Source organism: Stenella coeruleoalba (genome assembly GCF_951394435.1).
Source record: "Stenella coeruleoalba genome assembly, chromosome: 15".
In the NCBI taxonomy this organism is placed as follows: Eukaryota; Metazoa; Chordata; class Mammalia; order Artiodactyla; family Delphinidae; genus Stenella; species Stenella coeruleoalba.
Window position 1 is genome coordinate 3436976 of NC_137161.1, and position 288358 is coordinate 3725333.

At 44.9% G+C, this 288358-nt stretch overlaps 4 protein-coding genes across 7 annotated transcripts; 2 read left to right on the top strand and 2 right to left on the bottom strand.

Annotated features, from left to right (window-relative positions):
- Window positions 1-9971: 9971 nt before the first annotated feature.
- On the bottom strand, window positions 9972-13231 carry FAM217B (family with sequence similarity 217 member B). The gene is made up of 3 exons (XM_079944970.1): window positions 13190-13231; window positions 12958-13043; window positions 9972-11361 (listed from the first exon to the last, which is right to left on the bottom strand). Exon 3 carries the CDS (start codon window positions 11355-11357, stop codon window positions 10203-10205), a length of 1155 nt encoding a protein of 384 aa, XP_079801096.1. The 5' UTR covers window positions 11358-11361; window positions 12958-13043; window positions 13190-13231; the 3' UTR covers window positions 9972-10202.
- A 1648-nt stretch (window positions 13232-14879) lies between these two features.
- PPP1R3D (protein phosphatase 1 regulatory subunit 3D) lies at window positions 14880-18534 on the top strand. Its single transcript, XM_079945211.1, has 2 exons — window positions 14880-15022; window positions 15202-18534. Exon 2 carries the CDS (start codon window positions 15423-15425, stop codon window positions 16320-16322), a length of 900 nt encoding a protein of 299 aa, XP_079801337.1. The 5' UTR covers window positions 14880-15022; window positions 15202-15422; the 3' UTR covers window positions 16323-18534.
- Window positions 18535-20283: 1749 nt separating this feature from the next.
- On the top strand, window positions 20284-93345 carry SYCP2 (synaptonemal complex protein 2). Of its 2 annotated transcripts, none has more exons than XM_079944286.1 (43): window positions 20284-20294; window positions 34692-34753; window positions 35659-35802; window positions 37102-37230; window positions 38027-38125; window positions 38369-38393; window positions 40565-40650; window positions 42588-42673; window positions 42946-42980; window positions 43787-43929; window positions 44012-44064; window positions 45209-45254; window positions 45796-45891; window positions 51005-51065; window positions 58096-58244; window positions 59422-59496; window positions 59936-60082; window positions 62930-63029; window positions 63882-64039; window positions 65827-65890; window positions 66214-66271; window positions 66789-66922; window positions 67072-67511; window positions 73441-73568; window positions 74361-74397; window positions 76554-76624; window positions 76725-76782; window positions 77262-77317; window positions 77734-77791; window positions 78310-78478; window positions 80420-80457; window positions 80930-81094; window positions 82358-82553; window positions 83792-83991; window positions 87890-87980; window positions 88240-88392; window positions 88957-89084; window positions 90277-90371; window positions 90464-90563; window positions 91181-91239; window positions 91384-91462; window positions 91568-91624; window positions 92638-93345. In XM_079944286.1, the coding sequence occupies exons 2-43, from the start codon at window positions 34730-34732 to the stop codon at window positions 92710-92712; spliced, it is 4365 nt and encodes a 1454-aa protein (XP_079800412.1). In that variant the 5' UTR covers window positions 20284-20294; window positions 34692-34729; the 3' UTR covers window positions 92713-93345. The 2 variants fall into 2 exon arrangements, with proteins under 2 accessions (XP_079800412.1, XP_079800413.1); XM_079944287.1 differs by having other exon boundaries at window positions 20291-20333.
- A 14656-nt stretch (window positions 93346-108001) lies between these two features.
- On the bottom strand, window positions 108002-208983 carry PHACTR3 (phosphatase and actin regulator 3; the record flags this gene model as incomplete). 3 transcript variants are annotated; one of them, XR_013824123.1, is made up of 14 exons in its annotated part: window positions 108002-108099; window positions 108346-108412; window positions 111684-111912; window positions 113918-113994; window positions 115803-115943; window positions 116977-117038; window positions 121094-121149; window positions 146872-147025; window positions 184720-184967; window positions 185784-185958; window positions 188489-188701; window positions 197441-197623; window positions 204709-204786; window positions 208827-208983. XR_013824123.1 is itself a non-coding variant. In XM_079899077.1 (12 exons), 12 exons carry the CDS (start codon window positions 208981-208983, stop codon window positions 111897-111899), a joined length of 1560 nt encoding a protein of 519 aa, XP_079755203.1. In that variant the 3' UTR covers window positions 111185-111896. The 3 variants fall into 3 exon arrangements, 1 of the variants encoding a protein (XP_079755203.1); XR_013824124.1 differs by lacking the exons at window positions 108002-108099; window positions 108346-108412 and adding an exon at window positions 111185-111615 and having other exon boundaries at window positions 111770-111912; XM_079899077.1 differs by lacking the exons at window positions 108002-108099; window positions 108346-108412 and having other exon boundaries at window positions 111185-111912.
- Between the last annotated feature and the right edge of the window lie 79375 nt (window positions 208984-288358).

Here is a 288358-nt window from a genome sequence, read left to right on the forward strand (position 1 = left end):
GCCTCAGCTCCCAGCCCCGCCCGCCCCGGCGGGGGAGCAGACAAGCCTCTCGGCCTGGTGAGTGCCGGTCGGCACCGATCCTCTGTGCGGTAATCTCCCCGCTTTTCCCTCCGCACCCCTGTGGCTGCGCTCTCCTCCGCGGCACCGAAGCTTTCCCCTCTGTTTATTCTTTTCTCTTTTTCCCTATCCAAGTACGTGGGGGGGTTTCTTGCCTTTTGGGAGGTCTGAGGTCTTCTGCCAGCGTTCAGTAGGTGTTCTGTAGGAGTTGTTCCACGTGTAGATGTATTTCTGGTGTATCTGCTAGTGTTAGAGGGACTCCTACAGAGGTAGGGGGTGGCTCTGTTTCACCGTGGGGACAAGGACACTGGCAGCAGAAGTTCTGGGAAGTACTGCTTGGCGTGAGCCCTCCAAGAGTCTTCTCAGTGTTTTTTATAATGATAAATGCACCATGAGTGCATCTAAGCAAGGATTTTGTCTTGGATTCTCCCTGTCAATCAGGGTTCCTACAGTTGCCAGGCACTCACTGAGTTTCATTTTCAGGGTTGTTAGTCAAGACGACTGAAACATGTTCATCTTCCATCTTTTCAGGGAAAAGCATGTTTCATGGGAGGTTTCTACTGGCCCAGGAAGTGGTGAGTAGAGTCATTAACTGAGAATAAAGAAGCAGTAGTTCACAACGTTCTAAAAAGAGACACCAACAGTTAGGACCAGACACCTCAGCGTTCCCCCAAATGGCAGGACTGACCCTGTGGCCCACAAGCCCAGTCTCCTGGTCCCAGCCCACCCACTGGTGAGGAGTCCAGGGGGGCGGGTGTCAGCTGGCTTCCTTGGGCCTCAGTTGCAGTGAGAGCTGATCCCACCTTCCCTGCTGCAGATGGATGGGATGCTTTCTTTCCACTTCAGGAAATCGGTGAGTTGGATTTTTCCTGTGAATGGGACGGGAGCTTCCTGCGGATCACTGGTCAAGCACGAGGGTCGCTGCAAGCCGAGGCCCTGGCATCCCAGCCTGGCTTAGACTTCTGCTCGGACAGTGGCTGGCTGGCCGAGCCCTGTGCCCAGCTGAGTTGAAGGGCCTTGTGGTGGCCAGCAGGACTCAGAGAAGGATAACGGAAAAGTGCCCATCACTTCCTCCGTTGAGTGTGGCGAGGAAACCGAATTTCTCCCGTTGGTCAAGTCAACATCAAAGAAGGGAAATGGTCGGGTATGAGCCTTCTTCCTGCCCCCGCAGTGGGATGCTGCTGGTTGGGAGGGGGGGATACCTCATATGCATAGAGGAGTCCAGAGTCGGACATTTGGACGCCTTCTCCACGGAGGTGAGACAACCTAAGCGACCACCTGGAAACAGAAGAAGGAGGGAAGGAAGGTGTCCCAGTGGGACCCACAGCCATGCCCTACTGTGCTGGTGGGAGCTAGAGAGAAGAGGGGAGAGTCTGTTTCTTCATAGTCATGGGAAAAGCTTAACTTCTGAGAACAGTCTCCAAGAGACAAAACAGAAGACAACCCAAGGAAGGGCTGTGCTTCCAGAAATGGGGAAGTGGTTCCCACAAGCCCAGCCCTGCCTTATAGAATGATCACCTTTCAACAAAACATAAAACAACAACTGCCTGGAGCCTCTGGAGAGAGACCAAAGGTGCAGAAACTAAAGGGAACCAGGTGCCCAGAAAAGGACGGACAGACGGAGGATGGACAGACGGGCCGAGAGCCAGGTGTTCATGCAGGATCTGGGTACTGAGCGTGTGGGTGTTCCCTGCACAGTTCTTTCAAATTTTCTGTATGTTCACAATGTTTTACAATACAATATTGGTGAAAAAAGTCACTGGAGTGAATTTGACTCCAGCAGTAAAAAATAAAATAAAATAAAAAAATCCAAGTTATTATTAAGTGTAGTTTTACTCCAATGTTAATATCACGTATCCAGTTGTAGCCCAATATCTAACACACATACAGGGGAACACATCTAATGTGTTAGATTTCATGAGAGAATAAAATAATTCATCACTTGTATTTCCTGACTTATTTTCAGTGACTCACAAATGTTTGTCTCCTATCTGGGTGCTTTGTAGTCACATAGGTTGATCAGAAGTGGTCCCTTATGTTTCAGTATTTTGAGTCCGCCACCAAGAGCTGGCCAGAAAATTGCCTTTGAGAGATTTTAATCTCTTGCCCCTATTTGTCCAACTAATCATTGTAGATGAACAATTGGGGGGGGGATGCTGCCCAACACAACAGATTGGAGCGTTTTTCGCTTTGTGCAAGTCTTCTGATAGTAGCATCACCAAGCTCTTTCTTCAGTTGTTTATGTATGTAAATGTTTTTATGCTTTTTTAGGGAAGAAGAAGGGAGGTAAAGATTTGAGGCTATTTACTTTGTCTCCCCACATAAGCTATCCTGTTGAGGTAAAAATATATGCTTCTTTTTTAAATTAGAATATTTTCAGTTAAACTTGGTAGATCATTCATTATTGCAGAAGACCTGTTAGCAAAAAGCATTTCATTTCAGTATTTAGAAAATTGAACAACACAGGAAAAGGGCCAAGCCTTCCTTTTCTTTCTGTTTCCTTTATTAAGGTGGACATCTCCAGAGAGATGAGTTCAGAGGAAAACCTTGGTGACAGGAAGTGGTGACCCTACCAAACCTGGCCAAAATGTTGAATGAAGAATGTGAAAAAGTCAGCTGAAGGGAGGGTGAGTTCTCTACACCTGGAGTTTAAAAATAGAAGAGTGTGGATGTAAGAAAAACATACTCAAGGTGGATGTGTTCTGAGAAACCTCCACTCCTTCATACCCACCTGTGGCACAGGTCATCAGAGCCATGAAGCATGCAGGTTAGTGTCCTATTTTCTTTTTTATTGAAGTATAGTTGATGTACAATATTAATAAGTTACAGGTGATTCACAATTTTTAAAGATTATATTCCATTTATAGTTATTATAAAATATTGGCTATATTCCCTACATATATCCTTTTAGCTTATTTTATACATAACAGCTTGTACCTCTGAATCCCCTACCCTATATTACCCCTCTCCCCACTGCTAACCACTTGATTGTTCTCTATATCTGTGAGTCGGCTTCCTTTTTGTTATAGTCACTAGTTTGTTATATTTCTTAGATTCCACATGTAAGTGATATCATTCAGTATTTGTCTTTCTCTGTCTGACTTATTTCACTTAGCATAATGCCCTTCAGGTCCATCCATGTTGTTGCAAAGGGCAAAATTTCCTTCTTTTTGATGGCTGAGTAGTGACCTATTCTTGAGGTGAAGAGCCAGCTAAGTGCCTTTAAGCCCTGGAGAAAGTAGACGGGGGTAAGCAAAAGGCTTTGTTAGTGGCCAAAGCATGAGAGGGGACTGGTCCAGCAGGTGAGATGCTATCAAAGCAGCCACTTCAACCTTGCAGTCTTTAAGTGCCATAAAGGCAGTTTTCTCAAACTTTAACCTCCAAAGATGTTGTTAAAACACAGACTCTGATTCTGGAGGCCAGCGTTTACCTTTACCCTTGTGAGTGCCAACTTAAAAAAAAAAAAAAAAGCACAATGTGAGAGTCGTGAGTTAAGTTGTACTGGGGGCAAAATGAGGACTGTAGCCTGGGAGACAGCATCTCAGAGAGCTCTGAGAAGTCGCTCCAAAGAGGTTGGGGGGAAGGTCAGTATAGATGTGATTTTGGTGAAGGGGGAGTACATGCAGTCAAACACATATCTTTTGGCAGAAGGTTTCTGCTAGTCAACGAGGAGCAGATGTCACCATGAAGGATTTTAGTGCTTTTCTAGATACGAGGAGATACAAGAAGTGGGCTCTTAAAAATGACTCATGGAAATATCTAACTATCTGAAGACCTGTTGTGCTAGTTTTTTTCAGAGCACAGAGTGCCTCATCTCTGCTCTCCACCCTGAGCTCCTTTCAGGGGGTGTCGAAGGTCAGCAGCTGCAGCAACATGTGATTTAACCCTTGTAGAGGTGGATGGCAAGCGCCAATTTGTAGTTGACATGGGGAAGGAAAAATAATGTTTCCCCTACCCTCTAGCCTCTTGGCTGACATCCCCTGTAATAAGAGACAGATTAACACAAGGAAAACCAACAGAAGTTGAATAACCTGTATGCTCCCTGCATACATGGGAGACACCCAGGAAAAGTGAGGAACTCCCAGCCGCCATAAATACCATCTCCAGCTAAAGACAAAAGATGTTGGATTTGGGAGAGCGGGTGAAAAAGGAAGTTGTCAGGAAAAGCACAGGCAACGGGAGTATAGTTGTTACGCAGGTTTAACTCCTGCCTTAATATAAGAGTTGATAAGACTGATAAGAATTTCTAGATTTAGTTCATCCTCCTCTTCCAGGCACAGAGAGGAAGACACCCTTACAGACGGAGATTTCCCTTAATGTAAATATCTTTTTACAAAAGGGTAACGTCTCAGTTTTCAAAGCCTCTCCAGTGTCTGCTGTTTCTCAAAAATGATCAGCCTAAAAAAATCCTCATGCCAAAGAGGCATATTTTGTGGCGGCAAGTTCTGCCCCTCTCCACCCTCTTAGGGTTATTTTTGGCTGGGCCTGACAGCTACATTGACATGAGACAGATCAACAGGAGAAAAGCACACCAATTTATTCAACACGGGTCTTCCAGGACCCAGAAGCCTTCATAAAGAATGAAGACCCAGAGAAATGGTGACACTAACTTGCTTTTATATTAGGTTGAACAAAGTGGGCAATTGTCGTCCACGATGTGGACGGCTAGAGGAAGTTAAGAATCATTGAACAACTCAAGTTTGTGTAGAGTTCTCTCGGTCTCAACTTCTCATCCCTGACGATGAAAAACGTTACTTTCCTCCTGGTATAAGGAGCACATCTTTCATAGAGGAATGTAATTTCCTGCTTTTAGGAGAATGCAGAAAGGTAGGAGTGTTTGGTCTTGTACCTGCTGTTTTTCGAGTGCCTTTAACTCAAAATCATCCAAACGCCAGAGCGCCGTGTTTCGGGGTGGTGTGTTCTGAACTCCTTCACCATTAGTGGGTCTGAAGTGGGGCTCACAATACGAGGAGTAAGGCCTAAAGTTGTGCTAGCTGAACGGGATCGAAAGTTAAATATGCATCATTAGTTTTCTCTAAAATATCATGCAAGCTGGGACAGTTCTATGTACGACTCTCCCATTTTTAAAGTTCCATATATATTTTCCAGTGTTATCACAGTTAATTCCTTAAACACCAAATTGCTGAGGACAGATATACGATTGGTATTTTTTGAAACAGGGTCTCTCTGAAGATTTTTATAAACGAATGATTTATGTTCCTTCATGGAGCATTGTTTCTATGCTATAAATAGTGTTTTATGATATCAAAGTCGATGCAGGGAGGCTTTTGGACTGAGGTGGTTTTAACCCCTTCTTCGCCTACCTGAGCAGACCAAACCCTAAGCGGAGTATTTCCTGCAAATGCCTCAAGAGCAGGAAAAACAACCCAGTCACCAGCAGCCAATCAGGCTTTCCCAAATGGCAGGACCACCTAAGCCACAGCCAATCAAATGATTTCCTTGCTTCTGCATCCTCTCTATAAAATTTTCCGCCCTCAGCTCCTGTCTGGGAAGTAAGTAGTGCTCCGAACCTCTAAGGCTTTGCTGCTGCTCAATTTGAATTGATTTTTGCTCAAATCAATCCTTAAATCTTTCAAAGAGAAAAGTCTTAATCTTCTTGTGTCTGAAATCAAACAGTCCTCCCCACTCCCCATGTCTTTTTGATTACAAGAAAAATGTCTCCATTTGGGCAGAAGGCATTCACAGAACCGCTTCAGTGCTTCCCGAAAAGGTTTACATGCCACCTCGTGGATAAGAAAAGAGCCGCATCCAAAGATAATCTACCATTTTCTGTACAAACAAATGATTTAAAACCTCCAGCATGGTTAACTTTCAAGTTATCAAAAAATTATTTGTAAACCCCGTTAAAAACAAGACAGCAGGCCCCAAATGAGTCGCTTATGCTAAGCCCCACTTCACCAAACCGAGACTTAGTTTCAGCTCTCCCCAGACGGAATCTTCAGCCAGTCTGTCGGAACAGCCCAGTCGGGACATGTTCAGTCGCCTGCCTGGTCCGCCCCCTGCCATCCTGGCCCCTAAAGGAAGGCGGCCTTGACACCACCAATCTGCTTTTTGCTGGTATAACTTTCTCGTCCGGCTCCCTTCTGCCTGTAGTTCCATTTTATACAGCCCTGCAGAGCTCCTTTCTAGCTGCTGGACTCCATGCTGCTGATTCGTGAATCACAGAATAAAGTCAGTAAGATTGAAATTTACTCAGTGAACTTGCTTTTTTACACCCCAAAATTATTTTTTTAAACTGCCACTATTTGGTAGACTCAAAAGAGGGCGCCTCATTGTCAGAGTGAGTTTAGAAAGAGGGGCAGGAAACCTTTCAGAATGCTTACGCCAGTAGCTGCCCACAACTGCCATCTCCCAGCCGGGGGGCTTCCTCGAAAAGACACGGGACTCATTTCTGGATGTGTAAGTTCACGTGCAATAGATTTCTACCGCGTTATGTCAATTTTATTGAATTTTCATCTGCTTCCCTAACCACCTTTGGGGGTCATAAAAGGAAGAGGGACCCAAGAAAGGTACAGCCAGGGGTGCTCCTCAGATGCCTCTAGTACTGCTGCCATGCACGCTGCTCAGTATTAAGAAAGGAATTGGAACAGAATTTCCCCCTCAACTAGTTTTTTGAACTAATCAGGGAGAGAAATAAGACAAACTCTGAAATAAAACTGCATAAAAGGCAAATGAAAACCATACCAGAAAAATCCAGGCAATATTTTTCTAGTGTTTAATTGATCTCAAGGAAGGAAAAAGTCCAGATTCACAAAAACCTACGTGTATTGTTTTATTATATACAAAACCAAGCATACAATAATTACACGGCAAATAACATGCTGAATATTTTCAGGCCATTTTGAATGGTGCTCTGTACACGTACATGAATAAGTAATAAGTGCTGCTTCTCTATTACCTTGAAATACGGTACCACCAAGAGTTTTATATTTTTATTTTACTACTCACGTAAATGAGCACAAAGGAAAGAGGAAATAGATAATATTTAAACATGGAAGGTAGAAATTCTTCCTTCTGGAAACTAACCAAATAGGCCTAAGAACCACTACTAATCAATGATATCCTCTCCCCCATCTTTTCTGTCATAGCCACCAATCCCACCCTATTCCAGTTAAGTTACAAACCTGCAGCCAGTTTAGTCATTAAAGATTTGAGAAGTAGTCTCAACCTAAACAATTGTAGCTAATACTGATATATATTTGTAATTCATTTTTGTACTGTTTTTACAACTTTTTCCCCTGATCCTAAGCTTGAAGCAGTTCTTCTTAGATTCTCTAAACTTTGGGTTTTTTTTTTTTTGCTACCATTTATTTTATTTTATTGGATCATTTTAATTGGTTTAAATGCAACATGTATGTAAACAACTCCACAGAAATGAGAGGCACTTCTTAGAAATACAATGACTCATGTCACAAGATTCAATGGCTTCGATTTGATGAACTGAATGAGCTCCTGACTCAACTCTCCAATGTTGTCTGCTTGAATGGCAAGATCTTTATCTGCCGCGTTTAGTGCATTAAGATGTGTGCATCAGAAATCATAAAATTGTGCTTATCTTCCATAATGAACCTGTATTCATTAGGAGCTCTGATCCATTCACAATAATGTTGGTTAAAATAAACTACGAACCCGAGGCAAAAAAGTAAACAAGCCACTTTTTCAGGCTTTTAAAACTGTCTTAACATGTGACATTACAGCTATCCCCCCAAATTAAGCAACCAACTTCAAGTCAAAGAGCTAGGAACAAATGGAACATTCAAGGCATTACCTCAGCATTTCTCAATCAGCTCAGACATACGCGAGGCCGGGAAAGGTCTCTGAGGGTACCTGCACAGGTGCATTACTGGTAGAGGCGGCAGCTCAGCATAAACCCTGTGGGATTAATATCAGGCATATATATGTGTATATAGATGTGTGTAAATATATGTAATGTGCTTACAGAGATTTATCGACCCGGAATACTTCATAAAGAGCTGCATAAAAATCTAGCAGAGAGGGCTTCCCTGGTGGCGCAGTGGTTGAGAGTCCGCCTGCCAATGCAGGGGACACGGGTTCATGCCCCGGTCGGGGAGGATCCCACATGCCACGGAGCGGCTGGGCCCACGAGCCATGGCCGCTGAGCCTGTGCTCCGCAACGAGAGAGGCCACAACAGTGAGAGGCCCGCGTACCGCAAAAAAAAAAAAAAAAAAAATCTAGCAGAGAATGACTCATGAATTGGGTCCTATATACATGCCGGCAGTGTATATAGGACTAACCCATCTGTACTCACTGGAGCAGGGCCGTCGAGGGACATGTGGGGTGCCACTCAGGAACCACAGAAAGGAAAAGTAAGACTAGCACTGTTTTCAAAACACTATACTTATACTGAGTACAAAAGTTATAGTATAATTGCGAACCATGGAAGTAATGCCTGCCAGATGTACATTGTTTGTTCATTTATAAAAATGCATAAGATTTTATTGTAAGCAGTGCTTTCTCCAGTAGGGTGGTGTGAGAGAGAATATAAGAGGGACTCTGTAAAAAAAAGTCTTAGAAGAAAAAAAATTACCGTAAAAATTTTTGTTGTTTAATACAATTAAAATCAGATTTTAAAAGGGCATCTTAATATTCAACTTCGGCCTATTATTTTAATTATTTATAAACGCATCTTGTCTTTATGTTAACTTAAACAGTGCCTTGGATGACATTGAGTTACTGGGTGAAAAGTCTGCGAGTCAGTAAATATTTTCAGATGAAAAGTGCCGAGTTTTTCATTTGTCCCAAAGGTGAGAAAACAGAAACAAATATATATGTAAAAAAACAAATAGAATAATCGTTTGAAGGGATAAAATCAGCTACAGTCATTAAAACATACTGTACATCAAGAAGTAGTCAAGCAAAGGTTCTACGGATATTCACCATAATATCAAGAGAAATCTCTCAGCACAACCATAGGGACAAGTAGATGTGACTTAACAGCAGTTAAATAAGAAGCATTTAGGGGAGTCAGGAAGCCGCAGGGCCAGGTGAGGAGGTTAAGACATTCAGTAACTTTATCCATGGTCCGCCCTCCCACTCCCTGCTCCCAGCAAGATTATAAAGTCCTGCTCTTGCAAATGAAGACAGATCATCATTCTGATGATTTTTCCCACGGCACCTCTTCAGAGAAGCCACACACGCCGGGGATTCTGGTGCCAACTGTTTCATTCTTCCTCCCATCACGTGCTAACAACTGTGCTTAGACCCGCCGACATCCACTGGGACGAAGCCTGCACGCTATTTTAAGTTCAGCTTAGAGAATACAGAAATGGACTTCGCCACCACCTCTAAATTGAAAAGGCCTTTTTTTTTTTTTTTTTGCGGTACGCGGGCCTCTCACTGTTGCGGCCTCTCCCGTTGCGGAGCACAGGCTCCGGACGCGCAGGCTCTGTGGCCATGGCTCACGGGCCCAGCCGCTCCGCGGCATGTGGGATCTTCCCGGACCGGGGCACGAACTCACGTCCCCTGCATCGGCAGGCGGACTCTCAACCACTGCGCCACCAGGGAAGCCCGGCCTTGTTTTTTTTAAACCCATATCAGGGAAAGTGTTTGAAAGCACTAGATTCCACTGTCTGGAAGGAACAGGCAGCTTAGTGATAAATGACTTTGCTCATAATAGCTGCTCCGTAACTCGAGGAAGAGCCGAAGCTTCCCCAGGAGTGAGATGCCCGGACCTTCTGCTTGAATAGTTTAGGATGAGGATGCAGAGAGCCCTATTTCAGACCTTCAGGATTCTACACTGTTTGAAGCAGTACGCACTAGTTTACCTGCGCTGTACGTGGCCTGGCTGAGGTTTCAGAAGTTTAGTCTACTCTTTCCTTGGAGAGCTGTCGTTTTATTTCTTTATACGGCACAGACCTTGGTTAATTTTTATCTGAAGGGCTCTCATTTGCCTAAGACTGTCAACGCAAAATATGGTTACTGAAAGACACCCTTCTTTGGAAACCACCCTGTTGTGGCTTGGGTGGGCGTGGCGTGGACTAAAGAACTGGTCAACCTCTTCAGTGTCAGTAATCCCAAAGTCTCTTAAAATTCACAGTATTGTAACTTTTGGAAGAGCTCTAATATTGAGGCACCTGCAGGTCCTTGCAATTCATCGTCTCAGTTATGATTTGAATTTGTGTGTGTTTTGTTTTACTCCATTTGTTTTGAGCTTTTTCTCGCTGGATACAGTGGCTCGAGCACAATTATTTGCATTTCCCTTTTGCTTAAGACTTGCATGTGCTGGCGCTCTGGAGGCCTTGTAGGTGTCCGTGGAGTCCCCGATCACTGCTGGCTGCCTGGGAAGGCGAAGGTTCACGCTACTCTTGATCTTAGGGTCACCGCTGTCCCCACAGGACAGATCCCAGTGCTGCAGCTTGGAGCTCTTGTTGGATTTCTTTTTCTTCTCCTCTGTCTGCACGTCCAGGGTTTGCTTCTGAGAACACGGTCTGCTGCTATTCAGCACATCGAGGGGTTTGGTGGAAGCCTCACATGTGTAATAGGATGGATGGACTTCTTTGCGGTGCACGTCTTTCTTTCGTGAAGGGCCTGACTTCGGAGGCCCTTCCTGCTGAGGCCTGGACAGAGCGTTGGCAATCAGCTTGCTCCTCCCAGGGCTTTTCAGAGCCCCCGAGGTCCCAGGGGCAGTGGGAGGCCTCGCCTTGGCCCCCTTTGCTTTCTCGCACTGGACAGTCTGGATCTGCAGCCACTCGAGCTGGACAAGCCTGTCGATGTACTTCCCCAGCAGCCCCCCGGTTCTGGGCACGGCCTCTGTCCTGCGCTCAGAGTGCAAGAGCACAGCCATGTCCCGCAGGTCCCAGGAGTTACACGGGGCCGGGAGGAAGTCAGGGTAGGAGTATTCGGGCTGTTGGGTGGGACCCTGCCCTGGGTGCAGATCGAAGTGAGCCGCATCGATCTCTTCGGCCCGAAGATGAAGATCTGGAGGCGTGAGGGGAGAAGGGGGGACGGGGATTCTTTCTGAATCAGAGAGGTCACTGGCGCTGTCCTCCTCAGCATCTTCTTTGATAATTTTCATCGTCTGAAAGTCCAGAAACAACTTGTTCCCTGAGGACCCCCGACACCTGTAGCCAAGGGGACTCCTTTTGGGGTTTCCTTCCGGGGAAATGCTTTCCTTCAGTTTATCCTCAGTTGGTTGGGGGACACATCCTCCGAGACTGCTTTTCGGCTGGGACGAGAGATGGGGGACTTGGGATTTACTCTGCCTTTTTCTTGAATTCTTTGGACGCTGTACTTTATTCCAAGAGGGGCCTGCATTCATATTGCTGCGAGAAATAAACCTGCAATTCTTAGTCCATCTGACAAAAACTGGCCAGCCAATGATTGAACAACGGAACCAAAAGAACTCCCTGGTGGTATATTTCAGCTATCGCGAGGCATTAGAAAATGTGAGGCCTTTAAACTCACAGAAGTTGTTACAGGACAATTTTCCACTTCACACTCTACTTAGGAAACATCATAGAGCAGGTGCCAGAGTCCATGCATGGACTCCATTTTACATCAAACACTAGCTTTTAAGAAAAACACTAACATTTCATAAAGTGCTTATATTATCATTTTAAACATTAGTAACATCTCTCATAGGACTCTGTCCTGTTAATGATGAGCAGTGTTTAATAACACGAACAAGTAAAATCCACAGCTTTCTTTCATATACCTATTTTCAATTAAATGTAAACAGGATGTAAAATGCAAGTTTTACAGAACTTAATCACTGATTGGTGGTAATTCTGAGCTGACAAAAATCTTAAGGAAAAGTGTAGCATATACAACCTACACCTTAAACCAAAAGCTTATCAAAGTGTTTTCAAATAGAAAACACACTCAGAAAAACTGTTTAGAGGAATAGGAATAAAATCATACCTTTTAACACAATACGAATTTAAAAAATAGGTTTAATGCAATCCTTCGAATGGCGGGGAAGTAGACGTTGTGAATACCGTGTGCATTACCAGCATGGCAACTGATCCTTCCTCTAATTTATTCTGAGACAGGGTCTCATATCAGGGTTGAAAATATTTTCTTTTTGACTTATTTACCAAGAACGTAGCATTTTGCCAAGATGAATAATACTTCTCAGCAATATCAGTCTGGTGGGCTTAAAAGAATTGGGTGGTAGGGCTTTCCTGGTGGCGCAGTGGTTGAGAGTCCGCCTGCCGATGCAGGGGACGCGGGTTCGTGCCCCGGTCCGGGAAGATCCCACATGCCGCGGAGCGGCTGGGCCCGTGAGCCATGGCCGCTGAGCCTGTGCGTCCGGAGCCTGTGCCACAGCAGTGAGAGGCCCGCGTACCGCAAAAAAAAAAAAAAAAAAAAAAAAAAAAAAAGAATTGGGTGGTAAACATGCTTTGTGGAAACCTCAGAGGTTCATTTGTCTGGTTTACATTCGTCTGTGTTTCCACCACACTAAGCAATTACTTGAAAATGTGTCACTTCTTAACAAATAAACACGTTGGAGGTTAAATCATTGCCAGTAGCATAACACGTGCTCAGTAAATGTTGACGAAATGGATAAAGGAATTGCCATTATTTAGAACTCATAGCCAATATTGTTAAAACTTTCATTTACCTCTAGCTGTCTGTGTGCATCCATAAACGTTAACAGTATCCTTTTTATAGAAAAGGAAACTAACATAGACAGATGATTAAGGGATTTACCCAAAATTGTGGATTCTGCTAACAGTGCAAGAATTATGACCTCTGGAATTTTTACCAACTAGTAATGTTTAAAATCATTTCTGCCAGACAAGAAATATATATTTCCTATCAACAGACATATTTTTTCCCAACCACACATATCAATCTGGAGAACCGAGATAACGTGCCTTTTGCAAGATAAAGCAATTACATGAAAAATGATTTACCTGCTTTTCTGATAAGATTTATTCACCCTATTCCCTTTCTTGAAAAAGTCACACGGCTGATCATCATCTAGGGTTTGATGGACTGTCTAAAAAACAGACACGTAGTTAATAAATACCCTGAACACACACACACACACACACACACACACACACACATACACACACACAAGAAACAAACAGGAAAAGAAACCCAACAAATCTAAATAAGATTTTACTTCAAAGTTTACATCACCTTTGCTGTAGCGCTCGAAATATTCTTGCTCAGTCTGTTGGGAGATGATGGCAGCAGGGGAAGTAACTTCTTTATTCCTCTTATATTTGGAAAGGACTCCTTACCACCGGAACTAGAAGCAATAGAAGTGTCGGTAAGTACTGACTGCAAACGGTCCTATCACCAGTATTGTGTTGGTTTTCACTTGTTTGTTCTTAAATATTCAAATTGTATAGAAAAACTGGTGGAAGGATATTGCCTTCTATTTACGGTTTAATCTTGTTTGTTTTTCACAGTGGATATTAGATACAAGATCACACTACTACAAATGGATTCCCTCTCTCTCTCTCCCCATACCCACACATACCCACACACAAAATCCCCTTGGAAATAACATGCTGTGGAAATCTGTGGGGCTAATTAAGGTCGGGTGTTGCTCCGAAGTTCCCATGTCCATTCATTCATTCATTCGTTCGTTCTTTCAACAAACACAGGAGTGCCTAGAAAACGGCAGGATTACACACATGCCCTGCTCTTGTGGAGCTTAAACTCTGCTGTGGAGGCTCTCTTTCAAGTCTCCTGCCTTCACTATCACATCAATCCACGAAAAAGTCATATCAGTATCTTCATACACGTCACACGATGTTATCTCTTTGTGACATTTTGTTGATTTGTACCACCCAAGGTTGCTTTTCGCCTCTTATTTTGAGTGGGCTACTAAAAGTGCCCCATTTGAACGTGAATACGTATTTCTTTCTTCCATAATATCCCCTGCCTCTGAAAAATGGAAGAGGTGGGATTATAGAAGATTTTTATTTCCTTCCTAAAACTTTGCTGTGTTATTTTTCAAAAGAAGCACGTGTGCCATTTTGGTCAGTGTACATACGATGGGAATAAAAAACACATGCGGGCCCTCACAATGAATGAATTATACCATAATCAACGGCTTGATTCGTTTTGGGCGTAGAAAACGTTCTTTACTAACCCTCCTCCAATTAGCCTGGTGCACTCCCATCTTCTCGCCTTCACCTGGCAAGCTTTACACCCTAGGCTGTGCCGTTTTCTGCACCAAATTAGAGACAGATGACAGCCTGCAGGGTCCCTAAGGACGCAGAAAACAAGCTCCGGTTTCCCTGACGGTTCCGGCTCCCATCGGAACAAAGCTAAAAGTCTGAGATTCTGGCTCCAGAAACGCGTCCCAAGCGCCAGAGGCTGCTTGCTTAAAGGCAACCGCATATGTCACCCCAGGGTATGAACTGTTACTCCCACATCTTCCTCTCCGGCGCGGCGCCACGAGACAGCCGCAGCCGCAGCCACGCCGCCTGCTCCCCACCCCACCCCCGGGGACGGTCCCGGGCGGCAAAGCATTGTGGGTGCCGTGGGGACAGGACGCTTCTCCTCTACGCAGCGAGGCTCCCTCGGTCTGGCCTAGGGTACATGCTGCAGTGCAAACGTCCAAAGAGCTGGCTAGCCTCGAGGCTTAAAATCAGCCTGGGAACGAGCTCCTGGAAAGGCCGGCCTTTGCACGCCTCCCCCGCCCCCATTAACCCAGAAATCCGAGGACCAGCAGCATGCACTTTCCTGGTCCTCCGTTTGTGCAGACGCGGAACTATGATCGATCGGCGGGCGGGCCAGGCAGACGCGGACAGAGATTGATCAGACCTGTTTCGCGATCGCCGAGGACACTTGACGCGGCCGCCGGCCTTCCTTCCCGGGCCCGGGCGGGAGGCCGGACTGCGGCGCGCTGCTGCAAGCGCGGCGGCGGCCCTCGGGCTGCGGGAGTCAGCGCGCGGCCGCGTCACGAGGGGCGGGGCGGAGGCTCGCCGGGAAGTTGCACCGACAAGTTGCAGCCGTGTAAGTAACGCCAGGGCCCCGGGGGTGGGAGCGGCCGCTGGGCGGACACCGCCTTCCCCCAGGCACCCGGGAGGAAGCAGAAGGCCGGCGCCACCCCGCGCTCCGCGGTGGCCCCGAAAAGCTTCCACGAGAGCAAGCACTCATCGATTGAAATCAGCTTTTTTTTTTGCTGCCCAAAGCGAAAAACCCGGGCGAGGACTCGAGGGGCGAGGACTCGAGGGGCGAAGTGGCTGTCGAGGGGAGGGCGCAGCCGGCCCACTGGATCCCCTGCAGTCAGAGGTTCCGGCGGACCCTCCCCAGGGGGCAGCTGAGCACGGCCGGGGACACCGAGGGAGCGGACGCGGGGTCGGAAGGCCGCCCCTCGGTTCCACCTCCCCATCGCTCGACGGCCGGCCGGGCCATGTTCAGAGGCCCAGGCTCCGCGGTCCTCCCCGCCGCCGCCGGTTTCCGGAAGCCCGCCCCGCGGAGCCTCAGCTGCCTCTCGGACCTGGACGGCGGCGCGGCCCGGGAGTCGCGGCCCTGCAGGCCCCCCGGGAGCCCGGGCAGCGCGCCGCCGCCGCCGCCCGCGCCGTCCGGCTGCGACCCCTGCCTGCGGCCCATTATCCTAAGGCGGGCGCGCTCGCTGCCCAGCTTGCCTGAGCGCCGCCGTAAGGGCGCAGGCGCGCAGGGCGCTGCGTGCCGGCCGGGCTGCAGCCGGCAGCACCGCGTGCGCTTCGCCGACGCTCTGGGCCTGGAGCTGGCGCAGGTCAAGGTGTTCAACGCGGGCGACGACCCGTCCGTGCCGCTGCACGTGTTGTCGCGGCTCGACATCAACTCGGACCTGTGCTGCAGCAGCCAGGACCTGGAGTTCACCCTGCAGTGCCTGGTGCCTGACTTCCCGCCGCCCGTCGAGACCCCTGACTTCGGCGAGCGCCTGGGGCGGCAGCTCGTGTGTCTGGAGCGCGTCACCTGCTCAGACCTGGGCATCAGCGGTACGGCGCGCGTGCGCAACCTGGCCTTCGAGAAGCAGGTGGTGGTGCGCTACACGTTCTCCGACTGGCGCAGCGTGCACGAGGCTGTGGCACGGTGGCGCGGGCCGGCGGGCACTGAGGGCGCCGAGGACGTCTTCACCTTCGGCTTCCCGGTGCCGCCCTTCCTGCTGGAGCTCGGCTCCCGCGTGCACTTCGCGCTGCGCTACTGTGTGGCCGGCGCCGAGTACTGGGACAACAACGACGGCCGCGACTACAGCCTCACGTGCCGCAACCATGCGCTGCACATGCCGCGCGGGGAGTGCGAGGAGAGCTGGATTCACTTCATCTGAGACTCCGCTCGCAGGCCGCACCCGCGCTCACTTCCTGGCTGGGCTCTCGCATCTGGGCAGTGGCCCTTTCTCACACCCCATCTCCTAACCGAGGTCGTTTGACCTCACTTCCCACTGTAAGGTGTGCTGGCATGGCCCGTCCTGTCTTCTACTTGCATCGTCTGTGTCACTTGGTCTAAAAAGTAAGCTCAGGTGCCAGAAGGCCGAGCTGTGTCCTATGCTGGGGCGGGGTGCTGGGTGGGTAGACTCATGGGTGCTTTGGCCCCTCTGAAGAAGGCCCAGGCAGGTGGTTTTGGAAAGGCCTGCATCCTCCCGCTGGGAAAGCCTGTGGCTTTTGCGTGTGTCCTGATTGGGTCTCTGTGAATATAGCTGTTATTTGTCATCATTGTGACATTGGGACTTTTTACCCTTGGTGGATGCCTTCTTCGGAACATTCTGGATTTAATAAGCTAAAAAAGAAAAAAAGTCATTTTGTGTGTTTGTGCCCATTGTAAACAATGTACAGTGTGACCCCCATTGTGGTCCCTTGTGGCATTCCTGCCCTGGGACAAGAAAAACCTGTGATCACATTTGCTTGCCAATGTCTGTAGGCTTCTAACAGCCGGGAAACTATTAATAGGCAAGAAATTTATGCCTCATCTGGTCATCTTACAACCATTCCTGGGAGTTCAGGCTGCCCAGTTAGGCTGTGTGTCTCCTGCATCAGCAATTGCGAAGGAAGAAAATGCTTAAAACTTTTAACTAGCAAAAGAGCCAGCCCTTTCTGCAGTCTCTTTTCGCACGTCATGTATTATTCTTGTACATGTTTGATAATTATGTATCTGCACTTTATCAGGCCATTCTGTTTAGATTTGAACTACCTAAATATTTTAAAAAATTCTGCCTTAAGTTATTTCAGTTTTCAGGCAACTCTATGGAATTTCGGGCAACGATGCCCTTTGCGATGACCTTTTTGATGAATTAAGGTGACTCTATGTCTTCTTGAGCGTCAAAGGTTCCAGCAGTCATCTTTCAGAAATAACGTTACCAAGTGGAACTAGCAGGTATTTTCAGCAACAGCCAGACTGGAGGAAAAACAATACACAAATATTTATACTTTTTAAGTGTTTTAAACTGTATTTATATATGCCTGGTTTTATCAGCTACCTGCCAACTTTGTTCTTTGCGCCTTCAGATAGAAAAGTTTATAACCTCATCTGGACTTGTTTCCCAATTTTAAAATGTTAAATGCTGTTTTTTTTTTTAAAATCTCTAACCAAGAAGTCAAGGCCATTGTCCCCTGCAGACTGCCACAAGAACTTAAAACCTCAGTGAGGGGCTGGTGATTGTTTTTGGTGCTGAGTGGTGGTCTGACGGCAGGTGCTAGCACTGAGGTGTGAAAACTCAGCTAAGATGGACACGGTCTCCAACTTAGGAAGCTTGTTTCTGAGACAGCTGAAACCAGTGTAATCAATTTTGTGATAGCTGTCACCAATGCACTGACTCTAAATTTTTGAATGTTTGTTGCCATTTGTCAAATAAGTATGTAAAGGACACATTTTGCCTTTTAACCAATTTCTTTTTTATAATTGCAACTGTGTAGTTTTTAAAATTCCATCAATAGGGGTGGCTTTCTTTGGTACCTTCTGATCTAAGAATATGGAACTTTGATTTAAAATATTGTGACTAAATTGAACAATCGTTGGCTGTTAGCACTGTGTACGCCATTGACACGCAAGAGGGAGAGAAGCCAGGTTGCATTTCCTGCTATTTGACAAACTGTCCAGTTAGTTCAGCAAGCCTGTGAGGGCCTGGGTCCCAGCCCAGCGTGCAAGGCAGTTGTCCACAGCATTCAGGTATGAGCTAGAGCTGGCAAATGTATTGCTGTGTAAAGGCATGTAGAGAATCTTATAATCCATATGAAGGTCACTTACCAAAAAGGTTCTGGTCACGGAATATGAAGTAAATGTTATATCTTTAATATTAAGAGAATCTCCATGTGCCTTTGAAAAAAGATCAACGTTTAAAAAATTTTAAAGCTTAAATATACCTGTCCAGTTAATAAAGCAGCTTTGGAACAGCTTCAGGAGATTTTCAGGCCTGAAAACACAGTTATGTGGCCTAGACGTTCGAATTTTGTTGTGGATTGTGCAATTCTTGGGTTGTCTTCCCAAACATATTTTAATACCTGCCATTTAAGGTGTCTTCACCTAAGCCTAAATATTAAAGTATATGTGCACAGGTGGTTAGTTGAAGTGTGTTTTTCTTGTGGTCTAATTACTGTGAAACAAGGCTTTAGAAGCATGCTGATTGTCATTTCACACATAAGTCTCATCCTTCCTAAAAGGCTGTCACATTTAGGATCTTGGCTAGATAAGTAAATAAATGCATCGTATGATGGTACCTCATCTTCAGTAGCACAGTTGTGTATGTCTTTGAGAAACCGAAATACACCCTTTTATGCCACGTCAGTATTACATGTGAAGAAAGCTCTAGTGGGACATAAGGGATGGGACAGTTACTGTACTTCCTTAGTGCTTACTGAAGCCTGTATATGGAATAACTAGTGTGTATCTGCCTTCCCCCCACCAGCACCCCGATCGTGACTCTCACTCAATTACAAAGCTTTGAACACAGGGCAAGGAAACTAACACTTATTGTGTCCTCTCTTATTTGCTTGCCTAAAATGTTAGGTGCTGTATGTATTTGATTTCATTTAATTCTGAAAATTGCAGTACCTGGTAGATAATTTCCCCATTTTCTCAGCTGAAATGAATCAAGCTTGGGGAGGTTTAAGGAGCTCACCTAGAGCCCTACAGCTGGTAAGTAGCAAAGCTAGCATTCGAACCCACGCCAAAGCCCAATCTCTCTCTGCCATGTGATGAGATGTACCCAGTAAGAGCTTGTTACATTTAATTGAAAGCCCATTCGGATTGAGTGATAAGATTTTCCATCTGACATCATAATCTAAAAACCTATTTAAAAACAATTCAAATAAGGTTGAATTGTATAATAATTAATAATGAAAAGGGCTCTGACATTTTTCTTCTCTCTACTAAAAAGTGGCAAGGTGAGAAATCACTAACTTTTAATTTTTTGTGCTTGTCTGCTGTAATTATTTGAGTTGCTTGCACAGTTTACACCACAAGCATCCATTGCTTTTATCATTTAAACTGATACTTTAAATTGAAACATTCTAAAAAGCCTGGGAATACACTGTTGATGAGTCCCCTCAGTGCCAAGCCTAGATGGCCTCAGCGCTCTGTGCCCCAGGGGTCTGGGGTTCAGGCTAACGAGAGGGCAAGCACTCGCAGCCGCTGCTTCTAGGAAACCCTGGCAGGGGCGGGGCAGGGCGGGGCAGGAACGTAAGGCGGGGCGGGGTGGAGCGCGGCTGTCAGCGGGGACAGGCCCGGAGTGGTTACGCTGCCCTCTGCTGGCCCGCAGCGTGCGCCTGTCTTAGGGCACTCTGACCATCGTGTCCCCGCGGGTTCGCCGAGTGCCCCCGTGTCACTGCGGCCCCTTCCAGCCTTCGCGGGTGGCTGTCGGGAGCCCTGGAGTCTTCTTGAGCCGCCGGCGCTTCCGGCCCTCCAGGTTCAAGTCCTGCAGGCAGACGAGGGACACTGTCGTCTTCTCTCGCGGCGCGTCCGTGCGGGGAGAGCTTCGCGGCGCGGCCGCCGGCCGACCGGGGTCAGGGGTCGGTGTCGGGGCGCGGCCGGCCCACTTACCTGAGGCCCTGAGCCTTGCCCACCTCGGCGGCCCTGGTTCCGGCCTCGGGCGGCACTTGCGCCGGCGTGGGGGGGGCGGGGCCTGTCAGGCCGGCGGCGCTGATTGGACGCGGCGCCGACCGCACGCGACGCCGACCGCACGCGACGCCGATTGGACTGGCACTTCCCGCCTTCCCTCGGCTGCGTGAGGCGCGGCGGCGTTCGCTTAAGGGAGACGCGAAGCTGGGCGGCGGCGGCAGCGGCAGCGGCAGCCTACTCCAGCCGGCAGGTTGAGCTGGGCGCCGGAGAGGACTTCCCTGACGGCGGGGTGCGCGAGTGGAGCTGCGGCGTCGGCTGGGCCTCAGGGGCCGGGCGGGCCAGCGAGCGAGAGAGCGGCCTCCGGACGGTTGAGGCAAGCCGTTGAGGAAACGGCCGGGGCGGCGGCGCCGCCGGGGCTGAGGGGGGCCGACTCCGGGGCGTCCGATGGGCGGTGCGGGCCTCGCGCCGACGGGTCGCGGGGCGTGCGGTCGTGAGGGGCCTGCGGCGGGTGTCCGGGGCCTGGGTGGGGTTGGGGGGATCGGGGGGAGCGCGTATCCGCTGGTCGGGGGATGACCAAGGACGCGAGCAGTGGCCGGAATCACGAAATTGAGGGCGACGCGGGTGGAGACGCGGCGGGCCGGGGCTTCCGGAGCGGGCGCGGAACCCACAGCTTAGCGTCGTAAACGATGTAACAGAGCCCAGGTGTGTGTGGGGGGCGGGGAGGGGTTAGCAGCTGGCCTCGCAGGGGCCCGTGCTCTCTGCTCTCCGGAGAGCCAAGTGCGCACACGTGTTTCCCCTCTCGCCACCGCCCTTCCTCCCCGGCCCCTGTCCCGCAGCCTTTTGCCGCGAGCGCGTTCTCCATGGTCCCCCTTTCCGGGGGGAGCCACATGTCCTGATGTCCCCGGTCGCAGAAGGAGGATGAAACGGGTCTGTGCGCTGGGTGTCGTGGGTGATGCCGCTACAGGTGTCGTGAAGTAGCTTGTGGTAACTGTTTAGTGGTGACAGGAGAAGGTGGTGGTTCCTCCCCGGCTCGCGGGCAGCTTCCGGCGTCACAGTCCCAACTGTTGGACGTCTGCTCTGGTGGCGCAGAGGGCTTTGCTGCATTCATTCATTCAGCTTTGGGGAAAGAATGTATGCCTGTGTCAAGCTGTTGGGTGTTTTTTAAACCTTCCTCCTGCCATCCGCCTGCGCATGCACATTCATCTTGTCCCAAGGTCTGTGTTGCCTGTAAGGAAACCAGAGCGCCAAGCCCGCTTAGTTGACCCCACCCCCCGCCCCCCAGACTCCTCTTGAAAAAGTATAATTCTGTGCTGGGTCTCTCAGGTCGTTCTGTTGTTCCTTGTGCTCGTGCATAGCACTTCATAAAGGTATTTTTAATTGTTTACTCAGGGCGGTGGAAAGATGAGTGTGTTGCTTACGTTTCCCTCAGGACTTAGCCTTCCCTCTCAGTCGCAGATGTTTGTCTTGTATCATGGATGGTACCCAGTATGGGGCTGTGTTAGAGCCAGTATGCATTCAGCCTTGGAAGGGAGGGAGGAGTCGCTGGATTGTTTAGTTCAGTTTTTCTTAAAAAATAACTCTGCCTGGGTAGACATTAATTTTCCTTCCCCTTGACGGACTTCTTGCACAAAAGTAGACTAGGAACTAAGCCGTCTTGTGAGCCTTGTGGCCTCTTGGCCGTAAGTAATTCCTCTGCACTGTATGTCATATCTCAGAGTAACCTTGTAAATGACATGGCAAATTCACACTCAGGTTGCTGTAGCTGTGATGCAGCGAAGCATTCCGCCATAGGCAGGCCTGCCCCAACAGTTGCTGACCCTAGGGAAAGAGTACAAACAGAGGCCCCTGAAATATTTTAAGTGCTTAAACTTTTCAATCGAGTTTTCAGGTGGTGCAATAAAGTCTTCAGTTTCACACATACCTTCATCGTAATGAAATAGAAAAGTTTGTGTGAAGCTATTATTTTTATGACCGAGTGTTGGCAAAATATCAAAGATAATTGAATGCATTTATTATGGATATTTGATGATGGACTGCCGAATTTTGGATAAGTAATAATGACCTATATAATTCGTAAATTAGTACACATTTCAAAAATTTCTTTTCATTTTAGCAAAATCAGTATAGTCAAGATTTTTACTTATTTTCTGTTGTATTGATAGTATGATTTAAGGATTAAAACAACATGTAATTTTGTTCAAAATGTACTAATTTGAGTACTTTTACCAGAAACGTGAAATAAGTGTAAAAAATTAAAAGGTATTGTTTCTTTAATATTTTCTGAAATACTAAATTCTTCTTAAAATTAAGGTAGATACAAATTACTAACGAACATTAATCTAAATAAAATCGTTTTGATAACACTGAAATTATTTTTGAATAAATCTTATTAAATATTTTTATAAAATAAACTTAGTCATTATTCTAGTGTTTGCTTGCCATCTAACTGTAAATATGTCATGTTCATGCGGTTGTCTAGATTTACATATAAACAAATTAAAGAATAATAGCAATTGCTTAGAACTACAGAATGTTTCTCAGTCACCATGTGCAATTGTTGCAAATACTGTGCACTTAGTTGCTAGTACTTCCAGAGCCACAAGTTGGAATACAAAGAGAAGCAAGAAAATGGACGTTTGGCACTATTAGGAAGCAGTTTTTCATTATGCAAGAATCAACTGTAGTTTTGCTCTGCCAGAGGAAGGATTTGACAGTTAACTAATGTCTTTTCTCTTACCTGAGCACTTAGGTTGCTCAAATTTTACCTCCTTTCTGAAGCAGAGACTAAAATGTCAGTATCAGCACAACCTGCAATCTTCTCTGCATTGTTTCAGCCTACCCTCCCCCCCAACCCCCGCCCACCCCGCCCTGAGTCCCTTAAACATTATTATTAGGGAAGATTTCTAACATACAAAATAAACAGAATAGTGTAATTAACTGCAGTCCCCTTCTTTTAAAGGCATAGGCAAAGGAAATGTTTCTCTAGGGCTTGAAGGGTGTGAGTTATGCCAGTGAATGTGTTCACGGTTATAGGACCAGCTGGGGCAATACTGAGTACTGGATTAAGAGTGAATAGAGAGTCCTTAATGAAATTATATATGTGTGTGTGAGAGAAGGAGACAATGATGTACAGAAAGTTCACATCTATTACTTTTTATGCTTTGTGCTTTTTATGTTTTAAATGTTTTCACATTGCAGAGTCATAGAGACATCCTCCTGTGTTTCCTTCTAATGGTTTTTAAATATTTTCATTTTACATTAGGTAGTTAATTCATCTAGTTTGCTTTGTGAATGCGGGAAATAAGGGGCTTGATGTTATATTTTTATATGGTGAGTCAGTTTTCCCAGTGCCAGTTTTGCGCATTTGGGAGCATTTACTGACTAATTTACATTTACTATTTGCAAAACCTTCTTACTCATATATGAAGTTCCAATATATACTTGGGTATGCATTTGGATTCTCTTTTGGTTATTGATCCATTTGTCTATTTCCTATTTTTAATACTGTTTTTAGTAATTGCAACTTTGTAATACATTTTAATAACAAATAGGATGATTCTTCCATTTATTTTTAAATAGTACTTTTGTTGGTTATAGAACTCTAGCTTGCAGTTTTTTATTTCAGAACTTTCTAGTTTCTTTCCTCATAGTGTTCTTGTCTGGCTTTGGTATCAGCATAAGCCTGGCTAATAAAATGAGTTTGGAAGTGTTCCTTTCTCTTCTATTTTTTGGAAGAGTTTGAGGATTGATGTTAGTAGTTCTTTAAATGTTTGTTAGAATTCACTGGCAAACCCGTCTGGTCCTGGACCTGTCTTGTTGCGAGGTTTTTGATTACTGGTTCAATCTCCTTACTAATAATTGGTCTGTTCAGATTTTGTTTCTTCATGATTCAGTCTTGATAGGTTGTATGTTTCTCCTAGGTTCCATTTCTTCTAGGTTGCCCAATTTGTGGTCAGAAAAGATGCTTGATATGATTTCAGTCTTCTTAAATTTATTAACACTTGTTTTGTGGCCTAACATATGATCTATCCTGGAGAATATTCTATGCGTCCTTAAGAAGCATGTGTGTTCAGCTGTTCTATGAAAAGTTCTGTATAGGTCTGTTAGGTCCATCTGTCCAATGTGTAGTTTAAGTCCAATTTTAGAGCACTTTAAAGAAGTTATTATTCTAAATCTTTTGGCTTTTATAGTTTCTATTGGTCATCTACTAGTCTTATTGATGCTACTTAAAAGTAACCTGTCTTTTTTACTCTCTGACGGCAGTTTGATATTTGATTTTGATTTTGATCTTGATTTTCAGCAGTTTTCTGTGGTGCACCAGGGTTTGGGTGTTTTTTTCCCCCTGCTGGGGTTCATGGGGTTTTTTGAATCTATTGTTTGATGTATTTTATTGGTTTTGGGAACTTCTCAGTCATCATTTCTTAGATATTGCTTTGGTCACATTCACTATCTTCTCTCCTGGGATTATAGTTACACATATGTAGGGCTTTATAACTTATCCTCTGTGTTCTTTTTTTTTTTTAACGTTTTTATTGGAGTATAATTGCTCTACTATGGTGTGTTAGTTTCTGCTTCATAACAAAGTGAATCACTTATACATATACGTATGTCCCCATATCTCTTCCCTCCTGCATCTCCCTCCCTCCCACCCTCCCCATCCCACCCCTCCAGGCGGTCACAAAACACCAAGCTGATCTCCCTGTGCTAAGCGGCTGCTTCCCACTAGCTGTCCATTTTCATTTGGTAGTGTATATATGTCCATGCCACTCTCTCACCCTGTCCCAACTTACCCCTCCCCGTCCCCGTATCCCCAAGTCCACCCTCTGGTAGGGCTGCATCTTTATTCCCGTCTCAACCCCAGGTTCCTCTGACCTTTATTTTCTTTTTTTTAGATTCCATATATATGTATTAGCCTACGGTATTTGTTTTTCTCTTTCTGACTTCACTCTGTATGACAGTCTCCAGGTCCATCCACCTCACTACAAATAACTCAATTTCGTTCCTTTTGATGGCTGAGTAATATTCTATTGTGTATATGTGCCACATCTTCTTTATCCATTTATCTGTTGATGGACACTTAGGTTGCTTCCATATCCTGGTTATTGTAAATAGAGCTGCAGTGAACATTTTGGTACATGACTCTTTTTGAATTATGGTTTTCTCAGGGTATATGCCCAGTAGTGGGATTGCTGGGTCGTATGGTGGTTCTATTTTTAGTTTTTTAAAGAACCTCCATACTGTTCTCCATAGTGGCTGTATCAATTTACATTTGCACCAGCAGTGCAAGAGGGTTCCCTTTTCTCCACACCCTTTCCAGAATTTATTGGGGTTTTTTTTGTGTCTGTGGTACACGGGCCTCTCACTGTTGTGGCCTCTCCTGTTGCGGAGCACAGGCTCCGGACATGCAGGCTCCGGATGTGCAGGCTCAGCGGCCATGGCTCACGGGCCCAGCCACTCCACAGCATGTGGGATCCTCCCAGACCAGAGCACGAACCCGTGTCCCCTGCATCGGCAGGGGGACTCTCAACCACTGTGCAACCAGGGAAGCCCTGTTTTTGTTTTTTTATTCAAACAGAAAGTCACAAAAATTATAATCATCCTCATCAGTTCACTCAGTTCCATATTCCAGCATTTATTGTTTGTAGATTTTTTGATGATGGCCATTCTGACCAGTGTGAGGTGATATCTCATTGTAGTTTTGATTTGCATTTCTCTAATGATTAATGATGTTGATCATTCTTTCATGTGTTTATTGGCAATCTGTATGTCTTCTTTGGGGAAATGTCTATTTAGGTCTTCTGCCCATTTTTGGTTTGGGTTCTTTGTTTTTTTGATATTGAGCTGCATGAGTTCCTTGTATGTTTTGGAGATTAATCCTTTGTCAGTTACTTCATTTGCAAATATTTTCTCCCATTCTGAGGGTTGTCTTTTGGTCTTGTTTATGGTTTCCTTTGCTGTGCAAAAGCTTTGAAGTTTCATGAAGTCCCATTTGTTTATTTTTGTTTTTATTTCCATTTCCCTAGGAGGTGGGTCAAAAAGGATCTTGCTGTGATGTATGTCACAGTGTTCTGCCTATGTTTTCCTCGAAGACTTTGATAGTTTCTGGCCTTACATTTAGGTCTTTAACCCATTTTGAGTTTATTTTTGTGTATGGTGCTAGGGAGTGTTCTCATTTCATTCTTTTACATGCAGCTGTCCAGTTTTCCCAGGACCACTTATTGAAGAGGCTGTCTTTTCTCCACTGTATATTCTCCCCTCCTTTATCAAAGATAAGGTGACAATATGTGTGTGGATTTATCTCTGGGCCTTCTATCCTGTTCCATTGATCTATATTTCTGTTTTTGTGCCAGTACCATACTGTCTTGATTACTGTGCTTTGTAGTGTAGTCTGAAGTCAGGGAGGCTGATTCCTTCAGGTCCATTTTCCTCTTTCAAGATTGCTTTGGCTATTCGGGTTCTTTTGTGTTTCCATACAAATTGTGAAATTTTTTGTTCTAGTTCTCTGAAAAATGCCAGTGGTAGTTTGATAGGGATTGCATTGAATCTGTAGATTGCTTTGGGTAGTAGAGTCACTTTCACAATGTTGATTCTTCCAATCCAAGAACATGGTATATCTCTCCATCTATTTGTATCATCTTTAATTTCTTTCATCAGTGTCTTGTAATTTTTTGCATACAGGTCTTTTGTCTCCTTAAGTAGGTTTGTTCCTAGATATTTTATTCTTTTTGTTGCAATGGTAGATGGGAGTGTTTTCTTAATTTCACTTTCAGATTTTTCATTGTAAGTGTATCGGAATGCAAGAGATTTCTGTGCATTAATTTTGTATCCTGCTACTTTACCAAATTCATTGATTAGCTCTAGTAGTTTTCTGGTAGCATCTTTAGGGTTCTCTATGTATAGTATCATGTCATCTGCAAACAGTGACAGCTTTACTTCTTTTCCAATTTGGATTCCTTTTATTTCTTTTTCTTCTCTGATTGCTGTGGCTAAAACTTCCAAAACTATGTTGAGTAATAGTGCTGAGAGTGGGCAACCTTGTCTTCTTCCTGATCTTAGTGGAAATGCTTTCAGTTTTTCACCATTGAGGATGATGTTGGCTGTGGGTTTGTCATATATGGCCTTTATTATGTTGAGGAAAGTTCCCTCTATGCCTACTTTCTGGAGGGTTTTTTATCATAAATCAGTGTTGAATTTTTTCGACAGCTTTCTCTGCATCTATTGAGATGATCATATGGTTTTTATTCTTCAATTTGTTAATATGGTGTATCACGTTGATTGATTTGTGTATACTGAAAAATCCTTGCGTTCCTGGGATAAACCTCACTTGATCATAGTGTATGATCCTTTTAATGTGCTGTTGGATTCTATTTGCTAGTATTTTGTTGAGGATTTTTGCATCTATGTTCATCAGTGATATTGGTCTGTAATTTTCTTTCTTTGTGACATCTTTGTCTGGTTTTGGTATCAGAGTGATGGTGGCCTCGTAGAATGAGTTTGGGAGTGATCCTCCCTCTGCTATATTTTGGAAGAGTTTGAGAAGGATAGGTGTTAGCTCCTCTCTAAATGTTTGATAGAATTCGCCTGTGAAGCCATCTGGTCCTGGGCTTTTGTTTGTTGGAAGATTTTTAATCACAGTTTCAATTTCAGTGCTTGTGATTGGTCTGTTCATATTTTCTATTTCTTCCTGGTTCAGTCTTGGCAGGTTGTGCCTTTCTAAGAATTTGTCCATTTCTTCCAGGCTGTCCATTTCATTGGCATAGAGTTGCTTGTAGTAATCTCTCATGATCCTTTGTATTTCTGCAGTGTCAGTTGTTACTTCTCCTTTTTCATTTCTAATTCTATTGATTTGAGTCTTCTCCCTTTTTTTCTTGATGAGTCTGGCTAAGGTTTATCAATTTTGTTTATCTTCTCAAAGAACCAGCTTTTAGTTTTATTGATTTTTGCTATCGTTTCCTTCATTTCTTTTTCATTTATTTCTGATCTGATCTTTATGGTTTCTTTCCTTCTGCTAACTTTGGGGGTTTTTTGTTCTTCTTTCTCTAACTGCTTTAGGTGTAAGTTTAGGTTGTTTATTTGAGATGTTTCTTGTTTCTTAAGGTAGGATTGTATTGCTATAAACTTCCCTCTTAGAACTGCTTTTGCTGCATCCCATAGATTTTGAATCGTCGTGTTTTCATTGTCATTTGTTTCTAGGTATTTTTTGATTTCCTCTTTGATTTCTTCAGTGATCTCTTGGTTATTAAGTAGTGTGTTGTTTAGCCTCCATGTGTTTATATTTGTTACAGATTTGTTCCTGTAATCAATATCCAGTCTCATAGTGTTGTGGTCGGAAAAGATACTTGATACGATTTTAATTTTCTTAAATTTACCAAGGCTTGATTTGTGACCCAAGATATGATCTATCCTGGAGAATGTTCCATGAGCACTTGAGAAAAATGTGTATTCTGTTGTTTTGGGATGGAGTGTCCTATAAGTATCAATTAAGTCCATCTTGTTTAATGTATCATTTAAAGCTTATGTTTCCTTATTTATTTTCATTTTGGATGATCTGTCCATTGGTGAAAGTGGGGTGTTGGAAGTCCCCTACTATGATTGTGTTACTGTCGATTTCCCCTTTATGGCTGTTAGTATTTGCCTTATGTATTGAGGTGCTCCTATATTGGGTGCATAAATATTTACAATTGTTATATCTTCTTCTTGGATTGATCCCTTGATTATTATGTAGTGTCCTTCTTTGTCTCTTGTAATAGTCTTTGTTTTAAAGTCTATTTTGTCTGATATGAGAATTGCTACTCCAGCTTTCTTTTGATTTCCCTTTGCATGGAATATTTTTTTTCCATCCCCTCACTTTCAGTCTGTATGTGTCCCTAGACCTGAAGTGGGTCTCTTGTAGACAGCATATATAAGGGTCTTGTTTTTGTATCCATTCAGGCAATCTGTGTCTTTTTGCTGGAACATTTAATCAATTTACATTTAAGGTAATTATTAATATGTATGTTCCTATTGTCATTTTCTCAATTATTTTGGGTTTATTATTGTAGGTCTTTTCCTTCTCTTGTGTTTCCTGCCTAGGGAAGTTCCTTTAGCATTTGTTGTAAAGCTGGTTTGGTGGTGCTGAATTCTCTTAGCTTTTGCTTGTCTGTAAAGGTTTTAATTTCTCCCTCAAATCTGAAGGAGATCCTTGCTGGGTAGAGTAATCTTGGTTGTAGGTTTTGCTCCTTCATCACTTTAAGTATGTCCTGCCACTCCCTTCTGGCTTGCAGAGTTTCTGCTGAAAGATCAGCTGTTAACCTTATGGGGATTCCCTTATGTGTTGTTTTTCCCTTGCTGCTTTTAATATTTGTTCTTTGTATTTAATTGTTGATAGTTTGATTAATATGTGTCTTGGCATGTTTCTCTTTAGATTTATCCTGTATGGGACTCTCTGCGCTTCCTGGACTTGATTAACTATTTCCTTTACCATATTAGGGAAGTTTTCAACTATAATCTCTTAAATATTTTCTCAGTCCCTTTCTTTTTCTCTTCTTCTTCTGGAACCCCTATAATTCGAATGTTTGTGCATTTAATGTTGTCCCAGAGGTCTCTGAGACTGTCCTCAATTCTTTTCATTCTTTTTTCTTTATTCTGCTCTGCAGTAGTTATTTCCACTATTTTATCTTCCAGGTCACTTATCCGTTCTTCTGCCTCAGTTATTCTGCTATTGATCCCTTCTAGAGAATTTTTAGTTTCATTTATTGTGTTGTTCATAACTGTTTGTTTGCTCTTTAGTTCTTCTAAGTCCTTGTTAAACGTTTTTTGTATTTTCTCCATTCTATTTCCAAGATTTTGGATGATCTTTACTCTCATTATTCTGAATTCTTTTTCAGGTACACTGCCTATTTCCTCTTCATTTGTTAGGTCTGTTGGGTTTTTACCTTGCTCCTTCATCTGCTGTGTGTTTTTGTGTCTTCTCATTTTGCTTAACTTACTGTGTTTGGGGTCTCCTTTTCGAAGACTGCAGGTTTGTAGTTTCCATTGTTTTTGGTGTCTGTCCCCAGTGGCTAAGGTTGGTTCAGTGGGTTGTGTAGATGGAGATATCTGGGAGATTTTTGCTGTTTGATATTACGTGGAGCTGGGAGGTCTCTTGTGGACCAGTGTCCTGAACTTGGCTCTCCCACCTCAGAGGCACAGCACTGACGCCTGGCTGGAGCACCAAGAGCCTGTGCTCCACACGGCTCAGAATAAAAGGGAGAGGAAAAAAAAGAAAGAAGAAGATAAAATATAGTAAAATAAATAATGATTAAGAAAAATTTTTAAGTAATTTAAAAAAACGGACAGACAGAACTCTAGGACAAATGGTAGAAGAAAAGCTATGCAGACAAAATCACACACAGAAGCATACACATACACACTCATAAAAAGAGAAAAAGGGAGAATATATATATATCGTTGTTCCCAAAGTCCACTTCCTCAATTTGGGATGATTCGTTGTCTATTCATGTATTACACAGCTGCAGGGTATATCAAGTTGATTGTGGACATTTAATCCGCTGCTCCTGAGGCTGCTGAGAGAGATTTCCCTTTCTCTTCTTTGTTCGCACAGCTCCCAGGGTTCAGCTTTGGATTCGGCCCCGCCTCTGCGTGTAGGTCGCCTGAGGGCATCTGTTTTTTGCTCAGACAGGACGGGTTTAAAGGAGCCACTGATTTGGTGGCTCTGGCTCACTCAGGCCTGGGGGAGGGAGGTGTACGGAACGCTCAGCGAGCCTGCGGTGGCAGAGGCCGGCATGACGTTGCACCAGCCTGAGGCGCGCCGTGCGTTCTCCTGGGGAAGTTGTCCCTGGATCCCGGGACCCTGGCGGTGGCGGGCTGCACAGGCTCCGGGAGGGGAGTTGTGGACAGTGACCTGTGCTCGCTCACAGGCTTCTTGGTGGTGGCAGCATAAGCCTTAGCGTCTCATGCCCGTCTCTGGGTTGCGTGCTGATAGCCGCAGCTCGCGCCCATCTCTGGAGCTCCTTTAAGCGGCGCTCTTAAATTCCCTCTCCTCGCGCACCAGGAAACAAAGAGGGAAGAAAAAGTCTCTTGCCTCTTCGGTAGCTCCAGGGTTTTCCCCGGACTCCCTCCCGGCCAGCCGTGGTGCACTAACCCCCTGCAGGCTGTGTTCACCCCGCCAACCCCAGTCTTCTCCCTGCGATCCGACGGAAGCCCGAGCCTCAGCTCCCAGCCCCTGCCTGCCCCAGTGGGTGAGCAGACAAGCCTCTCGGGCTGGTGAGTGCTGGTTGGCACCGATCCTCTGTGTGGGAATCTCTCCGCTTTGCCCTCCGCACCCCTGTTGCTGTGCTTTGCTCCGTGGTTCCAAAGCTTCCCCCCTGCCCACCTCCCATCCCTGCCAGTGATGGGGCTCCTAGTGTGTGGAAACCTTTCCTCCTTCACAGCACCCTCCCACTGGTGCCGGTCCCGTCCCTTTTCTTTTGTCTCTGTTTTGTTTTGTTTTGTTTGCCCTACCCAGGTACGTGGGGAGTTTCTTGCCTTTTGGGAGGTCTGAGGTCTTTTGTCAGCGTTCAGTAGGTGTTCTGTAGGAGTTGTACCACATGTAGATGTATTTCTGATGTATTTCTGGGGAGGAAGGTGATCTCTGCATCTTACTCTTCCGCCATCTTGAAGCTCCTCCTTCTTCTGTGTTCTTGATCTGACTTCTGATACCCCCCCATATTTTTGTCTCTGCTTCGTTCCAGATATTATCTTCTGATACCACTTCCATTTCTCTTTTACTTCATCTGTGTCTAATCTGCTATTAAAACCATCCATTTTATTTTTTCTTAATAATCTTGTTATTGACTATTTTTGTTTTTAGGATTATTTGATCTTCTTTCAGACTTTCTGTGGCCTTCCTTACTGCCCACCCCAGTTTCCAGTTCTCTGCCACAATTCTCAGTCTTGTATTATAATCATTATGTACACAATACTCAGTTATTTTGAAGTATTTGTCTAATAACTACCATTTGGAAGTCCTGTGGGTCTCTTTCTTTTGGCTAGTTCTGTTTCTCACCTTTTAATTAATTCATCCAAGTGTATGAAGTGTACTTTAACTGCTGATTTGGTTGTATCCTATAGGATTTTATATGTTCACATTTTCTTAGTCACTTAAATATTTTGTCATTTCTATCTTTCTGTATCCCATGGACTATTCACATGTATGTGTTTAAATTTCCAAATATATAGGAAGTTTGAAGCTATCTTGTGGCTGATTTCTAAATTTATTGCATTGTGAGAACAGAGAATCTATTATGTTTATTCTTTTGCATGCATTTGAGTTTTGTTTTTGCTGTGGTGACTTAAGATTTTCTCTTGTATTCTTACTCAGAAATGTTCTCACAGTATGTCTAGATGTACTTTTTCTTATTTATCCTGGAATTCCATGGACTTTTTCAACTTGTGTATGTTTATATTTATTTGGGAAAGTTCTTGGCTATTATTCAGTTGTTGCCATCCCACTGCTCTTTTTTATTTAAAATTTTTTTCTGGATTTCTCATTGAATAGGTAGTGGAATGTGTGAATCTCTTCTTCATATCTCAACTTTTTATTCTATACATTTTGTTCCTTTGTGATCCTGTGATATCCTCAACTTTGTCTTTTTATTCCAAGGAATGTTCCCTCCTGCAGCTTTCAGGCCTATTGTGTAGTGGCAGTGGTGGATGCTCAGGGTTCTCTAGCCTACCGTGTTCCTCTTATGTTTCCTCATTAATCCCCCTGTTGGTTGCTGACCTTCAGTACTTATTTCTTACCTCCATAATTGAGTTAATACAGGCTAAATTTCCATCTTCTGTGATGGCCTGGGGAGAAAGAGAGAAAGATTGAAGCCAAGCAGAAAATAGGTACACCCCTTGTTGGGAATTGGGAAAGCAAACTGGTGGGTCCCTGCATTCCCAGTTTCCCAGGCAAAATGATAAAACAACTACCAACTATTTAGAGATCTTGGAATCATTGCTGGTATACTGGAATCCCCAGTTAGCCACAGACCTAGAGTCACCCATTTAATATTTAAGCTAGAGCAGACAACCATAACCAGATGGGGCAAAACCACAGCTAAGTCGTGGATAGATTTAGATGGAGCAGCTGGACTGTAGCTGCTTAATTGCAGAGGCTGGCCTTGTGATTTCATTTCCCTCACAATAACCCAAACCCACATTTTACTGATCCCAAGTTTTGGACCCCACCTACCTGCATTTTAGTATGAATTTACTTTTAAAAAGGTTAAGTAAGTATAAATTACAAATAAAACTGAAGTTTCCCGTTGCCAAATAGCTGATTATGGTTCTGTGCAACTCTCTACTCTTCCTCCCCAATAAGCTGACAGAGTGTCCTGAGTGGTGTAGGTGAATGTCACTCTACACACACACAGGTGCACGCATGCACACAAATATGTGTATACTTATGTGTACCTAGAGGTATAATCATAAATAATACAAAGTTTCTTTTTGCATATAAGTGGCATTATGCTGTATTTATCATCTGGCAACATGCTTTTTAATCACTAAAACTGGCTGCAAATATCTAAAATTCTGGTTCATTTTATCTAACTGTTATCTTTACAAAATTGATTAGCATATGCCACATTTTATTTATTCATTCTTTACCCTCCCTCCCATTCGTAGCTCCCATCTAAGTACTTTTGAATTTTCTCACTCAGAACGATGCTGCAGAAGCATCTCTATACTTGGCTCCCTATGTATGTGGAATCAGTGTTTCTCTGTGGATCAGATTTTTCCCCCTGGAGTTAATCTTTGGAAATGCAGGATATGTTTTTGCTCATCCCTTTTGTATGCCTCTTAAGTATGTCCTCACTGGCACTTAAATATCTCTACTGGCAAGTCTGCAAGAAAGTAGACTGACTAGTGCCTCTTGTTGCCTTCAAGATACACAGTTCTGTATTCCTCCTGGATTAAGTAATTAATTTCCCCTCTATGTTGAATTTCCTGAGGTTCTATTACAAACCTCTTCATAGTACAGATTATTTTAAAATTGTTCTAGTTATGAAGTCTAGAAAAGATTGTTTTATTTCTTTTCCTTTATAGGACTAACCTCCAAACCTCCAAATTGCAGTTGCAAATGTTAGATGCTTTTGTTAAGATGGTGCTTAATGTAACCCTGCTGTTTCCTGTTTCCATTCTCTTTTGAAGGGAAAAATGTGTTTAGGTTATCTTTTCCTCCTTTCATTGCATATTTGTATATTCTTACATATCCTGTTCTTTGGCAGTATACTTGCATATACTTCCCTTCTTAAATATTGTATTACTAGCTTAAATTTCATTTAGGCATTAATTCAAGATTATTTTTCTTCTTGTTCCCAAAGTTGGAATCTCTGATGAGGGAGGTTCACATTTATATTCTTTCAGTGACTAGTTTTGTGACCTTTTGGCAGGACTTTGACATTTATTTAAGTCATTTATGAAAAGGGAAAGCTTGAATAAATGATCTTCAGGCTTTCGTCCAGAAACTTCTATGGACAGATTCAAATGAGTAATTTCATAAGCAGTGAGGAACTTGAAGAAACAACATTTATTGCCTTTGGTATAAGCAGTAATGCTTATTTATGTGTGTTAAGACTTTAAAACTGTAAACATATAAAATAGATTGTAAGATTCAGAAAGTATATGCTTTCTTTTGTAGGTGTTTGTTTTGTCCACCTGTTTTAAAATTAAGTCAAAATGCCAATAAGACCAAATCTCCAGGTATGTAGTCCTAGACCAAAAGGAAGTCTTTTATTTTAATTCCTAAAATCACTTTTTGTTTATTTATAGGTATTAAATGCCATCGTTTTAGGAAAGACAAAGCTTACTTGTTTTTATGAAATGGTCAAGAGTCAAATAATTGAAATAAAAATGTTATCCTTTTATTTTTTCAATAGATTTGTTTCCAAAAGCTTTATTAAGAATATAAAGTACTAAAGATGATTTATATATACCTCTTACATAGAAATGAATCATACACTGATCTATGTATCATTTATGGCTGGATACTTTTATATCAAGGCTTAAAATTGTGAGATACTTGCATTTAGGAGAATCATATTAATGTATGAAAATTCCTTATTAATGGTGGTGTACTTTAATAGCAGGGATGGCAGATTTTATAAAGCTTATAAATATAATAAATAATAAATTATATGTGTATGTAATGCTTAAGTTATATTGGTTGGTATAGTTCCTAAAAAAGTGCTTCTACCTGTCTTTATGCAATTTTTTTTTTTAACTATTTAAACTTCGTGAAGAAGTTGATAGATATGTTAGGGTTTTATCCATGGTATTAAGTATTAGTTACTATAAAGTTGATTTTTATTTCCTTCATTAACAGGTTTTTGTTGAGTTTAGCATAATGATGACTTTCCAATAAGAAATGTGAAGTGGAAAATTAGTAAAATATATGTTTCTTGTATAGAGCTTATTATTATCAAAACACTTAATCTCTAATTGTTACTCTGAATTTAATAGTGGACAGTTTTTTTAAATAAATGAATTGATATTATATAAGCTCTTTTGAGAATTTTCAAATGTGAAAACAATTCTTAAATTACTTGATTTCATAAGGTGACTATTCGGGTTTTGATTCAATATATTTGCCATTTTCTATATTTCAGCAGTTGGAAAAATGCATTGATAATGCTTTAAGAAAAAATGATTTCAAACCTTTGAAAACACTTTTACAAATTGATATTTGTGAAGATGTGAAGATTAAATGCAGCAAACAGTTTTTCCACAAGTTGGATGACCTTATGTGCAGGGTAAATTTTCATTTTTGTTGAATGAGCATTACAGTTATTAGATACCACTCTACTTTTTACGAAGAGATACTCCGTTGGAAGGAATGAATAAAAAGGCTTTGGCAAGCTCACTTATAACTATCTAAATAAATGCTTGTTTCACCACTTGCTTTTTGTGTGTGTTTGTTTGAGGAGTCCCAAATAACATGTTGGACTGTTGTTTTCTAAATAATATATAAAAAATGTGTGTTTACATAGTGTTACCATTATTAACTGTTATCTAAACGGGGAAAAATAGCTTACCTGTTTGAAGTTTAAACAACTTGAACTATTTTTTAAAAGCCTATCAGCATATTCTTCATGTTGTGTGGACAGTGCTTGGTGCTTACAAAAAATAAAACAAACAAAAACAAATAAAAATCATCAAAAACCTTGTACTTGATTTGTCATGTATAAAGTATTTTTATATGTGAGAAAAAAGTGATTATTGACAGTCTCCACCAGAATTTGATGTTTGTTTCGAATCTAGAAGAGTGAGTAAAAATTTCTTGTATCGGGCTTCCTTGGTGGCGCAGTGGTTGAGAGTCCGCCTGCCGATGCAGGGGACACGGATTCGTGCCCTGGTCCGGGAGGATCCCACATGCTGCCGAGCGGCTAGGCCTGTGAGCCATGGCCGCTGAGCCTGCGCGTCCGTAGCCTGTGCTCCGCAATGGAAGAGGCCACAACAGTGAGAGGCCTGCGTACCGCAAAAAAAAAAAAAAAAAAGTCTTGTATCCCTTAGTTAAATACATAAAGCTTTTTAGAATGGAAGGTAACTGATTCATTGCATCATAAGTCTAAAGTTTCTTGAGTTTATACATGTCTGCAATTTTGTACTGTGTTTGTCATTCACTGGCTGAGTGCTTGTAAGCAGGTTGCCTTTGTTTTGTTTTGTTTTGTTTTGTTTTGTTTTGTTTTGTTTTTTGCAATACGCGGGCCTCTAACTGTTGTGGCCTCTCCCATTGCGGAGCACAGGCTCCGGACGCTCAGGCTCAGCGGCCATGGCTCACGGGCCCAGCCCCTCCGCAGCATGTGGGATCTTCCCGGACCGGGGCACGAACCCGTGTCCCCTGCATCGGCAGGCGGACTCTCAATCACTGCGCCACCAGGGAAGCCCGGTTGCCTTTTTTAAACCACACTTTTGTCCTTTGCAATATGGAGATTATGATTATGATAATGAGTAACACTCAGGATTTGTGAGGATTACAACGCTCCTAGCACAATGCCAATTCCATTCTATTTTGTATTTACAGATGTTTAAATGTATAATTTGCATTTCAGGAGCTGAATAAAAAGGATATCCAAACTGTTTCAACCATTTTGGTTTCTTTTGGAAGATGTGGCAAAAATATCAGTATATTGGGGAAAGCTGGACTTCTAACTATGATAAAACAAGGACTAGTACAAAAGATGAGTATAGAATATGTAACATATTTCTTTGAGGGAAATATGATTAAAGGTGTGTTTTCTAATTAAATGGTTCAAAGTGTTGGAAAATAAATTTGAGAACTGTATATAAAACAGATAAAATATTTTTATAACCTGTGGTATATGTTAGAAAAATAAAGATCACAAGGGAAGTGTATACAGGGTCCTTGATAATTGTGTGAATTTAAGGTCACAAGACTCCCTAAGACCTTTACTTGCTTTATTTTCTCTTTAGCTCATCTTAATCACTATCTAACTTAATTTACTTTTCTTTTTATATCGTTTATTATTATCTATTTCCCATTTTAGAATGTAGGATATTGATTTTTGTCTGTTTTGTTCATTGTTGTATACCCAGCACCAAGAACAGTGCCTAAGACATAGTGTGTACTCAAATGTCTTGAGTTAATAAAAATAAAATAATACCAAAATATTTCAAATAGTAAAAATGCCACAATAATCTAATGTGTAATGATAATTCTTTACCTATGAATATGAATGTACATGAACTAAGAATTTGAAGGGGGGGAAGTAAAGATTTTCTACTTGGAATTGGATTAACTTCATCCATTCCCATCTAAAAAATGGGAACATATAGTGAGTTACTAAAAAGCAAAAACAATGATGGTGTTTAAGAGTATAAACTTATTTAGTACAATACTGGAATTTTAATTTTTAATGTTTCTTTATTCTTAGGTTTACTGTTTGTATGAGTACATTCTTAAAATTATTAAAATTGAATTCAAAGTAACTAATGTATTTACATTTCTTTTTCTACATGGTTACCTGGTTTGAAAAATCCAAGGAGATTATTCTGAGTCAAGGAAATTCAAAAGATGAAGCTGTTATGATAGAAGACTTATTTGAGCTTTTGATGGTAACAATCATATTGATTCACTGATGTTATAAAGCATGTGTTTATTTAAAAACAATTTGTGTTCTATATGCCCTGAGACTAAAAGTCACTAACAGATTGGTTAGTGCATTTATCCTGATTAATTAGTTAATACATAAAAGTTAAATAATTATGTGGTGAGTTCATATGTAACCTCTTATTTTAATACTATTTGTAATGGTTTATAATATAAGATAGTAAGTTTTAAATATTATTCACTTTCAGGTCATACATGACATGGATGATGAAGGTATAATAAACATTTTATTTCTACTGGAACAATAATTTGCTGTTAGAGTTTTGGTATAATGTTGCAATTCTTGTAGTATTGTCCTAATATTAGGAATTCATTACCTAATTCAGGGATCGACAAATTTTTTCTGTAAAGGGTCAGATAGTAAATATTTTAGGCTTTGTGGGCCAAGAAAAAAATTGATGGTATTATGTAGGTACATATTTAACAAGAAAGAAAACAAATTTCCACAAATGTTTTTTTGATGCAACTCAAAATATAACAATAATTGAGTACAGTGTTTTTGTAATACAGGTCTACTAATGAGGAGAATAGCACTCTTTTTTGAGAAGATGACGTTTCTCTTAAGGTTCAGAGTTAGTGTTTGCTGTTATAAAAATTAATTGCAAATATTCATTTGTTCATGCTTATCTGTAGTGAAATTTTGTGTATATTACATTAGAAAACGTCTTTTCATGCAGATAATGCCAAATACTGGTATCAGTTCATGAGCATGATTTTTAATTGAGCATATTCATCACTTGGAAAGCATTTATAGAATTATATTAGACTTTTTTCTTAATATTTGCTTTTTAGAATGCCATTGCATTGCAGATTAATCACTTCCAGTTGAAGGTTAGGTGGAAGCTCCTCAGTTGCAGAGTTAAAATGAATTTTGAAATAGGGAAATTTCCTTTGCACCTATATCAACGTCCAGAAACGCTGCTGGATCTGTAGTTGGATCTTGGAAAAAATATATCCCCTATAAATTTGTTGTTGGAAATGGAGATGTCATTTCTTGTCTCAGCTTTTGACAGCCTAGGAGATGTATAAAGCAGCTGGACATTACTTGTGATTCAGATGACCTTTGTTTCATTGAAATAACTTTACTGAAGTATAAGTTTCTCATATACGCACTAATTTTGCCTTGGACTTTGGTGTTGAATTCATTAAGAAACACTATCAACTCTGCAGCCCAAGCTAATTACCAAAGCCATTCATTTAGTGGTGGCTAATGATGGCTAAGTTCATAAGAATGAATGAAATTCACCTGAGACTGCTGGTTCAGTAAATCATGATAGATTCACATATTTCCACAGAGTACCTGCTGATGAATACAGCCATACAAAAAGGGACAGTGAGTTGGATTTGGTTTGTGGGCCATAGTTTGTCCTTGATCTAATGAAACAAAATTTTCAGTAGTACACGGAGACTATAGAACATGTTACAACTCATCATTTCACTTGTGCTTGGCAGGGCCTTATGTCAAACAATAAACTCAAGTTATTTTATCTCTGTGTTGGTTGAGGAAGAATTACCTAGGATTGGTAATTGGGGCCGGTGAATTGTTTATAAATAAAGGAACAGCTAATTGCTCCCAAAACATTTAAAAATATCAATTGCTATTTATTTCAGTAGTAGTTAATGCTACCTTTTCATTGGTTTCTTTGCAATTAACATAACAATTTAGTCTAAATTCTTAAGTTTGTAAGCGAGAAAACAGTCCTAAAGCACCAGTGATTATGAAGTGATCCAACTGTTTTTTTTAAGTAAATCACTTTATCTTTTCAAGTGATTCAGTGATTTTTTTTTCTTTTAACATAGTCACTTTGTAAAGTGCATTTTCTGTTGCAGCGTTGCCATTATTTAAACTTATTTTAGAACTCTGCATCATGAATTAGCATGAAGCAAATTCCTCTTAATATACTTAGTATTAATAAAGCTTGTCTTTTGAGAGAATAGTGTCAAATTTTAGAAATAGGACAAGATATTTAGATCTTCATGAAGTCCGGAGGTGTTAATGGCCATTATGGAATTTTGGAGGTATGACTATAAATTACTGAGGCCAGTTTCATAAAAACCTCAAATTAGACGTTTCCAGTTTTGGACTGTATTTATTTATCCAAAAAAGTAATACTGCTTTAAGTGCCTCAAAGGAGAAGCTGGATCTGGGGTTATTCCTTTGCCAGAGTTAAAATCAGTCACATCTGTTTGAACGGTGTTTTTTCGAAGTTACATAGCTAGTTAGTGGCAGAACCAGGACTGAATTTCAAGCTTCCTGGTGCCCAGGCCAGTCCATGGGCCTTCGTCTGAACTGAATTAGTATGTCCGATTTCCATTAACACATATAAGATTGTCATTGAAAAGAGTTTAAAATACACATTTGTCAATAATTTACTTTTATTCAGGTAGAAGGCAAGTAGTGGAAAGTTTCATACCTCGAATTTGTGCCCTGGTTATTGACTCAAGAGTGAATATTTGTATTCAGCAGGAGGTAAAGTCATTTTTTAGATTTTCTTTGAAAACTTAAAGAGAAGGTGAAGACAATTTGGTAGCAGTTTATCAGATTGAATAATTATTTTATCTTGGCACTAAATTATCATGTACTGTGTCTCTGTTGTCTTAATTCATTGTCTGACACGATGAAATATATTGGGTTGGCCAAAAAGTTCCTTTGGTTTTTAAGTTAAAAAAAAAAAAGACACATTTTACATTTTTCACCAAGAACTTTATTGAACAACATATTCACTGTTTTGTTCCACTACCTTCTGCCATTTTTCAGGCAATTTGATAATTCCATCTTCCCAAATTTTTTACCTTTACGAGCAAAGAACTGTTCTAGGTATCTTTTACAGTCTTCCAGGGAATTGACATTTTTTCCATTAAGAGAATTTTGTAAAGACTGAAATAAATGGAAATCCGAAGATGCTATATCTGATGAATATGGCGGATGAATCAGAACTTCCCAGCCAAGCTGTAAGAGTTTTTGCCCGGTCATCAAAGAAACATGCGGTCTTGTGTTATCCTGATGGAAGATTATGCGTTTTCTGTTGACTAATTCTGGACACTTTTGGTCGAGTGTCGTTTTCAGTTGGTCTAATTGGGAGCAGTACTTGTTGGAATTAATCGTTTGGTTTTCCGGAAGAAGCTCATAATAGAGGACTCCCTTCCAATCCCACCATATATGCGACATCACCTTCTTTGGATGAAGACTGGCCTTTGGTGTGGTTGGTGGTGGTTCATTTCTCTTGCCCCAGTGTCTCTTCCGTTCCACATTATTGTACAGTATCCGCTTTCCATCGCCCATCACAATTTGTTTTAAAAACGGAACGTTTCAGTTATGTTTCAGTAGAGAACTGCATGTGGAAATAGGGTCAAGAAGGTTTTCTTCGCTTAACTTATGTGGAACACAAACATCAAAGCGATTAACATAACCAAGCTGGTGCAAATGATTTTCAACGCTTGATTTGTATATTTTGAGTATGTCAGCTATCTCCTGCGTGGTAAAATGTTGATTGTTCTCAGTTAATGTCTTGATTTGATTGCTGTCAACTTAAACTGGTCTACCCGACCATGGAGCATCATTCAGGGAGAAATCTCCAGCGTGAAACTTCGCAAACCACTTTTGACATGTTTCATCAGTCACAACACCTTCTCCATACACTGCACAAATCTTTTTTTGCATTTCAGTTGCATGTTTACCTTTCTTGAAATAGTAAAGCATAATATGCCAAAAATGTTGCTTTTTTCTTCCATCTTCAATATTAAAATGGCTACACAAAAATTCACTAATTTTGGTAAGTTCTTTTTAAATGCACGCTGATATGACAGCTGTCACAATACAATCTAACAAAATTGTTCCAAATGAAGTTAAAGACAACTAAGTGCTACCAGAGCCATCTTATGGGAAAAAAACGCCAAACACACCTTTTGGCCAACCCAGTATTACCTAAATATGTATTGAAAATTCATAAGCATGTGGGTTTATGTATACATATATAGCTCATATGAAAATAAACTATACCATGTAGGTATTAGTAGTTCCTAAGTATTTAAATGCTAAAAATAACCTGTATTAGTATATATATGTGTGTACATGTGTGTAGTCATAAGAACAAATATTAATAGGGTAATATTTTTTGCTTCTTTAGTTCTTAGAGTAATAATAAACATATGTCATACTGCAAAGAGTATAACTGCTTTAAGTACAGGAATCATGGTATATTCTATTTTTGATATCCTGTGTTTCATGTTTTCTTATATTCATTATTTGATGCTTTATATTCTTTCCTCCACCCTTCTTTCCCTGCATAAAATGCTGTGATTAAGAAAAAATAGGCTTCTAAGTTTATATACCTATAATATATCTCTAAGTACTTAATGTTTCACTGAATATATAAAGTTAATGGATTATGTATTTTTCTTTTCTAGGCTCTAAAAAAAATGAATGCTATGCTGGACAAAATGCCTGAAGATGCCAGGAAAATACTCTCTAACCAAGAAATGTTAATTCTCATGTAATAACTTGTACTATATTTCTTTAATTAGTGGTTCAAGCCAAGAATTTAAAGGATGTTTTATAAGGCAAATAAGGCAACCATGAGTTGCATTAAGAATTAAAACTGATAAACTCTTGTAGGTTTCTAATATAATTTATATATATGTTTTCTGCCAAAGTCTGTGATACTAATCAATTGTAAATTTTGGTGAAGTTTTTTTCCCCCAAACATATGAGCTTTCTAGTTAATTGATACTTGTCTAGTGTATAACCTGTTGTTTTGATTCACAGGAGTAGTATGGGAGAAAGGATTTTAGATGCTGGAGGTAAGTCTGTTTTTTTCAAAATGTTCATATTTGAAATTACTCCAAATTTATTAATAGACTATAATATCTAATTAGTCAAAATAATATTAACATTGTAATGTAGTGAAATTATGCGAGGGAATTCTAAACTAAACTAAAAAATTAAGTATGATAACAGGAGTTGTCAAATATAATTTGTGCCTAGTGGTAGGTTTTTGAATAATAACTTAATTTTCAAGTAGATTTGGATTCCTTTTGTGAAGAAATTTCTTAAATGTATTTTATGAAATTAGGAGGTTTAATATTCTTGGGATTGATAGATTTGTTTGTAAACAATGTTTTTATTAAAAGAGCTCAAATTTTCTTTCCTAAGTTTCATATGAGAAAATTTTGATGTAGTGATTTACATATAGAACAAACCACTGGTTTAAAGTACTTTAAAATAACTGTAAATATCATGATATGCAAAAGGAAAACAAAGATTACCTGTGATTTATAGACTTTTCTATGAGTTATTTTGCAATTCACAACTCTAATTATGGAATGGAGGAATCTTTGAACACTTAGGAGTTTCTTTTAAATATCCTTAAAAATATTCTTTTACTCCTTTCTTCTGTTATTAAACTTATTTTGTTATTTGGGCTATATTCACGCCTGTAATGAAGAGATGTTTCTAATCTCTATGAAGAAAATGGCAAAAGATGAGTAAATTACACTACGTTCCTTATTACTCTTGCTTGTTCTAACAACTTATGAAATGTATTGACTTTTATAAACTTTAATTTTCATAATTTCAAATAATACATTAATTTTTTTTTTTTTTAAAGATTATGACTTACAAGTGGCTATCGTAGAAGCTTTATGTAGAATGACCCCAGAAGAACAAAGAGAAGAACTGGCATGTCAGTGGTTTTCAATGGATTTTATTGCTAATGCATTTAAAGGAATTAAAGTCTCTGAATTTGAAACAGTAAGTAGTGTAAAAATAACAAATTAACAAGTTTTTTAAAATTACTGTGTTTTTTAAAAGCTCTCTCTTTTTTAAAAATTAGGATTGCAGGATATTTCTCAACCTTGTAAATGGCATGCTTGGAGACAAAAGAAGGTAAACAATGCAAAATACAACCATTTAATGATAAAGAAACAGAGCTCAAGAAAGGGCACACAATGGTAGGCTGAAATAATCCTCCACTGGTCTTATTTTGCTTTGTACTTTTTAGAGGAAAGAATACATTTTTATTTAATTAATATTAATTAATAACTTTGTCTAAAATTGGTTTACTGTATTTCAGAATTGCATATATATTATAAATTTGGTGTTTAAGGAACAATAAAAATCTAGGTATAAATATTACTTGAGCTACCTCCTTCGTACACATACTGGAATAAAAATATATAGCAAACATAAATCATCTTCTTTTATAATTAACATATTGTAAGGATGTTCTTTCTGCAGTTATTTAATCTCAAGAATGGTCATGGAAGGCTAGGTAATATAAATTTTTATCACTTTTGACAATGACAGAAGAGGTATTTTTGTAGTGCAGTGCCTAGCACCTTATAGGTGTTCAGGACACATTGGATTGAATGAGTTCACATTTAGTTTACCTGCTAAGGAAATGAAAGATACGGTGAGGGTTGTGTGCAGGGAGTCACACTATTTGGATTTGAATAACAGGTCCCCCTCTTCCTGTTCTAATGTTGGACAACTTATTTAACCTTACTCGCCTCAGTTTCCTTAACTGTAAAACAAGAATACTAATAATATCTACCTCATATGTTTGTTGTAAAGATTAAATGAGATGGTTATACACTTAGTAATTATAGTAGTATCTGACCAAGAAAGTATTCAATGAATTCAGCCATTTTTATTAGCAGTATTATTCACTTCTACTCTTCTTTTCCCATATAATCTTATGGGAACTTCCACTGTATCAATATCACTAGTATAAGCTAAATTAGGAATCTCTGTTCATAGTCAATAACATGAAAAGTAATTTGGTTCAGTCACTTTAGTCAAAATGGTAGGTTGAGTAGTATCCTCAAAGTAATATGCTGTCTTTCAGAAACAGATTTCCCATGAACTCTCACTTTAAAGAGTAATAAAGAAGGAAATATGATTTTATTTAAATTGTTGTCACTACTGCCTGATTTCCTGTTGATCCTAGGTATGATTTGTATGGCAAGTCAAAATTATGTTGTGAAGGCTTATTAATTTTTTCTTTAATTCAGACTACTTTTTATTTCAGGGTCTTTACATTTCCTTGTTTATCAGCATTTCTTGATAATTATGAGGTAAATTTTTAATTTAGTATGTGTTTTAGTTATTAGATGAATTTTGATGGAAAGGTCAAGTGAATTGTAGGTTACAAATTGACAAGAACATTAATGTTAGTCATAATTAGATCGCAAATACAGCTGGTCTGGTATTCTGGATCTAAGTGACATTTTATGAAATGGCACATTTGTAGCCAAGGATAAGTGAAATATAAAGGTTGTACTTCAAATTTTCTTATGTTTCCTTAATCAAGCCCGTTATTGTTTATCATTCATGAATATATTCAAACATGAAAATATTTTCAACCTTTATTTGTACTTGGAATATTTGTGATATTTTGGAGCTAGCTAATTTCTATGTAAAATATTAAGCAGCATTTCTTTTGATTGTTTCTAAATTGATTTAAATGCTGTACTTGCCTGCTCTTTATCTTCCCATACCTTCCAGCTCTACTCTTTTATTTTTCAAAAAAACTCAACCATGAATATAACATCATAATTTTCTGTTGTCACTTTTAAAAGCATAGTATATTCTAGTTTTATATGTTTATTTTATTAGTTGCAAATACCATCAGATGAAAAACTTGAGGGATTTTGGATAGATTTTAATCTCGGGAGCCAGACTGTATCATTCTACATTGCCGAAGACAATGATGTAAGCTTTAGATACCTCTGTACCATTTTGTGTGTGTGTGTGTGTGTGTGTGTGTGTGTGTGTGTGTGTGTGGTGTGTGTGTGTATATAATGTTGTAATTCAACTTAAGAATATGGATTTCTTTGATATTTATTTTCTCGCTATTTTAATAGATTTCAATGTTAGCTCTAGTAGTTTTGATGAGCATGGTAACCTATCAAGTTAATTAGAATTGAAAATTATTTCTGATGTCTTATTGCAAGAGAAAAATGCTAAAATTTAATACTAGTGTTTAAATATGAGCTTTTCAGAAATTAATTACATGTTAATGATTAAAATTTAACATTCACATGAACAAAGTGAATTGAATCTAGAAAAGACAGCAGTTACTCCAGTACAGAAGCATTCAGTTAAAAATAACATCAACAGATGATGACAAATGGTCTTACCTTATTCTTTCATAGAATCTTCTGTTTGAAAATAGTGAGGAATTAATTCTTTTTTTGTTTGTTTACATCTTTATTGGAGTATAATTGCTTTACAACAGTGTGTTAGTTTCTGCTGTATAACAAAGTGAATCAGTATACATATAACCCCATATCCCCGCTCTCTTGCGTCTCCCACCCCTCTAGTTGGACACAAAGCATGGAGCTGATCTCCCTGTGCTTTGCAGTTGCTTCCAGCTAGCTAGCTATTTTACATTTGGTTGTGAGGGATTGATTCTTATGGTGGTACTTAGAAGTGAATTTTAGTTCTTTTCTTTCTGTGCTATATTGTAACTATGTTTAAACTTTGCAACCAGGCAGGTATGTTTTCTACTGACCTCTTTAACCTGAGGAAAATTCTTGAGGCCTTGTTTCCAAATAGCCACCACTTAATATTTGCTACATTTGCATACTTCTAGCTCAAACTGTATGGCCAAGATCTGAGTAAGAGTTGATTTGCATTTACTAATCTGATTGCGGCTGCTGATAATACAAAGAGGCTTTAGTCTTTTTTGTCTCTCTCTTGTAAAATCCTGCCTTTTGTTCCAGGTAAATTCTTTTTAGACGAACATTAACCAAATGCCTCTTAGGATTTCCACGTACCTTTATTTCTTTTTAGAGTACCTTTTTAGAATGCTTAATTAAAATTGAGTTCCAAAAACTAGCACTACTTCTCAGGGGTACTGATGGTTTTCATTAGTGTATTTATTCTTGCAGCGTTTTTAGGTGTATTTTTAACTGGATTTTCTTCAGGAAGTGGACTTTCATTTTGGGAAAAGAGGATAGAATAGGACTGATGTGGTTCCTGACTTCACTCACTTGGTCTAATGGATGATTCAGACAAGAAAATAAGTAATTTTAGTATTATACTTGATAGGGATAGTATAAAATGCATTTATAAGTATTAAATGCCTCCTATGTTCCTGTCACTGATCTAGAGATGCTGGGAGAGAGTTCTTCCCACAGAGATACTTAGACTCCTCTCCCCTCTGGATTTCTATAGCAGTAGTGCATTTCTCCCTGTCTTCAGGCTTACTCTCCTCAAAGCCATTCTTCCATATTGTGGCTGCTTAAAACCCTCCCTTTGTCTCTTTAACATGGTGTTTGAGGGCCTTTATGACCTCGCCCCTGACTATTTCTCTGATAATCAGACTGTTCTCTGTGCTTACTGTGTTCTAGCCACATTAATTTTTTTTTTTCTTTTCCTCTAGATCACGCTCTTTTCAAGTCTTTTTACTTGCTGGTTCTTCTGCTTAGGAACTTCCAGATCTTTGCGTCTTAGTTCCTTCCCAGTTAGATTTCAGCACAAATGTCATCTCCTAGAGGTATTCTCTGGTAACTCAGTCTGAAGTAGCCACCCAGCCACATTATATAACACTGGCCTCTTTTTTTCTTTTATAGTAGTTACTGCTACTTAAAATCCTTTTGTTTATCTGTTGTTTTTTCTGTTTTCCCCCTCGTAGAACATAAAATTTATTAAACCAGGGACATGTCTTTTCTCATTTATGGCTATTCAAGGGCTCGTATTTATTTTAAGAATGAATATATAGAATATTCAACTAAAAGATACATAGTATGGTTAGTGCATAGAGTTCAAAGGGTATTGGAAAGAAATAAGGCAGGCAGTATAGAGCCAAAGAAGGATTGTAAGTAGGAGGCAACATCAGTTCAGTGAATATTTAATAAGAACTTACTGTGTGCCAGATATATGCTAGACACTGAGCATCACATTCATGTAAAAGATTCTCCTGGTGGGGATGATCTCGGAGAGGCAGCAGTGAGTGGTGGCGTGAAGCGAGATCTTAATTCCCTGCCTAGGAAATGAACCTGGGTAGCCTGGATGAAAACCAGGAATCCTAGCCACCAGACCCCCTGGCTCTTGCCCCCAGTGAAAAATGCATTTCTTACGGAGGCAAAAACTGTAAAAAAAAAACAGGTACAAAGTTTATTATTTAGAGACATTGCACAACAACTAGTGGGAGAGCACACAGAGAAACACTTTGTTTAGTTAAGATGGAAACAAGGCAGAGATGCACACCCGGAGAGCAAGGGTGTGGGCCTCCTCCCTAATGAGGAGGAGCGCAGTAAAGAGGTGGTTAAGTCATTTATATAGGGCAGTTCTTCCGGGTCTTTGTTTACCTTTGGCCAATTATCTGGTTTCTCAACACCTGACCTGCCCTAGGACCCTCCCCGAGGTGCATGCGCAACTTTTTTCCAAGATGGATTTCAGCCCAGAGGCCTAGGGGATGGCCTTAGCGTCACGTATTATGGGGTGGTGCCCCCTCCTTTTTGAACCCCAAGGAGCCTTTCTGTGCGTGTGCAATGTTTCCCTTGCACCAAGGATGGGAAATGCATGATGTCTTGATCTTTTAACAGGGTTCAGCCCCTCTCTGTCCCTGCCATAAAAGTGTCCAATGTCCAGTTATCTACCCTATTCCTGTTGTTGTTTCTTATATTGAAGTGCAGATCTCGAAATATAGACTGGAGTCCAGTCATAAATATGTAGTCCAGAGCCGGTTTGTCTCTTGCCTCAGGAAATGTAAACATGGGGGTTGGGGGTTGTAATGAATGTCCAGCCTGGAGCCCATCTTCTTCTCACCCCAGGAAGTTGGAACAGGAGGCCAGTAGTAAATGTCTAGCTTGGGGCCCACCTATCTCCTGCCTCAAGGAGAACAGATTAAAAAGGGACAAGACCAGAGGCAGTTAGGAGACTTGCAGTAATCCGGGTGAGAGAAATCATGGTGGCACAGTTTTGGAAAGTGACAGTGGGGATGGATGGAAATGGATGGATTCCAGAAAAACTTGAGGAGGTAGAATTGAGCAGACTTGGTAGTTTGTAGTAAAAAGAGGAGGTTAATAAAACTTGGGTAACTGGATGGATGAAGATGCTGTCACAGGAGGATCAGTTTTGTAGGGTAAGATGATGAGCTCAACTTTGGATGTTTTGATTTGGAGGTGTGTGTGGGGTATTCAGCTGAAGATATCTTGTAGGCAGTTGGATATATTGGTCTGAAGTTGAGGTGAGAGAACTGAGCTGTAAATGGAGATTTAGAAGCTCTCTGTATATAGATGATAAATAAAACCATGGGATTTAATGAGTGTCTACATGACAGAACTGTGAAAAACACAAATTTATACAGGATAGGTAGAAGAGACTCTAGCCTGAAGGATACTTGACGAATCAGCCAAAAAAGAACAAATTAAAAGGGTATCATGTTATAGAAGACAAAGGAAGGGTGTTTTATGAGCGGAAATGATGAACACTGTCAAAACACGTTAAATAAATAAAAACTGGCGATCCATGAAAGAGCAATTTCACTTAAGTGATGAGGATTTAAGCATTCCTGGAAAGTTGAAATATTTGTAGAGGAAGTAAAGACAAGGGAAAGAGAACAGTAGAAGCTAAAGTGAGATGTGGATTCCAGGGAGGGGTTTTTGTTAGGTACTTTAATGATAAGAGTTTTAAAATTGATGGCTGGGGTGACAGAGAGATTAAATAAAAAACTGAGGTCAAGAGGAGGAGAGTGTAGTAGAGGGAAAGTAGGGGGTAAAGATGAAACAAGTGGGCATAATATATCAGTAACTGTTGAAGCTGGGTATGGGCATATTTTGGATTCATTATACTGTGATTTCTATTTTTTATAATCTGTTTGAAAATTTTTATAATGTAGACATTTTTTCAAAAGGAAAGCTTTGAACCAGGTGCCTCCATGTATGAGGAAGAGTCACTTTAAAGTTAGTAGATGATAACCGATGGGTATGTGTGCCAGCTGGCATGTGCCACAAAGGAGCAAGACTTTTACACACAGAGAAATGTGAAGCTGCTCAAAGTGTTGGGGAGAGAGGAGACCAGCCCTTTCCTGCCAACCCTGAGGTTTTGAGGTCTGGGAGAATTAGCACCTTAACTGGAGAAGGCTGTAATTATAATAGTAGTGGTGCCCTCAAGAGTATAGACTGGTTCCAATTAAGGCAAATAAGGGAGGGAGTTAGTGAAGAGATTGAGGATTTGGCAGAATTTCTATACAATGAGTGGTCCTTAAATAGCAAAAGAATTGGATCTATTTTCATCATAAGATTACTGAAGGTTTTAGGATCCCATCTTTTAGGAATGGTTCTAATTTTTACCATGACTTTTTTGTGTGAATTCATATTATTTTATTCACTTATACAAATTTTCAATGAAAATACTTGGAAGGGGAACACATTTTAGGTTATTATTCTCATGCATTCAGTGTTTGAATCTAAGGACAGTCAATTAATGAGTGAGAATTGGGGGATGAATATGATCACACAACATTTCAAAGGAAGAAATGACAGGATTTGGTAATATTTTTAAAAGTGTATACTCTAATAAATATGAATGGCTAGTCATTCTTTGCTTTTGGTTAAGAATAGGAAACCATAAAAGTAGTCAATACTGTCATTTACTTTTAAGAATGAACGAATAGATTAAATGCGGCAAGTATAATATATTATCTAGTCAATTGATGGAGCAAGAAATGTGTTATATCAACCAGTTACTTAGTGATACTTAGTAAAAGAAAATAGTAATAACCTTTATTGTTTGTATAACTTAAAATGGTGTTTAAAGGAGCTTTAAAGCAAGAATAAATTATTATTTATGATCAAAACCTGTTTTTAAATTTAAGAATCATCAGTGGGAAGCAGTCACTGTGCCTGAGGAAGAAGTACAAATATACAGCATTGAAGGTATTAAACTTGTTTTTGATAACTCTCTTCTTGATTCTGCTTGAGTAGAAGTTGCACACTCTATGGAAAAACACAATGGACTGATGAAAGCAGATCAACATTTCCATATGTTCACATTCATAAATTTGATAGTTCAATATCATCAAATTCCCTGCCCCCACAATTCCCCCAATATCTTATATTTATTTCCTTCTCTATCTAGTCTAAAACCCATGGTCAGTCACTTTCTTGTCAATACGTGCTGGACAAAAATCATATACCTTGGCAGACTGGCACCACTCCAAATTCAGATATCAAGACGTATTTTAGTTACCTCAGTGGGCATGTAGTGGTATCTCATGATAGCTTTTATATGCGTTTTCCTAATAACCAGTGATGTTGAGCACTTTTTCATGTGCTTAATGGCTACTCATATATCTTCTTCGTGAAGTATCTGTTTAAATATTTTGTCTTTTTTTTTTTTTTACTGGACTGTCTTTTTTATTAAGTTTTTGAGTTCTTATGTATCCTGGATACAAATCCTTCGACAAATATATGTTCTGTGAGTATTTTCTCCCTATCTGTATCTTGCTTATTCATTTTCTCATTGGTGTCTTTAATGAGCAGAAGTTTTTAAATTTGAAGTCCATATGATCAGTTTTCTTTTTTTTCATGGTTATTGCTTTGTGTGACCTAAGAAATTTTGCCTACTACCAAGTACCGAAGACGTTCTCCTGTTTTTCTGTAAAAACTTTATGGTTTTTAGCTTTTATGTTGAGGACTATGATCCATCTCAAATTAATATTTGATTATGGTGTAATATAGGAGTTAGGTTCATTTTTTCATATGGGTATACAGTTATTTCAGGACTATTTGATGAAAAGGTTTTCCTTTCCCCACTGGACTTCATTGGTTCCCTTGTTGAAAATCAAATGACGGGTAGAAGTGCAGGTCTTGATGCTGTAGTCCATTCCATTGATCTGTTCCCTATGCCAGTACCACATTGTTTTAATTACTGTAGATTTATAGTGAGTCTTAAAGTGAGATAGTGTAAGTCTTCTAACACTGTGGGTTTTTTTTTTTTCAAGACTGTTTTGGAAATTGTAGACCTTTTGAATTTCCATGTAAATTTTAAAATTGGCGTATCAATTGCTACAAAAAGCCTGCTAGAATTACAACTGGGATTGTAGTGTGATATCTGGAGAAATAACATTGTAACAATAGTTACACTTCATTGTGATGTATTATTCTTTTATATATTATTGGAATTGATTTGCAAAATTTAGTTAGGAATTTGGTATTTCATGTTCTAGAAGGTCTGTAGTTTTCTTTGCCTGTAATGTCTGGTTTTTTTGTTTTGTTTTGTTTAAGTTTCAGAATCAGGGCGTTGTTAGCTTCATAGGCTGAATTGGCAAGTATTCTATAATCTTCCATTTTCTCTAAGAGTGTGTGTAGAATTGGTATTGTTTCTTCTTTAAGTACTTGGTAGTATTTACCAGTGAAGCAATCTGGGCTTGCACTTTTACTTTGCTTTGCTGAAGGCTCTTAACTACAAATTCAATTAATTTAATAGATAAAGGGTTTTTCAGGTTATCTTTTTTTTTCCTTGAGTAAACTTTGGTAATTTGTGTCTTTCAAGTAATCGTGTTGTCAAATTTATTGGCATAAAGTGGTTTATAATGGTCCCATTTTATCTTTTTACTGTCTGTAGATTCTGTAGTGATGGTCCCCCTGTTGCTGCTGATCCTGCTAAGTTGTATCTTTTTTTCCTAATCAGTCTGATGAGAGTTATATCAATTTTATTGATATTCTCTAAGAGCCAGCCTTTAGTTTCATCGATTTTTCTCATTTTTGTGTTTTGATTTTTAATTTAATTGATCTGTGCTCTTATAGCTGTTCTTTTCTTCTGATTACTTTAGTTGTAATTTGCTTTCCTGTTTCTAGCGTCTCAGGGTGAAGCTGAAGTCATTGACCTGAGACCATTTTTTCTCTTCTAATATAGCCATTTAGTGCTTTAAATTCTTCCCCTAAGTACTTCCTTAGCATCATCCTACAAATTGCCATGTGCTGTGTTTCCATTCTCATTAATTTATTCTTTTTAAATTTCTCTTTTGGTTTCTTCCTTGAGCCATAGGTTTATTTAAAAGTTTTTCATTTAGTTTCTATATACTTGAGATTTCAGGGATATTTTCCTGCTACTGATTTCTAATTTAATTTCATTGTTATGAGAGAGTATACTTTGTATGATCTTTGAGAATCCTTTTCAGTATATTGACACTTATTTTATGACCCAGAATATGGTCTGTCTTGGTGAATGGTGTGAGTGCGCTTGAAGGAATGTGTATTCTGCTGTTGTTGGGTGGAGGGTTGGGTTGATAGTGTTGTCATATATCCTTCCTCATTGTCTGCCTCCTGTTCTATCACTTATTGAGGGAGGGGTATTGAAGTCACCACTAGAGCTGTGGGGTTTTTTTATTCAGTTCTGTTATTTTTTTGCTTCAGATATTTTGAATTTCTGTTATTAGTTTTATAAACATTTAGTGGTATTATCTTTTCTTCATAAATTTATCATTATGAAATGACTCTTTTTCCTGTGGTAATATTCTTTGCTCTGCAGTCTACTTTATATAATATTAGTATACTCTCTCCAAGTTTCTGTTGGTTAATTATAGCATGGCATAGCTTTTCTTTATTTTTAAGTCCTTTGTGTCTGTGTATTTAAAGTGGGTTTCTTATAGGCATCATATACTGATATTGGGCATCATATCAGAGACTGTCAGTGTAATTTGACAGTCTCTGCCTTTTGTGGTTTTTAATGTGACTATTGATTTGCTTTAAATTCATCATCTAGCTTTTGTTTTTTCTACGTGCCATCCCATCTGCCATGTTTCTTTTCCTTTTCTCTTTTTCTTCTTTGGTGTTAATTCATTTTCAGTGGTTTAATTGTATTTCTTTTGTTGGCTTTATATCCACCTTTTTAGTGGCTGATTTACGGTTTATTTTATACATATTTAACTTAATAGTGTGTATGTTCAAGTAATATTATACCCTTTTATGAATAGTATAAGAACCTTGTAGTAGTAAAGTTCCATTTTTGCTTTCCTGGCCTTTGTGCCATTGCTGCCAATAATGGTAAAAATTTTTTGCTTCTGAATGTGTCAAAGACCTCATATTATGTGTAATGATATTTTTCTTTATGCAGCCAATTAGTTTTTAACGAGGTGTAAAAAGTGGATTAAAAAGTATTTTGTATTTACCCACCTATTTACAATTTCCAGTGTTCAGCTTTCATTTGTATAGACCCAGATTTCCATCTGGTATTATTTTCCTTCTGCCTAGGTGACTTCTCTAATATTTCTTGTCCTGCAAATATGCTGGTGATGAGCTCTTTCAGCTTTTTTATGTCAGAAAGTCTTTATTTTGTTTTTATTTTGCAAAGTATTTTTGATACATATAGAATTCTAGATTGCCTGTTGTCTTCTTTCAGTGTACTTGAAAGAGGTTACTCTACTCTCTCTTGGCTTGCATTGTTTCTGATGAGAAGTCTGTCACTCTCATGTTTGCTCCTTTTTGTTTAGTCTTTTTTCCCCTGGCTGATTTTAAGATTTTCTCTTCATTAGTAGTTTTAAACATTTGATTATAATGCTTTAGTGTAATTTTCTTCATATTGTTCATTCTTGAGGTTCATTGAGCTTCCTTGCTTCTAAAGTTTTATCCATTGTTCTTCAAATATTTTTTTCTGCTCCTTTTTTCTCCTCTCTGGAGACTCTGATTACATATATACTAAGCTATATGAAGTTCTTCCATAGCTCACTGATTCTCTGGGTTCTCCACCCAAACTCCAGGCTTTTATTTCCACTCTCTTTTTTCACTTCGGTAGTTTTATATTGCTTTGTTTTGTTGCTAGTTAATATTTTCTTCTGCAGTGTGTAACCTGCTTCTGTTCTATCCTGTGTAATGTTTATCAGGCATTATATTTTTCATCTTGGGAAGTTTGATTTGGGTCTTTATTTATTTATTTATTTATTTATTTATTTTTGGCTGTGTTGGGTCTTTGTTTCTGTGCGAGGGCTTTCTCCAGTTGTGGCAAGCGGGGGCCACTCTTCATCGTGGTGCGCGGGCCTCTCACTGTCACGGCCTCTCCTGTTGCAGAGAACAGTCTCCAGACGCGCAGGCTCAGTAGTTGTGGCTCATGGGCTTAGTTGCTCCGCGGCATGTGGGAAATTCATCCAACTTACTTCATGTATCAATAGTTTATAACTTTTATTCCCACACCAGGGCTCGAACCCACGTCCCCTGCATTGGCAGGCAGATTCCCAACCACTGTGCCACCAGAGAAGCCCTTCATTTGGGTCTTTTTTAAAGATAAATTTTAAATTTTAGAATAGTTTTAGATTACAGAAAACTTGCCAGAATAGTGTAGAAAGTTTCCATATACACCTTCACGCGGTTTCTCTTATTTTTTTTATTGTGGTAAAAATCACATAACATAAAATTTACCATCTTAACCATTTTTTAGTGTATATAGTCCAGTAGTGTTAAGTACATTCACATTATTGTGAAACAGATCTTCAGAACTTTCGTCATCTTGAGAAATTGAAACTCTATACTCATTGAACAGTTCCCCTTTTCCCCCTCCACCCAGCCCCTGGTAACCACCATTCTACTTTTTGTTTCTATGAAATTGACTATTTTAAGTGGAATCATGCAGCATATGTCTTTTTGTGACTGGCTTATTTCACTTAACGTAGTGTCCTCTCCTGTAGTTTTAACATCATACATTTTTATGGTACATTTGTCACTGCATCTTTAAAAAGTCTACTTGGATCCTATGTCTTCCTCTATCTCATTCTTTTTCCATTCATAGCCAATTTTGAGAGAATAGTTTTTGCTAAATCTTTCCCTTTCTTGCTCTTCATTTCTGTTCTTTGTTACTTTCTGTTTTACATCCCACTCCACCAAAATTTCCACTGAAATTTCAGATGTCAAGATAATAATTCACTCTTTCATTATCAATATCAGTATACACACTTCAGTCCTTATACTGACCCTTGGTGGCACACCCCAGACTCCACAGGGATAGTGTCTTCTGTGCTCAGGACTTTTCCAGACCTCGCACTATCTCTCTTCATCTGGCTGTTCATTGGTATCTTTTAATATCCTTTGTAATAAAGTGGTGATGTGGTCTACCTATGTGGAGCAGGCAAGATCTGAATTTTTTATATGACTGGCACTCAATGGAAGTTAAAAAAAAGTGTGGACTCTGGAGATCAAGCAGTAGTTCTAGTGAAAAAGAGCATCTACAGTTGCAGACTGAAGGAAAGGGGAAGCCGCAGCACAATAGGGTGAGGTTAGACCCTTTTATGTTCAGTTTATAGGAGTATATAAAATAAAGGCTCCATGGACAATTAAGTGTTATTTTGAATGGCTTTGCAGGAGAAAACATTATTCATTTAAGAATGGTATACTGGAATCCTACAGAAATATCTAGATAACATTATAAGATCCAAATACGTTGATATCTATAAATACTTGGATTTTATAGGAAGCAACAAAATAGGAGGTTTTCTGGTATTTCAGTAATATTGCTAACTAGAAAGCAAGCCACGATATAGTCTAGGCAGTCAAAGCAAATATCAGAAATTTCAACAAAGTCAGCAATAAAATATAACAAATATCAACAAATTCTTATGTAGATAGTCATGACATGTGGAGAATGCTTTGTAGAAAAAGGTACAAAGCATTCAGCAAAATAATAAATTGGAAGTAATTCTAATACCATGTTCATGCAAGCAGTGAAGCAAATACTGCATTTACTCTAAGTTCACAGCAAGCTGCAGAAGAAAATTCAAATGCGTATCAGAGGGATATAACAATAAACAAAAATATTCATAAAGATTGTAAGTGTTCTAATCTTCATCATCAAAATCTGAAACATTATCATTTTCAACGTCACCTGATCTTTCATCTCTAAGGCCTGAAAACTTTTACTGTTGAGACTTGTGACTTCTTTTTCTTTCAAAAAAAAAAAACACTGCCAGCATTTTGGATTAGAAACTGCGTTACCACTATCTTCAGGCAACTAATACTTCTTAGTACCATCAAAGGACATCACAGAGGAAGTGTCATGACCATATAGCTGCAAAAGCAAATAAGACACTTTCTGCTTGGGCAAGCCTTACAAGGATCAGAGAGTTTTAGAGCCGATAGGGACATTTGTCCTCTAGGGTAGAGCGTGGAGTGGCCAGCGGAGCTTTTCCTGATGCAGACACAAAGTTTTATCCTTGGTGTGGTCCTTCTCCCTCAGGATGTTTTCCTCTTGCCCAAAAGCAAACACTGGGGGCAGGTGTGGAGACTTCTCAGTCAGCAACAGGAGCAGCACCAGAGGTAGGACAGGACCATAGTGGCCTTCGGTCCATAATACAGGCACATTAATTGGGTGCCAGGTAATTTTCTGTAACTTTTTGGAGGAAGGGAGGTGAATACTTCATATAAACTGGCGCTTAACAGTATTTTCTTTTCACTGGATTGGTGAATTCATTGAGGATTAGCACTGTATCCTTCCTTCACAATATCCTGGTACTCAAGTTTTTATCAGACGTTCATTGTCAACACGTTTGTAACTGTGGATTTAATAGAAATGTCTGAATAGATGCTTATGCCTAGGAATAGTTATGGAATTAAAGTTATTTTCTTTTTTGCCTGTTTTAAATTAAGAAAATAGTTTTCTCAGATGTGTTCAAAGAATATTTATTAAGAACCTGTTAGTGTCCAGGATGTACTCAGGGCTTTAGTTCATTAATTATTGTATTACCTTGTAATTTATAGATCAGGAAACTGAGACTTTGAAAAATAAACTGAATTGTTGATTTCTTTACGTAAGTAGTTAGTACCAGAATTGATTAATTTAAATACTTTTAAATCCTAAAAGTTAATTTTATTTCAGTTCATTTTAATTGGTATGCTGCATGCTTTTCTTATTTATAGTATACCTAAGAGTGGTATCATAGGAATTAATGTAAACTAATCAGTGTGATTCATTTGTGTACAGTGAGAGAATCGAAGAAGCTACTGACTATAATTCTGAAAAATAAAGTAAAAATTAGTAAAAGAGAAGGGAAAGAATTGCTTTTGTATTTTGATGCATCGTTAGAAATCACTAATGTGACACAAAAAGTTTTTGGTGCAGATAAGTATAGGGTAAGTTAAACTCTTTTTAATAAACATTTATTTTCATAATTCTGGAAACTTTCAGTTACTTGGGACTAAGTTTCATTGATTTTTTTTCCTACAATTCTTTATAAAATAACATGTAGATTTTTAGTCCTTTAAGTTTGTATTGTGGAATGGCCATCAGATTGTTAGCCATACCCTTTCAGTTACCGATTAGAAAGAATCTCAGATGACAGAATTAGCAGCACCTACTCAAAACATTTAATGAATTTCTGCGAGGTGTTTAAAAAGTGAAATGAGACAAAGACTTGTTTTCAAGATATTAAACATTATGAGAATTATAGAATGTGCCTCAGAAGAAGTAAGTGGCATATAGAAAATGAAGTATAGATGTTGAAGAAAGAATGCCCATTAAGAGTCAGATTTGAAGGAAAGGCTATGGAGGTGGGCCTTGAAATGGCCTTTTAAGTTAATGAATGAAATTTAGATAAGATGCTTTCCAGGACTGTGGAAGACATATGAGTCGGATATTGTTTAACTGGGAACCAAGGTGGCAATTCATGTTATGTTTAGGGAGATGTTCAGTTGACAAGCTTGGATGGTCCACGTCTTAGTTTGTTCAGGCTACTGTAACAAAAATACCATAGACTGGGTGGCCTAAACAACAAACATTTTTTTCTCATAGTTCTGGAGGCTGTGAGTCAGATCAGGGCGCCAGCAGACCCAGTGTCTGGTGAGGGCCTGTTTCCTGGTTCATCGATGGCCATCTTTTCACGGTGTCCTTACATGGTGGAAGGGGTGAGGGATTTCTCTGGGGTCTGTTTTATAAGAGCACTAATTCCATTCATAAGGGCTCTGCCCTCATGACCTTAGCAACCCCCAAAGGCCTCCACTCCTAATACCATCCTTGGGGACTACGTTTCAACATACGAATTGTGGGGGAAACATTCAGTCTATAGCGTGCAAAAGATTTATGGTGAAGAATAGCAGATAATATGCTTGTGAGGAACCCTTACCAAAATAGGCTAAGACCGTGGTTAGTGGGGACTCATTGAATTATTCTGAAAAGAGTATTTATATGTATAAATAATAATGATTTAAGACAATTTGGCAATTTTGGAAGGAAACAGGTATAGGAAATAATTGTATTAAAATGGAAAGAACTGGGAGAAAATGACATCCCTTTGAATTAATTTTACTTTAGGAATTTACCAGAAAACAAGGCATTTCCGTTGCCAAAACATCTGTGCATATTCTTTTTGATGCAAGTGGATCACAGGTATGTGTCTGACTTACTTGATTTTTACCACTGGGCTAAGTTTAACCCTAAATAATGAGAGCACAGTAATAAAGTTCATCTTGGAGGGTGAATATCTAAAAAATAAATTGTCTCAACATAATGCCCCAATAAGATGTATATACTTTTTAAACACATTAATAATCATTTATTTCAGTACAGAAGGTAGATTGTTATTAATACCAGTTTTGGTAACTTTAAATAAAAATCAGAAGTACATGTTCTTCCACTAATGCCAAAGCCTGTATTATGTCTATTAACATTTGAAAAAGGACTAAAAATTATAACAGTACATAGATATAAGACAAAAAGAATTGACCTTTATGAGTGTGAGATGAATGAGCGCTTTACGAAGTCATCCAGTGATTGAGAACTTCCTATGGTTTGCAGTTTTAAACACTTTTTCCTTATTCTCCAACAGATTCTAGTCCCAGAAAGTCAAATCTCACCAGTCGAAGAAGAACTTGTTAGTTTGAAAGAAAAAGCTAACCCCCAAGAGGAATTTGCTAAACCTCCAAAATGTATCAAAAACAGTAATCAAGGAGACATAAAAAATAGTCAGCCTAAGGTATATATGGCATCAAAATAGTCATTTATAAAATAGCATAGGTCAAATCATTGCTATATATAATTACAGAAATAAGCATCTAGAATTCATATGTTCATCAGTAACATTTCAGAGTATTTCCCCTGCATTTTACAAATGCAAACAAGAGTTAGTGTTTCAGCAGACTGTGTTTATATGTAAGGTTTAGGGATTTAGGACAAGGTATACTATACACTTGTAAGTTTCAAATTAGAGATATATAGGAAAGTAACTACCACTTTTTGCATTTATCCTTTCTGTTCTGTCTCTGCACTGGCCAATACAAATTTATAATGTAATGTTCTGTTTACTGGCATGAGGAAAGAAAGCAAAATACTAGGTTCTTTCTCCTCCTCCTCCTGCTCCATTGAGGATCTCCTCTAGGCTGCATGTGATAGAACCATTTCTCAGCCGCCTCTCCACATCTTGCTGTGACACTTGACATTGCTAACAGCCCTCTCTTTCTTAATGTCCTCTCCTTTGTCTTCTATGTTAGCATTTTAATTCTCTTTTTACTTCTGTTACTACATCAGAGATACTTTCTCTCACTGTCTCCTAAATGTAGATTTGCTCTAAAAGCTTGATACCCAGCTTTCTGAACATGTCTATGCCTTCTCCCTTAGAGAGCTTCCTTCCTGTGCATAATTTAAGCTCTTAAAATGTACCAGGCTTCTGTTCAAAGTTCTATAGCTACGTTACTCTTTTTCTTTTTTCTTTTTTTTTCTTTTGTGGTACGCGGACCTCACTGTTTTGGCCTCTCCTGTTGAGGAGCACAGGCTCCGGACGCGCAGGCTCAGCGGCCATGGCTCACGGGCCCAGCCGCTCCGCAGCATGTGGGATATTCCCGGACCGGGGCACAAACCCGTGTCCCATCCATCGGCAGGCGGACTCTCAACCACTGCGCCACCAGGGAAGCCCTCCACTTACTCTTTTTATATTTCCCTTGGTTGTGTCTCTTCAAGCCCTTTCCTAAAGTCTACCTCAAACTCTATCTTTTGCCTCAAGTTTGCATCTGCCTCCATACTTCAGTAATGTTACCATTCATTTTTCTGATGATATCCTTGATTCCAAACTCTTCTCCCCCCATACCTAGAACCAAGGTGCTAGTGATTGTTCTTTCATAGTATCTCTCACATCGTTTCCTCCTTATTATTCCCTTTACCGTTACTCATTTTAGCATATGTAGGTTATACAGTAACCTTCTAATAGTGTCTTTGACACTATTGCTCCATTTTGTGAGCTACCCTGTGTCGTACACCACTGATTTTTCTTAATACCAGTATCCTCATAGCATTCTTCTGCTCAGAAAGCCTTGTCATCTCTGTGTTTATCCCATTAAATCTAAGTTTTGACTTAGTTTGAAGACATTCTGTAATTTAATACTACTCTATCAAAATACCCTCCACTTTAGTATGGTCAGTTGCTTTACTGTCTCTTTTTTTATGGCATGCTCATTCTTGCCTCTGTACTTTCATTCATGCTGCTTTTACCTCTACTTATCTAAAGTGTACTTACATTTGTAAATCTTTGTTCATTTTTACTTTCTTAATGGAGCTTTTCCCGATTATTTGTTTTTACTAATCTCTCACCTTTAGGCAACTATAACTCTCACAGGCTCTTCCATACATTGTGTTACTATTTTTCCCTGTAGTCTGTGTCCTTCATTAAATTAAAAGTATCATTTTTGTCAACTGTAGTTCCCTCAGACGATTAGATTATAAAAGCCTTTTTTGGTCTTTATATCAGAATCACAACTTGAGTACTTACTAAAAATGCAGATTCTTAGAGCCCCCCCACCCCAACCCAAACCTATTGAATCATAACACAAACTCTGGAAAAGATCTTAACCACACTAAAGTTTGAAAAACATTGCACTGTTGTTAAATACCCACTGTGTTTTCAATAAGGACTAACTGTTTGAAGCATTTATATGAATAAGTAACTTTTTGGATCTCATTCATTATATACCACTAGAACTGTAATTTCTTTAAGAAGAATCTGCTGATTCAGTAGCTTATTTTCTGGTTAATCTTAGAATTCACTTTTCTCCTGTCCTTCCCCACCTTTCCTCCATTGCCCTATATACATACCTACTCAAAACTCCATCAATATTTTTTTCTCTGTCTTAGAGGCAGGTGCCTTTTTCAAAACAGCTGTCTTCTCCCTCTTTATGGTTTGTCATCATGTACTCCTTTGTACGGCATCCTCTGGAACTCCTGTCTCCTGTAGTCCCTCCTCTGCTCTTATCAGTCATTCTAGGCTAAAGTTAGAAAATGCACATCTTTTTTGGAACACTAGCTTGTGTGCCACTGAGTCTCTGAACTCCTGTAGCTGCGTTTTACTCCAAAGGCAGTTTAGTCTTCACAGAATATTAATACAATTTTTTAAATGTGTGAAAGTTTTGAACAAGGCTTAAGGTTATGAAAACTTTCACAAACAAGTTTACATAAATACGTGTTCCAAACATTATCCTTATGTAAAAATACAATAGGAAATTGTGAGCCAATGGTTAACTAGATAAACTGAGTGTCAATAAAATATTTTCAGCTAATATATAAAGGTACAATAATTCCAAGTCTGGATATTCTTTAAATATTCTTTAAAACAACATCCTTTACTTGTTTCGGCTATCTATTCAATACCAAACGTTAGGATAAAATCCCTCAAGTCAGGCTAAACTGCAGATATTTCTGGATATCATATTGTTTATAAAATACCATATGTCTTTTGTGTGTAGTCAAGGTGAAATGTTGTGAATAAAATTACAGGATATTTAATTTCAAAAGAGAATGTATATTTACTGTGGGTTTTTTTTTCTCATGGTTTAAGATAATTACTCCTAGCAAAAGAAAAATGTCTGAAGCATCAATGATTGTTCCTGGCTCAGATAGATACACTGTGAGAAGTCCAATATTTTTAGTCAATACATGTAAGTTTTATTGCCTTTGAAGATTCCTAAAAAGTATTATTGTTTTAAGCTGGCATTTTTTAAATTCAGGAGTATTCTGGACCTAATTTATCTAGAGGATAATTTGGGGATATAAAAATTAATAAAATACGAACCACAAATGTCTTCTGTCAAAAAATTACAAATGTCTGAGAAGTTTAATGGGTATCCATATAAACATTATTCAGAATATTAATATCCAGCATTAATAATTTGTTGTAATTTTAAGTGAGAGCCAGCATAACACAGTGGATAAAGCATTAAATTAATCAGGCTGCTTGGGCTTGTTTCCCCACTCCTGGGTATGTACTTTATAGCTAAGTTTAGAACCAGTTTCCTTTCTATGAAATGGGACTGAAGTGTCTAACCTCATCAAATTAAACTGTTTAAAGGATTAAATAAAAATTATTCATTAAACAAATGTTGTGAAACATTTAGACAGTGCCTGGTACATACTAAGAGCTAAATAAAAATTTTAAAATAATCTGATACTGTGTACTAGTTGCTATAAACACAGTATTATTTAATCTTTATGACAATTTAATAGTGACCTTCTGTTCCCAAAATCTGATTGCCTACTGGGAAATTATCTAATATTTGACAAACTTCTCAAACTTAACAGGTCCAAAATAAATTCATCTTTCCACCCTCCCTGCCAGTTTTTCTCCATTTCTTACCTTGGAATATGGCATCCATATCCAGTTACTCATCTAAATCAGAAACCTGGGACCCATCTTAGAATCCCCTTTTTTAACCTTCCTCAGCAAAAAGTGTCTCAGTGAGAACAACACAGAAAATCCTACAAATATAGCAGTCCTTTGTCCTCCTTTTTAGCAACACTACGAAGAAGAAGAATTAAACCACCACTGCAAATGACGAGTTCTACAGAAAAACCTGGTGCTTCTAAAACATTGGAAAATGGAGTGGATAATGCTGTATCACTTAAATCTAGACCGTCTGAAGAAAGAAATAGAGGAGATAATACAGACAAAGTAACTTTACTTTGAAAGCATTTTTAAATAAATTTTTATCAAATTATTGTAGAAATACATAATTGAGCTAATTACTTTTGCAAGCAGTGAGTGTTTCACTTTTCCTACAGTATTGCTTTGTAAATTTTTTAGATATCATTTATTGTCCTTGAAAGTAAGTTCTTATCAATCATTTACTGTGCTAACAGTAAAATTTAGAAATATTCATTCAGTGTAACTGATTTATGCCTTCACTAGGAGAAATGGACTTGCCATCATTCTTTAGTTTATTATACAAATTAGTGTCTGCTATGGGGAAGGTTCTGGTTTAGAAATATAAGACACAAGTGGAATCTTAGTATCTCAAAGTCTAGCATGGGAATTAGACAAATTAATAAGATGATTATAATACTGTATGTGTTCTCAGATGTACATACAGGATGCAATAGAAACCTAGTAGAGGGGCAAGTGCCTAATCCCAGAGCTGGAGGGGAAGCTGAAGATCAGGAGATGCTCTTTTAGGAGATGGAGAAGAGTTGATTTTTGGAGGGTCAATAAAGGTTATTAGTCACATGGACATCGAGGAGGGCATTCTTTTCAGGAAGTTGAAGGGGGGACAGAGCAGGGAATGGATGAGAGAAAGTTGTGTCTTGGAGAAATACGTAATCAGAGATACAGATAAGTTTGTAGATGAGGAGGAACACCTGAAAGCTTTTGTTTTCTCTGAAGTGTGAGCATGGTGAGCTTCTCCTGGGGACAGAGCCTTGAAGTAGAGGGCTCAGAGACACACAGAGGTTTGGAATAACTACTGAGAGAGAATGGAGAGGGGGAAGAATAAGTACAAGTGTTAGGCAGTGTTGAGGGCCCAGTTCAATTTTAAGACTATGAAGCTTATCATGGCATTAGTTTAGAAGTAAGTATAATTTCCTCAAATAAAGCTTAGCAGCCTTGGTGTTACAGTAAAAAAAAGAAAGATGGTGGATGTAAAAAAATTTTTAATGGTTATGAGGCTGAAAGATAAAGGGTGCAAGAGTTGAAGATATTAGGAAAAAATAGTCAAAGTAATGGTTCAAATTGTCTAGCTAAGTGTTTCTTAATAGGGGCAATATTGTTTAGCTGTGCAGTGTGGTTCTGAATGTTGTAGGATGAGAAGTGTCCTAGGCCTGTGCTTACTTATTGTCAGGAGAGCCCTTCTGTCATTGTGACAACAAAAAACACACCTGTACATTTTCATACTGCTCCTCTTCCAGTAGGGAAGACAGCCAGGATGAGGCAAAATATCTTAGTTAGAGGGTATATTTTTCTGATAGTGATGGCAAATTTTTATTTGGTCCGGGAAGGTATGTATCTGTGGCTGTGGAAAGAGGGAAGCTTGCTACAGTCAAGAAGTTACTTGTGCAGTGGCCAAAACTTTATAAAATAAGTTAATACTTCATAATTTCCGGTTCATATGTATGTTAGTGAAAAGACAGAATAGATGCAGGCTATGAGATCAATAGCAAGAGAAGATATGCCATGGAGGTGCTAGAAATTCTCAGAGAGGAAAATTGAATTATTTTTCTAGCTGTGGCTGAGATCAGAAAATTTGTAGGATCTTCTGCCTCCTTATCTGCAATGAAAGTTACTTTCTTGTGTTTTAGGATAGGCAATATTCTAGAATGGGCATAATCGTATGAAATAAATAGAAATACTATCCAACTTTTAATAGTAAGGCAAAAAAGTTTTAAACTTTAATACTCTGACTTTTAAAAGTTGTTTGCATATAATGCCTTAATTCAAATTTATATTAAAATTTCTCCCGTTTATAGCATATCGAAACTGATAGAGAAAAGACAGAAAATAAGGACATTGAATTCCCAAACCAAAATTTTAGTAAGTAATCTTTGGTTTAATTTTAGTCATCCTTTATACACACACACACACACACACACACACACACTCCTCTCTATACTTCCCTTTCATTTATTTGAAAAAAAGATTTATAATGAATACATTCAGCTTTATGCAAAGAACTTAGAGGTTACAAGAAAATATAATACAGCCTTGGTTCCCAAGAAGTTTGGGTCTGGGAGGGGGAAGATGAGATCAGTCAATCTTTCCATCCCAGTATGTGAACTTCGATCAAATTCTAGCTTTCATTTTACCCTGCCAACTGCACGAAAAAATGAAAATACCATAATTTTTGTTTTATTTAGGTGAACTCCAGGAAATTGTTCCTGATTCACAGGCAGTGGGAAAAATAGATAAACCTGTGTAAGTATGAGAAAACCCATCAAATCATTTAGCCTATAATAATGTTACTTTTAGATGAGTGTAACAAATTTAAAGGACAAGGCCTTTATATTCTTAGAGTGTAGTATTGGTCATAGAATTTATCATCTTTCAAGTATTATTATGATCGCACAATGGGGAATAGCCTATATGTTTCTTCAACCAACGTAACTCTTTTCAAATTGACTTAAAATGAATGAGATTTTAAAACAATAAAGAATGAATGTGAAGAAAATTAACCAAGTTTAGATATACATGAAGACGTGTAAGATATGTGAGATGTATTTAGGTAGATATCAAAATAGTAGCAATAATGGAACTTTTAAAATAATATTCTTTAATCTTGATCAATTATATAGTAAATTTTAACTTTCATCAGGACTTTTCATACTTGACTGTTAAATTTCTGTCAGTAAACATTGACTAAATAAAAAGAATCAAGGCCTTATATCAGTCATAGGCTAATGTTTTGTGATAAGCAAATGAATTTATTTTGCAGGTTACCTGGTGTTTTAGACAACATCTGTGGAAATAAAATGCACTTCAAATGGGCACGTTGGCCACCTGTAACAAATATTAATCTGTGTAATAACAAAAGAGCAAGTACTTCATCAGGAGACACATTTACTCAAGGTGAAACACAGTTTTCTCTGTATATAAAATAGTTGTTCAAGGAAATACTCATTTCTTGAAATGTCTTAACAAATATTTTGGTTTTAACAAATTTTGTATATGATCAGTTTATAAATTTAATAAGGATTAATTTCTCATTTTCCCATTAGATATTGTTATCAACAAAAAACTTACTAAACAAAAATCATCCTCTTCAATATCAGATGATAATTCTCAGGAAATGGGAAAGGTGCAGTATGGGAAAGAAATAATGCAGCATAACAAAATACATAAAGCAGAAGTAGAAGTTTGCAAAAGAAACAAACAACAACAACTAAATCATTCTAAACATTTGGAGGAGAAAAATACTGAAAATACAAAGCAGAGTGATTGGCATATTGAATCTGAAACTACTTTAAAATCAGTTCTCCTAAATAAGAAAGTTGAAGAATCTGTGATCTGTAGGAAGAAATATATACTGTCAAAAGATGTGAATACTGCTATCTGTGATAAAAGCCCTTCTCCTAGAAAAAATGCAGAAAGTCATAGAAAATCAGGGGAAAGACTGACATCTGAATTTAATTCCTGGGATTTGAAACAAAAAAAAATGGTGAGCTTTCAGTATATTTTATTTCTGCACACCCATAATATGCCTACTTAATAACATAAAGTGAAAGAAGCTTGATTAATTGCTACAAATTTAGTGTTTGTAATACCCTATCCTTTTTTTAATTGAAGTATCGTTGATTTACAATATTACATTAGTTTCAGGTATATAACATAGTGATTCAATATTCTTATAGATTATACTCCATTTAAAGTTATTACAAAATAATGGCTGTATTTCTCTATGCTGTGCGATTTACCATTGTTGCTTATCTATTTTATATTTAGTAGTTTGCATCTCTTAATCCCATACCCCTATCTTGCCCCTTTCCTCTTCCCTCTCCCCACTGGTAACCACTAGTAATACCATGTTCTTTAATTCAGGCTTAGACTCTGAGAGTGCATGCCTCCTGAACCCCTTTCTGACCTCTCCCCAGTCCCAGCCCTGATAGAACCTATGTGCCTGCTGGCACATAGCTGGCATGTAAATAGGTATAGCATGAATGAACCCTGCAGTTCCTTGTCTCCTCTTACTGGGTCTCTCCCACTCTGTCCCTTAGATTCTTCTGAACATGCATATAGAACTGCCTGTGCCTCTCTTATGGTGCTTACCTTTCTTTTTTAATAAATGGTTATTTTGTGTGGTCTTTCCCCCCGTTTTAACCTATTAGAGTGTAAAGACTGTGTTTTATGCAACGTTTGTTTTCCTGCATGGCCTAGCACAGCTTTGCACGTAGTAGCATCTGAAACATTTCTTGGATTATTGCCTTAAAGTTTGACGAGGTTTTTCAAGAAAGTATGTAAGTGGGGTGGAGGAGACTTATCTTCTATTGTAAATGTTGCTTGTCCTCATTGCAGACTCCACTTCTTCAAATTAATCATCTGTAGAACATCTCCAGGAGAGTTTTAGCTAGTTTGCACCATACTTTGAGACTGAAAGTTTACTTTTTGTAGCAGTTAAAGTTATAAATCTTTTCTTTGGTCATTGCTACCAAGATTCAGATTAAGAAAATTTTCTAATCAGAATACATTTCCACTGCCAGTAATGCAATCGGTTTTGCACTATGCCTTAAAAGATCCAGGTTGTACAGGCCTTCATTTATCTTCCAGAGTGTTACTAATACCTGGGTGGCCAAATTTCTAGAGTCAGTGTAAAATGTTCATATATTGGAGCATCTTAGTGTGCAAGTGAAATACTTAATAGCCAATTTTGCAGTTGTTGTATATAATTAGATATTATTTCATTTGTCTTGACCAGGCTACTCTTTATTTTGTTTTTAACCTGCAATTCCCTTTTTCTGCCTCATTTGGCTACTTTCCTTTTTAACCAGATCCTTTTGGGTCACTTTCTTCTTGATTCTCAGTACGCTATTCTCTCTTCTTTCTAGTCTTAGCTGCTATTTAGTTCCTTCAGACCCAGTGGAAGTAAGTTTCTTTTTGTCTGAATGCTGATCTGTCCTTCAATTTTAATTTTAAACTGTTTTCTTTGGAATTTAGAATCATTCCACAGAATTTTTCTGATCTAGTCATTTTTTTCCTGGGAGCACAGAAACTTGATCTTTTCTAAGCTTTTTTTTTTTTAAATCAACTTCCCGTTTTCAGAAGTTCTCTTTGCTCTTTCATAGCGTCACTCTCTTTATTACTGTGCAGCATTTCCTGCCACTCTCATTCATGGGTGACTCTCCTCTAAGGTAGTCATCTGTCTGATCATGTCTTTCTATTCACTGGATAAACCCAGAGAAATAGAACCTCTGTAGTTCAGAGGTACAGATTTCCCACATTGGCTCTAATTATGTCAGAGTTCTTAATAATATTATATTATTATACACTGTTTTAGGGGAGGTTTGTTTTTGCTACATTTTTATCAAGGCAGGTATACCCTGTCTTCTGGTAATCTCAAGAAGGGATAGTAAGTAATAACTTATTATCTATTATATATAAAAGCATGTGAACTTAAAAATGGTTAAAATAATAAATTTTATGTCATGTTATGTTTATATTATATTTTACCATAATTTAAAAAACCCATATGCATGATGCTCAGAAAAAAAATAAAACTAAAAGCAAGAGAACTCATATCTTTAGTAAGAGTGTTCAAGTTTTCTTTTAACCAGATAATCTAAAATTATGCAGATAATATTCCTACTTCGTAGTCTTTCCATTAAAAAATTAATAGAATTTTTTAGAGCAGTTTCAGGTATACAGCTATACAAAGAGTTCCCATATACCCCTTCACTCCACCCCAGTTTCCCCTATCATTAACATCTTACGCTAGTAGATTTGTTACAAATGATGAGCCAGTACTGAAACATTATTAACTCAAGTCCATAGTTTACATTATAGTTCACTCTTTGTGTTGTGTATTCCATGTTTTTTTGACAGATGTATAACAACAGATATTGACCCTTAGAGTATCATGCATAATAGTTTCACTGCCCCAAAATTCCCCTGTGCTCCACCCCTCCCTTGTTTCCTCCCTCCTCCGCCAAACTGCAGGCAATCACTGATCTTTTTACTGTCTCCATAATTTTGCCTTTTCCAGAATGCCAGAGTTGGAATCATATAGTATGTCATCTTTTCAGATTAGTTTCTTTCACTTAGCAATATGCATTGAATGTTCCTCCGTGTGTTTTTATGGTTTGATAGCTCTTTTTTTTTTTTTTTTTTTTTAATGCTGAATCCATTGTATGGACGTACCAAGATTTGTTTATCCACTTACCTGTTGAAGGACATCTTGGTTGCTTCCGTGTTTTGACAATTACGAATAATGCTTCTATAAACATTCGTGTGCAGGTTTTGTGTGGACATAAACTTTAAACTCAGTTGGGAAAATACCAAGGAGCATGATTGCTGGGTCATGTGGTAAGAGTATGTTTAGCTTTGTAAGAAACTGCCTGTCTTCCAAAAGTGGAAAAAATGGCTGTACCATTTTTGCATTTCATCAGCAATGAGTAAGAGAGTTCCTGTTGATCTACATCCTTGCCAGTATTCGATATTGTCAATGTTTTGGATTTTAGCCATTCTTACAGGTGCTTGGTGGTATCTCGTTGTTTTAATTTGCAGTTCCCTAATGACATGATGTTGAGCATCTTTTCATATTTTTATTTACCATCTGTATATCTTCTTTGGTGAGTTGTCTCTTCAGATCTTTTGCCCAATTTTAATTGGGTTGCTTCCTAATTGGTGAGTTTTAACAGTTCTTTGTGTACTTTAGATACAAGTTCTTTATTAGGTATGTATTTTACAAATATTTTCTCCCAATCTGTGGTCTGTCTTTTCATTCTCTAAACAGTGCTTTTTGCAGAGCAGACATATTTAATTTTAATGAAGTCCTACTTATCAGTTTTTTCTCTCATGGATTGTGCTTTTGGTGTAGTACCTAAAAAGGTATTCCAAACCCAAGGTCACCTAGATTTTCTCCTGTTTCTCCTATGTTGTCTTCTAGGAGTTTTATAGCTTGCACTTTACATTCAGGTCTGTTATCCCTTTTGAGTTAATTTTCATGAAGGGTATAAAGTCTGTGTCTAGATTCTTTTTTTTGGCATGGTATGTTCCAGCACCATTTGTTGAAAAGACTAACTTTCCTCCACTGTACTGCCTTTTGTTCCTTTGTCAAAGATCAGCTAATTGTATTTATGTGGGCCTCTTTCTGAGCTCTCTGTTTTTTCCATTATTCTATTTGTCTGTTCCTTCACCAATACCACACTATATTGTATTCAATGTCTTTTCAGTAAGTCTTAAAGTAGGGTCAATCCTCAGACTTTGTTCTTCTCTGCTGATATTGTGTTGGCTACTCAGGGTCTTTTGCTTCTCCTTGTAAATTTTAGAATCATTTTGTCGATAACCACAAAATATCTTGCTGGGACTTTGATTGAGATTACATTGAATTTATAGATCAAGTTGGAAAGAACTGACATCTTGACAATATTGAGCTTCTTAAAATACACGAACATGGAATATCTCCATTTATTTATTTAAAAAAATTTTTATTTTATATTGGAGTATAGTTGATTAACAATGTGTTAGTTTCAGGTGTACAGAAAAGTGATTCAGTTTTACATATACATATATCTGTTCTCCATTTTTTTTTTAGATAGTCTTTGATTTTTCATCAGTCATGTTTCCTCGTATAGATCTTGTACATGTTTTGTTAGATTTATACCTAAATATCTCATTTTGGGGGGTGCTAATATAAGTGGAATGTAATTTCACATTCCAGTTGTTCATTACTGGTTTATAAGAAAGTGACTGACTTTTGTATATAAACCTTGTATCCTTCAATTGTGCTATAATTGTTCTTTAGCTCCAAGGATATTTTTGTTGATTTTTTTGAGGTTTTCTACATAGACAGTGATGTCATCTGTAAACAAAGACAGTTTTATTTCTTTCTTCCCAATATGTATGTAGTGTATTTCCTTTTCTTGTCTTACGGCATTAGTAAGACTTCTAGAATGATGTTGAATAGGAGTGGTGAGAGCAGACATCCTTTCCTCGTTTCTGATATTAGTGGTAGTATCTAGTTTCTCTCCATTAATTTATAATGTTAGCCGTAGTTTTTTTTTTTAGATGTTCTTTATCAAGGTGAGGATATTCTTCTCCATTCCTAGTTTTCTGAGAATTGTTATTGTGAATGGGTATTGGATTTCATCAAATGCTTTTGTGCATCTACTGATATGATCATATGATTTTTCTTCCTTAGCCTGGATTTTATTTATTTATTTATTTATTTTATTTTTCGCTGTGTTGGGTCTTCGTTTCTGTGCGAGGGCTTTCTCTAGTTGCAGCGAGCAGGGGCCACTCCTCATCGCAGTGCACGGGCTCTCACTGTCGCAGCCTCTCTTGTTGCGGAGCACAAGCTTCAGACGTGCAGGCTCAGTAGTTGTGGCTCACGGGCTTAGTTGCTCCGCAGCATGTGGGATCCTCCCAGACCAGGGCTCGAACCCGTGTCCCCTGCATTGGCAGGCAGACTCTCAACCACTGTGCCACCAGGGAAGCCCAACCTGGATTATATTAGTTGATTTTCAGATGTTGAATAAACATTGCATACCTGGAATTCCACTTGGTTGTGGGTACATAATTCTTTTTATATGTTATTGTATTCAATTTGCTAAATTTTTTGTTGAGGATTTTTGCATCTATGTTTATAAGAAATATTAGTCTACAGCTTTCCTTTCTTGTAATTCCTTTGATTTTGGTATTAGGATATATTGGTTTCATACAGTGAGTTAGGAGGTACTCCCTCTGCTTCTGTCTTCTGAAAGGTTGTGAAAAGTTGTATAATTCTTCCTTAAATGTTTGATAAAACTCAACAGTGAACCCATCTGGGCCTGTTGCTTTCTGTTTTGGCAGGTATTAATTATTGTTTCAATTTCTTTAATAGATTAGGCCTATTCACATGATTTATTTCTCCCTGTGTGAGTTTTAGTAGAATTTATCTTTCAAGGAATTGGTCCATTTACTCTAGGTTATCAAATTCATGAGCATAGAGTTGTTCATAATATTTTTTTATTATCCTTGTGATTTATCCATGTGATCCATAGTGATAGCCTCTCATTTCTAATACTGGTAATTTCTGTATTTTTTCTTAATGAACTTGGCTAGAGGCTTATCAATTTTATTGATCTTTTCAAAGAACCAACTTTTGGTTTCCTTCAGTTTTTTATGATTTTTTCCCCCATGGATAGAAACTTTTTTTAATAGCTGCAAAGCACTCTGCACATTTCTATATGTTAAAAGACTTTTCCTAAGTTGTTGTAATGCCTAACAAGGTGCAAACTTATTAAGTTTTTTAAAAAAAAAATTTCTGACCCCTTTTATTTCTCTTTGTAGTTATTTATAGAACCAGATTTTTTTCTTAAATTTTCTTTTCAGCCTTTTTTTTCCTTTGAAGGTTAACTTGGTAGAGTTTTTAAGTAGCTAACAAATTGTTTCAGAGAGAAAAGTCAAAAGGGAAAGGATTTACTGATGCAGCAGAATCTTTGATAAGCCAAATTAATAAGAGATACAAACCAAAGGATGGCATAAAGTCTACAAGAAAATTAAAGGAGTCTTTGATTGACAGGTATGTTCTTAAATTTAGAAATGAATATTTTTCTGAGAGATACAACTAAATTATTTTACCTAGTTTTAAGGTTAGTTTTAAACATATGTCCAAATAATGTAACTTTCCATTAGAAAACACAGGTACTTATTTACTTTTATAAATAGAATCTGTTTAAATTATATAGAAAGGGAACTACAATTGAAATTAGTCATTCTAGTATCTGATTACATTTTATAAAGTATCAAGAGCACCATATTGATACAGCATACCATTTCAGAAATAAATCTTTAGGATATAGACATTTTAGAAATGTTATTTATTGAGACTAGTGATGAGTAAGACTAAATATATTTACATATATTGCTTAATAAAATATGAAATTTAAATGACCTGAAATGAGTTATTTTGTATTGTATATATGTATTCCTTGTTTGCAGTCCTTCTGAAGATTTTCTTTTATTACAAAATGTTTCTTTATAGGCTTCCAGGTAGTTAATTCATGTTTAAGTTAATTCTGACTCTATATGGCATGAAAAAAATTACTCTCATGGCAGAACCATTCATTTAAATTGTCTGGCACCTCCTGCTGCATAAGTGATTCAACTTAGACTTAAGTTTTTTTGTTGCTGTTTACTGTGTGTGGAGTTGCAAAAATATCAGACTAGGACTGTCACATTTCAGTTACTTGTAGCATATTGAATGTAGACTTAGTGATCCAAATATGTTTTACCTTATATAATATGGATTTTATGAAAAACATTCTACTGACATTTAATTGCCTTTTTAATTTTGACAAAACCTTTTCTATAGTGGTTTTTCAAACAAATCTGATCTACAGCTCAGTAAGGTAAGTTTCATGTATTTAACTACACCAAATGTATAGTCAAACTCTATGATATTTGACTTTACAGTAAAATAGAATAGTAGTAGGATGGAAGTAGATTTAATGTTTTCAGCATATTGAAAAATGGATTAAACAACTGACCAGATGAGTGGCAAGTACTCAGAAAAGCCCCCTAAACTTCTGTTCTGCTTTTCAAAGAAAATGCTTCTTTTACATACATGTGTGATATTTTTACTTTTTGGTACATGATTCAGTACCATTTTTTTCCTAACTTATCCCGTCTCTCTTGACAATAAGATCATCCTGAAGTCCATATTTTTGTTAAAAACATTTATTATTCATCCAGGTTTAAAATATCAGTTATCTTTGATTTATTCCTCACAGTTATCTCCAGTTAATTTCAAGTTTTGAGCTTTACCTTCTGTAAGTTCCGCTTGAGTTTTCCCTCTCCTGCCTGTGCCAACTCCTATTTTTTTGAGTTCTAATTTCTAATCCCTGGGTTATTATAATATCCTTCATGTAATTCTTTTTGTCTCTAGTATTTTCTCTGTGCCAATCCATTCATTACATTCAATACTAGCTTTATTACTTTCCAAAGCACACAGCTTCAATCATGTCATTCTCTTATTGAGAATCCTTCTTTGGTCTCTGTTGCTTTTTGTTTGTTTTTAACATCTTTATTGGAGTATAATTGCTTTAGAGTGGTGTGTTAGTTTCTGCTTTATAACAGAGTGAATCAGCTGTACGGATACATATATCCCCATATCTCCTCTCCTCCTTATTGAATTAAGTGGAGACTTAAGCTGGCTCCCTAGACCTCTTAAAAGTCTGTCTTATTTCCTAAAATTAGTTCCCTAGACATGTCTTATTTAGCTGAAACATAATAAATTGAGATTCCTTGAAGTGTCTTTCCTAAGTGTTTATTCTTTTTCTTCCCCCTTTGGAAAGAACTGCGAAGCGAGTCGCCAGGTTCTTTCACCCTCTTTTCTCCTTGTCAAAACTTTATTCCTCCTTGCAAGCCTTGCTTCAGAGTCTACCTTCTTTATGAAAACTTTCTAAGGTGCCCTAACTCAAAATCCAAATGGGCAAGAATTCTGAATCTGTGCAATAATGTCTTTGTACCTTTTTATTAACTTTGCAGTTCTTTTTTTCTCTCTTCTGTTTTCTACTAGAATGCAACTATTTAGAATCATCTTTGTATCCTATATAAGTAAGACCTTCGTATCTTCTTTAATATCTGCTCATTTTTGGATCTTCAGTAAAACTTAGCAAACACTGGCATGCAAAAGATGAATTGAGCAAATGTATCTAAACAATGGTAAAAATCATTTTGGAAAGAACAAGTCAGATCAGTGATTAGAGGAGTAAAATATTGAAGGATAAACTTTTTGGAATAATGTAAACTATTTTATTATAAAACAGCCAAAAGAAATAATAAAATTGAAGATGAATCACAACTAAAATGAATATTTTAGTTTTAATATTTCCAACTTCCAGATATTAAATTAGACTTCTAATTATTTCTGATCAGTAATCAATCATTCAGTGGTATTTGTGTACTAATTATAGTTAAATTACTTTAATAACGTAATTACACACTTAAGTATGTTAAAATTTTATTTAACTTTTCTGCCTACTTTTTGATCAGATTGAATATACTTTGAGCAGTGGGCTATAGGAATAAATGTACACACATCTTTCCCTAATAATACTAGTTGATTGATACAATTTTGTCTCTTTCACATGAGATTTTACATAAACCTAGCCTCTCCTGAAATTGTTCTATTTAACAGTTTAAAGCAAATGAGATACTGGGGGGAAAAAGTAGAAGCATGATTGTTTTGTGATCCTAGAATCACTAAATTCAGCTTGTAGAATACCAGTGAGGTCATTTACCTATGTACAGTAATGTCAATAAATATTAAAGATATAAGGATCGTTTGTATTTAATTTGCAATACTTTCTATTATGTTCTCAGTTAACACTTAAGTCGTCAATATTTTTTAAAGTGTGGATGTTTATAAAGAAACTCACAAATGTGAAATTTATATTAATAGAAACACAACTAGATAATATATGAAAATTTAGTTGCATCTGTTATTTGTTTGACAGTGATGTACAAGTTTGAATGGTTTTATGTAAATTTCTTCTGTATTTAGGAAAAGGTTCAGAAAAAAAGTTATAGACAATTGAAGACTACTTTTGTTAATGTTACTGCTGAATGCCCATTGTAAGTAATTTTTCATAAATCTTAAAAGTTTTCTTCATATTTGAAGACAATAAATGTATTTGTTGTATAATGAAGTTAATATTTCTCTTCATTTTTACAGGAATGATGTTTACAATTTTAATTTGAATGGAGCTGATGAGCCTATTATAAAGCTTGGAGTAAGCCAGAAATCAGAATTTTGTATTTTGTACAAAATACTAAATTTTGTATTTAGTTATTCAGTATTTATTTTGTATTTACCATGCAGTTATTAGAGCATGTTTTCTAATTTCCATCCTCTTATAGATATGCTTTAAAATATTTTAACATATATTATTAAATTCTTCAAAATTTATTTGGTACCAACCTAGGTATTTTTGGTTTTCTTTCAAATCTTTTGGACTGAAGTAGAGAAAAATGAGTAACTGGGGCAACAAGAAATTCACTTTCTTTACTGATGCAACATATTTAATCTTATTTTGTTTTTAATATAGTTTATATTATTAGCTTTCTTCTTAAATATAAAAACATTTTAGTAAGATTAATTTTATTGTCACATCTTACATGAAGTTATAGAAACAAGATTTTTATGTTAATTTAATTGTTGTTTACCTTCTTTTAACACTAAAAATTTTTTTAATGCTTATTCAAAATATAGATCCAAGAATTTCAAACTACAGCTAGAGAAACCTGCGTGGATAGTTCAGTGACATTGTAGGTATTTTTATTATAATTAGATGGATCAGTTTAAAATACAGTTTTCTCAGTTGTTCTTTTTCTTAAATATTTCCTCCCAGTTTGACATTTTAACATATCAAAAGAGAGAATAAAAATGCTGTCATAACTACTATTATTCTATTATTTTAGCATTTACTTCTAAAATTGATTTGCAGATTCTGTACACTTAATATTAGTTGTAAGCTGAAAGGACTTAGTCTTTTCTAGTCTTTTCATCTAACCTTGTTACTTTATAATTAACTGAGGTCAGAGAGAATAAGTGACTTGGCCACATTTATATAGGGACGTAGTAAAAGAGTTAAGGCAGAAAACCCAGGTCTAACTGTCCAGTTGCATGCTACCTTAAAAAAACAAGTAATTAAGATTTAAATTAATGCATATTTTTGTTTAAGGTTAGGTTTAAGGAATCATGATGAACTTGAACCTTCTCTCAAAACAAAAGATAAAAGAGTAAGTTATAATATCGTAATGTGTCTATTAAAATCAGTATTTCTTCTACTAATTTTTCAATGCCAAAGATTATCTCAGAACTGAAAAACAAAAATATTTGGATCACTTTTTTTTTTTTTTTTACTCTGGAGATTATCCATGTTCCTATTTTGACTTTTCCTATAGTGTCTGAGCTATTTGTAATCATCTAGTAATAGAAAATATGACAACCTTAGTTACTCTCTTCAATGGTATTAGGTTTTGTCTCTATGAAGTAAGCTGTTTTGATTTAACTTTTAATTAACAGCAACATTGACAGCAAAATATAAATCTCAACCTCTGATCTGGGTTTCTGAGTGATTTTATTGGGTAGGTCCTTAATGCCAGATAGATGATTTAGTGTGCTAAAAAAATGAGAAGTTAGTTTTTCTAGTTTTTTGGTGGGTTTTTTTATTTTTTGGTTTAACTTCCTTTGTATGACATATAATAAGCCAGATTCCTTCATCTATTACAAGGATTGTGTTTTTTTGTTTTTATAGACTGTAACTAATCACAGAAAGAAAAATCTCTTTAGTGATAGTGACACAGAATACAAATGTGATGACAGCAAGACCGATATTAGCTGGCTAAGAGAACCAAAATCAAAACCACAGCTAATAGACTACAGCAGAAATAAAAATGTGAAGAAACATAAAAGTGGGAAATCAAGTAAGAAATCACTTTTTAGAGAAATCTGTAAATGATTTTACCGTTTCAACTGTATGAAATACTTTGTTGGTTGATAAATGTGTTTTTGTTATGTAGATAGTGTTTATAATTACATACTGTTTTGAATAGGAAAAAAAGTATGAAAGTAAATACACCAAAATGCTACAGCGGTTTTTATTATTTTTGGTAATATGGTTATATTTAAATTTCTTTTTTATTGGAATCTTTAGGGACACAAAATATGGTTTATCATAATCTTTGGTTCATGACACACTCTCATCATTTCTCTACTCATGGCCTACTATTCAGTTATTTAGCTAATTACAGTGAGTAATGTATTAAGTACTTATGAACCCAGCACTGTAAACAAAATCAAAGCTTGGACAACACCCCACTCTCTGCTTTTTAGGAATTCATATAGATGCAATAAAAATTTATTGAAAGGAAAACAATTTTCTTACAGAAATATTTTTGCCAAAATCTTTTATAAAATGTTTTCCCAGCATAAGTCTTCTGCTTCTTGAAGTAGCTGGACAAGAAGAGTTTGAGGTATGCATTTTTGGCTAGACATAATGGCCATTTTCATAGCTTAGATAAATTTTAGTGTTTACTAAACCACAGAGATTTTATATATTCCATTTTTAAAAGAAGGTAACATAACTCTGAGCTTTTATATTTGTTTTAAGGAATCAGTTTTTATTTTCTTTCAGGATAAAAATAATTGTTAGTGACCTGTGGGAGTTGGGGGAGGGAACGATGGCTTAAAAAGAAGTAAAAATAGAGGAAATAGGAAATGAACTTTGGCGTGTGTTTAGAAATGAGGCTGAATCTTGAAAACAGATGAGAGTTCAATCATATACATGAGGAAGAGAAGTAATAGGATTATCATATATATAAGAGACAGTAGGAAATAGCATAGTGTACTTAGGAAGTGCAGTATCAGGGTAGTTGGAATGTAGATCAGACTTGTGGCAAAATGTTGAAAAATGTGGCTGGGTCTAGTCACAGTGTGTGGACTTTGAAGCAGTGTGTTATAAGCCAAGGAGAAACATGATAAGATTCACATACTCTCAGGGACCTTATAGTCTAGTAGGAAGATGTATAAGTAAAGACATTTATGACATGGGAAGTTATTAAAGGTTAGAATACTGAAGTCAGTAAATACTCTTGAAATAGAACACTTCTGAGTGAATTGTTTTGTTTTTACGGTTGAATGACAGCCAATATGTACGAGCTGGTTTATTGCCAGGAAGACCTTGGATAATCCCAATTCATTATTATTTCCTTGGCTGGGATAAGCCCAGTTCTTAGGCTTCAGTGAATATTTAGAAAGAGGAAATTGTCCTGGAAATGCAAAAAAGGGAATAGGGACTGAAGCAACTCTTAATAATATGGGTAAATCTTAGAAACATAATGATGGGTGAAAAATAAACCAAATCATAGAATATTTCATATAATGTGATACTGTTTTACAAAGTTCATTATATTGTCTAGGGATATATATCTGTGAAGTAAAACTTTAAGAGCAAGTGACTAAGAAACAGATTTCAGGATAGCGATGACCTTTTGGCAGAGGGGATATGGAGGATCGTGTAAGAGGGAGTACACAAAGTAGATTCAGTATTATTCATAATCTGGTTCTTAGTGGAATGGTAGATTCATGAGTGTAACTTTATAATGTATGTTACATATTGTATGTTTAAAAGTGTATACTATAAAATAAAGGAGAATGGAAATTGGTAATTCATGTTGTACCAAACTATACTGTACAATTTATCAATGTCAGTTTAGTCTTATCTTGAAACTTAAAATTTTGAATGAATTTAAAGGTATATTCTTATTGTTTTTATGATTTTAACTTACATGCAGAAGTATTCTAACAAATTTTAATGGCAGTTCTTATCTATTTGAAAAATTTAACCTTATTTTCTTGAATTGCAGGACCATCTTTGGAAAGGGGACAGCCAAGATCTAAAATGGTAAAACCAGGAAGTCTGTGTTCAAACATCCCTTTAAAATTATTTTTCTCCTTGTAATGAAAAAATATCATTTGTCCCCTAATTTTATCCTTGTTATCAGTTCCTTGTTTTCTATAATTGTTCCAAGCTTTGCACACTTACTTCTACCTTCTGCCTTTTTGAATCACGTTGACTTGTTTTAAGTCTATTTTATTCTGTGGTTGTAGGTATTTTTGATATCTTTTCCTTTCTCTCTCTCTTACTTTAGTTATGTAATATATATCAGGCCTCACAGAGCTTTAATGATAAGGATAAAAAGGTGATAAAGATATATTTGAAATGGAAAGATAAAATCCAGTCATTTTAAAAGTATTAATCAGGAATCTTTTTATTCCTACAAATATACAGATCTTGTCACAGTGCCAATTTTGTAGCAAATAGCTTGTATCTCAAAATATTGATCTAATATATTCAGGAATTTTTCTCCTAAAAGACACCCAACAAAAACATCACCAAAAAGGTAGATGAGACAGTTCCAGAGGGGAGAATGAGACTTCCACGACGAGCTGCAGAAACCAAAAAAAATTATAAAGATCTCTCAAATTCAGAATCAGAGAGTGAACAAGAATTTTCACATTCATTTAAAGAGATAGTAAAGGTAAATAGATACAATTCAGATTAATAGTTTCTAAAAGCCTTTTAAAATATTAAATATAGAATATATTTTTGTAAGAATGTCAGATTTATCTTGTCACTTCTTTTTATATGAGAAAACTTATATAACAATTCTAAAAATTGATCCTTAGGCAATATAATGTTAAAATTTATAATAAGTTGGCATTATTGTTACAAAAGAGATGTTTGACTCTAGTAAAATTATAACTTTAATATCTTTGAATTAGAGAAGTACTTGGTCTTTCCAAAATTATGCTTCAAGAAACTACAGACTGTTGGGAAGCTGTGGATCTTTTTCTTGAATGAAAGCAAAAATATTGGATCTGAGGTTCTTTCCATACCCTGCCCCACCTCTGTTCACCCCTGACTTCTAGAGAGATGAAGGAACTTACCCAAGGTCACACAGCTAGGAAAAGGTTAAAAAAAAAAAAAAAAGATTTGAACTCAAAAGAGTCTGGCAGGTCTCTGATCATTACACTGTTCTCATTTTATTACTATTATTTTTTGTTCTTTTTTGTTTTGTTTTTTGTTTTTTTGTTCTCATTTTAAATCATTAAACCTCCATCACCCTCTGTTATCTCTTACCTGGAAGAACTTAAGGACTTCATAACTTACCTCCACATTTTCTTATCGCTTCCTACTTTAATTTACTATGGAAATAATTAGGTAAATCTTACCAAGCCATCTCTTATCTTACCTTCTTCAAAGGAAAACCCTGAAAATCTCCAAATAGACATTCAAAACACCGAAATACCTTTCCAAGCTTATTTTCTCACTTCCCCAGTATATACACAGAACTGTACCAGTCAAATAGAATAACCTGTGACTGCCAAACAAGAGCTGTGCTTCTCGCTACCTTTGCTCATATCAGTCGTCCTCCATACTCTCAGTATGTTCCCTTGCCATCTTCTTTTACAAACTCCTGAGCATGTTGAGTACCATGAAATCGGGGAATTCCTTCTGGTTTCCCTAAACTGGAAATCATCTTTTTTGAACCGTCATAGCATTTTATTTGTATCTATTAGGATATTTATTATAGTCTATAATATTTTCCTGTGAATTTGTCATATGCTTTCTTGTGTATTAGAAGGTCTTTCACTACTCATGTTGAGGCCCCTGTTATGCCTGTATGTAGTGATACAAGGCATTTAATAAATAATTCAATGTAATTTAATTAAATTGTTTTATGTGTCCAAGTATAAGTTATTTGTATTCGAGTATAATTGAAAGATATCAATACATTTAGGAGAAGATCCATTCCAGACGCAAAACCATGAAACTGCCAAAGAAACAGCAGAATCCCTTCACTGCCGAAACACAAGAGGATGTATCAAAAGAATGGAAAAACTCACCTCTACTGAAAGATACTATAAGAGATAATAACCTTGATCTATCTCCTGTAACTTTATCTGGGAGTCCGTCATCTATAGAAGTAATGAGATGTCAGTATCATTTTTTTCTTTTAGTTGAATGTTCAGTAACTTTCTTTTATAACTAATTATGTGAAAATACAATTTGAAGACTAATTTTGAGGGATATGTTTTAAGATTTTCAGTAGTCAAAACTTCATTTTTAAACTAGTTAATGCTAGTAACTTGGTCTTTGCTAAGTAGACTTGGGAACAATATTACTATGACACTGAAGTTTTACATGTTAGGAAGTTAAAGACCAAATGCTTCAATATAGAAAATATTTAATGTATACTTAAAAATTATGATGTGAAAGCTTGAATAAATACTTATGTTTTTAGCTCAAAATATATTTAATAAGAGGGAAATAATGATGGGGATTTCTATTTTCTCATTTTTACATTTCATTGACAAAATTCTCCAAGGAATATCATGGTCAATCTTTGGAGCTGTAGTGGATTATCTTCATAAACAACTGAAGTTTTGCTTTTATTTAAAAATAATTGGGAAAGAGAAAATTTATTCTTTGGAGCTCTGGCATATGTATATATTTTTCTAGTATAGAAACTATAAGAATAAGTTTCTACTTTTAGTATATTTTTCATTTCCCTTTATGGCTATTTTAAAGCATTTCTAAGTGTCTGTCATTTTAGCTAAAATTCAAGACCATTCAACACCAGTTAATGTACATTTCCTCTAAAGTAGCTACTTTGTTCTTTTCTAGAATATTTTCATAATGCTTGGGACCACTGTCATCTCAGATAAGCACACACTTAGAAGACAGATGCACATGCCCTGATTTGATTTGAAAACTGTCTGAGAATTCATTTATACTAAGACTTATTTCAGCCATGAATTTTCTCATCTATATATAAAGGATGTAGACCAGATGATTTCCCAAGCCATTTCTAACCATAAAATTCTGTGACTTTAATATATATCAGTACTGCTGTCAAAATTACTCAAGATAATAGGTTGATCATTATAGTGCAGCCCATACTACAGATATTTGTGTTTGAAAATGTTTTGAAAGTTCTTATAGTTACAATTTTGTTTTAAATTGAGACATTAATATTATTCAAAGTCTTATAAAAATATTTTACACTTAATTTTATCTTGATTTATTGAACATTTATCCTTTCTAAATACAGCTAAGATTTGAGGATTTGATAAATTACTGTATTTTTTAGAATTTAATAATACTATTTCTAAAGATGTCAGTGATTAACACCTGCCATCTCTTTTTGTTTGTGTTTTGTGAGGCAATATAGGTATAGAGAAAATAACAGAAAGGGATTTTTCTCAGGACTATGGCTGTATAACAAAATCAGTATCACCTTATCCAAAAATTTCATCACCTGAATCCTTAAACAGTGGAGATGGAAGTCCAGTAAAGTCACCCAAGAACAGTGAGAAGAATTTACTATGTACAAGAGAAAGTTGCTCACCAATTCCACGATCATTCTTTTTGGTAAGGAAATAATGTATATATATTTTTTCCTTTATTAGATATACCTGAAGGGAGTAAATCATTTGCCTCTAATCTTAATCAAATGTACAGTGCTTGTCTATTTAAGGTTTTGAGTTTGGTCTGGGGGAGAGAAGGAACCTACCAATAAGTAAAACAGCCTCAGTGAACTAACAGACTGATACACACAGGAGAAAGATGTAGTGGTATGAGAAGTACAGAGTACTGATAAGAATTCTGTGATAGGAACAGTCACTTCCAAAGAGGTACTGCTTATTTGTCTACATGTCAGAACTACATTTCCTAGATTGGAACAGGCTTATTCCTGCAACACAGGCGCTTCTTTCCGGTTTCACCATAACTTGAAGTTTGTAACCTTTTAGTTACTAAATCACAAGTTGGCAAAGCAAACTGACAAAGAATATAGTTGAAAACAGTATGACTATAGCATTTGCTTTACAGATTTGTAAAGGAACTTTAATAGTTAAATGGCATGAATATTAACGTAATGGTATATTGAAAAAGTCTTTATTCTGCCGCTCATTTATCATATGTACCATTTCTTATTAATAAAATACACACATATGCTCAAAAGTCTTTTAAAAAGGTATTAGAGAAAGGAATCAATTATGGGTCAAAGTGAGGGAGTGTAGATAAAAATATAATGTCTATGAGGAGTAGTTTGTAGTTTGAATTCTGCTTTTTTTTTTTTTTTTAAGTTGTTTGTACTTTGGTACCAGTTTACAAAACCCACCTCACCTCCTTGGCTTGGGCTGTATAGAAGGCTTAATTTGGAGAATTTTGAAGTAGTGATAAAGCTACAGAACTGATTGCCAAACAGAATCTTATATGAAACCTTCAGTGTGCCAAACATAAAAATAAAAATGCAGTTATGCTATTTAAAGCAGATGGGTCTAAACTGTCGCCTACACACCTCCCTCCCTCTCTGATAACCCCCCAAAAGCACCTTTGCAAGACTCTTAATTTCTGCAGACCACAATTTGAAACCATTTCCCACTAGACCATCATCCCATGGTCCTTTCTCAGTATTGCTCTATCATCCCTCCTTTCCTTGAATCCTTTCTCCCTTTAGTATCCCATCTTGCAAATCTCAACACCTTAGGTCATCCCCACCCACCTACTTTGATGCTATCTGTGCTAGATGGAATTTTAATTGTAACATATTTATTGGCTGGACATTTACAGGAGACACTGTGTTTCCCATTTACTGTTGACTCTTAATTAGGTATTGGAAATTTGCTATATAAATTAGTTGTACCAGCTTACACTCTCCAACAATGCTATGTGATAGTGCCCATTTTTCTACAGTTTTTTGCCCATCTGATGAGTGTAAAGTGTGTCTGACTTTAATTTGCATTTTTCAGATTAACAGCATCAGTGAGTATTTTCATATTTTTTGGCCACTTTGTAAATTGTGTTTTTTCTAATTTTTAAATTGCATAGTTTGATTTTTCCTATAAATTTGTAGGAGTTCTTACTATATTCTGGAGATTAATTCTTTATTGGTTATATACATTGCAGACGTTCTTTTTCTAGTATGTAGCGGTCTTTCACTTAGTTAAATCAAAATGTGATGTAATGAAATTTACCAATCTTTTGTTCTTCAAGAAATCCTTCCCTCAGTTATTGTCATAAAAATATTTTCCTTTCTTGTACAAATGTTAGTTTTAACTTTGAGGTTTTCCATCTTCCTAGGCTTCCTCTTTGCATATGGCTAGTGAATTAGTGCAACATCATGCATTGGATACCCCTCCTTTCTCCATCATTTGTGATGCCAGTCTGGTCACAGCCTTGGCAACCACATGGGTCAGCTGTTTGGCCAGTAGAATATAGAACAGTGCCTATCTTCGAGCTAATACAACATTGCCTCAATTAGTGTAGTTTTATGCTTACAGGGGTTTCACCACCCCCATCCTCACCCTCATCTCATTCTGCTTCTAAATTCTCTTGGCCCTATACTTGTCCAATAAAATTTGTGTAAGGGAAGAATTGCCATTTCCCAGTATCGTTACTGAGATTTCTCATCGACATATTTCATTTTTCTACTTTTTGGTCTTATTTCCAACAAAGTTGTGTCAAATCTTCCACAAAGAAAGTTGTACTTCTGCAGTGTTTTATGGGCCTTTTTCTTTACTGTATGTAAAAAAAAAAAAAACTTTAAAACAATTGTTTTCTGGATTTTTAACTTTTTGCTTTTGTGTAGAAACACTATTGATTTTTATATGTCCCCACACCCTTGGCAAATTCTCTCATAATTGCCTGCCTAGATTCTCTTGTATTTTGAATATAGATAATCATAAACTGTTTTTTATGGTAATTTTTGCATTTTCTCTTCCAGTCCTTATACTGCATGGTCTTTTCATTTTTAAGGTTACTATGACCTGTAGAGCAGTGCTAAATAGATACCATGCTAGCATGCATGCTTATCGATAGTTTTTGGTAGATACTTGTTATCAGATTAAAGTTCTAATTGTTTAAGTGCCTTTTTTTCAGTTATGAATGGGTGTTGAGTTTTAGTAGGGAATGAGTTACTCCCTCAAAATTTAAGTAGTTTGGTTTAATGTTGTTGTGTTTTTCTTACTTTAGTTTTCTAACTTCCTTTGGGTTTCTGTGTGTCTTGTTCATTCATAGCCCAGTTAAGAATAATACTATTGTGAATAGAAACAATATAAATTCTGTGGTACAGTTGGCCCTCCATATCCATCGGTTCCACACCTGTGGACTCAACCAACTGTGGATCACTATTTTATATATGGGACGGTAGCATCAGTGGATTTTGATATTTGTAAGGGTCCTGGAACCGAATTGGCCCCGCAGATACTGAGGGAGGAGTGTACTTATACAGGAAATACAAAAATTGCAACAGCTATTCAGATGTAAGCAGTTACAGTTCAGAAAAAATTTATGGAAATTGAACCTCCACATATGAAAATCATATTTGAAGCAAAAGAGGGGTATATATGGTAGTGTATCTGTCAAGCTTTCCTTATACTAAGTTGGTTCTTATAAGAATCAGATTATGGGCCTTTAATAATAGTTATAATAATTTAGTATTTTTTAACGGTTATTATCTGAAAATGTGATGTTTAAAATATGTAGGATGGTTTGATCATAGAAAAGGAGTTGAAATTTTTAAAATGAGATGGTCTTAAATAGGCTATCACTGCTAAACCACTGACATATTTATAATTAGGACTTTCTGGTTTCATGATCATACAGGAATTTGGGTGAGCTTTTTTTCCACTATAGAAGTCCACCAATCCTTCAACAAAAAAATTTTAATAACCTATAAAATACAGAATGTTAAGGTAGAATTTTACAGCTTGGAGTGGGCTGGGTGTTGACCTGGACCTAAGTGGATAGGTTGGTATATATACAGACTGACTGGAGAAGCAGCAGTAACCTAAGTACAGAAAGGCTACCGGAAGTGGACATGCATTTTCATAAAACAGGAAAAAGACTAATGTGACTGTAACAACAAACTTGTGTATTGAAACAGTAAGACATAAGGTTAGAGGACAAAGATATGGCTTAAAGATACGGCTTGAAAGAACTAGTTTAGACTTTTCTTTTCTATGGCTTCCCATTTCTTGACTCAAATAAAGAAATCAAAATCCTAATAAGGAAGAACTGAAAAGTAGGAGTAGTTTAAAAAAGCCAGCTCAAAACTATTGCTGTAATTTAAGATTGAGGTTAACATAAGAATTTAGGTAAATGTATGGTAGTATGAGACATAAAAAGGTATAGAAACAAAACAATCTGAAAAAAAAGAATTGATAGCATTTGCAATTTACTGTCTTTAGAGTTTGAGAAAGATGGTCAAAGGTGAATCCAAGAGTAATTACAGAATATTTTTTCCTATTTCTGATATATACTTTAGGAAAGTCATTCAGCATCTCCATTATCCATGTCTAGTGAAGGAAGAGAGAAAATATGGTGTGGCATGTCCTATGACTCCACTCATGTATCAGGTTTGTATTCAAAGACTTGCTTTTTAAAAAACGTGTTAATCACCAAAATACTGCTGTAAAATTTCATCTGAGGAAATTATATATTTTAAGTCAATTTAGTTAATGTTAAAATGAAAGTAAGTACAATAGAATTTAATGCACAGTTACCTAAAACTATACAGATAATGGAAACAAAGGCCTTTTTTATAAAAGCAAGTATATATTAGGTATTTGTAATTAAGATTGTAGCACTGTTAATTACTTTTTAACTGTTTCTAAGGCCCTACACAACATCTTAGTCGCAAACGAATGTACATAGAAGACAATCTAAGTAATCCTGGTGAAGCAGAATTGGAAGAAGAAGAAGAAAGAGCAAACTTGCTTCCCAAGAAAGTGTCTAAAGGAGAAGGTGCAGATCATCACACTTGGAAAGGTAGGTAGAGCAAATGCCTATGTCAAAATGCATTTATTTTTGAAAATGGTTTCTTAGATCTTGAGTGGTTCTACTCACAAAACAAATTCCTTTGTAAAGATAACTTTGTATAAATCCAAGAAGGATAATGCTTTATCACAAAGTTCACTTTACCTGAATAATGTTATAGTAAGGGTCTTTTTACTCATAAATCTCCCTTATCATTCTATCACTGATTACCACAGACAAGTTTTACTAGAGTATGAATTTACTGATAGATGAGTGTGTCACTAAATACTTGGGTTAATAATGTAGTAGTTAAGAACTAGTTTTTTTTAAAAATCAGTCCAAGTATGTTCTATTTTAATGTTACTGTTTCTGCCTTAATTCCCATGCTAGAAGGTTTTTTTAGTTAAGTCAAAATAATATTTTAAATGAAAAATATAGTCTGTCTTTGATTTTATAATCCTTAGATTACATATAGAATCTAAAAATAAGATAGATTTGTTCGCAGCCTCATGACAAATAATGCTGAATTTATAACAATGCATATCTTAATTTTGGCTGATTGTCTTCATTTTTTAGTGTCTGAAAGTTTATCTCCATTATCAACAAATGACTTTTGTATTCCTGGGGAGAACTGGGAAACTGAAATTTCAGGTATAGGGACGATGTGTGAGGAGTTCAATACAGAATTTAGGAGGAAAGTTCATGTGAGTTGTCATTCTTTAAATTATGATTTATATTTGCACCCAATAACATGACAATATGGCACACTTTCTACTAGACTGTCAGTTTGACCCTTTGGCAACAAAACATTTCTTCGTGAACTCACCTTTCCTCATGTACTGGTGAAAAATTGGAATGATTCCTAGGCGAAAAGCCTTATTATCTCATGAGCCCAGTTCCTTTTCTAAAATCTGTGCATTACTTGTATTCTTTCTTTTTCTATGGGTTCTCTTTGTCCTATTTTCCTTTTCAGTTTAACATTTTGAGTCTTCTGTGAATTTTCTTTTTTTTTTCTGAACGATTTTCTTTTCATGCCTAGTCTTTTTAATACATTCTTTAATCTCCACAGCAGTGACTGCTTGTTGAGGGTACTATATTAAAGTATAGAGGATGAGCAGCCTCAGAGAAATCCATTTCACTTTGTTTCACCAGTTCTGTACCTACATATCCTTAGTTACTGAGGTTCCAACGAGGTGATGTTTACAAAAACACTTTCTAAAATAATTTTTAATTATTATTGTTTTCTCCTACAAAAACACTTTCTAAAATAATTTTTAATTATTATTGTTTTCTCCACCTATCTCTTTTTCTCACATGCCTATATTTAGAGTAGGCAGTTCTTTTTGCCCTCCTGTTAAGATATTTTTCTGCACAGGTTATCAGCCCTATCTCTTCTTTGCCTTTTTCATCTCTTCATGGGTAAAATCTGAAATTATTTAAGATTCTGTATATTTCTTTTGTTTTGATTTGATTTATCCAAGGTCAGTCTCATCTAAACAGAGAAGCCCTGATTCATATATTCTGTTACACATCTGTGACTAGCTGCGAATATATGTTTTTATGAAAAATGGTAATAAATAACTTTGAGTGTGGCTCTTATGCTGTGTTCCTGAAGAGAATTATAATCACTAGCATTTTCGTAAATGTAGAATGTCATGTACTTATGAAAATAATTACCAATTCCAACCCTCACTCAGAGCCTTCCTGGTGGAACTAGGCCCTGCTCTGAGCTTATTTATTAACACTTCAGTTGAGATCACTGAGTTTTTAATTTTTCACTTTTCTAAGTTCTTCTTAGGTATTTATATTTCATGGAAAAGGCTTTGGCCTTAATATAGTCTTGGTTAGATTATTATTTTGTAAAGATTTTTCAAGTTAAAAATGAGTATTTTTCAGATCCGCCACAAAATGATGGATTATTTTACTAAACAGTCTTGGAAAACGGCTCAACAACATATAAAAACAGTGGACCATCAGATTCAGGAGTATAGGTCTGTGCTAAAAATCCCTTCTGAGATATTCTAAGTGCTGTGCTATAAGTGCTATCATTAAAAAAAATAATCTCATTTTGTTTCTTTAATAGGATCAAAAAACTTGACAAATTCCAACTCATCATCATAGAGGAGCTGGAGAATTTTGAAAAAGATTCACAGTCTTTAAAAGATTTGGAGAAGGAATTTGTGGTTTGTGCTTTTAAGAGTTTAAAAATAATTTTAAAACCTCATTTTTAAAGAGCTACACTCAGGAAAACTTCTGTTAACCTTCTGCTTGTAGACCATACCATAAATGTTTTTGTTTTTTAGAACATAATTTAATCTTAGATTTTTAGTTAGTTAGTTTCATATACATACATACACTAAAAATACAGACTTAAGTTTATGATGCGGGGGAGGGATAAATTGGGAATTTGGGATTAACAGATACACACTACTGTATATAAAATGGATTAACAACAAAGACCTATATAGCACAGGGAACTATATTCAATATCTTGTAAGAATCTGAAAAAATATATGTATGTATAACTGAATCACTTTGCTGTACATCTGAAACACTGTAAATCAACTATATTTCAGTAAATATATATATAAAGTTTATGATGAATACCTTCGATAATAAAGGAGAAAGTCTGAAAGAGTTTGCTTTCAATTTTTTTTTTAGCCGTACGAGTATAGGACATCTGCAATATTCTTAGCATATAGCCAAGTTTTTAAAATTAGGAATAATATATAGTAAATTCTGCTAAGTTTTAATTTTTAGTCGTAATTTACTATAATCAGTTTTGTATTTTGAAATTTAGGGCTTTTGGGAAAAGGTATTTCAGAAGTTCAGTGCCTATCATAAAAGTGAACAGCAGAGGTTAGTATGACATTCTTAATGATTAGAATCTATAACGTTAGATTTTATTATAATAGTTTAAAATTAAAATTATATATACTATATTATAGCAATTTAATTTGTTAACTAAAATACAAAGGTAACTTTCATTATTCTATTTGTTAGACTTCACCTTTTAAAAGCTTCATTGGAAAAGAATGTCTTCTACAACACTGATTATGAAGAAACTATTTTTACATCTGAGGTATAAATTTTATATTTTTATATATAATCTCAATATTAGTCTAACTTGTCTTTTTGCTGTGAAAATTTTATAGTAAATTTCATGGGGGAAATTATTTATTCACAGATGTGTCTGATGAAAGAAAACATGAAAATGCTGCAAGACAGACTTCTTAAGGAAATGGTAAATCAGCTATCTAGTTTGGGTTTTTCAAATGGAATGATCAGTCATGCTTTTATATATTTAAATGGGAAATTCTTCCACAGGTTTTTCTTCTGTCTTTTTAGATTGAGAGAAGCCAGTTTTAGCCCCACTGGGGTTTAGTTCTTTAAGTTTTTAAAATTAAAATGGGAGCAAATTTACAGTAGAAAAATAGGGGTGATTTAAATAATGAGTCTGTCTCCTAAGAAAAGATGGATTTAGAAATTTAAAAATAAGCTAGAAGCATGATTTCTTTGTATGCATCTAAGTACGATGCACTGCAACAGTCCTGATGTGTCTTCTGAAGTCCTGTGTCAGGCAGAACTACCCAGAAAGAACTATTGTCTACTTGTCCAAGACTTCATTTCCTTAGATTTGGGGATTAAAGTAGCTGGCTTTCCAAAGGTCTAGTAGACCAGCAACTGCAGTCAGGGGTTGGGGAGGGGGGAAGGTGTCTAAAGGTACTTCTCCAAGTGAACATGCCTTTGGTGTTTTCTCAAAGGTGGAGGCATTTCTATATGTATTTTAGTACTAACCTTTGATACAGGATATTTTAATACACTTTTATTAAATTTTAATAGAACTAGTATGCTGATATATAGCAGAGGATCAGGATGTGTGGCTAAGCCAGTTCAGCTTAAAGCACATAAGCTAACTAACTAGACTGATTCTTGCTGAAGTTCTTCTCCAGACTATAGATTTAATATTTAAAGGAAGAAAGTAAAAAATAAATTTCATTGATTTGGGGTTTAAAAGATGAGGTCTTCTCGCAACTGATCATCTAAATTCATCTAAATATATCTAAAATATCAGTAATAAGCACATAATTCTGTAGAGATCTAGGAATGGACCCTGGTGAACTGGATAGAATGAACACTGATACATAATCTTTATTCATAGTATCTAATATCTTGATTTTTTTTTTTACTGTTTTATTAGATTTTAAAGTTTCACTGTAAAACTACCAAAGTGTGATTTTTTTTTCTTGGCCATAGCAAGAAGAGCAGCTTCTTAATGTACGCAGAGGATTGATGTCATTATTCATGGCTCATGAAAGAAACAATGTGTGATGTCTAGTTGTTATCAACAAGTTTTATCCAGTTATTCCTTTGTGTGTATAGCTGGGGAATACCAGAGTAGCTCTACAAAGAAAATACATGTCACCCAGGCAAGAGTACCTTTGTAGGAACCTCTAAATTCAAAGAAATGTCCTCTAATGGATGAGAAAGAACCTACAGTCACTATAACATGACTCTTGAGACCCAAAGACTTTTGTCTGTACAATACTATTTTTTTTAGAAAGCTTTGGGAAACCAATCAGTAAAAGAAATTGGCTTGTTTTTATAGTAATATTTGCATGAGACAAATATTGCCAAGTTAACTATACTCATAAACTAATAAACTAAAATTATCATATAAAATGTATTTTAAAAGTCTGAACTAAAGTATTATTAAAATTTACTAGTTCAGAATATACTACAAGTAATAAAAATTTAGTGATGCATAGAAGGGGGAGGAGTCTGATTTAAAATGCTTCCCTGAGTGTAAATCACTACTTTCAGCACACTGTTGGAGAGTATATTTATTCAGTTATGGCTCCATTGTATTAGAAGGCACTAACTAGCCTAAAATAGTTAACATGTCTGTCTAGAATTAAAATGGTATTAACTCGCAGCAGGCTGTTTTGACAAGTACTTTTTAAGCCCTAGTGTTCATTGTAATAATATATTTTGCTAGATTAATGTATAAAAATGAATATACATTTATTTGCTTTAATTATATAATAAAGTTGAAATAAATGCTGTCACTGGGATTTTATACAATTATTTTACTTTATAAGTCATTTTCCTGTTTTATGAACATTGGATCAAGCAAAATATCCTCCAATCAATCAGACATCTGAAGTGTACCACCACGCAGCCTCACTCACTGTCGCACTTAGCTGCTTCATGGTAGCAGAGTATTTGGATATTACCGATATTTAAATACAGTGGTACAGGCTGCTTAGTCTAGATAAGCAAAGGAAGACCCTTCACATCTTAGCTTTATCCCATTGCTAGCATCAGCTAAGATTTACTGATTGATTGATATGGTAGCAGGGATTCTATTAACTACTACTCAGGAGTTGAAACTCCATGTTGCCCTGTGAGACTTCTTTAGAATCAATCCCATCGTGACACACATCCTTGTTTGCCTCATCCTTGGCCAGACTTCCAAGACTCCTAAATAATACATTATACTAATTCCTATACTGTGCTGTATGTGTAATCCTACCCAGGTTCCTACTTCCTCCCAGCTCTTTAAACCGTTCTGCTGTGACCCTGTCATGACCATAGCTGTGCCCTGAATCTCAACTTCAAACATCATCACCCCAGCCCGCTTTCTAGAGTAGTCCCAGGCTGTTTACTCCACCACTCTTCTGCTATGCCTGTTTGTTAGTTACCCTTCTTGTCCGTCCTTCTTTCCTTACCGATTCTAGAGTCCTTAGTCCAAAATAAGTCTCTTGCCCTCTCTCCTCTCCTCAACTTTATCCACTAGTTCATACCCCTCATTCCACAACCTGAACATCACTTGAGAAGTATAATCAAGGTTTAAATTTATGACTACATATTTCTTTTTTTTTTTTTTTTTTTTTGCGGTACACGGGCCTCTCACTGTTGTGGCCTCTCCTGTTGCGGAGCGCAGGCTCAGCGGCCATGGCTCACAGGCCCAGCCGCTCCGCGGCATGTGGGATCTTCCCAGACCAGGGCACGAACCCGTGTCCCCTGCATCGGCAGGCGGACTCTCCACCACTGTGCCACCAGGGAAGCCCTATGACTACCTATTTCAAGTGGCTACACAGCATTGCTCAGTAATCCTTATTCTGCCCTGTTCAACTGCCTTCACCGTGTTTCCAGAGTATTACTGTATATCAGTACCTCCTTAATTCTTTACCTTTTAGGGGATGGACTTACCTCATACTTTCCTCATCTCTTCTCCCTAAAATCTAACATGTTACCTGCATCAATACTGGCATTTCTGATTTCTCACATGTTCCAGTGGCAGAATAGCCTCATTATTTCAGGACAATCTAATACCCCTGGCTAGTGCTCTGAATCCTGTTGTCTGACTTCTATTTATTTTTATCTTTTAAAAAGGACTTTGACAACAAGTTCCTCTTTAACTGCTGCCCTCCCTATGTAATCCTCTACTCACCCTCACACAGAACGTATCAAAAGAATTTTCGCGAGTTACTATCTCAACCCACTTCTTATTTGCCCCTTACCTACCTCCCCTCAGTCCAGCTTCTGTCCCTACAATTTCACTGAGACAGCTTTTATCAAAATCACCAGTTATTTTACCAAATCTTATCTCTGTGTACTTCTCACGCAGCTTCTCAGTGCCATTCCACAGTTAAAAACCCCCTTGGCTGGCACATATTTTCCACCCTTTCTTGGCTTATTTCTGGATTCCCTTAATAGGGGGCTCAATCCTAGTCTATCACTTCAATCTATACCTTCTCCTTAGGTAATTTCATCTTTGTATTGATGACTTCCAAATGTAGAAACATGCTGACCTTCACTTTGGACATTAGAATGTCATATACACTACTTTATTGATAGTTTTAATAAACATCTCAATTCTCCAAACAACTCGATTTCTCTCTCAGCAGGAGTCCCTCTCACCACCAGAGAAAAGAAAAAATAAACCTGTCCTTCCATCTCAGTAAATGTCACTTTTATCCACCCAACTATTCAAGCCAAAACCTAGAAGTAATTCCTGATTGCTCCGTTTCTTTTGGCCGGTTAATCAATCAACAAGTCCTGCAGATTGTACTGCCAAAAATATGTTCTACATATGTATACTTTCTGTCACTTCCACTGTCACTACCTTTGACAGTGTCAACATTTCTCACATAGACAATTTCAACAGCCTCCTAAATTGCTTTCCAGTGTTCATACTTGCCTTTTTACAACCCGTTATGCACTTAGCAGCCAATATGTTCTTGCTAAATCATAAATCATACCATGCTTCTGACTCCGTATGTAAAACTCTCCAGTGAAAATACATTCTTAACCAATGGGTCAAAGAAGAAATCACAAAGTAAATTAGAAAATACTTGGGGACAAATGAAAATGCAACATATTCAAAGCAGTGCTCAGAGAAATTTACAGCTGTACATTTATATACATTAAAAATGAAGAAAGATCTCAAATTAATAACCTAACTTTATAACTTTGAAGAACTAGGAAAAGAGCAAACTACACCCAAAGCTGTCAGAAGAAAGGAAATAATAGATATTAGAGTTTTTTTGAAAAGAATAGAAAACAGAAAATAAATAAAACCAAAAGCTGATTCTTTGAAAGTTCTTCATTAAGTCTTAGTGATGCAAACACAGACAGCTGAGTGGGTCTTTTATCTCCTGCCAGGACCCTGACTGACACCCCAGATGACACAGAGCCTGCCTGCCCTGCCCACTTTTCTCTCCTCACAGCCTCCTTAGGGAGACTGAGCTATTATGTCCATCCCACACATCATGACTCTTCCTTTGCCAGGCTGAGGCCCCCTCCTCCCTCCCAGAACCATCTTTGCCGGTCTTATGGCTAATAAAGACCTGGGTTTTACCTGCACCTCTCCTCCCTCTGCCCTCGCTCCAAGAGATGAGACAGATCACTTCTCAGTCAGCAAGTAGGCGACACCCGTGGGCACACACATGGTGGGAGGCATAGGCATGGCTCCGAGCTGGCTGCCTTCCCTTCACTCACCCCCAGGGCTCCAACCAGGAGTCCTGTCTGGAAGCTGGAACTGGCCAAGGGCCACTTGAGTGGGACAGGGAGAAGAAAAGGAAGGCCTGGGGTGAGGAGAGGCAGGTACTTGCTCTGAGACTGGGTCCTCTCTAGACCTCTGCCCTCTTCCCCCACCATCGCCTCCCTTTGGTTGAACAGCCCTGAACCATGGGGTCAATATTGTCGGCAGCCCAAGGCCAAGTTTGCGCAAAACCCATGTGTCCTTTGGGAAACGTGATGTCAGTGTTCGCTCAGCGTATAACCCCCTCCTATCTAGGTCTGAGGTCCTTGGAAATGGAACCCTAAAAGGAGAAAATCTGGAAGACACCTCCTGGAGTACTGCAAATCTGAGCCATGGGGCTTCATGAGCAAACTTATGGAAGTTATCCCAACTTTGACTTGAGGAAGTCATCTAAGCAGAGAATCTAAGGAAGTCTTTTGGTGGCTCTGCCTCCCCCCGCTTCCACCGCTGTCTCCCACCCCCAATTCCCCCCTCCCCCAGATCTAACCAACCTCCCTCCCTCCCTCCCTCCAACTACAGCTTCAGTCCCCAGGGCCAAGACTAAGGTGACAAATGAGGCACTTGCCTTGGGGGCAGAATTTTAAGGGGATGCCAAAAAAATTCATCAGTCAAGATAAATAATATCTTAATGCAATATTTTAAGAAATCAAAATCAATGCCAAAAATCCAAGATGAACAAAATAGCAAATTTTAAAATAAACTAAATTTAGAAAGGGGGAAAAAAGTTGATTCTTTGAAAAGATCAAGAAAATTGATAAAACATTAGTTAGACTGCCTAAGAGCAACAGAAGACTAAACTTTCTAAAATCAGAAATGAAAATTGGGAATATTACTACTGACCTTACAAAAACAGGATTACAAGAGAATTATGAACAACTGTATGCCAACAAATTAGACAGCTTGTATGAAATGGATGAATTCTTAGAAACACTAACTACCAAAACTGATTCAAGAAGAAACAGAAAATCTGAACAGACTTACAACAAGTAAAGAGATTTAATCAGTAATCAAAAACCTCCCAGCAAAGAATTCTACCGAACATTTAAAGAAGAATTAATACCAGTCCTTCTCAAATGCTTCCAGAAAGCAGAAAAGGGAACATTCCTAACTCATTCTATGAGGCCAGCAATACCTTGCTACCAAAGTCAGATAAAGACGTCACAAGAAAATTACAGACCAATATCCCTTATGAATATAAATGTAAAATCTTCAACGAAATACTAGCAAACTGAATCCAGAAGCATATTAAAAGGAGTATATTTAATGAAGGAGTTGAAAGATCTGAACACTGAAAACTACAAAACATTATTGAAAGAAAGAAGACCTAAGTAAGTGGAAAAGACATCCCATGGTCATCCCATCTGACTGCAAGACTTAACACTGTTAAATGGCAATACTCTCTCAAGCACTCTACACAGTTAATGCAATCCCTATCAAAATTCCAAGCCCTTTCTGCAGAAATGAAAAAGCCAATCCTAAAAATCACACAGAAATGGAAGGGACCCAACATAGCAAAACAACGTTGATAAAAGAATGATAAAGTTGGAGGACTCACAGTTCCCAATTTCATACTTACTACAAAGCTAAATTAAAACAGTATGGTACCTACAGAAGGATAGACATAACAGAGCAATGAAACAGAATTGAGAGTCTAGCAAAAATCCTATTCATCTATGGTCAGTTGAGTTTCAAGGTGGTGCCTGGAAACCTTGGCAAGGGTGCCAAGACCATTTGGTGGAGAAATAATAGTCTCTTCAACCAATGGTTATGGGACAACTGGATAGCCACATGCCAAACAATAAAACTGGACTCATCCACCTCACCTTACACCATATATAAAAATTAACGTTAAATGGATCAAAAACCTAAAAGTAAGAGCTAAAACTATAAAACCCGTAGGAAAAAAACATAGTAAATCTTCATGACCTTGGATTTGGCAATGGATTCTTAGATATGACACCAAAAACACCAGCAACAGAAAAAAAATGTAATTTGGACTTCATCAAAATATTTTTTTAAAAAAGGACTTTTGTGCATCAAAGAATACTTTCATGAAAGGAAAAAAGAACAACCTACAGAATGGGAGAAAATATTTGCAAATCATATATCTCATTAGGGTCTAGTATCCAAAATATACAAAAAATACTTACAGCTCAACAACAAAATGACAATCTGATTAAAATATATGGGCAAAGGACTGGATAAACAGTTCTCCAGAGAAGACATACCAATGTCCAACAAACACATGAACATATACTGAGCATCATTAGTCATTAGGAAAATGGAAGTCAAAACCATAATGAGATCCCAACTTTATACCCGCTAGGATGGGTAGAATCAAAAAAACAGAAAGTAAGTGTTGGCAAGGATGTGCAGGAATTGGAACGCTTGTGCATTTCTGGGGGAATGTAGAATAATGCAGCCACTCTGGAGAACAATTTGGTGGTTCCTCAAAAAGTTAAGCAAGGGGGCTTCCCTGGTGGTGCAGTGGTTAAGAATCCGCCTGCCAATTCAGGGGACACTGGTTCGATCCCTGGTATGGGAAGATCCCAGATGCCATGGAGCAACTAAGCCCATGCGCCACAACTACTGAGCCTGCGCTCTAGAGCCTGCGAGCCACAACTACTGAGCCTGGGCGCCACAACTACTGAAGCCCGCACGCCTAGGGCCTGTGCTCTGCAACAAGAGAAGCTACTGCAATGAGAAGCCCGCGCATCGCAACAAAGAGTAGCCCCTGCTCGCCGCAACTAGAGAAAGCCCGTGCACAGCCAGTGCAGCCAAAAATAAAATAAATTTTTTAAAAGAAGAAAAATTGTACAATTAAAAAAAAATTAGACAAGGAATTATCATATGACTCAGCAATTCCACTCTTAGTTATATACCCAAAAGGATTGAAAACAGATACTTAACAAATACTTTTGTAAAAGAATGTCCACAATAGCACTATTCACAATAGCTAAAAGGTGGAAACAGCCCAAATGGCCATCAGATAAACAAACATGTAGTAAATCTATGCAATGGAATATTTTTCAGCCGTAAGAGGAAGGAAGTATTGATTAATGTTAGTGTGAATGAATCTCAAAAGCATTAGGCTAAGTGAAAGAAAATAGACACAAAGGTCACATATGATTCAATTTACATGTAATATCCAGGAATTATAAATTCATAGAATCAGAAAGCAGGTTAGTGTTTGGTAAGGGGAGAACGAGGAGTAGCTACCTAAAGGGCATGGGGTCTTCTTCGGGTGTGATGAAAATGTTCTGGAACTAGACAGAAGTGGTGGCCGTATGACTTTGTGAATGTATTAGATGCCACTGAACTGTATTCTTTAACACTGTTAGTTTCATGTTATCTCCTTTTCACCTGAATTAAAAAACAACAACAAAGAACCTCTCCAGAGGTTTTCTGTGCCCGTAAAACCCAACCTTTATATCATGGCCTAAAAGGCCGTACATGAGCTAGCATCTGCCTCTTTCTTCACTCTTATTTCCTACTCCTTTCTTCTTGTACAGTATACTTCAAAAATTCTATGGGGACAGGAACCTTGTCTACCTTGTTCATCACTATTTCCAGAACCTAAAAAGAGTGCCTGGAAAAGCAGGCTTGCACAGTGTGAATAAGTGAGTGAACAGATGTAGTGTTTCTAGGGAGGAATTTGCTAAGTACAGAGAGGGCCAATGTGCCTCCTAAAACTCTTCAGATCCTCAGATCCCGTATAATGTTGGTATTTCTATTAAAATTGATAAAGTATTAGTCAACCAGCCATATGAGCCATCTATTATGTGACATGTACTGTGCTCAGCTCTATATACAAAGGTAAGAAATGAACCCTCTCCTTGTACTTAAAAATGGTATCTATCTGTTTTTAAAGCGGTCATGTAGAATCATATGGATTTCTTTTTTATTGGCACCTTTGAAGAATTGTGTAGGCAAATCAGAGGTACACAGGCTGCATTACCAAAGACGATGTCGTATTTGTAATGGTTAGTTTCTGTTTTTTAAAGACATATTAGGTCAAGGGGCTTCCCTGGTGGCGCAGTGGTTGAGAGTCTGCCTACTGATGCAGGGGACACGGGTTCGTGCCCCGGTCTGGGAGGATCCCACATGCCGCGGAGCGGCTGGGCCCGTGAGCTATGGCCGCTGAGCCTGTGCGTCCAGAGCCTGTGCTCCGCAACAGGAGAGGCCACAACAGTGAGGGGCCCGCGTACCGCAAAAAACAAAACAAAAAACAAAAGAACATATTAGGTCAAAAGAGCCAATGGAAATATTCTAAAACAACATCTAGAGGGAAATAACTCAATATTTTTTTCAGGAATACAAATGTGTTGAATGAGATCTGTATGTTGTACTATCTTGAACTGTAGATAATATAATTTTGGTTTATGCTGTGATAGCAATAATTTGAAATAAACGGAAGTTGGAGCAGTGTGCTTCACTGTCACACTAATGACACATGTGCCTTTAATACCAACAGGGCCTGTGTTAGTTTTACCTAACTTGATGTGCATTCTACGCACGTCAAATAACTACTGTCAGTGTGAGCTTATGAGTCTGAAATTTGTAACAGATTTATTAAAATTTCAAGCTTATTTAGAAACAAAATTAACTGTTTGTTCTGTGTAATTCAACATTTTCTATTATATATTTATTTAAAAGTTAAAAAAAGTTTTTAGACCAGGAGTTGGCAAACTCTTTTTTAAAGGGCTATACAGTAAATGTTTTAGGTCAAAAAGGTAAATTTGAGGGTATCATGTAGGTACTTGTTTAAACATGTCAAATGTAACCTTTTAAAAATGTAACAATTCTGGGGCAGGAGACGCTAAGGCTGCTGCTGCCGCCACCAACGGGCCTGTGTGCGAACACAGGTCACTCTCCACACCCCCCTTCCGGGGAGCCTGTGCAGCCCGCCACCGCCAGGTTCCTGGGATCCAGGGACAACTTCCCCGGGAGAACACACGGCGGGCCTCAGGCTGGTGCAACGTCATGCCGGCCTCTACCGCCGCAGGCCCGCCCCGCACGCCGTGCCCCTCCCACCCCCCCGGGCTGAGTGCGCCAGAGCCCCCAAATCAGCGGTTCCTTTAACCCCGTCCTGTGTGAGCAAAAACAGACGCCCTCCAGCGACATACATGCAGAGAGGGGCCAAATCCAAAGCTGAGCCCCTGTGAGCTGTGAGAACAAAGAAGAGAAAGGGAAATCTCTCCCAGCAGCCTCAGAAGCAGCGGATTAAAGCTCCACAATCAACTTCATGTACCCTGCATCTGTGGAATACCTGCATAGACAACAAATCATCCCAAATTGAGGAGGTGGACTTTGAGAGCAAGATCTATGACTTTTTCCTCTTTTCCTCTTTTTCCGTGTGGATGAAAGGCTCTTGGAGCTGCAGCCAGGAGTCAGTGCTGTGCCTCGGAGGGGGGAGAGCCAACTTCAGGACACTGGTCCACAAGAGACCTCCCAGCTCCACATAATACATAATATCAAACGGGGAAAATCTCCCAGAGATCTCCATCTCAACACCAGCACCCAGCTTCACTCAACGACCAGCAAGATACAGTGCTGGACAACCTATGACAAACAACTAGCAAGACAGAAACACAACCCCACCCATTAGCAGAGAGGCTGCCTAAAATCATAGTAAGTCCACAGACACCCCAAAACACACCACCAGCTGTGGACCTGCCCACTAGAGAGACAAGATCCAGCCTCATCCACCAGAACACAGGCACTAGTCCCCTCCACCAGGAAGCCTACACAACCCACTGAACCAACCTTAGCCACTGGGGACAGACATCAAAAACAACGGGAACTACAAACCTGCAGCATGCAAAAAGGAGACCCCAAACACAGTAAGATAGCAAAATGAGAAGACAGAAAAACACACAGCAGATGAAGGAGCAAAATAAAAATGCACCAGACCTAACAAATGAAGAGGAAATAGGCGTCTACCTGAAAAAGAATTCAGAATAATGATAGTAAAGATGATCCAAAATCTTGGATATAGAATGGACAAAATGCAAGAAACAGTTAACAAGGACCTAGAAGACCTACATATGAAACAAACCATGATAAACAACACAATAAATGAAATGAAAAAGACTCTAGATGGGATCAATAGCAGAATAACTGAGGCAGAAGAACGGATAAGTGACCTGGGAGATAAAATAGTGGAAATAACTACTGCAGAGGAGAATAAAGAAAAAAGAATGAAAAGAACTGAGGACAGTCTCAGAGACCTCTGGGACAACATTAAATGCACCAACATTCGAATTATAGGGGTTCCAGAAGAAGAAGAGAAAAAGAAAGGGACTGAGAAAATATTTGAAGAGATTATAGTTGAAAACTTCCCTAATATGGGAAAGGAAATAGTTAATCAAGTCCAGGAAGCACAGAGAGTCCCATACAGGATATATCCAAGGAGAAATATGCCAGGACACATATTAATAAAACTGTCAAAAATTAAATACAAAGAAAGCATATTAAAAGCAGCAAGGGAAAAACAACAAATAACACACAAGGGAATCCCCATAAGGTTAACAGCTGATCTCTCAGCAGAAACTCTGCAAGCCAGAAGACAGTGGCAGGACATACTGAAAGTGATGAAGGAGAAAAACCTGCAACCAAGATTACTCTACCCAGCAAGGATCTCATTCAGATTTGAGGGAGAAATTAAAACCTTTACAGACAAACAAAAGCTGAGAGTTCAACACCACCAAACCAGCTTTACAACAAATACTAAAGGAACTTCTCTAGGCAATAAACACAAGAGAAGGAAAAGACCTATAATAACGAACCCAAAACAATTTAGAAAATGGGAATAGAAACATACATATCGATAATTACGTTAAATGTAAATGGACTAAATGCTCCCACCAAAAGACACAGATTGCCTGAATGGATACAAAAACAAGACGCGTATATATGCTGTCTACAAGAGACCCACTTCAGAACTAGAGACACATACAGACTGAAAGTAAGGGGATGGAAAAAGATATTCCATGCAAAAGGAAACCAAAGAAAGCTGGAGTAGCAATTCTCATATCAGACAAAATAGACTTTAAAATAAAGACTATTAGAAGAGACAAAGAAGGACACTACATAATGATCAAGGGATTGATCCAAGAAGAAGACACAACAATTGTAAATATTTATGCACCAACATAGGAGCACCTCAATACATAAGGCAAATACTAACAGCCATAAAAGGGGAAATCCACAGTAACACATTCATAGTAGGGGACTTTAACACCCCACTTTCTCCAATGGACAGATCATCGAAAATGAAAATAAATAAGGAAACACAAGCTTTAAATGATACATTAAACAAGATGGACTTAATTGATATTTATAGGACATTCCATCCAAAAACAGAATACACATTTTTCTCAAGTGCTCATGGAACATCTCCAGGACAGATCATATCTTGGGTCACAAGTCAAGCCTTGGTAAATTTAAGAAAATTGAAATTGTATCAAGTATCTTTTCCGACCACAACGCCATGAGACTAGATATCAATTACAGGAAAAGATCTATAAAAAATACAAACACATGGAGGCTAAACAATACACTACTTAATAATGGAGTGATCACTGAAGAAATCAAAGAGGAAATTAAAAAATACCTAGAAACAATTGACAATGGAGACACAATGACCCAAAACCTATGGGATGAGCAAAAGCAGTTCTAAGAGGGAAGTTTATAGCAATACAAGCCCACCTTAAGAAGCAGAAACATCTCGAATAAACAACCTAACCTTGCACCTAAAGCAATTAGAAAAAGAAGAACAATAAAACCCCAAAGTTAGCAGAAGGAAAGAAATCATAAAAATCAGATCAGAAAGAAATGAAAAAGAAATAAAGGACACCATAGCAAAGATCAATAAAACTAAAAGCTGGTTCTTTGAGAAGATAAACAAAATAGATAAACCATTAGCCAGACTCATCAAGAAAAAAAGGGAGAAGACTCAAATCAATAGAATTAGAAATGAAAAGGAGAAGTAACAACTGACACTGCAGAAATACAAAAGATCATGAGAGATTACTACAAGCAACTCTATGCCAATAAAATGGACAACCTGGAAGAAATGGACAAATTCTTAGAAATGCACAACCTGCCAAGACTGAATCAGGAAGAAATAGAAAATATGAACAGACCAATCACAAGCACTGAAATTGAAACTGTGATTAAAAATCTTCCAACAAACAAAATCCCTGGACCAGATGGCTTCACAGGCGAATTCTATCAAACATTTAGAGAAGTGCTAACACCTGTCCTTCTCAAACTCTTCCAAAATATAGCAGAGGGAGGAACATTCCCAAATTCCTTCTACGAGGCCTCCATCACCTTGATACCAAAACCAGACAAGGATGTCACAAAGAAAGAAAACTACAGGTCAATATCACTGATGAACATAGATGCAAAAATCCTCAACAAAATACTAGCAAACAGAATCCAACAGCACATTAAAAGGATCATACAAAATGATCAAGTGGGGTTTATTCCAGGAATGCAAGGATCTTCAATATACACAAATCTATCAATGTGATACACCATATTAACAAATTGAAGGAGAAAAACCATATGATCATCTCAATAGATGCAGAGAAAGCTTTCGACAAAATTCAACACCCATTTATGATAAAAACCCTGCAGAAAGTAGGCATAGAGGGAACTTTCCTCAACATAATAAGGGCCATATATGACAAGCCCACAGCCAACATCATCCTCAATGGTGAAAAACCATTTCACTAAGATCAGGAGCAAGACAAGGTTGCCCACTCTTACCACTCTTATTCAACATAGTTTTGGAAGTTTTAGCCACAGCAATCAGCCACAGCAATCAGGAAATAAAAGGAATCCAAATCGGAAAAGAAGAAGTAAAGCTGTCACTGTTTGCAGATGACATGATACTATACATAGAGAATCCTAAAGATGCTACCAGAAAACTACTAGAGCTAATCAATGAATTTGGTAAAGTCACAGGATACAAAATTACTGCACAGAAATCTCTGGCATTCCTACACACTAATGATGAAAAATCTGAAAGCGAAATCAAGAAAACATTCCCATTTACGACTGCAACAAAAAGAATAAAATATCTAGGAAGAAACCTACCTAAGGAGACAAAAGACCTGTATGCAGAAAATTATAAGACACTGATGAAAGCAATTAAAGATGATACAAATAGATGGAGAGATATACCATGTTCTTGGATTGGAAGAATCAACATTGTGAAAATGACTCTACTACCCAAAGCAATCTATAGATTCAGTGCAATCCCTATCAAACTACCACTGGCATTTTTCAGAGAACGAGAACAAAAAATTTCACAATTTGTATGGAAACACAAAAGACCCCGAATATCCAAAGGAATCTTGAGAATGAAAAACGGAGCTGGAGGCATCAGGCTCCCTGACTTCAGACTATACTACAAAGCTACAGTCGTCAAGACAGTATGGTACTGGCACAAAAACAGAAAGATAGATCAATGGAACAGGATAGAAAGCCCAGAGATAAACCCATGCACATATGGTCACCTTATCTTTGATAAAGGAGGCAGGAATGTACAGTGGAGAAAGGACAGCCTCTTCAATAAGTGGTGCTGGGAAAACTGGACAGGTACATGTAAAAGTATGAGATTAGATCACTCCCTAACACCATACACAAAAATAAGCTCAAAATGGATTAAAGACCTAAATGTAAGGCCAGAAACTATCAAACTCTTAGAGGAAAACATAGGCAGGACACTCTATGACATAAATCACAGCAAGGTCCTTTTTGACCCACCTCCTAGAGAAATGGAAATAAAAACAAAAATAAACAAATGGGACCTAATGAAACTTCAAAGCTTTTGCACAGCAAAGGAAACCATAAACAAGACCAAAAGATAACCCTCAGAATGGGAGAAAATATTTGCAAATGAAGCAACTGACAAAGGATTAATCTCCAAAATTTACAAGCAGCTCATGCAGCTCAATATCAAAAAAACAACCCAATCCAAAAATGGGCAGAAGACCTAAATAGACATTTCTCCAAAGAAGATATACAGACTGCCAACAAACACATGAAAGAATGCTCAACATCATTAATCATTAGAGAAATGCAAATCAAAACTACAATGAGATATCATCTCACACCAGTCAGAATGGCCATCATCAACAAATCTAGAAACAATAAATGCTGGAGAGGGTGTGGAGAAAAGGGAACACTCTTGCACTGCTGGTGGGAATGTGAATTGGTTCAGCCACTATGGAGAACAGTATGGAGGTTCCTTAAAAAACTACAAATAGAACGACCATATGACCCAGCAATCCCACTACTGGGCATATACCCTGAGAAAACCAAAATTCAAAACGAGTCATGTATACCAAAATGTTCATTGCAGCTCTATTTACAATAGCCCGGAGATAGAAACAACCTAAGTGCCCATCATCGGATGAATGGATAAAGAAGATGTGGCACATATATACAATGGAATATTACACAGCCATAAAAAGAAACGAAATTGAGCTATTTGTAATGAGGTGGATAGACCTAGAGTCTGTCATACAGAGTGAAGTAAGTCAGAAAGAGAAAGGCAAATAGCGTATGCGAACACATATATATGGAATTTAAGAAAAAAATATGTCATGAAGAACCTAGGGGTAAGACAGGAATAAAGACACAGACCTACTGGAGAACGGACTTGAGGATATGGGGAGCGGGAAGGGTGAGCTCTGACAGGGCGAGAGAGAGGCATGGACATATATACACTAACAAACGTAAGGTAGATAGCTAGTGGGAAGCAGCCACATGGCACAGGGATATCGGCTCGGTGCTTTGTGACCGCCTGGAGGGGTGGGATAGGGAGGGTGGGAGGGAGGGAGACGCAAGAGGGAAGAGATATGGGAACATATGTATATGTATAACTGATTCACTTTGTTATAAAGCAGAAACTAACACACCATTGTAAAGCAATTATACCCCAATAAAGATGTTAAAAAAACCCCACAAAAATAAATACACACAGACACACACACACACAAAGAAAGAACCAGTACAACTCAAATGAGCCAACAATAAGACATTTGCATGGAAAATTAATGTCACAATGTTGTACAAATACACAACTCCTTGAATGCCTAAAGTGAAGAAGACTGAGAATGTCAAGTGCTAGCATGGATATGGAATAATGGAACTCTCATTCATTGTTAATGGGAGTGCAAGGTGGTGCAGCCACCTTGGAAAACAATTTAACATGTATTAAAAACTTAAACATATATTTAGCATATATCCCAGAAATCCCACTCTAGATAATAAAAAAAAAAAGTAACAATTCTTACCTTGCAGACCATTAAAAAAAAAAAAAAAGTCAGATTTGGTCTGTGGGCTGTAGTCTGCAAGACCCCTAGTTTAGAAGAAACATTTTGAAGATCAGATCTCTGTTCTTTACTACAAAATTTATTCCTCAATTTATCTTACTATAGTGATTTAAATCAATTTTGCATTAGTAGATGTTAATGATTATGTTAAATAACTAATATAGCTAACATTTCTTGATTTTCCTATTTCAAACATACTAAAAAATAAATAAGCATTGTTGCTAATGACTTATACGTCTTACCTGGATCACAATTTAACACGATGTTGGTGCAGGTTTACGACACTTCAATTAAATGGAGCTGTACAATGGTTAACTGTTCCAGAAGAACACATGGGAAGGGTCACGGAAGAGAGAAAAAATTTTGCAGCATTAGTATAGCCAGGCAGAAACTTAAATACTAAACTCTACAGACATCACTACAGAGACTTAAATGCCACCCAATCCTGATACCATAGATGCCCAGCACATCCTTGAGGGGGCAGTAGACTGTGGTTTTCGTCTAGCATTTAATTCTTCCTTAAACTGGCAGTCTAGGGTGACGAATTCTGCTGTCTCTCACCTCAGGGCCTAGGGTGAAGCTCTCCAAGTTGCTAGAGGTATTTCTTCAGCCATTCCATCAGCACCACCTAATAACAGTTAACCCAGTCAGAGTTATCATACGTGAGTTCATATTTATGTCTAGGTTCATTAACATATTGAATTAAAATGTAAGCATGGAAGAATCATAAGTGCTATGAATAAACACCTAAAATAGAAGTCTGAGCAATGTAAAAATTGGAGCAAACTGTTAGGTCCTTCCTGACAGGAAGGACCTGAAGTCAGTTTGACTTTCCGTAAGTTCAGCTGTTTATGAGCATCTTCTGAGATGTTTCTTTCACGTGAAAAACTCTGAAAAAAAATTCTGGAAAAAAAACTGGGTAAATGGGTATTGGAATAATGTGGGACTAGTAATTTTAACACTATAATTAGAATTTTGCATTTCTGCACTTTGCTATTGAAGAACTGTGGATATGTAGCTAAAAACTGACTTTCAAACTTCCAATATATATTAGAATAAATTTAGACTTGTAATTACCATATATTTCCACACGGTGGACCTCTTGATGTTAGGTGTTTTTTAATCCATTTCTATTGTCCAAAAATTACATAATTTTAAAGCCTCTTTAAAATTTTTGAAATGTACTTTTTTTACAAAGTCACACAATGTACTGTTCTCCCTATCACACTGGCTTAAAACCTGATGCTTCGAAACGCGATTCAATTTCCTGTCACAAAATTACCAGTTAAGTTTTTAAAGTCTTTTAAACTCCTTAAAAGCAATTTCTTTAATGACTTAATTTTGTTTACTTTGTCATTTTATTTTGTTAAAATAAAAATAAGTTATAAAGTCAATGCACAAAAACCTCATTAACGACTACTACTAGTAGCACTCATGAAGAATTCTTATAATTCAGATACTATTGTTATGAATAAGAAAGCAGAATTGTTTTCTCTAAGTCTTCAGGCTCCTAAGAATATAAACTTTCTCTTCAAATTTATACAGCATATTTAAATTCATATACATATGCATGTATATCACCAGTACCATGTGATTTATTAATTGCTTTTTAATTTTGTTCCTCCAACTAACTAGGATGAGAGAGATTTGAGATGCCATGTCATATACTTATTTAGTGCAGGATTCCATACACTTAGTAGGGGCAGAGTAAATACACATACTTGATTCACAGTTTTAGGTTATCTCATCCTCTGTAATACCTGCTAAGAACATGAAATATGGAAATACAATTTAGGGAAAGAGTTTATGATTAATAAAAATACAGTGATAGAAGTTAGATACCATTGCAAATATTTTGATTACAATGAAAATGTCTTCTGGTTTTATGATATCTTAGAACCCTTGAGTCTGGACCAAACCAAAAAACCCTGCTTTGGATATCTTGTATTTTATCGTAAATTTTTAATTTTATTTATCTATTAGTTATGGGTCTTTACTTGGGCAAAAAACCCTGAACATGTGTCCCATCTATCAGACTATCTCTGACTATAGCTGCAGTTTAGTTATTTTCTAAGCACGGATCCTTTTTGCTTCGGGGGCCAGAATGATTTCTAGAATAAGGGAAACTTTTTCCTTTCTTTGCTTCACAGTAAGCAGTTATATGGATATTTCTAGGTGATGGAGATTGAAATCTTATTTTTACACAGTCTGGCTCCAATTAATATTTTAAATTGAATAAAATATAAAATAGGGAGCTAGTATGTACTTAAAATAGAAAATAAGTATTTTGGGGGTTGACTGGCCACAAGTAACAGCTTATGTATAAAAGAGTACACACATATATATATTAAATATACAATATATCTACATACACATAAATGCTTATAAAATTAAGGGATTGGCTTCTCATTAGAAAGGATTTAGATATCATTTCATAGACACAGAAACTGAGGCTCAGAGAAGTCAAGCGATTCACAGAAGGTTACACAGCAAGTAAGAGGTAGAGCTGGAATTTTTCTACCATACAGTGATTTCTTATAAAAGACCCCAATTCCACAAACTGACAGTATGTTTGCTAGCATCTAGGACTGATCGCAAGTCCCTTAGGACAAAGTGCTACCACAAGGGTTGAGCAGTTTCCACGGGCGCCTGACCTACTGCAGCCTTGAAGCAGCAGAACAGGAAAAGTCAAGGAGAGCAATGAGGTAGCTTGAGCAGTGAGAAGTCACAGGCGAGGTTCGGCAGCTCCAGGGCTACCTGGCAACCACACCCGCGGTGGACAGACCTTGCCGGGCACTGTGCTGGCACTTCAGCCACTGTCCCTCCTTTATCTCATTTAGAGATTACAGTAGTGTTGTGTGTGTGAGAGAAAGAGAGTCTGGGGTGGGGTGGGGCGGGGCCGGGAGGGGGTGGGAGAGCTTCCTGAAGAGGAAATAAATACCTTGCCGAATGGCACAGAACTGGGATTTCGGCACAGGTTCAGCAAGATCCCAAAGCCCTTATCCAAGCACTGTGCTCCCTGCCTCGATGGACCAGGAGGGAGGGCTCATTTTCACGAGGATGCTTACTCGAAGGCCAAGTAAAAATGTATTTCAGGGAACATTTATTTTTATTTAACTTACTTTCCCCCTTTGTGCCAAGATTACCTTTTACATTTGTGCCAGGGTAAGTTTCCTCTTTATGATCTCCACTCCAGCTAAACCTTTGTCTCTTATAACAGAGTTTTTAATAATGTTTGCAAATATGAAATTAAAAATACTCTTAAAGAGGGCATAATTTTCCTTTTGGTAGAATTTTTCAACAAGTTATTACTTATTTCTAGGTTCATTACTGAATGATACATAAACTTAAATTAACTTGAAAAGGATAATTCGATTTTCTAAGGCACAAACCACGTATACTAACAGAATTTACAAAACAAAACGCACGAGAAGTTTGAATTCTCCTTTATGTGTTTGGCTTCTGATGGCTCAAAAGTAATAAAATTGGACTCGTTTCACATCCTGTTCTAAAAAATCTCTCACCCCAACCCCAAGAAACTGTAACACCCAGGTTAATTTCCTGCAATGAGTAGTCATTTAATTAAAGAACAAAATTAACAGGAATGAAAATGTTGCAGCTGCATTTTTTGTTAGACATTATATAAAAAAAGAATAATACAGTAAGTCATTTTGTATGACACGAACTTAAAGAGTTCTCAAACTAACTGTGATCAGAATAAAAACGTCTTTTCCACACGGTACTGAAGACACTGCGTACACGTCCCTCGGTCGGAGCCTCGGCGCGGCGACCCTGCACACGCACGCGGCCGTCCCTGGTCACACCGCAGAACTGCAAAACAAGGCGGGAAGGCAAACAACAGTTTTCTTCTGGTCGAGTTACTTGGGGTCTTTACTGACCCCAGCAGTTCACACTCCTCAGACACCAGAGAGTGAAGAGTGTCCTCTGCTGGTCCTCTTACAGGTGAGTGTGGCCAAGATTTCACCTGTGTGGGTCCTGCTCCTCGCACAAACACAGCAGGGAGTCGTGAGCTGAACTTCAGGAAAGTTCCCTGATGAATGTTCAGTGTTGGTATCAAAAAATTAAACACAATTCTTCTCAGAAGAAAATCTCTATGGCCTGTGGAATCTAGAAATTACAAAAAGACAAATAACTTAAGGTTACACATTTCTAAGTTAAAATTGCCAAAACCTTCCACAAATAATTCTGTTGCTATAAAAGCTTTGCTCAGGTCCAACGGGTAAAACGTGAGGATGGACCTGCCTGGATTAAAGTAGTGTAAAGCCTCAGACGGCGCCCACTGCTCGGGCCCCAGCCATAACCCAAGAGGAATCAGATGCTGAATTCTTAAGCCTGCCTAAAACTTAGTTTGAAAAATGCTAGGTAGGCCCTTGAAGTACACAGAAAGAGCAGAGCTTTGCTAAATCAGTAGAAATAATGAATTGATTAATACAACAAATTATTGGATATTACAGTAGTAGAGTTATAGTTTTGTTCTTGTAGAGTTGATAATGTGTTTGTGGCGATGTTTAACGCACTTAAGAAAATCTCATGTGACTAAAAATATTGTTCTCACTTTTAGAAGTTGACACTGAATTCTAAAATGTGTTGGTATAAAAATCTTATTTCAGGGACTCCCCTAGTGGTCCAGTGGTTAAGACTCCATGCTTCCAATGCAGGAGTTGTGGGTGTGATCCCAGGTCAGGGAACTAAGATCCCACATGCCACACAGTACGGCCAAAAAAAAAAAAAAAAAAATCGTATTTCCTGTTGTCTAAGTTTTGGGCTCACTCTTAAAATTCTGTCCTGTAAGAAAGCTATCAAGCACTTATGAGAAAAAAATACATATCTTTAGTAAACATCTCTTTTAATAATGTATAATGAAAAAATGTATTAAATATTTTGAAACTACCATACATAGAATATGTAGTAATTATATCTTTTTTTAACACAGAATTGAACATTAAAAATAACTCTGAATGTTTTACAGAGAACGTTTATTTCCTAAACATTTTTTAGTGTTTTGAACATTCAGAAGTAAGGTGATTTATTCCTGCCCAAAAGTATGCCAGTCATGGGGGGGAAACAAATCTTTTTAAACAAACTATTTACTTGTTTCATTTTTTTCCTGCTCTTCCAACCTCCTCTTCCTCCCTTGATATATACAAAGTAAAACTATCGTGTAGGAGGGAATTCTGTGTGCCTGGCTTCTCTTCTACAGCCACAGTGGCTCACAGAGTGATCTTTTAAATAACAGGTGCAGTGGCCACTTTGTGAGGAACAGAAAAGGAAAGGAATCCATTGTTTTAGTTTAAGCCGTATCTCCGTTCAGGGTTTCCTTTCTCTTTGTATGTGGGGCCTGAGCATCTCTAGACCAAGGGAGAAACGACAAAGCAGCTGGCACAGTTGAAGGCACGTGGCATCACAGGCAGCCTCTTTAGGATTAAAGGGATGTGAGAACTTCATCGTGACTTGCCACGGCCATGGACAAGAAGGGGAAACGCTGGAAGGATATGCAGCCAACGAGCCCTTCAGCATCAGCAAGACACCCTGTGCCACTTTTGTTTATGGTCACGTGGACAGAGAGTATGTCCCCCTTGTGTGAAAAGTCTTGATTATGGAAGAATCAGTCAATATATCCCCACTGGAATATAAGCTCCATGAAGACCGGACCCTCCTTTACCTTATTTATAGTTGCATTCTCAGCACCAAGAATGGCACATAGTGATACTCAAATATTTGCTGAGGAAACAAATATATAAATGTTTGTATAAATAAATCAGGGAGTTCTATCAACTAGGGAGTTCTGAATATTAGAGAAGGGGAATTAAAGATATAGGCAACGTACATTCAGTGCTTTGAGACTAATTTCCTTAAATATACATTAACCACTTAAATAAAACAACGACCTGTGTAATACTGTTCTACATACCACCTTTCACCAAGCCCTGTAAGAAACCACGGGAATGAACAGCACTTTCAATTGAGTTGCATTCTGTCTGTTCAAGACAGTTCTCTGCAGAAATACTGAATTTTTTTACCTGAACACACAGTGCTTTCTGACATTTTTTTCTTTTTAAATAAATACCATGTTATGTAAGTATCATGAAATCCACACAAACAGAAATCTGACCTTGTCAGATGCTTGCTTGACGCATGTACCTCCATTTCATTACTTTTGTATTCATTCAGTTCTTTACGAATTGCTGCCTGGAATTTAAAAACTGCACATTATTTTTCAGGACATTAAAAAGTTAACGCAGGCAATGAGTATCATGGTTATGGATTGACAGCCATTCCTAGTACTTGCTGGCTTTTTGTTATTTTGTGATAGATTTAAAAAAACCTTTTGTTCAGCATTTAGACGTTTACATACTCATTTTTATAGTCCTACCAAGCTAGTGCATTGCTGGTATTCTGGAAGTGTTTAGTGAATTTATTTGCTGTGCTGGAGTAGGACGATATCCACCCTCCCCCCGCCCCACCCCCCCACGGCACAGCATAGATGGATCAAGCACATGCCTAGGGCACTTATAACGTCGGAACCTCGAAATAATGAGTGAAGTTCAGCTTTTGGTGAACTTACTTGGAATTCAGCCATTAGATAATCTAGAAACAAGTTATTCTAACTTCAGAATACATTTTTGTTTTGTGTCATTTGAGAAATGACCTTGCCGTTACATGTGGGTGAGACGTGCATCGCAGTCTTTCCAGGGCCTCTCATCTGGCCCTCCTCCAGCTTCCCAAACCGACTCTCATTGTGTGCTTCTCTCAGATAGACCCTCCAGGACCAGGCCAGACAAAAACATCAGACACAGCCTCCGGGGCAAGGAAAGGCTTTGCGTCAAGTATGTAGGGACGTACTACTCCCAGCTCTGCTGCCAAAGATGCCTGAATTCTCCCTTCACGGCTGGGAGATGCTCCTCTGAGCACATCCACCACAGGCAACAGAGAGGGTCAGTCCAACTACAGCCTGTCTGCATTTCTCCAGGTGCCTGCAATGCTTACGTGCATTCACTTATAACCTCACGGACTCACGCTCAGCATATGAAGAACGAGGAACAATTAGCAAAGTCAGCAAACTCATTGGCTGAACGTATTATGTTCCTCTTCCGAAAGGCTTTAAGAGTTCTGAAAATCACTAGAGGCGGGAAGGTAGGAGAGACTGTGTAGACAGACGCTCCTGGGTTTAAGTTCTGCCAGTCGATAGCACCTGACCCCAGACAAGCCTTACCTGTCCCAGCGTCTCCTGGCACCTGTTCAATGGCACCTCTATGGGGATAATTACAACACCTCTCTCTTTGGGATCTTTTGGAGGATTAAATGAAACAATAGCTGGCAGGCTGGGCTCAGTACAGGGCAGCGTGAGGGCTCGGTGGGTGTTAATTTCCTCTGCTTCACCCCTCAGCCTCCGCCCCACCGCCTCCTTGCTCTCCCCGCCCCTCTGACCAGGAGGTCCCCAGAGACACCTCAAACCGGACCGGCCCAGGACAGAGCCCAGAGCTGCCTCCCTCTACACGGGGGAGGGTCTCCTGAGGGCCTCTCGCCTCTCCTCCCTTCCTCATCCCCACTGCGGCTCACTGTTTCAAACAATGCCATCCAGCTCTTTTTTGCCAGCCTTGCCTATTCTGACTTGTGCCCCAGATCAGAGCTTATCAACTTCACATTCTGGACACCTGGGGCTGGATCAGTCTCTGTGCGGGCCGTCCTGTGCACTTCCGGGTGGTAGGCTGCATCCCTGGGCTCCACTCAACAGACGCCAGTAGCACCACCCCACTGGTGACAACCAAAAATGTCCCCAGACGTTGCCAAATGTCCCTAAGGGCAAAACCATCCCCTGGTTGAAAACAAGACCCGAAATCTGGGTTGTATTTGTGAAAGCAACATCTGGTCAGGCTCAGCCTTGACTGCAACAGCTGACGGCGCCCACTGTCTAAGAATAAACTCCCTGGCATGACACGATTTGCCCTTCTTTCATACATGCACCCCCGGCCAGCGCAGACAGGTCTGTTCTGCACCTTATCTGCTGCCGACAGTCTTGTCCAGGGCTTGTCTGCCCGCCTGTCGTAGTCCTGTGCTTTCGCCACCTCCACGTAGTCACTGAATCGTATCAGAATTTTTCTGTCTCTCAGTTCATCAACCGTGGGTCTCTGATTCAGCTAAAATAAAAGATAACCATAGTTAGGTCTCACATGCCAAACTAGCTTTCCTAAAGTACTCTGAACAAACAGTACCCTTGTACAAATAAATATAAAAGTCTGAAACTGTGGAATATAATCCTAATGCAAAAAAAATCTCTAATGGGAAGGGCTTAAATTATACACTCTTAAATTACAGCCTCTTCCCCTTAATATATCCCATCAGGAGCACTCACACCCCAGGAAGCTAGCGGCGCCCTGTTCACAGCACAGCTCAAGGAAAGGCTGATGAATTAACTTAGGAAAAATTTCACAGCAGCAGCTGCTTCTTTTCAACTGTCATTAGGCAGGATTTTACCAAAAAAGCTTCTGATAAAGTTGAAATGCTAAATACTACTACTAGTGCTCATAACTCAAGCTCAGGAAGGATATTCTATTAACTTCAAGCAAGACAAGATGTCATTATTATTATTATTATTATTACAGAACATAGTAGAGAAAGGATAACACCAGATCACTTGAATTTAGTGATAGTCAGGGCTTTAAAAGGAGATCAAAGTTGATAGACTTGCTACGTATGTTGGCCATAGTATGTTTTGACTTAACTATCTGAGCCCCAGATACAAACCCTTGAGGCTAATAAAGTTTTCTGTAGTCAGGAGCTTCTAGACAAGTGAAAGGTAACCGACACACTGATATCCAGGCACGCTTTCCTTAAGCACTGTGTAAGGAGCTCGAATAAATGAAGAGCATGCCCAGTCAACGTCTGACTTCCTGGAAACAGATGGAAATGTCATCTGGGCTGCACGGCCACGCCACGCTCTCTGGTGCTAGGTAAGGACATCGTCCACAGGCATGTCGGTCACGCTGGACGTGGCAAAAGGCACTGCTTTTCGAGCATCTGGTAAGTGAGTTCAGTGTTACCCCAGAAACCATCACTCGTTATCACAGAGCAAGGCCCTGTATCGCCCATCCCCGCTGCTACAGAAGCAGCTTTTCTCTATCCACCTTTTCCCCCTTAATATTCAGGACACAGGTGCTTAAATGATAGTACCTTTCTTGTCAATCTCTGCTTGATTTCTCTTCTTTCTTCCTGCTCTGTCTGATCATTCCTTTCTGTGAAAGATTAAAACAAAAAAAAAAAAAAAAGGAAAAGAAAAGAAAAGAAGCAGGTTGAGACTTTCTTCTTTTTAGCAGGGAAGTGTCCTCAAGATCTGCATACTTCTGGAAGCTAAAGATGTAACACAAAGGACACCTGGTAGGTGACACTTTTCTCCACATCACAGTTTGTTTTATCTCTGCTTTGCCAATTGCTGCTCAGAAGATTATGGTCTCACTGTCCACAGAAACACTTGTAGAAGGGAAGCTTTGCCATTGTCACAGCCTGGTTCTCCTGGACCCTTCTCTGTGTCAGAAATAACCACACAGATTGGCGCTGGGCATTTATTTGCGGGAGAAACAGGAAGAGGCTCTCTCTCCTAATCAAATATCATCTCTCTCTCTGTATACTTACACTTAGGAACACAGACGGCAGACAAAAATAGTTTTACTAGGACGAGTTACACATATACTCATGCATATACATATACATATATCTATATATGAATGACTGCATATTAATAGGACTGTCACTGCTTTTTTTCTTCCCCCTTTTCCACGTAACAGGTATACCTACTTTCAGCCAACCAGCATAAGGTAAGGAACATTCTCTTCAGATTCTGGGCAGCATGTACCTGCTTGGAATTCATATTTTCAGGGTGTATTTCAAATCCAAACATATCCAGGAACCCAGCTGACTCTCCACTGCAGAAGCAAGAGGCATGACCTGCCGTTTAAAGGGCCCTTAGTCTTTCACCAAAATTGGCTTTGCCTGGGGAGTGTGGCTATTAACATGCAAGCCGTGCTCACACCTACACTTGGGAGCTAAAAATGGAACAGAATGCTGAGATGTAGCGTAGAACGTTCGCTCTGCCCTGGGATACCAGATAATGGATGTCCTATTTCTGGCTCTCTCTGTTGCTAAATAAAGCCTCAGGTCCCTGGAGGGGGCCCAGAATTCCTCTCCTAGAAAAGGGATCTCATCTGTCAGCTCTCCTGGAAACACCGCCAGGTCTGAGAAAGGGAAATCCTGCGACTTGCAGTTAACATAAGCTCACATTACCTGCCTTTATCTAAAACATTTCAAACATTTGTGCATTTGGGGGATTTGGTATATGGGCGTTTAACATACTAGCCATTGTACTTTTCAGTAGTTTTCTTTAAAAAGGATTCATCTCGCATCTGGGTGTTTTAGAAAAGGAAACCAAACCCTGTTATGTTCCTGCTTCTTAATCCATGTGAAAAACCAGAAGAAACCACAGTTATAAGCGCTAATCAGAAAGCTGATAATACAGTTAGAAAAAACTGTGAAAGTACCACATAGAAGGCCAACCATGAGGGATTTAAATGATGATACGAAACGAATTCTTCAGATTTCTTAAAAACAGGCCATGAAAAAATCCCAAGTACAGCCTCCATGTGAAAACACTGAAGCAAGATCAGACCTTTCTGTTTTTTAACTCGTGAACAACACATCAGCTTCATTACGAGTTCATATGAGCTTCAGAGAGCTGAGCTTTGGGTGCCCGGCGGGGTCCCTCTCAGGGCCAGGCGCTCGGTGGGGCACCAACTCCAAGACGTCCTTCCTCAGAGCCTAAGCCACAGATTCTCTGAGCTCCCCTCAGCGATGGGTTTGTGGATCTCTTATTCTCAGACCCAGAAAGCCCGGTGCCTTATACAAAACAAGGGAGCCATGATCGGAGTTTCCACACCCGGATTTACTGGGAATAGTGCCGGTAGCTTGGACAGTCACACATGTGTCCCCTGTAAACAGTCAGAGATGCACCGCTGCTCCTAAGGCAGTGGTTAGAGCGTGGACAACGAGCCAGGCCACCTGGGCGTGAACTTCAGCTCCATCCCTTTGCCAAGACTCAAGTTAAAAAGTCGTAGTACCTCCTGGGGTCTAAGCTTCCTCGCTAGGGAAAGGGGGACAGCCGTGCGAACCTCACAGCTGTGCTGTAACAATTCAATGGGGGAACACAAGCAAGCACTGCGTACGATCTAGCAGAGTGGGCCCAACGCGGGATGATCAGTTTTAATATCATAGCGTATACAGGGGCCACCGTGTCTTACGCTGTTGTACCCACAGATGCACAGGCCCAGTTCTGAGCGTTCCTCTGACACGATCGCAGTTAGTCATGAGCTCCCCACTTGAAGGGGAGCAAATACAATGTGATGATACTCTGCGCGTTGATTAAAAGCCGAAAATGCAGTAAGTGCGAGCCGGTGTCAAGGGCCTGCGAGGATGACGTTCTAGGCTGGACCAGCTACAGTCAGTCGATTCTCACCTCCACGGAACCAAGCCAAACAGCCACCTCAAACCAGCGGTGAAATTCTCAAGGACCGTTGCCCAGGGCATTCGAGAAGCTTCCGGCTAGGGATGGACCTGCCTGCCAGATGGCGAGGGAGGGACCACCAGGGCCACAGGTTAAGCCTGTTTTCCTGCCCCTGCTGTGCCCTGAAGGTGAGCGCCGTCAGCTCCCGGGGTCCACCTGCCATCTCTGCTCACCAAGCACCAGCTCTGATATTCAGGCTTCCACGTCTATATGCAAAGACTGACACAATTAGAAGCACTTGCCGGTGGGAGGGCCTGGCCGTCCGGAAGACCAGAGAGGAGGTCACCACTGACGGGAGAAAACGGTTTCTGGGAGAAAAGCCTCTGCCGACTCTGGGCAACAGACCAGTCTGAGGACAGCACTGCCCGGGCCTTGAACTTGCCCCATTCAACTCTTGGATTACTACTTCAGGGGCACCTGTGACTTATGAACTTTATAAGTAAGTGATGTAATTTTTTAAAATTCAAATATTTGGTAACAAAGAGCTTTACATTTCTAGCTGCCCACTTGATTAAGCATGTTAGCAACGAAAAGCTTTTCTTGAAATCCTCAGAGGTGGCCTAGTTCATGTAATATAGTAGTTTCCGTATCTTAAGTTTAAAAAATAAAACACAGAATTCTTTTTTTTTTGGCTGTGCCACGCGGCTTACAGGATCTTATCTCCCCAACCAGGGATCGAACCCGAGCCCCCTGCAGTGGAAGTGCAGAGTCCTAACCACTGGACCGCCAGGGAAGTCCCTAAAACAAAGAATTCTTAATCGTAGGGTTTAAATATTTCCAAGTCTATAAAGGAGGGAGTCTTCCAGGCAGTTAATAAAGGTGCCGAGGCAAAGACAGGGGGAAGGAATCAGACAGGACGCGGCACCTGGACCAGAGGTTCTGCTGTCTACTTTGTGACAGAAGGTCAGCCTCGGGACCATCTTAACTTTGTGAAAAGATGTTCATGGGATGAAAAACCAAACTCAGAGAATGTCTGCAGTGTTCATCCATAAAGAGGGGAGAAAATGAAAATATTTTAAAAATCTAGGCCCTTAGAAGATACTTTTTGTAGAAAATGTCTCGCAAACTAAAGTCTGTTGACCAGATACACAAGAAGTATGTGAGAAACACTTTCCAAAGGGTTGTACCACCCAAATCATCAATGGCTTTAATGAGATGGGACAGTGTTCGCTACATCGTGGAGGCTATCCCTGGACACCGGTGTTCGGCACATGTTACAACCGCACACGTAACTGGGGAAGCCCAAGGGGTGTGAAGCCAGGAGGGAGGGTCCTGGAATCACGGGGTTCTAAGCCACAGGCAACGTTTCCCAAGGCTTCTCCGTTCCTTCGAGCTGCTTTATGCCCCCAGCTGTAACCACCAAGGGGCGAGTCCTTCCCTGGTAGGATTTATACATTGTCCACACCTGCCTGTGATGTCCCAAACTGCCAGGGACAGACACCTGCTTGAGACCCAGCCTGCAAAAGGACATGGATTCGTCTCCCTTCCATCTGCAGGGCCGACCAATGAGATAACCCTGGGGTAGGGACATCTTTAACGGTGCTAGGAGAGCTCTTTTCCTTTTTAATTTTAAACAGGATGTGCCTGGGTGTTTCAACTTTCCCGGGGGCTTGCTTTCAGAGTCCCTCAGCACCTCAGACCTAATGGGAACCCAGGAGGGCTCAGGCCACAGAACCGGGTTCCCGCAGCAGCCTCAGCACACGTGAGGGGAGCCTCAGAGCATCACCCGCTACTCACGTTTCAAGATGTTTCTTCTCTCCAGTTCTTCCACGGCGGGTCTTTGGCTCAGCCGTCTGCGGAAAAACACTAGAATTACATTTTGCACCATGGTGGCTGCCGGCGATTGCACCCAAGGTCTACGAGGGTCCCAGGCGGGTGGTGCACCCGCTGAAGATCGCCTCCCCAAAAGCGGGAGGAGGGGAGGGGGACCTTCTCCGGCGGCTGCCTCTTTGCGGGCAAATCGAGTTAGACCCCCGCGCGGGAGGGAGGCGGTCCTCTGTCACCGGGCGGCTGGGGCAGTCCGCGCTCCCCCTCCAGACGAGCAGCTCTTCATGTCCAGATCTACTGCCAGCCCGGCGGGCTGGACGGCTCCCCAGGCGGCGCGTCCGAGCTGCGCGGAGATCCACCTGGGAGATGGTCCCCTGCCCGCTGGCGGAGGGAGGGGCGGGCAGCCGCGTCTCCAGCTTCTGTGTCCCCAGCTCCCGGCGACCCAGACACTGGCACTCGCACTGGTCCTGCTCCTACCGCGGTCCAGCCTCACCCGCCACCCGCCACCAGGGTGGTGATGGAGGAACCTCCTGCCTCTACGGGCAAGGAGCCGAGGCGCGTAGAGAGGAAGCGCATCCAATCCAGGCTGGGAATCTCCTGGGCTGAGCGCGCAGAGCCGGCCACGCCCACAGCTCCCCTCCCGCCACCAGCCCTACCCGCCCGGTTTGAGAGATAGGAAGACAAATGATCATTTCCTTTCAAATGGCCTCTCATTAAGGGAGTTGGAGGACACAGCCAAAACGAAAAGAATACATACATAAATAAAAGGCTTGTCAGAAGAGGGAGGCATAATTAGCCAAAATTAATGCCAAGCTCCAATTATTTTTGTAACTCCAATAATGCTGTCCTTGGGGCAGAGCCAGAAAGCTTCCCACTTCCGGATCCTGTAGCCACTGCACAGAGACAGCAGGCTGAGCATCTGAACGCCCACAACGTGGGTCCACAATACTCTGCCCCAAAGGGGATGTCGCTTCCATAAACACTTGCCTCCCGTTTATAACCCCTGTCGCAGCACACAGCCCAGGGCAGCCCGGGGGCTCAGTCTGCTGATGGGCTCTTCTGGGGGCTTGTGTGTCTGCTGGCCGCTGGGTGGTTGCCTAACATCTTGTCTGGATGTCTGCTGAGACTTGAACCTGCCCCCCACAACTCCTGGCTGGCACCCAGGGGCCAGGGCCACGGCCCCCCAATCCCTCCCAAGCTCTTTGGGTGGGGCTCCCTCAGCCTGGTCAAAATCCCCCAAACGCCATCCATTCACTCACTCACTCACTGAGTGACTGGCAAGCACTGGCTCTGTGCCAGCCACTGCTCCAAGCCCCAGGACACAGTGGTCCCTGCCCTTGGAAAGCTCACAGTCTAAAGGCGGCGGCAGACAACGGTAAACAAACAAGACCACCCCAGGGAGTGGTCAATGCCATGGAGAAGACAACATGGGGGGCGGGGAGGATGTGATGGATGAGTGATGGGGTAGGGGGAACTCAGGGAAGATCCATTTCCACAGAGACCGCAGGAAGAGAAGGAGCCAGCCTTGGGAAGATCACATTTCTAGACGGTGTCTCCTAACTGCTCACGTGCTGGGCTTGGGGAGGGCCGGGAGGAGTGATCAAGGCAGACTTCCTGGAAGAGGAAACTTCTGGCAGAGTTGTGGAGAATCCACAAGGCGTGCAGAGCCTGGTGCTTAGTGGCTGCCAGCTGACCAGCCAGGACGCCCACAGGGACAGCTGAGGATGAGGCCACACATCTCCTCAAACCTGAAAAGTACCCCCAAACCTCCACTCACTTTGCCCCGACAGAGGCTTTTTCTTCCTGGAGCCCTGTTCTCTTCCAAAATGAGGACTAATAACAGACCTTCACAGAGGTGAGAAAATTGAATGAGAAAATGCACAAATGCACCTGTTACCATGCTTGCTCAGGACAATGGTTTCTCAAGAACTGTCTGGAGAAAACCCAGCCTGTGGGTTGTCAGCTGATCATGGACTGAGTTCTCAGAAAGTGTGGACATCTCAGCACCAAAACCTCCGCCACTGGCCTGAGGCGCGAAGGCAGATCTCCAGCTGGCTGCTCTGCACCTCCTGGATGCTGCCAGGGTGAGGCCAAAGCGGGCCCACAGGGCACCTCCGAATGGTCCAGAAGGGGTAGTCTGCTGGGCGGACGCAGCCCTGCAGGTACACAGCTGTGAGCAAAGTGCAGCCTACTGGGTTCTCACCAACTTGTCCCTCTACCCAGAGGGAGTCCAGGAGCCCACGGCTGCACGAGAGGGCCCAGGGCCCTGGGTAGCACCGCCAGCCCGATCCCCTCCCTGTGGGACCCCAATCACAGGGGGAAGGGTGGTGCTGCAGGTCGAGAGCCCCCATCTAGACTCGCCCCTACCTGTACCTGACACCCCACTTCATGAGACTGAGAACTTTTACCTTGAGTTAACCTGACCTTCCGTGTCAGATGTTTGGTGAGGCTATAGGACACGCCTGGCCCTGGGATGTGGTGGTGAGAAGTTAGACCCAGCCCTGCCCTCAGGAGCACAGGCTCGGGAGGGCAGACATTCAGCCCATCATCACACAAACAACCAGGCATTTCTGCGTGGTGACTAGCGCTAGGAAGAAGAATCAACAGTACTATGAAAGTAGGTGGGCCCACCTGGACAGAGGCACTGCCTGAGAAGGTGATGCTTGCCTTGAGATCTGAGATCAGAAGGATAAGTGGGGATCGCTAAGCCAGGAGGGGAGGGAAGAGCACAGCACGTGCAAAGATCCTGAGATCAGAAGGACTCTTGCAGTGCCATTTGGACTGAGTGGGGGTGCGTGTCCCTGGGGCAGGACCCACCCAACCTGCAGTCCTTGGTGAGGTCTGGGTTTATTCCCAGAGCCCAGAAGGCACTGAAGGGTGTGAAGCAGGCAGGGCAGGATGGGGCACGGGCGGGCCAGGATGGGATGCACCTTCGGAAGCACTTGTGGACTGCTTTCCAGAGGAGGACAGAGAAGAACCTGCCCCCGAGCTGTTCAGGGGGAGCCCCATCAGACGGGAAGCACAGGTGCCACAGGCCTGTGAGTGGCTGAGGGCCCACGAACTGTTCAAGACAAGGGGAGGTATTGGCTCTAGACTGAAAACACTGCAAATTCCAAATTAATACCCGTTGGACTAAGTACATATTAAACACAATATTCTGCCCGTTTGCTGCCTGAGACTCAGCACCACTCTCCACACGGGCTGGGACTTCCCAAAGCAGGAGTGGCGACAGCCCTAATATCAAGGGCAGACATGATTATGCCCACTTTACAGATGAGACCAGGTCTTATTCCCCACGTAGGCCCCAGGGCCTGGCACAGGCAAACACAAGTAGCCTGAACAAGGAGCAAATGAAGGGATGCTGGCTCCTCTCCCTCTCCGAGGCGTGTGCTTGGTGTGGCCCAGGAGGGATGCTGCCAGAGCACCCCTGCTTTGGCACCTCAGCAGCAAGGGGCTCTCCAGGACGTGCGGAGACAGCCCCAAGGCGGCAGGGCTTTGGGGGTGACGGGGCGGGGCCTCAGGAGGGGCGGGGCCTCAGGAGGGGCGGGGCCTCAGGAGGGGCGGGGCCTCAGGAGCGGTGGGGTAGGAGAGTTCAGCACCCTGAGGGATTCCCCGGCTCCACCCACGGGCCGCTCCCTCCTTATTCAGAAGCTGCCGCTGTGGGCGATGAGCAGGTGCCGCCTGGAACTGGGGAAGCCACAGTCTATTTCTGACTCTCCCCGCTGAGAAAGCAGGAATGTGGCAGCCAATTACAGCGCTGCGTGGGCGTGGGAGCGACACCAAGAAAAGAAACCAGGAGAGAGGGAACCTGCCCTACCCCCTGCCATTCCTCTCCCCACGCCTGTTCACACAGGAGAGGCGGGCATGCTGGGGGACCAGGAGTGCACTGGACAGGCCCTGGGGACTTGAGTAGGAGGTAAACGTACAGGCCACCTGGGACAGGACAGGGTGGGGGGCATGGCAGCTGCGGGTCTGCATGCAGTGTGGGTGTGAGGGCCCCCATAGGGGCTCCCCAGCCCTCCGGCATCTCCTCTGAACAGGTCTGCGGTGAAGGCCGAACTCTGCACCTGACCCTGTGCTGTGAATATGGGAAACAACCTGACAGCCGGTCAGTGAGCAGGTGACGCACGAACAGGGAGGAATGGGGGAGAACAGGTGGAGGGAGGGGAGCCACGAGGCCACTGACAGCCGGGTGACCAGGGTGCCCGGAGTGGGTTTCAGGAGAATAAGTGATGTGGTTATACCGTCCACATCCCTCAGGTTGCAAACTTAGATCCCCCAGACCAGCACCAGGGGCAGGACACAGGCAGAGTCTCAATTCAAGTCCCAGCTCTGCCCCTCTGCCGGTGAGGTGACAGGGGCTAGTGCCCCCCTACCTGAGCCTCCAATCTCCTGGCCCTCACCTGCAGGGGTGCCGAGGGGGTCGAGAATACTAAGACACGGAGGAGGCCGGCACACGAGCAGGTGCGGCTATTATTACGATGCCCAGCTTCTACACTGCTCCCCGGGTGTGGTGGGCCCAGGTCTTCTCCAGCTTCAGCCAACAGAGCTGCCATCTCCACCCTGCCGGCAACCTCCCTGACCCCCGGGGTGGGGGACAGCCTGGCCGCCTGACCCATCAGAGCACCACGGTCCAATTCAGCAAGGAGCCGCACTTTCGGCTCACTCGATATTTTAAAAAATGTGAATATGAACCAAGTATTAATCGACCGGGAGTTTTCACTCTAAAAAATCAGTTTTGCAGCTTCCCTTGATGTTTGGGAGAGCTGGCTACTCCAGACCCACACCTCCCTGGCCCTCCCCAACCCTGGCAGCACAGCTGGAGCACAGCAGCTGACTCTCATCGCCCCCGCGGCTCCCCTCCCAGCGGCCTCGCTCCCCTGCGGGCTCTCCATCTGGGTCACCTGTGGGACCAGGGTCCTGAGGGGGCTGGGCCCTGGGAACCCCCTCCTCGTCCTCAGGACCCCCTTCTGCCTCCGAGACACATTGGGGGCGAGTGGTCCGTGTTCCCGGGAGCACCTGACATGGCCCAAGGATAGCAGGTCCAAACCTCAGCTCTGCGGCCCGCCGTGGACAAGTGGCCCCGGCTGAGCACCCCACGGGAGTGTCCAGCTGCCAGCTTTCTTCCTTGGGGAGGATGAACGCACAGTCAGACCTCTTTCCAGGCACACCTGTCTCCCATCCGCCAGCTCAGGCGCAGGGCCACCACGCAGCCTCCGTGCACGGGCCGGTGGCGCCCTCTGGGCTCCCGCCTCCTCTCCCACAAGGGGCTGATGACAGTACCACCTGTCGGGGTGGCTATGGGGTAAGTGAAATGGCCCAGAAGCCCCAAGCCAGGTGCCTGACACGCAGCAGGCCCGCCTGTAGTCAGTGGCCGTGTCGGAATCGTCCCTCACACACCCTCGCGGGACCTCGCACCAGGCACAGCTCCAGGGGCTGCGGGTCATGCCCCCGCCGGCCAGGACTGCCCCCCGGCACTGCACGCGCCCCGAATCGCCACTGCCTCCCCGCGGGGCTCAAGGAAACGCCTAAAGTCACCTCAGCGTCGGGCAAGAACCGAGACACAATCCCGCCAAACAAGGCAGAATGCCTTCCTGGGGAGAAGCCACAGCTACAGAACAGACAGCTCCCCGCCCACAGGGATGCCGGCTACTGTGGGAGCTCCTTCCTGGGGACACCAGTCCTCCTCCACTGCCAGCCTCGAGTCGCCACGGAACACCGGAGTCCCCGCCTGGGACGGGGTTCCCCAGAGGCGCAGGCCCCTCTGTTCCCACGGGCGCTGTCAGGGTGGGGGGACCACAGGGACACGTAGGCAGACCGGGGAGAGAGGGCCAGGGAGGGGAGCCTCTCCAGGAGGTGACACGGAGACGAGGCCACACAGAGACCAGAGCCGGGCTGCAGGCTCTGAGGGGCGGAGCTGTCCACGCTGGGGAACAGCAGCGTCCCCCGAAACCTTAGTCCCCTCTGTTCTTGCAGTTACCCTGCGAGGACGAATTATCAGCCTGTTAGGGGCTTGCCTGGCGAGGCGCTGGCCGCAGGTCCCCATCACGGCATCTTGTGACCCAGGCACTCCAGCCGGCCTAGCATCCGACCCCACCTCCTAGTACTTGCTTACGGTCCAGTGTCCCTGTTTCAGAGATTGGCACCTGCTGTGGTCCACGCACTCACGCCAGACCCCGAGCCACCCTCTGCTCCCAGCCCCCAGGCATCTCCGAGTCTACAGGGTTCCAGCACCGACACCTCAGATGTCCAACCCCCTCACTCCATGCCTCCCACAGCCGCGGGCTGGCCTTTCTGAAACGTGACCCCCCACTCTCACCATGACCTCAAACCTGGGGTCCCACCGCACTCAGGACCAAGTCCAAGCCCCACGAGGCCAGCGAGTCTGCGGGGACCCTCCCCAGACCCTGCGCCCAGTGACTCCCACACCGAGCTGCTCACGTCTCCCTCGGCACAGGCATCCTTCTCCTAACTCAGGATCCCCAACCCCATTAGACCCTACACCCCGTCTATAACAAGTATTCTGTCACGCCCCCTTCACCGCAACCCACCGACATGCGTAATTTTTAAAAGTCAGTGTGATGTCCGGCTGTAACACACAGGAGGAAGAAGGGAAGGCAAGTTTTAATCGAATACCATATACTCAATACATAAGCGCTCAGTGTGAGCACGTCACGTGATGCGGTGAAAGCACTTACGCAAAACCATCACCATGACAACAGCGGCAGCTACGAACGCAGAGACTGGGCTCTGTACTGGTCACACCCCCACAGTGACGGCGCCACGGAGGCGCCATTTCCCGAAATAAGCAATTCTCGGTAAAGTTCTGAATGAAACCAGGTGTGTCAATTTCCAAGACACCTGTGTTCAGGGAAACTGACGAGACTGCCAGATCTCCGTGTGTGTCCACTGCACACCCAGGTTGCAGGCTCAGGCCACTGTAACAGCTTTGGACCCTCCGAGCATCCGAGGGACACTGAAGGTCAAGTGCGGTGGGCGTGAGTCTTCCTTGCTCAGGAAGTGCCCTCGCCTGTGGGACGCCCGACCCCCTGGCCTGGCCCATCACAGTGACAGCCCACAGAACCTCCCCAGGTTTGCCAGGGGCCACAGAGCAGCTGACCTAAACCCTGTGCTCTCAGGCAGACATCTCACCTCCTCCAGGAAGACCTCCGGCTGGACAGGGGGGACCCATCCTTCACCCCCAACCCCGGGCCTCAGAGTGTGCTCTTCAGGCGAGCTCTGATGATGACATTTCGGTATCTACCAAGATTACAAATGCAGGTATTTATCCTTTGACCAACAGTTCAGGTCTAAGCAGATGTTTTCTGGGGAGTTCAGAAGGACACGGTGCCTGATGGCAGAGTTCAGGGCAGAGCTCTGGCGTCCGTTTAGAGCCTGGCTGGAGACACTGTGGTCCGCTAGCAACAGAGCTCCAGGCAGGGGTGGGAAAGCACGGGCGCTTCTCGATGGGTCCTCCCTGGAAGCCCACCTGGCTGGACTCCGGAGCATGAAAATAAAACTGGGCTCCGAACCCAGCCTTGGTGTGAATTCTAACTTCTCCACAAATCAGCTCTGGGATCCCCCATCTGCTCACGAACTTCTTGCTGCCTTTGGCCCTGGGGCCGTCAGTTGGTGGAGTCCACCTGGTAAGGCCCCGTCCCCAGTTCTGCAGTCCATCACTCACCTAGGTGCCATGGTGGAGGTGTTTTGTAGATGTGATTACAGTCCATAATCAGTTGACTTGAACTAAGGGAGCCTGTCCTAGATGGTCTGGTGGGCCTGGTCCAATCAGTGGAAGGGCATTAGGAGCAGGGCTGGGGCTCCCTGGTAAAGAGGAAATTCTGCCTGTAGACAGCAGCCTCGGTCCACGCCCGGGAGTTCTGGCCCTTCCCGACGGCCTGCCCCACAGATGCCGTCAGCAATGTCCTGCCATAAACCGCTTAATATACACCTCCCACTGGAGCTGGGCCTCTGGGTCTCACAGACACAGCCTCCATCCTCCATAAACGAGGATGACAGTACTATGGGAGAAGCTCTCTCGAGTTACCTCCACTTATCTGAACCCGGGTTAACTGACACTCCCAGTCCTTCTGGAGAGGCAGACCCCACTGAGCACACGTGGCAGGCAGCCCCGGCCCCGTGCAGTCCGTTCCCACAGAGAGCTGGTGCACCTGTCAGGAACTGGTCTCCTTGTTCCCTAACCTATGCAAACCAGGTGAACTCGTTTCTGTAATTAGGTGATTTAATCAGACTTTATGCACGTTGATTAAACGATTCAATATGGATGGAAAAAGAAAATGTTATTTCTATGAGAACCGACTTGGCTGCTCTGAAGTCAGTAAAGGCAGGATGTTGAAACACGGCCGTCGCGGGCAAGTGTGGGAGACGAACGCGTGAACGATGGGGTTTTCCATCTCTGGGAGGACTCTGCTTCCAGGCGTCTTTAATTCTCACTCCTCTGCAGAGAAGTCGGCGCTAGGAACAGTAGAAGATGCATCCAACGTTTGTCTCACACGAGAAAGAACACTAATTGTAGATCCTTCTGCAGTGTGAAGTCTCTGATGCCGTCCGAATACATGCACCTCTGAATGACTTACGTTAAAATAAAGTGCTTCGAGCATGACAAGTCACGCTTATCACTACTTCTTCTAACCGGCTTTGGGATTAATCACCCGTGTTGAGCGTGGAGTCAGGGGCTCTGCCCTCTCCCTCCCGGGCCTGTGATCTCCTCCCGAGGATGGCTCAGCCCTGTGCAGGGAGGGTTGTCCACTCCGTACAGAGGAGGCTAGTTACCATCATGGTTATTACTGCTCGTGTAAAACCCGCCTCTGAGTGTTTCCAAACAGCCCACGGACAGCGGCAGCCTCTGGGCAGAGATGGGGTGGGAGTGAGATGTGCTATTTAAGTTTTACCACGGATCTCGGTCCCTTATTCAGATTTGGAAAATTAAAGTAATACATGATGCTCCCCACCGCCTGCCCGTGGCATTAGGACCACTTCGGTCCCTGGTCCACAAGTGTTTATGGGGCACCTGTCGGTACCAGGCCCTGCCCCTCCCCTCCCTCCTCCCCTTCCTGGGGAAGCTCTCCCGGGTCTTGGAGGGCTCCCAGCTCCTCCTTCACCAAGAGGCTTATTCATCCGCTGGGCCGCATCTCCTGGTTCCTAGCTCCCCTCCCCAGCAAGTCTGGGAGCCGAAGGCAGGTTAGTACGGTGCCTGAGGCCCAGGGCAGGGGCTCAGCAAGGCTGCAGTAAACAAGCAAATACTGGGTGAGAAAATACCCAGGCCAAGAGAAGAGCAACTCCACTCAATTTTTTTTTTTTTTTTTTTTTTTTTTTGCAGTACGCGGGCCTCTCACTGTTGTGGCCTCTCCCGTTGCGGAGCGCTCCAGACGCGCAGGCTCAGCGGCCATGGCTCACGGGCCCAGCCGCTCTGCGGCATGTGGGATCTTCCCGGACAGGGGCACGAAACCGCGTCCCCTGCATCGGCAGGCGGACTCTCAACCACTGTGCCACCAGGGAAGCCCTCCACTCGATTTTAAAAAAAGGAAAGAGCACCACCCGACACACCAGGGAGCTTCTACAGGACGCGGAGCTTCAGCAGCACCACTAAGAAGCACCAGCCTCACCAGCCCGGAGAGGGGAAGTTAGGACCTGCCTGGTAGGGCGGGATGCAGGACCCCGACAGCGCCCTGTGCAGTGCGCACACTACTTCCTGTGTCCCACAGGCATCTCACCCTCTCTCCCTTGACCTCCCCCTCCCTGCCCTGTGTCCTGAAGGCAGCCCCTGCATCCCTTTGTTCCCTCCTCCATCCCCAGGGCCCTGTGCTGAGGGGGGCACATAGAGGTTGCCCAGGAAGTGTCTGCCCTTGAACTGCAATGTCATGGGGGGTATCGCTGAGGAAGGGACAGTGGTATCTGTCCACGTCACCCCAGGGGTCCCTCAGAGTCCCCCGCCCCCTCAGCTTCCCGCCACTTGCCAAAATCCCTGGGCCCATCCACTTGTCCATCTGTTTGCTCCTTCCTTCCGTCCTTCAGTCTACCTCAACAAAATTAATCTGAACACCCACTGTAGCAGAGACCGCTAGCTTCCTACCCAACCTCCATCCTCCCTTCTTACACAGCACCAGAAAGCTGATTCTATTCCGGGAAGCTTCTTTTCCAGCTCAGCACGGCCACGTGAAGAGGTTCTACCAAGGAGCTGGAGGGGAAGGTGTGCCAAAAAGCCTCTAGAAAGAGTCTTTTTGAAGAACTGACTCAGCTGGGATCTATGCACCTTTGGGACTTGAATGTGATGTCTGGTGCTCCTGCAGCCCTCTTGGACCATAGAGGGTAAGTGCCAGTGTGAGGATAACTGAACAGGAAGATATTGATAGAAGGAAGCCTGGACCCTCAGTGACTGAGCAACAACCATGCCAGGCCTGACTGTCTGCAACCATTCCATGGGGCAGGATGCCTCCAGGCCCAGTGTCCAGAACCAGCCTGACTGGGTCAAATCTCAGCTCCATGACATACTAGCTGTGTGACTCGGAACATCTTACCTAACCTCTCTGAACCACCATTTCCTTAGCTATGAAAGACAGCTAATAATAGCATTTACCTCTTAGGCTTCGGTGAATGCAGGCAAGGCCCAGTCCCTGGCACACAACACACATTTAATAAATGTTAGCGAGCTACCATTGCACTATTATTCCTATGACTACAGCTCACGCAGGATAAGCCCTGACTCTGGGTAAAGCAGGCAGGTGTCACACGCCCATTTCACAGGCTCGGACAGGTGGAGAGTGAGTAGCCGGGGCCCCCTCGGCCCGCGCCCCCCAGCCAGTGAGCCCTAAACCGCCAGTCCACCTGCCCCCCTGGGTATGGGAGTCGTGTTGTTACTGATCCTGAAGGGGGGCTGAGGTGGTTCCGCATTTTCTTATAAAACACGCTGTACTTTCCTCGGCAGACTCCCCAGCAACCAAGGAAAACAAGAGCAGCTGACCCCACGGGAGGACTCAGGGGCCATGAGCTGACAGGACCGGGGGGCTGCGCCCCACCTGACCCCACGGGAGGACTCGGGGGCCATGAGCTGACAGCACCGGGGGGCTGCGCCCCACCTGACCCCACGGGAGGACTCGGGGGCCATGAGCTGACAGGACCGGGGGGCTGCGCCCCACCTGACCCCACGGGAGGACTCGGGGGCCATGAGCTGACAGCACCGGGGGGCTGCGCCCCACCTAACCCCACGGGAGGACTCGGGGGCCATGAGCTGACAGCACCGGGGGGCTGCGCCCCACCTGACCCCACGGGAGGACTCAGGGGCCATGAGCTGACAGCACCGGGGGGCTGCGCCCCACCTGACCCCACGGGAGGACTCAGGGCCATGAGCTGACAGGACCAGGGGGCTGCGCCCCACCTGACCCCACGGGAGGACTCGGGGGCCATGAGCTGACAGGACCAGGGGCCTGCGCCCCACCTGCAAGGGCCACCCAGCCCCAGGTGCGCTCCACCTGCAAGGGTCACCCAGCCCCAGATGCTGGCTCTTCTTCCTTGAATGCCACGCGTTCTAACAAAGACCGAGATTCATATGTGTGTCCTCCAAGGTGTAGATTTTGTCAAACGTTTCCCGACTTGGGAGTGTCGTTTTTCTATTGCTTAGCTACTTCCATCTAAAAGCAGAACACGCGCGACCTTACGGCCACCGCTCGGCCTGGACGGTCCCGGCCTCGGCCTCCCAGGACCATCGCACCCCTCCCTCCAGGGCAGGGGTCTCGTCTTGCCCTCCCCACAACATCCCAAAGGGCCTGCTCCCAGGCCTGCCCCGCGACTTCCTTTTGTATTTTGCAACAAATCCTTGAAAGTGCCTCGTTAATCCCAGGCTTCCTCTTCACCTTGGAGGCTAGGTACTAGTCACGGCAGGCCCCTCCCACAGCAGCGGAGCAGCGAGGCGGTACCAGGCCAAGGGCCTGGGAGGGTTTATCTGGATAGAACAGACCTGACCTTCGTGTCCCCTGAGGTTTCTAAACAGAGGAAGACTGAAAGCCCCAGGAACATGCCCGAGATTCCCTGGAGGGCTGGGGAAGTGAGTCAAGAAAGTCTGCTTCACCAAAACAGGAAGAAAAGCAGAGAAACTGCTGAACACAAAGAGTCTTTGCTCCTGGGATCTCAAAATCCTCTTCAGAGGGTTGCAGAGACCCGGGCCCTGCACTTCCCAGCCGAGGGGTGGCTGCTACCTCGAGATCAGCATCCCAGCCAGCCACTGCACCGGGTCAGTCCTGAGCTGGACCTGCAGGAACTGAGAGGTCCTGGCCCCGCCCACCCTTGACCTTCCACCACTTTCAAGGCTCCCTTTCTCTCCAGGCAGGAGTCAGCCCGAAGCTCCCGACCCGGCTTCAGACGTGGGCTCCATTCTCCTGGAAGTGGGGTCCCTGGACCTCAAGGAGGTCGAGAGCCACTGTTTCCTAAGTGCTTCCTATGTAACAAAGACAGACAATGAAGATGTTGAGGATGACGATAAAGGTGTGCATGAAGATGTTGCTAAGATGATGGTAAAGAAGATGAAGAAGATAAAGACAAAAGTGATGCAGACGGTACCTGATGTAGATGCAGAAGAAAAAGATGGATAAGACCTTGATGTAAATGACGGTGGTGATGATGAAGATGAACAAGGTGATGAAGGTGGTGATGGGGATAAAGACGGCAACAGTGATGAAGATGCTGAGGGAGAGGATAAAGCTGGTAGAGACACAGATGACGAACAGGACGTGACACTAATTGTGGTAACGGGTCTTCATACATACCTCCCTCCACCCTTGCGACAATAACTGAAAAAGTATTAAGTGTCCACATGGCCCAGGTACTGTTCTAGGGATTGGAGGTATGGCTAAGGGGTGAGGGCTCCTTTGGTGGGTGATGAAAATGTCCTAAAGTTGACTGTGGTGATGGACACACAACTCCACGGATATACTAGAAGCCCTAGACTGTGCACTTTGAAAGGGTGCATTGTATGGTATGGAAATTGTGTCTCACACTATTAAAATTCCCTATCCCCATATTTCTTTGTTTTATTTTCTGGTGCTTCCTCCCTGCCACACAGAAGTCCAGGCTTTTTATGTGTCCTGTCTCTTTGCATCCTTTCCGCGGCCCTAGGAGATGGGCTCTGTTTTAATTATCCCCATTTTACACAACAGGACAGTGAGGCAGGTGCCAGGGAGGCCTCCTGCCTGTAGTCACGCAGCTGGAAGACAGCAGAGCGGGGACAGGAACCAAGACGTCCTGCCCAGAGTCCAGGCTTTCACCACCACACAGAGATGCTTCCTCCCATCACGATTAGAGCCATGGGGGCGATGTGTACACAAGCTCTCCCAGAGCAGCCCCCTCCCCTGCCAGTTGGAAAGAAAAGATCTGCCAGAGCTGCACAGGACGTTGGTGGTCACAGTCTCTGGTCTTAATGCTTCTCCTGCTGACCTTCAATTCAGATTCTGACCCACTGTTTTCCCTACATTAATTCAATAGTCAAAATCCCCCATTCTCAGTGCAAACGAGAACGAGCTTCTCATACAACAAGTGACATCACATCACGGGTGGCAAACGGGTAACCCCCTCAGGCCAAATACAGCCCACAAATGTATTTTATGGGGTCTGTACTTTCTTTTTTAAAAAATGTGAGTCGGCCCCCAACATTTAAATAAAGGAAATTTTACATCGGCATAAATATTTCCAGTTTCTCTTGGAAAATTCTGCCCACACTGATCTGGCATTCCCAGGCTGACGCCCACAGTTGCTGAGGGCCAGGTGCCCCCTGCAGCAAGGACACACATTTCCCAGCCTGCCACAGCGCTGCCCCTGGCCCGTCACTCACAGAGGGCGCCTTTGGGCTGTGACTCCCGTTCTGTGAAATGAGCCAGGAGGACAGTCTGACCTCCCCACTCCAGAGTCACCCCCATCCCAGGACAGTGTCTCTTCTCTCCCCCTGAAAGTGCTCAGGAAGCTTTGGGATCAACTTTGTTGTCCACCAACCTTCCAGGGATGGTGAAGGGGGAGGTGGGGGCATCCCTCCCCAGGGGCCTGAGGACCTGCAGCCTAAGCACCTGCTTTGCAGGTTCGGAGCTCACTGTACAGTGGGGGGCACATTAGGCCTAAACCTCATCCTTCCCACCACAGTTGTACTTCCTCCTGCTGGAGAGGCGCAGCTATTAGTTTTCTGCTCAAGAATTCTCCTGGGCTTAATGAATTGCTAGTCTCCTCATTACGCATCTACCTTCTTTCCTCTATTGCCTGCAAATCCCTTTGGAAGTTGTCCCACCAGCCGTTTCAGAGACCGAGCTGACGAACGGCCTTTCGTGTACCAGGACGCCAAGTTCAACCCTCTGAGGTTTCCCGCCGTGCAGCCGAGCTGGGAGAACATCTTGTGCTCTCGTGGACGGCGGCTCGTTAATGAGCAGCGGCCTTCGCCCGGAGGCCTCTCCTGAGTCCATCCTGCTGGGCCCCCAGGCTGCAGCCCCAGGTCGGCTGTGAGATTCCCCCTCCCAGAGCTGGGAGCCCTGGCCCGGCCCCTCCCCAGCAATGTGAGGAAGGACTCAGTCGCCCCTCGTCCTGTTTCATCCAAACAGAAGCACCTTGCCCCTGATGTGCCAACCGAAATCCCCAAATTACTCAGCCACGCCCCATGGCTCAAGTCCTGCAGGCTTCCAGAATGAAGAAAAGTGGGTTTCAAGTCCCCCCATTGCCCTTGGATTGCATTTAATGCCACTCTGTTTCCACAGATGGACGGGGCTTATTCAACCTGACACACAGAAAGCCCTTCTGTCCCCAGGGGCCCCAGGGGAAAACGGCTGGCCACCTGCTCTCCCTGTCACCCTGATGTGAGGTCGGAGGGAACACACGGTGGTAGGAAACGCACCCATGATCAAAGGAACCACACAACCCCGGAAATCTCCTTACAGGTCCTTCAGTGACTTTGACCTTCAGCTCGTGCTGCTCGTAACCTGCAACCTGGTTAGTTCAAAACCGCCAGAGGAGGCTCCCCAAGGCAGTCCGCGCCCCTGCTCGTGGATCGAACCCCTGCTAACAGCGCCAGAGACACGGCCAGCTCTGTGCCCAAACGTGGGCACGAGCCTTCCTCAAGCACCTCCCTTCCTTCTTCCTGCATCCCCCGCCCCGGCGCAGAGCATCAGCCCCTCCCCGTCCCAGCACCTCCTCAAGCCCTTACCGGGGTCCCGCCCCTCATCCGCCTCCGCCCACCCACGCCCCGCGGCCCCACCGTCACGTGATGACGTCCAGCTTGGCTCTTGCAAGACCAGCGTCACATGCCCCCGTCAGGCCCCCCAGCCTGACACCCCCCACACGTGTAGGCAGAGGGGCCCTCAGACGTGCCGTCGCCCTGCCATGCCGCTGCTCATGAGCCCTCAGGGGACGCTCACTGCTTCTCAGGAAAGGCCAGGTGCCCCTGTTCACCGTTGACACCAATTTACGGAGCGGCTGCTCAGTGTGACAGGGGGCACCCCAGGCGAACAGCAGAGGCAGGATCGCAGTGTTCTAGCGGGGAGACAGACCCCAAAGAGGCAAAGAAAGGAATAAAGGGGAATTTCAGACAGCAGTTAAGTGCGGTGAAGAAAACGGGATGATGGGATGGAGAATGGGGGACATCAAGGGAGGTCCCTCCGGGAGGGACCAGAGGCAGCCGCGTGCGGACCAGGAGCTAGGAGGGTGCCCACCACCTGGCCCTGTAGCCCTGCAGCCTCCCCTCTGCCCCCGCTCGCCCCAGCCCTTCACAGCCACACCTCGTTCTCCAGAGGGCGATGCGGGTTCAGGCCGCGGGACTTCCTTGCGGCTGCTCTCTGCCCGGGACATCCTTGCGCTCCAGCTGCCACGTGCGCTGACACGTATCGAGCCATCAAGACCGCGCGCCACGTCACCCCCTCTCTGATGCCTGCACCCCAACTCTTCCTCCCTCCTGCCAGATTCATCGCTCCCTCCTAGACCCTCCACTTCCACGGCTGGTTCACACGTCTATTTTGCACGTATTTTATTAGACATGATGCACCTCTGAGCCTATCTTTCCACCTCTGCTCCCCAGCACCCGGCCCCTGCGCTCTGCAGGGACCCGAGGTTCGTGACGGGGCTTTTGCGTCCCAGGAGACATGCAAGGGTGTGAGATGCGATGCTGCAAGAGAAAGCAGGCCTGCTCTTCCGCGGTCTTGACCTCCCCCGTAAGTCATTTACAACACCCTCTTACGTCACGGCAACCGTGCATAAAGCGAGGGGTAGGAGGCAAAACGTGCGAGGAACTTCAGGTTCGGCAGTAACGGCTGTTATTATACAAGTCGGGGGTGGCCGCACCAGGCCCTGACCCAGGAGCGTCACGTCCTGCATCCGAGGTGAGGCTGCAGCGTGGGCATCGGAGGGTCTACTAGGGACCGAAGCCGAGGCCTGTGTACAGGAGCCCACACCGCATGGAACACAGAGGGAAGGTTCTAGGGCTGCCGACGCTGAAGCAGGCGAAGGACCAGCGGAGGATGAGGATGTTACACACGCGTTAGTTCCGATGAACCAGGAAGTGGATTGAGCCGTAGTGCGTCACGTGCTCTCTGTGCTTTTGTGGAAGATGAGATGCTCCCGGGGCGGGGCGCGGGTAGAGCGAGGGCTCTGGAGCCCACAGTCTGGCTGCTCCACCACAGACACTGGGACCCAGCAGGGAGGACCGCTCCTGCCCAGCACTGCGGTCCGGCTAGAGACACAAGCAGCTCGGTGCCCAGCCTGCGGTCAGGACCAATCTGTCCCATTCCCTGCTGGTCATGTTGTCATGAAACCTGGGTCAGAAGCTGGCTCTCCCCCCTCCACTTGCCTGAAATTTACCAAAGGACACTTCAGTGGAAGTGAGTGCTCATCTGCACAGATTTTGGTACAAGTTCACAGCAGAACGAAGGCCCCTGAGACCAAGCCCACCCCCAGCTGGCCCCTTCGAAGCCTGAACGACAGCTTCTGCAGGAACACTGTCACCACGTCGCAGCGTGTAACGTCCTCAGGACCCGAAACAGACCTGCCCCACCTGCAGCACATCTGGAGGATGGAGATTCTCGGCTGTCACACTGTGTCCTGACCCTCTGTCCCCAGAGACACTAACGGGGGGCCCCCACAGACACAAAGTCCCCTGGGACTAAAACTAACCATCACAGCATGCTTCTTCTCCTTCTAAATCCCTGAATATAAACTCCCAGAAGCAGAGTGTTCGGTTAAAATGTGCAAATTGTCATCCTGGCTCTTCACCTGCCCAGTTACTTTCAAGTCACATGGCTGCCAGCAGTGGGATGGCAATGGAAACCACCAACACACTAGGGTGGGATATTCTTATATCATGATCAGTACTTACATTAGTAAAATATAACTTAAAATATTTAAAAATAATATTTTAAGTTTTATTGTCATGTTAGTTGAGGATGAAAGGTTCTTTGTTACTATGAAGTTTTTAATGTCTGTAGTTACTAGTGAAACTGAATTATTTTCATGTATTTGATAAGAAATTTTGCTCCCTCCCTCCTGAACCACAAATTCCAGGCTGTTACCCACTGATCTGCTGGGTTCTGCTGACAACTGGTTTTCTTTCTTGAATGATGACATCATCTAATTCAATGCATTTTCCTCCTCCTCTTTTAACGTTTCTGGAAATGTTGCTCATGTAAATAATCCATAAAAAGAAAAAAAAACACTGATGTGTGAAAATAAGCATTACATGTAGTTTTATTTTAAAAGTAAAGATTTTGAGGCAAACTAAAAGTCTTGATTGTGGGAGGGAAAAGCAAAGCTGGTAGGTCTGTCCCCTCCTTAACACACCAGACCACTATTAAAAATGAACATTTGAATCCTATGAAAAAGAATGGAAAACCCTTCTGACATGATGTTAGATGGCAAAATCTTACGCATGCTAACAGGGCCTCCATAAAAAATATGTATTTTTTACTTACACTTTTATAGTTAAAATTGAGAAATGGGTTTGAAATCATGTATAGAAAACTATACCCCCTAGAGATAAAATTAAGAGTTGAGCAAATTAAAGCAATCCTGAGGAAAAAAGGACAAAGCAGGAGGCACAACCCTCCCAGACTGCAGACTATACTACAAAGCTACGGTAATCAAACAGAGTGCTACTGGCACAAAAAACAAACATATGGATGAATGGAAAAGAATAGAGAGCCCAGAAATAAACCCACACGCCTACGGTCAATTAATCTATAACAAAGGAGGCAAGGATATACAATGGAGAAAAGACAGTCTTTTCAGTAAGTGGTGCTGGAAAACTGGGCAGCCACATGTAAATCAATGAGATTAGAACATTCCCTCATACCACACACAAAAATAAACTCAAAATGGTTTAAAGACCTAAATGTAAGATCTGAAACCATAAAACTCCTAGGAGAGAACACAGGCAGAACACTCTTTGACATAAATTGTAGCATTATTTTCTTGGATCAATCTCCTAAGGCAAAAGAAATAAATGCAAAAATAAACAGATGGGACCTAATTAAACTTAAAAGCGTTTGCACAGCAAAGGAAACCATCAATAAAACAAAAAGACAACCTACCGAATGGGAGAAAATATTTGCAAATGATGTGACTGACAAGAGGTTAATACCCAAAATCTACAAACAGCTCCTACAATTCAATATCAAAAAACCAAACAATCCAATCGAAAAAATGGGCAGAAGACCTAACTAGACATTTCTCCAAAGAAGACATACAGATGGCCAACAGGCACGTGAAAAGATGCTCAACATCACTAATAATTAGAGAAATGAAAATCAAAACTACAGTGAGGTATCACCTCACACCAGTCAGAATAGCCATCATCAAAGTCTATACATAACAAATGCTGGAGAGGGTGTGGAGAAAAGGGAACCCTCCTACACTGTTGGTGGGAATGTAAATTGGTACAGCCACTATGAAGAACAGTGTGGAGGTTCCTTAAAAAATTAGAAATAGAACTATCACATGACCAGCAATTCCACTCCTGGGTATAAATCCAAAAGAAATGAAAACACTACTTTGAAAAGATACATGCACCCCAATGTTCATAGCAGCACCATTTACAACAGCCAAGACATGGAAACCACCTGAGTGTCCATCAACAGACAACTGGCTTAAGGTATATGTACAAACACACACACAGAATATTAAGCCATAAAAAAGAATGAAAAACTACCATCTGCAGCAACATGGATGGACCTAGAGAGTATTATCCTTAGTGAAATAAGTCAGAGAAAGACAAGTACTATAGGATGTCATGTATATATGAATCTAAAAAATAAAGCAAATGAATATGTATACAAAACAGAAACAGACTCACAAACATAGAAGACAAACTTATGGTTACCAAAGGGGAGAGGAAAAGGTGGAGGGACAAATTCGGGGTAGGAGATTAACAGATACAAATTACTATACATAAAATCGATAAGCAGCAAAGATATACTGTATAGTACAGGGAATTATACCCATTATCTTGTAATAACCTATAATGGAGTATAATCTCAAAAATGCACAATCACTAAGTTGTACACCTGAAACTAATGCAATATTGTAAATCATCTATACTTCAATTTAAAAAAAAGGAAACTACTGAAGCACTTTGGAGAACTACAGCAGACAGAAAGAGAGGTGACAAAAGCAAACTCAAACTGAAATAGTGATGCTCACCAATAATCGTGTCTCGCTCACAATCACTCCCTCCACGACCTCAGCCTCCAGGTGGGCATCAGTTTCACGTGAATGCTTTAGAAAAATTTCAAGTCCTACATGTTTGGAGTTACTGGCAAATAGGCAAAACCTCCAATGTTGAATCATCAAATGGCAAGAGTCTGTTGTAATGCCTATATCTTAGTTTTCTTGTAACCATGAAAAAATGTAACATAGGTGAAAGAGTTGGAACACAGTATGGTCAATAAATGTGAGACTCCTTCCTTCCAAAAAAAAAAAAAAAAAGAGTTGAGGAAATTAAGACAAAGGCCATACAACATAAGATCAAACACAGACACACAACCCAAACGATACAACACACTTGTGACAGGTATCTGCATACTTGGCTCTGAGCTTCCTGGTGGCCAAGGCAAAAAGGGAAACACAATCAACTATAAAATGTGCATTCTCCTTAAGATACTAACAGACAGCTGTTACACAGAAGTACAGCTTATTTTGATCCTGAGGCCTCCAAGAACAGTCTTCCAAGGGTGGCAAGGAAGGGGACACAGTGCAGCCTAAGGCAACAGTGACACTTAGGAGAAGGGCTCTGTTAAAATACAGATTCCTGTTCAAGAGACTTGGGGTGGGGCCTGGGAATCTGTGCTTTCACAAAGCTCCCTGGTGATCTGGATGGATGCTCTGATGTTGGAACTGGAGTGGATTGGGTGACCAATTACCCCCGCACCCCATATTTCCCGCTGTGTGAGCACAGGCAAGTGACTGCACTGTTCTGAGCCAGTTATCCTCATCTGAAAAATAGGACCATTAATAGCACCTACCCCAGAGAGCTCCCGCAAGGCTCCAAGGAGGTAATATGCATGAACGCTTAGCAGGAAGCTGGTACACAGAAGACACTGAATACATGTTAGCAACGACCATCATTAATAACCACACTTTTCTGTCCCTCCTTAGATGGTGCTTATGGGGCAGGATTCAAGTCATCCAGGAGGAGCTGGGCTCCCACCCGGCACTGCAGGTCGGGAACAGGAAAAGCAGCAAATATTTATCAACATCTGTTATTATGAAATCCCCCACCCGCTGCAATGACGCCTCAACACTTCCCAAAGGAGCAGCTTCCTTTGCAGCAATTAAAATTAAGCCATTTTTTTCCCTGCTAAGGCCAGAAAAAGTAAGGTTTCTGTATTTTCTAAACCCTGTGTCCACAGAACCGAGACTCTGCACTGCGCCCCAGCATTCCTGACACCTTCAGCGGAAAGAAAGTCCCACGGCTAATGCTAGGTTCATGGTGCTGATTATAAGAGTGCCAATCTCCACCCCCATCCTTAAAAGCATCAAGCCTCCTCCTTAAAATTCCGCAGATTTCAAGGCAAGCACGGGGCAAGGGAGCAGCAGCACAGAACACTTCTTCCTGGGAATCTGTTTCCCGGAGGCCTGAGTGGCGGCAGCCTGTTCTGGATGTGGGAGAACAAAACGTACAAAGGGACCGGCTGGACGGTCATTTAATGCACGTGCATTGAACGCCTGTGTTAACGTGCTACTGGAGGGCGCTACTGAGCATTAATCAGCTTCTCACATGCGGTCCCACAGCAGAGGACGCCCCAAGGGAGACTTAACAGAAAGTTTGTGCATCACTCCGGAGGTGCCGGCGGAGCAAAAAACACCACAGTCACGGACGAGAACAACAATGTACTGACATTAACAACTACGCTAACACGACCTTGGCCCTCCAGGCGCTGCTCTACAGCAGCTCACTACCCTGGCCTGGCCTGCTGCGTAGCCTCTGCCCCTGCCCAGGTGACAACTAGCCCGAGTGCGTCCAGCCAGGACCAAACAGCAGCAGCTCCACCCCCCAGAGCGCCTCACCTGTCTGTCCAGGGACTAACCTGGAACTTTCCAAAGGGGCCCCAGGAGGAAGGTGCTGCCAGTGTTGAATTTACAAACCAGGGGGAGATTCAGAGAAGGCCGTGCTGGCCCAAACCCACACCGCTGTGACGGAAAGCCTGGGATTTGAACCTACTTGTCTACGTTTCCCCAGAGCCCGTGGTCGGCCGAGAGTCTCTGTTCGCTAACTGCACTGTTCCGGGGGTGGGAGAATATTTGCATCCCCTCGGGTTCCCGCCAACACAGGCATGGGGTGTTCTGCACAGAAGCCCAGGGTACTGGCTGGAGGCCTGAATGTCCCCTGATGGAAGCCACACCAGTATGAGAAAACGCAAACCAGAGACTTAGATGAGCCAGGCTCCCAGAGCTCTGCTTCCCCTGCCACACAGGCCTGGGGGTTCTGAGGGACCACCCATCGCCTGACTCCTAGCCCACCTCCTCTGAGCTGTGTGACCCTGGGCAAGTTCCTTAAGCTCTCTCATCAAGCCTTAGTTTTCTCATCTGTAAAATGGAGATGATGATAACACCTCCTCTACTGGTTCCTGTAAAGATTAAATGAAATAAGGGAAAGGAAGCAAAACGTACTGTACGGGGTCCGCACTCAAAAGGGAAAGTTGTCACTTGATCACTCTGTTGTATATACAGATGTCAAATTACAATGCTGGACACCTGAAGCTTATATAATAATAATAAAAGAGAAAGCTGCCGGGCATCCTTAAATGGCGTGCACAAAACCCAACTGAAGCACGACAGTAATTTCTAGAACTTGCCCACTGTGTGAGGCACGGGAGCTGCGGGTCTGTAATACTCTGCGGATTCACTTACACACGCCGTAAAGGTGAGCTGGGCTCCCATATAGAAAGGGGGTGACCACGAGCACAGGGCTTTACTCCTCCTTTACTCCCAAGCTGACTCCGACTTCATGCAAATCCCCAGAGCCAGCACACAGAGTCAGGGGAGACCGTGACCACTTCATCCAGAAAAGTCCTAGGAGCGCCCAAAAGATAAAAGAGTAAACGGTCCGGGGCTTCCCTGGTGGCGCAGTGGTTGGGAGTCCGCCTGCCGATGCAGGGGACACAGGTTCGTGCCCTGGTCCGGGAAGATCCCACATGCCGCGGAGCGGCTGAGCCCGTGAGCCACGGCCGCTGAGCCTGCGCGTCCGGAGCCTGTGTCCCGCAACGGGAGGGGTCGCAACAGTGAGAGGCCCGCGTACCACAAAAAAAAAAAAAAAAAAAAAGAGTAAGGGTCTGGAAATTTTTAAAAATACACAGTACGAAAACGCCGACTGCACTTCAGGATACAGTGAATGGCACGTTGCCACAGCAACCAGAGGCTGAATTATTCAGCAAGCGATGGCAGAAGAATCTCTGAAAGGCGGCAAAACAAAGACAAACGATCCAATTAAACCATTTCTGCAGGGGAAACAAACCGGGCCGGCCAGGAAGGCTACGTCTGCCCGCCTGGAATGTGACTTCTCAACCACGCTCTCTTCGTCTAATTCTGGGGTCGCTTTTCCGTTTTTAAACATGGTGACAAACGTCCAAGGAGCTACTATGTTCTAGTCCAAGCTTTAAAATGAGTTACAGATTCCGTCCAGGGCCTGTGTCTGGGGTATCACTTACTTAGGAGTCCTTTGAGGTTTCCCAGCACCCCACCTTTTCCCACCTCCCGTCTGCACTGGGAGACAGGAGTGGGGTCCCCAGAGTTCTCTTAAGCCGAGCACCATCATGACCATTTTGTTATCCTTGAATCACATAGGCTACAATGTTTACTGTTTTTTTTTAAATTCACTTAATAGTCTATCTTGAAAGAGAAGTTAGTTTGTTTAGCAAATAGAAAACCATTATCGCTTGGCATAATTAGATGACAACTGCAAAAATAATACGTGTAAACATCACTTTTTTGACTTTCGGGCAGGGAAGGATGTTTTAAAACATGGCACAAACAATATGGACCATAAAGTATATCAGGGCCCAGGAAACCTTGCCCCGTGGGCTGCTGTTTATGTTTGTACATAAAGTCGCATTGGCATGCAGCCGCACTCACCACGCATTGGCCACGCGTTAGCGTGACGACAAAGTCGTGTGGTCACAGCAGACACAGTAGGATCCACAGAGCCAGAAATATTCAGTATCTGACTCTTCACAGAAAAAGTCTGCTGACACCTGAAGTATATGAGCGATAATCTGATAACTTTAAAAATAAAAAACTTTCCCACATCAAAGGAAAGCATGAACAAAATGACAATACCAGTCCTGAAGAGGGAGAAGAGGTGTCATTCACAGACCTGGAAAAGACTGGAAGCTGCAATTTCCAGGGTAAAATCCTCAAATCATTAAGATAAAGAAAACTACAGGTAATGTACATGAAAGGAACTGAAAAAAAACAGACAGCTAATAAACACTGAAAAAAAAGTTCAATCTCATTAGAAACGAGAGGAAACCACGCCTCCTGCGATGGTGCATCCCGTCCATGAGACAGGCAACAAGGACACCAAGCTTCATCTGCCAGCATATCCCCTTGGCCATGAGATCGATGCACCTGTGTTTCCACCCCTCCTTCCTTCCCACCCATAAGCATTTACTGAGCACCCATCTGGTCTGTACAAAGCCCCAGAGTGGGTACCAGCCACGCAGGAAGAGGTCTGAGGATGCTTCCGGGAATATGGAGCTCAGGGGAGCTCTCTCCCTCATTATCCACAACTGTATCTCTCGCAACGGTCACGGCGCCTGCCTGCCCCTCATTTGAGTAAAATAAGCCTTTGCTGAATGACCAGACACAGAGTGATAAGTGCGTGGTGGGTTGACAATCTCACTGCAATCAGGCTAAGAACGTCCAACCTGCAGAGGCCCCCTCAATCCGTTAATATCAGGGATTTCGTTAAAATACCCCTCTCAGCCCGGAGACTCATCAGGTCGGGGTGGGGCTCACCAATCTGTATTTTAAAAAGCTTCTCCCTGGTCTGGGTTCAGAGCCGATACAGGAGGAGGGGCTGAGGACCCGGCTCCCAGGCCCCACGAGCCATGGTGAGCACCAACTTACTGAGCACCTACTTTGTGCCAGGGCTCGGCCGTATGCCTTCCTTACGGGATCTCCCCCCAAATTCACAATGACCTAGACAGCATCAGCACCCCACCTTATAGACGAGAAAACCAAGACCCGGGGAGGTAAGGCCGCTGGTCCAAGGTCCCCCAGCACGTCAGCACAGAGCAGGGCTATGTGATTCCAAGCCCTCAGGACCCCAGCTGGGGACCCCGGCCGCCTGCAGAAATGTGCGCCACGCTGAGCCCGCCCCTCCTCCACCGTGATCCCGCAGCTGGTATCATCCCCATTTTATAGGTAAGAAAACCGAGGCCCACAGAATCACAGCATCTGGGCGCTGGGCTTCACCCCCTCACACTCATTGCCCCCCGCTCTGAAAAACCTCAAAGGATTTCGGAGGGTGGCAACACAGGGGCCCAAGCTCCCCGGCAGAGAGCAGAGACAAGGGCCCGTCCACCCGAAACGAGGAGACCTGAGCCTCGGGCAGAGGAAAGACCACCTGGAGGAGAAGTCCAGGGCGACCTTCAGATCAGGGGTCCTCGACTGGGGGATGGCTCCGTGCCCCAGGGGACACTTGGCAGTAACTGGAGACACTTGGTTGTCACCATGGGAGGCAGGGTGAGGGGCTGTGAGCATCTCCAGGGTAGAGGCCAGGGACGCTGCTAAACGTCCTACCGCGCACAGGACGGCCCCATCAGTGTCATCCGGCCCCGAACATCAGGGGCCCCGAGTTCGGGAGATCCTGCTTCCGGCCCTCGCTCCTCCGGAGGGCAGGGGGGCACCACAGACCAGTAGCACCAGCAGCCCCCCGGAGCTTGTCCTCACCATAGGCCTTGCTTGGCTTCTATAACCAGTGCTTCTCCCCAGGGAAGAGTGGCCCCAGGGGGATCGGGCACTGTCTGGGGACAGTGTTGGCTGTCACAGGGGCGTGCAGCCCGCAGAGGCCAGGGGGCCGCCAAGCATCCGACAGCGCCCCGACGGCCCCCGCGGTGAAGAGCCGTCTGTCCCTGAGCGTCGACAGTGGCGACGCTGGGAAACCCCGCCCCGGGCACTGCGTTTGGGGCCGGGACAGCGCAGTGTGGAGAAGGAGGGACATCCGAGGGGTCGGGCTGCAGGGCCGGGACCAGCTCCCACTGTGTCCACGCGCCACTTACTTGGAGAGTTTCATCTCAATCTGCTGCCGGATCTCCTGCCTCTCTTCGGCCGTCCTCCTGGGGAAGATGTTGCGGTCTTCCAGTTCCTGCTTGCTGGGCCGGTTCCTCAGTTTCACTGCCAGGAGCTCCTTCTTGCACTTCCTCGGCAGTGTTCCTAAGAGAAGGGGCACCAAGAAAGCGGGTGTCAGGGGGTCGCTGGCTGCCAGTGCGGCCAGCACTTCCCACCCTCCTGCAGGAAAGAACCTGGACCAGAGCCACGCGGGCACGTCTGGCAGCTGTAATGCCCTCCAGCGAACGCTGGGCAACGCACCTCCCTTCACAAAGGCCCACACACAACCATGCCTTCCACAGGTGCGGGGTCGTTCATGCAGCCGGGGTCTCCAGAGACAGTCCCGATCGACACCCTTTGCCCCAGAGCAATTACTAGCAGCGCCACGTTTTCCTTCAGAAGTGCCCAGGTGCAGATCATAAATTACAGTTACTTTACCCATGGTGGTCTGTCCCCCCATCCCCCTGTCACCCCCCTCTCCCCTCTGCCTGTGACCCCATGGCCATGTGGGTCCTCTTCCATTACTGGACGATCCCAACTCAGGGTCTCTGCACCATGTCTTTCCCATGGCGACCCCCCTGCTCTGCCTGGACCACCCAGGGCCGGCCACCTCCTGAATCACACTGCTGGCCTTGAGCCCTGCCCTCAAAGAGGCCCGATGGGTCCTCCAATCACCATCACCCACCCGCTTAACTCCTCCCCTACCTGGTCTCTTTCTTGTTCACTAGTTTATCCTCCATCCCCTCCACTAGCTTTTAAGCTCGACAACAGTCTGTTCTCCTGGGTCCTGGAACAGTGTTGACGCAACAGGTTATCAAGGAACACGGCTGAGTGAGCCTGGTTCAGGGTCTAGGAGGCTGACATTGACTTTCAGTTCTACACACGTCCAAGCAGCAGAGTGACATCGGTGTGCATGTAAGGTCTTAAGGAACGACGACGTTTAAACGTACTGAAGAGCAGAAAAGGGGGCTGGCTGCATTCACGGGCGGAAAAGGAAACGGCATGGAACTGCACGAAGAGCAGAGTCCTTACCTGCCCCGCGGCGAGCGCACGCGCTGACAACGGGCAGGGAACTCCGGAGCACGACACCGACTGCAGTTTTGCGGCGTGTGGTTTTGCCCTTTTACTAGGGCATGGGTTTAAATCCCGGGGGCTCAGACCATCATCCAATGAGGTCAACCCCACAGGTGGAGGGAAACTTTATTTCTTAAGAATAATGGCTGGCCAAAGAAAGCCCATTCCTACTGTGGGGTACAGGAATACAAAGCAAGAAATGCCTAGTAAGGTGACAGTTTAACAGAAGTCTGGGATAAAGTAAGATATAAAATATTGGACTTGACTGAGGCTTGAGTTTCTAATATGAACTTGTTTGCTGTGTGTTTTATTAGAGACAAAGAGAAAAATAATGACCCCCAAAGCCATTTCAGCCAGGGCTCCAGCCCGATTTTGTTTTAATAGCTTTATACATGACTAGAGTCCTGTATTTATAGAATCATGAAGGCCTAAGGCAGTCACATGCATTTTTCTGTTGATCTTTACTGCATGGTCTGGGGGAAATTGAAAGCTAAACTGGCATTTATGAACTGAGGGAGTCTCAAAGGCCTCAGGACAAATCCTTCGTGAATGTCAAAGGTCTGCTAGGTGGCGAGAAGGATTGGCATTTTTAGACAACGGTAATATGCTAACCACGAAACTACACCGAATGTGGTTTCATCTTTCTAGTTTTCGATAAAGAATGTCTTTAAGCCTACTGCAAATGTCGCGGCATACGTGTCATTACAAACTTTAAGCATATTCGTTCTTAACTGAGAGAAAGATCCTTTCATCAGAGATTTCTAGATGAAATGAGAATTCACTCCACAGGAAATCTCTGTGCTAAGAGCAATTAATTCTCCTCAGCTTATTCATCCAGGCCCTAAGAGCACAGCATGGCACCCAGTAGGGCCACAAGGAAAACGTCTGGGCTGACGGTCTTCCCCAAGCTATCAGGGGGTTAACAGGTTTGACTACTTAAAAGTCAAAAAGGGAAACTTCCAGACAAATAGCTTAAAGGGAGGGCTTTTCATGAAGTTGAGGGGCACTTCTACACAACTGAGGGAATTAATCTAAACGAGCAGGGGATCCAGAGCAGGATGTGACACTGAGAGACAGAGGCCAGGAGACCTTCCTGTTCTGACGATGGGAACAAGCCACCCTCTCCCCCAAAGGCCCCCAACCACACTTGTGATCCTACCTTTGGGGCCAGAAATCCCACTTCCAAGAGTCTGCTCCCAAAACAAATGGGACAAGCACACAAAACACACATAAGAGGGTGTTCACGCAGCCTCATGTACGAAAGACAGAAAGTAAACACAGCCGAAATACGACAAGACAGCATGTTACATTACGGCGCCTCTGTAGCACGTGCATATCGCGAACCTATCATGAACCTAAAAGCAGTGGTATATACATTACTGAGGGACAAAAAGACAGACGTGATATGTTGCTAAGAAAAGCAACTTGTAGGAAAGCATGTACTTTTATATATAAATATATCTGTGTATGTGTTTGCATCTAATTTTGTAAGAATTTATAATCTTCTTATAAATCGGCATAGAGATGCCAGGAATGGATTTTACTTATTAATTTTGGTTTTCTGTATTTTATTTTTAATCATCAACATAGCTTCCTTATATCAAAATAATTGTTTAAAAAGAAAGACCTTTGTGGAGTGACAGCAGTGAAGATGGTAGAAAATTCTCTCTACAAAAGCAACAAGAAAACTGCAAAATCATCAGAGTCAACTTTTTCAGAACTCTGTAAATTAACTAAAGGGTTGCAGCGACACAGGGCATCTTTATTCAAGGAAAACTGGATGACTCTCAGGAAGAATGTTTTACTCTGTCCCTTTCTCCCCTGGCCCTTTCTCCATCTTGGCAGCAGCCTTGAAGCAGTCTGTTTTCTGCTGAAACCAGGGACCTGGCAGCCACTGGGGGAAGGGGAACAGGCTTCATTCCCAAAGAGCTGTCATCATTTGACCTGTCGCTGGTTCTCTGAAGTCCCCGCTGCAAGGCTGTCCACATTGGATCTGACTCAGAGCTGGCCCAATGCAAAACTACCTTCTCCCCGGGGGCGTGTTTGTCAAAAACACGCTTTCATTTATCTTTAGACCAGTCTTCATCAATACTCTATGGAGTTCTTGATTGGCCAAAGCCAATAAAAATCAATGCATAGGCCAAATACTGTAAGTCAATTAAAAGAAAAACCTTAGAAGAGAAAAAGGGACTGAGAAAATATTTGAAGAGATTATAGTTGAAAACTTCCCTAATATGGGAAAGGAAATAGTTAATCAAGTCCAGGAAGCACAGAGAGTCCCATACAGGATAAATCCAAGGAGAAACACGCCAAGACACATATTAATCAAACTGTCAAAAATTAAATACAAAGAACAAATATTAAAAGCAGCAAGGGAAAAACAACACATAAGGGAATCCCCATAAGGTTAACAGCTAACCTTTCAGCAGAAACTCTGCAAGCCAGAAGGGACTGGCAGGACATATTTAAAGTGATGAAGGAGAAAAACCTGCAACCAAGATTACTGTACCCAGCAAGGATCTCATTCGGATTTGACGGAGAACTTAAAACCTTTACAGAGAAGCAAAAGCTAAGAGAATTCAGCCCACCAAACCAGCTTTACAACAAATACTAAAGGAACTTCTCTAGGCAGGAAACACAAGAGAAGGAAAAGACCTACAATAATAAACCCCAAACAATTAGGAAAATGGTAATAGGAACATACATATCAATAATTACCTTAAATGTAAATTGATTAAATGCACCAACCAAAAGACACAGACTTGCTGAATGGATACAAAAACAAGACCTATATATATGCTGTCTAAAAGAGACCCACTTCAGACCTAGGGACACATACAGACTGAAAGTGAGGGGATGGAAAAAGATATTCCATGCAAATGGAAGTCAAAAGAAAGCTGGAGTAGCAATTCTCATATCAGACAAAAGAGACTTTAAAACAAAGACTATTACAAGAGACAAAGAAGGACACTACATAATGATCAAGGGATCAATACAAGAAGAAGATATAACAATTGTAAATATTTATGCACCCAACATAGGAGGACCTCAATACATAAGGCAAATACTAACAGCCATAAAAGGGGAAATTGACACTAACACATTCACAGTAGGGGACTTTGACACCCCACTTTCACCAATGGACAGATCATCCAAAATGAAAATAAATAAGGAAACACAAGCTTTAAATGATACATCAAACAAGATGGACTTAATTGATATTTATAGGACATTCCATCCCAAAACAACAGAATACACATTTTTCTCAAGTGCTCATGGAACGTTCTCCAGGATAGATCATATCCTGGGTCACAAATCAAGCCTTGGTAAATGTAAGAAAATTGAAATCATATCAAGTATCTTTTCTGACCACAACGCCATGAGACTAGATATCGATTACAGGAAAAGATCTGTAAGAAATATAAACACACACTACTTAATAACCAAGAGATCACTGAAGAAGTCAAAGAGCAAATCAAAGAATACCTAGAAACAAATGACAATGAAAACATGACGACCCAAAACCTATGGGATGCAGCAAAAGCAGTTCTAAGAGGGAAGTTTATAGCAATACAATCCTACCTTAAGAAACAAGAAACATCTCAAATAAACAACCTAAACTTACACCTAAATCAATTAGAGAAAGAAGAACAATAAAAACCCAAAGTTAGCAGAAGGAAAGAAATCATAAAGATCAGATCAGAAATAAATGAAAAAGAAATGAAGGAAACGATAGCAAAGATCAATAAAATTAAAAACGGGTTCTTTGAGAAGATAAACAAAATTGATAAACCATTAACCAGACTTGTCAAGAAAAAAAAGAGAGAAGACTCAAATCAACAGAATTAGAAATGAAAAAGGAGATGTAACTACTGACACTGCAGAAATACAAAGGATCATGAGAGATTACTACAAGCAACTATATGCCAATAAAATGGACAACCTGGAAGAAATGGACAAATTCTTAGAAAGGCACAATCTGCCAAGACTGAATCAGGAAGAAATAGAAAATATGAACAGACCAATCACAAGCACTGAAATTGAAACTGTGATTAAAAATCTTCCAACAAACAAAATCCCTGGACCAGATGGCTTCACAGGCGAATTCTATCAAACATTTAGAGAAGAGCTAACACCTATCCTTCTCAAACTCTTCCAAAATATAGCAGAAGGAACACTCCCAAATTCATTCTACGAGGCCACCATCACTCTGATACCGAAACCAGACAAAGATGTCACAAAGAAAGAAAACTACAGGCCAATATCAGTGATGAACATAGATGCAAAATCCTCAACAGAACACTAGCAAACAGAATCCAACAGCACTTTAAAAGGATCATACACTATGATCAAGTGGGATTTATCCCAGGAATGCAAGGATTCTTCCTTATTTACACATCAATCAACATGATACACCATATTAACAAACTGAAGGAGAAAAACCATATGATAATCTCAATAGACGCAGAGAAAACTCTTGACAAAATTCAACACCCATTTATGATAAAATCCCTCAAGAAAGTAGGCATTGAGGGAACTTTCCTCAATATAATAAAGGCCATATATGAAAAACCCACAGCCAACATCATCCTCAATGGTGAAAAACTGAAAGCATTTCCACTAAGATCAGACCAGACAAGGTTGCCCACTCTCACCACTCTTATTCAACATAGTTTTGGAAGTTTTAGCCACAGCAATCAGAGAAGAAAAGGAAATAAAAGGAATCCAAATTGGAAAAGAAGAAGTAAAGCTGTCACTGTTTGCAGATGACATGATACTATACATAGAGAATCCTAAAGATGCTACCAGAAAACTACTAGAGCTAATCAATGAATGTGGTGAAGTAGCAGGATACAAAATTAATGCACAGAAATCTCTTGCATTCCTATACACTAATGATGAAAAATCTGAAAGCGAAATCAAGAAAACATTCCCATTTACGACTGCAACAAAAAGAATAAAATATCTAGGAATAAACCTACCTAAGGAGACAAAAGACCTGTATGCAGAAAATTATAAGACACTGATGAAAGCAATTAAAAATGATACAAATAGATGGAGAGATATATCATGTTCTTGGATTGGAAGAATCAACATTGTGAAAATGACTCTACTACCCAAAGCAATCTACAGATTCAATGCAATCCCTATCAAACTACCACTGGCATTTTTCACAGAACTAGAACAAAAATCTTCACAATTTGTATGGAAACACAAAAGACCCCGAATAGCCAAAGCAATCTTATGAAAAATGGAGCTGGAGGAATCAGGCTCCCTGACTTCATACCATACTACAAAGCTACAGTAATCAAGACAGTATGGTACTGGCACAAAAACAGAAAGATAGATCAATGGAACAGGATAGAAGGCCCAGAGATAAACCCAGGCACATATGGTCACCTTATCTTTGATAAAGGAGGCAAGAATATACAGTGGAGAAAAGACAGCCTCTTCAATAAGTGGTGCTGGGAAAACTGGACAGCTACATGTAAAAGAATGAAATTAGAACACTCCCTAACACCATACACAAAAATAAACTCAAAATGGATTAAACACCTAAATGTAAGGCCAGACACCATCAAAGTCTTCGAGGAAAACATAGGCACAACACTCTATGACATACACCACAGCAAGATCCTTTTTGACCCTCCTCCTAGAGAAATGGAAATAAAAACAAAAATAAACAAATGGGACCTAATGAAACTTCAAAGCTTTTGCACAGCAAAGGAAACCATAAACAAGACCAAAAGATAACCCTCAGAATGGGAGAAAATATTTGCAGATGAAGCAACTGACAAAGGATTAATCTCCAAAACATACAAGCAACACATGCAGCTCAATATCAAAAAAAACAAACAACCCAATCCCAAAATGGGCAGAAGACCTAAACAGACATTTCTCCAAAGAAGATATACAGACTGTCAACAAACACATGAAAGAATACTCAACATTCGTAATCATTAGAGAAATGCAAATCAAAACTACAATGAGATATCATCTCACACCAGTCAGAATGCCATCATCAAAAAATTTACAAACAGTAAATGCTGGAGAGGGTGTGGAGAAAAGGGAACACTCTTGCACCGTTGGTGGGAATGTAAATTGATACAGCCACTGTGGAGAAAAGTATGGAGGTTCCTTAACAAACTAAAAATAGAACTACCATATGACCCAGCAATCCCACTACTGGGCATATACCCTGAGAAAAGCATAATTCAAAAAGAGTCGTTTACCAAAATGTTCATTGCAGCTCTATTTACAATAGCCAGGACATGGAAGCAACCTAAGTGCCCATCAACAGATGAATGGATAAAGAAGATGTGGCACATATATACAATGGAATATTACTCAGCCATCAAAAGGAACGAAACTGAGTTATTTGTAGTGAGATGGATGGACCTAGAGACTGTCATACAGAGTGAAGTCAGAAAGAGAAAAACAAATACCGTATGCTAACACATATATATGTAATCGAAAAAAAAAGAGAAAAACAAATCGTCAGAAGAACCTAGGGGCAAGACGGGAATAAAGATGCCGACCTACTAGAGAATGGACTTGAGGATACAGGGAGGGGTAAGGGTAAGCTGGGACAAAGTGAGAGAGTGGCATGGACATATATACACTAACAAACGTAAAACAGATAGCTAGTGGGAAGCAGCCGCATAGCACAGGGAGATCAGCTCAGTGCTTTGTGACCGCCTAGAGGGGTGGGATAGGGAGGGTGGGAGGGAGGGAGACACAAGAGGGAAGAGATATGGGGACATATGTATATGTATAACTGATTCACTTTGTTATACAGCAGAAACTAACACACCATTGTAAAGCAATTATACTCCAATAAAGATGTTAAAAAAAAAAAAAGTAAAACCTTGATGTTACCAGATCCAGCTCAACTCCAGCCAATGTTGGAGAGTTTTTCCCACACACAGCTGACAGACAGGGCTCAGGAAGCAGGGTGGGCAATGCTGGCTCTTCTCCCAGGACCCAGCATGGCCCAGAGAGCTGCTGATCCCAGAGCTCTGGGCTCCACCTCACCGGGCGGGGGGCAGCCTCCCGATCTCCACGCAGGCCGACACACCAGCGTGTGTGGGACTCAGAACATACCCTCAGCCCCGTCTCATCAGCGCCCATTAGCCACCCGGTGGAGAAAGGATGCTCGTGGGGGGTCTCAGGCCTTGGACCACTCTCTTCCTTGTGAAACGTCCCTTCTCTCTCCCTATGCACCACTGGCCGGCATCCTCCCACTGCCATAGCCACGCCTCTGTCTCCTTTGCTGGTTCTGCATCATCTCCCCTCTAGACGTGGGTGAGCCCAGGACTCAACCCTCAAACCCCTCCTCCACGCTTGCTTCCTACACAACCTCTTCAGTCCCACGACACTAAGGACCAGCTGCCAACGCTCAGAATCTCCCTCTCCAGCTACATCCTCTCTCCTGAATCCATGGTGCATCTTTGGCTTCCTTCATGATGTCTCTACCCAGGCCCCAATCAGGCATCTCAAACTTAGCACGTCCACAACTGAGCTCCTGTTTTCTTGCTGATAGGTCAAGCGACAGAACCGAGATTCATCCCCAGGCCTGAGCTCGGCATCCACACTCTTAGCCGTGACCTTCGCAGATCTGTTAGGTTCAGCAAGGCACTATCTCTAGTGCACCTGTTGTACGCCTGGCCCCCAAGAGCAGAAATGAGGACCACGTGGTGCACGCCCCACTGAGCTCACTCAGGTGAGGGAGGGAGACGTGAAAACAAGCCCCTGTAACGATCTGAAACACATTATGTGTGTTCCTATTTGCACATCCTCACAACGTATTCTAATTATCTGTTTGTGTGGCTTTCCCTAACCACAGTCATCATCTGAGCTTGAAACATTTTCACTCAATGGAGAAACACAAATCTGGTGAGCTCCTCCACGGAGCGGACTCTGCCTTGTTCATTTCTTTCCCTGCACGAACTCGGGAAATGTCTGCTGAATTACACAGCACAAGGAGGAATGAACAGGCCACACGAGGAAGGGCGCTTGTCAAGATCAAGGAAGGGTTTCTGAAGGAAGGAGCATCTGGGCTGGAACCTATGAGAAGGATTCCCTCCTGAGGACCCGTCATATCAGAACTCAGCTGGTTCCATAGAAGGGATGTACCATGAAAACTTGTCTCGGGCTCCAAAGTAAGAGTGGTGACTTTAACTTCTACTTCTGACCAGGATGGAGTAATACACACTGAATTTCCCACCCATAAATAAAACAAACAAAAATCAAAATATATGAAACAATGGTTTTGATGATACTGGAAAAGACAGTGACCCCCGAGATGGGAATCAAATAAAGCGAGCCCTATGCTGACCCAGCTTACTGCCTCTGGAGATTTCCTGGGCCATGGACCGGGGAGAGGCAACAGGAAGAGCTTGGAAAACTACCTGAGTTGAAAAGATGAAGCCTTAGAGACCGAGACAGCAAGAGTCTGTGGGTGGAAATGGGAGGCAGAGCAACACAGACAGAAGTTGGAGATCTGCAGAACCAGACAGTGGACGTAAACTCAATAAAATCAATGATCACATGAAGTGTAAACAGTCTGAACACCTTAACTAGAGGCAAAAATTCTTAGGATGGACAAAAAAGCAAGAGCAAACTACATGCTGCCTACAAAACATGCACGTTAAATAAAAAGATGCAAATATTATAGATGAAACGTACAAAGGGAAAACGAGGTACCATTCTAAGATTAATCAAGAGAAAGTTGAAGGGGTCTATTAACATCAGACAAGGGAGATTCCAGAGCAAAGGAGTTACTCAGGGATAGAGAGGATCATCCCAAGTGATAGAGGGACAACTTCATTAGGAAGATGGGACAGTCCTAGATATTGATGGCCCTATTAAGAGGGTCAAATACATGAAGCAAAAACTAATAGAACTGAGAGGAGTACATAAATCTACAGTTATAGTTGGAGATTTCAGACCTCTGTCTACGTAACTGACAGAGCAAGCAGACAGAAAACGTGCAAGGAGGGACACATCCCTGGTGGTCCAGTGGGTAAGACTCCATGCTCCCAGTGCAGGGAGCCCGCGTTCGATTAATAGCCCTCGTGAGCATGGATATAAAAATCCTAAACAAAACGGTAGCAAATCCAATCCAACAATTTATACAAATGGTAACACATCAGGACCAGCTGGGAGGCAAAGTGGTTTATCATTTGAGAAGCAACCAATATCATTTACCAAATTAACAAGCTTTGAAAAAGAAAAAATAGATTAGGTCACCCTTCCATTTACGGGGTGTTTGCTGACTCTTATCAGAGCCCGCCAGCCCAGAGGGTTCCGCCCGCTCACCTCAACGGTGAGTTAACGAGAGGTAAGGTTAAGTTCAAGTTCATGGAGGTGGGAGCTGTCCCAGGTCACAGCTGGGTGCAGAGCTCAGGCTGTCTGCCTTCTGGCTCAGAGAAGCGTGATCTCTCACTCAGCTATAAGAACAATGCACACGCATTGCAAACAACCGAAGCACAAGAGCAGTACTAAGAGGAAAGGATCCCCTTTCCCCGCCCACATCTCGCCTCCAGAAGAAACCACGACGGGTGTTTTCTGGCACCTGCTTCCAGAACTATTTCTCTACCGTTAACCACTGACACGCCCACTTAACTCTTCTGTTTCACAGAAGCAGGATCGCACCATGCGCAGTACAGCAAAGAGCTGTTGCTCACACATCTGCTGCTAAAGAAGGACGGACTGATCCAGCTCTTTCTTTTACGGCTGCAAAGGATCCCCGAGTGTGGATGCCACATAATCCCACCGCTTGTTGATCCAGCTCCCTGTGAACGGACATCTAGGTTAGTGCTTATTCCTGGTCTCTTCACCAGAGCTTCAGGGACTGCCCTCGTCCCTGTATCTCCCTGCACGTGGATGAATATTCCCATCAGCTCGATCCCTGGCAAGGCGAGCATCCCTGAAGCGAAGCTGCCACGTATTTTAGGTTTAGACAGACGCTCCTTCCCCCCTCCACCCTGGATCATTGCCTCGCGACTGCTTCCAGAACCACGGTCTTGAGAGGAGCTGTAAATGGGGTCGGGTATAAAGAAGAACAGAAGGCTGAGGAGTTAAAAATAAACTCAGCAGAGATCTTTTTCTCAATTAGTCACACTTTGGAATTTATCCTAAGGACATCATTACGGAGACGCGCCAGGTCTTGGCTACAAGGATGCGTATACTCCCGCCGTTTTCCCCCCCAAACTGCAGACTGGCAACTGTGGAATCCAGGGGGCTCGGCCGCTTGAGGCTTTGGCATTTGAGTGGGAGGCGGCGGAAGGCATGGGTGCCCCAAGAGTGGAGCAGGGCGGGGATGCCCCCCCGCCGGCTGCAGGAGCCCCGTGTGAGGAGTCCTCGCACCTGCCTCGGCACGAGCAGGGATGCTGTGGGGCCGTCTTTAACCTGCTGTGGATTTTCCATTTCAGACTTCATACTTTTCAATTCTGGAATCTGCATTTTATAGTTTCTTTTTCTCTTTTATAGTTTCTGGTTCTCTGCAAAGATTCTCCATCTGTTCATTCATCCTGTTCCTTAAGACCCTGAACATGTTCACAACGATGGCAGGTCTATTTTGGTTTTGAACATGGTCGTCTACTCCGTGGCATGTTCCTTACTCCGGAGGCTTGGCCTTCCTGGGGTTTTGAAAGACGGACCACGGTGCTCTCCAAGGTCTCTCCGCGGTCTGGGCTGGATCCCAGCATCCCTGGCCTCCAGCACCATGTTCCTCCCTTGCCCCTACAGGTGATCTCTGCTAAGTCCTGTGGAATTCTGTCTGCCCTCGGCCAGCTGAATCTCCACGTGAACTTCTGGGGCCCCCTTCACAGAGCCCCCTTTTCCAGGACCCTGACCTACGAACTCCAGCTGCTTCAGCAACACAGAACCGCATCTAGGTCTCCCCATCTTGGTGTGATCACCACTCTGCTTGGAGGTCACATCCCTGCCCTACCCCCGCCCAGGAAGATGCTCCAGGCAGAAAGCTGGACTACCAGTTGGGGGCTCACTCTGTGTGTACCTCTGTCTTCCAAGGATGAAAGTGAATTTCAATGTGAATTTCAAATGTGGGCTAGTACTGCATTTCAGTGGATAAGTCTGTGCATCACTATAATTCCACAGCCCCAGAGTTCTCTGGAGTTTGGAGCCTGGAAAAAGCATCGTTGCCTGTCACAGAGGAAAGAGAGGGTGGTGCCCTGCTGTGTCAAGAGCTGTGTGCAAGGGACAGGGGGTGGAGTCTGGGCCCTGAGTTCCAGCCCAGACCCATCTCATAACAGCTACCCATGGTGCCCAAACCAGCCGATTAATCTCCTGGGCCTCAGTCTTGTCATCTGTGAAATGGAGCAATGGAACCCAGCCCAGGTCCTATCTCCTGTGTTTCTTCCAAGGTTCATCACCTCAGTCGTCACTAAGGACCTACTACGTGCTGGGCGCTGTGTTGAGAATGACACAGAAATGGGCCACAGTGCCTGAGGCAAGGGAACTAAGAATCTGAGACAAGGACAAAGCAAGTCCCCCTGAAACCTGCCCCCTCCCAGAGAACAGGAGGTCTCTGTGGTCACCCAGCTGCCGCAGTCAAAAGAAAGGATGGCTTTCCGACCAGGGCTGCTACCCTTCCTCCAAGACCCGGAGCATCTAGGGTCCCACACAATGCAGATCCTGATTCAGAGGGTCAGGGTGGAGCCCAAGACTCTGCATATCAGAGCTCCCAGGGGACCACTGGTGAGGAGGCCGGGGACCCTTCTCTCTGCTCAGCTCCTCCTGTGCAGGGGTCTCTGTGTGCCACTGTGGTCAGCAGGATAATGGCCCCAAAGATGTCCACGTCCTGTCCCCTGCACAGAGGGACCGCCATCAACACCTGTCCACCGCTGGGTGGCGCTAAGCACACTGCCCACCTCATCCTGTGTCATCCTCACGGCGGCTCCCTCAGGCCCTGGAAGAATTCTGCCCGAGGGTGGCTTCCTGGGCCAGAGCAGGCCGCCCTGCTCCCCATTAGGACAGAGAAGAGTGGGCAGCCAGGGGCAGCCCTTACTGCCCTCTGCAGAAGGGCCTGAGGGACAGTCTCGCAGAATTAAGACTTCAGGTTCTTAAAGTAATTCTCCAAGGGAATTGAGATGCCCTTTTTGAAGGGAAACTGAGTCTCCAGGAGAACCGAGAGCCCCAAGGCCGTGCATGCTGGGCCCGAGTGGACACACTTTTAGGGACGCTGAGGTGCCCTGGAGAGTTTGCTGATGGGTGATCCCTCGTGGCTACAGAGCTAGAGACCTGCGTTCAAAACAGGCACGTGGGGCTTCCCTGGTGGCGCAGTGGTTGAGAATCTGCCTGCCAATGCAGGGGACGCGGGTTCGAGCCCTGGTCTAGGAAGATCCCACATGCCGCGGAGCAACTAGGCCCATGAGCCACAACTACTGAGCCTGCGCGTCTGGGGCCCGTGCTCTGCAACAAGAGGGGCCGCGACAGTGAGAGGCCCGCACACCGCGATGAAGAGTGGCCCCCGCTTGCCGCAACTAGAGAAAGCCCTCGCACAGAAACGAAGACCCAACACAGCCAAAAATAAAAATAAATTAAAAGAAGGCTCAAAAAAACAAACAAAAAAAAACGGGCACGTGTCCCCCCACCCCTTTGCCTTGGTTTCCTCAACTGTGAAAAAGGGACAGTGATAGATAGTACGTGCCCCGTCAGGGGATCAGGTGATAGAACGGGAGAGAAGCTCTCAGGAAAGTACCCAGGTTGAAGCAATAGCACAAAGAAACAGCAGCTCTGCTATGTCGGATTATCACTGGGCCTACGAGTCCCTCGCACAGATCTGCTGCTTGGTGCTCAGTGAGAACCACCAGACCCTCACAGGGTCACCCGCAAACGGCCCACCAGCTTGTCCCAAACAGGCCCCTCTTCCGAGCATCCCGCATCCCAGTGGCTCTCTACAGCGCCACCTAGTGTGCATGCGGGGAATGGCCGGTTTCCAGGTAACGTCAACCTCAGAGCCCCAGGCCAAGCCCAGGCAGTGACCGCTGGTGTTCTGTTCGCTCATCCTGCAGTGACGACAGGTGATCTCTCTCCTCACCTGACTCAAGTGACTCTTCACATCACAGGATTCACCACAAGTGGGCTTTCAATAACTTTGCACCACATTTAAAATAGGATTCAAATAACATTACACATTTTAGCTTTTACTTTTCACAAGTGGGTCCAGGCGAAAGGATGCCGGAGCCTGCAAAGAGGGCCGCCCTGTCTTTCAGTTCAGGAAATACCACAAAGTGCCCGGCCTCACCTCTCCCCACAGCGATGTTCCTGTGTCACCACACCATGCAGCCCGATGTGTCAGGATTTCTGATCCAGACACGGCCCTCTTCTGCCTCCTTGCCTTGCTGCTGACCGGCAGCTTTAATGTAGCCAGAACTCCTCAGGTGGTCTAGTTTTTCCTTAGAATCCTTGGGGACCCAGAGCTGGGACATGAAGTACTTGTTGAATAAACGACAAAGCAGATTTCTGTATAAAGCTTTGTGGAAAATTCTAGCTTTTATACTATGGTGGACCTATCAAGGATGAACTTTGGACCAGGTGCACCAGAATCACTGCCCCCCCATCTATGCACTTGCCGAAATGCCAATCTCTGGGCCTCACTTTCAGGATTCAGTAGGTCAGGCTGTGGTAGAAAATGAAAATATTAACACCATGGCTTATTTCATGTCATCTTTCCTTCATAACTACTTTTGTGTGCATTTTATAACATTTGCAATACATTAGTATGGTACTGCTCATATATACAGTTTATAAATAAATAAATGTAATACATAATGAAATAAATGCTGCACAAGTATCCAGCATATACTTCTTCTCTGCTCCTGGGATGCACCAACAGAAAGCTTTGTGACCCTCTGACTGTTGGTTCTAAATGCTCATCTCGTCACAGCCCGACTGAGAATGATTTGCTAGGTCCCTTGTTTTCAGCGTAAAGCCTTGCCCCTGAGTGTCACTAGCTGTGGAACCCCTCTTGGGGGTTCTGTTTAGGTTCAAGATGCCACCCTGCCTGCTCAGGACACAGAGCAGCCCCAGGGGTCCCACTGGGCGAATCCTCCAAGCAGGTCACACAGCTCCCCAGGACCTCTGTCCCTGACAGGTGATGCCGCTAGGACGGAAGCATCAGGCAGGTGTGGGAGCTGCCCTGAAGCTGTACAGGGATCACTCCCTCCTATGACCATTGCCTGAAGTGAGCTGCTGGGGCCCCTTCAAGAATCACTGCGCTCAGAATCCCAGGTGTTTATCGCTTATTTTACACTCGTCCTCAAACAGATGCAATTTGCCAATGAGAGTGATATTTTTTGCCATTAGCAATATTGACACTTCACACCATGGCTGGGATTCTTAGCCTTCTCAGGTTACCTGGGAAACTGACAAAAGTGATGGAGAATGAGATTCTCACATCAACGATATGCTCACACCAACTAAGACCCTCAGAATTGGCCCCCTTCCTGCACACACATGCTGGGCCCCAGGTGGTCCAAGCCAGCTTTAGTTTCCTAAGTGCGCCCACCTCTGCCATGTCTCTGAGACTTTATCTACCTAGCAAACTCTTACTCATTCTTCAAAACCCTATTGAAAACTCCTCTAGTCCTCCTCCTGACATCCGCCCACCACCTAACCTGTTCTTAGCCCAGGCGTCAGCTCCTCTGTTGCAGGAATTGTTGAGTTGTGTTACTCTTGCCTGCCTCTGTGTTTGTAAGACTGAGAACTCCCCAAAGCAGAAATGGGGTCTTTTCCAAAAATGCCTATCCTTACTGATTTGCTAATGATAAAAGTAAGACATGCTCATTAAATCCAAACTAAGCAGAAGACATGGCAAGAACTAGAGCAGAAATCAGGGAAATTAAAAATCAGACATCAACAGAGAAAAACCAACAAAACCAAAAGCTGGTTCTTTGAAAAGATCAATAAAATCAATAGGATCTAGCCAGACCAAGAGAAAAAGATAGAGGACACTAATTGCTAATATCAGAAATAAAAGAGGGAACATTACTATAGGTAATATGGATGTTAAAAGGATATTAAAGGAATACTATGAACAACTCTGTGCCCACCAATTGGATAACCGAGACGAAATGGACGAATTCCTTGAAAAAACACAAGCTGCAAAAACTCACACAGGAAGTAGATGATCTGAACAAGCCTCTACTAAATCCCCTGAATCAATCATTAATAATCTCCTAAAACAGAAAGCACCAGGCCCTGATGGGTTGCCAGGTGAATTCTACCAAACTCTTAAGGAAGAAATTACATCAGTTCTCTACAATCTCGTTCAGAGGACAGAATCAGAGGGAATCTTCCTCACTCATTCTATGAGGCCAGCATTACCCTAACACCAAAACCAGACAGAGACAGTACAAGATCAAAGATCAGTACCTCTCAGGAACACAGATGCAAAAATCCTTAAAAGACTAGCAAATCGAATCCAAAAATGTATAAAGAATTATACACTACAACCAAGTGGGATTTATACCAGGTATGCAAGGCCGGTACAGCATTTGAAAGCCAATTAACATCCATCACATCAACAGGCTAAAAAGGAACGATCACATGATCATATCAACTGATGCAGAAAAAGCATCTGACAAGTCCAACAACCATTTATGACTTAAAAAACTCAGTCAAGAGCGACGTCAGCAGGGAATTCCCTGGCTGTCCAGTGGTTAGGACTCTGCACTTTCACTGCCAAGGGCCTGGGTTCAATCCCTGGTCAGGGAATGAAGTCAGCAGGACGGTGGATGAGACGCCCCTTTGTCTCTCCTCTTCAATCTACAACCACAGCTAAACAAAGCTGCCTCTGCCCACCGTGTCAGGACACCAGAAAATTCCACACATCTGTGCATGTGAAGGTGGGTGGACTGGAACACACAGAGGCGGCGGAACCTGGGGAACAGCAGAGGTGGTACTTGTGATCCTGGAACCCCAGCCCCAGTAGCCAAGCCCACAGCCCCAGAGAACTCAGTTGCATCAGAGGAGACAGTGCACACAACTGCAGCCTCCTGGCCACGGTGGCGTCCACAGCCACAGGGGAACACGTGGCAGTGGAGGCAGGGCCTGTGATCCATCCCTCCAGTCACAGAGGTGCCCATAAATCTGGCCCCCCTCCCTGCCTGCAGCAGCAATACCCATAAACCCCAAAACCCAGGACACGACAGAGGCACTCACGACCCTGGCTCCCCCTACCACAGTGGAGCCTGTGACTCAGGAGACCCCAGACACAGTGGAAGTGCCCGTCACTCCAGTGTCCCAGGTGGTGACCAGCAGCAGCAAGGCACCAATGACCCCCAGATACTCAAGAGGGACAACAAGGGCACCCAGTGGAGGGTGCAAAGTGCCGATTCTCAAAGGCGATCTCAGGTAAGAGAAACCAAAAACTTGTGCTATAGCACGACCTACTGGAAAAGAAAAGAAAGGCCTCTAATTTATAACCTGTTGAATTGTTAGAATCGAGTTAAAAAAGAAGAAGAAAAAAGCTTTACCTAAAGAAAAAAGGTGTTTACTAGTGCAAATGCAACAGCAGAGGAACAACAATTCTCCAGAAACCGAACTGAAAGTCACGGAATATTACGATCTCACCGATAGAGAATTCAAAAACGCTGTGATGAAAAAACAATGAGCTACAAGAAAGCTCAGGAAGGCAGTTCAGTGAGCTCAGGAATAAAATGAAAGAACAGAAGGAATATTTTACCAAAGAGACTGAAACTCTAGAAAAGAACCCAACGGAAATTATGGAGCTGAAGAATTCAATAACCAAGATGGAGAACACAATGAAAAGCACTGGAAATAGAGCAGACCACATGGAAGAGAGAATTAGTGAACTTGGAGAAGGAAATCTAGAAATGATTCACGTAGAAGAGAGAGAATTAATATCTTTAAAAATGAGGAAATTCTATGAAAACAAAATGACCCTTTTAGGAAGGACATTAGGATAGTGGGTATCCCAGAGGGGGAAAAGAAGGAGAGGGGCATAGAGATATTATTTTAAAAATGTAATAGCTGAGAACACCCCAAACCTGGGGAAGGAACTGGATATACAAGTCCATGAATCTAAGGGAACACCTAATTACCTCAGAAAAGACCTTCTTTCTCTAAGACACATTATATTAAAACTGTCAAAAGTCAGTAACAAAGAAAGAATTTGAAAGGTAGCCAAAGGAAAGAGAATGATAACCTACAAAGGAACTCCCATTATCCACCGGCAGATCTCCCAGCAGGACCTCTATAGGCCAACAGACAGTGGAATGACATTCTCAAAATACTGAAAGAACTGTCACCCAAGAATACTCTATCCAGCAAAGCTGTCATTCAGATACGAAAGAGAAATAAAGGCTTTCCCAGACAAACAAAAGCTGAAGGAGTTAGACCTGCACTAGACCTGCATTACAAGAAATATTGAAAGGAACTCTTCTACCTGATACAAAAAGTACACAAATCTTTGAGTAAGGTGCTAACAGACAGAATCAGAAATTGCAACTATGTATCAGAATAGGTGTTTGGATTTGTTTTTTTTTTTTTTTGGTGGTACGTGAGCCTCTCACTGTTGTGGCCTCTCCCGTTGTGGAGCACAGGCTCCGGACGCGCAGGCTCAGCGGCCGTGGCTCACGGGCCCAGCGGCTCAGCAGCATGTGGGATCTTCCCAGACCAGGGCACAAACCCGTGTCCCCTGCATCGGCAGGCGAACTCTCAACCACTGCGCCACCAGGGAAGCCCCCAGAATAGGTTTTTAAACATTTATTACAGTATAAAGGTTAAAGAGGAAAAAAGCAGTAAAAATAACTATAGCTACCTTCAATTTGGTAAGAAACTCACAACATAAAGAAGGATAATTTGAGACAATAAAAACATATTTTATCTATGATAAAATTTTATCTATTTTATCTATGATATGCTTTATACAAACATCATGGTAAGCACAAAACATAAATCTAGAGCAGAGACACAAAGCATAAAAAAAGAAGAAACTGAAGAAATATCATAGAAAACCACCAAGTTGAAATAACAGAAACACAGGGAAAAAGAAACAATAGCGATACAGAGCTACCAGAAAACAAAAGATAAAATGGCAGTACTAAGTCCTCATCTCTCAGTAATCACCCTAAATATGAATGGATTGAACCACCAATCAAAAGACACAGAGCGGCTACCTGGACAAAAAACAAGACCCAACTATATGCTGCCTCCAGGAGACCCACGTCAGCTCTAAAGGCAAACATACGCTCAAAGAGGGTGTGGAAGATGATACTACAAGCAAACAGCAGCTGAAAAGAAAGTGGATGCAGCCGTACTTATATCAGACAAAATAGACTTCAAGCCAAAAATGGTAACAAGAGACAAAGATGGACATTATATAATGAGAAAGCAGACGATTCAGCAAGAAGACATAACAGGTATTAACATACATGCACCTAACACAGCAGCACCAAAATATATAAAGCAATTATTAACAGGACTAAAGGAAGAAACTGACAACAACAACACAGTAACAGTTAACCCCATACTTACATCTATGGATAGATCATCCAGGCAGAAAGTCAATAAGCAAACAGTGGCCTTAAATGAAACATTAGACCAGATGGATTTTATAAGCTTGTACAGAAAATTCCATCCAAACGCAGAATACACATTCTTCTCAAGTGCAGATGAAACATTCTCAAGGACAGACCACGTACTGGGACACAAAACAAAGCTCAGTAAATTTAAGAAGACTGAAATCATATCAAACATCTCTTCCGAACACAACGGTATGAAACTAAAACTCAACTACAAGAAAACTAGAAAAATCACAAATATGTGGCAACTGAACAACATGCTAATGAACAACTATTGGGTCAACAAAAAATCAAAAAAAATTAAAACTACCTAAAGACAAATGAAAATATGGCATACTGAAATCTATGGGATGCAGCAAAAGTGGTACTAAGAGGGAAGTTTATAGCAATACAGGCCTACCTCAAGAAACATGGAAAATCTCAAATAAACAATCTAATCTTGCACCTAAAGGCACTAGAAAAAGAAGAACAAAGCCCAAAGTCAGTAGAAGGAAGGAAATAATAAAAATCAGAACAGAAATTTAAAAAATAAAATAGACACTAAAAAGATGATGGAAAAGATCAATGAAACTAAGAGTTGGCTCTTTGGAAAGATAACTTGACAAACCTTTGGGAAGACTCACTAAGGAAAAAGAAGACTCTGATAAATAAACTCAGAAATGAAAGATGAGAAATAACAATGAAAGTCACAGAAATGCAAAGGATTACAAGGATTACAAGAGAATAGCTGGGGGCCGGAGGGGAAGATGGCGGAAGAGTAAGACGCGGGGATCACCTTCCTCCCCACAGATACACCAGAAATACACCTACACGTGGAACAACTCCTACAGAACACCTACTGAATGCTGGCAGAAGACCTCAGACCTCCCAAAAGGCAAGAAACTCCCCACGTACCTCGGTAGGGAAAAAGAAAAAAGAAACAACAGAGACAAAAGGATGGGGACTGGACCTGCACCAGTGGGAGGAAGCCGTGAAGGAGGAAAAGTTTCCACACACTAGGAAGCCCCTTCGCGGGCGGAGACTGCGGATGGCGGAGGGGGAAGCTTCGGGGCCGCGGAGGAGAGCACAGCAACAGGGGTGCGGAGGGCAAAGCGGAGAGATTCCCGCACAGAGGATCGGTGCCGACCGGCACTCACCAGCCCGAGAGGCTTGTCTGCTCCCCCGCCGGGGCAGGCGGGGGTGGGAGCTAAGGCTCGGGCTTCGGTCCGAGCGCTGGCAGAGGACTGGGGTTGGCGGTGTGAACACAGCCTGCAGGGGTTAGTGCGCCGCGGCTGGCCGGGAGGGAGTCCGAAAAAAAGTCTGGAGCTGCCGAAGAGGCAAGAGACTTTTTCTTGCCTCTTTGTTTCCTGGTGCGCGAGGAGAGGGGATTCAGAGCGCTGCTTAAAGGAGCTCCAGAGACGGGTGCGAGCCGCGGCTAAAAGCGCGGACCCCAGAGACGGGCGGGAGACGCTAAGGCTGCTGCTGCTGCCACCAAGAAGCCTGTGTGCGAGCACAGGTCACTCTCCACACCTCCCCTCCTGGGAGCCTGTGCAGCCCTCCACCGCCAGGGTCCCGGGATCCAGGGACAACTCACCCGGCAGAACGCACGGACCGCCTCTGGCTGGTGCAACGTCACGCCGGCCCCTGCCGCCGCAGGCCCGCCCCGCACTCCGTGCCCCTCCCTCCCCCCAGGCCTGAGTGCGCCAGAGCCCACAAATCAGCAGCGGCTCCTTTAACCCCCTCCTGTCTGAGCGAAGAACAGACGCCCTCCAGCGACCTACACCCAGAGGCGGGGCCAAATCCAAAACTGAGCCCCTGGAGCTGTGAGAACAAAGAAGAGAAAGGGAAATATCTCCCAGCAGCCTCAGGAGCAGCGGATTAAACCTCCACAATCCACTTGATGTACCTGCATCCGTGTAATACATGAATAGACAACGAATCGTCCCAAATTGAGGAGGTGGGCTTTGAGAGCAAGATTTATGATTTTTTTCCCCTTTTCCGCTTTTTGTGTGTATGTGTATGCTTCTGTGTGAGATTTTGTCTGTATAGCTTTGCTTCCACCATTTGTCCTAAGGTTCTACCCATCCATTGTTTTTTTAAAATTTTTTCATAATAATAATTATTATTTTTTTTGCATTACGCGGGCCTCTCACTGTTGTGGCCTCTCCCATTGCGGAGCACAGGCTCCAGACGCGCAGGCTCAGCGGCCAAGGCTCACGGGCCCAGCCGCTCCGTGGCATGTGGGATCTTCTCGGACCGGGGCACAAACCCCTGTCCCCTGCATCAGCAGGTGGACTCTCAACCACTGCACCACCAGGGAAGCCCTATTTTTTAATTTAATAACTTTATTATATTTTACTTTATTTTATTTTACTTTATCTTCTTTTTTCCTTCCTTCCCTCCTTCCTTCCTCCCTCCCTCCCACCGTCACTCCCTCCCTCCCTCCCTCCTTTCTTTATTTCCTTCTTTCCTTCCTTTCTTCCTTTCTTCTTCTAATAATTCTTTCTTTCTACTTTTTCTCCCTTTTATTCTGACCCGTGTGGATGAAAGCTCTTGGAGCTGCAGCCAGGAGTCAGTGCAGTGCCTCTGAGGTGGGAGAGCCAACTTCAGGACACTGGTCAACAAGAGACCTCCCAGCTCCACATAATATCAAATGGTGAAAATCTCCCAGAGAGCTCCATCTCAACACCAGCACCCAGCTTCACTCAACGACCAGCAAGCTACAGTGCTGGACACCATATGCCAAACAACTAGCAAGACAGGAACACAACCCCACCCATTAGCAGAGAGGCTACCTAAAATCATAAGGCCACAGACACCCCAAAACACACCACCAGACGAGGACCTGCCCACCACAAAGACAAGATCCAGCCTCATCCACCAGAACACAGGCACTAGTCCCCTCCACAACCCACTGAACCAACATTAGCCACTGGGGACAGACACCAAAAACAATGGGAAGTACGAACCTGCAGCCTGCAAAAAGGAGACCCCAAACACAGTAAGTTAAGCAAAATGAGAAGACAGAAAAACACACAACAGATGAAGGAACAAGATAAAAACCCGCAAGACCTAACAAATGAAGAGGAAATAGGCAGGCTACCTGAAAAATAATTCAGAATAATGATAGTAAAGATGATGCAAAATCTTGGAAATAGAATAGACAAAATGCAAGAAACAACAAGGATCTACAAGAACTAAAGATGAAACAAGCAATGATGCACAACACAATAAATGAAATTAAAAATACTCTAGATGGGATCAATAGCAGAATAACTGAGGCAGAGGAACAGATAAGTGACCTGGAAGATAAAATAGTGGAAATAACTACTGCAGAGCAGAATAAAGAAAAAAGAAGGAAAAGAACTGAGGACAGTCTCAGAGACCTCTGGGACAACGTTAAACGCACCAACATTCGAATTATAGGGGTTCCAGAAGAAGAAGAGAAAAAAAGGGACTGAGAAAATATTTGAAGAGATTATAGTTGAAAACTTCCCTAATATGGGAAAGGAAATAGTTAATCAAGTCCAGGAAGCACAGAGAGTCCCATACAGGATAAATCCAAGGAGAAATACACCGACACATATTAATCAAACTGTCAAAAATTAAATACAAAGAAAACATATTAAAAGCAGCAAGGGAGGGTCTTCCCTGGTGGCGCAGTGGTTGAGAGTCCGCCTGCCTATGCAGGGGACACGGGTTCATGCCCCACTCCGGGAAGATCCCACATGCCGCGAAGCAGCTGGGCCCGTGAGCCATGGCCGCTGAGCCTGCGGGTCCGGAGCCTGTGCTCTGCAACAGAAGAGGCCACAACAGTGAGAGGCCCATGTATCAAAAAAAAAAAAAAAAAAAAAAAAGCAGCAAGGGAAAAACAACAAATAACACACAAGGGAATCCCCATAAGGTTAACAGCTGATCTCTCAGCAGAAACCCTACAAGCCAGAAGGGAGTGGCAGGACATACTGAAAGTGATGAAAGAGAAAAACCTGCAACCAAGATTACTCTACCCAGCAAGGATCTCATTCAGATTTGAGGGAGAAATTAAAACCTTTACAGAGAAGCAAAAGCTGAGAGAGTTCAGCACCACCAAACCAGCTCTACAACAAATGCTAAAGGCACGTCTCTAGGCAAGAAACACAAGAGAAGGAAAAGACCTACAATAACGAACCCAAAACAATTTAGAAAATGGGAATAGGAACATACATATCAATAATTACCTTAAATGTAAATGGACTAAATGCTCCCACCAAAAGACACAGATTGGCTGAATGGATACAAAAACAAGACCCATATATATGCTGTCTACAAGAGACCTACTTCAGACCTAGAGACACATACAGACTGAAAGTAAGGGGATGGAAAAAGATATTCCATGCAAATGGAAACCAAAAGAAAGCTGGAGTAGCAATTCTCAGACAAAATACACTTTAAAATAAAGACTATTAGAAGAGACAAAGAAGGACACTACATAATGATCAAGGGATCGATCCAAGAAGAAGATATAACAATTGTAAATATTTATGCACCCAACATAGGAGCACCTCAATACATAAGGCAATTACTAACAGCCATAAAAGGGGAAATCGACACTAACACATTCATAGCAGGGGACTTCCAACACCCCACTTTCACCAATGGACAGATCATCCAAAATGAAAATAAATAAGGAAACACAAGCTTTAAATGATACATTAAACAAGATGGACTTAATTGATATTTATAGGACACTCCATGCAAAAACAACAGAATAAACATTTTTCTCAAGTGCTCATGGAACATTCTCCAGGATAGATCATATCTTGGGTCACAAATCAAGCCTTGGTAAATTTAAGAAAATTGAAATTGTATCAAGTATCTTTTCCGACCACAACGCCATGAGACTAGATATCAATTACAGGAAAAGATCAGTAAAAAATACAAACACATGGAGGCTAAACAATACACTACTTAATAACGAAGTGATCACTGAAGAAATCAAAGAGGAAATAAAAAAAAACCTAGAAACAAATGACAATGGAAACACAATGACCCAAAACCTATGGGATGCAGCAAAAGCAGTTCTAAGAGGGAAGCTGATAGCAATACAAGCCCACCTTAAGAAACAGGAAACATCTCGAATAAACAACCTAACCTTGCACCTAAAGCAATTAGAGAAAGAAGAACAAAAAACCCCCAAAGTTAGCGGAAGGAAAGAAATCATAAAAATCAGATCAGAAATAAATGAAGGACACAATAGCAAAGATCAATAGAACTAAAAGCTGGTTCTTTGAGAAGATAAACAAAATTGATAAACCATTAGCCAGACTCATCAAGAGAAAAAGGAAGAAGACTCAAATCAATAGAATTAGAAATGAAAAAGGAGACGTAACAACTGACACTGCAGAAATACAAAAGATCATGAGACATTACTACAAGCAACTCTATGCCAACAAAATGGACAACCTGGAAGAAATGGACAAATTCTTAGAAATGCACAACCTTCCAAGACTGAATCAGGAAGAAATAGAAAATATGAACAGACCAGTCACAAGCACTGAAATTGAAACTGTGATTAAAAATCTTCCAACAAACAAAAGCCCAGGACCAGATGCCTTCACAGGCGAATTGTATCAAACATTTAGAGAAGAGCTAACACCTATCCTCAAACTCTTCCAAAATATAGCAGAGGGAGGAACGCTCGCAAACTCATTCCACGAGGCCACCATCACCTTGATACCAAAACCAGACAAGGATGTCACAAAGAAAGAAAACTACAGGCCAATATCACTGATGAACATAGATGCAAAAATCCTCAACAAAATACTAGCAAACAGAATCCAACAGCACATTAAAAGGATCATACACCATGATCAAGTGGAGTTTATTCCAGGAATGCAAGGATTCTTCAATATATGCAAATCAATCAATGTGATAAACCATATTAACAAATTGAAGGAGAAAAATCATATGATCATCTCAATAGATGCAGAGAAAGCTTTTGACAAAATTCAACACCCACTTATGATAAAAACCCTGCCGAAAGTAGGCATAGAGGGAACTTTCCTCAATATAATAAAGACCATGACAAACCCACAGCAATCATCGTCCTCAATGGTGAAAAGCTGAAAGCATTTCCACTAAGCTCAGGAACAAGACAAGGTTGCCCACTCTCACCACTCTTATTCAATATAGTTTTGGAAATTTTAGCCACAGCAATCAGAGAAGAAAAGGAAATAAAAGGAATCCGAATCAGAAAAGAAGAAGTAAAGCTGTCACTGTTTGCAGATGACATGATACTATACATAGAGAATCCTAAAGATGCTACCAGAAAACTACTAGAGCTAATCAATGAATGTGGTAAAGTTGCAGGATACAAAATTAATGCACAGAAATCTCTTGCATTCCTATACACTAATGATGAAAAATCTGAAAGCGAAAACAAGAAAACACTCCCATTTACGACTGCAACAAAAAGAATAAAATATCTAGGAAGAAACCTACCTATGGAGACAAAACACCTGTATGCAGAAAATTATAAGACACTGATGAAAGAAATTAAAGATGATACAAATAGATGGAGAGATATACCATGTTCTTGGATTGGAAGAATCAACATTGTGAAAATGACTCTACTACCCAAAGCAATCTACAGATTCAATGCAATTCCTATCAAACTACCACTGGCATTTTTCACAGAACTAGAACAAAAAATTTCACAATTTGTATGGAAACATGAAAGACCCCGAATAGCCAAAGCAATCTTGAGAACGAAAAACGGAGCTGGAGGAATCAGGCTCCCTGACTTCATACTATACTACAAAGCTACAGTAATCAAGACAGTATGGTACTGGCACAAAAACAGAAAGATAGATCAAGGAACAGGATAGAAAGCCCAGAGATAAACCCATGCACATATGGTCGGTCACCTTATCTTTGATAAAGGAGGCAGGAATGTACAGTGGAGAAAGGACAGCCTCTTCAATAAGTGGTGCTGGGAAAACTGGACAGGTACATGTAAAAGTATGAGATTAGATCACTCCCTAACACCATACACAAAAATAAGCTCAAAATGGATTAAAGACCTAAATGTAAGGCCAGAAACTATCAAACTCTTAGAGGAAAACATAGGCAGGACACTCTATGACATAAATCACAGCAAGATCCTTTTTGACCCACCTCCTAGAGAAATGGAAATAAAAACAAAAATAAACAAATGGGACCTAATGAAACTTCAAAGCTTTTGCACAACAAAGGAAACCATAAACAAGACCAAAAGACAACCCTCAGAATGGGAGAAAATATTTGCAAATGAAGCAACTGACAAAGGATTAATTTCCAAAATTTACAAGCAGCTCATGCAGCTCAATAACAAAAACAAAGAACCCAATCCGAAAATGGGCAGAAGACCTAAATAGACATTTCTCCAAAGAAGATATACAGACTGCCAACAAACACATGAAAGAATGCTCAACATCATTAATCATTAGAGAAATGCAAATCAAGACTACAATGAGATATCATCTCACACCAGTCAGAATGGCCATCATCAACAAATCTAGAAACAATAAATGCTGGAGAGGGTGTGGAGAAAAGGGAACACTCCTGCACTGCTGGTGGGAATGTGAATTGGTTCAGCCACTATGGAGAACAGTATGGAGGTTCCTTAAAAAACTACAAATAGAACTACCATATGACCCAGCGATCCCACTATTGGGCATATACCCTGAGAAAACCATAATTCAAAAAGAGTCATGTACCAAAATGTTCATTGCAGCTCTATTTACAATAGCCCGGAGATGGAAACAACCTAAGTGCCCATCATCGGATGAATGGATAAAGAAGGTGTGGCACATATATACAATGGAACATTACTCAGCCATAAAAAGAAACGAAATTGAGCTATTTGTAATGAGGTGGGTAGACCTAGAGTCTGTCATACAGAGTGAAGTAAGTCAGAAAGAGAAAGACAAATACCGTATGCTAACACATATATATGGAATTTAAGAAAAAAAATGTCATGAAGAACCTAGGGTTAAGACAGGAATAAAGACACAGACCTACTGGAGAACGGGCTTGAGGATATGGGGAGGGGGAAGGGTGACAAAGCGAGAGAGAGGCATGGACATATATACACTAACAAACGTAAGGTAGATAGCTAGTGGGAAGCAGCCGCATAGCACAGGGATATCAGCTCGGTGCTTTGTGACCGCCTGGAGGGGTGGGATAGGGAGGGTGGGAGGGAGGGAGACGCAAGAGGGAAGAGATATGGGAACATATGTATATGTATAACTGATTCACTTTGTTATAAAGCAGAAACTAACACACCACTGTAAAGGAATTATACCCCAATAAAGATGTTTAAAAAAAAAGAGAGAGAAAATAGCTGTACTCCCAACCAACTGGGAAACCTAGAAGAAATGAAAAAATTCTTAGAATCATACAAATTTCCAAGACTGAATCATGAAGAAATAGAAAATCTGAAAGGACTGATCACTAGTAAGAAGACTGAAAGAGTCATAAAAAAAACTTCTCCAGAAACAAACGTCCAGGGCCGACAGCTTCACAGGTGAATCTTGCCAAACATTCAAGGATTTAATATCTATCCTTCTCAAACTCACCCAAAAAGTTGAAGAAAATGGAACACTTCCTAACTTATTTTAAGAGGCCAGCATCTTCCTGATACCAAAACCAGACAAACACAACACAAAAAAAGAAAGTTACAGGCCAATATTTCTGATGAACATAAACACAAAAATCCTCAACAAAATATTAGCAAACTGAACACATGTGCTACCTTAAGAGGATCATACACCATGATCAAGTGGGGCTTACTCTAGGGATGCAAGGATGGTTCAACATACACAAATCAATCAATATGATACACCACACTAACAAAATGAAGGATAAAAATCATATGATCATCTCAGTAGATGCAGAAAAAGCATATGACGAGATTCAACAGCCATTTATGAGAAAAACTCTCAATAAAATGGGTATATGAGGAATGTGCCTCAACCTAATAAAGGCCTCATTTGACAAACAAACCCACAGCTAACATTATACACAATAGTGGAAAACTGAAAGTTATCCCTCTAAGATCAGGAAGAAGACAAGGGTGCCCACTCTCACCATTCTTGTTCAATGCAGTATTGAAAGTCCTAGCTAAAGAAATTAGGCAAGAAAAAGAAATGAAAGACATCCAAATGGGAAAGGAAGAAGTAAAATTGTCACTGTCTGTAGACAACATAATTTTTATGTATAGAAAATCCCAAAGACTCCACCGAAAAGCTACTCAAAATAATGATTACAATAAAGTTGCAGGGTACAAAAACAATATATGAAAATCCACTGCATTCCTATAAACTAACAATAAGCTAGCATAAAGTAAAATTAACAATTCTATTTACAATTGGTACCAAAAAAGAAGTAATTTTAATCAAGAAGGTGAAAGACTCATACACTGAAAAATGTAAGATATTGCTGAAATAAGTTGAAGAAGATACAAAGAAACAGAAAGATACTCTGTGTCCTCATTGGATTAAAAGAATTAACATTTTTCAAAAGTTCACATTACCTAAAGCAATCTACAGAGTCAATGCAATCCCTATCAAAATCCCAATGACATTTTTCACAGAAATAGAACAAAAAATTCTAAAATTTATATGGAAGCACAAAAGACCACAAATACCCAAGCAATCCTTAGAGAAAAAAACAAATCTTGAGGTATCACACACCCTGATTTCAAACTATATTACGAAAGCCGTAATCAAAACAGCATGGAATTGGCAGAAAAACAGATACATAGATCAAAAACAGAACATTATTGAGATCTTAGAAATAAACCTGCATATATATGGACAAATAATTTACAACAAAAGAGCTAAGAACATACTACAGAGAAAGGACAGTATCTTCAATAAATGGTGCTGAGAAAACTGGATAGATAAGAAACTAGACCACTGTCTCACACCATACACAAAAATTAACTCAAAATGGATTAAAGACTTGAATATAAGACCTGAAACCATAAAACTCCTAGAAGAAAACATAGGCAGGATGCTCTTTTTACATCAGTCTTAGCAATACCTTTCCATGTAATGTCTCCTCAAGCAAAGGAAACAAAAGCAAAAATAAACAAGTAGGATTGCCTCAAACTAAAAAAGCTTCTGCACAGCAAAGGAAGCCGTCAACAAAACTAAAAGACAACCTACCTGATGGGAAGAAGGTATTTGCAAATCATATATGCAATAAGGGGTTAATATCCAAAATATATGAAGAACTCATACAACTCAACAACTCCAAAACACAAAATCTGATTGAATAGTGGGCAGAAGATCTGAACAGACATTTTTGAAAAGAAGACATACAGATGGCCAACGGCATGTGAAAAGATGTTCAACATCACTAATTATTAGGGGAATGCAAATCAGAACTACAGTGAGATATCACTTCATGCCTGTTAGAATGGCTATTATCAGAAAAGCAAGAAATAACAAGGGTTGGAGAGGATGTGGAGAAAAGGGAACCCTTATACACAGTTGCTGAGAATGTAAGTTGGTGCAGCCACTATGGAAAACAATATAGAGATTCCTCCAAAAAATAAGAATAGAATTACCATACAGTCCAGCTATTCCACATCTGGTTATTTATCTGAAGAATACAAAAACACTAATTCAAAAGGATATACGCACTCCTATGTTCATCACAGTATGATTTACAATAGCCAAGAGATATGGAAACAACCTAACTGCCCATCAAGAGATGAAGGGATAAAGAAGTTGTGTACATATATACACACACACACACAGACACACACATAGCAGAATACTACTCAGTCATGAAAAAGATAAAATCCTGCCATTCGCAACAGCATGAATGGACCTGTAGGAGATTATGCTAAGTGAGACAAGTCTGAGAGAGAAAGACAAACACCAAATGAAATCACTCATGTGTGCAACATAAAAAACAAATAAATAAACCAAACCAAAATGTAGATACAGAGAACAGAGTAGCGGTTACCAGAGGGAAACAAAGGGGAAGGCAAAATGGACAAAGGGGGTCGATTGCATGATAATGGGTAGAAACTCAATTTGGGGTGGTGAGCACACTGTAGTGTATGCAGAAGTAAAAATATAGTGCTGCACACATGAAACTCGTAATGTTATAAACCAACGTCACCTCAATTAAAAAAACCACATCAGTAAACTTAGCAAAGAGGAACTTCTTCAACTTGATAATATCTACAAAAACCGAGCGCTAACAACATCCTTAATGGTGAGAAACTCAAAGCTTTCCCACGAAGATCAGGAACAAAGCAAGATGTCTTTTCCATCATTCCTTTTCAGGATCATACTGGAATAGGAGGTAATGCAAAAAGAGAAGAAAAGGAAATAAAAGGTACACAGAGTGAGAAGACATAAAACTGTCTTTGTTTTCTGATGACACAATATCTATGTAGAAAATCCAAAAGAATCAATGAAAAACTCCTGGAACTAATCAGTAATTGTAGCAAGGTTGCAGGATACAAGATTAATATACAAGAGTCAACTGCTTTCCATTATACCAACAATGAACAACTGGAATTTGAAATTAAAAACATAATGCCTTTATATTAACAGCCCCCAAAATGAAACAGTTATATATAAATCCAACAACATATACACAAGATCTATACGAGGAAAACTACAAAACTCTAATGAACAAAATCAAAGAAGAACCAAATAAATGGAGAGATATTCCATGTTCGTGGACAGTAAGGCTGAATATTGTCAAGACATCAGTTTTTCCTAATGTGATCTATAGGTTCAATGCAATCCCAATCCAAATCCCCACAAGGTATTTTGTGGATACTGGCAGACATTCTAAAGTTTATATGGACAGGCAAAAGACTAAGAATAGCCAACACAATACTGGAGAACGAAGTTGGAAGACTGACACTACTCGACTTAGTTTATAGTGTGGTATTGGTGAAAGAATAGACAAATACATCAATAGAACAAAATAGTGAGTTCAGAAATAGACCCACATAAATACAGTTAACTGATCTTTGACGAAGGAGCAAAAGCAATACAATAAAGCAATGATAATCTTTGCACAAATGGTGCTGGAACAATTGGACATCAACATGCAAAAGAATAAAAATAAAAAATGAATCTAGACACAGAACTTTCACCTTTCACAAAAATTAAGTCAAAATGGACCACAGACTGAAACGCAAAACACAACACTATAGAAGTTCTAGATCACCTAGGAGGAAACCTAAGTGACCTTATGTATGGTAATCACTTTTAGATACAAGACCAAAGGCACACTCCAAGGAAGAAAAAATTGATAAGCTGGAGTTTACTAAGTTAAAACTTCTGTTCTGTTAAAGACAATATTGAGAGTATAAGAAGAAGAGTCAGGGACTGGGAATAAATATTTGCAAAAGACACATCTGATAAAGGGATGTCATCCAAAATATATTAAAAAACTCAACAATAAAAAAACAAATCACCCAATTAAAAAACGGGCCAAAAATCTTAACGGACACCTCACCAAAGCAGATATACAGATGTTAAATCAACACATGAAAAGATGCACCATATCATGCGTCATTAGGAAAATGCAAGTTAAAACAATAATGAGGTACCACTACAAACCTATAAGAGTGGCCAAAGTCCAGAACACTGACAAACACCAAATGCTGGCGAAGATGTGGGGGAACAGGAACTTCCATCCGTTGCTGGTCGGAATGTAAAATGGAGCAGTCACCTTGGAAGACTGTTCGGTGGTTTCTCACGACACTCAACATCCTCTTAACCTATGATCCAACCGCTTCACTCTTTGGTATTTACCCAAAGGAGTTGAAAACTTATACCCACACAAAAACCTGCACATGGATGTCTATAACAGCTTTAGTCATAGTTGCCCAAACTTAGAAACAACCAAGACCTCCTTCAGTAGATGAAGGGATAAATAAACTGGGATACAGCCAGACAGTGGAATATTATTCTGCATTAAAAAGAAACGAGGGGGTGGGGGAGGAGAGACACAGGTGAGGGAGATTAAGAGGTACAAACTCCCAGTTACAAAATAAATGAGCCACGGGTAGGAAATGTACAGTGTGGGGAATATAGCCGATAATTACGTGATATCTTCGTATGGTGACAGATGGTAACTAGATTCGTCATGGAGATCATTTTGAAATGTATAGAAATATTGAATCGCTATGTTGTATACCAGGAACTAATGTAGTGTTGTAGGTCAACTGTACTTCAAAAACAAACTCATAGAAAAAAGAGATCTGATTTGTGGTTGCCAGAGGTGGGAGATGGAAGCAGGGGGAATTGCATGAAGGTGGTCCAAAGGTATAAACTGCCAGGTATAAGATAAGTAAGTACTAGGGATGTAACGTACAAGACGAGAAATATGATAAATGTAATTAACACTGATGTGTGTTACATATGAAAGCTTCAAAAGAGTAAATCCTAAGAGTTCTCGTCACAAGGAAAAAATATTTTTTCTATTTCTTTAATTTTGTATCTATATGAGATGATGGATGTTTATTAAACGTATTGTGGTATTTCAGGATGTATGTAAGTGAAAATCATTATGCTGTATACACCTTAAATTTACACAGCATTACGTGTCATTTATATCTCAACAAAACTGGAAGAAAAAATAAAAAAAGAAAAAAATTAAATATCATCTAGCCATGAAATGGCAAGGCAGAAACATAAATGTATATTATTAAGTGAAAGAAGCCAATCTGAAAAGACTACCTACTGTATTATTCCAAATACGACCTTCTGGAAAAGACAAAACTATGGAGACAGTAAAAAGATCAGTGGTTGCCAGGGGTTGGGGGGAGGGAGGGATGAACAGGCAGAGCCCAGAGGATTTTCAGGGCAGTGGAACTTCTCCATATGATACTGTAAGGACGGACACGTCATTATACATTTGTCCAAACCCATAGAACGTACAACACCAAGAATAAACTCTAACAAATTATGGACTTTAGGTGACCGTGTGCCAGTGCAGGTTCATCAGTTGTAACAACTGGAGGGGATGCTGATAATGGAGGGCGCTGTGCAGGTATGGGGCAGGGGAACAAGGAAAAGTCTATATTTCTTCTTAATTTGCTGTGAACCTAAAATTGCTCTAAAAAACAAAATCTTTTAAAAAATCACCTTTGATGGACTTGAGAATGTCCCCAGTTACCTGGCACTGACTCCACGTGCCCACAAAGGTACCGTGTGGACACACACGCACGCAAGCCTATGTGGGAGCATAAACACAGCACACGAGGCACAAACACAACAGCCTGTAACGCATCTTTGTGTTGATCGAGACATCGTACGTGCCCTGCATGGAAATCCAACGGCCAGACCCAGACTAAAGCAAATACATTTTTCACTCCAACCGGATCCAGCAGGACAGTGTTGGAGCTGATTCAGGGGCAGGGCTGCCTCGGATGGGGTCTCCACCACCCCCAGAAATTAAACCCTGATGTAGCTACTACTAGAGAATTCAGGCTGGCGAGATGTTCGATAACAAGCACGTCCTGGGGTGTTCACGCTGGATGAGACGCCACCTGCAAAGGCTCCATCCACAGCGAGTTATGAGGATAAATAAATAAATACCAGTGCAGTGTCTATGGTTAATAATGGATGAAGCCGCTGCCTCTGCACCACAGAGATCTACAAAGAACACACCAGCGTGATGCTGGGAGCGGGGTTTGAACTCGAGCAAGGAAATAAAAGCTGATCTTTGCCACTGTCCTACCAGGCCAAGCAGAATACGTTAATGAGCCTTTCCCACTAGGAACCACTTTGCCCCAAAAGTAAGATTTATAGACTTTTCCCAGAACCAATATTGAATTTTTTTTCCTCCAAGCATGGTGTCCCAGAGATTCGTAACTTTGAGGGAGTTGCAAACACACGTGAGAATATGATAAAGGCAAAGAATCCACTTTCTGCCCTGGATCTCAGGGGTTCAGGGACCCCGGATCGTGTACCGTGGCCTCCACTACAGATGTCAGGGGTCAGTGTGTGGGCGTCGGGAATCCCCAGATCTGCCTCACTGCGTGCAATGCGCCCAGCCCTCCACAGGATGCTCTTAGGGTTGGATGTGAGCCCTTGACCTTGAGCCCCAGACAACGATGCCCACAAGAGGGGTGGCTTTACCTGGGTTTGCAAACACAGTCAGTGCAGTCCTTCCTGAGCACAGCCTGGTGGGATCCTGAGCATGTTAACAACAGCAGAGTTTCTAGAATGAGTTCCACCCTCCCTCTTCCTGTCACCACAGTCAAACGCCAAGTTCAATTAAGGACGCCGGTTTGAGAAGACAAACAACAAGAGACTCAGGTTTGCCCCACGTCCTGGGAGAACCCTCGGAGGTGGCGAAATGGCTGATCTGCCACGTGAGGCTACAGACACCATCTCCTTTCATCCCGACACCCCATCATTCACTGACATTTATTGTGTGCGTAGGGACTGGCAGAGGAGTCACTTGTTTATGCCTGCCGGCTTCCTGGAGGAAGCGGTGTTTTAAACCCCGTGGAGCCGCACACACCTCCTGCGTAGTGAGCATGGGAGCCCTGTGGTCAGGGCGTGTAAGAAGCAGGGAGGGTGTGTGGCTGGGTCCCAGGGGGCATGGAGAGGAGACAGCCTGGGGGACAGGGACAGGCCATGCAGATCCTGGTGAGGTCAGGGCGTTCAACCCTCGGAAGCCACTGGAGGAATGTGAGCAAGGGGTGACGTTCCCTGACGTCTGTCTGTGTGGAGAGGCTAGAACAGAGGTGATGGCGCAGGCAGGGAGCCTCGGGGGAGGCTGAGCGCAGCAGAGGGGGACTGGCCCGACGTCTCCAAGGAGGAGCCATTTGCGTGTCAGGTGCAAAGTCCAGAGAGCGGCACGGTGGCCCCAGGCCACGGAAGGTCAGAGGCCCTGCTCACAAGGACAGGGAACGGTCTGGGTTTGAAGGCAAAGATCAAGAGCTCCGATCCAAAGATGTCGGGTCAGCCGCACCTCCAAGACCCCAGGGGGACGTGCTGAGTTAACAGGACAACCCCTTGGAGCTCGGGCCGCGTGGGCTGGAGGACCTGTCGGATTGGCAGGTGGTATTTAAAGCCGCTCATCCAGCAGCTGCTCACTGACTCCTGCGTAGAACCAGGCACATGGGGACGAGGGGCACAGTAGTCAACCACATACATTAGGTCATCAGTAACAGTCCAATAATGATAGACTGGCGGGGGGACAGACAACAGTCAGACAAGGACAGAAGTCAGGGTAAAACGGCAACTGCGTCAAAGCCCTGAAGGGAGGTTCACAGCGCTGTCATCAGAGCAGGGAGGAGAAGGTCGGAGCTGGTCAGTGAGGGGTCGGGGGCGAGGCAGGCGGGGACCCGCTCCTTCCCACAGCAGGTCTCGTCTGAGGCGCGTGGACTGGTCCCACTGCTGAGGACGGGCGTGGGGTTGGGGGTAAAAGGTCCCAGGGGCGACCTTGGCTCAATAAGAAAAGGAACATGCTACACCATCGGGGTGACAGTGTTGGGTAGAACAGTGACCCCCAAAGATTGGTGCACCTGGAACCTGGGAATGTGACCTTATTTGGAAAAAAAAAAAAAAAAAGATGTAATTTGCTTTTGCAGATGTAATTAAGGTAAGGATCTCAAAATGAGGAGATCATCCCAGATTATCCAGATGGGCCCTAAAACCAATGATGAGTGTCCTTAGAAGAAAAGGAGAGGACACGAAGAGCTGATGTGAAGATGGAGGCAGAGATCAGAGCGCTGTGGCCACAAGGCAAGGACCACTGGAGCCCCCGGCAGCTGAAAGAGGCAGGAAGAACCCTCGCCTAGAGCCAGAGGGAGTGCAGTCCAGCGAGCAGAAGCCAGGGACGCTCCAGACACCCTACAAGGCCCAGGGCAGCACCACCACAGAGAACTGTCCAGCCCCCAATGTCACTGGTGCCGAGGTTGAGGGACCTGCTCCAGCCCGTGAGCCCTGTCTACGCCAGCCGTTCTCAGATGTGTCCCACGTCACCCCATCCGGCAGGATGCTGACGGGTGTTTAAGGGAAAGGGTCCCAGGGCCAGAGAAGTTTGGGAAACATCACAAGCTTCATCCTCTTCTTAGACGTCCAGGGCCCTATGGCTGTGAGTTTCTGCCACGAAGACCTCAGTTCGACTATCTATCAGCCTCTTCCAACCTCGTGGGAGCCGTGTCACCCCACATGTACCGCAGCACATGCTCCCGGAAGTGCTTCACTAAACCAGCGTGGAGAAGGCCCAGAGGTACGCGAGGTCACAGGAGGGGATGACAGTCAAGGCCAGTGTCTAGCCCTGGGCTCCTGGTCTGTCCACCTGGTCACGATTCGCCCTGCCTGTACCCGCTTAGTACCAGCCAGCTCAGTTTCAATGCCAGCCCCTTCCCGACTCTCCACCAACACCAGACCAGGTCCCCAGTGGCTCCACCCAGAGCTCTGCCTGTGGCAGTGATGGTCACCATGAGATGCTTTCAGGAAGAACAATAACCCCTCACTTAGGAACAAGAATCCTCCCCCAAAGGCCTTATAGCCACGTCCACCCTTGACCCTCCCTACAAGAGACGAAGCCTGCACAGCCTGCACCAGGACTCAGCACCCTTTTACCTGCATCACGAGGGGTCTACGATGCTCTGTCTCTGAGTCCCCAGATCTTCAAGGGTAAGACAGACCAAATACTCTGATCTTTAGAACATGTTGTGAGGACAGACACAGACCTCCTAGGGCCTCGTGAACACGTGGTCCTGAACAGATGCTGCCGGGCTTATAGTATTTCCGAGACGACTGCTGGCATCAGCCCCTCTCTCCTTCCCTCCCTCCCACTTCCAGCTCATCTCGCTTTCCTATGAACATTTTCTGCTACATTTTCCAAACGCTGGCCATCCGAGTGCCACCGACACCACCTCCTGCCGTGTCATCCCAAGCAGTGATGCTCTGTCACTCACTGAGCCACTTCTGTTTTTCCAACACACGTGAAAATGAATATGCAATGGGCAGAATAAAGCAAACTCACTCAGGTCCATCCTAACTGTGCCCTGAGCCTGCCCAGCCTGCTCATGAAACAAGGCGGGGGGGTATCTCTCTCCATCACTCCCCCGCCCCCTCTGTGCTGGCGGATGCGCACCTCTGGTGGGAGTTTCCCACCCCACGGGATCCACCCTCCGCTCACCAGAGATGATGGAGTCATTCAGGGCCTCTTCGTCTTGATACAAAAGCAGGTCATCCTTGAGTTCGGAATTCATGATCAGGTTCTCCTTATTCTCCTCGGACTCCTGAGCCACGGTCCACTTGCCGTCCGAGACTCCATCAAAGCTCCAAGCCTCGCCCCGCTCCTTGCCCCGCTCCACGCTGCACGTCCTCGACAGCCGGACGTCCACGCGTTTCTTCGGGGACCCCTTACTGTCCCTGCCTTGGAAACTGAACCAGAAAGGCAGTTCGTGTTATACGTTGTCCAGCTTCACCTGCAAACCCTGCAAAGTCGACTTGAAGACTTATAACGGGCGTTGCAAAGACGACCCCCAAGTACGTGCAGCCGATACACAGGACAAGACGCGCCGGAGGCACACGCGGCTCCGAGTCCAAGGCAAACGGCTGCTTAGGACGTGCTGACCCGAATGTCACAGACATGCACGTAATAAACCCCGCCAAGGCTGAGAGCAGCAAACACTCAGATCAAGGATTTCCTCAGAACTGAGCAGGGCATTTTATTTGTCCAATATTTCTGCCAAGCCACACGCGTATCCCATTGTCTGTTTTGCCCTTCGATGACTCACTTATCCTCAGTCTATGAGGCATATGAGACCAAGAATAAGAGTCAGCTTCCGAGCAGGCTTACTTGTGCTCTTGCCTGATGAAAACGGGAAGCCGTCAGAGTCCCGAGACAACGTAACAGCTACTTCTCCTTCTCGATTCTCCCCCGGGATGCTCCCACCCAACCCTGGATCCCTGGATCCTCCGGGGGAAATGCAGGGACTTTGTGGCTGGTCCCCACGGTGCACATCACCCACTTGACCCCGCCCGGAAAGTGGCAACTGAGACCAGCTACAGACCAGCTGCACAGCCCAGTGCAAAATGAAAACACGAGCTCCTTGCTCAGAAGCTAGGAATTCCAAGCCGGGGACAGCAGGGCATTGAGTTCAACCCGGAGCCCGCCCCCCATAACTGCCACCCATAAGGCTGGCCGCAGATGGGGATGTGGGCACACAGGTCCCGCTGCCAGGGGAGGGGCCTCACCTGTCCTGGCGGTGCTTGGTGGCCAGCGCCCTGTGCAGCTCCTCGATGACTCGGCTGGGGGGCAGCGGCCGGTGGACAGCGGTGAGATGTGGGGACCCCGTGGGCGTGGAAAGCTGGCCTCGGACAGGAGGGTCAGTACTCTTCCCGCCAGAGCCTTGGAAGAGTGTGGCCTGGCCTGGGGCGTAAGAAGAACCAACAAGAAGATAAGTCTTTGGGGGCGGGGAAGTGGAGCTTTGCAGAAACACAGGAGCCTGTGAACAGAGGGGACACAGGGCTCCCGGCCAGGTGAACCCACTAGTACCAGATGCCGCACCACGTCCCTTCGCCCCCAAAGCCGGAGACGAGGTTTGTCCCTGACCGGTTCCAGTCCATCCTCCATCCCTGAGCTGAGCCCATGGCAGTGCCCACAGGCCCCCTGCAAGGTCTCAGGCACCGAAAGCCTCCTTCCCATTTCTCTCCTACAAACTCCTGAAGCCATACTTCCTTTTGCGGAACGTGGAAGAACTCCCCAAGCTCTACAGCCATCGCTCATCCTGGACCACTCCCATAGCCCCCTCTGCTTCCCCACGCCATCCGTTCACGTCCGCCGCCAACCCTGCACCTCACCAGGGGGGGCCTTCTGATCACGGCTCTCCCATTCTCCTTGGGACGAGATGTGGCCTGATGACGGCAAGTCCCAGGGCCCCAAAGGCTGCCCGTTAAACATATTTTATACTTTTTTCCTTTTTTTCTTTTTTGGAATTGAAGTATAGTTGGTTTACAATGTTGTGTTAGTCTCAGCTGTGCAGTAAAGTGATTCAGATAAATATAGATATATAATATGTTTAATACTTAAACATATTTTGATATGTTTGAAATGTTGGCAACACATGTTTAAAATATTAAACACCACGCAGACCCAGCACAGCAAGTCTGTGTGTGGGATCTGGGTGCAGGTGGCTCCCTGACACCTGGGGGAGGGTGGGCTGAGGAAGCGCGTGGGCTGGGGGCCGCTGTGGCTATCTCAGTCGAGCGAGCACCCGGGGTGGGTGGGGAGCACTGAGTGTGTAGCGTCCGTCCCCTTGTGCCCCAGTTAAGCCCAGGTGAAGGGCCTTTCTCTTCCTCTGCTGCCACCTAGTGGCCATGTGCTGAAGCAACTATTTCCCCCTAAAGGAAATGAAGACCAAGTTGCCAAAATGCAGTCTCAGCTGCAAGAGATCCAGGCCAAAGCTCGTAACCCTCCCCTCCCGCCCTAACCCAGTCCCCAGACTCCTCGGTGACTTGTCAGAAAAGGTCTCCGAGGTTCAGGAGCTCCTCGCCCCTGAGGGGCTGGGGCGAGTCAGAGAAGCTGACCCAAGACTTAGGACACGGGGAGAGAGGACTCACGGGACATGAAACAGGCTGAGGTCTGATCCTGTCTAAGCACAACGGGGACAGAGGGTCCCTGAACTAATTATGCAGGAGCCCGAAGGAAGTGGGGCGGACGGTGCCTTATCCAGTGGATTTCCAACTGTCTCACGTTTCAATGGATGGAAGGGGAATTCGCACACAGACTGTAACAAGATGCAGATTATCTGCCTCAAAACTTTAGTCTGTGTGGCCATGTCACCCAAGGACTGAACACTGACTGACTCCCAGAGATGGAGAAAGAGGCAGAAAGCAGACAGAGGGGTCAGATCACCTGACTGCTCCTTCGATCACAGTTACCCACACTTGCTGAGCACCTGCTGTACGCAGGCGCTGGGACTAGGGGTGATGGCAGAGTTCCCTCAACCGTCAAGTGGGGACACGTTCCCTCCCCAGAGGGGCTGGCCTCCTTGCGGTGCCTGGGGGCGGGCAGATCCTGACAAGCTGTGAGTAGTCGTATTACAGGTGGTGGCCGAGGATGAGAGCCAAGCTGAACTCTGCTCTCCACTCTCATCTTCCCGGCCCCGCCCTCAGAGGCAGCACGCAAGGCTTTACTCTTAAAAACAATCGCCTCTTTGTGAAAGGCCTGCTTTCCCCCCCGAGACCTGCAGTGTGTGTCTCCTGTTTCCAGCAGGGACGGGACAAGAAATACCCAAACTTGAAAAGACAACGCCCCTACTTCCTGGGACCCTTCAGCCAGTGTGGCCAAAGCTACAGGAGGCGATGCCTTCGCGGGCCTCTGCTCAGCCGTGCTCCCCTCTCTGACCACCACCCTACAGTCCAGGGTGCATTCCCGGCTCCGCCTTGCTGGACGGAGCTCTCACAGAGATGAGCAGAGATCATGAGACGGACAGAGAGACAGAGGAAGGGGAGATGGGGAGTGGCAGGGAGGGAGAGAAAAGAGGGGATGAGAGGGAGGGAGGGGGGGAGGTAAGGAGACAGACAGACAGACACTGACTCAGAAGCAGAAAGAGAAGGACAGGCAGACACCTGAATGTCCAGAAAGATAAAGCCCCCATCCTGGGGGCTGTGGCTACGCCTCCTGCATCCACCTTCCGGAAGAAACCTTTGAGCGCTGCCCCGCATGTGTCTGAGCCCGGGCTGTCTGCCTCTGACAACCAGGGCTCCTCCTGGCTAAGGACCGCCCTCCCGTCTCCAGCTCTGCTCCCCTGGACCCGCCCAGAGCCCCAGAGCACCGCAGGAGCCAAGGGTGAGAACCGGCCCGCAGCGGGAGCCCAGTCAGGATGGGTCAGAGGCATGGATGGATGAACGGAAGGAAAAAGGCAGCAAGGTGGACGGGTGGATGCACGCAGGCCCACCTGTGACACTCCTCGTGGTCCTGGAGCCTGCCTTGGGCGGCGGGGTGGGCAGCAGCGGGGGGCTGGGGAGCTGGCCCACGGATCTCTCCAGGGGTCTGGGAGGACTGTCCAGGGGGTCGGACCCAGCTAAGGCTTGAGGGGGCTCGTCCGTGGAGGGTGGGAGGCTGCCAGCAGCACCTGCTTCTTCCTCTCTGGATGCGGATGACATCTTGGCTGGTTCAAAAGCAAAACAGAGAGTTCACACACCACAGTTCCTCTGGCTGGGGTGGGTGTGAAGACAGCGAGGGAGCCTTGGATGGGTGGGCTCGTAATCACGGAGCAGGGTACAGAGGGGTCACCTCTCACACACATGTCACTCCCCATGAGTTCTACTATCAACAGAAACATCAGAAGCAGAGAGGAGGGAGCGGGGAGAGGGGGAAATAACTTCAAGGGCGTGGGCGATTCTGTCCCTTTTCCACTCAGTAGGTAGCACTGAAGCTCCCACCTCACCTGGGGCTGCTGGTCGCAAACACAGGCTTTGGAATCAGATGTCAGTTGGCCCCTGCACTTACTCTGCGACCTCGGACGAGTTCCTAATCTCCTGCGTCTCCATTTACCCGTGGACGACATCGGACTAACAGCAAGAGTCCCTCACAGGATTGTGAGATTTAATCAAGAAGCGACAATGAGATGTGCGGCCGGCGCACCGCAGACCCTCAGATCCCGCAGTGATTGGTTTTACGTGCCCGGTTAACAACAGTCCCGCCCGAGTGAGGGCTGTGAGCTGAGTGGCAGGGGAACAGCAAGGAGCTTCAGCTCTGAGGAAGGGTCAGCCCGTCCACAGCCCCCATCCCCTCTCCCCCCAGCTGCTGGCTCAGGCTTCTCCCCCTCCCGAAGCACTGCTCCCCCCTCCCCTGGCCTGTCCACCCCTGGGCTTTCTTCCAACCCATCAACCTCTCCTTCCCCTTCTCTCTTTCTCCAGCTCGAGTTCCACCATCCATCACTCAAGAGCCGTCTCACCAATACCCCCAAGCCCTCTGCCGCCCTTCTTTTGCGTTTAGCTAACTGGGAACACCCCATCTCTGGATGAAGCCTTCATCTGCCAGCTCCCGTCCCTGGGGAGTGCTGTGGGAGACAGACGGCAACACAGAAGCCCCAGTCCTGGCCATCTCAGGACCACCACCCTCAGGGCCCTTGGTTCTGCCCCAGCAGGTGGTCACTCTGCTTCAGACCTTCTCTCTCTCCTACCTACAGCTTCTCAGGCCCTCCTCCTGTGCGGCCTCACCTCCAGCTTTACAGGGGAAAATGAGCCCATCAGACCAGGGGCTGGGGGGAGCGGGGGAGCTCAAACCCAAACCTACCATTACCCCAACACAAAAAGAGAGGCGGCCTCCCATCCCCACCTCGGGACCCCAGCCCCCCTGCCCGCTCAGAGCACACACCCCGGGTGCCCCGCCCCACAACGTCTAATTTCATCTTTGCAACCACCTAAGGGGGAAGATCCTAACATCCTCTGGGAACAGCCTGACAGAGCTGGCCCCAGAGTCACCGTGTGGGATGAGAACGCTTCTGTGGGGGGGGGGGGGGGGGGTGGCACTGTCCATGGTGCTGACCGAGGCTGGCTTGATCACGGCCCTCACAAAGCTTCAGTGAACCTCTAGAAGGGACCGCTGCAGGTCCCAGGCATCCCATTGCTTATCACCATTTCTGTCCTTTCGGCGTCCCTGTTGGCAGCCGAATACCTCTCGGGCCAGGCCTTTTCCCTGGGAAGCTCACAGAAATGCAGTCTTTGCCTCAGAAGGGCTGTGGCCCTCCCAAATCCTGATAAGCAAGATCTGGGAAGAGAAACGTCCCCTTCCCACCCGCTGCAGAAGACAGTCAGGTTTGTATCATGAGGTTAGTCTGAGCTGAGAACAGCCACTACAGAAGGCTCCTTACCTTATGCCCTGCACGGATACCCCTGTGAAAACACTATGGTTTTATTTTATTATTGACAATAATAATAAAACTGTCCTCAAAAGTAATATTTGTTCATAGGCGTTTTTTCTAAAGACTCCTAGACTTCAAGACTATTGTTATGTCCCATGAACTGTGACCCGCAGCTTCTAAGACTCTACAATTCTGTTTTAGTTAATAAGTTTTGCAAAAATAACATTAAAATAAACATTTTGTGCTTCTAGGTAAAAACAGTTGTGTGTTTTCCTCGGTTAGGCCACAGGTGAGTGTGGAAAGGTCCCTTTTCTCCATGTGGGCACTGGGCCTCCTGGCTTGTGTGAATCAGAGCAGGGCAGTGGACCCTGATCCTGGGGAGGCCATGCTCCCGGGCCCTCAGTGGCCAAGCTTGCAGCCGGAAGCACCGGCTGAGGGGCCGGAGTGAGCTTGAGCACTCGGTCCAGGCTTGGTTTCTATCCTCTCGGCATCCAGCATGTTCCCAATGTCACGGTTTCGGGGGAGACAGGTGGCACAGGAATGGCTCACCTGACCTCAAGCTCACCACACCAGTCTCCCCCATCCATCCTTTGCCTCTGTTGTGACTGACTCATTTCCAGAGGAGCGGCCTTGGTCTCCACCTCTCTGAGCCTCAGTTTCCTCATCTGTACAAACATCTGTATAAAACAGCCTCTCCTGCCCACTACAAGGGAGGGAGACTCCCATGAGGTCGTGGAGGGGATGTCTGAAGCTACTCAGCACTTTGGACGGTCACGGGCCACACTGCCAGGGATCGAAGCATTATTTTGGAACATGGATGAGTTTTCCTCTCATTCTAGGTCAGGGGTTCTCAACTTTGGCGGTATTGACGTTTGGGGCCAGATAATTCTTTGCCTGTAAAATGTTCAGCAGCAAGCCCTGGGCTCTATCTGCCAGATGCCGGAGTGACAACCAAAACTATCTTCAGACACTGCCCCATGCCCCCTGGAGGGGAGGACGCCCGTGGTTGAGAGCCCCTGCTTGAGGCAGACACTACTTAGACTTCTAAGGGGATGCTCTGTGGTGTCTCTTGGCGAGGGAGGCCTGTGGTGAGACCCACAGCTGTGACATACTCTCCCGGGCGCTGCCATCATGGAAACCCCGACCAGCCAGTTGCTCCCTCTTGGCCTTGGTCTCCCTGCATGGACCTGGGAGTCTGGACAGGGTGGGCGTGTTTGAACTGGGCTCCATGGGTCCCCTTGGGAGGGCTGCCGAGAGAAGGGTTAACAAGGAGACGGCCCTGGGTCAGGGTCCCCACACCCGCTTGGCCAGAGCGGGTCCCCCCGGCTCTGTCTCAGCACAGTCCTGTCATGTCTATCCCTGCACCCTCCCCTGCGGTCCTGGACACTTCGTCCCCTGCTTCCCTCCTGCCGCTCTGGCTACAGCTGCTCAGCCCCTCTCAGGCTCCCCCTGGGCTGCCCCAGGACCCAGCCCTTGGTCCTCTTCCCCATTAACCCACTCTCTCACCTAATTCTCTCCTCCAGTCCTCTGGCTTCAAATCCATCTCATCTCTGTCAACCCCCTTGACCCTTTCTCGGAGCTCCAGACTCATCCATCATCGGCCACATTGACACCTCCATCTGGAGGTCAAATAGTCAAAATGAATCACGCGCAAACCCATCTCTTGATTTCCCAGGAGAAACCCCTCCCCAGTCCCTCTTCTCTCTCACTCATCCATCCATCCATCCATCCATCCCACAAGTGTCCTTGAACAGTTATGGGGCCCTAGGAGCTGTGGACATGGCACTGACCAAGACAGAGCCCCACCTTCACCAGACTCAGTACACGCTCCCCCTACCCCCCAAGCTGTCCAGCCAGACTGGACACAATGCTCAATCCCTCTCCTGTCCTCTCCATCTCATGCCCACCCCTCGCATCTAATTCACGAATACATCCTGGGCACTCTGCTTCCAAAATATGTCTCGGAAATATTGTCCTCCCAGTGTCAGCTGCCACAGCCTCTGCCTGAACCTCAGCAATGACCTTCAAGCTCCTTCCCTTCCGCCCATGGCACCCCAAACCCATTCTCTAAATGAGGGTCAGCAAGCTTTCTCTGTAAAGGGCTTTGGCTTTGCAGGTTATAAGGTCTCTGTTGGTGCAGAAAACTCTGGAAGGGCTGGCGACCCGAACAGCAAACTCCCCTGGCTGTGCACCCAAGTGGACGTGTGGCCACCCCTCCCCCTCAGTGCCACCCAGTAGACCTTTCTCAGATGACAGAAACGCCTCCTTGTCTGCTACAGCGAGCAGCTGACAAGTGGCTGGTGCAACGGGGGAGATGGATTTATTTTCTTTGGTTTTAATTCATTGAAATAGCCACGCAGCTAGTGGACAGGGCAGCTCTGGACTTCTGGGAGTGAGTCAGTGGTCACAGCCCTTCAGCCAGAGAGGTCGCAGAGGAAGATTCTAACAGCCCCAGGGAGGTCCCCCCCGCCACTAGCCCAAGATGCAGCGGGTCCCCCACCCTCTGCTCTGAGGGCCCCGGGACCCAACACACCAGGAACTCACCCCAAACACCCTCCTCCGATGTCTCTCCACCCTGACCCGTCTGAGGGATCCTCGGTCTAGGAAACCGGCGTCTCAGCGCCTCCTTTGCCAATCTACATCTTTCTGCACATCTCACGTGAGTGTGCAGCTACCACTGTATTAAGTAATCTTCTCAAAACTGAAACGTTAACATCTGTTAAAGTCTCAAGTGTTATATCCAAAAAAAAATTTTTTTTAAATGTACACGCCGACATCAGCTTTGCCTGTTCCCCGCATCTGGATCCCTCCATCGGGGCTGTCCCTGTCCAGCCCTGACCAGCAGAGGGCGTTTCTCACCAACTGAGCTCCCAGCCGAGGCCCTTTTGCCTGGGGCGTGCTGCTGGGTGGTGCGCTTGCTTTATACCCAGTTATCACCCACTGGAGACATTCTGAGACCGAGAGAGAGACCAGCCTGAGAGGAGGGACCTAGAGGGCTGGGGGGACAGCTGCCGTGGTCAGTTTCACAGAACCCCAGTGACACCTGGCATGTTCTCTGGATCAACCCCCAGCTTTACCACTTATGTGCTCTGTGGCCTCGGGCAAGTGACTTAACCTCTCTGGGCCACTGCTTTCTAATCTAAAAGCAAAAACAAAAAATGGGGCTAAGATAATATAGCACACACAGAACATGCTGAGTGCCACTTTTCCTTTTAATTAGCGCACTGTTGGGCACACCAGAGCTCAGCCCCTGCACGACAGAAACACTGAACTGTCCCACTTAACACTGAAACAAGGGGTTCTCTTGGGCTTTGTTTAGGGGATGCTCTGTGGCTGACACAGCATGACCCAAACAAAACCAGGAATCACCCCAAACACAAAAGTCCAAAGTCAACCCAAATCACTAAACCCAAACTGAGGGTCAAAGAAAACCACGGTCAGAATCTTTGACAGTGTTTCCTTCCTGAGCTATCTGCAATCCTTGGATACAACCCCCATGCCCCCAGCCCTACCCCACGGTTTGGGGCACACAGAAGCAGCAGCCCCAATCCAGGTGTCACCACCTGGCCAAGGAGAGGCATCGCCCCCAGCGCAGCACAGGGGTCGATTCCCAAGACCAGGCTCTTCACCTTCATGGAAGGGATCACAAACTCATACACCCAAGGGCCCAAGCAGGAGCTGAGAGGTGAGCACCCCCGCCCCCGCCCCCGCAAAGGAGATAACCTCTTCTCAGCTCCCAGAGACCGCAGCTGCGTGGGAACACGGGCCCAGTGGGCGCGGACTTTGATTGTTGAAAAGCAGCTATAGCTGCACGTGTGGATTTTTCATGAATGCTCCCGATTTTTAAGCCTAGGCAGTGTTTGAAGGAATGAGTTTAAGGTGTCTGAGTTAGATTACAATCCACTCCCTCACCGAAGGGGCTTTGCTCAAGGCCAGTCCTCTCGGTAGAGACCAGGAGCCGCAGCCCTGGTCAGTGTTCTTGGTGGAGGATTCCAGGCCTGCAGGGCTGCAAGAGACTCCGGTGGGGGGTGGGGCGGATCCCCCGCTCAATAGCAAAGTGCAGGTGCACCCACATCCCCACCCACACGTGCTTTTAGACGCAGGGCCTCTGTGGGGCATTTGCAGGCAACCCAATACCAGGCTTTAATGCATCACCCTCCCTCCAAGGGCTGCTTTTCCATGACAATGACAAAGTGATGATGATGATAAAGACAGGACAATCCCTGGGAGCAGCAGCAAACACTTTCTGAGCGCTCAGTGTGAGTGACGACTGAGCTAAGTGGTTTAATTTTAGCAACCCTGAGAAGTGCAACATTATCTCCATTTATAGTTGATGACTCAGGTTCAGAGAGGTTGAGTGACTTGTCCATGGTCACACAGCTTGGTGAGGCACCCGGTCACATCTCAAACCCAGGTCAACCTGATGTCGAAGACGTTGCTCTCAATTCCCTAATTCTATACCCTTGGATGAGTTACTTAACCTGGGTACCTCCTTTCCATGAGTAAAAGGGGGCAAACAGCATCAATCAATCACCTGGGGGTCACATGAGCCAATATACATGACAGCGCTTAGAACAGCGTCCTGCACACAAGAGGCCGAGCGTGATGGCCCCTGTTGTCATCAGCATTATGATAAAGGTCAGTAGCTGCTAATACACTGACCACAGCCCAAAGGAATGAATCGGCCCTGCTTTGGAGATTGGACATGGCCCTGTACTTTTCCATATTTTTGTCTGCTGTATTTTACTCTAAGTGAAGCCATGCTTTTAATTTCAATTTATTTATTAAGAAGCTATCACTACCCTGAATGAGAAACCCATACCACTTGCTCTAATTAATGAAAATGAACATTACTACCAAAATGTTTTCAAGTTGTGTACACGTGCCACCAGATAACATCATCTCTCCCACCCCAGGGGCTCAGGACCTCTCTGGGGCCAGAGCGAAGGAAGAGGCCTGGTGAGGGATGGAGCTGCCTCCCATCACCACAGACTACACACTGACCAGAGGCCCAGGGCTTCTCCTACAGTGCAAACCCCACTGTGGCTCCAACCAACCGCCCTTGGGGAAGGGCTGCCCTCGGGGAAGGGCTGCCCTCGGGGAAGGGCTGCCCTAGGGGAAGGGCTGCCCGGCCCAGCCCAGCCCAGCCCTCTCTCTCTCCAGCCTATCCCGGCTCTGACCACATCTACCTACAGCTCTGCCAAAGTCCTGTGGTCTTTCCTACTCCCAGGCCACCCACAGCAACCAAAGTCCAGCCCGTGGGCTGTTTGCAAATAAAGCTTGCTGGCACCCAGCCATTCCTTTTCCTTTTGCACATCCTCACCTGGCAGAGGTGAGACCTTCCTAGCCACAAAGCCAATGAGATTTACAGCCGGCCCTTTACAGAGAAAGCAGCTGACCCTGTTCTCAGTCCTTGCAAGGGTCCCTCTGCCCGCCAGGACGCTCTCTCCCTCACTCTCTGGCCGGACAAGTTCTACTCATCCCTCTACCCCAGCTGGGCTGTCCCAGGCTCCAGAGCCCTGCAGGGACTCAGCCCAGGGGTCACCAGGTTTGCTCACCTGCTCACACCCACCCGGGAGGAGCGACCCAGACACATTATCATCACAACCCCAGGCCCAACAGCACATCTCACCAGGAGAAAAGTCCTTCATGCAGATCTGTGATCTCAACAAACCAACTCTGGTCTCAAGAATCCATCCCCAAATCAAGAGTGTGGACAGAAAGCACCTGAGGTTAGAGGGGGCGCCGACGGGAGCAGAAAGGCTGCCAGGGAGGGGCGCCAGTGGGAGGCGGGGTGCAGCGGCCCGCGGAAGGGAGGCTCCGCGGTCAAGGGCAGTGCTGGGCTGCTAGGACTCCAGGCGGAAGGCAACGCTTCAGCTGGCCATCAGAATCCCGCCAACCGCTGGCCCGACTGAAGTCAGATGGTGGGGGACACAGGGACACGGTGGTGACAAAAGGGTCTCTGCAGGAGAGGCCAGGACTGTCCCAAGGGCCACAGCCCTTCAGACCCCAAATTCCTATCGTGTCTCCAAGCTGGGGTGAAACTGGAGAGGGTCAGCCATCCCCAGGGACAGTAGGGCATGCCCCTCGACAGGTGCCCGCGAAGGCCAGAGGGATGCCGTGGCCGGGGCAGCAGGGGAAAGTGCAGGTGTGAGTGGTGTCTGGGGAAGCAGCAGCGGAGCACAGGTGCCCCCCTCAACCCCCGGCTCTGAAACCAAAGAGCCAGCCAGAGAGGCCCCGGCCAAAGAGGCCCGTGCACACGCCCGAATTTCTCAGCCCAACACCGTGGGGACGCAGGACACGTCGCAGCCGCCACGCCGGGCCTGGCAATGTTTACAGCTGCAGTTCTACGAGGGAGCAGGCCTCCTGCCTGACGGCCAGGTTGCCTGGAAGGTTTCTATGAAAACACTGCTAACAGGTCAGAGCGAGCAGGGGGTAGAGACTTCACAGCACACAGTTTCTGTGGTGGGTTTGTGCTTTTCCTCCTCTCCATCCCTCCCTCACTCCCTCTCTCCTTCCCTTCCCCATACCTGACAACTGCCCTGGTCTATTCAACTGAAATCACAAGAACCACCACCACGGCTCCCACCAAGAATCACTCAACGTGGCAGACGCTGCCCTGGGCTCCTCCCACCCTGCAGATAACCCGATACAGGCCATTCTTTTCTCCATCCTGCCCTACTGCCTTGGGGTAGCTAAGATGCTCCCAGACACTGGCTTCTTTGGAGAGAATTTTCCCGCTCAGAAGTTCGGAGGGAACAGGCAGAGACACCCCGGGAGGAGGGTGGATGGTAAGGGACCTGTGACCATCTGGAAGCACCTTCATCCACTGCTCTGCCGGACTTGGGAAGATGCTGGAGAAACACCCAGCAAACATTTAAACTCAACCACGTGGTGGAGCGTGGCAGGGCTCAGAGCACGGCTGCGCCTCTGAGGACGGTCTTCTACCACGGCTGCTGCCCAGCTCGGGCTGGGGACCTCAGTCGCCACCCAGGCGGATGGCCTCCTGGGAGCAGCTCAAGCCCAGGGTCCAATCAATACCTGCATCGTCTGAAGGGGTGTCCGAGGACAGCGTCTCATCCAGGGAAGCTTGGTCCGTCCCAGTGGCCAAAGGGCTCCCCAGCTGGGCTTCCGCCGAGGTCAGCGGCTCCTGCTTGGGAGTGGAAGGTTCACTCTGTGCAACTCGGGGATCTCCGTCGGGGCTGCACGCTTTGCTCTCAGCGTCTGCAAGGAAATTCAGCTGTCAGCTGAGCCTGACTCCCTTCCTACCTGCTTCCATTCACGCGCGAAGTGACTTCCTGGGAAGTCCGCTATCCCAGACCTGGTGTGGTCCCTGCACACTCTCGCACACCCTGGGGATCCCTTTCCAGAGCCTTCCTAAGGCAGCACCGAGCGTCACAACACCCGCTGGCCTCTGGCCGCACCACTTCCAGCCTGCGCGCTCTTACTTCGACAATGCCCCCACCCATGTCCTCGCCTTTGTGGCGCCCCCGACCCTCGGCCTCTGCCTTGTGGCTTCGGCCAATGGGAAGTGAGCAGGTGTGAAGCAGCAGCGACTTTAAAAGTACCTGCGCATTCCTGTGCATCTCTCCTGTACCCGGACCTCACCCTGAGGACAGGCCCAGCCAGCCTGCTGGGGATGAGAGATGGCGGGGGAGGGGAGCAGAGCCAAGGCACCCCCATCCTGCCAGCCAAGGCCACCCAGACAGGTGATGACAAGCCCTAACTGCTGCCCATCCCGGAGGTGCTGGGTTGTTACTATCGAGGCTACAAATTACCTTTCACCTCAGCACCCACCATCCTACCATGAGTCCCCCGTCACACAAATGCTTCTCGTTTACTGGGTCCAGCATTGTGCCAACGGTGTAAAGACGGAGATTAGCAAGACAATCCTTACCCCCCAGGTGGCTTAAACTGTGGGCGGCCACACAGCTGGCCACACGTGGCACTGCCAGTCCAACAAAGGCACAGCCAAGGGCTGAGGCGGGAATCAGGGAGTCCTTGGTCTAGGCAGGTGGCATCTCAGAACGGAGGACACCAGGCTCCTAGTAGGGCTGAAAGGAGGACCCGGCCCTCCCCTTGCTGGGGCTCAGTGGCTGGAGCCTTTGAGGGTCTGGCCTTTGACTGGTTGATCACCTTGGGTCATATCTTAGTGCTGTGGGGCCGGGCGCTCAAGAGCATAACAACTGGTCCAGATCACACAACCAGAGTGGCAGGTCCAGGCAGGGAGGCTCAGCCAGCCGATCGTACTCAGCCTTTGGAGACACAGCTCACAGCCCAGTTCATGCAGCACCCACAAAGCCCCCGGCTCAACCCTAGGCCCCACAGCCAGGGCATCCAGGCCGCCGCAGTGCAGCGTGTCAGCGTAGGCTGCACACGTCCACACGGCTGGGAGGCAGCAGCGTGGGGGAACCAGCCTTGCTTGGAGGCAGCGGGGAGAGGAGAGATTTATTTCAGAGCCGGGGGTCCGTTGCGTAAGTCAGTCCTGGCTCCTCCCTGCTGTCAGGTAGCAGTGTCCCTTCCACTCCCCAAAGTGCCCAGGTGGGACAAAAGGTATAAGGTCACCCTCTCTACTCATCCCACCCCACAGCACATGGGGTTTCTTGTGCCCAGGCAGCAAATGTCTCCAGGCCTCAATTTCCTCTTCTATAAAATGAGGCTAATACTCCTGGCTTCGCAGAGTCAGAATGAGAATTCAGTGAGTGAACGTCCATAACGCATCTGGCATGAAGCAAACACCACGCATGTGCTTGTCATTACCCTCACAAAGGGGAGAAGGAGGACGATGACAAGGGTGATGGTCTGGCCACTCGGCCTGGGCCCCTCGGCCCACGTGGTATCAACAGGGCCCTCCCCACGCCCAGGACTCAGGCCAGGCCTGTGACGTGACCCTGCAGGGGACGTGCACTTGTAATCACTGTTCACCATCTACCGTCTGCTGCACGCCCCCTAGCGGGGAGGGCAGAACGGCGAGAGTCTAGAGACTTGGGTCTCGGAAGATGCCATCTACGCAGCCATGTCACCTGGCCTGGGGGGTGGGTCTAGACCAGGGACCGGCTACCCTTCCCTAGAAAGAAGCGGATGGCCAGTATTTGTACTTTAGACTTTCTGGGCCACATGCCACAAATCCATGGTCCATATTCATCTTTGTTGTTTATTTTTTACAAAAGTCCTTTAAGTTTAAAACCATTCTTAGCTCAAGGGGGCTTTAAGAAAACAGACCCTGGGCCAGATCTGACTAGCAGCCAACCAACCTCTACCCAGGAGAAGACCAAGACACAAGCCAAGAGAAGCCACCCAGTGGACACAGTGAGAGGTCACCAAGCTCAAAACTACAGCTTCCTGGACCGTCTCTCATGACTGGTTTACTCATACTTGAAACACAGCTGTGACAGTCTCTGCTACCAGCTTACTTGGCCGCTGGTGACAGAGGTGACAGCCAGCACTGACTGAGGCTGTGCACAGCTAGAGACGCAGCACGGCACTCTGCTGGCACCATCTCACCTGAATGTCACAGCTCCCCGCCCACCCTTTACAGATGGTGATACCGAATCTTAGGAGCGGCGGGTCATTTGCTGCTGGTGACGATCCCCGTTGTTAATAGTAACGGCATCTCCATCATCATCAACGAAATGGTCAGAACACTGAAACTGCGAGACCCAAAGGTCCCCACCCTCCACCCGGGCTCAGCAAAGGCTGCACCCGGACGCACAGCCCCGGGATTCCTCCACCTACTTTTACGTCTTAGCGGACTTGCAGGACTTTTCTGGGCTGTGCTCAGAGCTCCGGCTCATAATCATGTTCAGTGAAAAGTCACAGTTCTCAAAATAGCCTGGGCGGCAGGGTCGTTGCTAAGCAATGCTGGCAGGCGGGGCGGGGGGAGCTGTGGGCAGCTGGTCCCCTGCTCCTCTCACTATACTGTGGGCGCTCCCTCCCGGCCAGGCGCTTCCGAGGGCGGCAGAGGGGAGCCGGGGCCGGAGGCTGGGTTATACGCAGAGCAGCCACGCTAAGAGGGGACGTGCCCCAAGCAAACACGCACCCCGCACGCACACGCCTTCATGCACACGTACCCCGCACGCAAACACCTGCACGCACACACACACACACAGCCCCTGGCGCTCCTGTCACACAGAAGCCAGACAGACTTGACTCGTCACTGCCAACTGCCCCCAGGACAGGGACCTCGTGTCTTTCAGGTCACGGAACACAGCACCGCGGTAACAGCCACCTCCTCCTTATATCCAGCGATAAGAGAATGAAAGTCCTTAAACTATTAAGACAAAGTCAAGCAGACACATTGAGGAGGATGGAGTAAAGTCACTCAGGGCACACACGGCGTCTGGACAGAGAAATGGGCCAGCTCCTGTCCTCACTCATCGTATGTGGGCCAGGGACCTGGTGCAGGGGCTGGGACACCAGCCTGCCCTCGCCTGTCACAGATGTGTCGCTGGTCAAAGCTGTGAAGACGGAGTGAGAGGAACAGGTCAGCTCCCGGTCCCTCATGCAGACCTGGCCGCATCTCACACAACTCCTAACCATACTAGGGTCCTTCCTCGATCCGGCAGATTCCCAGACCTTCAGGAACCAAGGATAGGTCAGAGGCGTTCATAAAACGCATGTGTTCACAGTATCACAAAATAACAACCCCCCCCCCCGGAGAGCGGGGAGGGCAAACCCATGCCCTGGACACAGGCTCACCTCCGGGACGTACAGGCTCTCTCCTGCAGGCCCGTCCACAGCCGGCTCACGCAGCCGGCTCCTGACGCTTTGTGGGCAGACTCCAGGGGGCTGACCCAGGGGCGTGTCCATGTGCACGCGTGTGCACACCTGTGCAGGGCAGAGGACCTTCCTGGGTTTGGCCTGGCCTAGGACGTTCAAGTGTGAGTTCCTGAGGCTGCTAAGAACTGCAGGCAGCTCTGGGAGGGTCTGTGGCCCCAGCCTGTGGGGGGCCTCTCTGGGCCCCTCGGTCAGTGTCGGAGGCTCGCTCAGCCCCCCAGGTGCCCCCTGGGTGTGAAGTCCAGGCTCAGTGCGGGGTAGGGGGCAGCCAACCACAGGGGGGCGCTCCTGGCTACAAAGCCGGCCAGCCGAGCTGGGCGCAGGTGGTGGCGATGAGGATGATTCCTGAATCCAAGCCGGGGGCCATCTCTGAAAGGGGAGGGGGCAGTTCAACTCCCGGGGCCACGGATCAACCCAGCAGGAACCCTGCTGTCCCACCTCCAGGACAAATTCGGGACCGACAGAGGCTGACCTAGAGCTCGACTTCACCCCAGTAAGAAAAGGCATTTTCTCAGCAAGTGCAGGACAGAAACAATCGCTCCAAGAGATATGCACCCCAGGAGCCTGTTGGCAAACACTCTCACATCTCCCCTTACCCCTGTGCGTCCATTAGAGGTAATACAGTTAAGAGTTTAAGGGAGATGAGCGGGTGGTGAGCCCACACCCCTGCCCCCTCCCCCAGACCCGGTCCCTTCCCAGGGGCAACGCCTGCTCCCTGCTTCTAACACGCACCCCGCAGCGGGAGCCCCGCAGGCTCACTGCAGACTCAGCCCACCTGTCCCGTGGCTGCCCGGGGTGCCACGGCCACAGGGGTGCCTGTCACCCAGCCGCCTGCTGGGGAGTCGAATTCTCTCCATTCCGTCCATGCTGCAGGGAGAGGCAGGAGGACGCAAGACCCTGTCAGACAGCCCCCGCTTTCTCACCTCCCCTAACCCGCACCCACCTTCTCTTTCCTCCTCCTCGGGGTGCCTGCTCCTTCCCCCACGGGGTCCTGCGCGGGCTGCTCCACTGGGCTGGGAGACGCTCCCCAGCCTCCCATCGCTCTCTGCTTCTCAGCCTTGGTGCACCAACGTTGGAAGTAGCTGGGCTTATAAACTCCGGACGCCTAGGCCCCACCCCCAGCACCTCTGATTGAAGAGCTCTCCAGGTGACCCTAATTGTAGCAAGTTCTGAGAAGCAGCCTGTTGACTCCTGCTATTAGACCCACTCCACCATCACCTCCCCCCAGCCCCGGACCAGGTCAGGGGCCCAACTCACGTTCTTCAGGTGCTACGTGCTTTCCTTCACCATACTCAGCTCAGCTGTGATTTTGTATTGATTTGTGGGATTCGCTAATGTTTGTTCCCCACGGGACTGTGAGCTCTGGGAGAAAGGTATTTTGCTCACCTGTATCCTCAGCAGCTAACACAGACCCTGGCCCATAGCAGATGCTCAGTAAAATGGTGCGGCGTCAGTTAACGAGCGCATGGTCAATTCTTGAGCAAAGAGACTGTGTTTCAGGCCCCTCCATTTCCTGGTCCACAATCACTTAGCCAGAGAGAAAGAGTGATCTAAAGTCAGGGTTGGCAAACTACACCCTGGGGGCCACATCTAGCCCACCCTCTGTTCCACAGAGCCCCGAGCTACGAAGGGATTCTACCTCTTTAAATGGCTGAAAAAGAAAAATAATACTCGATAGCACATGGAAGTTATATGAAATTCAAATTTCAATGTCCCTAAATAAAGTGTTACCAGCACCCAGCCAAACCCACAACTTTGTGTAGTGTCTGGGGCTGCTTGTGCCTGATAACAGCAGGGGTAAGTATGGACCTCACAGCCTAAAATAATCTACTGTCTGACTCTCTCCAGAAAAGGCTCGCTGACCCCAATCTAAAGCAGGTGGGCCGGCGTGAGATCTCCCCGCCAAACACGGAAGCCAGGAGAGCCGGCCCCTGAGCGCGTCAGCCACGGGCTCACCCCATCAACTCGGCGGCCGGCTCTCGGTACTGAGGCCCCCAGACAAAATCGTTTTACAAAGATTCAGAGTTTAGGAAAGGAAAAACCGCCCTTCTCCTGGAAGGTTTTCCCTTTAATGATTCACCTATCGCTTTATCTTTGACAGGAATCAAATCCATGTTTTCCTTCATCAGTGATAATATTTTTAAAAACAGATGATAAACAGACCTTCATATTGTTTTCATTTTCCCTCCTCCCGCCCCAAGAGTTAAGGTAAGTTCTGTTGGCAACATATTCAAAATGCCAGAGTTTGGAGCTTTTTGGTTCCATCCAAATTCACACAGTCCAGATCTCCATCTCGGCAAAGACATTTTCCCAAATCTGAGTCAGCCTGGAGCGTCTAACGTCCGAACGTCACAGGACTTGATACCAAGTTTTTTTTACAGACAAACTTTGATTATTAGCACTAAGCAATTTCCCACGTATGCTTCCCATGAAAACAGCATCATCACCAAAGTACTTTTCCCTTTGCATCTAAAGAAGAGGAATGACCACAAGGGCCCTACCAGACGCGGAGCACGTTATAAATCCGGATTCACGGACTCCATGGGCTCCCTTTCTACTTCCTGATACCTGGGCCAAATGACAAAGACACCAATAATATTTTAAGGCTAAAAGGGAGACAGGAATGCCATTTATTCACGTGAGCCTCACAGAATTGGCTCTGTGAGGCCAGGTTCTTTCAATCAGGAGGCAAGAGCTTGGTCCAGCTCCAGAGAGACCTGCAGGCAGCAGTGAGGTTGTCTGAGACCCCACCACCCCTGCCAAGCTTTAGGGTCTCAGAGAACTGGAAAGCATGAAAATTTAGTGTCAGGACCCAAGTCCTGTGCCTCACGCCATCACCAAGGGAGGAAGATGGGCGAACCCCAGAATCCTTAAATTAATTGTGTGAGTGATAAAACCTGGTGCTTCTGAAAGATGCAAACAAGGGCGGCTTCGCAGACACCACGGTGACGAAGGTTTCTGGACCAGAGTCTGAACAGCATCCGGGCCCTCCGGCTGCGTGACGCAGGGCAGCTACCTCCCAGGCCCTCCCATTGCTCACCTGGAGACCGGGTGATAACACCACACCCAGTCACAAGGATGCTGTGAGGACAAAAGGTTGAAGGCGGGTAGAACGCTCAGCAGAGCACCCAGCATATAATTGATCCTTAATAAAAGGTAGCTGTAACACTAGGTGGTCATGGGGAACAAATAACTCACCCGAATCCAGGATTAAACTCTGAATATGAAAAAACAAAAAACCAGGACTAGCCACTAGCTTCACCCACACCCAGCTGGGGCGGGAAGCCACCCCTCATCCCCAGGGCAGGTGGCTGCGCTCAGCTCCACGCCCCATGAGCAGCTGACTCTTAGACTCACCGATGGGTCCTCAGAGGCCCGGGGGCTGAGCCGTGGGTCCTCACTGGACCCACGGAGGCCTCATTCAGGTCCAGGAGCCACAGCTGGACACCGGACTCCTCCGACTTCCACGCCACCCTGATGGGCTTGCTGGACCCCCGTGAGACCCCCAGCCCGGCCCGGGGTGGCCCACTTACCCTGCTCCATCATCTCCAGGAGCCCCTTCTTGATGAGGTCCTCCCGACCTTGCCTGCTGGCCATCTTCTTCTCCAAGGCTGCACACACAACACAGACATCCAGGTGAGTCATGGGCAGAGCGCCGCAGGGCCCCGCCCGAGCCCGGCCAGCGCCACCTCCAGCGTAGGAAGACAGCAGAGAGGCAGCAGGTGACCGTGGGTTAGGGGCCCCCAGGTGGGGCTGTGGTTCAGGAACCCGAGCTCCCCCCTAAGCAATGTGCTGAGCAGGGCAGAAGGGAGGTACCGTGAGCACTGTTTAAGGCAGTGGCTTGCGTGGCTCATCTGAGAAGCGATGCCCCGTGTACCACCCTCTCTAGGCTCCCATCCCCACCCTCCGCCGACTACGCCTTCATTTTCCAGCCCAAGACCTTGTCCCCCAAATACCCTGGGGTGCTTTTCTGCGGTTCTGTTTTCACCTGCTAAATACATCCCGACCGCCCTTTTGTCTGTTCACAGACCAGTCTTCTGTCCCACCAGAGGCTCCTCCGATGAGCCCCAGGTTCATGCTTTCAAAGAATGTGCCAGTAGGGACTTCCCTTAAGAATCCGCCTGCCAAGGCAGGGGACACGGGTTCGATCCCGGGTCCGGGAAGGTCCCACATGCCGCGGAGCAACTAAGCCCGTGCGCCACAACTACTGAGCCTGCGCTCTAGAGCCCACGAGCCACAACCACTGAAGCCCACATGCCACAACTACTGAAGCCCGACGCCTAGAGCCCGTGCTCCACAGCAAGAGAAGCTGCCGCAACGAGAAGCCCGCGTACCGCGATGAAGAGTAGCCCCCGCGCGCTGCAACTGAAGAAAGCCCATGTGCAGACAACGGAGACCCAATGCAGCCAATAAATAAATAATGTTCCTTTAAAATAAAAAGAAAGAAAGAAATAGTAGCTTTAAAAAAAAAAAATGTGCCAATCGAACAGGAAGGAGGCGGCCGGGCCCCGATCCCCCTCCACCGAGCCCAACGTGCGGAAGGAACCTCGTCAATTCCTCCTTTGGAACAGCCCTTCCAGCCCCCTCATCCCAGGGCAAACCCTCCAGCGACTGGCCCCCTGCCCCTGCCTCTCCCCTCCCAGGGGCCAGTCTCACTCTGCTCTCTTTCTTCTCCCTAACTGTCCAGAAAACAATTTGCCTGCAGTAGAATCCAATTTCCAAACACGAACCCATGACACCCCTCAGACCCTCTCTTTAAAAGATACGGACAAAGTACCGGCTATAAGCCTGGATCACAAAGGGCCCTGGGTCACCCACATGTATGAATGCCCTGCCCCACGTGGGAACGAAACAGCCGCTCGAGTAGCAGAGCTTAAAGTCTAGTGGCCAATGACAAACAGGCAATGACCATGAAGTTATTTATTAAAAAATATTTACTGAGCACCTACTGTGTGCCGGGCACAGGGGAGCAAGACAGGCATGGACTCTGCCTGAGAGCCAGAGCTTTGGGACAGATGACAAACATCTGGGCGAGTGGCATCAACCAGAACCAGAGGGCATGGGGGCAGGGCGTCTGGGGAAACGCAGCTGCTTCCATGAGGGTGTTTACGCTGAGGGATGAATACAGAAAACCCAAACATACCGGGAAAAAGACAACTGGGGGCAAAGGGAACATAATTTCCTTTCTGAGTCCAATTTCCAATCCAATTTCCAGGTGCCAGCAGTGTGGATAAAACTGAGAAACGGAACTCTGGCTTTGGGAGGTGCCGCCCAGTCCAAAAACAAGAGGCGAGCAGGACGAGGGTGAAGGTCTCCAGGACGGAGGGACCGCGCTGTGACCAGTGCTGGTGGCAGCCTTGGTAGCACCCTGCTCAGATGCACTGACTTGTAGTCCTCCCAATGACCTGAAGAGGCAGTTGCCAGGGGCTGCTGTCTGCAACTCAGGACACCTGTCCCCACGGCCCAAGCCCCCCTCCCCTCCTCCCAGAGCAGGTACAGGCTCAGATGCCACTTCCCAGACTTCAGGCTTCCGAGAGCCACCTTCATGGTGTCACCGGTCCCCACTCTGCCCAAACCACTGTCTGCATTGTTTTGTTTTTTTTTTCCTCTCTCTAAATCATCTTTATTTTTACTTCATCTCATCCTCACCAAGGATGCCTGTGAAGACGGGGATTGGATAGGCTGAAATAAATAACATCCCACACTCTGGGGGGAAAGAACGGTTTAGCATAAATAAATGAAGTGCAGCGCTATCTGCAGAATTCCAAATGCCTGATAAAGGGCCCAACGGGGATGCCTGCCCGAAGGCAGGGATGCTGCAGGTCTTAACCTGGAGACCCTCAGTCCCCCGGCAGGGCCCGCACAGCATCCTGAAAAACTCACAGGTTGCTCCCCGCAGCCCAGTGCCAAGTGGGCCAGGGACACAGGGTCCCGAGAGCACGCAGCTCACCCTCCAACCCCACGGCCCAGAGAGCATCAGGGGCTCCCCAAGGTCACAGAGGTCACCCTGCTCTGGCCCCCTAAGCCTTTCACTGATGCCCGGGTGAGGCTTCCCCCGCTCGGTGCGTTTGCACAGCTGTTCCCCTGGCTGCGATGCTCTTCCCTGCTTCCCTCCAGGGGACCGATTACGTCTCAGCTCAGTGTCACCTCCTCACCTGGACCTTCTCAGGCCACTCAGCCCAGGGCAACGCCCACCCCCCACCTCCTCCTCAGCCCCGCCAAGGTCGTGACTGTCACACGTGCTTGTCTGCCGCCTGGCCCCCCAGTTGGCGGAAAGCTCTAAGCGGGCAGGGCCTGGGGCTCCCTGTCTACTCTGTGCCTGGCACACAGGAGCCACACGAGGTTCATCGAATATCGACGTTTGTTCTGCTTTCATCCTTGACGAGGAGAATCTGTCCATCAACTTCTTGGGTAGTTAAAAAAATAAGTTTGTAAATTGCATAAAAAGTGTGGGTGGAAGTACCCCCTGCTGCTGTTAGGAGCCCCCCCTGCCCCCCGCCCCACTGGCTTTGCCTCTGCCATCCCCTGAGCCCGGGAGTCTGCACCACTTCAAGGCTGGGACCACAGGGACCGCCAGAGGCAACAGCCCAAGACGGGCACTTAGCAGGCGGGTCCCCGAGGCCCAGGACTAACTCCACACGAGCAGCTCCCTCGCTGACCATTTCCAGCAGCAGCTAACAGGCCTGTGGGAGCCGAGATGCTGTCTCCCCTGGGGTCTGCTTCTCAGGGCACCGACCTCCGCTTCACCGAGGGCACCCCATCGCCCAGGAACCAGACCCGAGCCCGGCTGCCAGGGCTCCAACCCCAAGCCCACAACCTGCTGCTGCCTGGCCCTGGCAGCGGCTGCCCATCTGATCCCGCTTCCCGTTCCTGACATGGGCAGGGGCGCTGTGATACGGGGGCTTCTGAGCACTTCGTTGTTAGAAACGTGCTGTGTCGCTTTGACTCTTACGGCCAGTGTGTTGTCGTCACCACGTGCATCCCCTGCATCAGTCTCGTGGCCAGAGCTCCTGGCTTGGAGTTCGAGGGGGCGGGGGCAGCGGTCCAGCCTCTCGTAACCCAGCTTCCCACAGAGCTGAAGGTGAGTGAGGGGAGCTCTGGGGTCCTTTAGTGGGAGGAGAGCATCCGGACGGGGCTGCCCAGGTAGGAGCTGCCTCTTCAGGAGGAGCTTAGGAGCCGGCGAGCGTCGGTATCGAGGCCAAACTGAGGCCCCGACCCTCTGAGTGAATCCCCCAGGGGGCTCTTGGGGACGGTGGGACCCAGGCCCCAGGGTTGTCAAAGTGAGGGTCCAGGTGCAGGAGGGCTGGGTGCTCCCCACTCCGGTGTGGTCAGGAAGGAGAGATGGTTACAAGCCAGGCCTCAGCTCCAGCCTGGCCTTGCACTGACCTTGAGTCTGCATTTTTAACTAGGTCGAGGGGGACGTGTGTGCCCCTTACGGTCTGGGCGTGAGTGGGCTTCGGGTGGGACCTAGAGCTGCTTCCCCGCCCCCGCCCCCACCAGGGACCTGGAAGGGCTGGTGGAGAGAGGGGACCCGCAGGAGGTTGAACAGCTCCTGGCCGTCACAGGCCACAGAGCACAGCCTGCCCCTCCCAACACCAGCCACAGAAAGCGCGGTGACGGTGACGCCAGGCCCCCTCTCCCTGGTGCTCACCGGACGTTGTCTGCTTCAATTTTTCATTTTTCTTTTTCCTCCATTTCCAGGGTTTGAAGATTCTGCCCAGGGTGGCCAGTTTGCTGTTTCTCCTCACGGGGGGAGTTCGAATCCCTGAGAGCAGATATTCAGAGCGCACTGCGGGGGTTTGGTCCATCTCATCTGGAAGGCGAAAACCCAGCGAGGCGGTCAGTGATGACCAAGCCCACACGACAGCCTGGGGGGCCCGAGGTGACTCCCCTCCTCCCTGGGGCCACCAGTGATCCTCCAAAGCCTGGGGCTCAAGAGGGTGGGCCAGGCGATGGAGACGGGGCTTGTTCCATCATGTACCAGCCCACGTTCAGTTGGGTTAATTCACCTCCTGCTGCCTGTGAGAAGGGGCAGAGTTTATCCAGAACCAAGAAGCCCTAGAGACACCCAAAGATGCAGGAACAGCAGGGCTGGAGAGAGCGAGGACCAGGCCAGGGGAGGCCACCAGCAGTCGCAGGGGCCAGGACCTGGGATGGGCGGTCATCAAAAGACCCAGCCCAACGCCCCATGGGACGGGCGTCCCAGGGACAGGCAGCCCCAGCCGGCAGCCTCCAGAGCAACCCCTGAGGTTTGACTTCCAGAGGGCTGTGCCCGTCAGCAGCCCAAGCCACTCAGCCCCTCTGAGCCTCAGTTTCCACATCTGGAAAATGAAGCTTATCATCATCCCTGATGCCTAGGGTTGAGAGGAAAATTCTGTGTGACCATACGGTGGCCATGACGTCTGGAAACAGGCAGACACACATAACACACAGTTTATCGATAGCATGTTACGATCCACGTGAAGTAATATTATCTGTGTTTTGAAACTGTCTACCCATTCTGCCTAACATGCCGTGCCAGCACGGGTGGCTCTCAGTAGACATTTTCATAATCATTTATATTGTGTAAGTAATACGATAATTACTATGGAGCAAAAGTTAGTCACTACTTGTTCTGGGCCGAGTGCTAACATTTTACCCCCATAGTAAATCTATGAGGTGGAGCCTGTTATTATACCCATTTTACAAATGGGTGCACTGGGGCTCGGAGCCACAAGCCATTCTGTTAGCTGCCAGAGCGAGGGGATGATGGCCTCGGGCGGCCTGACTCCAGAGGCCCCTCTCGTATCTCTAAGCTGCTTCTAGGGTGACGATATAACTTTATCACCCAAAGCAGGACACACATGGATGGAACACAACAGGAGGCGTAAACCAACACCGTCCAAACGAAGCCAACCACTCTCTCCAGCTGTTTTTTTTCCGTGCAGCATGCAGGATCTTACTTCCCCAACCAGGGATCGAACCCACGACCCCTGCAGTGGAAGCGCAGAGTCTTAACCACTGGACCGCCAGGGAAGCCCCTGTCTACAGCTGTTATTTAATTGAGTGTTAAGTGTACACCAGAGGCTGGGTCCGCAGGGGGTCCACAAAGAAACCTCGTGTGGACAGACAGCCCAGGGGTCTCGTTGGAGGACTTCTCTCTGCGGACTTAGCAAACCAGCCAGGCTCCTAAGCCCATGACATTTTCCACCTTGGGTTCAGCTGTAAGCCCAGTGCCTGGCGCCTAGTAGGGGCCCAGGAAGTTCGGGTGGGGAAGTCAGTGAGCCAGGGCAAGGTCACGACCCCCAGCGCCGCACTCCAGGCGTGCAGGATGCAGATGGTCCTCCTCTCCTCAAGAGTCAGTTCACTGCGTGTTATTATCCTCTCCTTTCCTTCCTCCGCCCACGGATGCCAGATGGGAGTGGAACCGCCGGTGCCACGTGGCCCCAGAAAAGCTGACTGTCCTGGAGGCATTTCTGGCACAAAGGAGAAAGAAACGGCCTGGTCTCCCCAAGCTTCCAGGCTGGTTTGAAGATAAAGACGAAGATCCCCAGAGATACGCACGTAGATGAGGAAGAACTGTCATCGCTTTATTTATATCTCATCTCACTCCACAAAGGATGGGCAGCCATTATCAGAAACACATGCCCAACAAGACAAATGAGTGTCCGAGGAAATCCAGAGGAAGGGGAGTCTGGACAGAGCCACCGCATCAGGGGTTAGAGACACCACGTGTGGCTCTGAGCTTCCTGGCAGCCAAAGCAAAAAGGAGCAGCACATAGAATAAACTACAAATCAGAACCCAAACCTCACTCCATCTGCCCCCTGTATCACTGTGACTTTAGTCCAGGCCACCAGCATCTCTACCCCAGATGCTCACACAAGCCTTCTAACTGGTGTCCCCGTGAACCCCTATAAATGTAAGTCTGATCGTATCGCTTTCCTGCTTACTCCCTGTGGCCTCCCTTCTCATTTAGGACAAAATTGCCAAGGCTGTAAAGGTCTCGGAAATCTGCTCCCAAGCCCCGCCCACCTCACCCCTGCCCACTAGCCCCCTGTTCCATTTCATCAGCAGCATTATTGTGCATTAGCATCTATGGCATGTTATGGAAACCAGAACGTCGTAACTGTTAGGATGCAGCTACCAGAAGCAGGGATCCAGGCTCACACCCTGGCTCTGTCATTCACTACCTGGGGCTGAAGTGTTGACACCACTGTCCTCCCTGCATTTTCACCTTTACCCCGGCCTTGCTGGGGGAATAGGGGGTACAGGGGATTTCCCAAGTCCTTACCTGGGGGCTCACCATGTGGCTTGCTTGAACCAATGGGAGGTGGGCAGAAGGGACATTGTGGCCCCCTCCTCAACACCCCTTCCCCCCTCCCTCCACATCACTATTTTATTTATTTATTTATTTATTTATTTATTTATTTTCTGCAGTACGCGGGGCTCTCACTGTTGTGGCCTCTCCCGTTGTGGAGCACAGGCTCCGGACGCGCAGGCTCAGCGGCCATAGCTCATGGGCCCAGCCGCTCCGCGGCATGTGGGATCCTCCCAGACCGGGGCACGAACCCGCGTCCCCCGCATCGGCAGGCGGACTCTCAACCACTGCGCCACCAGGGAAGCCCCCACCATCACTATTTTAATACGTTGCCTCCCTGCTCCCTCCCCACAGTGGCTGGAGCAGGTACTGTGGTTCCCACCTCACTTCTGACACACCTGCGTCCTCGCCGCACAGCCTGGGGCACAGGCGGGGCATGCCGACCACTGAACAGACTGCACACCACTCTCCCCTTGAGAATTCATTCACTCATCCATTCACTCATTCATTCATCTATTCAACAAAAACTTATTGACACCAGCCATGTGCCGGAATCGCACCAGGAGGAGAATGTGCAGAGGTGAACAGAAAGAATCCCTGCCTCTGTGGGGCTTCTAGCGGCCAGCGGGAGACGGACAACGGGAGGGGGGACGTTAAGAAACCAACCCTGCTCGCCCCATAGTTAGCTCCCTGCTGCCTTCCGCTCCTTACCTTTCCCCATCACATTCATCACCTGGCGTGTGTGTGTATGTCTGCGTGCGCACACACAGACACGCACACACACAGACACGCACACACACAGACGCACACGCGTTATTTGTTTGCCTTTTGCTCAGTCACCTCCCTAATTTGAGAGTAGGGTCTGCCTTTGATGGTTGGTTTGCAGCTGAATCCCTGATGCCCAGAACACACAAGGTAGGAACCCATGTAGTGAAGGAGATCCTTCCAGACGTGAGGACGGATGGACAGAACCCAGCATCTGCTCAGGGAGCCGGGGGAGACGCGGGGGCTGACTGGCAACGGAGGGTTATGAAAGGCTGCTCTGAGCGCGTTACTGGAGCAGAAGCCTGGGTGAAAGGGAGCCAGCAGTGTAGATGGGAGCGGGGGCAGGGAAGAGGGTCCCAGGCAGAGGAAGAGCGAGGTCGAGGGCTTGGAGGAAGAGCGCAGGGTATGAGGGCCACGGATGCAGCTGGGGAGGCACGCAGGGGCTTGAACCTGATTCAGAATTCAGCAGGAGCGACTGGGTCTCTTCAGCTCAAACGACCTGATCTGTTCATCTACCAAATATCCAATGTGCGCGACCAGGAAGACACCTTAGTCTGAGCGACTCCCCAGGGGCCTGCTGTCACTGGGGGAGCAAAGGTGGGGACAGGCTCCAGAGGTCTGAAGCCTGCACCTCCAGCACCCTCTCCCCCCGCCTGGCCCCAGGTGGTGCAGGCCCAGGGCCAGGCAGGGTGAGGGCTCCCGAGGGCCGTCACTCATAACCCAAGGCCAGCAATTTCAGAAGAGATGCTCCGTCCAGTGAAGGAATCACTTACAAGCCACCCAAGGGCATGAATGGGTCACCGACGGTGTGCATGGGGGTCCGAGGGAGCAGAGGGGGGGCGGGCCCTCCTGGGTACCGTGTGGCCCACTCACACTGGAGGGTGGGAGTGAATGTGGGCAGGCGCGTGTCTAGCAGAGAGGGTGTGTGCATATGTGCATGCGTGTGCCTATATGGGAGGGCGTGCGTGCACCTGTACGTGTGCGTCACACAGAGAGAAGGGAGGGTGGGGGACCGCCACCACCCTCTATCCCCAGCCCTTGAATTCGCTCAGCGTCCCTGGAGTTGCCCGGGAACCTCCTTCCCACATCAGGGAGGATTCCCAGATCCAACACATCAGCAGACCCCTGCAGCCTCTGAACAGCACGCGGTGCTAAGCTCCAGGGGCGCCTCTGCCACCTGTGAAGCATTAGCAGTTAATGAATGACAAATGTTTCCCCGCATCTGCTGGGAAAGTACAACGTGCGGCTGCAGGGCAGGCAGGAGGCCGTCCAGGCTCCCAAACGACGGATGGGCCAGGCGCCCCGCCCTGGGGCTGAAGGTGCGGCTCCAGCCCCTCCCATCTCTGGTCCCTTCCACAACTCCAGCCCTCTCCCGGTCCCCTCTGAGGTTAACGGCAGTCAGGGCCCTCGTCCCCCAGGACCCACTGCCACCACGCCATCAACGGATCCCACAGACCTACAAGTCGGGCACTTCTAGGCAGTGAAGGGCACCAATGCCATGGCTGAGGGCACTGAGCTTACGGACTAACTTCCATGCCTGGCTCAGGGCCAACTCCTTTCTTCCTAATATCCCCTTCCGTCCTAGCTCTGATCACCCTCCGATATCATCCTGGGATCTGTTATTTATTGTTATCATCTATCTTTCCCACTGGAACCAACGTTAAGCTTTATGAGAACAGGGACCGTGGCCACCTTGCTCGTCATGGGTCCCTGGCATCTTTACTGGCGCCTGGCACCCAGGAAGTGCTCTAATAAACACCTGCGCGACCTGTGAATCTGAGATGCTGAGCTGCCAGGGCTGGAGCCACGATGTGGTCCCCGTCCATCTGACTCCACAGTCCTCGCCTCAGGGATGTCTGGCATTTCTGCTTCGTCATCTTCTATCCCCTGACCCGGCCCTGTCTCCTTCCACTTCACCAGGTCACCTTCCCCAAAACACAGTGGAAAGGAAGCTCCGCTCCCCGATTACCAGGTGCCACGTGCTGAGCGGCTGGCCTCACAGGGAAGACAGGCACCATCCGTATCAGACAATATTCGAACAGGACCTTTTGCTTGTTTCATTCATTCACTCACAAATTCATTCATCAAGCATCCGCTGAGGCCTGCTGGGTGCCAGAGCTGCTGAGTCTGAGACAGCACAGTGAACGCACACTGACACGCTGTCTTGCTCTGCGTGAAGCTCGCCTGCTTAGTGAGACGCCTTCAGAACGTGATACGAGCTACGGAAGTGGGGATGTGGGTCAACAGAGTGTGGCCTCTATTTCTTCGGTGAGTCCTTCCCTGCTCCCAAAGAATCCATCTGGCAATACGGAGCGACCAGCTTCTTTAAACAAAGCACTGTGCCAGGTATGAGGTAGAAGAAAGAGGTGCTGGACACCCCCCTGCCCCAGTGGGCCCACTGACCACGGAGAAAATCAAGGTGCACGGAATCACCAGGAGGAACCAGGATGGAGGATTACAACCGCAGGGGAAGTAACTCTTCTTGCCTGGAGCGGGCGGACTCTGAGAAGTCTACCGCGGGTGGGGGTGATTTTGGATTTGGGCCTTGGAGGTGGACTAGGAATTGAATAAAAGCTGCAAACCCATAAAAGCGTGATCGCACACGGTGTTTGGAAGATGATGGTAAAGCAGCGGAGCGAGATCTGCCACCGCCAGTCAGAGGTTCAGAGCCCCGGAAAATCTCCACGTATAAAACGGGGATCCACGGAGAGATACCAGCTTCCCACGGTGCCAGCTAACGACCAACACACACCCACCCACACACACACACACACACACACACACGGAAACAAAATCATCATCATCATCACCACCGACTATCAGTAACAGGAAAAGCTCATCTCAAAGTAAGAAAGGCGTCTTTACTATTGATATATCGATAAATATATTGATAAATGAAAAAAGAGCAAGCCTGTGTTGTCCTTCGTGTTCCTAATTTGCTGGCATGGGTCTGTGTACTTGAACCTGAGAACCCTTAGGCTGGAGCTCTCTTGGTTTCTCGACGGAGGGGATGGACAGCAGTCTGGGGACCAGACAAGAAGAGCTGTATGTGGCCGCGATAGGAGCCCTGAGGGCAGGGAATCACTGAGGGATCTGGTACCAGATCAGCCCCGCAGAGAACGTCCGTGTGGGCGGCAGCTTCATGGAACAAAGCAGAGGCCAGGAGGCCCACTGAGAAGGGACAGGCAGGGCGAGAGCAGTGGGACAGCAGAGAAGGGAGACGGGAATCCAGAGACGTTGCTGAGGCAGAGTCCTCGCCAGAGCTGGGTGAGAAACCAATGTGGGCCAGTAACACACACAGAAGAGTCAAGGAAACCAAGGTTTGTTCTGTCACCACTGTCACCAGCAACTGCAGCATCTGCTGGACACTTACTGTGTGACAGCTGTGTCCTGAGCACCTGATGTGAATCAGCTCATTCCTGTCCCATCAAGACCCAAGAAGGCAGGTCGTTACCGTCATCACTCTCGTTATGATGAGGAAAATGGAAGCAGAGATGGGAAACAGTTTTCCCAGGTCACGCGGCTAAAGTGACACAGTGGGCTTGGAAATCAGGACACCTGCTCCCAAAGCCCTCGTCCTAACCCCAATGTTAGACTACTCAGAGCAGATGATGACAGCACTGTTATCTGGGATACAGGGTGAAGGAGGAGAGAAGAGCATTAAAGCCACGTATACTGGGCTTCCCTGGTGGCGCAGTGGTTGAGAGTCTGCCTGCCGATGCAGGGGACATGGGTTCAGGCCCCGGTCCGGGAAGATCCCACACGCCGCAGAGCGGCTGCGCCCGTGAGCCATGGCCGCTGAGCCTGCGTGTCTGGAGCCTGTGCTCCGCAACGGGAGAGGCCACAACAGTGAGAGGCCTGCGTACAGCAAAAAAAAAAAAAAAAAAAAAAGCCACGTATACTAAAATCACGGCATTTAGGGTCAAAAGACCAATGGCTGTGGCCAGGCTGCAAGAGATGTGGCCTGACGGCCGCTGTCCTCTAAGAAAGTGCTGGGTGTTTTAATAGACCCACCACCTGGATGGGTCCGAACCTCCAAAACCAAATTTACGAAATGGATTTGAAATCTCCCAGACGTAAAAGTATTCCTGGTTCGACCCTCTCCACTCCTACTGGAAAATTCTGGAGAAATGACTGAAGCACAGGATAGGTGGGGAGCACTGATCAATACGCAGAACTAGGGCCACCGGTGAACAGCTTCCAGGAGGGGGTGTGGCAGGGGAGGCAGGGCTAGCAAGACGGGAGCATTTACTTCAAGGGGGAAAGAATTCCTCAAGGTCTGCGGCTCTATTCCCAGCAGCTCTGCAGAGTCCTCCCTACAGCTCTGCGAGCGAATGCATCAGAAGCTGTGAACGCTGACAGCCCCCTGGGGTGGAAAAACTGCTGCCTTTCCAGGCTGGAGGGAACAGAGACCCCACAGCGGGCTCTTCCTCCTTCTCAGGTGCCCAGGACAGTGCCGGGGACCCGAGTGAATGAATGAAGGAATGAAAGAGATTGATCCTGTGATACAAAAACTGAAAATGAATCAAAACGCGGGTCAATGGTAATGAACAAAGAGCTGAGCCACCTCTGTGCCCCCTGCCAGAGGGGGATAACTATAATTCCTAAGCAACTTCCTGGCCCCATGCTGCCCCGTCATTTCTCCCAGCCACCCCCTAAGCAGACAGCATCTCCTTTCCCTCCCTTCCCCATTAGTGGAGGTGCTAAGGAACATACAGAAGGAAACTCAAGAGCCTGGCTGAGCTTCCGAGTGAATAACAGCCCCTGGAATACTGTGAATGGAACAGCAGGAGTATGTTCTCGTAGGAGAACATACCTTTGAATGCTCGCAGGGAGGCCACCAAATCCTTTTGGATGTTCAATACAAACAAACAACCCCGGGAGGCAGGGATTACATTTGCAGCTCCATTTTACGTTTAGGAAGTGGAGGCTATGGGGGGCCCGTGTGGAAAGTCATACAGCTGGGAAGTGGTGGGTCCGGCATTGGAGCCCAAGTTCTCCAACCTAAAGTTCCCCATCTGGGCATGACACCAGTGTTTCCCAAAGCATGTCCCCTGGAACCCTAGCAGGGGCGATGCTTTGTGAATGAAGACACTTGGGAAAACACTACCTACACCAAAAGCCTTCTCTGAAGAGCGTCGCCATATATTACCATAGTAAAGCCTCTGAGAAGTCCTGCAGTAAAAGCAATCCCGTTCAGCCGCTTGGCCAGCTTTTCCTAAACAGATGGGTCAGCCAACCCGCATTTACATCTTGCTGCCCAGACAGCAAGAACCCCACCAAAGCTGTCAAAGGGAGTTTGAGCACTAGACCCGAGATTAAGCACTTTCAACGTAGTCCTGCTAAGTAGTGCTAAGGACAATTTACTTTTGGAATGTAACACTCTTTTCCCCGATATCTGTATTCCAAGGGTAACAGGATTCTCTAAGATCTTAGCAGAGGTTGGGTCTCAAAATTTCCCAAGTCTCTAAGCCTCTTCCAGCTGCCTAAGGTCTCCTACACGGAAATGATGCTGAAATTAACTCTAGATAAATGGGCATCCTTCATGCCTCTGACACCAGTGGAAAAATCAAGACATTATTAAAAGTGGCTTCTTTTTTCCCTCATATGTATCGTGGAAAAAACAGCACATCTAACTAGAAAGCCCATCTGTTTAGTATCAACCCCATAATTCTGCCAATGGTGGCGGGTGTCTGCCAGACATATGGCCAATTCTCCAAGTGAAATCAGCTCAAATCTGTACATCAAGTGGATCCAAAAAGGCTGCACAGAGCTTAGAACCAGGAGTGGAAACATGAAGACGACGGGGTCAGGGAAGGAAAAAGGAAGGATCTGGAAAATCGGCTTTGTCGCCATTGGGTTTCGTAGGATGCTCTGTATCTGCACACAAGCAAACGCTCATAAAAATGATTTTGCAAGAAGCCCAAAGGCTTTGCAAAGACTAAAAGCTGGTTTCAGAGGCATCCTCTTAAAGATGCTATTTTACAGAGCGGAGACAAAGCAGTGTTTCAGAGAGAAGACATAAACGGTAAAATAATGCATCCGGAGAGTTTAGCATCACAGTCTAAATTTAGACAAATAACATCGCCCAACATCTTCAAAGCCCAAGTTCCAACTCTGACTTTCCAACCCTCAAGTGTAAGATGAGATTCTTAAATAATGTCAGTCAACGCTTAAGGACATGCAAATGTTAATTTTAAAATATGCAGACTTTAGCATTTTTCACAGGAACTAAACACGTTTTAAACGCTGGGAAGATTCTAAGCCGACAGGTTTGTGTTTAGAAAATGTGTCCCAGACGCATTTTGCTTAGGTCAAGGATGGGCAAGTATTTTCTGTAAAGGGCCAGACAGTAAATATCTTAGACTTCAATAGTAAGTCACTTGGGCTTTGAGGGCCAGACAACTTCTGTTACAATTACCCGACTCTGCTGCCGTAGCATGAAAACAGCAGTAGATGATATGTAAATCAATGGGCGTGGCTATATTTAAATAAAACTTTATTTGCAAAAACCAGCGGCAGGAGGATTTGGTCCACGGTCTGTCGCTTGCCAACGCCTGCCTTAAATGGTCCCTTTGGAAATGTCTTCAGGGAAGAAGTACTACTGGACACCCCAGGAAGAAAAAGGGAGAAAAGGAACATTTTCTGATTCTGAGCCTTTACTGTCCTGCCCACCTCTAACCCCTGGGCTCCAGGCCAGCTGCACTCTGCCCACCCTATTCTGCAGCCTCCTCCCTGGTTTCCAGGCATCCACTAATCCTGCTCCCCTAAGCAAACGGGGCCTCGCATCACTGCCCTGCTTAATGTCATAGTGGCGTCTAGAATGAAAGATAAAACCTCAACTGTGACCCCAGAGTCCTGGTCTCCGCTTATCTCACACCATGCCAAGCCCTTGCCCCACTATGCTCTAGTTCTGTCTGTCTCTTTCTGTCCTCCCACCACAGGGCTGCCTCCCAGGCCAATCCCTCTAGAGGCCACACTTTTCCCTGATGAACTCTTACTCATTCCTCATGGCCCCATCCTCTATACTCACCTGTTAGGTTTCCTGTTAGTTTTTCTGCCATAGTCTTCAATAGAATTTATAATTAGCTATTGATTTCATGTTCATTAGTTTAATGTCCATCTTGGCTATTTGACCACGAGAGCACGTTGCTGAGTCCAAGTTTGTACTGCTGGCCACACGACAGACCAGTAAATCGAGAGGTGAGTTGTTGGGGCCAGGAACGGCGACTTTATTTGGAAAGCTGGCAGACCAAGAAGATGGTGGACTCACGTGCCAAAGAACCCTCTTGCCTGAGTTAGAATTCAGGCTTCTTTCACACTAAAAGGGGACGGAGTAAAGTCAAACACTTCCTGGTTCCCATCAGCCTCCGGAGGGAATGTGTTACTTTCTTCCTTCCTGCAGTCATTCACAGGTGGGCCTGGTCAGGAGTTTCCTGTGAGCAAAAGGTATTTCAGCCTAATGCTCATTACCTGAGAGGGAGGGTTTCCAGAGACGGGCCATTCTGCATAATTTTAAGCTTACAGGCAACATCCCTTTAGTGATGAACTTGTAAGAGACCACGAAAGGTTCTTCCCTGTTACAAGCAGAGACCAAGTGTGTCCTGTATAACTGCCTCCCTAACCCCCAAACAGCCCAGGGGGGCCCAGCAAGGGCTCAGCAGGTATTGAGGGGAGCTACAGATCCTTCTATGATCAAGTTCACAGCCCCTGCCCAGGGTGGGGAGCTGGTCCAGGCACATCTGAAGGTTATCATCCTACCAGAACAAGGCAGGGTTCTCAGAATTTCGCGCGTTGGGTTCCCTCATGAATTGAATGGCCTTCCGGCCATGTGCTATGTTTTCGCCTGGCTCGGCCTCCTTCTGGCACCTCATCGGTTGAGCTCTGGCTGCTCACCGAGAACTTTCACCCAAGAGCCATGGATGTGGTGCCTGAACACCTGTAAGCATCTGCACATCTGTTGTCATCGGGGTTCTTGCTTCTCCGAAGGCCCCTGTTCTGGCCCTGGCACCTCTGGTGACTGTCACGGAAGCGACAGAACAAGATGGAGATGGCAGACAAGCCAGCAACCGAACAGCACACCCTTCCTGGGGACAAGCAAAACAGCCAGTGACGGGCCAGTCCTGGGAACCTGCTCCTGCGGTGTCACCTGTCTGCTCAGACATCCCTAAGGACCTCCCGCTGCCGCTGGACAGCAGCCCCCTCTGGCGTCCCCAGCGAGGGCCAGCCCAAGCGGCACCGGTCCCAGCCACCACTCTGGGCCGCCAGGGAGCCGCTCAGGGTGGAGGATGCAGCCAGCTCTGTCCACTCCCCGCTGCACCCACACTGCACTGACTCGCTCACACTTCGGTCCACTTTCCTGAGCGCCTACTCTGTGCCTGAGACCTGGCCCCTGCCCGCCCAGTCCCAGGGTCTAGGGGTGGAAGAAGGTGACAGTCGTGTGAATGGGCAATTAAGACAGTGCGACTTTACCACTCCTCCCTCCCCTGGACCCACCCGGGTCCCGGTCACCCTCATTGCTCCTAGGTTCCTGCAACATCCTCCCCTGGGTCATGTCACGCCATGTCCCCTGACCCCCACCTTTCCCTGCTTAAACCCCGCCGGTGGCTTCCAGTTGCACCTGGAATAAAATCCCACGTGGTTCCTCACGCCCCGTGACCACTGCCCTCACCAGCAGCCCTGACCCTGGGGGTCTTCAGCTTCTCCACCCTCCTTCCACCTCCAGACCCCTGCACTTGGCGGCCCTGGAGGCTCCCTCTCCCTCCCGCCTTTGCGAAGCAGCCTCCTTCTCGTCTCTGGGGTCTTGGTACCACGGTCTCCTCCATGGGAGGTGTACCGAGCCACAGTGAGACTCCGGCACGGGCCCAGCACACCTCACCCCTTCAGAGCACGCGCCCCTCCCTGAGGTGAGCTGATCTCACAGTCTCTGCCCACTGGAGAGATGCAGGCCCAGCCACAGCGGGTTCCTGGGAGATACTCTGGAAGGAATCAGTGAACGAACTGATGATGGACAAGGCACTGTGATGGAGACTGAGACAGGATTCTGTGGGCAGAGAAAGGACTGGTCTCCGGACTCAGGTAAGACTTCCTGGGAAAGTGAGGACACCTGTGGTGAGCTCGGACATGTCAGGAAGAGTTAAGTTAGCTCTAATAAATACTAAAAAAAGAAAAGATAATACTCCATTGTTTGAATGTATCACATTTTGTTTCTCCATTCATCCCCTGATGGCCATTTGGGTGGTTTCCGCCTTTTGGTGGTTGTAAATAGTGATGCTATGAACATTCACATACAAGTTTTTGTTTGAACACCTGTTTTCAATTCTTCTAGGTATATACCTAGGAGTGGAATCGCTGGGTCCTGTGGTAGCTCTGTTTGTTTTTTTAAGATTTATTTTTAGTATTTATTTATTTTTGGCTGTGTCAGGTCTTAGTTGTGGTGCGCGTGCTCTTCGTTGCTGTGTGCAGGCTTCTCTCTAGTTGCGGCGGGCGGGTTTTCTCTTCTCTAGTTGCGGCGCGCGGGCTCCAGGACGCATGGGCTCTGTAGTTTGCAGCACTCAGGCTTTAGTTGAGGCACGAGGGCTCAGTAGTCGTGGCACGAGGGCTTAACTGCCCCGTGGCATCTTAGTTCCCTGACCAGCGATTGAACCCGCGTCCCCTGCATTGTAAGGCAGATTCTTTACCACTGGACCACCAGGGAAATACCTCACTTTTTTTTTTAATTGAAGTATAGTTGATTTACAGTGTTGTGTTATTTTCCAGTATACAGCAAAGTGATTCAGGTTTATATATATATATATATATATATATATATATATATATATATATATATATATATATCTCCTTTATAGGTTATTATAAGATTTTAAATATAGTTCCCTGTACTATACAGTAGGTCCTTGTTGTTTACCTAGTTTATATATATTGTATATAGTAGTGTGTATCTGTTAATCCCAAACTCCTAATTTATCCCTCTGCCCGCCCCACTTTCCCCTTTGGTATAAGTTTCGGTTTTGGAGGAAATGCCAGTCCGTCCTCCAGGGTGGCTGCACCGTATTACATCCCCAGCAGGAATGAATCACTGACACACGCTGCAGTGTGGATGAACACAGGAAACACGAGGCCAGTCACAAAAGACCACACACCACCCGCGCCCATTGACATGAAACTCCCAGAACAGGTAAATCCACAGGGACACAACGTAAATTAGTGGTTGTCAGGGCTGTGGGGAGAGGGGAAAGGGCAGTGACTGCTAAATGGGTCTAGACTTTCTGTTTAGTGCTGAAAAGTTCTGGAATTAAAGAATGGGGATGGTTGCACAACAATGTGAATTGTACCTTTTAAAATGGTTAAAATGTTAAATGTTACGTTACGGGTCTTTTAGCTCAATTAAAAACCAGAAAGCCTGTCCGACCCAGTGGAGCTCCCTGACATGTCCTAGAGCCGGAGACAGACCTGTAAAGCCCACCCAGTGGTTTCTGGGTGAAATGAGAAGCAAAGGGTCGTATGGTTTCCCGCTCGCCTGCATCTGAGTGGGGCCTGGCCTGGTGCCGAGGAAGCCCAGTGTCCCGGGGAATAAACGATGCAATGATCCCAGCCCCAGCAGGTCTGTACCGGGTACTCAATGCCGACTCACTTCCAGGCTGCCTCTGGGCCTGGCCTCCTCGTTCACACGTGTCATCTTCACAGAACTAGGACTCTGGGATCCAGAAGAAAGCTGGTCAGGATGCCAAACAATAACCCACACATACATCAGGCCCGTGATTCACGCCGAGTTGAAGGAGCCATAGAAACAAAAAGGCTCACGCGATGTGCAGACTTTGCAATCCCCCTAAATTACAAACGCGTTAAGGATCACACATGTCTAAGCTCTGGCTGCGGGGATGGTAAACCGCGCTCAGGCCGTCGCCACGTGGGGCCACCTGAGCTGGCACTCCAGAACACTCCCTGTGTCTGAGCACACGGGAAACGGTGCACATCCTGAACTCGCCGGCAGCCCTTAGCCGCCTTAGTTCTTCAAGGCGCGGCCAGGACGCTGGCTGGGGACTGACCCAGGGCAGGCACTGGCAGGGCTCTCCCTGGGTCCTGGAGTCCTTGCACCACGGTCATGGCCCTGCCCGGCTTCCATGTGCTTTTGCTCTAAGCTGCCCCCTCACCCCTCACCCCTCGGGCTCCTGCAGCTGAGTTGCCCTTTGCCCTCGTGCACGGAGAGAAGGCAGTAATGGGGGCCACACGGCCTGAGATCACCCTCCGCCTGCCCCTCCCCTTCCCGGAGCAGCTGCCCCTGTTCTGTCACCAGTTTCTCCTGGGAGCGCTTTTAAGAGTTACTCACCCTCAAACCCTCATCCCAGGGTCACCCTGCAAAATACCAAACAAAGACAACCGTCTACTCTGGGTGAGGTGCCGGAGTAACGCCGATGAGCAAAACTAGACGCAGTGCCTGCCCTCACTGGGCTCACAGACGTCAACCATCAAACCAAATGCGTAAGTGCACCACAAAAGCCGGGTAAGCATTTCGGGGTAGATGGGAGAGAGCTGCATGGGAGCATGTGATGGGGGACTAGACAAACGACCCCAAGGAGGTACTCCAGAGCAGATGAGAAGGATGAGATGGGCTGAGTAATTTTTATCCAGAAAAAAAAAAAGTGCAAAACTACCTGGAAAGAGGCAGCTTGGAATATTCACACTCACACCTTTCTACGAAAATCTTCACTGCCCATGCATCTTGCCCACATTTCCATCAGGAACCATGGGGCCATGAGACAAGTACAGACCAGAAAGGCACAGTGACTGGCCCAAGATCACACAGCACTGGTAATGTGAAGAGTGGGCTTCAACTCGTACCAGGGCCCCGAGGGTGCCTGGTCTGGCTGCTTTTCACAAACCTCAGAGAGACTGTGGACCCCAATCGACCTCAGTCCTTCCCATCGAAATGGCTTTTTAAAGAGTCATTACTCTCAAGATCCCTCTATCAACGTAAAATGTTGGATGGTCCTTGGTTACGATTCCCAGCATAACAAGCAAATCCCCATGTGGAAGTTTAAATGCACTTGGGGACCCCTCAGGTCTTGGCCTCAGAAATCATTTCCTTCCTCAACCATGAAGTACATGAATGTTCATAGCAGCTGTATCATATCAGCCAAAAAGCGGGGGGAAAAGTCAACAAAGGATGAACATACATAAAATGCAGCACATCCACACAGTGGAATAGTATTCAGTCATAACAAGGAATGAAATACTGATACGCGCTACAACATGGGTAAACCCCGAGAACGTTACGCTACGTGAAATAATCCACTCACAAAAGATCACTTGTTCTATGACTGCATTGAAATGAAACATCTAGGATTGGTAAATCCAGAGACAGGAAATAGATTCGTGGTTGCCAGGGGCTGGGGGAGGGGGACATGGGGTTAATTAATGGGTATGAGGCTTCTTTGGGAGGGTAATGAAAATGTTCTAACACTGGACTGTGGTGACGGTTGCACAACCCTATGAATACACTAATAAAAGCCATTGAATTGTAAGGTGGGTGACTTGTATGGTGTGTGAATTATAGCTCAAAAAAGCTGTTAAAAAAAGAGAAAAACACAAGGTGGTCAGGGCCTGCCCGCATCCTCATTCAGGTCCTTCTCTGAGCTGGTTGAGAACCACAGGGGTCTTTCCCTCCCGCCCTGTCTGGGTGGGAGTCTCTCTGATGTCGGGATGGAACTCAGAACCCGGACTGTCTCCCATAAGCTGTGGCCCTCACTGCATCCAATCAAAGGCTCCGTATCGAAGCAAGCTCACTTTGCAACATCTCCCAAACCCATCCGGGTTCCTCTCCCCAGGGCCACCGCTCAAGTCAATTCACCACCTTCTGTAGTGTAGACAACGGCAAGAGCTCACGTCCCTGCCCTCATCCCAACTTCCATTCTTGCTGCTCCACAATGTTACCCGCACAGAAGCAGAGTGATGGTCAAAAATAAAATCAGGCTCTGCCACTCCCAGCCTACGCCTCTAGTGGCTTCCCCCGCATTTGGGCTCAAACCCAAACTCCTTGAGGCCCCTCTGGCCTCTCCCGGCACCTGCCCCACCTCGCTCTCTGCGTTCCAGCCGCACTGACTGTGCTCTGTGGTCCTTAAGCATGCCCAGTTTGTTGCTGCCTCAGGGCCTTTGCACCCGCTGTCCCCCCTGCCTGGAATGCTTTTCCCCAGCATTGCCACACTGCTTACTGTTCATCCCCAAATCCCTCCCCTCCGACCCTCTCTACCCGGCCTTCCCGTACCTTCTGCAGCTCACTTCACCTTGGTTCACTTCCTTTGGGGTACATGTTGCTCTCTGACGCTGTCTTGTGTGTTTACCTGCTTTTCCACTGGAACACAAGCTCCGCAAGAGCAGGGGCTCTGCCTGTCTGTCCACCATTGTTCACCCAGGGCAGCAGAGGCTCAGTAACTTTCTCTTGGACGCCAAGTCACCCTCTGCTCAGATCCACTGCCCTGAGGATGGGAGCGCAAGAGGCCCAGAGCGTCCTCCTCGGGGGGTCTGGTGCTGCCTTCCCTCCACCTCATCGCTCATCACTGCAACCAGACTGGCCGCAACTTCGTTCCGCAGGGTCTTTTTTTTTTGCTTCACGAATTTTACCCATGCTTCCCCTTAGAACACCCTTCTCCTGACCTGGCCAACTCCTACTCTGGGTCACAGCTTAAATTTCACTTCCTTCCAAAAGCCATTCCCAGCTCAGGACTGGGGGCCCTGCTCTGTGCACCCTGAGCCCTCATATCATCACCACTCCCCACCCCCCACCCCCACCCCCCCCCACCCCCCCCCGCCGATCATCACATCTCACTCACAGCATCCAAATTGCTGGTTTCACTGGATCTCTTGCTGGAATGACGCCATCAGGAGAGACAGATGTGTCTCGCCCACCATCAGTCAGGGCAGAATCTCACACAAAGCCCTCCGTAAGGACCCTTGGAAAAACAGCAGGCGATGTGGGTTTATCCCACAAAGCACCGTGCAGCATTGCCACGCTTGGGTTCCACGAGCCAGAATGGACCGGGTGGGGATCAAGCTCTTATTAACTGTTGAGACTTGGACAAAGTACTTCACCTCTCTGAGCCCCGGTTTCCTGACATCCATGACATAGAGATGACATGAGTACCTACCCCAAAGGGTTGTTAGCAGGATGAAATGAGTTCATGCATGTGGACAGCTTCATACGGTGCCCAGCACACAGCATCTTTGTCATCCGTTTTTCCAGGCTTTTTGGGTGGCCTTCCTGAATCACAGTCGATACTCAATAGATATCTGTTGGATGCGTGAAGACACCACGGAGATCCTGGGCTAGATCTCACAATTTTCAAGGGAGTCATAGAGAGCACTTTTATGAAGTCTTTCATTTTCAACAGGACGGATATTCCCTTCTAAAGGCAAAACACCAAAGATGAATGAAAAAAAGATCAGTGGCTCCTCCTGGAATCTGCAAGGACTGGGTTGGATGCTTTTAGGAGAAGTGGCCATTATAGCAAGAGCCTTAAGATGCTTGGACGAAGCACAGTCCTTTTTAAAGATCTGGGAAGAAATGCACAGCAAACAAAAACCAGGAAGAACCAGCGTTCTCAGATCAAAGGAAGGTAGAGAACTCTGTGTGGCTCATGCTCCTTGAGGTCCTGAACGAGGAAGACCAGCCCAAAGGCACAAACACGGGGACCAGCGAACGCGGCAGCGTGCTGAGCGGATGCCATCAGCTGTGTGTCGCCCGGGGTTGGGGTCACCAGAGACAGCATTATTGGACAGGAAAGGGGACAGGAATTGGGAGACCTAAGAGGCCGTGGCCTCTATCTGTTTCAGTCTCCACGTGCCTGTCCATGTGAACCCTGGGATCCTCGTGGGTGGTTTTAACATTTATTGATATGTACGTGCACCCAACAAGGCCACTCAGCTCTGTGCAGGGCTCACACAAAGGGATGGTGAGCTTGGTGGCCTCCCGAGGGCCATTTGGTGGTGCTGCCCCTTCTTCACTGGAAGACCTCCACAGCCCGCAGCACAAGGGGCCTTTCCCCTGCACTCACGGCCCGCCTCATGGCACAAAGCCGGGGCGGCGGGGACACTGAGTCGTGCAAGCACAGGGCCCTGCTTTCAAGGAGCTTACGATCCCATCGGACATCTCGGAAGGAGCCTGGGCTCCAGAGCCAGGAGAGGCGGGTGGCTCCACGGCACGCTGCCCCATGACCGCAGGCAGGTCACAGACCCCTCCGGGTCTCCCAGGGGTCCTTGACTGCGATATGCGGATATGCGGCGATGCTAACGTCAGCATCAGCTACGTCTGTGATGAGCCTGGAGGGGAACCCGCCGCAAAGACGCATGCTTGGGTGAGCCTGACAAATTCCCCCAAAGCCTGTTTAAAGCCCCCCAACATCGAGGCTCAGCTCGGGTCTGCAGGTCTGATTCCACCACGTCTGGGGGGGGGGGGCGGGGCGGGTAGGCTAAAGGGCTAGATTGCTCCATCCTGCAGGCTAAGAGCACAAAATCCAGTCAAAACCCCCAGAATCTGTCAACCCTGAAATCTACTTCAGGAAGAAAAACAAAAGGCAGGAATTCTCCTTAAGGGAAAACCGCAAATAAGAGAGAGTGAATTTCACCCTAGCGTTGCCTGTCAGCGCCACAACCCCTGGGGGAGACCCATTATTATGTTCATCTGGTGTTACCAAGGATTACGAACTGATTTATTTTAAAAAAAGAAACCCTCATGCAACTATACCCTTTGCCACATTAAGTTTTCATGAGATCTGATGGGTTCTCATCTAGATAAGGAATGTCCCTGGCGATGAGATTTCTGCCCCTCGGAGAGGCCGAGGGCTTTCAGTGACAGCGGGAGGCCACACATACGTAGCGCTACCACAGTGCCTTAACCATTAACAGGTGCTCACAACACAGGACAGAAACGCAGCTGAAATATCTTGACATCCTTTTCAAAACAAGAGCCACGCTAAGTGATGATCTGCATATGCCTCAGGTTTAATTTAACTTGTTGTAGATTAGACTGAGCCGTTCGAAACAGCCAAAATTCGGCAGTCACTGACCTGCAAAAATGGTAATTTTGTACAGTTCAGCCTAACAGAAGTTAAAATTAGATCTCATTTTATTACGAGATGAACGAAGATGAAATAGGGTTAGAAGTGTTCAGGGGAGAGTCTTCCCTACATCATCAAGAGGGGTCATCCCCGCACTGGAGCCTCTCCTTACGCTGTAACTGACTGCCCTTTTCTTCTACTTTCACACACAAGGAAAGATTTCTGCCAAAGGTCCAGCCAGGCAAGTGGAACCAGTGATCCTGGGGCTGAGGTCCCACTGAAGCTCGGCCACAAACCCAGCTTCCACATTCCCCTCCCCGATGGGACCAGATGGAAATGTCGGGCTGTAAGAAGTCCAGGGTCATTCACAGCCACACGGCGACCGGGAGAAGCAGGTGGCCTTCAACACCATCCCATGAGCAGGAGAGAATATGCAGCCCGCTGACACAACTGCCCAGTCACCAGGCCTTGCGGAAGCCGTCTCAAATCTTCCAAGAGACAAGGTGTTTGGAAGAAAGACAGAAAAAGAATTGTTTTGCTCTTGGCCACCTAACGTCTAGGCTGCCCCGGCCACCTAGCTTCTAAGAACACACGAGGACACTGTCCACGCAGGTTTCTTACCACCTAGGACCTTTCCCCAAGCCCTGTAGGAACGTCTGCAAACCTGGATGGGGGAGCTACCCCAGGATATGAAGGCACTGCCACGGAGGATAACTCCATCTACCGCTAAGTTGAAAGACTATGAATCAGACACAGGTAAACTCAGAGAGCTTCTTCAGAGACTTGGGTGCCTTGAATTTTTGCAGTTTTCTTTAGACTTTCAGAAAATGCGATTCTGAAGGAATACTCAAAAAACACACCTGACAACAAAATTCTTTTTGTTCCTCAAGTCATCTTCTTCTCTAAAGATCTCTAACGAGGGGCAGGTCATGTTGACATCACGTTCCTGTCAACGTGGTAAATGGCACAGGCTGGGATGTCGGTCTTCGTGGTGTGTATTCAGCTTCACCACTTAGGATCTGCAAGACCAAGGCTAACTCACTTCCCAGCTCTGAGAGTGGGAGCCCCAGGCCCTAGAACACACGCCCTAATGCAGCCTCCCTTCGAGGGTGGTTTTATCCATTAGATGAGATGAAGCACTCAGCACAGCGCCGCGAATGTAAATGACAAGTTAGCCGACGTGGTAAGTCCAGGGGGTTGCATCCATGTCAATAACCCAGTTGGGTTATCACTCTCTAGTTTAGCACTGGGGGCAACTGGGCAAAGGCCACACCATCTCCCTGCATGACTTCTCACACTGCATGTACATCTACAATGATCTCAATAAAAAGTTCAATTAAAAAAGTTAGCCAGCTATTTTCATTATTAAGATCATTAATCCTGCCAAAAAGGATACACTGAATGAACACTCAAGGGTCCTGTTAACTTTTCATGAAAACAACAAAAAAAATTGTCTCTGTGTACCATTAGTGATGGAAACAAAATGAGTGCAGGACTAAAGTAGTTTCTCAAAATCATCTTACTGTGATGACTCTATTTAATCTCTGTCTTCCTTTATGAGTATAATGAACTTCAATTACACTTCATTGATTCATTTCGTTCATTCCACTAATAATGAAACAGCGACCAGTGCTGGGAATGGGGACACATCAGGAGCAAGCTGGATTTGGTCTTAATCCGCACTTGGGTTTCTTCCTACTAATGGCCCTCAGGAACCCTTTAGAAAGGAAGGGAAGGCACATTTATTGAGCACCTACTGTGTGCCTGGCCTTGCACTGGGCACAAGGGCTTCCTTGGCAAGCAGAATGAGTACAGCTTTTGTCCTTAAGTAGCACCACAATTTGATGAGGACAAGTGACATTAAAACCAAAATAATTACACAATTAAACTGCAAGTCTGTAAACTGCAACCACAGTAAGTGTGGAGAGGGAAGAGCACAGGGCTCTGAGACTGTGGTCCTGGAGAAGCTCACTTAGCCTGGGTGTGTGTATGACCATGTCTTTTGTCCTCTGTTTTCTGATGCTCTGACATCTAGAGCCTTGCTGACCCTTGAGGGACCATGGTCTCCCAGGGAGCCAACTCCCAGAGACAGTATACAACTTGCCCATGACCATGGTTTCCAATATAGACCAGCCAACCCAGAGTTACACTCCAGCCCCTGCCCTTACTGGGGTCTCATATTCTGGGCCACTATCCACCTGCCTTAATCACCCTGGGGCCAGGTACCAGACCAAGAGGGACATCCCCTACACACCCCAGAGCCTGTTAGAATTATTCAAACTCGCCACCCCCAACTTAGGTTCCCTGCCCTGCCTGTTCCCTCCCAAGGAAACCACAATAAAGGCTCTCGTCCACGTTTTCCCCTCGCCCACCCAGTACTTGCGGGGGCCACCCCCTAAGTGGGCCCCCCCGTGGCACAGCATGAACTATAGCAAGCTATCTCTTCAGTAGCAGTCAGCTCCTAGTTTCTTGCCCTATTATACCCCAAGTAATCTATTACTATACTATATACCTCACACCTAAGAGATGAAAATGTAGGCTAAAGTCATGGAGGGCAGCGAGCCAGGTGAAGCTGGAGAAGGAGGCGGGGCCAATATGCAGGGTGAGGGGTGGGACTGTAACAGGAAAGAGCCTTTGTTCTAAGTTCATCGCTAAAGGGATGTTGCCTATAAGCTTATATTATACACAGTGGCCCATCTCTGGGGACCCTGCCTCCCAGGTAATGAGCATGAAGCTAAAATACCTTTGTTTCGCTCACAGGAAACCTCCTGACCAGGCTCACCTGTGAATGACTGCAGGGAGGAAGAAATGAACACATCCCTTCTGGAGGCTGACCGGAATCAGGAAATGTATGACTTTACTCCCTCCCATTCTAGTATAAAGAAGCCTGAATTCTAAGTCAGGCGAGATGGTTCTTTGGCACACGAGTCCACCCTCTTCTCAGTCTGCTGGCTTCTGAATAAAGCCACTATTCCTTGTCCCAACAACTCATCTCTCAATTTACTGGCTTGTCGTGCAGTGAGCAGTATGAGCTTGGACTTGGTAACAGGACGAGGGGTCCTAAGTGCACGGACACATGCTCATCCCCGAGTTGAGAACACTCCTCTGTCCCAGGGGCAGCGCCTCTGTGTGTGGCTCCCTCCCCGCGTATCCCCGACGCCTGGCAGTGCCTGGTGTGGGCCAAACATCTGAGACGCTCTGACTGAATGAATGAATCCTTCCCCCTAAGGGGAATGTGGACAGGCACCTCTGCCTCCACCTCTTTTCGTTTTTCTTAGTTTGCAAACGTCTGAGAATGATGTCACCTCTTCTAAACATTCAAGTATCTGTTGAAGGATGCATTGGCTCAATGGTGAATCCCTCCAAGCTCTTAAGGAAGAAATAACATCAATCTCAGAGAGAATCAAAAAAGAGGGAACCTATTTTAGGAGGCCAGAATCACCTTAATGCCAGGACCAGAAAAGGGCATCATTAGAAGTGAGAACAAGAGGCCAACCTCTCTCATGAACAGACACAGAAACCCTACACAAACGTTAAAAATCAGAAACAGAGATGTGTAGAAAGAGAAACATCACAAACCAGCTTATTCCAAATGTAAGGTTGGTTCAACATTAAAAAATCAGTCAGTGATTAAACCACATTAACTGAATAAAGGGGAAAATCATATGATCATTTCAATAGACATAAAAATAGCATTTGCTAGAACTCCACACCCCTTCAGGATTAAAAACTGTTAGCAAACTGGGGACCTCCCTGGTGGCACAGCGGTTAAGAATCCACCTGCCAATGCAGGGGACATGGGTTCGATCCCTGGGCCGGGAAGATCCACATGCCGTGAAACAACTAAGCCTGTGCACCACAACTACTGAGCCTGAGCTCTAGAGCCCATGAGCCAAAACTACTGAAGTAGCGCACCTAGAGCCCGTGCTCCGCAACAAGAGAAGCCACTGCAGTGAGAAGCCCGCACACCGCAACGAAGAGGAGCCCCTGCTCAACGCAACTAGAGAAAGCCCACGTGCAGCAACGAAGACCCAACAAACAAACAAACAAACAAACAAAAACTGTTAGCAAATTGGGACGAGGAGAGCAGAAACTAACACAACATTGTAAAGCAATTATACTCCAATAAAGATGTTTAAAAAAAAAGGAATACATGCAAAATATCTGTTGCAAACTCATGCTTAATGATGAAATACTGAAAGTTTTCTTTCTGATTGGGAATGAGACAAAAATGTCTTTGTCTAAGATTGTACTGAAGATTTTAACCAGTACAATGTGAAACAAAAACTTTAAGGAGTGGATAGGAAGAAATGAAGCCATCTTTTGTTCCCTAGAGAAACGTTTTTAGAAAATCCAAAAGAATCTCTAAAATAAGGTATGACACTAAAACAATCTAAATAGTCCAACAGTAAGAGGAATGTTTATATATACTGCAGAAGAGAGAGAGGACAGAATTTCAGGCATGCAATAAAAATCATGTATTTGAAAAATATTTAATGATGTTGAAAAATTTTCAAGACACAATGCTATATTTAAAATCAGGATCTGTAATTATATCTACAATATGGTATCAGTATTAGAAAAGAGTCTGTGCATATGTTTGCATTAAAAAGGATGAGTGGGATATATGCAAATATTTGCAGTGATTAACTCTGGGTGACATGATGGAAGGTGATTTTCGTTTCATTTATAAATATTCTATAATAAGCATGTAATGTTCTCAGATGCAGGAAAAATATTCCATTCCTGCCATCCAACGTCTTCTTGACGGTGTAGCATTTGACCTGGGCTTTGAAGGGTGGGTAGGATCCTGACGGGTAGGGAAGAGCTTTCAGACGAAAGGAAAGCTGTGATGCAGGAACAGCAAAACGTTGGGCTGGGGAATGAGGGGAGGCAACGGAGAGAGAGGTGAGAAGGAAAGGTGGGGGCAGACCCTGGAGGGACTTGAACTCCAAACTAACAGCTAACAAGGATGAAAAAGATGTACCTGGGAACTAGGAAGTCACTGATGGAGCTGCGTATGAAACTGGCAGAGCTGAAGGTTCTGGTGAAAGGGGTCAGGTATTTCCAGGAAACACATAAGAACTTAAAAAGAATGAAAAAGGCTAGCTGGACAGCACTATATACAACAGACAAGACATGGAAGCAACCTACATGTCCCTCAACAGATGAATGGATAAAGAAGATGTGGTACATATGTACAATGGAATATTACTCTGCCATAAAAAATGAAATAATGCCATTTGCAGCAACATGGATGGGCTTAGAGATTGGCATACTGAGTGAAATCAGACAAAGACATATTATATGATATCACTTACATGTGGAATCTTAAAAACAGTACAAATGAACTTATTTACAAAATAGAAACAGACTCATGGACATAGAAAACAAACTTATGGTTTGTTTTCTAAAAGGAAGGGGGTGGGATAAATGGGGAGTATGGGATTAACAAATCCATACTATCATATATAAAACAGATAAACAACAAGGATCTACTGTAGAGCACAGGGAACTATAGTCAATATCTTATAATAAACTATCACAGAAAAGAATTGAAAAAAAGAATATATATACACACATAGGTATAACCGAATCACAGTGCTGTACACCTGAAACTAACACAATATTGTAAACCTACTTCAATAAATAAATAAATTAAAAGGCCAGCTGGAGACTGTGGGGAATTAGAAAGTATGTGTCTGCCTGAAGGGGGTGGCCAGTGAACTCAGCTGTCCATTTTGCTAGGTCAGATGACGCTCTGAGCCCCAACTTAACCCTACCCCTGTCTCTCAAAGAACAAAGCAAGCTCCAAAAATTAGAGCCTAGTCACCATCCAGGAGGACTGTTACCATCTGGTGTCTCACAGACTCATCCCTCCTGAGGTCCACTTAGACCCCTGGATCAGCTGGCTTGGGACCAAAAGTGGGAGAAGGGGATGGATGAATGAGGTTGCTTCTACTTTTCCACTCTTATCCATGGTACCCAAATAAATAGGACTCTTTGTTTGTTAAGATAAGTCTACTGAGTCAAGGGGGTGAGCTAGGGAGGATTTAAAGAAATCTTTCCAGGAACCAACCTGAAAAAGTAGAGAGAAGGAAAACTCCAAGCCTGGCTTTGACCCAATGCATCCGTGGAAGTGACACGTGCCACTCTGGGCGGACCCTTTAGGAGCCACGACATGGATCTCCGTGTTCCCGTATCTGGCCTCTATGGCCATGGAGACACGTGTTGAGATGGAGCCTCTTTCAAGCTGGTTCCCGAGCATGTGGTCAGCAGAGTCCCTTTGCTGTCCCATAATCAACGCAGAGAATCAGAGAGGAATAGACATGGTCGTGAGCCCCTCAAACATTCAGGATGTTATAGCAGCAGGAGCCCAGCTAATCCTGACTAATCCCCCTCTCAGGCGCGGTCAGCTCTCCCTCCCACCCACCCACAGCCCTAACGTACAGACACGTGACCCAGGCCTGAGCGAGCAGATCGGAGTGTCACTTTTCACTGGCCGCAGTGATCGGCTCAGGCATGGACGTGTGACTGGGCTGGACCCCTGAGAATCAATTCCAGGACTTTTTATGGAACTGCTGGGATTAACGTTTGGGTTTCCAAGTAAGGATTGCTAAGCTATGAGAACACGAGCCTGGGGCTCTGACAGCCATTTGCTGCTCCGTGGGGAGAGCCTGCTGGGGGGTGAAGCCAAACCAGATGGGCACAGAGCAGACACGAGAGAGAAGGCTCCTGCTGACACGGTGTGCACCACCAGACACAGCTGCCTGGCCGACCTTGGACGTTTCATCCTTGTGATTCCATCAGTGCCCTTTTCATCTACACCACTTCAAGTCGGACCCTTCTTCCCCTGTGCAGGTTAGGAAACACAAATAGATTTGCATTTCTTTAGGAAGAAAATAATAAGATGCTTTGGGGGAAGCTCTGAGGTAAAGGCCCACAGACATCTGAGGTCCTGAGCAATTGTAGGTATTTTACAACCAGGAAAGGATGCTGATGGCTCCTCCCCAGGTCAACGCAGAAAGAGCCCAGGGCAGCGCCCCCAGAAGCCAGGCTGGGGACGGCTCCCCTTCTGTTGGGCGAGCTTGGCTTCTCAAACAGAAGGGCTCAGTTGTTCTGGTTCTTCATGTATGTGTGTGACCGAGTGCGTTCACGTTCTATGCAAAATCACAAGACTGGAACCAGCAAAGCAGAACAAACACTTCTTTCCCCAATTAACAGCTCTCGGGGAAACGGCCCAATTATCCTTCCAGGCCCAGGCGTGATGTCCATTAATACCAGTGTGGTCCAGGCAGGAGGGAGCCGGAAATGCCTGGTGCCTGGCGATGGGCGTGGCGTTGATGAGCATCCTGCAAGTCAGGCCACTGGAGGGCGGGGGAGGGGGTGCCAGGGTGCCATTTGTCACTATTCCCATGTTCGCAAAAGCCACAGAAAAGACTGTCAGAAAGGCACGGAGGAGGAATTATCTGAAACTCGCTGCAGGTTTGGAACCTCGAGGTCATTTCTTCCTCTCTTAGGGGACAGTCCCAGACCTCACCTGCCCTTTGAGGGGCCCATGTCAGCAGCACACGATTCTTCCCGTTACCTGGGACATAAACCCACAGTCTGAATCTCCCACATCGACTGTACTGTCCTTTACGGATGCCCAGATGCTGCAGGCCGGCACCCTCAGCTGCCTGCCTGTTGGGCGAGGGTGGGCAGGGGCAGACACGGATAACAAACAGACGTAGTTTGCACCCTTGCCCCTCCCACCATTCCCCTGACACCTGCCAGGTAGGTCCTGCATACATAGTGTGCTCACTACATACTGGGCCCCATCTGCGGACAAGACCCAAGGGTCCCTTTCGGGGGAGCCTACAATCCTGTGGGGGGGGGGGAATGAAAGCGCTCGTCTTGGAAGCAGGGACCAGGGAGACTGGCTTAGTGGGAAGGTTCAGGAAGGCTTCCTGGAAGAGGAGGTTCTGAATGCACAGCATAAGCAAGATGCGGAAGGGGAGAGGATGCTTGTCCTGGCAGAGGGAGCAGCAGAGAAGAGGTGTGAAGTAAGGAGATTTCGCTGGATTAGAACAGGAGCCAGCAAGCGGACAAGCGGCAGGGTATCCCAAAAAGGCAGGACGGGGGCAACAGGAGGGCCCGGCCCTCAGAAGGCAGGGTCTCAGCCCTACGTGGCCACTTGCCAACTAACTGCTAATCAGAGGTGAGCTGCTTAACCTTTATTTACTTATTCTGGGGCCTCGTGCCTACTGGAGAGAAAGGGCACTTTAAGGCTAGCCAGAGCATCCTTCTCCACAGAAGACAGAGCAGGAACCATGGACCAGAACTGCCCTTGAACCAGGGCCATCTCAGTTAGGGTGGACATTGTGAGCCACGGCTGAACATTCTACAGAAAGCGTCACTCATTATTGGCCATGTGGGTAGCTGATCGATCAAATCTACGCTCAGAAAACTGAAGAGAGCTAACTAGAGAACTATTCTAAATACTGTGAAAGTTTCTAAGATAATCTGTTACAAAATGAATGGACCCAAATCAGTATTTTCTTCCTAATTAGTTAGCAACAGTCACCCAGCTCACACAAAGAAAATGAAAATCCCATTCACAGTAACAAGGGCGAAACATGAAGCACAGAGACATAAAACTCATAAAAAACTGTTGAATTCCTCGGGAGGAAACAATAACATCTAAACTGAGAATTACACTGATTTTTAAAAAGGTCTCAAAAACCGAAGATATGTTATCAGGTTCTTGAATGGGATGGCTCAATTTGGTGAAGATATCGGTTCTCTAAGATGATTCTGTAAATCTCATGCAATTCTAACTGTATATTATAATCTAATGTGATATAAATCATAATAATTCTATAGAATACATATGATAGAATATGGCCAATAAAGCTGAGAGACGTATAATGAGGGAGGCCTCCTATTAAAGTATATACTAAGTATACTTTAATTAATATATAGTTATAATTAATTTTAATATATAAATAGGTTTTTAGGGAAGCTAAATATTAAAATATATACTAAAACTGTAGTTATTAAAAGGACAGACCCAGGTAAATAAAAGAAAATTAAAAGTTCAGGAGGAGAACCTAATATAAATAAAAGAAGTAGGTATATTACAAAACATGCATTTCAAATCAGTGGCAAATATGAACTACCTGAAGGGTGTGGCTGAGTCTCTGACCTAACTCAGAAGGTCAGGACATCACTCCTCACATGAAAATGCATGAGCTGAAGGTCAAATATAAAGAAAAAGAACCTAGAAAAGAACGAGAAGAAGGTTCTTGGTGGTGGGGATGACCTTCTTAAGTATAAAAGCAATTGGCAAAGCAGTAAAGAAAAGATACTAGTACATTTGCTCTAATAATCTTTAGAACTTCTGAACATGAAAATATCCCATTAAAGACAACTGAGAATGCTACTGAGTCGCTGCAGAAAATATTAACATACACAACAGAAATATATCGATACGGTAAGAGGACCCCCAGCACCGCATTTCTGGGGGCATGAATAGAAGAACCAGTTTCTTCTTCGCTGATGGGAATGAACCTAGGCACTTTCTCCCTGGAGAGTTATTTAGCAAAAATGTATAAAAGCCTTAAAGATGTTCAGGCCCTTTAATCCAAGACTTCCACTTCTAGAGACTGACTGCAAGGAAATGAATGAAGATGGTCTCAAACTTTGCAGTACAAGAGGATTTCCAACACAGCTTTTCATTCAATGAGATAACATTCCGGACTCCCTCCTGCGAGAGCACCAGAATCACAACTAACTGCTGAACAATCATCAACAGGAAGACACTGGAACTCACCAAAAAAGATACCCCACATCCAAAGACAAAGGAGAAGCCACAATGAGACGGTAGGAGGGGCACGATCACAATAAAATCAAATCCCATAAACACTGGGTGGGTGACTCACAAACTGAGAAAACTTATACCACAGAAGTCCACCCACTGGAGTGAAGGTTCTGAGCCCCATGTGAGGCTTCCCAACCTGGGGGCCCAGCAAAAAGCAGTTCTAAGAGGGAAGTTTATAGCAATACAATCCTACCTCAAGAAACAATAAAAATCTCAAATAAACAATTTACACCTTTAGGTGTAAAGGAACCTAGAGAAAGGAACTAGAGAAAGAAGAACAAACAAAACCCAAAGTTAGTAGAAGGAAAGAAAGCATAAAGATCACAGCAGAAATAAATGAAATAGAAACAAAGAAAACAACAGCAAAGATCAATAAAACTAAAAGCTGGTTCTTTGAGAAGACAAACAAAATTGATAAACCATTAGCCAGACTCATCAAGAAAAGAGGGAGAGGACTCAAATCAATAAAATTAGAAATGAAAAAGCAGAAGTTACAATGGACACAGCAGAAATACAAAGCATCAAAAGAGACAACTACAAGCAACTCTATGCCAATAAAATGGACAGCCTGGAAGAAATGGACAAATCCTTAGAAAGGTATAACCTTCCCAGACTGAACCAGGATGAAATAGAAAATATGAACAGACCAGTCACAAGTAATGAAATGAATGAATGAACAGACCATTTCATAAGTAATGAAATTGAAACTGTGATTCAAAATCTTCCAACAAACAGAAGTCCAGGACCAGATGGCTCCACAGGTGAATTCTGTCAAACATTTAGAGAAGAGCTGACACCCATCCTTCTCAAACTCTTCCAAAAAACTGCAGAGGAAGGAACACTCCCAACTCATTCTATGAGGCCACCATCACCCTGATACCAAAACCAGACAAAGATACTACAAAAAAAAAGAAAATTACAGACCAATACCACTGATGAATATATATGCAAAAATCCTCAACAAAATACTAGCAAACAGAATCCAGCAACACATTAAAAGGATCATACACCATGATCAAGTGGGGTTTATCCCAGGGATGCAAGGATTCTTCAATATACGCAAATCAATCAATGTGATACACCATATTAATAAATTGAAGAATAAAAACCATATGATCATCTCAACAGATGCAGAAAAAGCTTTTGACAAAATTGAACACCTATTTATGATAAAAACTCTCCAGAAAGTGGGCACAGAGGGAGACTACCTCAACATAATAAAGGCCATATATGGCAAACCCACAGCAAACATCATTCTCAATGGTGAAAAACTGAAAGCATTTCCTCTAAGATCAGGAAAAAGACAAGGATGTCCACTCTCGCCACTATTATTCAACATAGTTTTGGAAGTCCTAGCCATGGCAATCAGAGAAGAAAAAGAAATAAAAGGAATACAAATTGGAAAAGAAGAAGTAAAACTGCCACTGTTTGCAGATGACATGACACTATACATTGAAAATCCTAGAGATGCCACCAGAAAACTACTAGAGCTAATCAATGAATTTGGTAAAGTAGCAGGATACAAAATTAATGCACAGAAATCTCTGGCATTCCTATACACTAACAATGAAAGATCAGAAAGAGAAATTAAGGAAACAATCCCATTCACCACTGCAACAAAAAGAATAAAATACCTAGGAATAAACCTACCTAAGGAGGTAAAAGACCTGTACTCAGAAAACTATGAGACACTGATGAAAGAAATCAAAGATGACACAAACAGATGGAGAGATATACCATGTTCTTGGATTGGAAGAATCAACATTGTGAAAATGACTATACTACCCAAAGCAATCTACAGCCTCAATGCAATCCCTATCAAATTACCGATGGCATTTTTTACAGAACTAGAACAAAAAGCCTTAAATTTTTTATGGAGACACAAAAGACCCTGAATAGCCAAAGCAATCTTGAGGGGAAAAAAACAGAGCTAAAGGAATCAGAGCCCCTGACTTCAGGCTATACTACAAAGCTACAGTAATCAAGACAATATGGTACTGGCCCAAAAACAGAAATACAGATCAATGGAACAGGACAGAAAGCCCAGAGATAAACCCACACACCTATGGTCAACTAATCTATGACAAAGGAGGCAAGGATACACAATGGAGAAAAGACAGTCCCTTCAATAAGTGGTACTGGGAAAACTGGACAGCTACCTGTAAAAGAATGAAATTAGAACACTCCCTAACACCATACACACAAATAGACTGCAAGTGGATTAAAGACCTAAATGTGATACTGGATACTATAAAACTCTTAGAGGAAAACATAGGAAGAACACTCTTTGACATAAATCACAGCAAGATCTTTTTTGACCCACCTCCTAGAGTAATGGAAATAAAACCAAAAATAAATAAATGGGACCTCATGAAACTTAAAAGCTTTTGCACAGCAAAGGAAACTATAAACAAGACAAAAAGACAGCCCTCAGAATGGGAGAAAATATTTGCAAATGAATCAATAGACAAAGGATTAATCTCCAAAATATATAAACAGCTCATGCAGCTCAATATTAAAAAAACAAACAACCCAATCCAAAAATGGGTAGAAGACCTAAACATACAGTTCTCTAAAGAAGACATAAAAATGGCCAAGAGGCACATGAAAAGCTGCTCAACATCACAAATTATCAGAGAAATGCAAATCGGTTAGAATGGGCATCATCAGAAAATCTACAAACAACAAAGCTGGAGAGGGTGTGGAGAGAAGGGAACCCTCTTGCACCGTTGGTGGGAATGTAAATTGATACAGCCACTATGGAGAAGAGTATGGAGGTTCCTTAAAAATCTAAAAATAGAATTACCATATGACCCAGCAATCCCACTACTGGGCCTATACCCAGAGAAAACCATAATTCCAAAAGACACACGCACCCCAATGTTCACTGCAGCACTATTTACAATAGCCAGGTCATGGAAGCAACCTAAATGCCCATCAACAGATGAATGGATAAAGAAGATGTGGTACACATATACAATGGAATATTACTCAGCCATAAAAAGGAATGAAATTGGGTCATTTGTAGAGACTTGGATGGACCTAGAGACTGTAATACAGAGGGAAGTAAGTCAGAAAGAGAAAGGCAAATATCGTATATTAATGCATATATGTGGAATCTAGAAAAACGGTACAGATGAACCAGTTTGCAAGGCAGAAATAGAGACACAGATGTAGAGAACAAACATATGGATACCAAAGGGGGAAAGCGGGGAGGAGGGTCGTGGGATGAATTGGGACTGACATATATACACTAATATGTATAAAATAGATAACTAATAAAAACCCGGGGGAAAAAATGAGATAACATTCCGCCACATAAAACCCTGTTTTCAAAAAACCTTTTGAAAATGAGGAATGGCTGGTATTGAATGGAAAGAAAAAGCAGAATACAAAACTAAATACAGAAAACTAGCCAAACTTTGCTTTGAAAGATGTGACACATATGTGCATTCATTCATTCAGTAAATTGTCACTGAGCATCTTCTCAGGGGCCGAGTTTACAGACTAATGAGATCACACAGAGAAAATACACCAGAATGTGATATTTACAGGTCCTTGCATAATAATTATTTTCTTTCTTACACTTACCTGAAAATGTTTCCAGCATACACATATGCAAATTTCATAATTAGAAAAGAGACTTTGGTTAGAATTCTCACCACCTCCTACCTTGGACACAATCCTTCCCCCAAGAAAAGAGGCAAACACTTCACCAATGTGTGTATAAAGCTATATTCCTCTTGGGCTGGTTGTACATCATCTAAATCTTCTTTTCCTGAAAATAATTTCCCTTGTTGAAAGCAAGAATGGGCAAGGAGAAAGGATGTGAGACAGGGACCCGCCTACTACGTTTGCAAAATCTAAATGACCTTTCAGAAGATTTAGACTTAAAATAAATGCATGAGTCAGGAACAAGTGGTCCCCAATGACTAAATGTCCTCATAAAAATGCCGTCGAACCGTCCCCAACTGTGGATCATTCAACACACCAAGAAAAGGCCATTCGTGCTTGTGAGAACTGACAAGACAATGGAAATTATGTCAGTAAATTTCAAGACCTGTTCAATACTAACATATTTATGGTGCTTACCTGCACCTCAGGAATGGAGAATGGCAGAATCAACATAAACACCTTTCAGGGTCTAAATAGATGGGAAGGTAAAGGAGAGAAGAGGCATTTCTAAGGGATCTCTTTGAAATTGATTCTTGTAACATGTTGGTTCAGAATGATACAACACTGATGTCTCCATCCCTTCTGTTACACTGACGGCTCCATCCCTTCTGTTACAGAGGGAGGGGGTGTGTAGACTAACCTCCAGCAGAAGCTGCGTGAAAACATGTTACGGGTCTCCCCATAAGCTGCCCGAGACACAACACATGGCACTGAAGATGTACTTTCCCCATCTTATATTTAATGGGCGAATGTGATCAGTGCAGAGGTAAGGCTATCAACTTGAGGGCATCAGAGCAGTCATACCGATCAATGAATCATTCGTTCATCCCACAAATGTTCTTCGAGCCTCTTCACTGTGCCCCAGGCACTGTTCTAGGGCTGGGGGATACAGCCAGGGATGAGCCAGATGTGGTCCCGCCCTCTGTCTGTGGGGAGACAGGTAACAAACAAGCAAAACAGCTAGGACCATTTCAGGGAGCGAAAAATGCACTAAAGGAAATCAAAACGGGAGTTTGTGAAGGAGGGTTACTGGGAAGTACGGATTTCTTTCAGTGAGGGAGGGCTTCTCAGAGGAGGTGTCATTTGAGCTGGGACCTAGACAGTGCAAAGACTTGGGGTAAGAGCTTTCTGCACAGAGGGGAGAGTAAGCAGGAAGGTGCTGAGGCGGGATCCAGCAAGTCATGTGGAAGAACTGGAAGAAGGCTGGAGCAGCTGCACATTAGGAGGGAAGGGACACAAGCAGGAGAGGAAGCCAGGCCGGGAGGTGAGGGCGATGGAGCCCAGGCCATTTGGGCCTCAGGTCACGGGGAGCATCTGATGGTGCTCTAAGTGCAACAAGGTTCACAAGTGAAATCTAACCATTTTGAAAATGTAAATTTCAATTTTGTGTGTGTGCCAAGAATTGGAAGCCCTCAAGATGTCCTTCAATAGGTAAATGAGCAAACTGTGTTGCATCCATGCAAAGGAATAGTATTCAGTGATAAAAATAAAACAGGACACAAAAAGACACGGAGGAAACTTAAAGGTGTGTTGCTAAGAACCCAGTCTGAAAAGGCTGCATGTTGTATGTTTCCAACGCTAGGACAGCCTGGGGAAGGCACAGTGACAGTAAAATGATTAGCAGTGGCCAAGGCTTCAGGGCGGGGGAAGGGGGGGGTGAACAGGTGGCACGAAGGGGACTTTCAGGCCAGTGAAACTCTTCTGTATGATACCATAATGCTGGCTACACAACGTGACACATTTGTCAAAACCCACAGAACGTGCACCACCAAGACCTAACCCTGATACAAAGTATGAACTTGAGTTAGCAACAATGTATCAGTGTTGCGTTTCAGTGGTAACAAATGTACCACACTAATGCGAGACACTAATAAGAGGAGGAACTGGGCGTGGGGAGTGGGGAAGGTCTATGGGAACTCTGTGTCTTCCATACAATTTTTCTGCAAACCTAAAACTGCTCTTGAAAATTAAATCTATTGTAAAAGAAGAGTTGCTGGTGGGATGTTCAAACAATCCATTCACATCTATTCCAGTCTCTCCTGTCCTGCTGGGACAGGACCTGAGTGACCAGTGTCCCCAGAGGCTGGCAGGCAGGTGGCATTCAGGGGGCAACCACCAGGCAAAGGGACAGCCAGCCATACATGGTGCGACACTTTGTCAGATGTCTTGCTTTCCTGGTTCTAATCTCTCAAAACCTCTGTTTCCTCATCTGTAAAACAGAAATAAAATCATCACCTCCTGACCTTGCAGGGATTCCAGGAGTGAGTAAAGATGATCACACCAGGCATTTCGTCTGCTGCCTGGTACACGATGAGCTTTTACTGAATGCAGGCAGAAAAATAAAAATCCACGATAGATTATTGTCCAAATGTTTACTGTGTGGATTAGATGGTAAAAACTGTTTCACATGTGACTTGAAAATTCCCGTTATAAAAAGTATAAAGAAATGCAAGTGCCTACAAAAGTACACAGCATGAAAAAAACGAGCGGCCACGTACCCACCACTCAGCTCCAAGGACTCCTAATACGTGGCGGATCGCCTCTCATGTACACCCCCGCCAACTCCCATTCAATCACCCCTGCCCCGCTGCATTATTTTGAAGCAAAGACATTACATCATTTCGATGGTAAATACAGCTTGAATTTAAGTCAAAAAATGACTTCTGTGTTTTGAGATCACTACTCTTGTTGACACATCTCTTAGAATTTTCAGTGACCTGGCTTAGCGAGGGGGTCAGAAAACAGAGTCCCTACTAATTCTGGTGTGATTATAAATTGGTATAATACATTTGCAGGCCAATGTTTCACATCTATCCAAACTTAAAATGCACGTATGATTTGACTCAGCAGTTACAATCTTCAGAACAGATGTTACAAATGAACCTGAACCTGACACTAAAGATGCATACACAGGTATAAGATTATTCACGGTAGAGCTGATTTTATTGACAAATATTCAGAAACAGCCTCAGTGCCCACCAGTGGGGTGCCGGAGAAGAGCAGTTTGCTACCTGCTCTCCTTAGAACATCAGGAACATGTAAAAAGAAGGAGGGGCTTCCCTGGTGGCGCAGTGGTTGAGAGTCCACCTGCCGATGCAGGGGACACGGGTTCGTGCCCCGGTCCGGGAAGATCCCACGTGCCGCGGAGCGGCTGGGCCCGTGAGCCATGGCCGCTGAGCCTGCGCGTCCGGAGCCTGTGCTCCGCAACGGGAGAGCCCACAACAGTGAGAGGCCCGCGTACCGCAAAAAAAAAAAAAGAATGAGGAAGATTGATGTAAATGGATATGGGATGATCTACCGGAAATACTGGCAAGTAAGAAAGGCACCAAACAGCCTTGATGTAATGATGTATATAGTGTACCATCATTACGGTGAAAAAGCAGGGTCGCACATGCTCACATATGCACATAGAAGACTTAAGTATATCTGCCAGGAGTCACAAAGAAGGAACTCAGAACAGTGGTTGCCCCAGCCGAAGAGGACTGAACCACCAGAGAATCAGAGAAGGGAACCTTTGTACTGTCTAGTAAAAGTGATGGTGATGGTAGAAATAGTACTTACAATAGCATTGTCCATCTTTCATGATGCTTAATTTTTTTACCTTACAAAAGCAAGTCAAATGTTATCTATTCAAATATTTTTAGAATAAATGTAAGGAAGAAGGGGGAAAAAAGAAAAACGTTTGCCAGACCAAACGTAATTGCCAAGCCCATACAGAGATTTGAAAGGAATCATAACATACCGGAGACCGGAGGCAACAGAACTGGGAGCCTTCTTTTTAACAGCATAAAAAGGAATGTCAGGTCTTTACCAGTCACTAGGGGTGAATGAGCAATCAGTGGATTCCTCAAGAACCAGTGACTTCTGGATAGGAAGTGGTTTGTTCGGGCCATGTTTCTCGTAGCTCTTGGCTCTGAATCTAGAGGGAGCCATATTGGTTCCAGCCCAAGACTTAGAACAAGATAAGGCAGCAGTGCCGTCTCCTTGCAAACCACAGCCCGAACCCCACGCTGTGGAAGCAGATAAAGATGACAGCCAATGGGCCAGCCAGGTCTGTCCTCTTCGGGTTTGGTCCGAGATGTTTCCCTATTCTTGGAGTCCTCCGGGCCCATAAAAAATAAGAAATGACACCCCTTCCACTTAATACGCCAACAATTTTCTGATGTTTGTGCAGCTCAGATGTGACCTTTGTACTTATTTTGGCCTTGGGAATTTGGGATCAGCAGAAACACCAGAACATCTGGGAAAGTCATGCTTCTGAATGTACTTCCCAGGCATTGCTCATTCACTTTCAGTACTCTGTAGTTCATACGGGCCAAAGCTTATGTGACAATGTGAGTCCTTATCAGAGAGGAAAAGATCATCAAAGATGAACTCCATTAGGGGATTTATTTGCGAGCCTAGCAGTTGAAGAACTAGCACCGTGGACAGTCCTGTAGACTGTGTATACAACAGGCGATTAATAAGTGTCTGCTGAAAAACACTCTCTAGGAGAAAAGAAGAGTACCTTACAAAGTCAGTCAAATTTGACCTTGAACTTAAACCATGAATCTTCAGCTGTCCAGCCTTTTTCCCTCCCCAAACAAATCTCCTTCTTTTAAAATTGTTTCTCTAATTTCTCTGAATAATTTTTTAAAAATTTAAAGCACACAGAACAATATATCAAACGTACAAAACTGGAGGTTGTTAAAGCTTTCGTTTGGGGTGTGTGTGTGATATACGTAGTGTGTAATGATATATATGACATATACAGTGTGCAATGGTATCTAAAACATAGATAGTATGTGTGATATATACAATATATAGTGTGTAGGATACAGTGTGTAATGACATATATAATATACATAGTGCATAATGATATATGTAATATATACAATGGAGCATTACTGATAAAGGTGAACTCCTCCTTTGCCGCGTTCAACACCCCCAGCAGGGGTCAATGATCATGGATTTCCTATACGTCCTTCTAGCCCAACATTTAGAATGCTCACTCACACACTCTCACTTATTCTCTCTCTCCTCTCCTCCCTCCTTCCCCCTTCTCTCCCTCCCCACCCCTTCCTCATACCATGCTTATCTGATAGGCGTCATATTGTTTTGTTGGGGAGGTTTAGGTTTACGCACTAATATCACACTGTAAATTTTGGTCTTGCAACTCTCCTCTGTCACAGAAATTTAGTTCATTGCTTTAAACGACCGCCTAGAGCCTCAAGGTAGGAACACACCGTATCTGATATATCTGGCCCCTTACTAACAGCCATTTAGGTTGCTTTCAGGGTTTCATTATGACACACACACTCTAATCGTGAGGTCCACCCTGGCCCACGCCTCCGCGCCCACTTCCCCTTGCCTAGAAATAGATATGGGGTGCATGCACGTTTCCAATCTCACTTGATATCGTCATACTGCCACTCCAGAATGGTCATCCCGGTTTACATCTGCAGTGTTTGAAAGCTGTCTCACCCACCTTTTTGCCAACACATGACACTGTCAAATTTGGGTGGAAGATATCCTGCCCTTTCTTTTCTCTCCCGCCTTCCTTCTAATCTTCTCCAGTCCTTTCTTGGCCTGGAAATGACCACACAAATGACTACGTCCTCCATCCTCACGGGTGACTACTAGCCACAGCTGCTAGGAGGCCGAGGAAGTGCGGGGTGAGTTGCCAAAGGCCCCAGGACTAAGAAACAGTGGATGAGTCTGCAGCCAAGTCTCCTGGCTTCCGAAGTCCCCTCCCCACCACTTGATACGTTGTAGGGGCCTCTGTGTGTAGGACAGGGATAAAGAAGTAGGTCTGAGCCAGCAAGGAAATAAGTATGGTTTTCCTATTTCCGTACAGTCATGACATGGATCTAGGGAGCATCTGAATTCAGTCTTCCAGCAGCAACTCAAAACATTATGAGCGCACACACTGACAAAGAAGGCGGCGAGGAAGAGTCCCACGGGGACCACAAGTGCCTACATCCTTTGTCAAAGGCCCTAGAGAAGCCCTGTCCACACCTGGGTTGATTTACCTCCACCTGCTAAGCCTTTGTTTCATAACCTGGTAAGTGGGGCGACACTAACCTCATGCAGCCCTAGTGAGAAGCAAAGGGGACGACACATATGAGTGATACTGTCACATCACCCTCCAGCTCCACCCCCAGCCCTGCTCCTCCTCTCTGCCCAAACATCTGCTTAAATCCCAGCATCCTCTGTTCGACTCTGAGGGTTTTTTTATTATTATTATTATTGCTGACAGTCTCAGTGTCCATCCACCTGGTTAGCCAGAGACCCCGCAGTAGGAAAGCATGACACACAGCAATGTCCCCATATTGATTCAGGTAAAGCCAGAATGAGGCGGGGAGGAAATTCAGAGGCCTTCAAGGTCTCCCTGAAGCAGATCTGGGTATCCTAAGGGGCCACTCTGGGAACTGTCAACTCCAAGTGGTCAGAAGCTGACCAGCCTCTCTTCAAAGCCCATTGGCATGCGTCTCCCACCTCCCCCCCACACCGGGAAGCTGCCCAGGGAGCTGGGCACAGGCTGGGCCAGGGCAGGAGCCGTTCCTTAGCATTCACCGAGTCGCCCTGGGCCTTCTCAGCGAAGTGGCTGGAATACAAACGCCTCAGTCTGAGGGTACAAACTGCACTTAGGTACGATGAGCATCACTAAAGCAGCAAGGGAGCAAGAAATACAGCCCAAGGTGGACTCCCACCGCGCTCGGCCACTTAGGGAGAACGGGCAGGTCCCTCCCTCTGGACAGGTCAACACACACTTAAAGGCAGCATCTCAGGTCATCGTTCCAATCTCTCCCTCCACTGGTGACACTCTTTAGAGGCTCTCAGTAAGCCCTGAAAAGAGGCTGGCTGTCCATTGTTTGGTGCTAATTGATGCTGTGTTCCGAATCTTAGAGGCAGCACCGTTGGGTTACTTCTGCAATTTACAGCCAGCCACTGTCGGTCTGGACACTTCGGGAATCCCTAAGTGCTCTATGATTTGACCTCCATTTAATTTTATTTTGTACTAGTACCGAAGCCTTCAAAGCATTTCTCTCTACATATGACCTTCCAAACAGCCTAGCACACTGTTTGCTCTCGTCCCAAATAAATGCACATGTACTAGAGTTAAGAGCGGATGTTACAGGATGGGGCTAAGTGCATGAGTTCGTTTAACCCTCCCCAAATCAAAGCAAAATAGACACCCTCTATGAGGCTGATCTCGTGATCACCCCCAGTTTCTAGATAGAAATTGACTTCAAGAGGTAAGATGAAAATGCCTGAGCCAAAAATACTCAGTCACTAAGATATTCATGTGAAAACGTCCACAAAGTAACATGAGGTTAAAACACGGGATACAGCATAAACAGCATGATTCCAGTTTTGTTTATGGAATCCATACTTACACGCATACAAAGAGGGAAAAACACTGTCATGGGCTCGACCAGGATGTCAACAGTGCTCATCTCTGGGTTGTGGGGTTATATCTGATGCTGTTTTTATTTTCCTATACCTACATCCTAGCGGGGAGCTGTGGGCAGTAGGTGGCTCTGCCCTCACCTCTCTGGGGCTCAGTTTCTTCGTCTGTAATGTGGGGATAAAAAGTTGTTTGAAGACTAAAGGGTTAATTCACAGAGCATGTGGAGGACGGCACCGGGCGTGTGGTCCAGAAATGTTCATTGCTAATAGCAGCAGCATCTGTCACTGCCTACCCTCCCCCTCCGAGTGAGGTCACAGAGACCCATGACAGTCTCACAACCGAGCTACCAGGACAGGCCTTCGGCAAGGGACAGTCAAAATCATCATCGGGCAGCTGGCCAGGCGCTATTTATAAGCCAATGCTCACTCCAAGCAAAGCACAAACAAGGACGCCTCCGAAACTGAACCACGTGTGACCTCCTGGAGTCTCACCCAATTCTATTTATTACCATTCCAGTCCAGCGGCCCCGCTGGGTCAATGCTTGCAAGGCCTTTGTTCCTCAGACTCCGTCTCACACCGCTCACTTCCTTGCTGAATGCCTTGCCCTGGGGACTTTTAAGATTTTGCCCACAAGTTCAATGGAGCCGACCCTTCCAATAAAACTTCCTTCCCGACATGGAAACAAAGAAGTGGTGTTGACTACATTGTAGCTTTGCTCAGAATGTGAATAGCAAAATGAAAATCGAGGTTGAATCCCTCAGCTCCATCCTTTCCAGTAAAATCAACGTAGCAGAAGGAGGAGCTTTGACTGAGATCAAATTGACATCGTAGGGGTGCACTAAGCCTCGTGATGAAGTGTTTCCTCGGCAGTGGGCAAGACCAGCCTTCGAGCTAGAGGCTCTGGCTGGGGAGTGGGGAATCGAGTTGAGGAACGGGAATGGCGGGATTTCCTGGTTCATCACCACTACTAACTCACAGCATCACTTTCATAGAATCACTGTTCTCTCTACAAAATGAGAGTTAGACAAGGGCTCTCCAAGCCTTCTTCCAGGTTTAAATCCAGTCATTCCTGTGGGACTAAATTCCTGGTAAGAAATTGATCAGAGATTTAAAAGACAGATAGTAGGCAAGCTAAAATTTAAATGAAAAAAGTAAACAAGAAGAACCAGGAAAAGACTGAAAGAGGAATAAAGATGAAAGGAACAAACTTCCCTCTTATCAAAACATATCATATACCATGATCATAATGACAACAAAGTGATTTTGTTGCGAGAACAGACAGATTTCAATGGGACAAAATGAAAAATCCAAATACAGACCCCAAATCACATGGATTTAATATATTTATAGAGAAGGCAATGAAAATCAGGGGAAAGTGGGATGACTCAATACAGGGAGTTACAACAATTGGTGGCAAACTGGAATAAAAGGAGGATGGTGTCCCTCACATTGACATCAAGATAAATCCCAGATTTACGAAAGCTTTAAACATAAAAAGAAAATGACAGCATAGAAAAAGTAAAAGGAAACATTGATTTAAAAAAAAATTTTTATTGAGGTCATGTTGGTTTATAGCATCATATCAGTTTCACCTGTATACCATTCTATTTCTACTAAAAGAAAACATGTAAAAAATAAGCTTGGGCTACAGAAGCCCTTTCTAACGATGACATGACACCCAGAAGCCACAAAAGAAAGAAAATTTTGATACATTCGCCCTACATAAAAATGAAAATTTCTGTATGACAAAAATCACTGTAAGTCAAAAGACTGTCATCAAACCAAGAAAAAATATTTGCAAATCATACCTCAGACAAACAGCTAAACTCCCTAATATATGAAATAGAAGAAAGAAAAAAAATGGTAGAGAAGTGAGCAAAGTGAAAATCATCCCTGTTGACAATCAGAGGACGATTCCAGCAGAGGAGAGACAAGGTTTCCACCAGGACACACATGAGGCCACACGGAAAGTACAAAGGATCCCTCATATGAATGAATCCTGCTTTCCTACCGAGACATCCCCACCCAATTTGTTCTCCCAGCTCCTCAGCAAAGACCACTGAGATACCCCACAGTGGAAGGCTGTTCTGGACAATATCCAATCCTGGGCCTCACTTCCTCATTCCTTCTATTATCAACCATCGCATGCCCCAAACCATGTACGAAGCCCCTCCCAGCCCTCCTGGCCGGGATGCTACCAAGGCCCCTGGGTGGACACCCTCCCGTACACACCCTCCTGCAACAAAACTAGCTTATCTACTGCAGGACCGTCACCGGTGACCTTTGATGGCTAGGCTCTGGCGCTATGACAGACGGCAAATAATCAGTTAAATAGGGAGAGTCCCGGCAGCACTGGAGACCCTTCTGGGTACAAAAGGCAGGGGCTCTGGGGATGGTGAACTGAAGATGGTCCCCTTGCCTGGGGTCCCTGAATCTGAAACTCCACAACATGATGCTTCAGTGGCCCAATGAAGAAGGATTTACTAGCGGGACTATGAGAAGGAAGACACTTCCCGCTTGGACCTCAGACGTCTACGTACATCACACGGCCTCCACATAACACCTAAGGTCTCTGTCTCCTCGGCACATACTGACTGCACCCTGGGAGGCACCGGGACTCGGGGGGCATGAGGGAGGGGTACTTGGCTTTCATGGAGCTGACAGTCGAGTGGGTAAAAGAGAGGAAGCCAGAGAGGACCCCAACTGAGACACCGAACAGTTGGTTCTGGGTGTCCCGAAGGACCAGGAACGTGCTGGGGCCGTATGAAGACGGGGTGCTTGGTGTAGGATGGGAAGGAAGAGCAGAAGTCCGCCAGGAAAGACCTGTGTGTATACAAGTGGCAGGGGTTGGAACCCGTCAGAGTTCCAGTGCAGGTCACAGCATGTGTCAAGGTCCTGAGGTTGGAACGATTGCCACACCATCATGTGGCCAGAGGGGCAGAGAGGGGCCGGAGCAGGCAGGCAGGACAGGTACAGTGAGGAGTGTGGGTGTCTTTAGTCTTACAAGTCATGGGCAGCCCCTGAGAAATTTTAAGCAAGATCAGAACATGGGGGCGGGGGCCGGGGATTGGGAGACTGCCATGATGAGATCTGAGGTTTAAAAAGATCACTCCAATTACCCACCAGAAACCCAATTAGGTGGGCCTACCGGAGGAAGCAGGGGTGGGTCAGGATGCAGCTGCATCCTCCCAGAGGAGACAGGAGGAGGCCTGGACCTCGGTGGTCGTGGCTGGGGGTGATGGGAAGCAGATGGATCTGAGAGGTACTCGGCGGCGGAGCCTGCGGGATGCAGGGATGCAGGGTGAGAAGGGAAAAGGCCGAATCAGGTTGATTCCCAGGTTTCTGGCTTTAGTGGCCAGGGGAGACTCAGCGTCATCCCCTGGGAACACTGCAGGAGGATGAGGAATTGCAGCCTTGGGTCCCTTTCTGAGCCTCGGTTTCCCATCGTGTCAAGTCAGGGGGCTGGGCTACTGCGGGACTTTCCCCCTTGTCTCACGGGCCAAGTCTGGACTCCAAACCAATTCACACAGCATCCTAGTATCCAAACAGGTCACATGAGAGGGGACAGGGGACGGAGCCCACACAGCCTGGCGCCCCTCAATTCCAAGCAGGCCCCTGGGGGATCCCCACGATGTTCTGAACGACCCTCAGACAAGCGTGAGAAAACACAGGACTCAATCTCGCCAGGCCCTGCTGTCTCTGTCACGCTCCACTATTTGACAAACCATCTTTCTCCTGAGTCATCCTCCCTACCTGACCTCAGACATGACCTTCAGGCCACTTGGCCTCCTGGCCATTCCAGCAACTGTGAGGACAGACACCAGGGACTGAGTCCCGCCCTGCTAGGGAGCGATCCCCCAGGGCAGCCCTGCCACGGGCTGCAAGGGGAAGGGCTCTCCCCCCAGGGAGTTAATGTCTCTGCCCTCAGCCCTGGCAAACCCACATGGCAATTCCCCTGGCACAATGATAAGCCCACTCCCTGTAGAAAAGTTGGCTCTTAAGACGTGCATTTAAAAATACCCATGGGGCGGTGTGGGTATATTTAGAGAGAATGAAGCCAGGCACCTCAGCCCACACAGAATGCAAATATGTGCCTTGAAATCTATGTTGTATCTTAAATAGAGGCCTGAGATATGAACACCACCAAATAATAGAAATTAGCGTTCAGAACAACCGTGACGTCACCCAGCCCGAGCCTCTCAGAACAAAGGCTCTTCGCGTCCTACGATGCTCTGCCTGCCTCTTGGTCCTGATCACCTTCAGAAGCTCCAGTAACGAAGCTGCCCCCAGTCTCACAGTTACAGAAGAGAGTTTCATCATTATTTATTTATCCAGCATTTAATCATCACCCCCATCGTGTTCCAAAAAGGAGGTAAGCTGGCTTACAAAAATGCCTACAGCAATCTAAAAAAGAAAAAGAGATAAAACTAGAGGAGGAAAGAAAATACATGATTTTGGCTTAAATACACAAAACACATACTATATTCTGTGCAAAGATTGGAGGTTTGAAATGAAGTTGGATGCCGGGCTTCCTAGCAACCCTGGTGAAGACAGAAACAAAACCAGACACAACGTTCTCCGAATCTGAAAAATGAAGCAAACCAGGCTTCTCTGGTACTAAGAATAACAGCTTCCTGTGGCTTCTCCCAAAGTGGATGTTCAAGGCGGAGCAGGCATGTTCTTTATGCTGTCCCACCAGGGAGCTGGGGAGGGGCTCACATGGCCCCAAATGACCCCCAAACTTCCACTCCATCAACTCCCACTTCCCTGACCCCACCTTCCATTCGTCTTCTGCAGATTTGTCAAGAATCCTTCCTGTACCATTTTCGTTATATTTGTCATATATGTACAATCAGCTACAGGATAATTTACATCTTAAGTCAACTCACTTTTTGTACCTACATAAATGTATCTATTAAAGAAACTTTACACCTCTGCTTTAATAAGAAAGAATCCATTTCCAGAAATGTTAAGTGGCCACAAAATAACTACAATGGAAACAAGTCGATATAATTCTATTCCGGCAGGCTCTGTACCCTTGCAGGGCTCCGTGTCTGAGGCTGTTCTTTGCTTGCTAGAAAAGAGAAATCAACCAGCATCCAGTGTCAAAGACACACCAGCCACAAACTAAAATTTTCTCCTTGATCTACAACCAGAAAACGGAAATAGAATTCAAAGAGAACAGCCATCCGACCATGGGATCCCATGACAGTCAAAGCCCCATCTGAGTTACATCAGAAACAGCAGCAGGGCATCTGGGACCACTGCCCACCGGGCAAGTGTGTGTAGCCGGTGGCAACAAGGTAGGGATCTGTCCCAGGTACCATTCACTCCACCCTCTTCCCTCTAGGGTGAAGCACCACAATGTTCCTCTCCGCACTAAAGAAAATAGTTTGTAGCATATTGGAAATTTTAAAACAGGTCCTATTCCACAGAGAATGTGAAACGCACTGCTGGAAAATCATCTCTGACACCTGCTGGGGGCTGCGTCCATGCTCTGGGAAATGGATCCTGCCATCAGCTTCAGTACGTTTCAGTTTCAGTAAAGTTCATGAGTCTGAATCCACCTGACACTGCAAACAGGGCTCATGCGTTCCCTGGCAAATGTTTCCTGGATCCTGGCTTTCCTCTCTTTAGTTCGCTAGCCTTTTCTTTAATTCTCTGCTACTCCACATTTTAAATCTATTACAAAACATTATCATCATCATCGATCATCATCATCAAATCAGCCCCATTTACACAGCAATTACCATGTGCCAGACACTGACACTGGTCCAGACCTTGAAATAGAACTAACTCATTTAATCTTCCCAACAACCCTTAAGACAGGTACTATTATCACTCTCATTTTACAGATAAGGAGACTGCGGCACTGAGGGATAAAATAAAGTTGGCCGAGGTCACTGGGCTCATGAGTAGTAGGGGTCAGGATCACGTGACCTCCAGAACCACGACCCTGACCCCCTCTGCTCATCCCCTTTCAGTCTCATTCATAGCATGGCGCTGCACCTACGAACCTGACACCTTGCACGGCACGAGCTGGCATTCCTGCCCTTGAGGCCGGCACCTTATGCATTCAGAGGGGAAACACAGAGGAGAAGTTAGGCATAGGGTGCGGCCCACACCTCACGCCGTGTGAACGATACAGCCCCTCGCACCGTGGTTCAACAGTCCGTGTGTTCCTTCCTTCATTCATTCAGCCGACACATAACCCCGAGGGACGCTGTGGAGCCTTCTCGGGACAGATCCCGCCCCCATATCCTCTGCTTTAGCTCCTCTCTGAAGCACCCACATAAAAGTATCTGATGCACGTTTCCTGAGCTGTTTATCAGGTGCTAAAACCACCACCGAATGGAAGAAATTAACGACCTGATGATACTGAGCACGCGGCCCCCAGACCTCCTGCACCAGAGCATTCTGTTAACCCCTGTGACACCGCCCTGTAACCTCACCATCAACCCGTCAGAGAATTGCGCACGAGCTGATCACACGCCCTGGGACCCCCTCCTTCACCTGGCCTGTAAACGTGCTTTGCTGAAACCCACTGGGGAGTTCGGGCTTCCTGAGCACCAGCTGCCCACAGCTCCTTGCTTGGTGCCTGCGATAAACGCTGTGCTTTCCTCCACCACAATCCAGCGCCAGCGGACTGGCTGCACTGCACGTGGGCAAGAGGACCTGAGTGTGGTTTGGTAACAGACAGACAGTCATTGGCGGCCTCCCTCCAAGCAGCGGAGGAAACTACAGGCAAGGCCCACAGCCCTGTGACGGGCACATTCTGGTTGGCGCAAACGCGACTCATCAGCAGACAAAAGCACCCCATGGAACGTGGGTGGGGGCACCTACCTTAAATGGGATGGTTAGAGGGGAGGTGACATTTAACCCGAGACCCCCAAAATAACAGGGACAGTGACAAGACAGGGGACAGTGTCCTTAGTGAAGGGACAGGTCGAGCAGCCATGGGAAATCATCTGACAAATTCAAGGAATGTGAAAAAAGGCGAACGGGGAGTGTGTATATGTCCATGCCACTCTCTCACTTCATCCCAGCTTACCCCTCCCCCTCCCCGTGTCCTCAAGTCCATTCTCTACGTCTGCATCTTTATTCCTGTCCTGTCCCTAGGTTCTTCAGAACCATTTTTTTTTAGAGTCCATATATACGTGTTAGCATACAGTATCTGTTTTTCTCTTTCTGACTTACTTCACTCTGTATGACAGACTCTAGGTCCATCCACCTCACTACAAATAACTCCATTTCGTTTCTTTTTATGGCTGAATAATATTCCATTGTATATATGTGTCACATCTTCAGCTCGGTGCTTTGTGACCACCTGGAGGGGTGGGATAGGGAGGGTGGGAGGGAGACGCAAGAGGGAGGGGATACGGGGATATTCGTATGCATAGAGCTGATTCATTTTGTTGTACAGCAGAAACTAACACAACACTGTAAAGCAATTATACTCCAAGAAAGATGTTTTGAAAAAACAGAAAGGTGAAAGGGGCTAGAAGGCTATGTGTAGCAGGGAGACCACGAGAAGCCAAATGAGAGTGGGTGGGCGCAGGACGGTAGCAGGGGGGCCACAAAAGGGACTGAGGTGGAGGTGGCGGGTCAAGACTTCATACAACAGGGGTCCTGGCTGCACAGGCAGGACTTGGAGAGCTGGGGGGAGCGATGAGGGCGTTCCAGCTGAGGCGTGGAGGCTGGACAGGGGGGCCAAGCTGGGTTCGGTGGCCTTGCGTCGGGCAGCTGGCTTCAGCGGCAGATATTTTCACCCACCCACCCATCCACCCAGTCAACATTCCAGAGCCCGACTGGGGCTGGGCGTGATGTGACAGCAGGTCAGCAGACACTACGCTCCAGACGCTCCCCACCGAGGGAAGGAGTCCTGAAGGAGAGGTCGCAGAGGCAAAACTATACAAACGCACAACAGGAAGGACCCCAGAGGTCCAAAAGCCCTTCCATCCCCAGATTCTGCTTACGTACTTCCCATGACGGTGAACTCCTTTCTCACCATCAGCCAGAGGGAGGACCACAGATAACACAGACAGCTCCCATCTCCAGGCACAGAATACTGGGCCCCCTGTGCCTGCCCCCAGACCACGCGCAACGAGAGGCATCTGCAAGAGCCCTCAGCACAAAGGCCAGCTCCAGACCAGGACAGCCTGAGGCACAGTCTGTGACGCAGGCGCCCGGCCCCTGTGCGCTCTGCTGCTCTCTGCTGCTTCAGAAAAGGTCAACCATGGCACTGGAGGAAAGGCTGCAACGTGAAAAAGAGACCACAAGAAACAGGAAAAAGCAGCACCCCAGAGGAAAGAGATGAGTCAGGAAGCGGATGATTTAATTTAAAAACAAAAGCTCCAATGAGAATTCTCAGAGCGGAAGCGTGTGCTCAGAGGGAATTGAAAGCTGTCTGCTGTAGCCTCCCTGTAGGTCCCAGTGCCACCCTCTGGAACCAGGAGGGACAAATCCCCCCCTTTCTTTCCAGGGTTGCCATCCCTTCAGTCTGTTCTAGAATAAACAGCCACAGTCCCTCTCAGTGTTCTTGCAAATTCCAGTTTGCCAAAGTCCTCCAGAAAACACAGCACCTCAAAGGGAACTCAACCTTGAGCAGAGGGTCAAGCTAGACCCTAAGCTCCACTACCGTATACATTCTCCACCTATCAGCTGCTCGCGCAGAAAGATCCAGGCACAGATACGAGGGTGATAAGGTGATTTTCGGGGGCTCATGGACCCAGCGCAAAGTAACAGAGGTTAGTCCCTTTTCAATTCCCCTCTACTCTTCCAGAGGACAGTAGGGGAGAGTCTTAGTTCGGGGCTAAGATGATTCTGATGCCCCCCTACCCTTGCAGATCTTGGTGTTTTAACAAGTACAGAGGGTCTTCTGGGTCAGAGATCTTGGTGCGAGGTCATGTCTAGTTTGAACTAAATGTTATTTTATAGTCATTGTTTTACTTTTATGGCTACCTTTTATTAAAAGCAAGTGGTTTCCCACTTGAAGTCGCAGCAAAAGATTTCCTTTTAAAACGAGTTTTAGGTAAAAATAAATAGACTTTCTTTTAATAAAAATTAAAAGAGGGCTTCCCTGGTGGCGCAGTGGTTGAGAGTCCGCCTGCCGATGCAGGGGACACGGGTTCGTGCCCCGGTCCGGGAAGATCCCACATGCCGCGGAGCGGCTGGGCCCGTGAGCCGTGGCCGCTGAGCCTGCGCATCCGGAAAATATTCAGCCCAGTACCCTAAAGGTGGCAGACAAGTGAGTTGGGAGAGGGCTCATCAGAGAACGTGCTGTATGTCCATCTGCCACATCCGCGATGCAGAGCCGTCAAGACGCAGAGCTGCTGCCCAGCCCTTTACTGGACGCCAGGCTCAGGCCACCAGGTGCCACCCGCTGTGTCCACGTGGATGTCCCACTGACACCTCAAGCTCAACGTGGCCCAAATGAACTTCTCTCCCCCATAACCTGCTCTACCCACGGCCATCCCCTCCAAGGCCAGGAAGGGAATTCCGTCCTCCTGATTCTCAGGACAGAAGCTGAGGGTCACCCTCAGCCCTCCCGTCCTGGTTCACTCCCTCGGCCGACCCCACTGGCTCCACCTTCTACCTGCGCCCACCCCTGCCCTGCCGTGGTCAGTCACTGCCATCTCCACCTGGATCGCAGCAGTGACCTCGGGACTGGCCTGACTCCCTGACCCTTGCCTGCCCTCACACAGTGGCCTGGGGGTCCCCGAAATCCTACGTCCGATCTCAAGTCTCTGGGTTTCAAACCTTCCGATGGCTCCTGGCACACTGGGCACAAAACCCAAAGTCCTGGCAGCCCCCTCCTACGACCTTGCCAGCTCTCTCCTACAGCTCCTGGACCCCCAGGGGCTCCCACAGGGGGCCTTTGCCCTGATGGTTCCCGCCCCCCTGCCCCCGATATCCAATGGTTCATTTCCTCACTGCCCTCCAGTTCTGGCTCCAATGTCACCTCCCCAGTGATGCCCACCCGGATTCAAACACTCAGCTGTCTCCCGCCCACCACATGTAGGCTCCCGTCCCCCTGCCCTCCCTTCCCCTGCCAATTTCCCACAACATTTATTACCAGCGTGCGGGGTGATTCCCTACCGGCGATGGGTACTGGCTATTGCCGCCCCTCTCCCATCAGATGCAGGCCCCCAGGGACCAGCTAACATGCCTGCTCTGCTCACCGATATCCCGACAGCCAGAACAGTGCCCACACTCTGGGGCAGTAGACATCGGTTTAGTTCAATGAAGAGGCTAGATTCCCACCCACGGCTACTCCCGGTGGGGCCTGGGCAGTGAGCTTTGTGAATCTAATCTGGGGGCTTGAAGTTTAGCAACATGAAACTTGTTGTCGTCTCAGCCTCCCAAGCGGTCTGCTGAGATATATGTTTGCCTCTTGGACTCCTAAGTACGTCGGTCACACTGTTAACGCTTTTATCAATTCCATCGTCTACCCAGTTGTTAACCTGCCAAGTTGTTAAGGCAAATACTGATGTTGCAGGACTTAGGATAGAGCCCTGTGGCATTCCTCTAGAGACCTGGGGGTCAGCACTATTACAGTTATCAAAATGTCTTACCATTTTTTTAACATACAGAAAAGTAGAAAAAATAGTAAAATGAACAATTATATATACACCACCGAGTCTCCACAACTGTTAACATCTTGCTGCATTTCCTCTGTGTGGTGTGTGTGTCTGATCTCCACCCAGACAGCTACCTCATGGGAAAAAAATCACAAGTCAGCAAACTTTTTCTGCAACAGGCCAGACAGTAAATATTCTCATCAGTGTGGGCCTACGGTCCCCGTATCAAGTACCCCCTGTTTGGAAGCTCACACGAATTACTGGCCGGGAGACGCAGACCCGGCCAGTCTATCTCCAAGCCCCAAGGCTGAGCACTTGGTTACCCTCCCTCGAGGGAGTGAGTAGCCAGGCCTGAGGGTGGGCAGCAGAGCCCAGAAGGGACCAGAGGACTCCCCGCCCTGCCCTGCTCTCCCCACCACATTAGTGGGGAAGAATGTGGGCTTGGGGGTCAATGGGCTCAAGATTGGGATGAGGGGCAACTTCCTTACACTTCTAAACCTCAGTTTGCCCATCTGTCAAATGGCAGCAACGGTAGGACCTGCCTTCCAGGCCCTAGTGAGGATGAGGGAGATGGGCAAAGAGCCAGCACGCGCTGTGTGCTCACCCGTGGTGGTGGGGGGGGGCTGCTGGGAAGACACAGGTGAGGTGCTTTATTTCCCAGGGTGAAATTTAATAATTCTGAATTCCTATTGTGCTACTTACTTGGATCAGAAGCCGTGCGGGAAAAAGAAGGAAAGAAAACGGAGAGATGGGAAGGGGAGGAAGGAAGGAAAGGAGACAGTCCTAGGGCCTGGTGGCAGCGACTCGCGGGGCCCACGGTGGGCGCCTGACCCCACACACCCCTGCGCCGTGTTTCCCCCTCGACGTGAGAGCCCTGAGCCTCAACTCCGGGCCACCCTTTTGTTCCGGGAGAAGAGCTCTCCAGCTGGTACTAATTCCACCCACCTCTTTGTCCCCAGTCAGGTTCTAGGAGCTTCTCCCACAGTGTCACACGTCCTGAGCGTATGGAATTCTTCTGTTAACAACACAGGGGCGCAACTGCAGTAGGGGGCTTATGTCGGGGAAGAAGCCCAGTTCCAGGAAGGAACTTTATACCAGTGCCAGTGAGACAGCCCGAAAGAGACATGAACCAGGGGCATGATCGCGTCCCAGGGACTAACTGTAACAGCGACGGGGCTGCATGTGTGTCCACGCACGTGCCCGACACACCCAGAGCAACTTAGCTCTAAACACCCATCATGAGGCACACACAAAAAAGACAAGATGAGCCCTCAGCCCTATTACTGTCCCTAACGTGCTAATATGATGTTTGAACTTGCAGAAAAGTGTTAAGACTATATAATGAACACCCCCAGGTTCAGCAATTGTTAATATTTTGTTCTATGTGTTCCATATATTTACTCACACATACGTCTCTTACAGACTGTGGGCACTGTTGAACCATCTCAAAGTAAGTGGTCTAAAACTGTGACACTTCACCTCTCCACAGTTCAGCCTTATCCCCCTGAAGTAACGTCACATCTAACCAACTAAGTCCCTGGATCATCTAATACTCAGCCTTTTTGTGAAATAAAGTTTTTCTGTAAACTTTCATTTCTTTTCCTATCATCTTCAACCATGTGGACAGGATACAAACCAACAGAAACCTCCTGCTCTGCTATCTGAACACTTTCTAATTGGCTCTAGAATTAGGCCTTTTCTCCCCACTCTAATTATTTACTGACCTTCACTGTGATTCTAAGAGTGGTCCGGACCAGGGGCATCACCCGGGAATACACTAGAAATGCAAATTCTCACACCCATCCCAGACCTACAGAATCAGAAACTCTGCAGGTGGGGCTGCAATGGCTCCTGTGACAAGCCCTGCCCCCCTCCCCGGGGGATTCTGATGCAGGTTCTCAAACTCTGGACCACTGCTCTCTGCCCTCTGAGCCAACAGCTGGAAGAATACTCCCTCCCTCCCATCCAGGTGCTCACGCCAGCCAGCCAGCCAGCCAGCCAGCCGGGAAATTAGCACAGAAATAAAATAAACCGTTAGATTTTATTTTGCATGTATCTTTTGAAGTTAATGGGTATTATCTTAACCTCCCGCCTAAGTAACGACAATACAATATGCTCAGGCAAAGATTATTTCTGCCCCACAAAAAACAGATTGCAGAACACAGTAAGCTCTGCAAGTAGATGGGATTCTGCTGTGACATGTCAAATTGTGTCAAGAAGCAATGAAGAAAGGGAGCTAAAAATAGCACCACAAGGCTGAGCAGAAAGGGCTCTGGTTCATCAACTCCAGGACCAGAAAGAAAAACAGCCTCTGGCCACTCCTTAGGTCCCAGCGGGCCCTGGACAGAAGAAGCTGGCTGCTCTGTCCATATACCATGTGCCCTCATGCCCACAGCTCCACGGGTACAAAGCGAAGGGCCCCAGGGGAGGCAGGAGTGAGCAGGTTGCTCCCAGGATGATACTTTACAGTCTAAAAATAGAACGTTCTGCACTTGCAAGGTACCAGCAGTCAGTCACCCCACAAGTGAAGCGATTGCCTTATGTAACAACAATGTAATTAACAATCGCATAAGTCACAGGCTGCCAATCATACTGACTCAGGGCTCCATTGCCTGGTAACCAAAGAGTTAATGCCAAAATAATAATAATAATAATAATAATAATACAGGGAAAAGAAAGTCTGTATCTACTCCATGTGGACAGAGAACTACAAACTGCCAAGCCACCCATGGGTGTGGCTCTGGAGGGAAGGTCCTTTATGGTAAGGCAACTGTGCTTTCATGAGGGCTTCTTCTTTCAGCTCGCCTGGTAAAAGTTGTGAGATTAAACTAAACAGCAGCAAATTTGCAGCGTGTCTTACTGGGAATATTTGCTTCTCAGAGAGTCACACCTAGGTGACAGCTGACATGATGGCTCTAGGACAAGTGTTCCCTTCTCTCCTTAATCAAACAATATACCCTTGATGATTTCTGAATGAACTTCAAGCATGGTGGTTTTTAATGATCTGTTACGCTTAGATTTTTGTAAGTGGTTACCATCATTATGAATTTGCATAAATCTGTAATTCATCCTCACAGTGTAACACGCCAAGGACATCCCACAAAAGGACTGCTAACTTACCATCTTTGCTCCCCACCCCCCCACTCCACCCACCCCCACCCCCACCCCCACCCCCCCACCCCACCCCCCAGCCAAGAAAAAAAGCAAGCGTTTCAGGGGAGGGGATTTGGCGTTCAGACAACTGCCGTCTCCTGAAGAAATTAGGATACAGATCACCATTTCCCTCTGGGGCCAAAAACTTGCAGCTTAGAAAGACAGCAGGGCACAGTCGGGAACCAATTTTGCTTTCAAGAACTTCCCACGACCCATATTACCACTCAGAATTAGTTTCCCCATTTCCCTCTTTGGCCCCAACTTCAGATATCCAACCTCACCGGCAAACCATTCTTCAGAACCCCAAATCCAAAAACTATGCTAAATGCAAACTCACAGAAAAGCACAATGTACGCTCCTCCCCACGCCCCGCCTCCCAAGCAGGGATTCTGCGGTGGAGATTCCCAAAGTGCAATGCCTCCTGACTGTGCCGTCTTCTTCCCTGATGCTAAATGAAGGTTTAAACCTCCACTGCCGGAAACCTCCCCTACTTTGAATTTTGACAAAACCTGGCTTCAGAATAGGACCCCATGCAGTCAAAATGCACATCGACGACCATCTATTATTCCCTGGGAATCAGCTTACAAGCTGGAGATGAAAAGGCATCCAGGTGGGATTTTTATTTTTAGCCCAGAAGTAATAGGTTAAAATAGCATTCCTGTGGAAACAAAAGACTCTTTTTCTGGTCTCTGTGGCTGAAGGGCAGGACTGCTGGCTAATCCTGGCCTGACCCACCAGACACATAAAATCGACCCATCTGTGGCGAGAAGGGCACACCCATCTCTCAGCCCAGACTCCCAACCTGGCCATCTGATTCATGGCGGGGTGGGGCAGTCTTTCCCCCTCCGCTGGCCCTGGTTCTGTTCACTTTTGTAAAGTCTGTGCCTTCCTAAGAGGGCTCCCCTACAAAAGACGCCTACACCCCTCCCTCCTTCGGAGGTGTCTGGGGGAATCCCACTTACCTTCTGGTCAAAGAATCGTTCTGAATTAAGGTCCTCATTCTCCCAGGGAACTCTGTCTCCCTGCAGGCGCCTGGATCCTGTCTCTCCAAACCTCCCTCGGAGGCAGTGATTGGCAAACAGCCCTGCAGCGCTCCGGACTAGCTCAGCTCCCTGAGAAAAGCTCCAACCCGGAGCCGCACTGCAATTGTCAGGACGCTCCTGTCTGCCTTTTGGGGCTGAACACCATTATTATCTGTAAACATTTCTACATGCAGACATTACAGGAGTGCAGGTGGGGATGGGGTGAGGAGAGTGGCCCAGGGCCTGAGCAATCAGCTCATGGACCAAGCCCCCCCTGCTCTGCTGAGTGCCCACGATTTGCTCCCCAGCGCTGGCAGGACACTGCCCAGGCCAGCAGCTGGCCGCAGTCTGGCAGAAGTCACCAGAACCAAAGCCCTAAGTCCCACATTCAAAACCACTGCGCCAGCAACTTCTCCTGGCCTAAGGCGGGGCCCATCGATTAGCGGGGTGCCCTCCTCTACCCCCACGGCTGCCACGCTGACCTTGGGGAGAGGGCACCTTGGCCCTACACCGTCACGAGATGGCTGCTGCAGGCTTAGGTCAGGGAGGCTGCCCAGAGCCAAGCTTGGAGGGACCACGGCAGGAGAAGGGGACTCTGACCTCCAACCTCGGTCAAAAGGTGCTGACGGCAGGGACCCTCACTGCACCTGCTACTCCAGGCCCGGATGGGCAGCGGACAGAAGGGGAGGCTCAGCTGAAGGCCCAGCGCCTCTATGGCTGGCTTAGGGGTGACCGCCCAGCGAGGAGGGGCCCAGAGCGGGGTTTCTCAGCCTCCGCACTGTTGGCATCGGGGGCCCGTAGCGTGCATCGTAGGACGTCCAGCAGCATCCCGACCTCTCCCCGTGAGACGCCAGAAGCCCCCAGACCCAATTCTGACGACCCAAGTGTCTCCAGACATTGTGATGTCCCCGGAGGGGGAAGAACTGTCCCTGGCTGGGATTTCTAATCTAGAGAAAGGCAGCTTGGGTCTGAATCCTGCTCTCACCACCTCAGGACGGTGTCAACTTGGGAAAGCAACAACTCCTCTGGGCCTCAGTGTTCTCACCTGCAAAGGGGGTAATAAGGCTGTCAGGGGTTTCGGCCAGGGCCAGGAGCTGATTAGTGAAGGTCTTGCTATTGAGTCTGCTTCACTGCACACCCAGAGGGGCCCAGATCCTTCCTGCTGATGGAGGAAAAACCCAGGTGTTGGGGGCCGGGCTCTGGAGCAAGGCTGACCCGGGCCTGAGTTCTGTGTCCACCACATCGCAGCCAGGGCTTCACGCCCCACTGTGTACCTCCGTTTCCCCAAGCGTACAGCGTGGATCCCCCTCCCCAGGGCTGGTGTGAGGTAAGCAAAGTGCTTATCACACAGTAAAGGCTCCAACCAAGAGCTGGGTGGGGGGGGGGGGCGGGGCGGGGGCGGCGGGGGGGGGCGGAGGCAATCCCAAGGGCAGGGCTCAGAGGAGAGTCAGGCCCCCTCACACAGCCCTGGAGCGAGCACACGAACGCGGAACACCTTTCGGGAGTTAGCCACGTTTGGGGTCTCTCTGGAAACCTCTAATTCCAGCAGCCACGGATAGGCTGCTTCTGCCTTTCAGAAAAGAGGCCTTGCCCTGCTAATGGGACCTCTCTGGCATCCCGCCGGGGAGGGGCCAACCCGACGTGCTTCCAGCTGAAGTGCGCAGCCAATTTCTGCCCCTTTTCAGGGTCAGGAAGACTGAGGACTGGAATCGCGTCTGAAGGCAGAGGACGGAAACATACACGCTTCACTGTCCCTCGACCCACATGCAAAGCAGCTCCGCAGGCAGCGCGGGGCTGCCAGGTGGGGGGAGCACCGGGCCCCCTTTGCCAGGCCTGGTCTCACCCTCACTCGTGACCGTCCTGAGGGCGGGCACTTCTGTCTGGCGGGGAGACTGAGGCTGCAAGAGGTAAAATGAGCTCCCAAGGCCACATGTCAGGAGGTGGCACAGAAGCCACTCCTGTCTGACCCGGGCCTGGGGGCGGCCCTCCGCAGCTCCGAGGTGCCGACATCCAGGGTCCACGAATCACTGTCCAGCTCAGGGCAGTCCCAAGGGAGCACCCAGCAAGGTCAGGTACAAGGCCTGCTCCCGGGAGCTCCCGACCCAGCTGTGCACCTGCCACACGCGGAGCCCCAGAACCCGGCTGTGAGCAGTGACCCAGGCCAAGTCACTCAGCCAGACGGGGTTAACAGCAGAAACGCCGCTGAGCCTGGTGCCAGGCTCCCAGGAGGCATGCAGCGCCCCGGGACCAGCTCTCACGAGCACGATTCATCATCACGTTCCTCCCATCTGTGCTCCAAGAGCCCATCACTGCCGGGTCTTCCAATACCAGGTCTTACTGAATCCTCACAAGAGGCCATGGAGGGAGGGATTTCATCCCCATTGTACAGATGGGGAAACTGAGACCCAAAGAGGCTCAGGTGGGAGGGAGACCCCACCCCAGTCTCAGGACACTCCTGTCCCAATGGCATATAAACCATGAGAAGATGACAGAGGCCCCGAAAGCTCCCAGCTTACTTAAATCCACAAACCATATCGACTCAGACGCTGGGGAGAAACCAGTGAAACGAGGTGCGCTCCCGTCCCCGGACACCTCACAGTTCTCTGGGACAGACCACACAACCCACTGGCAACTCCGCTGGGCTCTGCCCTCAGGACCTCTCTCAATTCCGTCCCCTCCTCGCCACCCCCATCAACACCAGCCTAGACTAAGCCACGCCCATCTCTCCCCTGGAAGCCCATCCACTGTCTCCCTGCTCCCCTGTGAGCTGTCCATCCACCAAAGGTCAGACTCAGCGGACTTCCCGAATCCTCCTGGAGAGTGTGGGTCGGGGTGGGTTTACCCACCTCGTGGATGAGGAATGCGGCTGTGAGGGCAGGGGGAGAGGCCGGGAGCTGCACCTCAGGCCCAGCGGTGCCAGGGGAAGCCAGGAGCAGGGGCCGAGAGGCAGACGGCAAGGCTCACGGGTATCCTCACGTGCCGTGTGCCGAGCACGGGCAGAGTCCTGTTTCATCTCACATCCCAGAAGGGTGCGATATCACTCTCCCTGATGTCCAGGTGGGGAAACTGAGGCTCAGAGCGGGCACGTGACAAGCCCGAGGTCACAGTTAGCTCGCAGCCGAGCGCTATATGGCTACTGCCTTCCCGGGACGCCTGGGACCGGCACACAGGTTATCTCCTTTCCAGCCCCACGTGTCCACAAGGGATGGGCCTTCCTATCATCCCCGAACTAGAGACGGGAAACTGAGGCTCAGAGAGGCGGTGGGCCGAGGCCGCAGCGATGAAGCAGGGCTGGGGGAGCACCAGGTGTTGTGGCCCTAGCACAGGGCTTCTCAGCCCCGGCGCCGCAGACGCTGCGGCCCAGCCGTGCTCCGCCATGGGGGATGCCCCATGCGCCGCGGGACGTTTAGCAGCGTCGCTGGTCTCTACCCTCTAGAGGCCAATAGAACTTCCTCCCAGTTGTGTCAACCAAAATGTCTGCAGACATTGCCAAAACCACCCCCAGTGGAGAACCGCTGCTCTGGAAGGAAGAAGAACACAGGGACATCTGGACGTGGGTTGTACGGCTTTTGCCTCTAACTGGGGGTCCGAGACTTATTTTCCCTGGAAAATGCACAATAAGAGGAGCATTGCTGGCCCCTTAAACAACATCCCTTCTCTCTGTCCACGCAGCACAGACACTACACCGTGGGCACTGCCCTGGCAACGGCAGCCAATGACGTCTGCCTGACCCCGCCCCAGAATGCGGTCACTCGTGAGAGCTGTGGTCACAGCCGCAGGCATCTAGGCTTCCTCGCGGCGGAATTTCTGGAAGCGTTTCTAGCTGGGGTCTGATGGACCACATTTTAGAATGAAGGACACACACTTTATGCCCACGGCTGTTACCGAGAGGCCAGGCTGGGGACACAGGTATGTGAAGGTGGACCAGGTGTGAGCTCTCCATGCAGGGGGCGGGGGCTTGGACACACTGGACGGGGTGGGTCTTGCCCAAAGTGGGCGGCCAGCACTTGGCCATCCGTTCTTCCAGTTTTGCAAATCGAGAACACCTCCAAGCATGGCTTTAGGCCTTGGAAACAGAGCAGTGAACAAAATGGAGGGAAACCTTGTCCTCAAGAGAGGCCCATTGTGGCAGCTCAGCACTGCCTGAAGCTCTGAGGTTTTCAAGCCATGCCAGAAGTCCAGATGTTTGTGTAGAATCCCCCAGCTGTTAAATCCTCGTTCAGTTACACACACACACACACACACACACACACACACACACACACACACCGTTCAAACCAAACCAACCACATCTACAGGCTAAACTTGGCCCCCGGGCTGCCTGTTTGGACCTTGGGTTTCTATCCTTCCTTTCTGCCAGATTCAGAGAAAAGCAGGGCTGGGCCACCTCCCTGGGCTGCCTCTAGACTCTGTGGCTTTCAACCAGGCTTCAGAGAGAAAGGAGAAGGCATCACAGCTTAGAGGGAACTGTGACTTACCTTTGAGCTTCCCTGGAGAGGAGGGGGAGAGCACACGGAGTGCTCTGCCTGAAGCCCTAGGGGGCAGAGACAGCCTTTGTCCCCATTTTACAGATGTGGGAAGTGAGGCTCAGAGGGTTCCAGCCACCAGGCTGAGCGCACACCACGAGCCCATGAGAGAGGCAGAACTTGAAGACACGTGTCTGCTCACAAAGCTTAAGGTTCTGTTGCTCAGCTGAACTGTCCATCTCTCTCGGTACGTCGTTGCTGAGTCGCCCACCAGGAAGGAGCTTACTTTGGGAGAACCTGGTCTGATACGGAAGAAGGATCCTCTATGGAGAGGGAAGATGTATGTTTCTGATGGGGGACAGCTTTGTATTCTCTGAGAACAAATCAAAACGGCCACTGAGCAAGGGGCTGTACCATCTCCATGAAACAAACAAGCCCCACTAGGACTTAGGAAAGAGCCTGCCATTCCCAGCGCACACTTGTGGCCAGCTCAGCAGAACCCACTGGTTATCTCCAGCCAGTAATTAAGCAGATGGTCCCGACTCTGAAGCAAGAGCAGGGTCTAAATGATTCACGCAAAGCTCACTTTCCCAAGACACGCTCTCGGTCAGACTTACAGGGAATCCGCTGCTGAGAGGGTGAAGTTTGCACAGCTGCTTGGCAGGGAGGCCAACTCTGTGCTCACGTCTCCTCTGGTCTACGAGACTAAACCCCAGAGACAGGTGACCTGCTGAGTCAACATGAGATTGGGATTCTACCTGGACCTTTAGGACAGATGGGAAGGTGAGACGTTCACGGTATTTGACTGGGCACTAAGCACTTCCAGGCTCTCTCCTCATCCCCAGCTGATCTTCTATCTCATTTCCCACTCCTCCAGGGGGAGTGGTGAAATCAAACACCTTTGTGTATTGCTAGGAGCACTTTAAATCACCACAAGTCCCCAGAATGGCAATGCTGCATTATTTTTCAAGAGGTGCAGAGCGTTGAACTTCTTCATGTCTCAGAATCTATCCTGAAGAAAGAGCCCTAAATACAGAGACCACCACATGCACGAAGGCTCTTCTGCTCTATTAGCAACCAGGCTGAAAACTTTGAAGCAAATTATCCAACAGAAGGAGGACCATTGAAGTAAATGTCACTAAAGTGGGTATTCCATTGAAACACTGCTCATGCCTGCAATTTTGGAAACTAAACTTCAGTTTGGACTACTTGCAATAAATCCTTACGTTTGGTGACAAAAGAAAAGAAAACAAAGTGAACCAGGTGCAAAGTAAGCGTGTCATACTCTCAGGGTAGGAGGTAAGAGCAAGCACCTTAGGCACGTGTGAGGGTTGAGAACATGTGAAGGGACCAGGAGAAGCCTCGGTCCAGGGTATAATGGTTAACAGAAGGACACTCACCGTCCTCTGATGAATCAGGGCAGAAGGTTTCACAGGGGACGTCAGATTCTGGGAGCTGACTTGTGAAAGACGGCATTCTGGCATCCAGATGGTTGGCAGAAGATATCTGGTGCTTCCAGTAAGTGCTGCACATGAGACCTGGATTAAGGCTATACAAGAAGATGGGCAAGCAGCTCTCTGGCCTTGGCCGAGGCTGGGGAAATGGCTAAGGCACGGTCGTGATTTCTGCCATCAGTGAGGAGCCAGAACCCTGAGACCAGGAGAGAGACGTCTGAAGGCTGGGGATGGGGGCTATAGGTCAAGGCTGGGATCCAACGGAGAGTGAGACCATGCCTGGTTCTGGGATCCAGGCTGGGTCAGCGAGGAAACCGTGCCAGGAAAGGGCTACGGGACAAGAAGGAGGGGGGCTGGGGTACAGAGTCACGTGGAGGTTGAGGACAGGCACAGCTGTATAGAGCGCTGGCTGCTTGACTTAGTGCTGGAGGAAGAGCCATTCTAAGGGTACGGCAACGAAGCTGGGAAGCCGAAGGAAACTGAAGACAGGAACCGACCAGTGATCTCTCTCTCTAAATGCAAAGTTCTTTAGCGTCACTCCTTTTGCGGATTTTTCACTTCCTTGCCTTCTTTTTCTGAGGGAAGGTTACTGTTTTTCTTATCCACCTGCTTATTATTTATCCATCAACCACCATTTTCCCAGGCTCCTAAATAAAGTATTTCCTTAATAAAAGAGAATCTACAATGAAGTGGGATTTTTCTCACCTGAGTGTTTAGGAAAGGAAGCATCACAAGCGTTTGTCAGTAATTCACGCTCAGGAGGAACGTGGACGTTTCACCAAGCATCGCGTAATCGCGGACGCTCTCCAGCCGATGGGTTTGGTGAATGGAAAGTAGAATCCTGAGGCGGAACTCCTCCATCAAAAGTAAAAACAAAACCAAACCCAGACTGGTTCTGTGTCGAGCACTTTCAAGCATTACATGATTCTTTCCATGACCCTGTTCGTAAGTGTTTTCAACTCTGTTGTACAAAGGAAGCAACCTGAGAAGCTCAGAGACCTCCCCGAGGCCACACAGCTGGGAAGTGGCCAAGCTGGTCAGCGCCGAGAGCCCGGGGAAGCTGGGCCCTCCCAGCCCCGACGCTGAACCTGGCACCGTGTGAGGCCTCGGGGGTCCCCACGCTGTGAAGGTCCTCACAGCCTTTACTGAGTTGAGCCGACAATCTAGGCATCAGCTTTTCAGAACAGCTTTCGCCAAGTAAGGATGAACCGAAAGGTTTCCAGCCTCACTCACGTGAAAAAGCAGAAAAGGTTAAGGCGAGACGCCCGAGGCTGCCACCAGGTCCGGTCTCACCACCCGCACACCCATGACCTCGCGTCCCCGGATCAGTGGTCCTGATGTCTTTACGCTGCTCTCTGTCTGTCCCACCCAGCAGGAAGTCTGGATCCATCCTTGACTCCTCCTCCCTCCCTGTAGTGGGTTCAGGGGCGCTCCCCCCCAAATTCACGTCTACCCAGAACCTCAGAATGAGACCTTATTTAGACATAGGGTCTTTGCAGATGTAATTAGTTCATTAAAATGAGATCTCCCTGGTGGGTCCTAAATGCAATGACTGGTGTCCTTATAAAAAGAGGTGAGGACACAGGGAGAAGCCATGTGAAGACGGAGGCAGGGATTCGTGATGAAGCCACACGCCAGGGATGCCAGGAGCCCCAGGAGCTGGAAGAGGCAGGAAGGACCCTCCCCCAGAGCCTGCAGAGGGAGCATGGCCCTGCTCACACCTTGATTTCAGATTTCTGGCCTCCTGGACTGTGAAACAAATAAATTTCTGTTGTTTTAAGCTCCCCAGTTTGTGCTTGTTGTTGAGGAAACGTGCAGGCTCTCCTTCACCCACCCAGTTAATTCCATCATCAAGTCACACGAAGTTTACTCTTAAAATACTCAGAGTTACTCCAGGTCGCTCCAACCCACTCCCTACCTCCAGCCCAAGACCAGGGCCCCAGAGCCTCCTGCCTGGGTGTCTGCAAAGAAGCCCCCTTCCCTCCACCAGCTGCACCCTCCAGCCCCTTCTGCACCAGGGGGATCTCTTGAAAATGCAAATCTAGGGCTTCCCTGGTGGCGCAGTGGTTGAGAGTCCACCTGCTGATGCAGGGGACACGGGTTCGTGCCCCGGCCCAGGAAAATCCCACATGCCGTGGAGCGGCTGGGCCCGTGAGCCATGGCCGCTGAGCCTGCGCGTCCGGAGCCTGTGCTCCGCAACGGGAGAGGCCACAACGGTGAGAGGCCCGCGTACCGCAAAAAAAAAAAAAAAAAAAAAAGAAAGAAAGAAAATGCAAATCTAATCAGCTCACTCCTCTGCTTCGCATCCTTCTACTTCTTCCCCCTTGTTTTTAGGATAAAATCCAGATTCCTTCACGTAGCTACGAAGCCCCATGACGTGGTCTCACCTACTTCTCCACATCATCTCACCTTCCTGCCCTCAGACACACTGGCCTTTGCCTTCGTGGAAACACACTGCCGGCTCCCACTGGGGACCCTTGCACACCGGGTCCTCTCTACCTGAATACTCTCCGCCTGCCGCTTCTCTCCCTCCTCATCTGGGAATGTTACTCCTCCTGGGGATCTCAGGGTATAGGCAGCTTCCTTGGGGGAAACCACCTCTGCCCCTGCCCCCACCCCAGGCTCGGTCAAGGTCCCCTGCCAAGTGCCCACCAGATCCTGGCTTCCGCACACACTCCCATCTGTCATTTCTTGTTCTGTGTCCATCTCTCCCTCTAGACTATGATCCCCCTGTGGGCAGAACTATTTCCTGGTTACCCCCATAACCCCAGGGTCTTGCACGGAGCCTGGCACATAGTAGGTCCCCAACAGATGGAGGTAAGTGCATGAATGAATGTATGGTCCACAGATGCACCTGGAAAGTCCCTGGAGTTCCGGGTTTACGTCTCCACATGATCTCCTAACAGCGCTGATTTCCTTTTGTGGGTTCACGAGAAACGGATCCAACCCAAAGACATCCAACTGGAAGGCAATGGGTCCACAGCAAGCGGGACTGTGGCCAGCACTCACCTCGTGAACTAGTAAAGCCAGGGCAGACTTGGTTTTCTGCACCATCTAACTGCCAAGGCCAGTCGTGCATACAGGTCAGATTTCCATCCGATTAGACATCCTGAGAACTCCCACTGAGAGGCAGGTCTGTCACTGCATGGCCAGCCTGGCGTCCGAGGGAGCTGAGGCCACAAGCATGTAGGAAGTTACATGTACTGGCATCTTTGGCCACAGAAAGAGTTCCCTATGGGAGGCCAAGCTGGACCAGTTTCCAACACGGTTAAGGAGATTGGACCAAATGTATTCACGGATACATGTTGCAGTCACGGCAGTCAAAGAACCAAGTCCTAAAATGAGGATCCTGGCAATTACCCATGGAGCATTACGATAGAAATGACCACTTGGATTTATCCCTACTACAGGGAATAACTTTGGAATCACACACCTCACAACATAGCAATGTAAGAACAGCCCAGTTGGAAATGACCACTTTCTCTGGCTGAAACTTCCTTAAATCAGAGTAAAGTCATGGTACTTGGGTGAGCTCTTCTGCCAATTATGCCTTCCGCCCAATTTTCCTCTCACTATCAGGTAACTAAGAAGCTTTGTAAAGTTGGACAAGCCACCGTCTGCTTTAAAATTCTGAAATTTGAAATTAGAAAAATGAGAAACCACAGCATGAAGAGATCCCGTCAAACAGACATTCAGGCAGCCCCATTCTCTTCCTCAACCTTCAGAAGTTTGAAAAAGGACGTAAGTAAGGGCAAACAAAGTATTTTCCAGAAGTGGAGTGATTTCCTTCGCTGGTCTCCTGATTTCCCTTTTCTATAATTTTCACAGACAAAGGCAATGACTACCATAGAATTTCCCTGTTTTAAAAAAAAAATTAACTAAATTAGAGATGTTTCATTAAACAACTCACTTTCTGGCTCTCCAAGAAAACGCTGTCCTTACTGTGAACATGCAGCGCTTCCGTATGACTAACATTTGTATGAAGTCCAGAGTATGGTAATGGAGTGATAGAAAATATTATTGAAGGAGTTTGCTAGCTGACTGCTCTCACCCCTGAGAGAGTGGTGAGGGAAGCACAGGACGGGCAGGAACATGCCGCCAGTTGAAGGAGGCTCTGATGGCCAGATGACAGATTAGAGGGTGGAGTAGCTCCAGCCACAGAGTGAGTCTGTATCCACGGGCTCCTCTTTCCCACAGGTAAATCGAGAAGACTGAAAGACTCCAAGATAGGGAGTGGCTTCCCCAAGTGACAGACAGCAGCCCTTTGAAAGTGGGGGGCCAAGGGGGAAACTCAAGAGAAATCCATCCTGGAAACTCCAGGCTTTCAGCTACTGAGGTCTAGCGTGCAGGGGAGAGTGGAGGAAACCCCTTCAAGGCATCACAGACCTTCACTGAGTGTTAGACAACTGTCCTCCCAAGTTTGGGAGCAGAGCAACAGACCAGAGAGAGCTCTCCAGTGGGGCCAGAGAGCAACAGTAAGTCTCTGTGGCCCCTATGTCTGCCAGCCAGGCTACAACACAGAGAAAGAAGTCTCAAGGTTCAGAAAGCTGGGACCTCAGATGCAAAACAGAAAGAGACCTCTCAGTGCTCAGAGCCCAAGCCACGCAGAGGGAAGTCCTGACCCTCCTTCCAAAGCACTTGAAGGCTGCAGTGAACTGTATCAAACCAAACCTACAAAAAAGTCCAGGGCTTCCCTGGTGGCGCAGTGGTTGAGAGTCCGCCTGCCGATGCAGGGGACACGGGTTCGTGCCCCAGTCCGGGAAGATCCCACATGCCACGGAGCGGCTGGGCCCGTGAGCCATGGCCGCTGAGCCTCCGCGTCCGGAGACTGTGCTCTGCAGCGGGAGAGGCCACAGCAGTGAGAGGCCCGCGTACCGCAAAAAAACAAAAACAAAACAAAACAAAAAGTCCAGACTCAGCTCAACCATGGACAAGACTGACTCTGTGCTCCACCACTGATAGCCTGAAAGAAGAGGAATATACTGTTATGTGATACAAAATGTCTTACGTGTGGTCAAAAGTAAGATGCGTGAAGAGGCAATAAAATTTGATCCATGATCAAGGGAGGAGATAGACAAGAGGAGAAGACCTAGGTAGTCTCCAAATATAAATTCCTCTTAATTTCAGTAGACTAGCTATTGAAACTAACAGATAGGGACTTTAAAGTAACGATGATAAAAATCCTAAAGAATGGCGTGTAAAAGGTAGATAACATCTGAAGAGATGGAGAATTGAAACACATAGAAACTAAAAGAATGATCCTAACAGAAATGCTACAGTGGAAAATACAATATCAGAAATGAAGAATTCATTATATGGGCTTAATGACAGACTAGGCAGAGCAAGGGAAATGATCAGTGAACTTGAAGACAGGTATAGGAGGCTGGTAGCTCCACAACAGCAACAAGCTAAACTGTAGATCAGCTATTTTATCAGAGAAAGAAACAGCTAAGAATAGCCCTCTTGGCCAAAGATCGGCTCTTTGGCAAAAGGGTACAAATATAATGGGATCAGACTGTAGAGGAACTTAAGCCCTTGAGTATTGTTGGAAGTAATAGAGCAATCAGTTGGCAGTTAGTGGGGCCTAACAGCTTCGTGTGATACCAACAGAAGTCAACAGCTTAAAAGAAAAATTAGGAAAAGAAACCCTCAGAGAGAGACCTACTAAAAGTACCGTCATCTCAGAGTGACTGTGCACATCTCCAAGGACGCATCCTCAGAAGCAACGCCAAGGACTCCACGTTGGGGATGGGGGTGGGTGGGGGTGGGTGGGGGTGGGTGGGGGTGGGTGGGGGAGGGGGGTGTTAAACAAAGAAATAGCCTATCTAAGTCACAAAACATATAAATAAGCAAACAACAAGCCTGCGAGAAGGGAAAATCAGTATCCAGTGTTGCTAAAATATATTATCTAAAACACCCATTTGGGGAAAAATAGTTATAAAGTGTGTAAACAAACAGGAAAACGTGACCAGTACATAAGGAAAAAAGCAAACAACTGAAACCGCCTATGAAAGGACCCAGATGTCGGACTTAACAGACAAAGACGTCAAAGCAGCTATTATAAATATGTTCGAAGACTAAAGAAAACTATTCTTGGAGAGAGGGGGAAGATGGCGGAAGAGTAAGATGCGGAGATCACCTTCATCCCCACAGACACACCAGAAATACATGTGGAACAACTACACGTGGAACAACTCCTACAGAACACCTACTGAACGCTGGCAGAAGACCTCAGACCTCCCAAAAGGCAAGAAAGTCCCCACGTACCTGGGTAGAGCAAAAGAAAAAAGAATAAACAGAGACAAAAGAATAGGGACGGGACCCGCACCAGTGGGAGGGAGCTGTGAAGGAGGAACGGTTTCCAAACACTAGGAAGCCCCTTCGCGGGCGGAGACTGCGGGTGGCGGAGGGAGAAGCTTCGGGGCCGCGGAGGAGAGCGCAGCCACTGGGGTGCGGAGGGCAAAGCGGAGAGATTCCCGCACAGAGGATCGGTGCCGACCGGCACTCACCCGCCCGAGAGGCTTCTCTGCTCCCCCGCCGGGGCGAGCGGGGCTGGGAGCGGGGCTTCGGTGGAGCGCAGGAAGAAGACTGGGGTTGGCGGCGTGAACACAGCCTGCAGGGGGTTAGTGCACCACGGCTGGCCGGGAGGGAGTCCGGGGAAAAGTCTGGAGCTGCCGAAGAGGCAAGAGACTTTTTCTTCCCTCTTTGTTTCCTGGTGCGCGAGGAGAGGGGATTCAGAGCGCCGCTTAAAGGAGCTCCAGAGACGGGCGCGAGCCGCGGCTAAAAGCGCGGACCCCAGAGACGGGCATGAGACGCTAAGGCTGCTGCTGCCGCCACCAAGAAGCCTGTGTGCGAGCACAGGTCACTGTTCACACCCCCCTTCCGGGGAGCCTGTGCAGCCCGCTACTGCCAGGGTCCCGGGATCCAGGGACGACTTCCCCGGGAGAATGCACGGCGCGCCTCAGGCTGGTGCAACTACACGCCGGCCTCTGCCGCCGCAGGCCCGCCCCGCCTCCGTGCCCCTCCCTCCCCCGGCCTGAGTGAGCCAGAGCCTCCGAATCAGCGGCTCCTTTAACCCCGTCCTGTCTGAGCAAAGAACAGACCTCCTCCGGCAACCTACACGCACAGGCGGGGCCCAATCCAAAGCTGAGCCCCTGGGAGCTGTGAGAACAAAGAAGAGAAAGGGAACTCTCTCCCAGCAGCCTCAGGAGGAGCGGATTAAAGCTCCACAATCAACTTGATGTACCTGCATCTGTGGAACACCTGAATAGACAACGGATCATCCCAAATTGAGGAGGTGGACTTTGAGAGCAAGATTTATGATTTTTCTCCTTTTCCTATTTTTCTCAGTATATGTATGCTTCTGTGTTAGATTTTGTCTGTATAGCTTTGCTTTCACCATTTGTCCTAGTGTTCTGTCCGTCCTTTTTTTTTACTTAAAAAATTTTTTTTCTCTTAATAATTATTTTTTATTTTAATAACTTTATTTTATTTTATCTTTATTTTATTTTATCTTCTTTGTTCCTTTCTTCCTCCCTCCCTCCCTCCCCCTTCTCTCTCTCTCTTTCTTTCTTTCTTTTCTTTCTTTCTTTCTTTCTACTTTTATTCTGAGCCGTGTGGATGAAAGGCTTTTGGTGCTGCAGCCAGGAGTCAGTGCTGTACCTCTGAGGTGGGAGAGCCAACTTCAGGACACTGGTCCACAAGAGACCTCCCAGCTCCATGTAATATCCAACGGTGAAAATCTCCCAGAGATCTCCATCTCAACACCAGCACCCAGCTTCACTCAACGACCAGCAAGCTACAGTGCTGGACATCCTATGCAAAACAACTAGCAAGACAGGAACACAACCCCACCCATTAGCAGAGAGGCTGCCTGAAATCATGATAAGTCCACAGACACCCCAAAACACACCACCAGACGTGGACCTGCCCACCACAAAGACAAGATCCAGCCTCATCCACCAGAACACAGGCACTAGTCCCCTCCACCAGGAAGCCTACACAACCCACTGAACCAACCTTAGCCACTGGTGACAGACACCAAAAACAACAGGAACTACGAACCTGCAGCCTGCAAAAAGGAGACCCCAAACACAGTAAGATAAGCAAAATGAGAACACAGAGAAACACACAGCAGATGAACGAGCAAGATAAAAACCCACCAGACCTAACAAATGAAGAGGAAATAGGCAGTCTACCTGATAAAGAATTCAGAATAATGATAGCAAAGATGATCCAAAATCTTGGAAATAGAATAGACAAAATGCAAGAAACATTTAACAAGGACCTAGAAAAACTAAAGATGAAACAAGCAACGATGAACAACACAATAAATGAAATGAAAAATACTCTAGATGGGATCAATAGCAGAATAACTGAGGCAGAAGAACGGATAAGTGACCTGGAAGATAAAATAGTGGAAATAACTACTGCAGAGAAGAATAAAGAAAAAAGAATGAAAAGAACTGAGGACAGTCTCAGAGACCTCTGGGACAACATTAAACGCACCAACATTCGAATTATAGGGGTTCCAGAAAAAGAAGAGAGAAAGGGACTGAGAAAATATTTGAAGAGATTATAGTTGAAAACTTCCCTAATATGGGAAAGGAAATAGTTAATCAAGTCCAGGAAGCACAGAGAGTCCCATACAGGATAAATCCAAGTAGAAATACACCAAGACAGATACTAATAAAACTGTCAAAAATTAAATACAAAGAAAACATATTAAAAGCAGCAAAGGAAAAACAACAAAAAACACACAAGGGAATCCCCATAAGGTTAACAGCTGATCTTTCAGAAGAAACTCTGCAAGCCAGAAGGGACTGGCAGGACATATTTAAAGTGATGAAGGAGAAAAACCTGCAACCAAGATTACTCTACCCAGCAAGGATCTCATTCAGATTTGATGGAGAAATTAAAACCTTTACAGACAAGCAAAAGCTGAGAGAGTTCAGCACCACCAAACCAGCTTTACAACAAATGCTAAAGGAACTTCTCTAGACAAGAAACACAAGAGAAGGAAAAGACCTACAACAACGAGCCCAAAACAATTAAGAAAATGTGAATAGGAACATACACATCGATAATTACCTTAAATGTAAATGGACTAAATGCTCCCACCAAAAGACACAGATTGGCTGAATGGATAGAAAAACAAGACCCATATATGTGCTGTCTACAAGAGACCCACTTCAGACCTAGAGACACATACAGACTGAAAGTGAGGGGATGGAAACAGATATTCCATGCAAATGGAAACCAAAAGAAAGCTGGAGTAGCAATTCTCATATCAGACAAAATAGACTTTAAAATAAAGACTATTACAAGGGACAAAGAAGGACACTACGTAATGATCAAGGGATCAATCCAAGAAGAAGATATAAAAATTGTAAATATTTATGCACCCAACATAGGAGCACCTCAATACATAAGGCAAATACTAACAGCCATTAAAGGGGAAATCAACATGAACACATTCATAGTAGGGGACTTTAACACCCCACTTTCACCAATGGACAGATCATTCAAAATGAAAATAAATAAGGAAACACAAGCTTTAAATGATACATTAAACAAGATGGCCTTAATTGATATTTATAGGACATTCCATCCAAAAACAACAGAATACACATTTTTCTCAAGTGCTCATGGAACATTCTCCAGTATAGATCATATCTTGGGTCACAAATCAAGCCTTGGTAAATTTAAGAAAATTGAAATTGTATCAAGTATCTTTTCCGACCACAATGCTATGAGACTAGATATCAATTATAGGAAAAGATCAGTAAAAAATACAAACACATGGAGGCTAAACAATACACTACTTAATAACGAAGTGATCACTGAAGAAATCAAAGAGGAAATCAAAAAATACCTAGAAACAAATGACAATGGAGACACGACGACCCAAAACCTATGGGATGCAGCAAAAGCAGTTGTAAGAGGGAAGTTTATAGCAATACAATCCTACCTTAAGAAACAGGAAACATCTTGAATAAACAACCTAATCTTGCACCTAAAGCAATTAGAGAAAGAAGAACAATAAAACCTCAAAGTTAGCAGAAGGAAAGAAATCATAAAAATCAGATAAGAAATGAAGGAAATGATAGCAAAGATCAATAAAACTAAAAGCTGGTTCTTTGAGAAGATAAACAAAATTGATAAACCATAAGCCAGATTCATCAAGAAAAAAAGGGAGAAGACTCAAATCAATAGAATCACAAATGAAAAAGGAGAAGTAACGACTGACACTGCAGAAATACAAAGGATCATGAGAGATTACTACAAGCAACTCTAGGCCAATAAAATGGACAACCTGGAAGAAATGGACAAATTCTTAGAAATGCACAACCTGCCAAGACTGAATCAGGAAGAAATAGAAAATATGAACAGACCAATCACAAGCACTGAAATTGAAACTGTGATTAAAAATCTTCCAACAAACAAAAGCCCAGGACCAGATGGCTTCACAGGCGAATTCTATCAAACACTTAGAGAAGAACTAACACCTTTCATTCTCAAACTCTTCCAAAATATAGCAGAGGGAGGAACACTCCCAAACTCATTCTACGAGGCCACCATCACCCTGATACCAAAACCAGACAAGGATGTCACAAAGAAAGAAAACTACAGGCCAATATCACTGATGAACATAGATGCAAAAATCCTCAACAAAATACTAGCAAACAGAATCCAACAGCACATTAAAAGGATCATACACCATGATCAAGTGGGGTTTATTCCAGGAATGCAAGGATTCTTTAATATATGCAAATCAATCAACGTGATACACCATATTAACAAGTTGAAGGAGAAAAACGATATGATCATCTCAACAGATGCAGAGAAAGCTTTCGACAAAATTCAACACCCATTTATGATAAAAACCCTCCAGAAAGTAGGCACAGAGGGAACTTTCCTCAGCATAATAAAGGCCATATATGACAAACCCACAGCCAACATCGTCCTCAATGGTGAAAACCTGGAAGAATTTCCACTAAGATCAGGAACAAGACAAGGTTGCCCACTCTCACCACTCTTATTCAACAGAGTTTTGGACGTTTTAGCTACAGCAATCAGAGAATAAAAGGAAATAAAAGAAATCCAAATCGGAAAAGAAGAAGTAAAGCTGTCACTGTTTGCAGATGACATGCTACTATACATAGAGAATCCTAAAGATGCTACCAGAAAACTACTAGAGCTAATCAATGAATTTGGTAAAGTAGCAGGATACAAAATTAATGCACAGAAATCTCTGGCATTCCTATACACTAATGATGAAAAATCTGAAAGTGAAATCAAGAAAACACTTCCATTTACCATTGCAACAAAAAGAATAAAGTATCTAGGAATAAACCTACCTAAGGAGATAAAAGACCTGTATGCAGAAAATTATAAGACACTGATGAAAGAAATTAAAGATGATACAAATAGATGGAGAGATATACCATGTTCTTGGATTGGAAGAATCAACATTGTGAAAATGACTCTACTACCCAAAGCAACCTACAGATTCAATGCAATCCCTATCAAACTACCAGTTTCACAGAACTAGAACAAAAAACTTCACAATTTGTATGGAAACACAAAAGACCCTGAATAGCCAAAGCAATCTTGAGAACGAGAAATGGAGCTGGAGGAATCAGGCTCCCTGACTTCAGACTATACTACAAAGCTACAGTAATCAAGACAGTATGGTACTTGCACAAAAACAGAAATATAGATCAAGGAACAGGATAGAAAGCCCAGAGATAAACCCATGCACGTATGGTCACCTTATCTTTGATAAAGGAGGCAGGAATGTACAGTGGAGGAAGGACAGCCTCTTCAATAAGTGGTGCTGGGAAACTGGACAGGTACATGTAAAAGTATGAGATTAGAACACTCCCTAACACCATACACAAAAATAAGCTCAGGGCTTCCCTGGTGGCACAGTGGTTGAGAGTCCACCTGCCGATGCGGGGGATGCAGGTTCATGCCCTAGTCCAGGAAGATCTCACATGCTGCGGAGCGGCTGGTCCTGTGAGCCCTGGCCACTGAGCCTGCGCGTCCGGAGCCTGTTCTCCGCAACGGGAGAGGCCACAACAGTGAGAGGCCCGCGTATTGCAAAAAAAAAAAAAAAAAAAGCCCAAAATGGATTAAAGACCTAAATGTAAGTCCAGAAGCTATCAAACTCTTAGAGGAAAACATAGGTAGAACACTCTGTGACATAAATCACAGGAAGATCCTTTTTGACCCACCTCCTAGTTAAATGGAAATAAAAACAAAAATAAACAAATGGGACCTAATGAAACTTCAAAGCTTTTGCACAGCAAAAGAAACCATAAACAAGACCATAAGACAACCCTCAGAATGGGAGAAAATATTTGCAAATGAAGCAACTGACAAAGGATTAATCTCCACAATTTACAAGCAGCACATGCAGCTCAATATCAAAAAAACAAAGAACCCAAACCACAAATGGGCAGAAGACCTAAATAGACATTTCCCCAAAGAAGATATACAGACTGCCAACAAACACATGAAAGAATGCTCAACATCATTAATCATTAGAGAAATGCAAATCAAAACTATAATGAGATATCATCTAACACTGATCAGAATGGCCATCATCAAAAAATCTAGAAACAATAAATGCTGGTGAGGGTGTGGAGAAAAGGGAACACTCTTGCACTGTTGGTGGGAATGTGAATTGGTTCAGCCACTATGGAGAACAGTATGGAGGTTCCTTAAAAAACTACAAATAGAACGACCATATAACCCAGCAATCCCACTACTGGGCATATACCCTGAGAAAACCATAATTCAAAGAGTCATGTACCAAAATGTTCATTGCAGCTCTATTTACAATAGCCAGGAGATGGAAGCAACCTAAGTGTCCATCATCAGACAAATGGATAAAGAAGATGTGGCACATATATACAATGGAATATTACTCAGCCATAAAAAGAAACGAAATTGAGTTATTTGTAGTGAGGGGCATAGGCCTAGAGTCTGTCATACAGAGTGAAGTAAGTCAGAAAGAGAAAGACAAATACCATACGCTAACACATATATATGGATTCTAAGAAAAAAAAATATGTCATGAAGAACCTAGGGGTAAGACGGGAATAAAAACACAGACCTACTAGAGAATGGACTTGACGATATGGGGAGGGGGAAGGGTAAGCTGTGACAAAGTGAGAGAGTGGCATGGACATATATACACTACCAAACGTAAAACAGATAGCTAGTGGGAAGCAGCCGCATAACACAGGGAGATCAGCTCGGTGCTTTGTGACCGCCTGGAGGGGTGGGATAGGGAGGGTGGGAGGGAGGGACACACAAGAGGGAAGAGATATGGGAACATATGTATATGTATAACTGATTCACTTTGTTATAAAGCAGAAACTAACACACCATTGTAAAGCAATTATACTCCAATAAAGATGTTAAAAAGAAAAAAAAGAAAACTATTCTTAGAGAGGAAATGGGAGGTCTAACAGCAATGTCTTATCAAAAAGAGATCAGCAAGAGAGAGAAGTTATTTACAAGAATCAAATGGAAATTTGGAATAGAAAATTACAATAACTAAAATGAAAAATTTACTACAGGAGATCAATAGTAGCTTGAACGTGCAGGAAAAAAAGAAATATCAAACCTGAAAGTGGAGAGTATTCAATCTGAAAAACAGAGATAAAAAAGTAAAGAAAAAGAACAAAGGAAAATAAACAAAGGCTCAGAAAATTTGGGGTCACCATTAAGTGCACCAGCATATGCATGCCAGGAGTACCAGAATGAGAGGAGAGTGAGAGAGGAGCAGGAAAAATGCTGGAAGAAATAATGGCTGAAACTTCTCAAACGTGATTTTTAAAAAAATTAATCCAAGATGCTAAAAAAGCTCTAAAGAAGATAAATTCAAAGAGATCCACATCCAGATACAATGTTGAAAGATAAAAACAAAGAGAAAATCTTGAAAGTAGCAGAAGAAAACCAACTAGTGATGAACAAGGGGACCCAAGATTAACAGCTGACTTCTCATCAGCAACAATGGAAACCTAAAGGCGGTGGGATGACATATTCAAACTGAGGAAAAAGCTGTCAACCACGAATCTTATATCCAGCAAAACTATCTTTTAAAAATGAAGGTGAATTAAAGATATTCATATATAAATAAAACATAGGATTCATTGATAGCATACCTGCCTTATAAGAAATGCTAGGAAAATTTTTCAGGCTGAAAGCAAGTGACAACAGACAGTAATTCAAATCAACATACATGCAAAAACAAAGAACACCAGCAAAGTGATTACGTAATTATAAATGTATGTTTGCAATTATATATGACAGTGTGAATGCATATCCTTCTGCTTTCTTTTGTTACCTGATTTAAAAACCAATTACATATCAGTCACAATACAAAGGAAGTGTGTGGGACAAAGCTGTACTGGAGTAAGGAAATCACGCCAGATGGTAACTTGAATCCTCAGTAACAAAGAACGAGAACCATAAATGGTAAATGAGAAGGTTCATGTAACAAACATTATAAATATATACTTGCCATGCTTTATTCTCTTTGCTTTTTTAAAGACATAAATTCATATAAAGTAATAATTATAAAAATGTATCAGCGTTTGCAACATATATAGATGTAATATATGTAATAATTATAGCACAAAAAGAGAGAAGAGAACTTTATAGGAGTAATGTTTCTATACCTGACTGAAATTAAATTAGCATAAATTTGAAGTATTCTGATAAGTTAAAATGTATTTGGTAAGCTTTAGAGAAACCACTAAGAAAATAACTCAAAAGGCATTAAGGAAATTAAAATGTTACACTAAAAATTCACCAATTCAAAGAAAATAGTGAAGGAGGAATAGAGGAACAAAAAAGACATATGAGTCATAGGAAACAAAAACTAAAATACCCAAATGCAAAACCAACTATGTCAATAACATTAAAGGTGAATAGATTAGAGAACCCAACAAAAGGTAGAGATTGACAGACTGAATAAAAAATCAGATCAGATCCAACTTTACCCTGTCTACAAGAGAAACACTTTAGAATCAAAGATGTAAACAGGTTGTGTGTAAAAGGATGGGAAAAGATGTAACACTCATTGATGATAATTACCTAGACCTGTTATTTCATTAAGGTGGTCAAAAGGTAATTTTCTAATTTTATCTTTCTTTGTACATGTATTAATTGGAACTTTTCTACAGAGGAGAACTTTGCATCAGCAACTATTTGGATACCCTGAAATATGGTAGGCAGAATAAATGCTTGATTTTTATTTGGTGACTTTCAGAATAGTGAGCTGGTTCCCCAGCAACATAAAATGGTGACCAATTATCTATTGAAGTATCATTCTGAAAGCATGGATTTTTAAAAATAATTTTGATGTATTTCAATCAATTGTAGTCATTATTCTGTTTGACATGCAAGCACCTCCTCTTAGCCAGCAGAAAATCATCCAATTTAGTTCCTATATTCTTTTGACATAACCCCATTAATCTTTGATAGCTTCCTTGCTTTCTGGCATGATAACGCATCTCAGACGAGGAATCAGTCATTTCTCCAAGAAACTGCTTCCTTTTAATGGGAAATCGTATTTAGCTAGCAAAATCTGGGCAGTAGGGGGTGTTCATTGCCACAGGGCTATCACTGCTTCCAAGTCTTTTCAGTGAACAGGTTGTAAAGTAGATATTGTAAGAGCAAAGAATATTATGAATTCATGTTGGTATTTCCAATTCAAATTTAATATTATAGGACTCTAGGTAGCTTTAAAAATTATATCTTTTCTATCATGCTAAGAATCTTGATTCCTAACATTACCATATTTCTTATTTGCTTTTTGCAAAATTATTCCTATAATAATTTCAAAGTAACACTATCAATATTACAACTAACAATAAGACTAATGAATGCAGTTCATGACTTCTTTGTTTTTATATATGCATGTGTGTCCTTAAACTATACCCCACCAGGAATAGACAGTTAAAATACTTGGTTTTAAAGTCACTTGAAGAAATTACTTCCTCTGAGGTTAAGCCACCAACTTGATATACAGTTAGGTTCAATTATTATTAATACATCTGATTCAATTTTTCCCTTTTTAAGTTTTTGAATATGTAAACTATATACGTTTCAGAGCTCAAAATTATGTAACCAAGTACTCTTATAGAGGTCTCCCTTCCATATCTGTCCCCTCCACCCTGTGGCTCTCTTCCCTACAGGCAACCATTTTTCTTAGTTTTTGCTTTATGCTTCCAGAGTTCCCTTTAGATAATCTCAGTACACACATGCACACACATGCACACACACACACACACACACACACACAAACGCACACATACATCTCTTCCCCCCTATTACACAAAAGCTAGTATACTATAAACACTGTTCTATCTTGATTTTCTCCCACTCAGTGATATATCCTAGGGACCACTCCACGGTGGTAAAGAGAGCAACCTCATTTTTCTTTATAACCATCCAGTATTCCACTGTGTGGATATACCATTGTTTATCCAACCAATCCACTAACATGAACATGTGGGTTGTTTCCAACATTTTGCTATAATGAATAATGACAAAATAAAGAGGTTTGCATTTGTGCTATTTTATATTTTGCCAAGATATTTTGGGATAGATTCCTAGAAGTGGGATTACTGGTTCAAAGGGTAACTGCATAAGTAATTTTGCTAAATATAGCCCAATTTCCTTCCATAAGGCTTATACAGCCAGTTTGTAATGACAATATAACAGTGTTTTTATTTTTTTAACTATTTTTATTTTTTTTATTAGTTAATACACACTGGCAGGACATCCTGGCAACTAACTATGAAGGCAACACTTCATGACTTACAACATTCTTCAGTGGTTCTTATTCTAGTTTCTAATATTAAAAATTCCACTGGTTTAGAGAACGCAGTCTGAATGGGTTGATCTCTTTTAAATAATACACATGCACAGAAAATAAACGTGTGCATATCCAACAGCCACAACTTGCAAAGATGAACACTTACCACAGTTGCTTAAGATGGGTTTTCATTTTATTAGAAGAAACAAACATTACAGATGAAGTTTAAGCCCCTGCAGTAACCTCAGGAGCCCACTCACATCCCCCAACCCTGCCACCACTACAGAGGCAATGACTATTGACTGAAGTGTGGATTTTCCTGCTCACGATTTCCTGCTCCCCTTTTATGCACCCTCCATTTTTTTTTTTTTTTTTTTTTTGCTATTGAATCAATGCTGTGATAAACATCCCTGATGACTCTCCTCCTGCTCATGGATGTGATCTTCTCCAGGGCAAAGGCCTGGGCAGGTACTGCTGGGTCACAGCGTTTTGAACTCAAGGACGTATATGCCATATTGCTTTCCAAACTGGCCGTAGCCATTTATGCTAACATCAACAGCACGTAAAAGTTCCTGTTTCTCCGAAGTTCACAAAAACTTGCCATCCTCCTATGGCTCGGTTTTTGCCAGTCTGATGGGTGGAAATAGGATCCCATTGTTTTAATGTTAACGGAATGGGAAAATTTACTTTCAATTGGCTTTTTAAAGTGAATTTTTCCCCCTCCAGGAACAATCGCCATAATGCAAAAGACAGAGAACAGCTTGTATTATCTATTCTCATCCCTGAGAACTTAGCATCTGTAACCCCTCATATTAATCTTGGACGTGTGCAGATATATAAGCATATACTTTATTAATTTTAGAGAAAAATGCAAACATAGTCACGCAGATCCGTTTGGAATTTCCCGATTTGTTTCTGAATTGGTGGTTCTGCTGATGTTCAACTATTTCTTTGTTTTCTGTGTTTCACAGCTGAAATACAGACTTCTAAGAACCCTGTTTTTGAAAACATGACCAAAAAACTCTCCACATTTTGTATTATGAATATTATCCTGTACCCAGAGTCTAGTATTTCATTCTTTATAGTTTGATTTTTTATGCTCATTTGTCTCACAAGTCCCTTTATATCTATTTCTATATCCATAAAAATAAAATACATGCACCTCTATAAATTACTCATTTGTGTTTTAACAGATGTGCCAAATTTAACTTTTGACCTGAAGGGAAAAAAGTATACGGGAAAACACCACTTGAGTTTCAACACTGAAGAATTTAGAAACCTACCAATTAGCAATTGTGCAATAATATCTCTAAAATAACTCAGGTAAGTCAAAGAAAAGCTAATTTGTAGAAGTGTATTCTCATTGCCAACAAAGATAATGTGGAAAACCGCATTATGAGGTTTTTGTTTCTTTTTTTTTGGTACGTGGCCCTCTCACTGTTGTGGCCTCTCCCGTTGTGGAGCACAGGCTCCGGACGCGCAGGCTCAGCGGCCATGGCTCACGGGCCCAGCCGCTCCACGGCATGTGGGATCTTCCCAGACCAGGGCACGAACCCGTGTCCCCTGCATCGGCAGGCGGACTCTCAACCACTGCGCCACCAGGGAAGCCCTGTTTCTTATTTT

Excerpts from the sequence above, each read along its gene's own strand:
- FAM217B (XM_079944970.1), bottom strand. The coding sequence starts at position 11,357 with ATGAATGCAGGCCCCTCTTGGAATAAAGTACAGCGTCCAAAGAATTCA.
- PPP1R3D (XM_079945211.1), top strand. The coding sequence starts at position 15,423 with ATGTTCAGAGGCCCAGGCTCCGCGGTCCTCCCCGCCGCCGCCGGTTTC.
- SYCP2 (XM_079944286.1), top strand. The coding sequence starts at position 34,730 with ATGCCAATAAGACCAAATCTCCAG. Across the intron at positions 38,126-38,368 it reads ACTTATTTGAGCTTTTGATG|GTCATACATGACATGGATGA; the intron begins GTAACAATCATA and ends ATTCACTTTCAG. Across the intron at positions 42,981-43,786 it reads AAGGATTTTAGATGCTGGAG|ATTATGACTTACAAGTGGCT; the intron begins GTAAGTCTGTTT and ends TTTTTTTTAAAG.